This window comes from Anabrus simplex, chromosome X (assembly GCF_040414725.1).
Source record: "Anabrus simplex isolate iqAnaSimp1 chromosome X, ASM4041472v1, whole genome shotgun sequence".
Classification (NCBI taxonomy): domain Eukaryota; kingdom Metazoa; phylum Arthropoda; class Insecta; order Orthoptera; family Tettigoniidae; genus Anabrus; species Anabrus simplex.
Window position 1 is genome coordinate 181,754,303 of NC_090279.1, and position 288,358 is coordinate 182,042,660.

Below are 288,358 nucleotides of genomic sequence, written 5' to 3' on the forward strand. Positions count from 1 at the left end.
TCAAATCACTACAGTGGAAACGGAAAAATCTATCTTACATGGAGGCAAATTCTTCCTCCACGCCTGAGGAGAAACCTCATCTTCCCTGTTAATTGAAATAAAAGTGAAGGGGAAGAAGCTTTTCTTAAGAAACGCCTCTTTTCAGCGTTGAATTTTGAGTTATTTAGTGAATTGTAGTGCTGTAATTTGGAATAGCCTTAAATGAAAATTCTAGACCAGGTACTACTACTACTACTACTACTACTACAACCAATAATGGACATACTGCAGGCGAATCTCATGAGGAAATCCGACAGTCATGACATCATGTATGCGACAGCCTTGGAAAAGAAAGTAGACTTAGTGCTTGTTAGCGAGCCAAACAGAAGGCGAGTAGCGGAAGGTGGTTGGTTCACGGACAAAAGATGTGATGTAGCTGCATATTTTTTAAATGATAAGTTGGAGGTGCTAAGCATAAGGGCAGAAGAAGGATATTTGTGTATTCAACTTCAGCAATATCAGATTTATTGTTGTTATATCTCTCCTAACATCCCTTTTGATATTTTCAAAGCTGAAGTAGATGCAATAGTACAGGACTGCATGGCGTCAGGTATTGAATCTATCATTGTCGGAGACCTAAATGTCAAGTCGCCTCTGTGGGGGGCACCAACTGCAGATCGTAGGGGAGAATATTGGGCAGAATGGATAGCGACCCTAGACTTGGTGGTTCATAATACTGGAATCTTACCAACTTTTTCCAGAGGGAACTCAGAGTCTTTCATAGACGTCACCTGCTCAACGCAGGGTATAGCATCATTCATTGTTGACTGGGAAGTTATGGAAGATGAATCTCTCAGCGACCATCGTTTTATTTACTTTCAAGTTAAGGGTTCGAAGAAGCTTAATGATATAACGAAAACGGTGTGGAACTATAATTGGGAAACTTTTAAAATTGCAATCGAGTGGATGTCACAAACTGTAGATACAGTGCAACATACTCTAAAAGATGTAACTGCTGTTCTTAAAGATGCTTGTAGGACCAGCCGATTGAGGGGATCAACAAAATATAAAACACGAGTCCCTTACTGGTGGAACAATGAAATAGACATGCAAAGGAAAGACTGCAATCGCAAGAGACGAATTCTTACAAGATCTAGGAAAAAAATCAGCCAGGTCAACTTAATACAATTAGAAGCTGACTATAAGGCATCAAAGAGGCAACTAATGAAGCTAATAAAGGATTCTAAGAGAAATCTCTGGCAAAAGCTATGCGAAGATCTAGACAGTGAAATCTGGGGAGCGGGATATAAGATAGTGACCACCAGTTCAGCTCCCAGCTGATAGAAGGAAAGCCATAGCAATGGAGTTGTTCCCTTGTACTAATGACAGACTTGAAACGGAATCAGATTTTTGTGTTGCAGAACCGTTCACTGTGGTTGAGTTACAAGAGGTAGCACGCAATATGAAGACTGGTAAGCACCAGGTGTAGATGGAATCCCACCAGAAGCCATCAAGTATGCAGTTGAGGTGGCACCTGGTTGGATCTTATCAGTCTTCAATGATTTATAAAAAAAGCGTGAATTCCCCGATGAGTGGAAAGTAGCCAAGCTAGTGCTGCTACTGAAGGCAGGGAAACTATCATTAGATCCATCAGCATACAGGCCACTTTGCTTATTAAACACCTTGAGCAAACTTTACGAAGGATTGATTAAAACTAGACTGGAGAAAGAACTTGAACAACAGGGAGGACTTTCTTCGAACCAATTTGGATTTAGAAAGGGTAGAACCACAACCCAAGCTATTGAGAGGGTGATTCAAATACAGGCAGAAAGCAGTGAGAAATGGGCTGCCTTGATAACGCTAGATGTCAAAAATGCTTTTAACACTGCTTCTTGGAGCATTATTTTGAGAGAACTTCGTAGGATGAACATTTCTCAGTATCTACAACAAATAATCGTTAAGTACTTCAAAGGACGAAGAATACGATTTCATGATTTAGAAGATCTTGAAATGAGTGCTGGCGTTCCACAGGGATCTGTCCTAGGACCCACCTTGTGGAACATTCTATATGATGGTGTCTTACGCCTGCAGCTGACAAAAGGGACAACATCTATTGGTTATGCAGATGACCTTGCAATAGTGGTAATAGCAGAGAATGTAGAAGAACTGACCTTCCGAGTAAATGAATCACTGAGACGAGTTAACCTTTGGATGGTAAATAATAAGTTGAGATTGGCTCCACATAAGACCGAGGCTGTAATTTTGAAAGGTTCCAGGAATTGGAAAAATGTCCGTTTCTTATTAAATGATACAGTGATTTTCGCAGGAAAGTCTGTACGATACCTTGGGGTTCTTATTGATAGGAATTGCACATTTGGTGCACATGTGAAGGCAGTAACCCAAAAGGCAGAGAAGAAGGCATCGGCATTAGCCAGACTTATGCCTAACATCGGGGGACCAAGAACAGTTAAGAGACGGATTATGTGCTCCGCAGTATATTCCATTTTACTTTATGCTGCACCTATCTGGCACAATGCACTCAGGAGGAAGATTCACCGAAGAGCTATGGAAAGAGTACAGAGGAAAATGCTGCTCAGAGTTACCTGTGCATATCGAACCGTTTCGACAGCAGCTTTACAAGTTGTAGCTGCCAGTATTCCCATTGACCTCCTCGTTGTAGAGAGAAAACTTTGGCATGAAAGGGGTGCAACTATATCTGCTGAAGAAAAGAAAGCCTCGAGGAACCAACTCTTACTAGACTGGCAAGACCGATGGGATGGCACAACCGATGTTGGCCAATGGACAAAAAAGCTAATACCCAACATAGGAGACTGGCTTAAATGCAGACATCGGCAGGTAGATTACTATCTGTCGCAGATCCTGACAGGACATGGAAGATTCGGCGTATACGCCATGAAGATGGGAAAGACGCAGGGAGATGGTTGTCGGTACTGTTCTGAAAAGGGATACAGTACAACACAATTTTTTCTACTGTGTTCGATGGGAAGAAGAACGAAGGAAAGCCTGCCAACAACTTGGCCGACAACTCACGCCAGGGAATCTGGTTCAGATTATGTTAGAGAGCCCGTTTGCCTGGAGCACAGTAAAGGCAATGGCGACAAGCATTATGGGGATGAAGGAGAAAGAAGAGAAAGGAAGAACTTAATAATATACATCACTCCATTCTGATGTGCTGCCGACAAGCAGTTCCAGAATGGTCTGAGTGAATAGGGCAGGGGTTTTTAGTTGGTGGAAATCCAACTCCCACACAGAGTGGTGTCTTTAAAAGATTTTCCCCTGCCATAACAAAAAAACTACTACTACTACTACTACTACTACTACTACTACTACTACTACTACTACTACTACTACTACTACTCGCGTGCTGCTATTGAATGGCTGGTGTTGTTTAGTGCTCCGCGTATTTGCTTAATTAAGTGGTGTTTTAAAGGCTGTGTATGGACAAAATATATTGCGATTATAAGTGGAAGTGCTGCCCTTCAGAACGCGGTATTATCTCTCTTTGATGAGCTAAAGAGGCATCCCTTTTCTGACAAGGTAAATAGGCCATTTATACTGCTTTAAATGATTTAAGGTTATGTTTTCAAAGAGAAAAGAGAGTAGAGGTACTGAGAATAGAAATGTCAAATCCAAAGAGGTTGAAATAGACGTAGAAAACCAAAGAGATACTATGTCGGATGAGGAGCTGGACGTAACCATGGAACTACAGAGTACGAAGACTATAAACCAAAGAGTAGGATTAGAAGAGATGGGACTAGAAATTGATAAGTTAGTCAAGCATAGTGAAGACTTATTAGCATTAGTTAAGATGACTCCCAATACCAAAGCGGAGATAAAGAAAGGTATTAAAGAAATGGGACAAATGGCAGAAATAATCCGTAGTCGTTCGTGGGAATGGGGACAATTTGATGTGAATGAAGATCCAAAGGCTAGGAGTGATTTGGAACAGGGCACTACCTCCAGTAAGAAAATAACCCGTGATGTTGGGACACAGGCGCAATTCAGTGACAGAGTGCTAGATATAGAGCAGACCCTCTTGGAAGCTACGAGCTTTGACGAGTTTGCGAAGCTGTTGGATAAGGAATGGCCTGACTGTGTTTACAGTAACACGCACGTCATCTCCGGAAATATAGGGAAATTGACTGATTGAGATATATCAATGGTTGTAAATCCCAAGCACCTTACAGAGGAGGATGGAATTATGAGAAGCATGAAGAATATGCATACAGAAATCTCTGACTTGCTGAACTCTAATCTGGAGGAAGGTAAGACGGAATTCCTGCGCACTGTTACGCAAACCTACACGAGTCGAGGAGGAGAGCGGGAGAAGCTGCGATATGTATATGTAATACCATATTCATTTAATCAGGATGGAGTAAATGACCTGCAGAGCCTGTATTCATGTCTCACCCACTGGAGAGAGATAATTGAGACTCATGCAAGAAAGAAGGTGCTGATAAATATCCCGGATACCCTTGATCGGAATTATATAAGGAAAATCTTGGAATGGATGTTTCGTAAGAGTGATATTGAAATAGGGTGCTTGGAATCGGGTAAAACGCAGGTAAAACAGGCTGTTTCTGTGGGATTAACATCGAAAAAGAAATCCTTAAATGATAATACTCAGGAAACAGTTACGTGCAAAGCTGCGGGAAAAACGTACGCCGAATTGCTTAAAACAGTAAAGGAAGGAGTAAACATCGAAAAAATTGGCGTTAAAATAAAACGAATAAGGAAAACAGCAAAGGATGACCTTATACTTACTGTAGAAGGCAAAGGAAAGGCTGACGTATTACAACGTGAGATAACTAAAAACGTCAAGGAAATAGAGGTTTCAACAAAAAGGAAGGAGACAACAATTCTAGTGTATGGTATGGATCCGGATTTAAATAAAAACTATCTCAGAGCAGCACTCTCCTTAGAAGCTGCTGTCGAAGAATCTCAGATCAATATTACGTCCGTAAGACCGGGGAGGTTCGGAAATCTGAATGCTACCGTAATATTGCCAACGGAACCATCGAAAATACTGTTAAAGAAAAAGAAAATAAATGTGGGATGGGCAACCTGTATGGTGAAGGAAAACGTTACAGTTGCAGGATGTTTTAAATGTCTTGGATTTGGACATAAAGCGCCACACTGCGACGTTAAGGACGACCGGTCACGGACTGTCTAAATTGTGGACAAGAAGGCCATTTGGCGAAGGATTGTGGGAACATTTCATTTTGCACCATGTGCCAAGTGGAGGGCCACCGCTCAGATCAAATGAAATGCCCTACTTACAGGAAGCTAATATTAGAGGCAAGGAAGTTGAATTTAAACGACCAATAATGGACATACTGCAGGCGAATCTCATGAGGAAATCCGACAGTCATGACATCATGTATGCGACAGCCTTGGAAAAGAAAGCAGACTTAGTGCTTGTTAGCGAGCCAAACGGAAGGCGAGTAGCCGAAGGTGGTTGGTTCACGGACAAAAGATGTGATGTAGCTGTATATTTCTTAAATGATAAGTTGGAGGTGCTAAGCATAAGGGCAGAAGAAGGATATTTGTGTATTCAACTTCAGCAATATCAGATTTATTGTTGTTATATCTCTCCTAACATCCCTTTTGATATTTTCAAAGATGAAGTAGATGCAATAGTTCAGGACTGCATGGCGTCAGGTATTGAATCTATCATTCTGGGCCCCCTCTAGGGACACCATGACCTTGAAGTCGGTGTGGGGGCTTGTGTGCTTGTTGATCCCGAGGGCTGTGCCAGCTCAGGGTTACCCATGCTGGATAGGCCTCGGAGTAGGGCCAGACTAACAAGGTGTCCCCCGAGTTGCTTGAGAGGTGTCTGTGCTCTTTATTCTTCATCACTATTTCTACCCTTCTATTCTCACCATCTTTAATTTCATTCCTCTTCCTGTCTGGCCACCCTCTCTGCCTCGGGTAGACTAGGTTAGACATTACAGATTAAAAAATTAAAAAATTTAAAAAAATTAAAAAGAAATTAAATTTAAAAAATAATTAGGTTAGAACGGAGGTTTTATCCTCCCCCAATCACAAGTTTCGGGTCGTGGCGAGGTGATGCATGGCTACTGGGAGAGTAGTTCCAAGCGACCCCCTCCAGATACCGGGCGCCCTCTGGAGTATATAGCCTTGCCTCCGGTAAATCTCCTTGGCTCTGCCGGAGGTCGACCTCATATTTCCGTGAGTACTCGTGGGACAAAAGACGGAACCTCTTTCTCTTCCTTCTTTTACAAAGGGTGGCACCCTTCAAAAAACAGCGTCAAATATTGGTAAAAAACGTAAGCGGTATACTCCAGTTCCTGTAGACTACATGAGTGACGAACGTCTTCCTCGATTCCTGGTTGCTTCCAGGGTCGATGGTAAAAGTTTCCTTGACGAATGTCCTTTTATGATAAGTAATTCAATTGAAGAAATTGTTGCTGGTGAAGTCGACGAGATGCGCAAGCTCCGAGATGGATCCGTACTTATCAAGACATCTACGGCTGAACAGTCCAGACGGCTACTTAAAGCCAAGTTATTCGGTAAGGTAGAGGTGAAAATCGAGAAGCACCAAACCCTTAACTCCTGCAAGGGAGTTATATTCCACAGGGATTTGGTTAAGTCTTCCGATGATACAATGATCCGGTACCTAGCACGTCGGGGTGTAACCGACGTGAAGAGGTTGAAGAGGCGTGTGGGTGATAAGCTACTCGATACGGGTGCTTTCATCCTTACCTTCGACGCTGAGACCATACCTGAACGAATAAAGGTAGCAATGTATCGCCTGACTGTTCGTCCGTACATTCCGGCACCAATGAGGTGTTATAACTGTCAAAAGTTTGACCACACCTCATTGCGATGTACAGGTTCGACGATCTGCAAAATGTGTGGGAAGTGCGAGCATGCTGGGGTTGAATGCACACCACCACCTGTGTGCGTCAACTGCCCGGGTACGCATGCTCCAATCTCCAAGGAGTGCCCCACATTCAAGCGGGAGAAGAAGATCCAGGAGATAAAAGCGCTGGATAAGCTATCTTATCCAGACGCCCGGAGGAAGTTCAAATCCATGGCTGCTCCGGAGTTCTCCATCTCCTTCGCCGAAAAGGTCGCAAACGTGCGGATCACTCCACAGAGCTTTGTACAGAACACCAGTACCGAAAATGCATCGAAAAGTCAAAGCCAGCAACAAAATTCAATAAGTAAACAAACTGGAGTTTCAACGAGCGAAGCACCGAATAGAGCGTTACTGTCGACGTTGCCTGGGAAGGGCCCTTCCCAGGAACGTTCGGCTGGGAAGTCCTCCCCCAACAGGGCGGGGGGAAAGACTTCCCCAAATAGGGCTGGAAAGTCCAGCCCTCCTTCCAATGCCCAGATCATAAAGGAGGAGAAGGTGAAGCCACAGAGCTCCCTCAAAAAGTGGAGAAGAAGCCTTCTCCAACTCAGTCGGGGTCTACAGGATCACCGAAGAAATCCGGCAAGCCATCTGCTGGCTCTCCTCCCAAAAAGAGAGAAACGGTGGGCAAGAGCGAGAGGCCCCGACGCCCTCTTGTTCGATCACTTTCTGGAGAACCTAGTTCTCCCAGGAAGAAGGCCCACTGCTCCAGACCAATGAGATCACCGTCCGCGGAGGGTCCAGTCACTGCGCCTCCTTCTTCTGGGGAGACAATGGAGACTGAACCACTCATTGTCGTGGATGGTGACGACAATACCGACAACAACGGCGGAAAATGGCAGGTAGTTGACAAAAAGAAGGGCAAGCAATTGTCCTAATTTCGCAACTCTACCAATCCACACAATGGCACTATTGCAGTGGAACTGCAGTAGTTACCACTGTCGCCTAGCTGAGTTACGTCAACTGATATCCGTCTATGCGGCCTCCATAGTCTGTCTACAGGAATCTCGTTTGAGACCTGGACACGACACGACTATGAGAGGATATCGTCTTTATTCCAAAGACAGAGTAGCTGTGGATGGCGCGGCAACTGGGGGCGTTTGTACCCTAGTTCGCTCCGACATCTTCAGCGAAGAAGTACCGCTCCGTACTCAGCTAGATGCAGTTGCAGTTCGCACTCCGTTGCCAGTAATGACAACGGTTTGCAACGTGTATTTTCCACCGGATTATAACCTTGATATGCATGCACTACAAGATTTGATCACTCAGTTGCCTCCTCCTTTCCTCATGCTGGGGGATGTGAACGCCCGTAACACACTATGGGGTTCTCCGTCTTCCTGTTCTAGGGGGAGGAAGCTCGAGCGAATGATCAATCTATTTGATCTTTGTGTGCTCAATACAGGGGAACCGACACATTTCAGTAGCGCGCATGGCACATTCTCACACCTGGATGTCACTTTGTGTAGCCGTGCGCTAGTTCCCCTGCTACGGTGGCAAGTTCACGACGACCTCTGTGATAGTGACCACTTCCCGATAATTCTGTCTCTCTTGAATCAAAGACAGTCCGAAGTACCCAAACGCTGGTTACTTCGGCGGGCAAATTGGCCAGAATTTACAAAACGCGCAGTGATGGCTGATGATATGCTGGAGTCTGTTGACGACCACGTCTCTTCCATTACTACTGGAATTTTGGCTGCTGCAGAGGAAACAATTCCTTCCTCGTCCGGTATTCGTCGCTGGAAACAGGTCCCATGGTGGACGGACGAAATTGCAGCAGCCATACGTGATCGCCGACGGGCTTTTAAGCATTATCGTCGGAATCCTACGATGGCCAATCATATCGCATTTAAGCGTCTGCGCGCGAAGGCCCGTTTTTTGATTCGAGAAAGTAAGAAAGCTACGTGGGAAAAGTATGTGTCATCCATCACGGCACATACTCCGTCATCACAAGTGTGGACTAAACTCCGCCGTATTGTCGGAGTACAGAATGTGCCCTCAGTACCCGGAATCTCCATTAATGGAGATATAGTTACGATTCCTTCAGTCATTGCAGACCACATCGCGTCACATTTCGCAGATACGTCCAGCTCTAGGAGATACGACCCTGCATTTCTTCCAATTAAGCGCGAAGCAGAGGCCCACCATCTCTCTTTTGCCTCTAGTGCTTCGCATCCCTACAACGTGGCCTTCACGGAGTGGGAGTTGCGAAGTGCACTTGCGCTATGCAGAGATACGGCTCCTGGACCGGACAAAATCCATAATCAAATGCTTAAGCATTTGAGTGACAGATGTCTCAAGGATATCCTCACCCTATTGAACAGAATATGGAGTGAGGGAGTGTTTCCATCTCAATGGCGTGAGGGAATTGTAATACCAATTCTCAAGCCAGGTAAAGATCCAAAACTTCTGGATAGTTATAGGCCAATATGCCTTACAAATGGCCTCTGTAAGCTATTTGAAAGGATGGTTAACCGGCGTCTTGTGTGGGCCATGGAAAAGGAGGGTCTCTTGTCTAACTACCAGTGTGGTTTTCGCTCTCATCGGTCTGCCACTGACCATCTGGTCAGATTGGAGAGCGCCATTCAGGAGGCCTTTCTCCGGAAGGAACACCTAGTCGCCGTGTTTTTTGACCTGGAAAAAGCTTACGATACTACCTGGCGATATGGGATTCTCTCCACTCTACACCAGTGGGGATTTCGGGGAAATTTGCCTACGTTTATTGAGAACTTCATGTCCCTCCGTCTCTTTCGAGTCCGAGTAGGGAATGAATTTTCTCAATATTACGTTCAGGAAAATGGAGTACCTCAGGGATCGGTACTGAGTGTCACGCTGTTCGCAATCGCCATCAACGGCATAGTTGCCGCTGATGGGCCCGCAGTCGTTCCATCGCTGTATGTAGACGACTTAGCTCTACATTACAGCTCCGGAAGGGTGGCGTTTGCAGAGAGACAGCTACAGCAAGCAATTAACCGAGTCGACAGATGGGCCCTGCAACATGGTTTTCGATTTTCAGCAGCGAAAACCTCAGTTGTACACTTCTGTCGACGTCGGCCTGTGCATCCCGAACCAGAGCTCCGCTTGCGAAACAGTGTCTTACCAGTGGTTGACACCTGCAAATTCCTGGGTCTCCATTTTGATAAGAGACTTACGTGGCAGCCCCACATCCGTCAGTTAAAGGTTGCCTGCATGAAGAGACTTAACATGCTTAAGTTTCTCAGCGGCACTTCGTGGGGGGCTGACCGTGCTGTATTGCTACGATTTTACACGGCGACGGTCCTCTCCCGAATTGACTATGGAAGTGCGGCTTATGGCTCAGCATCAAAATCTACGCTGAGCCTTTTAGACAGTATTCACCATAGTGGAGTAAGGCTGGCAACGGGTGCTTTCCGTACTAGCCCCATTCCCAGCCTGCTCGCTGAAGCGGGAGTTCCACCTTTACGGATAAGGTGGCAGCAGTTACTCCTAACGTACGCTGCCAAAATTCGTGAAATGCCGCTACATCCAAGCTATCAATGCATCTATCGCACCCAATACCACCAACGGTGCCAAGACCGGCCGAATGCCACACGGCCGGTTGGGTTTCGGATTGATAGCTTGTGTCATGATTTGAATATTGATATCGGTGGTTGTCTTGAACGAACTCTTAGCGAGGTACCTCCGTTGTTGGTTCCGCGACCGGATATACGTCTAGATCTGCTCCGTGGACCCAAGGTGAACACGGATTCCTCCGTTCATCGGAGGTATTTCCAGGACTTTGTTCACCAATATCCGGCCGCGAGACTTATCTTCACGGATGGTTCTAAAATCGGAGATAATGTTGGTTGCTCTTTTGTCATTGATGATATGAGTACGAAGGTCTCGCTCCCTAAAGCATGTAGCGTGTATACTGCAGAGCTTTACGCCATCTTAGAGGCTCTGCAGTTTGCACTGCATGACGAAAGAAGCCACTTTCTGTTGTGTACCGATTCGTTAAGCTCTCTGCAGTCTATTGAAACCTGTTTCTCGCAACACCCACTGGTGCAGCAGATACATGACCTTCTAGCCAGGTTAAGCGATGCTAGCACCAGAATTACTTTCGCGTGGCTTCCAAGCCACGTTGGGATTGCGGGAAACGAACTTGCGGATGAAGCAGCAAAGGAAGCTGCACTTTTACCTCCAAGACCCGTCAATGTACCTGCTAAGGATATTTGTTCTCAGCTACGTCGGACCATCTTGGCGTTCTGGGAATCGGAGTGGCTAGATATCCGAACTCCCAACAAGCTGAGAGCAATTAAGAAGACAACTACCGTGTGGCGGTCCTCTTTCCGACCTTCACGGAGAGAGGCCATAGTACTGTGCAGGCTGAGGATAGGTCATTTACGATCCACGCACTCTTATCTCCTAAAGAGGGAAGACCCCCCAGTGTGTTCTTGTGGTGCCGACTTCACCGTGGCCCACATCCTCACAGAGTGCGCCGATCTCTCTGGCCTAAGACGGAGCCTCGGCCTGCAGGAAACACTCGAACGCATACTAGCCGATGACGCGACTACTGCTGATCTCGTCATCCGCTTTATGTGCGACAGTGGACTTATCAAGGGTATGTAAATTACAAGTGTACTGTTACTCAGGGAACGTACGTTCCCTTTTGATACGTTAGTAATCCTTTCGGCCTAGTTTTATAATTATTTTTTGTTTTATTTTGTACTGCGTTTCCAAATTCCTTTGTTGAATAAATAATTATGTTTTATATTTTAAATTTCTTTTCCACTTATTTGTTCAGAGAGGATGATTACCTCGTTGTACTTCCTCTTAAAACAAAAATCACCACCACCACCATCATTCTGGGAGACCTAAATGTCAAGTCGCCTCTGTGGGGGCACCAATTGCAGATCGTAGGGGAGAATATTGGGCAGAATGGATAGCGACCCTAGACTTGGTGGTTCATAACACTGGAATCTTACCAACTTTTTCCAGAGGGAACTCAGAGTCTTTCATAGACGTCACCTGCTCAACGCAGGGTATAGCATCATTCATTGTTGACTGGGAAGTTATGGAAGATGAATCTCTCAGCGACCATCGTTTTATTTACTTTCAAGTTAAGGGATCGAAGAAGCTTAATGATATCACGAAAACGGTGTGGAACTATAATTGGGAAACTTTTAAAATTGTAATCGAGTGGATGTCACAAACTTTAGATACAGTGCAACATACTCTAAAAGATGTAACTGCTGTTCTTAAAGATGCTTGTAGGACCAGCCGATTGAGGGGATCAACAAAATATAAAACACGAGTCCCTTACTGGTGGAACAATGAAATAGACATGCAAAGGAAAGACTGCAATCGCAAGAGACGAATTCTTACAAGATCTAGGAAAAAAATCAGCCAGGTCAACTTAATACCATTAGAAGCTGACTATAAGGCATCAAAGAGGCAACTAATGAAGCTAATAAAGGAATCTAAGAGAAATCTCTGGCAAAAGCTATGCGAAGATCTAGACAGTGATATCTGGGGAGCGGGATATAAGATAGTGACTGGTTGAATAATCAACAGGGTACCAGTTCAGCTCCCAGCTGATAGAAGGAAAGCCATAGCAATGGAGTTGTTCCCTTGTACTAATGACAGACTTGAAACGGAATCAGATTTTTGTGTTGCAGAACCGTTCACTGTGGTTGAGTTACAAGAGGTAGCAGGCAATATGAAGACTGGTAAGGCACCAGGTGTAGATGGAATCCCACCAGAAGCCATCAAGTATGCAGTTGAGGTGGCACCTGGTTGGAACTTATCAGTCTTCAATGATTTATTAAAAAAGCGTGAATTCCCCGATGAGTGGAAAGTAGCCAAGCTAGTGCTGCTACTGAAGGCAGGGAAACTATCATTAGATCCATCAGCATACAGGCCACTTTGCTTATTAAACACCTTGAGCAAACTTTACGAAGGATTGATTAAAACTAGACATGAGAAAGAACTTGAACAAAGGGAGGACTTTCTTCGAACCAGTTTGGATTTAGAAAGGGTAGAACCACAACCCAAGCTATTGAGAGGGTGATTCAAATACAGGCAGAAAGCAGTGAGAAATGGGCTGCCTTGATAACGCTAGATGTCAAAAATGCTTTTAACACTGCTTCTTGGAGCATTATTTTGAGAGAACTTCGTAGGATGAACATTTCTCAGTATCTACAACAAATAATCGTTAAGTACTTCAAAGGACGAAGAATACGATTTCATGATTTAGAAGATCTTGAAATGAGTGCTGGCGTTCCACAGGGATCTGTCCTAGGACCCACCTTGTGGAACATTCTATATGATGGTGTCTTACGCCTGCAGCTGACAAAAGGGACAACATCTATTGGTTATGCAGATGACCTTGCAATAGTGGTAATAGCAGAGAATGTAGAAGAACTGACCTTCCGAGTAAATGAATCACTGAGACGAGTTAACCTTTGGATGGTAAATAATAAGTTGAGATTGGCTCCACATAAGACTGAGGCTGTAATTTTGAAAGGTTCCAGGAATGGGAAAAATGTCCGTTTCTTATTAAATGATACAGTGATTATCCCAGGAAAGTCTGTACGATACCTTGGGGTTCTTATTGACAGGAATTGCACATTTGGTGCACATGTGAAGGCAGTAACCCAAAAGGCAGAGAAGAAGGCATCGGCATTAGCCAGACTTATGCCTAACATCGGGGGACCAAGAACAGTTAAGAGACAGATTATGTGCTCTGCAGTATATTCCATTTTACTTTATGCTGCACCTATCTGGCACAATGCACTCAGGAGGAAGATTCACCGAAGAGCTATGGAAAAAGTACAGAGGAAAATGTTGCTCAGAGTTACGTGTGCATATCGAACTGTTTCGACAGCAGCTTTACAAGTTGTAGCTGCCAGTATTCCCATTGACCTCCTCGTTGTAGAGAGAAAACTTTGGCATGAAAGGGGTGCAACTATATCTGCTGAAGAAAAGAAAGCCTCGAGGAACCAACTCTTACTAGACTGGCAAGACCGATGGGATGGCACAACCGATGTTGGCCAATGGACAAAAAAGCTAATACCCAACATAGGAGACTGGCTTAAATGTAGACATCGGCAGGTAGATTACTATCTGTCGCAGATCCTGACAGGACATGGAAGATTCGGCGTATATGCCATGAAGATGGGAAAGACGCAGGGAGATGGTTTCGGTACTGTTCTGAAAGGGATACAGTAGAACACACTTTTTTCTACTGTGTTCGATGGGAAGAAGAACGAAGGAAAGCCTGCCAACAACTTGGCCGACAACTCACGCCAGGGAATCTGGTTCAGATTATGTTAGAGAGCCCGTTTGCCTGGAACACAGTAAAGGCAATGGCGACAAGCATTATGGGGATGAAGGAGAAAGAAGAGAAAGGAAGAACTTAATAATATACATCACTCCATTCTGATGTCATGCCGACAAGCAGTTCCAGAATGGTCTGAGTGAAGAGGGCAGGGGTTTTTAGTTGGTGGAAATCCAACTCCCACACAGAGTGGTGTCTTTAAAAGATTTTCCCCTGCCATAACAAAAAACTACTACTACTACTACTACTACTAAGTGAGTCTCTGCCTTAAAAGTGCACACTGCTCATTCAAAACAGCCCATCAGAGTAGGGATCGAATAGCTGGAATACTATGAAGAACCAGTGTGTTACGTACCAGCAGTATCAGAAAATGTATCAACCAGAGGAATGGCATGCTAAAGAAGGAAGTTTTCGAGCTCCCCAGCTATTTCCCGCCCAATATTCAGTCAGGCTGTTATACTCGGAAAGCAGCATTACGGTAACCCCATCTAGCAAAGTTGAGTGGCAGCATAAGAGACAAAGAACATTACAATAAACAATGGTCAATGTAATGTTATTGTTGATGTTATGCGCTTTCGATATTGTAGGCCTTCACATTTAGTTTTCTTCCAACTCTGAAATACCACTCTTATCATAGTCGCTACGGTAGAAGTGAATAAAACATAAATTATCGTAAAGTGTATTCTCTATAACTTTTGTTATGTAGTACTTTTCGATAGGGCCAATAACATAGGTATTTAAAAATTAAATTTTAGGCGCCTTCCCCTAAACTACAATTTCATCCAGGGTGAATAAAATGATTAATACCTTAGACTGTAGTTTCTTATTCCCCGACTCTATATACCGATTTTAATTAAATTCTGTTAAGCCATTTTCTCGTGGCTCGGCGTTGATATGGACTTAGCAACAAAAATACAATTTCATGAATATCTGTTATCATAGCCGGTTCGGTAAAAATGTATAAGACATAAATGATCGGAAATTTAATTCTATAAAACTTTATTTATGTAGTATTTATCGATAGAGCCTCTAATATCATAAATATTAGAAAATTAAATTTTAGGCCTTCCCCTAAACTACCATTTCACTCAGCGTGAATGAAATTATTTATATCCTAGATTGTAGTGGCTCATCCCCAGACTTCAATACCAATTTTCATTAAATTATCTTCAGCCGTTTTCTCGTGATGCGTGTACATACATACATACATACAAACAGACAGACAGAAATTACGGAAAAGTAAAAAGTGCATTTCCTTATTACTGTGGACATGACTGATACAGAAATACAATTATTTTCAAATTCTGATAATGTACAAACAAAACTCGTATTTTATATATATATAGATATACAAAGGGCACTAGGAAAGTTTTGCAATACGCAAAAACGGTTAGCTGGACACCCCTGTTATGGTGAGGGATGAAAAGAGGGGTGAAAACCGGTCTAGAAGACAGCAAGGCGCGACCTTCACACCAGTTGTTACCAAGCAGTGGGATTGAAATCTAGTTAAGATGTCAGTGTGGTCTAAAGGTGAATATCGCGCAATTATCCGCTACAATTTTGCTCGTGGATTTACTGTTGACCAATGCCTGGAGGAAACGACTCCTGTGCTGGGGAAAGACTGTCCACATCGGATAACAATTTTCCGCTGGTACAAAGAGTTCCAGCGGGGAAATTTTGGGGTTGAAAACGATCCTCGTTCTGGGCGACCGTCTGAATCAGTGACTGAAGAAAACATTGAAGCTGTGAGGAAAATGTTGCAGCAAGAGAGGCGGTTGACATAACGGCAGATAGAAGAGACCTTCCACATCCCTGCACCAGCTATTCATTCAAGTCTACACAACCATCTCCATGTTAGAAAGGTTGTTCCCTTTCGGTGCCCCATTCACTTTCAGAGGAACAAAGGGCACATCGAGTGAAATGATGCAAAGAAATGCTTATGAAAATGGGACTTTGCGTAATGTCAATAGCATCGTTACAGGTGACGAAATTTGGCTTCATTATTACAATGACCCAACAAAATCCCAGAACAAGGTGTGGCTGTTTGAAGATGAGGGTACTCCTGTGACTGTGCGAAAGTCAAGGTCAGTGAAGAAAAGGATGATTGCAGTATTCTTCACTAAACGGGGCATCCTGACTCGGGTTGTGCTAGAAACACGAAGGGCAGTTACTGCTCCACCACCCCCTATCCTGCTACCGTAACACATCAACACAATACACTACATATACGCGCAGATACTTACCTCTCTTCATAAATTGCCGTGGATGGACTGGAACGAACTAAAACAGTTCGGAGCTGGACCCGTGCGTAGACAAAAGGGGAGCGAAAGGACAGAAAGGTAAGAACCCGTAACCCCCATGAATAAAAGACTGGATCAAAAGAAAATGGGCTTTATTACGAACACACAAAATATTAAAATGAAAGCAAATATGGGAAGCTGCATTAAAAGTTACTTACATAATTGCAGAAAAATGGAACATCAAGTACTATCCCGTTCAATGACATAGTAAGTTTTGTGTAACACGGCGACAGTACACACGATCGCACCATTCACATCCGTATGCCCACATAAAAATACAAATTCGTTTCAGAAAAATAATGTGACTTGGAACACGTTATCGAAGGAATCAGAAAATGGAACCACGAAAGGGATAATGCAGTCGTACTAATGCGGACCGCGCACATATCAGCAGTTTACACATCCGTGCCCCAAACGAGCGTCCACTCGATGCTCGTGCGTTACAACAATGCCAAAGCACAGCATCCCAAAGGAGCAGAAGCAAAAGAACAAGAAGATGTTGCCACAGTTACAAAAACAAAAACTAATCGCGGACAATGGAGCAGATAACGGCCTAGAAATATAAAATAGCACACCAAACATGGCTCGAACCAACCAACTAAAACGTAAAATAAAAGAAAAAGAAAGACAAATTAAAATTACGAGATACGGAGAGTACTATAAACCGTACACGGGCAGACAGCACATGCACGCACACACACGTGTGAACAAGAAGAGAGACCCAATATAAAATCGACCCAGACCAGATCGGTATGTCAAGGCGCGACGTATACTATTGCACAGGATAGCGACGGATATCATGGACTCACGAGCATGGTTCGAACACCACAGATACAATGCTGGACCGCCGCAAAAATAGGCAAGGCTGATCCAAATATAATCGTAGCAATCACAACTTTCGTCGACCCGCTACGCGGGATATCCAAATTGTCTCACGTGGACAAACATGGATTAAACCCCGTAGCGTCAAATCACACAATATACCAATGCTCAGCCATGATTCCAAACGATGAGGAAACAGAAGTGCATGGTCTCAAACCTACAAACACACAGGACAAAACAAACAGATGGGTAAATACCACTCTCCATTCTCGCGCATGTGCACACAAACAAAGAAAGAACAATTTAGAACACACACAAAATTAATTAACTAAGAGCCTGCAAAGACAGATGATAAAAGACTGCCGAAATACAATCACATAGACCCGTTCTTGTAACTATGGCACGTAAAATGAAATAAAATGAATCGATACCTGGGATCAGGAATCTCGAAATATTCACGTCAATCAAAATTATGACTCCCAGCAGAGAGCCGAGCCTTGAAACAAGTAAATCCACGATAATAGCAATTCGTAGATAAAGAAGCACATTTTAAATCCCAGTTTGTTCATCATTTTCGATCCCTCCATTGTTGGAATCGCGAACAGATCAACTTAACACTCGGAGAGCGAGAGACAGACTGTGAATCAACAGAGATGGCTAGAGCGCCATCTTCAATGAGTAACTATAAGTTTCACGTCACATTCGGGTATTGTTATCGCTAATGGCGACAACGACAGTCAAGGAGAAGTAGGAATAAATGAAGTGCATCACCAAGGCAGGCTTGGTTCGGCACACTGCGAAGTGGTATAGTGAGACTTGTCTGCCTCAGGTCATCCAGGCTCTCAAGCAGCTCCGTCCAAGGTCATAGCTCAACACTTGGCTCTTGCATCACAATGCTCCAGCACATCGTGCTAACGTAACAATGGGTTTTCTTGGCAGATCATGGTTGACTGAGCTTGATCACCCTCCATACAGTCCTGATCTTGCCCTATGTGAGTTCGCACTCTTCCAAGAAATGAAGATGAAGCTGAAAAGGCGGCGTTTTGCATCCGACGAGGAGCTTCTGGCAGCAAGGGATCAAGAGTGTGAAAATGTAACCGAAGAAACGTGGCAGAGTTGGTTCAGTGACTGGTTTCGACGTATGAAGAAGTGTATTGAGTGTGGGGGAAATTTTGAAAAAGACTAAAGCATTCATTCACAATGCAAAACTTCCCTAATGTTCTTTGTATTATGTGTGTGGACTCTGTGAGCAAGATCATGTGTAATGCTAGTGCGTGATATATCTGTCTATAAAGAAGAACTAAGTTTCTTTTGTGGTTTCCAGGGAGAATTTGGATGCTCTAATCATAATAACATCTTGTGACATATGTCTAATGGCCACAATATTGTAATATACCAGCTGGTGATGGCCATAAGAGGCCGAAACCGGTACTGATGTGATTCTGTTTATAATAAATAAAGTATTGATAGGTGGAACATCTTTTTTGTCTATATACGTATAGGAGAATTTTAGATCGCCAAGGATCGAATCCAAGACACGGCTGAGCGCTTGACCACCAATCGATATGCCCATAGGCACTTTATTGAATTCGAAAAGCCCAAACGGGGTGGCGAACGCGGTGTAAGGACGACTCGTGAGGTGCATCGGGATTTGATGGTAAGCCGAATTAAAATCATACAGAATGAAAAATTTATCTCCGTTAAAATGCTGAAAGTCATTTTCAATAGTGGGTAATGGGAAACTGTCAAAGACTATGTTCCTGTTGACCTTGCTATAGTCCACAATAAATCTGAAACTACCGTCTTTTTTTGGGTACAAGGAACGCGGGACTGCTGAAGGGAGATTTCGACGGGCTGATGACTTTCTTCTCCAAAAGGTCGTTCACACATTTTCTCATGGCGAATAGCTTCGGAGGAGAACAGATGAAGGGAGGGGAACTTACAGGTGTGTCGTCTTCCAATTCAATGGAGTAGGTGAAATTTTTAGCACAACCTAGATCGGGCGCCAGGACGTCAGAGAATTCTTCTAACAGACTGTTCAGTATCAAATGTTGACTATCACTCAACTCACAAGAAGCGCTTGGAAATTTGGACTGGAAAACTGAGCAAACAATTGCTCGTTGAAAATGGGTTTCGAAGGGGTAATTTACGCCAGACTTGAATCGAAACGCGAAAGTGCGGGTGATGAAATCGCTAGCATGAAATCGCCCCGATGATGACAGGGACGGACAATTAAAATCGAAAGTAATTGATAAAGAGGTTCAACCTATTTAATAATAAGTAGAAGTGGTACCGGTTTCGACCTTAGTCCAGGTCATCATCAGCCGATTAAAACATGAAAAACAATGCATAGGAAAATAAAATAAAAGATCAAGTACACTCCGGATCAGTAGAAAAGGCGATATAAAAATGAACGGGGGTAGACACTGTAACATTCAGAAGAAGTAAAATGTAAGTCACTTTGTGCCTGGCAGTGTATAAAAAGCTAGCTCATTTAACCGTTCTCCGCTATTCATAAACATTATAAGACTTTGCCTAACACTGCGTGTGCCTTACTGCCGCTCAGAAAATTACGCACTGTTTCATTTAAGTGGGGCAAATATTCGTTTATAGGAAGGGGAGTTAGGGAGTCATTTGGGGACAATTCGGGTGAATTTTAATTTATTACTTGATAAAAATAGCACTGCGCTTCGCAAAATCGCGCGGGCGTGTTATGCTATGCAGGTACTAATCTATGCATTTGCTAAGTAATGGCATCTAACGGCATGACTGATTCACAGGTGTGGAGCATGAGTTCATACTATTTTGGAAGGCTTATCTGAGACCGATCATCTCACTCACATACTTCCTGTGAGGGAATAGAGATAGGCAATTTTTAGCTTCGTAGCCTCGTATAGCAACAGTCGTGTTTTGAGACAATAAGTGTTATTATATATACCATAGTACTCCTGTATTGCGCAAGACATGTAGAATAAGCAGTTTTGACCGATTGTATCTCCTGATTTCTCCTGATTTTCATATCAAAATCTGCCGATTTTTGGTTTTGTAAAGTTGGCAGGTGTGTATAATGTATAATTAACTTTATTTTAACGTGCAAGTGATGCATGGGCAGTTGAGAGTTGCAAACATATGTCTGTCTCCAAGAGCTATGCCAGGATGTGCTATCAAAGCCGTTCGTCAGGTAAGTGGCTTGCCAGGCGGTGTTACGATTGTGAGGGTATATGGAACCAAACATGTACCTACCGATATGCAGCTATTCATAGAAGGTAGTAGTCCATATGATGTAATAATTATTTAGAGATACATTGGCAGGCTCTCCAATAAGAAACAGGCTGGGACCAATGAGAGGTCAGCGAAGGGAATAAGAAGAATAATAGTAAATTTTAACCAAGACTATATATTCTTACTACTTGAAAGATAACCAGAACAAAACTCAACATTCCACAGCATGGTAAAGTATAAGAACACCGTTTTGAATAGAAATAATGTATATACAAGAAACCACTAAACCACTTACAAAATTTTGTATTAGTTGAGGCAATTCAAAAGGACACAGCAAACTTCAAGCTTCAGCGTAACGAGATAAACGAACACAGTTTTAAAATAGAGAGAAGGAAAAGGAGGACAACGGGGAGGGAGGAGGACGGGATCACAACTGTGGGACTCGCCCAAGCACGTTAAGATGCGGAGTACAAAGTCAGATCATAATACGGTTGCTAAGTCCAGGCCTCATATTCAATCATTCAAACCTCTTGAGTCTATTCATTATCTTGATGCCATTATTTTGTTAAAAAACACTCATGTAAACTGAAACTGGCCATGGAGATGAAGGTACAGTAATATTAATAATATTAATAATAATGACTAGTAAGACGCACTGTTGCTCACCCAATCTAGTAGAAAATAAAATAGAGTTTCCCAGCGGAATACTGGAAACCCGTTGGACGACCCTCCAACCTCACTTGGTATCAGCCCTGGACTGAAGACAGAGGGATCGGGGGGCGAATTTATAGGGCAGCAGGAAGTTCGTGAAGGAAGCGCACATAGCTTCGAGAAACAGCAGATAGTGACGTAGCGAGTGACGTAACCCAGTGGTAGTTAAGTATGCAGCGAGATGTCCAGCAGGTCGGGCGATAAGCGAGGCAGCAGCGAATGTACAAGGCTGATTACATGAGTGTTGGTAACGGCGTGTAGATCAAGACAAGCGGAGTACGAGAATAGGTGAGTGGTCGTTACATATTCACCCGACGGCTAGGAATCCGGAGGATTCCGAGAGAGAAGAGTCGATGGAGATCCGATGAATGGCGACGGTCGAAGAGGGAAGAAGAGAAGAAGGGCTGGAACAAAAGCAGATTCGGCAAGAAACAGAGCATAAATAAATAAATAAATAAATATATAGTAAAAGGTGGGGGTGGGGGTGGATAAGTCAGGAAAATAGAACAACACAATAAACAAACATGAGTATGGTCTAGGGAAAAGAAAAATATCCCATTCACATATTTTAAAAAAACAAAGAAGGAAACATTCCCTATTTCTATCTTGGATGGGAGAGTCCAGTTGACCCGGGTGGGGTTGGAGGGTCACTAGGTAGAGCAAACGAGAGAAGAAAAAAATGTATTGAAAATACTGCTTCACCTGAGAAACATGGGCCTTTTTAATAATAATAATAATAATAATAATAATAATAATAATAATAATAATAATAATAAGGATCATTTGCATCCTGTAATAAAACAGTAACAGGGGTCGAGAATTCAATGATCAACTGGACTCTCCCATCCAAGATAGAAATAGGGAATGTTTCCTTCTTTGTTTTTTTAAAATATGTGAATGGGATATTTTTTCTTTTCCCTAGACCATACTCATGTTTGTTTATTGTGTTGTTCTAGTTTCCTGACTTATCCACCCCCACCCCCCACCTTTTACTATATATTTATTTATTTATGCTCTGTTTCTTGCCGAATCTGCTTTTGTTCCAGCCCTTCTTCTCTTCTTCCCTCCAATGTCCAACGGGGACAAAGCTTAGCGGATATGTGATCAATAGCGGGACATTGAGGATGGTTCTTTAACAATACTTTATCTAAAAGTTTAAATTTTGAGGGACGATGCCCACGGTTGTGAACCTGTCGATGAACCTCCTGTGCCTGATGAAATTTGGTTAATGCCCTTTTCCACTCGGCCTGAGAGACTTGATTAGTCAAAGAAGGTAAATCCCATGTTAAATCTAAAGGAGTTTGCAAATATCCACCAAAAAATTTCGCCGGGGGAAAAAGAAGTGGAGATTTACGGTTGAATTAAGCGCTATTGCAAAAGCGGGTAATTCAGAATCCCGCTGGCCTTGATCTTCAGAATGGAAGATGGACATCAGGACCTTCAAATTCCTACGATATCGTTCAACGAGGTTGGCTTGGGGGTGGTAGTGCGAGGTAAAGATATTTTTAATACCATTGGCAAAGCAAAAGTTATAAAAAGATCGTGAAGTTAAAATAGTAGCATTATCAGATACTAGGTACTTAGATAACCAATAACAGGATAAATTTGGTCATTCAAAAGCCGAATTATAGTTTGAGCAGAAAGTTTACGCAACGGGTGCAAATTTAAAAACTTAGAAAAACCATCAAGAAGGGTGAGGATGTTGGCATTGCCTTAAGAGGACTTAGTAATGGGGCCGACAACATCGATGTAATATCTCTCCGCAAGATAAGTAGAAGGTGTGGCAGAATGAGAACCAAAAAGACAATGTGTTTGGTGGTTTGTGTGTCTGGCACAATGCACAAGATTTGACTCCATGAAATATATCCCTGCGCATATTGGGCCAAAAGAATTGGGATGCCAGCTGAGAATAAGTTTTGGGGCGCCCAAAGTGCCCCCCAGTAGGAGACCCATGACAATACTGAAAGAGCATAGAGCGTAAAAGGGAAGGAACGACAACTCTAGGGATAGATTTAGGAGTAGGCTTAAAAACCAGTAAATCATAATGGATACGAAAAAATCCATCATAGTTAGAGGTAGAAAGAGAAGTCTTAATGTCTTTACAATAAGAATCAGTAGATTGATGTTGATTATAGGAATCAAAAGATAATGGAGAATCAATGAGAGAGGAAGTAGTGTTAACTTCATAAGAGGGAAGTTGATCCAAGGTTAAAGACGGCGGTTCATCAAAGAGACGAGAAAGAGCATCAGCAACTGAGTTTTGATAGCCAGAGACAAATTTAATAGAGAACTTAAAACGAGAGAGGCGAAGCAGCCATCGACCGGTTCTGCCTATTTTAGGGGCATTATTCAGTAACCAGGATAGCGCCTGATTGTCAGTTTCAACACGATGATTGAGATATTCCGAAAAATGCTCAACAGTATTAATGCTAATGCTTCCCTTTCATAAATAGAATACCTGCGTTCAGAAGGCGTGAGCAGGCGGCTAAAATAAGCAATGGGAAGGAGCTTACCGTCTCGATTTTGATTTAAGACTCCTCCAACAGCAACGTCAGAGGCGTCCGTAGAAACTTCAAAAGGTAAATCAAAATCAGGTATTTGAAGAATAGGGGCTTTGGTTAAAGCTGATTTGAGAAAAAGAAATGCAGTTTGCTGCTGCTTTCCCCAATGACATTGATTATGTTTTCGTTTAAGTAAGTTAAGTGGTTCAGTTATGTGTGAAAAGTGGGGGATAAATTTATTATAAAAAACAACCATACCGAGGAATGTTCATAATTGTTACAGATTTTTAGGTGGTGTGATACGATCAATTGCAGAAACGCGGTCATGGTCAATAGAAATGCCGTTACCGAAAATAATATGCACCAAAAACTTAACAGATGTCTGAGCTGAAACAATTTTGGAAGGATTGACAGTAAGATTAACAGAACGTAAACGAGAAAGTACATCACGAAGATGTTGAATATGAGTATCTAAATCAGGACTGTAAATTAAAAGGTCATCCACGTACGGAAATAGATACTGATATTTTATATTGGCAAAACGGCGGTCAACAAATCTTTGCATGATTTGTGAAACAAGATTCAATCCGAAAAGTACTTTTGTAAACTGATACTTAAACCATACAGGGATCTTTTTCTTTACTGGCTCCGGTTCTTTCTCTCTTTCTTTGCGCCACGGTTGAGCGACAATTTTTCTTTAACCATTTTGGGCGATTGGGGTGTCTACTCTTTCCTCTAATTAGCCACATGCTACGTTCAAGAAAATCCACGGCTAACTACAAAGAACGTCTCAGGGAATAAGTTATACCAAAATGTTTTAACGTGAATCCTTCTGAGAATCACCTTTTCTACCTTTCAGTATATACGTACATCTATCGGATCATTATGTCATAAATAACCGACTTTAAATTCAATTACTCATCATCCAATGTTAGAATATCTTAAATTAATCCTATAATCTATAAATAACAATAATAATAAATTCTTAATTACTAACTTTATTCAAAATAATATAGTATTAATGGATAAGTTAAAACATTTTCCAATCACTCTTTTGTACACACTGATATTTCATCGTAAAAATAGTCTTGAAGTCATTTTTATCAACTTTCGTTTCACAGTCATCAATTATTTTGCCATCGTGCAAGGTCTCATCTTTGCAGATAAAAGTAATTCCTCTCCTAAAATTCTATGTGGATTGAAATTATTCAGTGGAAGTTTTCCTGACCTGACATGAATTACATTCTTCGTCTTCTCAGTCTCTTATAAAAGCAATTAAAATTGTATAATTCTTTATGTTGACATTAATTAAACAATCATTCCAATTAACAAACTTGAAATTATAGAAATGATATAATAAGAATCAAATAAAATGAAATGAAATTCTTTGGGAATAAAATCTTAAAAGTTATCAAATTCTCATAAAATATTAGGCTTTGACTGATTGCGAAGTTCTAGAAAAATATCAAGTTCTGACATGATGTCAAGTTTTTACATAATACCAAGTTTTAATATCAAGAATCCAAGAATGCTTCTTTAAGGGAAAATATATCATCTGCCTTAGCTGTTCGTGACTAAGTTTATCAATAAACATACGCAGAATAAGAAATGTTTCTCCTCTGTAGCTTTCAATGGCTACCTATCATAATATATGAATTATAAAAATAGTATTGTTAATCATGACTAGACATATTCAAAATATTCTCTAAGAAATATGTGAAATTCTCCAATATAGTCTCAACAAGTTCGAAAACACGTTATATTTAGGTCGTATCGCTTCATAAATTCAATAATATGGTTGCAAGTAGTCAAGGAATACCATAGATAAAACTTCCTAACTCATTAATAGCGATAAGATAACATTATGAAGACACTAAGATCATATCTGCCATCAATAATCTGCTGTTTCAGCTTTAACCAGTTTAAATATTACATAACATGTGAAATTCTCTTTGAAGATGCCATCGCATTCCTAATTATAGGTTATTTGAAACTATTTTTGATGACCATACTCTATTATTAACCTGTAAGTCCACTAACAAATTGCCATCAACTTATGTTATAGGTTATTCCATACTTCACATCACTACTAGCGTCAAATATAACCTTGATCCATAACTGCGCTACATAAATTAACATCAATTAACGTTACGTAAAATTATTTCCTCATACATCGATATTTGTCATAATTCTTCAACTAATATATCCACGAATACATATTATTCATAACATTCACATTTCTTGCCTCATACTTCCAACATATCACTATAAACATCATTTAAACTATTCAATGTAACGCTCAACTCATATAATTCCACATCTCAATAAAATTAATGTTGTATGGATCAACAACTACCATTTCTGTCAATATGCACTTCTTTTGTCAAAATACGCGCATATTTAACCTACATTTACTTACATTTGGCAATAAGTTGACGTTGTTTACGATCTCAATAACCTACGATACAAAATGCACCAATTTCGCACTTCAAATATATCTGAACACATTACTTATGTCATAACTCTTTGAAAATAAGCTGAAAATTGTTAGCATAACACTTCATTGGCGAATGTTACCTTCCCTACACATGTGCGTGTTTATATGTTTTGGAAGACTACCTAAAACCCTCACTTAAACGTCACTATCAATACACTCGCGTTAAAACTACACATTGAAGTCACTTCTCGAAGATATATCGACCTATCTCTTATAATAACACAATCAACAGTTTACTACTAGATAATACAAACATAACTAATTTTGAATAGAAATCGTGAAACTTATCTTATTCTGCCTGTGTTTCTGGACTAGGATAGTTGTTACTTCGTCCTCCTACGGGACGATCATCTCTGGATTACAGCTGTGCCATCTCCGAGTCGCGGTGGCTGGACTTGAGTTCTCGAGAAGAGTCGGTTGGATTTCCGCCAGTCGTCAACCCCATCTCCAGTCTAGCAGACCATCACGACGTTTTCAGACATGCATAAGAAACATATTCAAAGACATCGTTAATTTCATAATCTTCCTGGTTACAAAGCCTACTTGTACTATCTCTATGTTCTTAAAGGTAGAATATAACGTCGTAAGTTTTGCTACTGTGGTTTCAATGATATAAAGACTGGCTTAAATATCGTCTTGTTTTATGTTAAAAATGCTTTAAGTTAGTGTTTCTCTAACGTCTTCTCTTGTAATTCTCGCCAATCTTAAATGCAATCCTAATAACCGCTCAACTATTTTCTTTATCTCCTTCTGAATATATCGCTTAGGATTTTATATATTTTACCGGGTAAAGGATGTCTGTCTTTGGAGCCGCTGACACTAGCTTGAAGAGCATAGAATATTTCTAAGGGTGTGGCACGTAAACATTGGAGTTAGAACAGAGAGGGGTATTAGTTCATTGAACTTAGATTCATTTGCAAATTTGGTTTTATTGTTCATTGGAAACAAATTCATATCGCCTTTCATACAAGTTGAGTTGAAGCGTTGTAGCAGGCTGGAATCTCTGGACTCCGGGATGGTTACTGGACACGGTCTGGAGAGGAACCATGCCCGTCCTGGATGTGAAGCTCTCGAAGTTCTAGAATTTCTCGAAGTTCTAGAGGAGCTGGGAGTCTCGAATTTCTAGGTGCATACGTTGCGCGGTTCGATCTCACACGATAATATTGAGAGGTGAGGCGTGCTGTGCACACAAGTCCCCCGTATGGCACTCAACTCACACGTAGCACTGTTAAATGAATTAACATTGACCTTTAAATATTGTATTCATTCATTCATTCATTGCAAGTGGAATGTGTCGAATGTTAATGAAATTGACACTCGAAACTTCATTCAAATACATTGTTGAATCACCAAGGTTCATAAATTATTACTTGAAAGTAAAACAAAACTGGATATCTGGCCACAAATTGGATGTCAGCTGCATTAATACTTGGGAAAATTATAATATCAAGTTCACGACGTAAGTCCGCTAATATTGGCATTGGCATGACAGACCGGAATGTTCCATTAGATCCGTAATCTTTATCATCACAGTTCCTAACTTACTAACTTCGTTAATTTATAATCAGAACGCAATATTGAGCACAATATCCAAAGTTCATGCAAGTTCGGAACACATGAGCACGTTCGTAATAAATTAAGCAAATTTAACGGCACTCGGAAATGTCCTATTCCGTCTATAAATAAAAATTATGTGTACTTGAAGACTGTTCAGCAATGTCATTAAATGATCATTGAAGTTAACTGCACTTGGAAAGAGTCTGACACTGTCTGTGAAAAATGATTATGACGTAAAAATTGTAAGTTCAATATGGCACTGAAAATTATATGTTCTCTCGGAATTTCACGAGAGGAAACCAAATTCAGATATGGCATGGGTATTCTATGTTTCCACAGGCTGCTACGATGACAAGTTTAAACACAAGTTCAGATCTGGCACTCAGAAATATTCTATGTTCTCACAGTTCGTTACGAAATACAAGTTCATACGTAATACTCGGAAATACCCTAAGTTTTCCACAGTTCGTCAAGGAACACCAAGTTCAAATATGGCATTCGAAAAATTTCTATGTTCTCAAAGTAGGTTTACGAAACACAAGTTCAAATGTAGTACTTGCAAGAGTTACAACACTCACGAGAAAAATTGTATGTTCCTTCAGATTGTCACTGAAACACACGTCCTAACATGGCACTTGAAGAAAATTATAAAGTTCCAACTCCGCTGGAACCGAACACCCGAGATACAAAGTCTCGTCCGACCATACGTTCGGTCTGCCGCACTTGTAGAGCTCCACCTGTCACCCGTATCGCAGAGACGATGGAGTAATACTGAATCAGTAGTCTGGATCGCCCTCACCGGAGCTAACGAAGCATCTAGAAACGTGGATATTATCCACCTCTATAACTCCCAAAGTACACGGTGGATTTTCTCCAGAATTTGATAGATCGCATCTGTTATGACAGCCTCCACGTTGGCGGTGTAAAAACAACGACATCTTAACTCCAAATAGACTTTTACACGTGGGTCGGAATATTACCATATGTGGTCACGTCTGGCCGCGTGGAGTTAGTTCGAAGCGGCTACGTCACGGCTGTGCACGTCAGCGAGTTCGGCGGGCTGCCTATCCTCCACCTCGCGCGAAGTTTAACACACATACTTCGAACTTGTTCTCACGTAGCGGTGTTCCCGTGACAATATATATATATATATATATATATATATATATATATATACGAGAAGTATAGCGTTATGACTTTGTTTTCTAAATGATTTTCTCGATAATTTTGGAGTTCTCACCTTAAAATCAGCTATTTTCTTCGCGTAGGTAGCCTCTTGAAAATCTTCGTGTCGTATTTCAAAGCAATGTTCGATTGTTCCTACTGTTGGTTCAACAATTTGAAATTTGTGCATTTATCTTAGTCACGGCCGCTTGGATTCCGTTTGTCTGTATCTTTCTTCCTCATATTTACGACCTCTTTGATTCCACTAGTCCGTATATTTTAACTTGTATTTTCTGCCGCTTGATTTATGATACTTTATCGTTACTCACGGCAAAAATGACGATTTTAAAATTCCGTTTTGAAATAATCAAGGCAATGAAATGGTACAATACAGATCTGTGGGTGTAATAAGAGCAGTATACTTGGAGCTAATGTCGTCTAAAGGTATCTAATTATACGCAGAATTGAAATCTAAGAGGGAACAATATTGTGCATAGGTAAAATGCTGAAAAGCAGTTTGAACTTTAGGCATTGGGTAAGCACCGTAGAGAATCTTAGAGTTAATTTTTCTATAATCAACTATAAATCAAAAAGACCCGTCCGGTTTATCGACGATAAATGCGGGAGAGGCATAATCAGAAGTGGAGAGTACAATAATTTTATCGGCCAGCATCTTACCAATAAGTTGATTAAGGATTTTCATTCTAGGCGGGCTCAAGTGGTAAGGGGGAGAACGAATAGGAGTGGTGTCGGTAAGATCAATATGAGCGTTAAAATTAGAAACAGTTCCTAGTTTAGGGGTTACAACATTAGAAAACTCAATTAACAAATTTATCAAGTTGATCAAACTGAGAACGATTACAAAGAAGAAAATTTGGATAATTCACTAATGGGATCTGAATGTCTGAAAAATTGAAACGAATAGTGGAATTTAAGGAATCAAGTATCAAGCCAGTGTGACGAAAAAATTATATCCCAAAATTAGTGGATATGATCAATTTTCTACAACATTAAAAGAGTAAGGCCAAGAAAAATGTTGAACTTTTAGGTTAAGCATGACTTGGCCGAGGGAATGAAGTACATTATTTGATATAGAAGTACAAAGAAGTGAAGACGGAGAAAGTTGAAGATGAGAAAAAATGTTCTGAAAAGATTGGAAAAGTTCTAGACTAATTAAAGAAGTTGTCGAACCAGAATCTACACTTAAGAAAATGGAAATTACAAAACCATGAAGGCATTGGTCGTTTGTGTTGATTTTCAAGATATGAACGATGCCATGTAGGTGTGTAAACGATCGAAGTTTCAGACCCATTGGAGTGTTGCTACAGGTCTCCCCACGTGATTGGTCGCGGAGGAATCAACTCCAGTATACGGACTGGTGTAGCGTAGTTGACTTGCAGTCTGTGCAGTGAAGTGTTCGCCGTCAAACATGCCTCGACGACAGAGAAGAGCACGCTATCAACAACTGTCGCCGTTTGAGAGGGCTCGGATAATTGGGCTGTGTGAGGCTCGATTATCGCTAAGGACTGTCGCTGCACGTGTTGGCCGACAGGCATCTACGGTACAAAGTGTATGGCAGCAGTGGTCAAATGAAGGTACCCACACTCGTAGACCTGGCACAGGCCCAGCGCTGCGGACAACTGTGAGAGGATCGCCGCATCATTCGGATGGTCCGGATGGAACCCCATGCAACAGCAGCGCAAATTCGAACAGCTGTGGCACCCCACGTTACACAACAAACAGTTAGTAATCGCCTGCGTGCAACTGGCTTACGAGCCCGTGTCCCTGCAGAAGGTGTTCCATTGACCCCACAACAGCGACGTGTAAGACTGGCCTGGTGTCGGGAAAGATCGACGTGGGTCGACGAATGGCATAGGGTCGTCTTTAGTGATGAATCGCGCTTCTGTATTGCCCGCAGTGATCGCCGGAATCGTATGCGCCGACGTACCGGGGAGAAGGGCCGCCCAGATCTTATTGTCGAGAGGCACAAAGGGCCAACACCAAGCATTATGGTCTGGAGAGCTATTGGCTTTAATGTGAAATCACAATTTGTGCTTGTTGAGGGCACTATGTCTGCTCGACTGTACGTTGATAGGGTACTCAATCCAGTGGTTGTCCCTATGATTACGAACATTGCTAATGGGATGTTTCAGCAGGAAAATGCCCGGGTTCACACTGCACGCATCTCCAGAGAAGCTCTCCACGACATCACAACCTTAGAATCGCCAGCCAGATCCCCGGACCTCAGTCCTATTGAGCATGTGTGGGACATGTGACTGGCCAACCGTCCTCAGCCATCCAGAACTCTGGAACAACTGACCCGTGCAGTGCAGCAAGCATGGGCCACAATTCCTCAGGAAGCGATCCAGGGCCTTATTGACTCCATGCCTCGACGAGTTCATCAATGTATTGCAGCTCGTGGTGGGCACATCCTGTATTGATTGTTGTCCAAACTTGCGGTCAGAGGGTCCTGAAAGTGTAATCATCGAATCACAACCGAACACTCGTCCTGCATGTTCAATTGCAGCAATGTAGCACCACTCCTTCTGGGTGTTGCAATTTCCATTTTCTTCAGTGTAAAAGTGCAATAGTAGGAATATTATGAAGCAATGCCACAATATGAGAGGGCTAGTGGAATTCCAAGGAGGTAGCCGAGTAGAAGAGTGATTATGGCAAAACGAATGCACTTGATTAAGCAGATTTGTCCCTGAGCTCGTTCACTGCCTACGGACGGGGATTGTAGGCGTTTCCTGGAATGCGAGAAGCACAACTTATAGCTATATGCCCCGTACCTTTACAGCGGTAACAAATAATAGGTTTACCTAACTGCAGAAGGACTAGGCGTTGGTAGTGATATCGTCGCAGGGGGAGGTAGTTGAGAGAGGTAATACGGGTGGTGGTACATGAGCATAGTAGGAAATATTGGCATATGAGTAAGTCATATGAGCTTGTGCTGCAAGGAGGGGAATGTACATTAAGAAGCTGTGGAAAAGAAGGCACAGCATAAAATGTAACCACTGATATCAATTCTGATGGGTCATTAGCGATGTTAAGTACATCACTAAAGGTAAGAATGGAATCTAAATAGTCGTGTGCAGGTTCGTCAGGGCGTTGATAAGGGTGAACAAATTCCAAACTTAATTTGTGGCTTACTTCATAAGATAAGAAGTAATTATGAAGACAAGTTCCAAATTGAGCCGAGTCCTGAAAGTATGCCATATTTTCAAGCCAAACGTTAGTTAAATACTCATTAGTTTTAGAGGTTAATAAGCTAATGAGCTGATAAAAAGGGGATAGTTGAGCCTTTAATAATTTACGAACGAAGAATAACCAAAGAGTTAAATTTCGAGGCTCTGTATCCGTTAAGGTAGGCACTTGTGTTAAGGATTGCTTAATAATTCAGAAATTAAGTGAGGTAGTAAGTGAAATTGGTGGAGAAATAGGTGATGAGGTAACTGGCCGAGAATCCTTAGGGTGTAGATGATGAGTGGTGGTCGAAGGTTTTGGTTTCAAGTCTTGGTCAAGTAAATTTGAAGTGTTAGAATGAGGAGAGGAAGAAGTGGCAAGTGAAGGGTGTAAGGATGAAGAATCACAAAAAAAAAAATCTGCACAAGGCAGATTAGGTAGAGACAGAAAAGCCGGGGGGTGAAGATGAATAGTCATCACAAGAATATAACGGAAAATAGTCAGAAAAGTTGCCATGTCGAGAACAAAAAAATTACATGATAAGACGAAGAAACTCACTGACTAAATGGGACGGCAATCGAAAAGCGATGGAGTAAGAATAAGATACTCAACATTAAATAAATAGGAAAATTACTCTGCTACTATTTTGTTACGATTGTGGGTGTATATGGAACCAAACATGTACCGATATGCAGCAATTCGTAGAAGGCAGTAATCCATATGACGTAATAATTATTTAGGGATACATTGGCAGGCTATCCGATAAGAAACAGGCTGGGACCAATGAGAGGTCAGCGGAGGGAATAAGAAGAATAATAGTAAAGTTTAACCAAGACTATATATTCTTACTACTTGAAAGATAACCAGAACAAAACTCAACATTCCACAGCATGGTAAAGTATAAATAATAATAAACTCTGTTGCTCATCCAATCTAGTAGTAAATAAAATAGAGTTTCCCAGCGGAATACTGGGAACCCGTTGGACGACCCTCCAACCTCACTCGGTATCAGCGCTGGACTGAAGACCGGGGGAGCGGGGGACGAATTTATAGGGGAGCAGAAAGATTGTGAAGGAAGCGCACATGGCTTCGAGAAAGAGCAGATAGTGACGTAGCGAGTGATGTAACCCAGTGGTAGTTCAGTATGCAGAGAGATAGATGTCCAGCAGGTCGGGCGATAAGCGAGGCAGCAGCGAATGTACAAGATCGATTACATGAGTATTGGTAGCGGCGTGTAGAGCAAGACAAGCGGACTATGAGAGTAGGTGAGTGGCCGTTACAACGGCTTGCCCAGCTTGCCAGACCCGGCCATGGCTTTACATTGGTCCCTTCGTAATTATTCACCTGAGTTCGGGAATCTCCGCCCTAGGGCAATGCATCTGACTACTCATTCCGTTCGAGAGTATTTCTATGTGATGAAACTTGTGAGAAAAATGTTTAATTGTGCTTGTGTTTTCAACTGAAGTGAAATACCGTACATTGAGTTGTACCATTTAATTTACTTTGTGTTATTTGTGAAAATTACACCAAATTTACGTGCACACATACAAATTAAAGGAACTATTGCGATTCTGCCAGCTTACAAGGGAATGCATTGACTGTGCTCATTCCCGCTATGAGTCACTAAAGCATGGCAACTGTCGGCGCGAGTGAGGTGAGCGGAGGGTAGTGTGGATGCGTATTAGAATCTCTCTTAATCCAAGGCATGAGCTCGAGGACTTTTCAAGAGAGGAACAATATAATTTCCGGTGGCAGACCAATGCCTGATTTACTGGGTGTATAAACTAAAACGAAACGTTGTGTTCGAAATTTTAATACAGAGCAGTGTGGAAAAATAGGCTGGTTAAGTGGTTGTAAAAAAACATCAAAACTCTACTGTTGGCCTTGCGTTCTATTTTCAAATGAAAAGGAGGTGTGGAACAGTGTAGGCTTCGATGACATGAATAACTTGCTTAAAGCATCCCAGCGTCATCAGCAATCACAAACACATATCATAGCTGAAATTCTGTTAACTTTCGGAACGACCAGAATAGATTTGCAACTCGATCAGCAGCGTAAACTGGAAACAATGAAACATAACGAGTACGTAAAACAGAATAGAAAGGTGATCCAACGACTGTTGACGTTGTAATGTATCTTACAAGACAAGAACTTCCTTTCAGGGCGCAAGCAGAAGTTAAAAGTTCCTTAAATCGTGGAAATTACATAGAACTCATAATGCTGCTGAGCAAGTACGACACAATGGCAAATCATTTGCAGAAAGCAACAGTGTTCACAGGTCTTTCCCACCAAATACAAAATGATTTAATTGACGGAGTAGACAGTGTGTTATTGACCGAAGTAAAGAAAGAAATATCACAGTCACCATTCGTGGTGATTATTATTGATGAAACTACTGATATTTCTGCCCATTCCCAACTTTCAACTGTTGTTAGGTACACGTCTGCTGATGGAGAAGTACAGGAGCGATTTCTTGGATTTACCTATGTAAGCGCCGATCGCAGTGTTCCTGCTCTTGCAGAACACATGTTCCACATAATGGACGAGTTCAACTGTGGTTCTAAACTAGTCGCTCAATGTTACGATGGAGCCACAGTGATGTCAGGAGACCTCAGTGGTTTACAGAAAAGAGTGAGAGACAAATATCCTGACGCTATATTCATACAATGTTTTGCTCACAGACTGAACCTTGTCCTTACACAGACAACTTCTAATATACAATATTCTTCACGACTTGGCCTTTTCTTTTCTAATTCGACGAAGAACAATGCTTCAAACACTTAATGAAAGTGTTGCCAAATAATTAAAATTACAAAATTGTTCCAAGCAAAAGTAATCCAAGTCATTTGAGATGGAAAGTGTAATATTCCCTGAAGAAGAGAATGATATTGTTCTCGAAGCATGTACGAGTGAACAATTAGTATGAAATAAAGATACGGTTCTTTCCTAAGTATGTTTAGTATTGCCAAGGCAGACACTATTTGAAATTTTCTGTACCACAGGTATTCAGACCGATTGCAGTTCTGTTTGTGATTCTAGTTTGATCTCTTCTAGTGACTAAAATTGTTGCCCATTCAGGGTGAATTTCAGTTTGGAAAATAAGAATAAGTTTGATGGTGCTATGTCAGATCACTAGGGTGTAAAAACTTCACAAATCAAAAACTATGAGAGAGCTTGGGTGTTATGGTAGAGGCTCCAAGAGTAGTGTCTTCACCAGATGGTCATTTTCTTTCAAATGTTGCAAGACTTCGAGATAATACCAGTGCATTACTGTTCGACATGCCTGCGAGACTAACTGGTTAGCACGCTGGCCTTTGCTCCAACAGATCTTGGATTCGATTCCCGGCTGGATAGGGGATATTGGATTGGGGAGTGAGTGCATGAGCCATCTTCAGCATTAGATTTCATCCTAAGTAGAACTTCATCCACACTAATGCGCAGGTCACCCATCCATGAGTGTCAACATGAACGACCTGAACCAAGCCTTTCAGGAGGCCATACACTACGAGGGCTATGCTGAAAGTTTTTAGCAGTGTGTGAGAAAAAATGTATTTGCAAAGCAACAATTTCAACTTTTCAAAATACTCTCCATTAGAACATATACATTTTTCCATTCTTGTAAAACACTTAGAAAACGGCTCAGTCCAAGCTTCTTTCAGGATATCACTTAATGCACTCTTGCACATTGCAATGGCCACTTCATCTGACGAAAACTGCTGCCCACAATTTTTTTCCTTGGTCTTAGGGAACAGAAAGAAGTCACATGGGGCCAGGTCAGCTGAACAGAGGGGATGAGGTAACACTCGCACTTGTTACTTTTCCAAAAAGTCCATTGTTCTGGCAGCCCTGTGTGCAGATGCATTGTACTGATGCAGCAGAAGGTGCCCACTCTTGGACTTCGGGTGCTGTGACCTCCATGTGACGAGGCCTTTGGGAAGACAATCTTTCATGTACCATTCAGCATTTACTGTACGACGTGTGTCCGAAGTCACAGAGGTGAGATGCCCCATTTTCATAAAAAAAAAGTTGCCACATCTCTTGGTAAGGCCTAAATAATTGTGAACGATGGTCTGCACTGCTGTTAACAAAATATTTAGGGTCCCTTCAATGTCACAAAATGTAGGATGTCGATCTTCTGTGATCATTTTCCTCAGAGCATCAATGTTTTCCTGAGTCACAGCTGTTGCTGGGTGACCGGGACGAGGTTCATCTTCAACTGACTGCCGACCCCTTGAAAACAAGCGAAACCAATTTCCAACTAAGGCCCTAGAAGCGGAAGCCTCACCAAAAACACACAGCAAAGAATGGCATTCTTTGGCACTTAAATTATTTTGTGCCGTGTATTTTATTTCTCCCCCCCCCCCACTTATACAACTTGCTATGTGTATTTTAATGGGGTTCCAACTCATTTTTATGTACTACTGTATTATTTCGCCCCTTTGAGTTATGCCCTCGGGCAAATTGTAATAAAGTATTCCCAAACTATGGCCCCAGGGTAAAGGAGTTTGTCCGCCCTGGGAGCGATCTGACCTGCACTTGTCTCCCATTTGCTTTCCCCTCCCTTTGCCCTGCGGAAGCGCCGTGCCCCTCTAGCGCAGCCTATGTGTGTCGCTTTGCATCATCACTACTCTCGGCAAGGCCGTGCTGGCACGCTGGGAGTAGGCATTCGCTTCTTGCTCTGTCACCCGAGCACTTCACGGCTCCGTCTTCGAACCTAGGACCGCTAGGGGTATGGGAGGTAAGCATCTAAGTCCTAATTAGACTCACGGATGATGGGAGGACATTCTTTCGCTTGTAAGCCACTTGATAGGCGCTAAATGTTGTTTTAAAGCATTATAAGTGACAAGCTGCTTGAAATCTAACATGTTTTAATCAGAATTTGTAAAGTTATATGTGAACCTTTGGGTCTGTTTACTGCAGCTTAAAAGAAGTTATTGGGAGCTTGTGCCCTCGGTAGATGTAAATATAGATGTTGAGTAATGTATTCAACTTCCTTAGAAGACTTAGGCGCCTAGAGGCGCCTTTTAATGAAAGTTGTACAGTACCTGAAACCTCCTAGCGTATTGTATGTTAGGGGTATTTTGCTCTCCCCCCTTGAGTAATTTGAAATGGCGGATAATCGCTAAGCTGTATTTAGAATTATCTATTGTGTTTTAGTTCTCTGGTGTTAAATTCTGAACAGGGCTGGTCCCCTGCGATTTAGTACTGGGCACGTGTCAACGTAACCTTAGTGATGTTGATATTTAATCTTCCTTACTCTTTTCGGTGTTCATCTACATCTTGTTAAATAAACTTTGTCAAGCTGATTTCCTACGCGTATGTAGTGTTTTCGCCCTCTGGGTGGTTTCCTATCCTCGTGTAGTCCAGATCCTATGGGGCCGCACCTTCTTATGGTTTTGCCAGTGATAATTAACGGTACACTTTTTATAAAGATAAAAAAAATCACTGCGCGAAAATCGTGGTGCAACAGATCCATTCTTCACCGTGTCTGACTCAGCACTGCCTGTGCTTTCTTCCAACGCTGTGGAGGAAACACCCCTGGGAGGGGTTGTGCATGCATGTTGCAAGTCATAGGTGATAAATTTCATTTTATTCTGTATTGCAGAGCAATATAATGTAATATATAAGCTAATGGTTTCCACCTATTCAATACTACTTATTGTAACCTTACAATAAATAGTGGAAACCTTTAGCTTATGTTTTATATTAACACGTTCCAAGGGCAAAAAAACATTGCTCTTTCAAATTAAAAGAATCCCATAGTCTTCAGAATCATGGTTTACGGGCTGCTTAAAACTTTTGGCATAGCCTTCGTATTATAATTATCATCATCATTACGTCAGACCTTCAGATAGGAATGCATGCCACACAACAAGAACAACAACAACAACACTGCCAACAATACTTTCACGTTCGAACTGACCTCCCACTCTTTCTTTGGTCTTGCCACATTTTTTCAATACCACTGTGATTATTTGTAAAAGTTTTCCTCACTTTGAAGCAAAAGCAAATAACGACATGCTGCTCGTAATATTCAGACAACTTGACAATTGCGACTACTCTAAACCCCTGCATATTAACAACTCCTGAGTGATGATTGTTTCAGAAATGGACGGCAAACAGCTTGTTACTTAGGAAGGATACCACTATACAGTGCCACTTACCAGAAACCACAAGGGCCCTGCATTTGCACGACAAAATTCTGGTATTTTGTGAACAGATCTGATACCGGTATGTATTAAAAATTTCATAATACAGTGGACGCCATCTTAACTGTAAGCTCAGGACAGGCCCCTTGGTAAGATAATGAAACGACTAGTTAAACCAACAATATTAAAATAAAAGCAATATCCACCAATTTATAGTACTGTCACAGTATATTACAAGACTCCTCATTCATAACGAATTAAATGCAAAGATTCGCCTTTATCTAAATGCTTTAATGCACTAAGTTTTGTTAAGTTGGCTAAGAGCCAACAGACAGCACACGCAAAGCAAGTCCAACGGGACCAGCAGAGAGAATCCTAACTACGCATTATAACTGAAAGATTCTGACCAAACTTCAACTACGGTTTAAAGGAGTTTCCCTCTGTCCAAATAGAAACTAAAATCCACAAGAACTTAAGTAAATACCACAAATTTCACATATATACGTTCAACTAACTATAAATATTCATCAAATTACAACATGCTGTTAATGAGACAATAACAACTTGCTCCTAGAAGAGGAAGAAAAGAAGACGACACTCAGCAAATTTTTTCATTAGTGCACATTATACTTCATAGATTGGGATATTACCATGCTTTCTTAAGAAACTCTTTATCAGTGTTGAACATATTTAAAACAATTTTAAATCACCTAGTTTTATTGTCTGTATCAGTTTTGTACTGCATGTTTTTTAGCTGAAGATGTCCTGCAAATTGGGACAAAACACGTACTAATTAGACGTTAAACTAAGTCCAAAATAGATGACAAGCTAAGTTTATGTACTGATAGATAAGCCATTAAAGAGGCAAAGGTGCCAACTTTTGAAGTGAGTTATCAGTAAATTCTCCCCACCCACACCAACCCTCAGAAAATGTTCAAGTCAAATGCAAAGCCTGCTCCTCTCCTACTCGATAATGACACACCCTTTTCCCTTCCAACATCTACCTATTCTTAAGTATATCATATTTCACAATAAAATTTTGTACATTCTGTGACAAAGTCTTTGTAGCTTGTTTTGCACCCAGGAGCTGCTTTTCAGTGCAGGTTTCCTTGAAGCATCCTTCTCCTTCAGATGCCATTTTTGTCTTCTGAATTACAAGAGATTCCAGTGTACAAGTGCTTAAGGGGACCAGGTAGTGTAAATGCAGGTCACCGATGAACCTTAATATCACCTAAACTACTTGAACAATCTTTGTGAGATTTTGAAGTATTGTTACAATGACTTGTGGGTATACATCTCCTGAATTTAGTAGGAATTGATTGATCCTGTGAACAGTGAAGGAAGTTTACAATTTTTTAAAACAAAAAACACTGCTTTTTTGTGTATTTTTTCCTTGTGATCAACATGACACAGAATCATTAAATAAATGTACTTAATACTCTGTAGTAGATTTATAGTGATTGCATTATGGTTGATTTTATTTTTAAAATGCTATTCAAGTAAATTTTTGAGCCTTTTTAAAACAATTCTTGGTCCATATTCAATTATTATGTCTGTAACTACTAATGAAATCTAACTAATAATAATGTTATTATTATTATTATTATGGAACACTAAAAAAAAAACTTTGATGGTTTTCGGAGATGTCGAGGTGCTGGAATTTTGTCCCGTAGGAGTTCTTTTACATGTTGAAAGATATAAATTTCATAATGATTGATCCGTATTGAACTGTGATTACAATAGTATTTAAATATTTTATTATTAAGGTCCACCTTTTCAATACAAACTGTACAATATTTCACATTACATTTACGTTCAGGGACTAGTTTCGACCTAACCATAGGTCATCATCACCCTTAAAGCAAATCACACAAATATATTGAAGAAAATAAACAATGTATAGACACAAAGGTCTTAATACTATATGCAGTAGCTGTATGAAGTAGCTGTGTCAATGACCTACCAAGTGGGAGGAGGAGAGCTCCCAGATGAACCAAAAAATTCAAGTTAAGACTGGTTATATAAAATAAATTCTGATGAAAGATCAAGCAATTTAAGACACAGTGCAGTGTCAATGACATAAAAATGATACGGACATACCATGTATGAATTAAGGTAAGGTTCAAGAGATGTGCTACACTACGTTAAAAAGTTGCTATTTGATAGAGATTCATAAAACGCTGGTTAAGGAAGTCTTAATTTCAATTCTATGACTTGTGCATACAGTTTTTTAAGACCTGTGTGTTCATACATTGTTTATTTTCTTCGATATATTTGTGTGATTTGCTTTAAGGCTGATGATGATCTACAGTTAGGTCGAAACTATTCCCTGAAAGTAAATGTAATGTGAAACATTGAACAGTTTGTATTGAAAAGGTGGACCTTAATAATAAAATATTTAAATACTATTGTTCTTTTATGTGTCACTAAATCTACTGACACAAGGCTGACGTATTTGAGCACCTTCAAATACTACTGGACTGAGCCAGGATCGAATCTGTCAAGTTGGGGTCAGAAAGCCAGTGCCTCAACCGTTTGAACCACTCAGTCCAGCAAAATCTAACTCATTCTGCTACAGTGTATGTGTGTGAATTTGATCGGTAGAGATTTTTCGTCTGTACACTTTGAAGTTTTCGAGGGAAATGTACATAACCAAGCAAAAATGTCATTTTGAGAAAAATGAGGTTGAAGTTTGAGTAAGAACTTGCCCACAATTTTGAAACATTTCACAGCAATAATCATCTTTCTCCTCTTTGTTGCTTTCTCTTGTCTTCTTCTCATTCTGCCTTCCTTCGTTGAATACTTGGCTGCTCTGCCAGCATAATATATGCGTTTTCAGTCGATTTCTCTTTCTCTTTTTCTGATGTTCATAAGGCTAGCCGATATGACAAACAGAATAATCCCTAAAGACAACAGACTTTACTGCTCTCAGTTACATGACATAGAACATGAAATATTGCAGTAAAACAAAAAGAAGGCATGGCACTACAAGACGTAGATGTATCCATGACATGGTTACATTAAAATATCCAGAATGACCTCAAAAATGCTCTTAGGAACAATGTGTTATATAATGCTGTAATCGGGAAAAAGAGGAGATTTTTTTTTAGCTTAAAAACAAAACTAGCCACTTTTGGTCATTTCACACACCGGGTTTCCTTAATGTAGGCCTAAATCCTGTCCGATTCTTCCTATCCACACTAGAAACTCTTTCTGTGGAGAGTTACTGTCGGGTATCAAAGTTTATAGTTGAGAAGAGCAAAACATATCACAATGAAATTCACAAAGCTCACGGGGAGCAGGAGGAAGTGACGACGAGTAAGTATAGTAGCCAACTCACAAGCATTGAAACGAGGAGGGTTGAGCAGTAATGCTCCAAAGGATGGAACAATTTTCTTCTCTCCTTCATTTTTTTAAGAATTTTTTTCATGATAAAATCACTTTTCCGTAATAATATCTCCTTTGACCGTATGACACAATCGTGTGGTGGAACCTGTAATAATTACGGACAATCCGTAACAGTTGGCACCTCTGAAAAGTATTGGAAGGCGGAAATCATCTCTTAAAACCAAAATTGGACTCACTTTATCGTCACTAAAATAGTATGCCAGTTTACTACACTGAATATATCAGCAAAGTGAGTAAAAACGGCATCTGCTGTTGTAAGAAATGGACAATATGAAACCAGCTGCATCCTATTTGCGAGCACGACAGGGTGGGAGGCAGGACAGGTGCTTGCAGCCACTGGAAACTAGAACCAACATTACTCACTGGTTTGTCAAATTAATCTAAAGGTTGCTTAATCCAAAAGCCGGTGAAGAGAGCATTCACTGTAATTGAACTAAGGAATACTTTCTTAACACACTGACTATGGGTCCCGAACATAGGCTACTACCCCATGTAGACCGGATAGTTCAAGCCTCCATGAGAGAAATTACACGGCTGCACTCAAACCATTGTAACTTGAAAATTATTCAAGATATCAACATCAAACTTGGAACATGTACTCATTACATTGCTAAGTAGCCTGTACCATTTGCAATACCATTTGTGTCTACATTTAATAGTCTTTCTAAGCACTGTGTAGTACGAATACTCAGTTTGTGTCTTTTGTGTAATTATTGTATTCAGTATACAAGGATTTCTCTTTACAGTTACTATCCGTTTAGTGTTAACCGTTAACCTTTTCTGGTCCAACGTCGAGCTCACCTCGACATTATGTTTCATTCTACATGAGAAGTTATTTATTGAAGTTCTTTGACCTGATTGAGGTCGATCGATATCTCTGGAGTTTCTAGAACACATTTTTGTGCACAAAAGAAGCCATTCTATTATCTCCATGGATATAATACGAGATATATGTAGCAGTGTCATCATGGTTACCCGCGGCCTGCCAGCTGTGTTTACAGTTAATAGTGCTGCACACATGTTGTACTAGGCATGTTTATCTGTAAAAGCGAATTGTCTCGGTTGAATTTGCGATATAAAATCAGCAAATGTGAATGAAGAAAAAATACGTGTGCACGTTTATTTAGACAGCAGTGACGATGATTATTTATTTGAATTAGACGAAGAGTTTAGAGAACTGTCAAGTGAATGTGAAGGTGTAGTGAACTCCAGCATTGCAAGTGAAACTTTAGCGACTAGACCTGTGCGTAAAAAAGCGCGGAATGATCCCGGACCATCATAAGCTGTTTCCGAATATTCAGAAGAGGAAGTTCCAGGGAATGCTACAAAAGCAAGAAGACACGCTAATGAGCCGGGTTGGAGGAGGGGATACGGCACACGCCAATGATGACGCTTCTCAGGTCAGAGTTGATAATTTGAGTAAAAGTAATGCTGAACATACTTCCGCACATAAAAATGGGAATGCAAACGGCAATAGTGTTTACCGGAATGTAACATTTCATGATAGTGAGCCACCTAGACTAAGTTATTCATCAGGTCAGAAAACTAGAAGACCGCAGGTTCTGCCTAGCTGCATCACTCCACTTCAGTTTATTACATTTTGTATTGATTTTTACTCCTGCATTGACGACGAAAATTATTACAGAAACTAATTCCTATGCAATAGAATGTACAGTAATAACCATAATAATAATATAATTATAATTACTAATAAAAATTCTGAGTTTAATCTGGCTAGGTATAAATGTGCAAAATTAATTTGGACCAGACTGTTGGAACATATGACAGGAAATTGGACTGCAAAGGGTTAATCATCAGAATATATAATTCACTGTCATTCGGTACGTATCATAACCGGTCTGTACAAAACTCATCACAATTATTGGTAGCTGTCGGCAACTCAATACACCGTGCCGTGTTGATATCTGCACCACAACTCCAGGGAATAGCTCTATATATCCGACCTTAATTTGTTAAATACATGAAGGTTTAAAGAAAGAAAGATGCAGCGATAATTTATATTCCATGAATACGCTGTTTGGCACTCCTAATCTCGCCCGTAATTTCATTAATAATAAAGGGAATGTGAGGTGCAAAAAAAGCGAGAATTCTCGTAGCCCAGCACCTACTGTCGGCTGTCACCTATCGTCAGCTGAGAAACTACAAGAATTCAATCAATCAATCAATCAATCAATACTGATCTGCATTTAGGGCAGTTGCCCAGGTGGCAGATTCCCTATCTGTTGTTTTCCTAGCTTTTTCTTAAATGATTTCAAGGAAATTTATTGAACATCTCCCTTGGTAAGTTATTCCAATCCGTAACTCCCCCTCCTATAAATGAATATTTGCCCCAATTTGTCCTCTTGAATTTCAACTTTATCTTTCCCACTTTTAACACGTTGGCTGCCAAAGCGGTACATTGTACCGCTGAGTGAGTGTCTCATGAGGCCACGGTGGTACAAAGTACCGCTGACAGGTGTTGCTATATGACTTTCCCTGCTGGGCCGGTGGACCGCTGAGCTGTTGAATTCGCTATGCTAGCGTACCGCTATGGCCTCGGAGCAAATCCTGGCGTGCTTGGTTTCCAAAATATAGTCTTCATTTTTTATTAATCCATCCTCTTTTTATTGGCAATATGTGAGTATTTGTCCAATCAGTTTAGCCATGCGCTTAGCTATGCCGGGTTAGTTAACAGGCAAGCTCAAGATTTTGGAGATTGGGTTTGAATCCTACTGTCGGGAAACCTGGTTATGGTTTTCTGTGATTTTCCATTTTCACCTCAAGCTTATGCCAACCTAATCAATAGGCCACACTGATTCCTTCCAAATTTTTGTATCCATACCTGAGCTAATTTCTTCGCATATTGCAATGAATATAGCGTAAACATGAGCTTATTTGCATTTTCTAAATTGACAACATTCATTGACAACATAGCAACATTTACATTACCATTGAGCATTTGGCAAGGAGTAAATACGAAATGAATATATTTCAAATTTAATTTGGTGAAGAGTTTTTGTGTTGCAAATCGTAATAGATCAGTTTGACATATACACTACATACTAGAATTCTCATACTGAAGAGCTAGCGTCATTATCTTCCGAGTCCGAGAAGAAAACGGTTTCATTTTTATAACTAACCTCTCCGTTCACTGGTAAAATAACTTAGAAATATCTCACAAGTATTTCACACACACCCTACTGTAAAACAATGAGTGCCTTGCGACTGTAGTCCTAAGCGCTAATAAACAAATCGTGGCACGCTCTGTTATCTATAATGCGTACTATCAAGCAATGCAAGCTTCTAGTACCGCTAGACTGTACCGCTCTGGCCGTCTAGGCAAAACCATGCAGTGAACTTTCCTGTGGGGCCACGGCGGTACCTCGGGGTGCTGGGAATATTTATTGTATTTCGTACGTACATTGAACACCTAAGTGAAATATCACTTCGATTTTTGCTTTATTGCTTATTTACTACATGCATGAAAGAAAAAATGCTTTGGCCACCGGGACTTTTCTTGCTATGTGTCCTGGCAGTCAACGTGTTAAAGACGCCACACAAATTTATTCATCTACTAATGTTATTCCACACCATCTCTCCGCTGACAGCTCGGAACATACCACTTAAAAGGAGAATAATAAAACTTTGTTTTACACCAATTCAATAAATTCTCCTTTTAATTGATTTTCAATACGGGATCTAAAATGAATAATAATAATAATGTTATTTGTTTTACGTCCCACTAACTACTTTTTAAGGTCTTCGGAGACGCTGAGGTGCCGGAATTTAGTCCCGCAGGAGTTCTTTTACGTGCCAGTAAATCTACCGACACGGGGCTGTCGTATTTGAGCACCTTCAAATACCACCAGACTGAGCCAGGATCGAACCTGCCAAGTTGGGGTTAGAAGGCCAGCGCCTTAACCGTCTGAGCCACTCAGCCCGGCGATCTAAAATGAGAATATTCTCTTGCAACATACCACTTAGTTGAGCAGCTCATCTTCTTTCTCCCAATTCTTCCCAGCCCAAACTTTGCAACACTTTTGTTACGCTACTCTTTTGTCGGAAATCACCCAGAAGAAATCGAGCTGCTTTTCTTTGGATTTTTTCCAGTTCTTGAATCATGTAATCCTGATGAGGGTCCCATACACTCAAACCATACTCTAGTTGGGGTCTTACCAGAGACTTATATGCCCTCTCCTTTACATCCTTTTTCTTAAATGATAACCATGTGCAGAGATCTCTGGGCTCATCACCCACATGGCACATTAGGCAATGAATCTGCATAGAAATGTTGAAATAGTTTATCGTCACACACGGCATGTTGCCATGGGCGTGCCATCTTGTACAATGATTCTCGGCGAGTAAGAACACCCGTGTATATACAAAGTTTCCATGGCCACAAACATCATACAATTAAAAAATTACATCGACACTAAAATCTACGATCCTTCTACTCCATGGCATGATTGAAAGTAATTAAAATTATAGCCAACAGATAGCAAAACAAGCTGCAAATGATGCCCGTGGGTAAAAACGAAGATCCCCGGGACCGGTCATCAATGTGTTAAGAGCATGAATTCTTGTTTTAAATGCATGTGGAATTAAAGAAATATTCACTTTCTTTCCGTAAACATTCTGGGTTTGTCAAACATCCCCTATTCAATGTTCATGATGAAGAGAAAGGCTTCATAGTTCTATGGTTATGATCATCAATAATGCAGTTCTAAATAGATAAATTTCTTTACTAGATACACACAACTTATTCTAAAGGTCGTCAAAGCACAGATATCGATCACAATACAGTTATTTTATTCACAAAGATGACCACAGATATGGCTAGACGATGGCCCACACATCCTCAAAAGCAGAGCACAGCTTGGTACACGTGAGGGCAGCAGACAGCGGGTAGTTGCTCAGGGAAACAGTTTCTTCTATGTAATCAACATTTATCTACAAAGAAACATACAGTAATTTTAGAAATTAATTACCATATTAATCTGAAGATAACAACATGGTTTTTATGTTAAAATGTACTTATAAAACCTAGACATTCTGTATGGAAAACCTACAACTTCAAGACACATTTTCATAAAGGTCTATTTGTAATATTCTCCAACTGTACTGGCTTGTGCAGACAAGAGTACACATGAGCTGCTCCAGGTAAAAAGTAAACCAGAATTACTCGAGCCTCAATTTCTTTTTTCTAATTTGTAGCCTGTGATCTATTGTTGCATGGCTCAACATTGCATTAATGCATTTATTTTTAGTCACTACTCCAGTCAATACAGACAAAGAGAGACCAATAAAAGTAGTAAAATTAATAAATTCTTATTAGCCTTATGCAAAAGAGCTGAATCTGCCATAGAAGAAGTGCCTGTGATTCCTTAACCCCTACCTTCGCTTTGATGGATCAATCCATCCATACATTCAGCGGTTAGACACTTAAACACAAGGTTTGGCCTCACATTTTTCTAGCTTTGGCAGGCTATTTCTACAGTACCTATCGAAGAGTTCAAAAGCTTGCTGTAACAGTTACATCACTGAAAATCCAGATAATCCGGAAAACTAAAAAAGCAAATAGAGTACATGTTATATAATCTATTAACATAAGTTGTACAGTAATACCATTTTTCAAGTGTACACAAAAATATAAGAACACTTTTCCTACATTTATGACTCTTGTTTTAAGCACTAAAATAATGTGTGAGATTTTTCTGTTTTAAATTTGTATAGCATTTGTACGCAGCATGCTCACGAAGACGTTTTACTAACATCAGTTCTTCCGTTGTGGTTACAGTCTGGGATTCTAAATAAGCCATTAGTTTGTCCAGCTACATTGTTACCTCTCCATGAGTCATTGTTTCTTCTGATGGAGCGCCAGTTTTATTTTTGAATTCATCATCACTCTTGTCATTACCTGCCGAGGAACAAAAGGCAATAATTTCTTCATCTGTCATTATGCTGTAGCCTGAATTACATTCATTTTTCAACCAGTCATTTACGTCGTTCACATCTACATTCGAGCATCTGGGAATGCGTGCAAATGTGTCAAGAAACTCAGAAGAGTCCACGGTTTCCCATTCTCTATTTCAGGCGAATGCCGGGATGGTACGTTTGATAGACCATGGCCGAATTACTTCCAATTCTTGTCCTTAACTATCCTTTGCGTAAAAGATATTCAAGAAGAGTCGACCCCATAAGAGAAATCCTGTACAAATAAAAAAAATTCAATCCAGATAAACCGGAGATCTGGATTAATGAGGGCTGGATAAACAAGGTTCCTGTGTATACGGACTTAAATGAGTAGAATTTTGCTTAAATTTTGACTCATCATTTCCGGAATATGGTTCCTTATATCAAATTGATCTATTTGCCATCCTCCATCATCCCTACCAACACTTCAAAAATTGAAAATATCGACCAAAGAAAGACAAGGGCCAGGAAGGGCGTGAAAATGAAAGACTTCCTAGCCTTCAAAACCTAATAGCGTCAGGGTTGGAAAAGAACAAGAGTTAACCAAGGAAGGTTGGATAGGATGTATGAGCCTGGCGCAAGTAAGTGGAAACAATGCCAGGACGCACTTAAGGGTCCCATGGTCGCCTCTTATGACAGGCAGGGGATACTGTAGGTGTTATTCTACTGCCCCACACACACACAGGGGGTTGGCTATGAATACCATGACCGCCCTCCCAGTACCAACAAGCTATTTTCCCTGATAAATTTGACAGGCTTTTTGATGTGCTTAGTTCAAATCAGTTGAATAATCTGAAGGTATTTTGAAGAGCACTTGAAGCGTCTCCTACCACTGGAAATTTCTACAAGAAATATCAGAATATTTTAAAAGTTTGACATTCTTTAACAAGTATCGAAGTGTTCCACTCTGAATCAAAGGCTAGATTCCCAACATCAGTGCATTAGGAAATTAAGAGATAAGCTGAACAAACAGCACAACTTCCAGTTTTGTTTACAAACCACCTTAAACCAGATTGTGTCAAGAACCACTTTTTCAATCTTGCAGGTGAAAGACAGAAATAACTTGATTGCTACAAATAAGTGCACACAGAGCCAAAATTTGTAACCAACTTCTCACCCTCTTATAGTGGCGATTGTGAGAGTATTTATTTTCTTTATTTATTTTTTAAAGGACGACTTCAAGAAATCAACATGCAAGTTTCCAGATGGTGGCAAGAGCAAACACGCTTAGGTTTAGTACTGCTGCAGTTCAAGTTGTTCATGTGGTTATAATCAGAATTGTTATATTTTATAGTTCTCTTTGCGGCACTATTTGATTTATGAAATCAGTGTGTGCAAGTGAAAAAATTAGTTCTCTTTTTACATGGCTACCAGCAGAGAGACTACTGCATGTTGATGTTCTCTCTGGCTGGATGCGCCATTCTCCAGACTTATAGGCACCTCCCTACTCACTCTGAGCCGAACGAGTCTAGGCCCGGTTGCTCGGCGATCAGGGGCTTGCTTTGCCTCCTACTACGGGCAGGAGATATCCATTTATACGTCAGTCCCACCACTTGTGAACCGAAAGCACATCTAAACATCTATTGTCAGAACATGGGCAGTGTAAATACCGTATTTCTTTGACTCCAAGATGAACTCCACATTTTCCTTCAAAAAAAATTAAATAAGGCTTAAAAAGTGCTTTGTGAAATCATATGAATGTCTTTCTTGTACAGTATGCATTATTCATGTGGTAATTTGCCATATCTTCTGGCACAAAGCAGTGATAGGTGCCAAAGGGACAGGCTTTAGCAGTTCAGCTAGGGTACAATCAAAACCAGGAGCTTTATTATCTAGTAACTGTTTCAGTGCCCATTCCACTTCTTCCTGCAGAATATCTGGGTCTAATTCATATGGTTCAACGCTACATGGCGGAACAGCTTTATGATTGTGGGGATATAGCTGTTCAGTATACTCATGCTGTCTGTTCTTAATACTTTGTTGTGCAGTCAAGATCTTCCCATCCTTGCATCTTATTGCTCCTTTACGAGCACTAAAAGGAGTTCGAACTTTCTTTAACTGCATGAAAACGTTCCGAGTATGACCCTAGTCCTCTTCTAATTGGTGGCACTGCTGACTCCAGAGTATTTCCTTGTCTTCCCTTGCAGGTTGTTGAAAATCCGCATTCAGCTGTCTAACGAGATCTCTATTACCATTAGCCTTGGCTGATCTCCTTTCATCTGCGATCTGTATGGTATGTGCAGAGAGCCATTTGTGACACTTCCCTGGTTTCCTGTACGGTACGTGTTCTTGTGCTGTTGAAGTAATGATGGACTCATCAGTATGCTTTTAATCAGTCTCAAGCAATTCAAATCTGTTCTTAAGCGCAATGGAGTATAAAGTTTGGACCTTAGAGACATCATACTTTTTTTGGAAGAGCAAGCTTCTTAATTTTGCAAAATTTAACTCTAATTTTGGCTGCAAGTAGTTAATGATCTGAGCCACAGTCTGCACCAGGAAAGGTTTTCGCTAATGTAGGGAGCTACTCCAGCGTTGGCTACATAAAATATTATCAATCTGGTTGCGATATACAGTATACCATCAGGGGATGTCCAGGTATACAGCCAACGTTTAGATTGTTTGAACCAGGTATTCATCATTCTAAACTGATTTTCCATGCAGAACTGGAACAGTTGGTCACCAGTATCACTATGCTCCCCTACCCCAAAGCCACCAGTGATGCTGAGGTCTTTTTGTGCCTCTATTTTCGCACTGAGGTCCCCATTACATAAATTACATCCTTTTTAGGTATCTGATATAGATTTTCTTCTAAAAAAGGATTCAATTTCATCCTCTGATGACACTGACATTGGAGCATAGACTTGTAAAATAGTGATATTGAGTGCTTTCCCTCATAAACAGATGGTTAAAATATGGTCACTGACTACTGTGTAACTTTCCACAGTTGCTGCAATTTTCTTGTTCACAGTGAAAGCTACAGCATTCTGATTTCTGTTATCACTTCCAGAATAATAAGTTGTAAAGTCATCCGACTTGAAGAAGCCATTTCCTGTCCAATGCAGTTCTCTAATACCAAGTGTGCCAAACCCCTCCCTTACGGATAGCATATGACGAAAATCAAACAAACGTAACGGGAGAATGAGGTGCGGACCGCGATTAGGGAAGGCAGAAAACGGCCCTGAGCTCAAGATGGGCCTCGTTATTAACCAACGAGGACGATTATAGAACACTACTATAAATGAAACGTAGAATAAACATAAGGACAAGGTTTATTAGTAAATTAATAATAGAATCCAAACATGGAAAAAAGAAGCCAATCGCATAACAGAGAAAAGAAAAAACAAGACATAAACATACCTTCACAAGCGTTTCTGCCGAGGTCGTGGGGTGAGCTCAACATAAATAATTATAACACACACCAAATATTTTGTTATCAGCTCACTGATACAGTAATGACCTCATTACCATTAATATTTCAATTAAATTTGCCGTGCGCACGGTAGTACAGCCAATATATATTTTTTTTATTTTTTTAAACTTCAGATTAAATTATTCACAGCGCATATCTTTCCATTCTCCATTCGCACGACAACAATAGAAGCCTCCTACTACAAAAACATTTTTAACCAACGTCACCACAGAGATCAAAATAAGACGCAAGGAGTAAAGGAATGAACCAGCCAAAGGCGCTGAGTACAGCATCTTTGGTCCAGCAAAATAAAACAGGCATGCGCAGAGATACGAAAAATAAGAATACCAACATGGCCGACCGGCGGTTAGGCCGAGCCCCAACCAACACATGGCCAAGTAAATGACAAATATGTACAAAGATAAGGAAATGAGGTACCCAAACAAAATCGAAATGAAACCGAAATAAAACATGAATGAACCAATCGATAGCCCATCTTTTACTTGCTTCAGACACCAGCATTCACTCATAACATTCACATGAGGTACAAATACACGCCACATGACTCACCTTAACGCAGTTCCAGATCTCGCATATTGAACTAATAACGTGCACTATGGGAGCACAATATAAGATTATACGTATATTGTATAATCGGGCAAAACAGGCAGGATCGTGCACCAAATCACATTAAGCTTGAGTTTCGTACGACTTCAAATTAAACTTTGTCGACACGAAAGTCGTTACTTCGAAGGCGGCCAGGTACAAACAAAACAAATGCACCCGAACAAGTGCACCAAAAACGTGATGGATTCGAGACCAAATTCCCAAATTAGCAGTAATCATAATATTAACCTCTCACAGTCACACACACCATTTACACGAACCGAAATAGAAGATGCACATCGACCGGCCCATCAGGGATCGTAAAAAGGTAATGCAAACGTAGTAATAATAAAGAGACAATAGAAAGCACATACCTGTTAAATCAAGACATAAATTATGGCATGAATGGTGGTAAACCCACGTTTAAATAAGGTAAAAATCCACCTAAAGCAAAGGAAGGCGATTTCACATCGTCTAGCCTCCATTGTAAAAAAAAAACACGAGTGAGGAAGGCAAAGATATGCGTCAAAAGATGAAAACAGTAGTCTAGTACGGCAAAAGATCGTCAATACACACCACGCAGAGTGCTGCGCTCTGTGGTCTATCAAGGGATATACTCAGGTTTTTCCTCGAACTGAGGTCAACAAAACTTGTATGAGTAGTAAACATAACATATGAGAAACATGCAAAAGGAGCATGGTTCACCATCCAGCAGCCCCACGTTTAAAATGTGTCTTATCTTGGTGATCAAGCAAGTAGACACGTTTTAAACGAGATTTCCCTTAAAATAAATGCGCGCATTTATTAAACTAAGACCTTAAAATTAAATTATGCCTATATACAAGCACAACATAAATGATTTTAACCATATGTTTCAACAACATTCAAATAAGTCAGTTCGTTACATATTGACGTGTGTATTTTCTCACAAAGGGTTACGCTGAATCAATCAGTCTATGCCTTATTGCATTAAACGATCCACTTCATTCATAAATTCGAGACCGGGCTTGAAAGAGGAATGGTACAAACAGGTGAACCTCTCCCGTTATGCCAAGGTTTTGAAATTCATTCGGTTCATTTTCATCGAAAAATACCAGCATCCATTCTAACCATTTCATTTTGCGTCGTTATCCCTGAAACAGGAAGGACTTTAGAATGCAAATAATGGTATGACAGTTCACTCAAGTATACGATGCTACCAAACTACAAGGCAAAAACATCAAACATTACTGGCCCGTTGACGATAGGGCTTCAACAAACTCACGTGAGCTTTTGATACCCTCTTATCGGCTAAATCCATTAACTCCACTGTAACTGGTCCCAGGAATCTTACGATTTTTTTGGGGCTAGACCATTTCAGACACAATTTACCAGTAATTTGGTCAGCAGCAGAGCTTATTGGAAACATCTTCACCACGACCAAGTCTCCAATTTCAAGAGTGACTCTTTTTCTCCCTTGGTCGAATCTTTTAGCCACTCGGTTCCGGGCTCTGACTAACTGGTCCAAAGCTTCTTTCCATTTCTCCTCCACGCTCCTGTTTCTGGATGCCTCCGACAGATAGTTTATATCCCATTTCAATTGGAGCGGGTCAGTAAGATTTCTCCCTAGAAACAGAACAGCTGGGGAATTGCGATGAGACTCATGAAGTGCATTATTAAAAGCTAAAACAAAGAAAGACAGGTTATTGTCCCAGCTACGCTGGTCCGCGCTGTGGAAGGCTGACAGACAGGCTTTCAAATTTCTATGGAAACGTTCGACATGGGAAGGCTTGGGGTAGTGGGGACTCAGAAAAACGTGTTTAACACCCCATCCGAAACACAAATGCCGAAATTGGCGACATCTGAAAGTAGAACCATTGTCAGACACTAGGACTTTCGGGGGACCATGAACACCAAATACATGTCGGGTTAAAAGCTGAACAGCGTTGCTCGAATTCATTTTACGCACGGGGAACAACCATACGAACTTGGAAAAGGCGTCGACGACGGATAGAATTCCGACGTTGCCATTCTTAGATTTTGTGAGAGGACCAAAATAATCGATAAACAGTTTTTCCCCCGGATATGTCGCAACATCGGCAGAGTGGAAACCGGTTAGGGATGATTGAGCAGGTTTAGTCCGCTGACACACATCGCAGCTCCTTACATACTCAAGTACGTCCTTTTTGAGGTTGGGCCAAAAGAAATCACGAGAAACGCGGTGCAAGGTTTTGTACTGGCCAAGGTGAGCGCCTAGGTAGGAATCGTGGTAATAATGCAACATCATGGGCCTTAATTTAACCGGGACATAAACCTTGTCCTTTCCTTTTTTGCAATAACGATGAACCAACAAACCCCTTTTGACACAGAACGACTTGTCTCGCACAGACCCATCAGCGATTTCTTTTAACAATTCCTGACACTCATAATCATCCTTCTGATGCTCGGAGATGTCCGTGAAGGACCAGGGATAATTCTGCAAGATATTGATACTCTCAATACTATCAGTTTGACAATGCTCTTCCTCTAGTTCGGCTTCACTCTCCATTTCCCCGTCAAACATACGCGTCAGACAATCGGCCACGACATTTTCCTTACCACGTACATGCACAATTGTAAATTTATAGGCCGACAGCCGGAGAATCCATCTAGCCGTGCGACCGAGCCGCTTGACATTCGCGCTCATCCACGACAGGGCTTGGTTGTCCGTATGGACGAAGAAATGTCGGTGTTCCAAGTATGAGCGGAATTTTTCAACACCTAATACAACAGCCAGGCATTCCTTCTCGTAAATCGAGTACTTCAATTCAGCTCCACGTAACAGTTTGCTAAAGTATGCAATGGGGACTAGCTTCCCATCCTCATCAGACTGATTAAGCACGGCAGAAATGGCGATTTCACTAGAGTCGCACTGCAGAACAAAGTCTCGTGAAAAGTCGGGGCTGTGGAGGACCGGGGCTTCACAAAGAGCTTTCTTCAGTAGCTCAAAGGCACGGGTTTGATCTTGCCCCCATACGAAACGACAATTTTTCCTTTTCAAAAAATTAAGGGGGGCCGAAATGTGAGAAAAATCCTTGATGAAACGGCTGTAGAAACCGACCATACCGAGAAATCTCCTGACGCCACGGACATTTTTGGGCTGAGGAAACTCCCTAATACATTTAACTCTGTCAGGGTTAACAGCGATTCCAGAATCGGAGATGATATGACCCAGAAAGTTCAAACGTTTGGAGCAAAGGGACACCTTTTTGGGGTTGATTGTGAATCCGTGCTTTCGCAAGCGAGTCAGAACTTCACGCAGATGAGCCAGGTGCTCGTCGAAAGTGGCAGAGTAAATGAGAAGATCGTCCAGAAAATTAAACACGTAGGAAAATTTTAAATCGCCGAAGATCGTATCCATCACCCGGCTGAGCGCTTGGCCACCAATAGAGATGCCCATCGGGACTTTATTGAACTCAAATAAGCCAAAAGGGGTGGCAAAGGCAGTGCAGGGGCGGCTTTTGGGGTCCAAGGGGATTTGGAAGTAAGCAGAATTGAAGTCGAAAACAGTGAAATATTTGGCCCCATGGAAATGTTGAAACGCACTCTCGATAGTGGGCAACGGGAAGCTGTCGAACACGACGTTCTTATTTATTTTTCGATAGTCGATCACCAATCTAGATTTACCGTCCTTTTTGGGGACTAGGAAGGCGGGGCGACTTGGAGGGGGAGATGACCTTCTTCTCCAACAGGTCGTTCACACATTCACGCATGGCGCGTAACTTAGGGGGCGAGCAACTGAACGGAGGAGATCTTACAGGGGTATTTTCTTTCAGTTCAATGGTGTAGGAGAAATCTTTAGCACACCCTAGCTCGACACTTAGAACATCACAAAACTCTTCCAACAGCGCATTTAACATAAGATTTTGATTGTCAGAAAGGTCACATGAGGCATTGGGAAGTTGGCATTGAGTTAGAGTACACACAGAGGCACGTTGGAATGGGGCTTCAAAGGGGTAGCTAACGCCCGATTTAAAACGGAAGGCAAAGATTCGAGTGATAAAGTCAAGAGACAGGCCAGTAGCTAACATGAAATCAGTTCCAAGAATCATCGGCACCGACAGGTCGGGAACGACATTGAAAGTCCAATCCCAGGACAAACCATGAATTTTAATGTGACATATGACTCGACCCACCGGACATACCTCACGACCGTCAGCAGACATGAACTTTCCTAAGCTTTCACAACCTTGCAGATACGCTAAATTGACAGAAGACACCAAGGATTGATTGACAAACGAAACACACGAACCGGTGTCCAACAGAGCATAAAATATGCGCGATCCTATAAGAATTTTGGCCCAGGGTGTAGACGAAGGAAGGCCCCAGATCCTCTTATTCACACCATCATCAGGCGCCAACGACGGGCCACCACGCCGGCGCGCCTCTAGTTTCCCTGCTGGGAGTTGCACCGAGGGCATACGCGCAGTGTAACACCAGCAAGACCACACTTAGAGCATTTAGCGGGACACCTTGACCAACAATTTTTAGAAACGTGCCCCATTTTCCCACAATTCCAACAATTTCTCACTGTGGGCACACTTGCACTGGGTGGGTTGGAAGGTTGGATAAAATTTACAGAACGCTGAGGGGCAGATGCAAAGTCGGCTCTACGATTGGGGGTACTAAAATGGGGGAATGCAGAAGGTGCAGTAGCGAAGGAGACGGATTTGGCGGGCGCACGACAAGCAACATCGGGGAAAGAACAATCAGATGGGGTAGGAGGTGGGCGATACAGTTTATTTTGATTTACGGCAGACTCAAACTCGCGACCAAGGTTTATGATGTCCTCTACACACTCGACCTCAGACCGCTTGATATGCAATTTATAATCAGGGGCTAAATTCCGGTAAAACTGATCGAAAACCTCGGACTCAGGTACCTTCACGCACATCCGATTAAACAAGGTGAGAATTCCAGTAGCATAATCATCAATGCTTTCCCCTATCCCTTGCGTTCTTCTAAAAGTTTCCTGCCTCAAACAATAGTCCATGTCGGACAATCCAAAGCGCTGTTTTATTCGAGCAGCAAACTCCTCCCACGACTGGATGTTACTTTTAATTAATCGGAACCATCGCAACGCCGGGCCTTCCAGCATTCCAGGAATAACAGGGATAAACAAATCAAGGGGTATTGAGCTACACTGAGCGATATCTTCCACACGTTCCAAAAACTCGACTACACTGAAGCCGTTCCCTTCCCCCGAGAAGTTTAATTTCCACTTACGTACAACCTCGAACACAGGGTTAACATTAACCTTATAATCGCTAGTGAATCTGGAATTTGGAGAAAAAGGGTCAACACGATTTTCGTCGAGGGCGCGATTACCATATGCAATGGGATGCCTATCATCAGTACATCTATCACTGTTACTACCAGAAGCAGGCATTTCATTAATTCTACCACTACGATCTCTCTTATCATTCTCAAGATTAGACATATCTGCCGCGAATACCTCGCTATCTTTACTCAACTCTAAATCTTTGGGGTTTTCCATGATGCAGATTATTTCTCAGAGATATTAAACAACACACACATATAATGACAAACAAACACAGAAGGTTAGAATTAAATTATATATATATATTGGCTTCATGAACTTAAGGCATGGGAATTTGCACTAGACTAATATGTACATAATCTCCATCTCCAGCTCTATCTCGTCTGAATTTCCTTCTTTTCAGAAGAGATACCCTAATCGAGTACGCCTCTGCTACCATTTGTGCCAAACCCCTCCCTTACGGATAGCATATGACGAAAATCAAACAAACGTAACGGGAGAATGAGGTGCGGACCGCGATTAGGGAAGGCAGAAAACGGCCCTGAGCTCAAGATGGGCCTCGTTATTAACCAACGAGGACGATTATAGAACACTACTATAAATGAAACGTAGAATAAACATAAGGACAAGGTTTATTAGTAAATTAATAATAGAATCCAAACATGGAAAAAAGAAGCCAATCGCATAACAGAGAAAAGAAAAAACAAGACATAAACATACCTTCACAAGCGTTTCTGCCGAGGTCGTGGGGTGAGCTCAACATAAATAATTATAACACACACCAAATATTTCGTTATCAGCTCACTGATACAGTAATGACCTCATTACCATTAATATTTCAATTAAATTTGCCGTGCGCACGGTAGTACAGCCAATATATATTTTTTTATTTTTTTAAACTTCAGATTAAATTATTCACAGCGCATATCTTTCCATTCTCCATTCGCACGACAACAATAGAAGCCTCCTACTACAAAAACATTTTTAACCAACGTCACCACAGAGATCAAAATAAGACGCAAGGAGTAAAGGAATGAACCAGCCAAAGGCGCTGAGTACAGCATCTTTGGTCCAGCAAAATAAAACAGGCATGCGCAGAGATACGAAAAATAAGAATACCAACATGGCCGACCGGCGGTTAGGCCGAGCCCCAACCAACACATGGCCAAGTAAATGACAAATATGTACAAAGATAAGGAAATGAGGTACCCAAACAAAATCGAAATGAAACCGAAATAAAACATGAATGAACCAATCGATAGCCCATCTTTTACTTGCTTCAGACACCAGCATTCACTCATAACATTCACATGAGGTACAAATACACGCCACATGACTCACCTTAACGCAGTTCCAGATCTCGCATATTGAACTAATAACGTGCACTATGGGAGCACAATATAAGATTATACGTATATTGTATAATCGGGCAAAACAGGCAGGATCGTGCACCAAATCACATTAAGCTTGAGTTTCGTACGACTTCAAATTAAACTTTGTCGACACGAAAGTCGTTACTTCGAAGGCGGCCAGGTACAAACAAAACAAATGCACCCGAACAAGTGCACCAAAAACATGATGGATTCGAGACCAAATTCCCAAATTAGCAGTAATCATAATATTAACCTCTCACAGTCACACACACCATTTACACGAACCGAAATAGAAGATGCACATCGACCGGCCCATCAGGGATCGTAAAAAGGTAATGCAAACGTAGTAATAATAAAGAGACAATAGAAAGCACATACCTGTTAAATCAAGACATAAATTATGGCATGAATGGTGGTAAACCCACGTTTAAATAAGGTAAAAATCCACCTAAAGCAAAGGAAGGCGATTTCACATCGTCTAGCCTCCATTGTAAAAAAAAAAAACACGAGTGAGGAAGGCAAAGATATGCGTCAAAAGATGAAAACAGTAGTCTAGTACGGCAAAAGATCGTCAATACACACCACGCAGAGTGCTGCGCTCTGTGGTCTATCAAGGGATATACTCAGGTTTTTCCTCGAACTGAGGTCAACAAAACTTGTATGAGTAGTAAACATAACATATGAGAAACATGCAAAAGGAGCATGGTTCACAAGTAGATCAATGTTTAATCTGTTCATTCTCAACAATGTCAAGTTGTCCATGTTGCAATATGATGGGTTGTTATACAGTGCGGATCCTTCCTTTCATCACGAAAAACATCGACAAGTGGGCCTCCAGACTGATTTACCCCATTCACCTCATTCAAACCGAGATTTCTTGTAAATGCCCGTTGCTCTTCCCCGGTAGCACATTCGGTACTTACTGGCCTGGGGGTCCTACCATAGGGTACCAAACTTGAAACAACTGAGAGACTTTCCACAGAATTTTCTTGGTAATAATACAGGAGTGGTTTACCATTGCCTTCTCCTGCGCAGTCATAATGTCCTTGCCATTGACACCTACTGTAGGTGTTCATCCGCCGTAGACATTCACCTACAATGCTGCTGCCCAGCAATAGGAGGCAGCCATTCCTAACATGGAGAACAGACGATGTTTTATGGGTTCAGATGGCATTTCCTCCTCCCTGGGAACCATCATCCCACCTAAAGGGACTCATCCGCCCGAAGCCATTGATCCCCTTAGGGAGTTGAGTTATTTACCGCGGCTCAACACTTAGCGTTGAGTTGCTGGCTGTAGGGTCTACTTCATTACCGTAGCAGGATGTCTTGGCCAGACATAACCATAATTGGTTAATTCTGCAGGCACGGGGGCTGGGTATGTGTGTCATCTTAATCATTTCATCCTCATCACAATGCACAGGTCGCCTACGGGCGTCACATCAACACGGAACCCTATCGAGTATAACTACCACACCAAGTGAAGTTCATAACCTTCTTCAAACTCTTCTTACCAATAAAGTTACTGGTCCAGACACTATGAGTCCTCTTTTCTTGACAATTACTGCCAGCAGCCTTTGTCATCTTGCTCTCTAAATTATTTGACATTTTATCACTGGCTATTTTCCTACGACCTGGAAACAGGCAACAAATTTAATGTTTCATCTTACTGACCAATTCCTATTCTCCTCACACCATCCTTTATCTTTGAAAAAACTATACATCAGCATCTCCTGACATTCACATTTTCACACCAGGCAAATGCTGGGGTTTTACCTCAATTAAGGCCATGGCTGCTTCCTTCCCACTCCTAGCCCTTTCTTATCCCATCGCCCCCTTAAGACCTATCTGTGTCGGTGCGACATAAAGCAAATTTTAAAAATATATACCGTATAATCTCGTGTACCACCCACACTGTTTTATCGAAAATATCGCTTCCAAAATTGGGTGTGGGTCTTATTTAAAATTCGGGGAAATTTATCTTTCCGAATACGCGTAAATCAGGCATCAATGCCGGCGCGGCTTGGCAACAATGTTCTCTCCGCTCTCAGTATACGCTACCTCCGCGCTTGAAATCAATCTCGCACACGTTCTCAGAGTATCAACATGAATTCCACAAAACCTTTGCGATCTCTTATTGCAAGTTCATGTGTTGAAAAAAGACTTAATGAACATTACTGATTTGGAAAAGGAAAAATACGATAAGTATAAGATGGATGAATTTGCTGTAGAAAGAGGACACAAAGTACTTTGGCTGCCCCCCTACCACTGCGAATTAAACCCCGCTGAACTCGCATGGGCTCATGTGAAACATTATGTGAACTTACATAATGAGGACTTCAAAGTGAAAGAAATGCAAAGGTTAAATGAGGAAGGTTTAGCGTGTGTCACACCTGATAACTGGAGGAATTATGTGAATCATGTTAAGGAAAATGAAGACGATATGTGGAAGGCTGATGAAATTCAGGATATTGAACCCGTCATCGTCCACCTCGGTGATTCTTCAGACAAAGATTCCTCAAGCAGTGTGTAAATGGAAGAGATGAACATTCCACCTCTGCCTTCAATTCTCTATATTGCTGGTAATGTAAGTACAGAAGATGGATTTATTTTAAATTATATTTACATTTTACTGTATTTGTCTATCTGTGCTTGTTTGTTTTCGCATTCTCATACGAACAGGTGATTCAGCATTCTGTATTGTATGTTACAGAAGAATGTTTAAGTTATCGTATTTTGTGATAAACATGTAGCCCTTGCATCTGTTGTCAGTTACGAGTAAATTTATCTGAAGTGAGCTGAAGGATACATCACCGAGATAGATATCTCGCCGTCATCAATCCTTAACGGGGTTTCCTGTGTTGTAACCACACAGTATTTGCCTTAAGAGTGAAATGTTTCTGGGGGGGCTAATAAATTCAACACTCTACTCCTTTAAAGCAAAAACGATCATGAAACGTTCCCAGATATAAGAAACAAGACATAATCATTTCGGGTTCTGGACATGCATGTTAATACGAGGTGTGTTCAAAAAAAGACCGAACTGTGGCTAGAAAAACTTTATTATGTAGCTTACATCATTTCACAGACTGTCCCCTTCAAAATAGTCCCCTGCACTATCAACAGCGTGTTGCCAACGTTTCTTCCACTTTTGGAATGCTTCCTGGAATGCACTTTCTTTGATGGCGCGAAGTTGCCTCGTCGCATTCGCCTTGATCTCTTCAATGTCTTGGAAACGATGTCCTTTCAAGGTGGTTTTCAATTTGGGGAATAAGAAAAACTCTGCTGGAGCCAAGTCGGGAGAATAGGGCGGATGGAGCACAACAGGAATTTGATGTTTTGCCAGATAACTGCGGACCGAGAGAGAGCCATGTGCTGGCGCATTGTCATGGTGCAACATCCAGGATTTGTTTTCCCACAGTTCAGGCCTCTTCCTGCACACAGCATCTCTCAAATGCGTTAAAACATTCTGGTACAGTTCTTTGTTCACTGTCTGGCCTCGGGGTACAAACTCGTGATGGACAATGCCATTCCAATCAAAAAACACAATCAGCATCACCTTGATGTTTGAACGACTCATTCGTGCTTTTTTCGGTCGAGGAGAACCTTTCCCCACCCACTGTGATGATTGCCTTTTGGTTTCGACATCGTAACCGTACACCCACGTCTCATCTCCAGTGATGACGTTCTTCAGGAAGTTGTCATCAGCATCTGCGTTAGCAAGCATTTCCTGACTGATGCTGACTCGGTTCTCTTTTTGATCGTCAGTCAGCAAACGAGGGACAAATTTAGCACTGACGCGCCGCAACTGAAGTTTTTTGGTTAAAATTGCATGACATGATCCTACGCTGATGCACACCTGATCAGCAACCTCTCGGACTGTCAAACGACGATATCCACGAATCACTTCACGAACTCTCTCGACATGGCGGTCGTCTGTTGATGTGGAAGGTCGCCCAGACCTAGGGTCTTCAGTGACAGACGTTCTACCGTCTTTGAAACGTTTAAATCACTCGTAGCATTGTGTACGACTCATGCATTCCTCCCCGTATGCTAGCTTCAACATTTCAAATGTTTCCACAAACGTTTTCCCAACTTTGAAGCAGAACTTCACGCACACGCGTTGTTCCTCAAGCTGTTTCATTATAGAATTCGACGAACATGTGACACACGCAATCACTTCAGAGGCTCTAACTCAACTGATAATGCAGGCAATGGAATGCGGAAAGCAGCGGTCTGTTGTCAGAAGTTGCCGCTAGGCGCCGCCACAGTCACAACTCGCTCAATGTTGCGGTTTGCGCGCAATTTACAAAGTTCAGTCTTTTTTTGAACACACTTCGTATTTATGTCATTATTATTTAGTTTGCATCCCTACAGGTTCAAACTCTTACTCTATTTCAAATGATACCATCAGTGAACTGATATCCTTAGAAATGTTATGGCGAAATGAAATTTTATAACTGTAACTTCATTAATGACTGGAGAAAAATGGGCATTTATATTATTATCATATCTTAATTAATTAACTGCTATTGGCTTTACGTCGCACTGACACATATGTCTTATGGCGACGATGGGACAGGAAAGGGCTAGGACTGGGAAGGAAGCGGCTGTGCCCTTAATTAAGGTACAGCCCCAGCATTTGCCTGGTGTGAAAATGGGAAACCAAGGAAAACCATCTTCAGGGCTGCCAACAGTGGGGTTCAAACCTACTATCTCCCGAATACTGGATACTGGCCGCACTTATGCGACTGCAGCTATCGAGCTCAGTTAATATTATTATTATTATTATTATTATTATTATTATTATTATTATTATTATTATTATTATTATTATAATATCTGTTACACAGGCTTGCCCAACAGCTGTACCAAGCGAAGTATGTATAAATGTATTTCACAAGCAGTGTCCGAGCCACGTTGAGTGAGTAAATATGGCAACTGTGAAAGCCAGGAAGCCCATAAGGCCTGTAGTATTTGCTTAACTCTGGATGCTTTATAGTTTTCATTCTATTGCAAATCAACCGAGGGAAATACAAGAATGTCACTTTCATTCCGTACAGAATGTGAAAGGTCTTTTCTCCATTACTACACTATACAAGGTAAATATAAAGTTGATGAATGTAAACTACATTGTTTTAAATCTCTACTGTAAACATTTGAAAATAATCTGTGCCAAACTGTTGTAATAGTGAATTTTTAAAGAGATCACTGCATTTGCTTAGTGCTCACATTTGAATCATCTCTGTCCCCTGGGTAAAGTGGCACTCAAGTGTACCAAGTCACTGAGGGGTTAAAAGTTCATGAAGGAGGTATTGCATCACATACTTTATACATACATTCTTCATCATCATTACTGTTTATTTAATAAACATTTTCTCAATATGTGGAGTCGCATTTACTCAACAGTAGCAAAGCCGAGGTGACGATTCTTGAGCTTGTCACACCGTACTGCTAGATGTCACCACAATCACAGTTCTACTCCACTCAATGCACTCGACATACAGCTATCTAGTATTCTCGCAGTGAAGTATTAGTTAAATTAACATGTATGTACAGTGTTTAATGTTGCCCAGTTTAATAACAACATTTCAATATTATTTAAATTATCCACTGTGGGTGGGGGCGGTAGAATGCCAGCATAATTTTTCCTCGTCTCTGAATCGTGTTTTTCTTACTTTCGTTGTCTGAGGTTATATTTTGCCATTGTTTTATACAAGTGAATTATTTGAATGATGTAAATGCACCTTGTGGGATACATTTCTGAACTAGTGTTTTCCATGGCACTTGAAAAGTTTAAACTGAGAATCAAGGTGATTGCATGGGTCTTAGAAGTGCCATGGTGGGAAATCGTACAAGTATAGTCACTGTACTGTTGTTGTAATGTGGACGGGAGCGAGAGACTTTCTCACCTTATCATAGGAAAGTTTGATAAGCCGCGATGTTTTAAGGGCATCGGGTACTTTCGGTGCAAGCACAAGGCATCTAAAATGCATACAGTACAGTAATCTAATGAATAAAGCACTTGCACAGGGGACCCAGTATAGATTTCTCCTCGTCTTTGAATCATGTTTTCTTTCTTTTGATTTCACTGCGTGAGGTTATGTTTGCCGGTGAGTTATCCAAATGCATTATTTGAATACTGTAAATGCACCTTGTTGGATACATTTTGGAAATAGTTTTTTCCCATGGCAATTGAGAGCTTTAAACTGTGAATCAAAGTTAACTGCATGCAGCAACGGGTCTTAGAATATATTGTGATGCCGCAAGGGTTGGCACTTCCGAAGTACGTGTTGACGGTTAATTCGAAATCACATAGTTTAAAGTCTGACTTTTGCATCCCAACGACTTCGAATTAATGAGGTTATACTGTAATGTTATTGGCTTTACGTCCCACTAACTACTTTTACAACCTCATTAGTGCATTTCTCGTTAACATGTTTTTCCGCTGAAAATGTCATCCATTGTGAAGGGAACACGATTTCCAACTTGGGTAAGAAAGAGAATGAGCCCACCCTAGCGCACTAGGGCGAAACGCTGGTAACCAAGAATGAGTTAGCTGGAAAATTTATAATGTCCAATAACGGACCATTTATATTGGTATTATAAATTGACTCATTCGGGACAAATGTTTCAGATTCCCTATGGGAATCAACATCTATATCATCTGATGGCCAAGCAGGCATCAATTTTTGGTAATGAGACAAAGTCTCTTAGTGCATTGGCTCTGCCGGTGGCTCCAAGTAGCCTACGCAGTGGCCTCCACGGTATGCACTAGCCAGCGTATTGGTAGGTGTGCTAGGTACCAACTGATGAGCCCACTCTAGCACATGAGGGCAAAACGCTAACAACCAAGAATGAGTTAGCTGGAAAATTTATAATGTCCAATAACAGACCATTTATATTGGTATTATAAATTTACTCGTTCGGGACAAATGTTTCCGATTCCCTATGGGAATCAACATCTATATCATAAGAAAGAGCCCTCACTACAGCTGCGTGATAACGGGAAAACTTTTTTTTTCTCACCTCTGAATAGGAATGTTTTTTGGCTTGCCGGTTAGCAGCGAGATTGCTGAATAACACAATGAGCCTGTTTGTGCTTGTATTACGCATTCCATTCAGAAATTAAAAATTGATTTTGTGTTGATTGGTACAATGAAGGGTAGCATTTATATTTGTTGCCTGATAGCCTACATCTGGATTAAGAACAGAATTGTCTGAAGTTGATGAGCGTGGTGTATATATGTCTTGTGACAGCCTAGTTTTGGATTCGGAAAAAAGTTGTGAAATTTCTTGCTAATGAAAACAAAATTAAAATCTATCCAAAAGTGGACTAGCACCCGCATCTTTAAACGTGCAGAGGCAGCGCAAAACAACGTTTCAAACAAAGAAGGCAGCAGTCACACATGGTCGAGTGTAACCTCAAAAGTTATTGTCTAAGAGTGTGACCAGAAAATAACGTTTCATAACCCAATGGTCCAAAATGAAAGGCTTCTACTACCATGTGTTTAAGAAAGAGTGTGATCTGCAATAATGCTCCATATTTTCATGGCCCTCTGTGCAAATGTTCTCATATTTTTGTTATCCGATATTTTTCACACCTTTCAGTGCACTGTTATTTTATAATTTCCAGCTGAAAAGGTTTTTCATATTCGTTCCTTGTGTTTTCCACACCTTTAATATTATCCTCTCATATTTAGAAATGATAGATTTAGTTTTCATTGTACCCACAGATACACTATGTAAAATACTGTCATGCCTGAAAAAATCTTATCTAGTGGTTCCATACCCGCGTTGGATAGTTTTTATTTGTGTATTCATTAGTGCATTTTCTTGCTTAACATGTTCTTTATCCTTGTCCCCTGCAGAAACATCTTAACGAGGTTTTACTGTACATAATAAAAAACAGTGGTTCTTTGAATTTACATATATATATATATATATATATATATATACAGTACACTGAATCTTTTGCCTACTAAAGCTGTAAAAAAGCACTGCAGTATTGTCCTATGTATTATTTTCCATAGTGTACTGTACAAGCTCCGATCCATCTCCATAATCGGCTTGCTGTTAGGTGCTCAAAGAACCATAACTAAATTTCTTGTCAACTTTTGCAATACTGGGCTGTTAAGCCCCGAACTTACCTTGTGTACCCGGCACTTCATATCACTTTACCTTCTGCCGGCCTTGTTCTCCACTTACTGACCGCCATCTTGGTCTATCAGCTGACCCTCCCGCTCCCCTGATGTTGCTCTATGTCTTGCACATTCTAGAATGAACTTTAGACCATATAAATACTCGCCATCTGGCCCACCTCGGCCGGTTGAACGAGAGACCGTTTCCCATTAGACGTGCTAGAAAACAACACTGGACAGAGCTGGTTCTGTGGCACCATCGACTGCTGCTATTTTGTTTCAGGTGAGACATAAAGATCAAATCATGTAAAACATTGTTTCAGTCATCTTTCTAAATAGTGACAGAGTTGGGAGAGTCATGCAATTGCACGGCACAAAATTCCATTTAATGTTTTTGGGCCACGGATCCTTAAAGCAAGCTTGGACTTACTCGCTCTACTGTATTTGGAACTACTTTACCCTTGTATAATTAATGATTGTATGATATAAGATACTTAAATTTACGAATGACTTCTAAAGAATTTAGCTACCATTGTCTAACTATTTTAATTAATCTTATTGTTGATTCTTTTGAATTAGGTTACTTGTTCAGTTAAATTTATAAGCTTTGTTAACGATTTTGGCATAAGTGATTGCACATCTAAGGATCCGGATTAACTATATAAAGTATTAAACTATCTACACACTACATCACTTTCGAAATTCGTCTCAATTATCCACTGAATTATATTTGTTACGCTTTGTACCTGCTGGTCGGTTATGTACACACACATATATTTATTCAAGTAACAGGTTATTCTTATCACTATTGAAATTATCTTTTTGTTTCATTGTACATCTTGTTAGCACCGTTTTAAGTCCCGGATCGCTATGGGCTATTTTCCACTGCGCACAACAGTGTTTAGTTATTATTATCATCATCATCAATGTTAACAGTACTCTTTCACTTAACTGTAGCGTCGCCCTAACAAGCTGACAGAGTACTGTAACAACTTAGCAACATATTACAATACCTTTGTGCTGAATAGAGATTTCATCTATAACATTGCCATTACTACTCTCAAGAAGTTCATCACGATTTTCAAGAACCATGTTTGTGGATCTCAGATAAAAGCTTGACGTGCCTCAGTCTTTTGCCCACTCTTATGTAACTTCTCGTGTACGGCGAATCTATTCATCTACATCTATTTTTGTATTCAGGTAGTATTTGTCCTTGGGCAACCAGTGACTGTTGCAGGAAGGTTGTATAATAATAATAATAATAGTAAAAACTAAAAATGTTTAGAAGATTTTTGCGAAATTCCAACTTAAGTTTCACGATATAGCTGAAACCAAGTTGTAGGGTGCAATAACCTGCAAAAAAGAGATAAGCCACAACTTTATCATAAAAATCTAATTAAGGACTTTCAAATTTACAAATGTTGTCACTTTACCTTGCCATGTGCCATAGCTCCAACTACTATAGCAACAGGCTCCTCTGTCGGTACTAACTCCCTTGGGTTCACGATGCGGCTAGCAGAGAAAGAGGTCCCGATCTTACGACATCCCACTGGCAAGTGGTCGGTGATAGGGTTACGGATAACTTTTAAGAGCTTCATCGGACCATCTGAAGCACGTACATTAAACCTGTGCAGTAGCTGAACTGAAAAGAAAGAAAATCCTAAAGTAAGTAAAACATTTCGAGGTGTGTTGTAACAATGAGTGCCAAGGGTGTAGGGTACAGTGAGAGACGAGAATGCCAGTGGAGCAGTGACAATGTAGGTGAGCCCATCAGCGAGCAAAATAGTAGCCCCTAAACACTGTTGGCTGACCCACTTCAAAAATGCTGGAATGTAAGGATGGAGAGACAGCTGGAATGACCTAAAAGCGGAACCTGTGAGATTCTTTATCTAGAAACTTCCGCTGACCTGTAAAACAGCGTAGCTGGGGAATGTGAGACAATCTTGAGTGAGTTGTGAGTGAGTGCAAGGCAGTTTACAAGACACGATTAAAATTGAAAGAAGTTATGTAATGGTTCCACCTTTTCAATACATGTAAAATTAGAAATGTAATGTTACATTACTAGTTGATTATAAGTGGTACCGGTTTCGACCACTGTTCTGGGTCATCATCAGCTGATCACTTAAGGTGCCCGTACACTTAAGAGTAAATACTGGCGAGAACCTCTCGATAGCAGTTACTCGCCAATGGACACAGTGCCGAGACCATCTAATGGAAATTCGCTCGCAACTCTCCGAGAGCTAACTTGTCTCAACTTGCTCGCTAGTCGACACGTACTCCCCGTCCCTCTCAGAGATTTGCTCTCCAGATACGAACTGTGTTCGAATTGTGGCGAAGCTATCGAGAGCTTGGTTCTATTTTCAATTTCAAGATGACTAAAAATTGGTCACTGGAGGAAACAAAAATATTAATTGAAATGTTTGAAAGTCGAGAAATTTTGCGGAATATGAAATGTACCGATTGCGGTGACAGAGTGAAGAAACATAAAAATTTAGAGGAAATGGGATTGAAGTTTTTGTGTTCCGGAGCTGAAGTTCAAAGGAAACTTCACAACTTAAGGAATCAGGTATGTTAAGTCTGTTTAATAAAGGTGAATTAAGAGTAAATTTTTAGTTTATATTTTATTATAATCACATCAATTTGCATGGAAATAAACATATGGTAATGATTGTAGCTGGGTTATTATTATAATAACAAGTATATAATATAATACATATATACGCTCTCTATTGTTTAAGGTATCTCAGCAATTGAAAAAATGAAAAACAGAAAAGCCATAGTGGGACAGATGACAAATACCAAAGTAGATTTTTATTTTCTTACAGGAAACAATCACACAGTGGCGGCTTGTGATGATAAAAATAGGTGGGGCACGTTCAACATATTAGGAACACTAGGAATCAAATCAATTAAATTAATCTTACCTTTTTATTTCTTGCATATAAAACTGTGATTGTAGGTTCTATTTTTATCTTCGAACACTTGATTTATTGTAAGCTCTGGTCTTGGTCGGCCTATTTCTTTAGTTAATAATCTGTTTTCGTAATTAAGCGAATTTGTTTGTAAGTACCTCACTTGATTCATTTTAAAAACACTTATGCTCGCACAGGAATACACTCAGATACATCACACTAATCTTCACATATTTTTCAGACTTACAATGAACATCGACACCGATGGACACGATTAATCTAACGGACGTTCAAGATAAGCACAGGTTTGCTATAAACACTACTTTTGCGCGCGTTAATAATACATATGTCGACAAGAAAGTGGCTGGGTGCTATCTAGTAGGCTGTAGGAGAAGTAAGTTCAAAATACGAACTAGCGCTGTAGTGTCTCGTCGTAGAAATACTGTGACCGGGTCAATAGAATTTGCCATAACCCCCTTCACCCCTCACAGCTCACAGAATGAGGGGATGATGTTCAGGTATAAGAACGAGTCGGTCCCATCCAGGATTAGACCTTTACTATGTTGGCTAGTTTAGTCCAGGGCTGCTAGAACAAGAACAACCATGGTGAATCATAGCCTCTTGAACTCACTGAAGATGGTCGTGACACTAATCGTGCATAATGTTGTTCTGATTTTTATAATAGTTTTAATCGGTCGAGGGGCACGTGACCATGTGACCTAAAGGCAGAACCGCGCCTGCAATCACAGCTGCTGCGACTTGTCAGTAGTAATGTGATGACATTTCGACTGCTCTCCACTCTCTACAGGTACACAAGTGTACAGGGTGGGACGAGAACTCGTGAAAGCTATCTTGGCGAGTGGTACTCTCGATAGTTATTCGGGCCGAAATTAACTCTCAAATGGACAACAACCTGAGAGCGGATATCAAAAGTTACTCTCCTAGTTAATCTCAAATGGAAACCCACCCTTACAATATAAAAAACAATGCACAGGAAAATAATAGGTGATGTATAAATTTTTCACTAGTTGTGGTTCATGAAGTATTATAACACTTTTGGCCATAGCTCTGCATGTTGAAAGTTCTTAAAATCTTGAAGAGGTCGAGGATCAATCATATAAATGAAGTCCGACGTAAGTACTTGGAGAGCAGTAAAACGTGATAATTGGCACTGAATTTTAAATGTTTATGAAACTCAATGAAAAATGAAATACTGTAGTTCAAGGATCAAGTTTGGGAACGATGCTAGGCGTGAAATCATATAATACAGTGTAATATACTTGACAATAGAAATATATAGTAACGTTTAAAAGTCTCATATGTCAGATTCTTGAAGTTTGGAGATGCAGAACAGTTGACATAGAAAACAACTGTGAAAAGAAAAAAGTTAAAAAGCACAATATTAGAACAATTGAGAATTGCATTTACACAGCGTGTGATTTCTTGAGGTGGCATAAAGTATAAATTTAAATGTTATAACGATCTGAACCGTAAATGATAATATAATACCCAGTTCAATGCAGAAAAGAAAAAGAGAGAAACAAACCAAACATGTTAATTGAAGATAAAATAGGTGTGGAACAGAATATAATGACTAAAGAAGGTAGATTTTATTTTAAGCATTATACTGTATATAGTGAGGGGTTGAATTAGATTAATAGAGCGGGAAGTGGAATGAAGAAAGAAGAAAGGAAAGGATGGGATAGGGAAGTAAAGAAGGAGTAGCAGCTTAAGGTGGGGCAAGTGGATGGGTTATTGGTGGTAGAAAACGTGGGTAGGAACTGTGTAAGACATGGAAAATCGAATTTGGGTTTAGAAATTTAGCGTTTTTGAAAATGAGAATGCGGAAGTCAAATAGAATATTGGGTTATTCAGAAATGCCGTTTAAAATGAAATTAGGGTTGAAGTATTGGTCAAGGTGAATAAAACAATTTTCAGTTGTGTTTAGAAGGGGTTCTTTGTTAATAATTTTAAGTATTTGCAAGTCCTGTTCGATTTTGGTGAAATTATGTTTAGAATCTTGCATGTGTTATCCTATTGCAGAGAAACTGTTATATTTTATGGCATTGACATGTTTGGAGTATCTGATAGTAAAGTTGCGTCCAGTTTGTCCAATGTACGAAGAGCTACAGTTGTTACATTTGAATCTGTATACTCCAGATTTAGAAAAAGCATTAGATTTATTTAATAAGTTAGAGTTGTGTATATCAAGATTTCTGTTATTGGTTCTAAAAGATATTTTTATGTTGTGTTTTTTAAGAACGTTAGTAACTTTATAAACGTCTTGGCTAAAAGTAAAAGTGGAAAATGCAGTGGCTTTGGTTTTATCTTTTGTTAATGTTGTTTTGGGACAGTTTCTGAATTTATTAATGATTCGCAAGGCGGTAACAAGTTATTCGAGAGTGTGTCAGCGACGATTGATCAATCAGATGGTTACATGAAATTCAGTACAACCTACAAGTCAAGTTCTTAGGTTTAGCTGTGTTGTGAAGTGAACTGCTCTGGGGGATTACACATCAATGAGAAGGCCCTGCTGGACAGCAGCTTGGCCAAGTTTGTGAGTACAAACTGCGGAAGTGGAAAACTTGAACTTGGTGTACTTCTAATAACTGTACATAGCAGTTTTAATAAACTCAGCTGCTTGTAAAAGAGCTCTCTCTAGATGTTTTAATTTTTAGGAACCTTGGCAGTACAGTTAATTAATTAAGATTATGGCACTCACTGAATTATATAATTATATAGCATTATTGTACATCGAATAAAAGATCTTTTAAGAATATACTAGAATCTTGATAATTCAAAATCGGTTAATTCAACTTCCCACCTAATTCGAAGAAGCTCTCATTCCCGGAAACATGAGGTACTGTTTTGCATGTTATTAAAATTATTTATTTAATTCGAAATACAGATAATTCGTAATTCGAAGAATGATGTTGGCCCCCATTACCGAAATTCAGACTTTTAATTCAAAACTGTCTTTACAATTTAAAAATAGTATTTTACAGAGTAATTTAAATTCAAAATTTATCCGCAACTTATTACTTATTGCAGAGAAGAAGCTACAGAGAAACAGATGGGGGCATATTGTTCACAATAGTCCTACCCAGTCCAATGAAAGGAGCCAGATTGATTCATATGGGACAGGATGCCAGGGGATTACTTATTATGCACCAACTAAACAGCAGCTAAAGTAGGGTTGAGGATTGCCATTAACAAAAGTGAGTTCATCACCAACATCGGAGATGAATCAACTCAATCCCACACGGGGATACAGTAATAAAGACGACTAACTCCTACAAATATCTCAGAGTGTGGATAACCTCGAATGTTAGTGAAGATCTAGCCAAGAAACTCAGGTGGAGAGAGCTTACCATCTCTGTAAGAATGTTTACAAGTCCATATCCCTTTCCCTTCGCCTCAAACTTCGACACTAAGAAACCATAGTAAGACCTTCGGTAGTGTATGCCTCAGAACATAGTCAAAAAGGGACAAAAGAGGGAGGTGAATACAGAATTAGGCATAACAAAGAGGTTTACCAACATTTAGAGCGCATAACATCAGCTATGAGAAAGAGGAGACTTATCTTCTACAGTCACATAGTCTGAATGGACAACAAGAGACTGACCTCAAGAATCTTCAACACTATTTCTAGAGGGAAGGGTACAAAACTGGTTTGAAAAGACCTAAAGTTTTAAAAAATTGATCCCAAAGATATGTTCAACAGGGATAAATTTAGATTGCTGATCAGAACATTTGACACTCTCCAGTCACTGACAGGTGCGTCCCAGGGTGGGAGTGAAGTAGACTCAAGAAATGAAAGCAACCCACAGCACAAAGATGAAGGAATACTGGGCTAAGAAGAAATAAATAAATAAATAAATAATACAGTAAAACCTCGTTAATTCAAAGTCGTTGGGACTCAAAAATCGGACTTCGAATTACGTGATTTCGAATTAACCGCCGATTTGCAATTCAGAAGTACCAACCCTTGCCGCGTTACAAAATATTCCAATGCCCGTTACTGCACGAGTTAACCTTGATTCACAGTTAAACCTTTCAAATGCCGTAGGGAAAACAAATCCTAAATGTATCTAACAAGGTGCATTTATTGAAATAATACTCTTGGATAACGCCATATGTCAAACGTAACCTCACACCCGGGAAAAATAAAACACGATTCAAAGACAAGCAGTACGGTAATCTACTGTATATATATGCACGACGCAATTTGAGCGAATATGTTATAACCTACTTGATTTAAGTGCAGTATAAAGCACTTGCACAGGGGAGCCAACAAGGCTGTCCAAATTGGAAACACATTACGCCAACAAAACAAACTTTAAAAACCCAGACATATATGGGAAACACATGGCACCAACAAAACAAACATTAAAAACCCAGACATACATTTTAAACAAATATAAAGAATAATAGATAACTATGTACAGTACCTGAATAGTTCATAAATGTTTAATGATCCAGTAGCGCTTTTATGTCACACATTAGGCTTATTGCATTTTAAAGAAAGAGTGTATGAGAGGTTGCTTCATCTTTTTTTTATAAACACTAGCTACGAACTGCTCCATATGGGCCATAGCCTTAATTGTAGCGTCGTCAGCATCACTAGCACTTATCACTGAATCCAACACGGCGAGAGCGGCAAGTACATCATTCTTTGACGGAATAGTTGCCGCCTGCGCCGTATCTTCGTCGTGTTCAACATCAGCTGTAGCTGCATCTCCCTCTGGCGTCACGTGATCACAGCTGATCATCATGGCGGGATCCCGCTCTTCTGAAGTAGTCTCCGCATGGTCTATGGCGATGTATTCGGAGAAAGTCATACCGACATCGGACTTTTGCCGTAACTCCTCCCATTCATCTTCATTATCGTCGTCTTCTTCTGCTCCTTTTTCTACTTCATTCAACGAACCAAAACCACACTTGACGAAGCAGTTCTTGATGGTCGATGAAGAAACAAGAGTCCCAGGCAACTGTCACACTCCGCATTGCATCAATTACGTTCCACTTGCGTATTTCTCCCGCCGGAATATTTCTAGCAACTTCCCGGTGAAAGTAACGCACCAGTCGCTTTCTGTAGGCACGTTTCACAGATGAAATTATACCTTGGTCTAGGGGTTGCAAGTAGCTCGTAGTGTTGGCCGGCAGAAAAAGAAGACGCACATGTTTTAAAATTAAGTAGATTAAGTTTGTGTGCAGCGCACTGATCCAACAACAGAAGTATTTTCCTGTCCTGGCATGCCATTTTGCCACTCCTCAAAAATTTTGCCTGTCATCCAGGAATTCCTAGACGACATATTTGCACGGAAAGTGCCTGATGCCTTTAAAACATCGCGGTTTCTCGAACTTGCCTATGACAAGGGGAGGAAGTCTCTCGCTTCCGTCCGCATTGCAACACAGGACTGTGACCCTATCCTTGTAAGATTTCCCGCCATGACACTTCTCTCCCTTAAAACCATAAGTCCGTTTGGGCTCGGCATTAAAAAACAATGCAGTCTCATCGGCATTGAAGATATTGTTCGGTGCATACGAATTGATTATGTGAGCCACGTTTTCTCGCCAACTGTCTGCATCACTAGTGTTCACTGATTCGGCTTCTCCGCACACTGCCTGACACGTGATATTGTGCCGTTCCTTAAAACGCTGAATCCACCCGTTCGAACACTGAAATTCAAGACCCATCTTCAGCGCCAGTTCATTCGCTTTCCCCTTAATAATCTCGCCATCTACTGGGATATTGTTTGCCCGAACATGCCGAAACCACTCGATCAATTGTACTTCCAAATCGGAGTGTTTAGCTCCTCGAATGCGCATTCGCTTTGCTGTATTTACACCCTGCATTTCCTGAGCTTCTATGCTCTCACGATTTTTTAAAAACGTTGAATGTGTGGACACAGGAATTCCAAATTCTTTAGCTATTTCAGTTTTTGTCCTTTGTCGACCTCCCTTATAATTTTCACTTTCTCGCTGAGTGTCTTTGAAGAATACTGACGCTTAGCCACCGCATCACAAAAAAAGGAACACACGTGCCCTAAACTAAAATATCGTATCAATAAACTAAAACACAGTATTAATAAAATATAACAACTTCGAAGTTTATAACTGCACACTAAAACTTTAAATAAAATGAGTAACTAGAAGAATACAAAAGAACTATGATTTCACTAGAAATTGGCAACTCTGAAGCACGCTGTAGACACACCAAACTCAAAGTGAAAGTGCGGAAAGATACACGTTCCGGACACCAAACTCAAAGTGAAAGTGCGGAAAGATACACGTTCCGGAAGACGCGTTCTATCGTGACGCGGAGAATTTTTAATTCAAATTACGCCGTAAAGTATTATTTTTAACAAATTGAAGGGCAATTTCGAATTAAAAGTCTGAATTTCAATACTGGGACCGACGCTGTTCTTCGAATTACGAATTATCCATATTTCGAATTAAACAATTTAAATAACACGAAAAGCCGTACCTCGTGTTTCGGGGAACGAGAGATTCTTCGAATTACGCGGCATTTTGAATTAACCGATTTCGAATTATCGAGGTTCTACTGTAATAATAAGGCCTCGGCTACAATGTGCAAGCAATTTAATTTGATGCCATCCGGCTGTCTGCTCGTCAATTTTGACGTTCCATTTTACTCTAGGCCTTCTAGATGGCACAGTAAACTGGTGATGGTAGCGGTGCGGTCATTATCTTAGGGAACAGGACAACTAAATTATCAGCCCCTTTAACAATATTCATAGATAAAAAAGTTACAATCCCTCATGGGAAGAGGGAATCGGACAACAAAATGGAAATGCAATGAGAGGTCCAAAAATTAAAAACTATTAAAGCTTCTCCTCTACCTCATACCATCAGGGTTGACAAATGAAGAGCGATAAAAGGAAATCTGACAGAGAAGATAGAAGAACAGAATCCACATCTTATTTCAAGGAATTATATTTCATAATGAACACATTATGCAGCGGAGACCCTCTTTCACTTGAACAAAGAAAGGCCGACAGACTCCAGAAGATCAAAAGAAGAATTGGAGGAACTTGCATCAACAAAGAATACCAAAAAGACAGACAGTGGCAAATAATACCCAACAAATTCGTGTACAAAGAGTTGGAATCCATTACTGATACTATGCGTACAAGGAGACAGGGATTCTTTGGACAAATAATAATAATAATAATAATAATAATAATAATAATAATAATAATAATAATAATAATAATAATAATGATGGAGTGTGGCCTCTTTTCAAGCTGATGCCATACAGGCATCCTGCGCGTCTGTGAGGATGGGGCCCTAACCAAGATGAATTTTAATGATGAAGACGCCATACACACGCAGCACCCGAGCTATCGGAATTAACCAATGAAGGTTAAAATCCCCGACCCAGCAAGGAATTGAACCCGGGACACTTTGGACTAACCATTTAGCCACGGAGCCGGTGGACACAAAATGAGAATGCAGCATTCAAGACTTCTCAACTGGTACAATATAATCTTGACTTAGAAAATACCACAACAGGCTGCAGTGGGTCAGAGAAATAAGAGAGGATCTGAAGGAAATTGGTCTTACACCAGAAGACACCACAGATAAGATAAACAAACAAAATCCAGGACATAAACATCCATTTTACACTCACAAGAAAGAAACTCACACCACAAATATTTTCAACACCAGAAAGGGCACTAAGATCAGAACACATGAAAACCTACTCGGAGGACCCAAAGGTCCAAACAGTCCCTTCAAAGAGACTTAGATAATGGGCTGGCTAAATTAATCCTATATGGCCATAAAATTGAAAGAAAAATGAATAAATAAATAAATAAACAAATGAATAAATAAACAAACAAACATGATATATTTGTTTGAATATTATTGTCACTAAATGAATTGGAAAATCTATCAGAAAATGAATGAAAAATATTTACCCATGAGGCCCGCAAATCTTTTGAACGTCCTTGGTATCCTTGTTTGCGGATTTATTTCAATTAGAACATTCTTCTCTGTGTGAATATAGACCTGGAAAAGAATAAGAAACAGAAGTTCATTATGCTTTATGTACCTACAACATGTCTTGGTGGACAAAAACTGAGGAACTTGATTAAATGGTGATCAATGGACAGAAGTGTTTTTTTTTTTATTACAAAAGTACGACATTCAACTCCTGATTAGAATAATAACAGTAAGTTATTTATTAAATTGACCACCTAATCAATACAATAAGTTATTGTCTTGGATGATCTACATTGATCGATTAACTAAAAATGGTACATGTTGCGCCTAGTATGAAGGCATCATCAACCATAATCTTAAGCTCGGAATAAAAATAAGCACTTAAAATAACATATAATAAGATGAAATTGATTTAAAAAGTCTTGAAGAGACTTAGACTAAAATTAACATTCAAAATAACAATGTTGGTTGTATTGATTAGGTGGTCAATTTAATAAATAACTTACTGTCATTATTCTATTCAAATATCATCAATACGGATCAAAATGATATTTATTACATGTAATTCAACTCCTGCCCGCTGTGCTTCTCATATCATGAAAGTGAGTCATCACTAGTTTATTGTTTTCATGTCAAACCAAATAACCGACAGCCCTGACATTTATGGTGTGGAAATCATTCAAAATATACACATTATTCAGCATGAAATTTAATAAACTGAAGCAGAAGCGTGGCTAGCTGAAGGGGATGACACTGAGATCACCAAGAGTTAACAATGATCAAATCATTACTACTGTCCTTTAGACTGATCTAAATGAAGACAAAACGAACTATGGAGATAAGATAAGTCACTCCGTGGCTAAAGAAGCGCCATTTTCATTTCCCCTTGTTCAGCTCCTGCCAGTTCCTGACTAGGTTATACTCTTTTCTGAAATGACACACCTCAATATTCCTGTAGCATACCAACAGGCTACAATCCACCTCCGCAACACACGACAACAAAAACGACAATGTAACAAATATGCACTTAAAAGTAACCACTTCGGTATACCTATGGCATATCACTACCATCCACCTCCATCCATATGACAACACAAATTACAACATAAGAAATACACTGTTTTCTCTTATTATTCACAATCAGCACTGAATTTACATGACATAATTACTGAATTAATTTAGCTGCTATGACGACCTTGCTATGAAACATTATATTACGACTTTCTCCATCCCTTGACACACGCTAAACTCAACTGTACATATTAACACAATATCTTCCTATTAGCTTGAATTTATATATATAATAATCTGACTAGTCTGAATAGCCGGATCACAAACCTCAGCCACATTACCTGCCATACCATCTCGAAGTTGAGGTTAAATACCACCATACCTCACCAAATTCGCCGATAGCTTTGGTGACAAGTTCACATTAAAATCATACTCACGGTGTATTCAGCTAATTACACTTCAGAGCAGACTTCTATACACATGGAAGGATATTTAAGCCTGTCGGATGTCCCAACCGGACGTCCATCGACGAGACAATTCTCCAAGCCACAGACACAAGCAGCATTCAACAGGACTGAACATCAAACACTTCAAAAAGGACAATCAGCCGATCACAACATTTCCACCCGTCAAGACCAATAAGACCAAACTTGCATAAAACCAGCCATAAAATAAACTCTTCAAGTCACATGGTTTTCTCTGTCCTAGCTAATAAAAAACTTCCATTTCTGTCACATGTGGCATGCAGTTTTCAAAATTCTGACGCTCAACATTGGCGTACTGGCGCCTTGAAAACTGTTGGGAGACATTTGTCACGTTGAGCAAACCAACTTCTTACACAACTTTGTCTATATTTCGTTCTCTTGCTTAGCCAAATTTTCCAACTTTTGGTGCAAAAGAATGTCACCAATTTAACACACGGTTCTTACAATGACTGTTTATGACACTAATAAATAATACCAATATAATGGTCCGTTATTGGACATTATAAATTTTCCAGCTAACTCATTCTTGGTTGCCTGCGTTTCGCCCTCGTGTGCTAAGTTAGGCTCATCAGTTGGGACTTAGCACACCACCCAAGACGCAAGGCTAGTGCATACCGTGGAGGCCACTGCATAGGCTACTTGAAGCCACCAGCAGTGCCAATGCACTATGAGAGCTATGGTATTTCTACAATGAAATAAATGATGCTGACAATATAGAAATAAATACATAGCCTATAACATAGCGTAAATATTGCTGTAAATACAAAATTGACTTCATGTGGAGTTAGAATTCTGTATAATTACATGGCCTTTTCTTCTACACCAGGAATGCACGAAAACCTCTAACAACTTGTCAGTCTGCCTCTAGCACAAACTCCCCACGCCAGTCTCACTCATCCCTTTCAGCACTACCATTCTGCATGCAACACTTTTGTTCACTGAATCTGCACCTACTGCAGGTAGAAGACAATTTTCTCTTCGCTGTTTCAAGCAATCATAAAATTTTCTTGGATCAGGAGAATGATTCATATTTCTTGGTGTCTTAGTTAACCTGTTCTTCCAGTCCTAATGTTGAAATACTTATAAAATATGTGTTCATGGACCGCTGAAATACTAAAAATTCACTGGAATGCTTTCCAGATCGTTCCGGCAGAAAAAGCCGTTTCTCTCGCTCTCTGTCTCTCTTTTTTCTTTCAATATGCTTTACGTCCCACCAACACAAAGAGGACATAAGGCAACAATGCGATAGGAAAGTCCTAGGAATGAGAAGCAAGCAGCCATGGCCTTAATTGAAAACCAGCCCCAGCATTTGCCTGGTGTGAAAATCAGAAAGCACAGAAAACCATCAGGACTGCCGACAGTGGGGTTCGAACCAACTACAGTATCTCCCGTATGCAAGCTCACAGCTGCATGACCCTAACTGCACAGCAACTCACTCAGTAAAGCCCTATTTACGTCCAGCAAACATGTTTTCCAAGTTGGGAACGGTGTGGTGGAAAGTGTGTCCAGATTTGTTTGATTTGATATGATATGGAATGACATAGCAAAGGCCACAGTGCTAACTGCTGAACAACCTGTGTTAGGCCTTTTCATCCATCGACACTTGTATTATGTGTGTAGAAAGAGAATGCAACATGTTATCCAGTAGCTACCAGCTGGCCTTACAAAACCAGAAATAGCCTTTACGGCGGCAGATCTTAAAATCTCGGGAATAGAACAAACTTTTGGATGGTTAGGCCATGTGCGTTTGCAGAGTTTCGCCCAGGTGTGCCATATGGGCTCATCAGTTGGATTGGCACGCCCCTCCAAGACTCCACTTAGCAGTGGCAGAACAACTGGAATTGTACCTCCATGGAGAGTACATATTTTTGGAAAACAGAGAATACACATCTCCTTCAGCAGGTCAGCAGAGTCTTGCAGAGGCGATCCAATCCAACTGATGAGCCCAAATGGCACATTGGGTGAAACTCTGCAAACGCACATGGCCTAACCATCCAAAAGTTTGTTCTATTCACGAGATTTTAATGTTCTTACAAAAGCTTAAGGTTTGATGCTGACTATAACATATCTGATGGAAACAGCACAATATTCCTAATACATATATTTTTTAAGAGGCTACAATGCAATATCAATCAAAGCACAACTAAAATAAAGGTACTTCAATTTTTAAAAGAATAGGCCTATTTTAAAAATTAACCAGACTCTACTTGAGAGAAGAGTCAAAGCCCTGTCCAAAATTACAAACAATTTGGGTTAAACCTGGCAGATTTCAATGAAATTTAGGTGAATGACCAACTCCTCCTTCTTCTTCTCATTTCCTGTTTCCAGTCTTCTGGGATCAGGTTGTTAATGAAGGACCTCCACAGTTTTCCATTTTTCACAGTTCTTCCAGGACGAGAACACCAGGAACTGCATGTAACTTTTAGGGGACGCCCTAACCGCTTCCGAGGCCTCGGCTCGCTCTCAATCATTGTACAGGCTATTAGTATGATGGGCTCGCCACATCTAAAGGCAAGATTTTTTCAGGCCGCCCGTAACATGGGTAAATAGATACCGTTTGCAGCCGGCCCTAACATGGAGTGCAGATGCTGCCGAACTTTCGTGGTAATACCTCCACCAAGGTACCATCAGCCTTCCTAAAGAACCTTATCTGCTCAAAGGCATTAGCCTCTTTAGATTGTACTGACATTTTCAGTTGTAACCCTTAGCTGGGACCCTTACCAGATGTTACACACTGGGTCAGTGTGCTCTGGGACTCAGAAAGGTACGGGTGCCACTCCCTGGGTAGGGCTGCCTCTGAAAAGGGTTCCTACCTGCTACCTCAGAACAACTAAAATACTTTAAATTTAATAACAATCATCATTTTGCCATAAAACCAAAGCCAATGTTATAATCTATATATTAAAAGAGTTCACTAAAAACAGCTTTGGCAAATCCATTTGTCCGTTCTACTGGACTGGTTTGCTTCATTTTTGTTTTATTCTCTCCAGAATTACCTGCCAGTGAATCATGACACATCGATAGGTCTCTATGTTCAGCCAACTTTGAGTAATTATAAAAATCAATTCATTAAATGATCACTCCAGTAATTGCAGGCGAAGGCTTACCCTAACCCGCAATACATTCTATACTTAGCAGGTTGCTAAGCGACTAACACTTTCATTATTATTGTTATATATGTGCTTTTCATCCTTAGTGATGTCATTGCATGCAGCCATGTTTGATTACTACCTGTCAAGCCAGAGAGTATACACTTCCTCTGATCACGGAAGAATATTTTTCTGCACTATATTCTCTCTGATTCTCTGACCTTTCCCAGCTTCTAAATATACTCAACACATAGCAGAACTTTCCTAATAACTTACACGCTGCTAATAGAAAACATCAACGTACGCACAGGTGGGAAGCTATCAAGTCGACTAGCCTTCTATATGACCATTACTAGTAATACAACGCAGGGACAACCTGTTGAAAAAGTGGGTGTCTACTCAGTGTTCTCCCCAGAAATTTTCATCAGCCGGGTGGCAGAAACGAGTACGGAGGAGGGAGTGAGGAGAGAATACAACATAAAAATTGAATATGGTAACATTTTATTTTATTCCCCGTAGGTCATTAACAATAATATCAGACAGGTAAACATTAACTGCAAAAGTTAACTATTTTAGTGCCATTGTCACGAACAAGATATTCAGCAATGGGAGAACATATGATTGAAATGAATCATAAATTTACAGACATTTCCAATGCATGAAATTATTACATTCGGCCAAAAAGGGAAAATTAATGAATGTTTTGGAAAATTTTGAAATTTACCTTACACAAAAAAATAATTTTGAATCAAGTTTAAATGAGAGAAGTGCAGAAGATAACCCACTGTATAGACTAGCATATGATCATTTAAGGAGCAAAAAGAAGAAAAGAAGAAAAACTTGAAGATCCTAAATTTATATAGTATTCTCATTCAAAGGAGCCTCCGTGGCTCAGACGGCAGCGCGTCGGCCTCTCACCGCTGGATACCGTGGTTCAAATCCCGGTCGCTCCATGTGAGATTTGTGCTGGACAAAGCGAAGGCAGGACAGGTTTTCCTCCGGGTACTCCAGTTTTCCCTGTCATCTTTCATTCCAGCAACACTCTCCATTATCATTTCATTGCATCTATCAGTCATTAATAATCACCTTGGGAGTGGCGACCCCATTGTAATACTAGCCTATACATGTTCATTCATTACATCCCTGATCCGGTCTCAGACTAGAAAACAGGTTGTAGGTTTTCATTTTCTCATTCAAAATCCAAAATTTTATGTATTGATCATTTTTATAATATTTCTTTTTACTCTTTGATATGGTAAATTGTAAAACAAAAGATTATGTGATATGGTTTTGTTCTTTGATCTGACCACTAAGGAAGGGAATGGTTGAGATTTCCCAAAACATGTTTCGTTTAATAAATAGTTTTTCATTCATTTAATGAGTGTATTGATCAAGGCGGATTCAAATAAACTATTTTAAATAGTTATATTATACATTAAGATATAACAGAGTATTTTGAACTTCTAGTGTTCTACTGCTCGTTCATAACTATTTAACACCGGTGCTTACCACTCGGTTGCTGTGTGGAGTATCATACAGGTTTGTGACGTCATGTGGAATTAAGTGCTTGCATGCGATTCCACACTAATCCAGACACAATTATGCTGACAATAATGACAATTTATCATTTAAATAATAAACAATTTTACAGCATTTACATTTTAATTTGGAGCACAAATAACTCAAAAATGTATTAATGTTATGTAACTAGCACGTAATATGTACGTTATGTTAGCCAAGTTGTCAGTAAAAACGGCAGGGCAGTGCCCCCTTTAAAAAGGTCTTAGGAGAACCCTGATACTTACCCGAATCAGTATTCAGTCACGGCCAACTGTCTGTTGCACTATCTCGGGCAAGATTGTTTGAAAATGTGAACATCCAGATGTGTCTGAATGGTGAGCAGTGTATGGAAAGAAGTGTTATAAACCACATCATGAATGAATCACTTCTTATATACCGGAATTAAACGTTCATAAAACTACTGAAAAGGACAGGCATAGCAAGACAAGTTATCTGACCTATTAATAACGAATGATGCGGAGCACAGCCCTACTAGTTATTTTCTGAAAAATAGTTGGGCAGCTTGGAGCACTTGGCTGATGATGTACCATATGCAGCAAAACAAACGTCACAAAAGTTATTTAATTGTGTTGGCACAGTACGTGTTCAAAATATGTATCACCATGTGATGCACACTGATTATAACATTTATGAAGCAAAGGACAAGAAAAATGACATCATCTTGCATAATTCGTGAATATTTTCAGGTGGGTCATCCTATCTTGAAAAGTGATCCTTTCAGCAACATGTGTAATCATCTGGAGTCATGAGATCCGAGGAAAAGAAAGGGTACGGGAATGGAGTTCCACAAGAAATTAGGCAATCTCCAAAGTGTTGTTCCCTGTCGTGTGGGCTGTATGCACATTGTTGTAGTGATAAGTTTCTGGAACAACTAAAATGGTGCAATCCCACACGAATGGGGTGATAATGAGGTCTTTGTAGACTATTGATCCACTGGTTATGGATTCTACACAGGACTCTTGGCAAAATGAGGCCTCAATATTCCATGACCGGACATGGCACACCAAATCATAAACCACACACTGTGTAGAGGTTTCTGTAAAACAATATCAGGTTGTTCAAACGCTACAAAATTAGTTGCTTGCCAGTTGATGAAGCCTTCAAGGTGAATATGCTTTCATCTGAAGACCATTACATTGCAGAATAAATCTGGATCCTCATATGTCATGGACAACACTCAGCTATAATCAAATTCGCTCACCCCTTTCTGTTAGTAGCTGAGCAATTTGAATGCATCTTGGTTCCAGACCAAAAGTGGAGTCCAGCAAGTCCACTATCCCCATTATGAGGTGCATTCAAGTTATAACACCTCCTTTTTTTATCAGAACTGGAAATAGATGGAAACGTGGTTTGTTTTACAATAAGCGGTCACTCTTGGTCAATCTACGACAGAGATGACAGCACTTTACGACATAAAGAACCCTAGCAGCAGCAGTGAGAGTGAGGACTGTTTTGATACTTAAAATGGCGACATTTTGATTACAACATCAGCGTGCAATCGTTCATTTTCTCCATTTGCACGGTGTGACACCAACTGAAATTCATCGTCAGTTGAGTAAGACATGTGATGATGGTGTCATGGATGTGTCTATTTTGCGTTCGTGGTGTGACAACAAACCAAGACAATTACGGCCTCACACAAGCCAGTCTGACGACATGATCAACGAGTGAAGAAAGTTGCTTTTTTAAGATCGCCAAATGAGTATGAAACAGATCGCCACCAAAGTTGGCATTTCCAAAAAAATGCATTGTGTGAAAAACTGCCGGAAAAGGCAGAACGTATGTTCTTTCACCAAGACAAAGCATCAGCGCATCGGGTGAACGTGACGCAGCAATTTCATCATGAAAACAACTTTGAAGCGATTTCGCATACTCCTTACTCACCTGACCTGGCTCCTGGCAAGACTTCCAATGATGAAAGACACTCTCCGTAGCTGTACATTCACTAACCGTGCCGCTACTGCATCAGAGATTTTACAGTGGTCAAAACTGATCCCTAAAGAAGCGTTCGCAGCAGCCATAGAATCATGGCGTCGACAGTGTGAAAAAAGTGTACGGCTGCAGGGAGATTACGTCTAGAAGTGACGGAAGTTTCATAGTTTCCGTGTGATTAGTTAGTGAGGAAAAAATGGTATGTGTTATAACTTGCTATTTGCTTTACGTCGCACCGACACAGATAGGTCTTATGGCGATGATGGGATAGGAAAGGCCTAGAAAGTGGAAGGAAGCGGCCGTGGCCTTAATTAAGGTACAGCCCTGGCATTTGCCTGGTGTGAAAATGGGAAACCACGGAAAACCATCTTCAGGGCTGCCGACAGTGGGGCTCGAACCCACTATCTCCCGATTACTGGATACTGGCCGCACTTAAGCGACTGCAGTTATCGAGCTCAGTAGTTATAACTTGAATGCACCTCGTAGTGTTTATCACCACCATGGATGACACAATGAAGGACATCAAGTAAACCTCTTGTGAACTAAATGCAATGGCTTTCGCAGATGACATTATGATCTGGCGAGAAACTGAGGAACAAGTACAGTTGAGACTCAATGAATGGAAGGTTAAGTTCCAGGAATTCAATCTCAAGAAAAGCAAACCCAAAACAATAATGATAGCAATAAACACAGGGGGATGACCAGCGAACATCATGCTAGGAAACCATCCACCGGAAAGTGCAAAAATGTACATACCTCGGCAGTGTAATATCTCGAGATATACTAGGCACAAAGGAGGTGGCAAATAGAGTGCAGAAGAGCTCTCACTTTTACCAGCAAGTACAAACACTCCTCTGGTATACCAAAGTATCAACAAAATCAAAGCTGGTAATTTTCAATCATTACTTCATACCTAGCTTAAGCTATGGTATCATGTAGCATGTCCAGATTGAGGTAGTTTAGGTATATAATGAGGATGGAGCCAACAAGGACAGCATATGTTAACTTGGAGAGACATGTGGCAGGAAAACGGATGGTAGGAAGAGCAAGAACCCTCCGGAGAGACATCGTAAAGATGGACATTGCAGATTGGGGAATGACAATGGAGGACGTCGTTAACGACAGAACATATCTCAATAAGACAGAGTGGAAGAGGCTCGCCAACATTACCCAGGAAAGTGGAGCTATAAAATGATTATGATGACACAAATCAACCCAGCACTATAAACATCCACCAAACAGAGCCATCACTCAAACTGAGTTTCAGCAACAATGTTCGTCGTAGACTACACTTTGGACTGTAACACCTGTTGGAGAAATCATCCATGATTCTCATTTGTGGTGGCAGTTCTTGTCTCCCTTTTCAGTGACATAAGACTGATCCTGTACGATGGAACTTACCAATGACAGATAAAATCGTTCTGTCATATGGTGCCTCCTTACTAATTCCTTTTTTCTTGCTATTTGTTTTACGTCGCACCGACACAGATAGGTCTTACAGCGACGATGGGACAGGAAAGGCCTAGGAATGGGAAGGAAGCAGCCGTGGCCTTAATTAAGGTATAGCCCCAGCATTTGCCTGGTGTGAAAATGGGAAACTATGGAAAACCATCTTCAGGGCTGCCGACAGTGGGGTTCGAACCCACTATCTCCCAGATGCGAGCTCACAGCTGCGCGCTCCTAAAAGCACGGCCAACTCGCCCAGTAAGTAATTAATTGTACTCTTCTATAACATGAAGCAAACTTGGCCTATCCTAATGCCCAACTGTCTATGACCGGAAATAATGCTCCACGATGAACACCTTCTCCTCTGGTGTGAAAACCATAATTGAAAAAATCAACGCAACACTGAATTCACAATATGTGACACTTTTATATACAATAAATAGTTCACTGCTAGGGAAACAGAAACAGGAGATGAGCAATAATTTCAGCGTTGTTTGTTTTGCCGCATACCGCTTATCCATCATGAAAGCTCAAATAGTGTATTATGTAGGCCTACTATAAAATATTGGCCATCTATGTATAAACATGCATGCTGTTAATATATTATTTTACTAGCACAAACGTAGAAAGGGGATTCCTGCTCGGCTACGCAACACAACAGGCATGATACAGATGTTGATTCCCATAGGGAACCTGAAATATTTGTCCCGTATGAGTAAATTTATAATACCAATATAGTTGGTCCATTATTGGATATTATAAATTTTCCAGCTAACTCATTCCTGATTGCCAGAATTTCTCCTCAGTGTGCTAAGTTGGGCTCATCAGTTGGTAAATAGTAAACCCACCAAGACACATGGCTAGTGCATACCATGGAGGCCACTGCATAGGCTACTTGGAGCCACCAGCAGTGCCAATGTACTATGAGAAACTTTGTCTCATTACCAAAAACTGATGCCTGCCTGGCCATCAGATGATACAGATGTTGATTCCCATAGAGAACCTAAAATATTTGTCCCAAATGAGTAAATTTATAATACCAATATAGATGGTCCATTATTGGACATTATAAATTTTCCAGCTAACTCATTCCTGATTGCCAGAATTTCTCCTCAGTGTGCTAAGTTGGACTCATCATTTGGTAAATAGCACACCCACCAACATGCTGGAAACCAGGAATGAGTTAGCTGGAAATTTTATAATGTCCAATAATGGACCAACTATATTGGTACACAACAGGCATTCACCAACATTCTGACATTTTAACTGATCAGCCTACTATGTTTCATAGCAATTGATGCCTTCGGTACACTACAGTGTGTCTCTTAAAAACCCAGACCGTCCAGCGGCGTTTCACTCACGGTATCCCCTGCATGTCATAAGAGGCGACTACAGGGGGGCCTCGGAGGCTCTGAACTTTGGAGCGTGGGTTGGCGACCACGGGGCCCTCAGCTGAGTTCTGGCATTGCTTCCACTTACTTGTGCCAGGCTCCTCACTTTCATCTATCCTATCTGACCTCCCTTGGTCAACTCTTGTTCTTTTCAGACCCCGACGGTATTACGCATTATGGAATGCCCTTCGTGGACCTTGTCTTCCTTTGGCCGATACTTTCATTTTTTGGAGTGTCGGACCCCTTCCATTTTTTCTCTCTGATTAGTGTTATATACACTGACTGACAGAGCAAATGCAACACCAAGAAGGAGTGGTCAGAACTTTATGCCAATTGCAGGGTAGACTGACGTCACTGAGGTATGCTCATGATGTGAAATGCGCCGCTGTGCTGCGCACGTAGCGAACGATAAATGGGACACGGCGTTGGCGAATGGCCCACTTCGTGCCGTGATTTCTCAGCCGACAGTCATTGTAGAACGTGTTGTCGTGTGCCACAGGACACGTGTATAGCTACGAATGCCAGGCCGCCGTCAACGGAGGCATTTCCAGCAGACAGACGACTTTACGAGGGGTATGGTGATCGGGCTGAGAAGGGCAGGTTGGTCGCTTCGTCAAATCGCAGCCGATACCCATAGGGATGTGTCCACGGTGCAGCGCCTGTGGCGAAGATGGTTGGCGCAGGGACATGTGGCACGTGCGAGGGGTCCAGGTGCAGCCCGAGTGACGTCAGCATGCGAGGATCGGCGCATCCGCCGCCAAGCGGTGGCAGCCTCGCACGCCACGTCAACCGCCATTCTTCAGCATGTGGCTGTTCCAATATCGACCAGAACAATTTCCCGTCGATTGGTTGAAGGAGGCCTGCACTCCCGGCGTCCGCTCAGAAGACTACCATTGACTCCACAGCATAGACGTGCACGCCTGGCATGGTGCCGGGCTAGAGCGACTTGGATGAGGGAATGGCGGAACGTCGTGTTCTCCGATGAGTCACGCTTCTGTTCTGTCAGTGATAGTCACCGCAGACGAGTGTGGCGTCGGCGTGGAGAAAGGTCAAATCCGGCAGTAACTGTGGAGCGCCCTACCGCTAGACAACGCGGCATCATGGTTTGGGGCGCTATTGCGTATGATTCCACGTCACCTCTAGTGCGTATTCAAGGCACGTTAAATGCCCACCGCTACGTGCAGCATGTGCTGCGGCCGGTGGCACTCCCGTACCTTCAGGGGCTGCCCAATGCTCTGTTTCAGCAGGATAATGCCCGCCCACACACTGCTCGCATCTCCCAACAGGCTTTACGAGGTGTACAGATGCTTCCGTGGCCAGCGTACTCTCCGGATCTCTCACCAATCGAACACGTGTGGGATCTCATTGGACGCCGTTTGCAAACTCTGCCCCAGCCTCGTACGGACGACCAACTGTGGCAAATGGTTGACAGAGAATGGAGAACCATCCCTCAGGACACCATCCGCACTCTTATTGACTCTGTACCTCGACGTGTTTCTGCGTACATCGCCGCTCGCGGTGGTCCTACATCCTACTGAGTCGATGCCGTGCGCATTGTGTAACCTGCATATCGGTTTGAAATAAACATCAATTATTCGTCCGTGCCGTCTCTGTTTTTTTCCCCAACTTTCATCCCTTTTGAACCGCTCCTCCTTGGTGTTGCATTGTCACTGTCAGTCAGTGTAGATGATGGTTACCTAGTTGTACTTCCTCTTAAAACAATAATCACCACCACCACCACTGGCGGCATTTCTACTCTGCGAGACCTAAGCAGCAGAACGGGAGGCGTGCGCATTGTTCTTGACCTTGCAAGGAGCATGGACATGTTCAACCTAGCATCAATAGCCAGTCTGAATCCCAGCTGTTAACATGGTGAGACAGATATCATTGCAACACTGTATTTTCATATGTACGTAAAAGTTATTTTAAGTACAAGTCGGCTCAAAGGGGGCGCGACGCATTTGTTCAGCAAATTCCTGGTGAAGTGCCACCTTCATGAGCACAGATTCACATAGTTGTACGTAAATTTGTAACTACTGGCTCAGTGTTCAATAAAATACATGCACGCACATGAACTGCTTTAACAGAGGAAAAGCTAGATGGCATTCGTGCGAATCTTGAAGGGTCACTGAATAAATCACTCACAAAATAGCACAACAAGTAGGGGTTTTGGTTTCTTCTGCACACAGAGCTAGAAAGCTGTTATACATCAAATGGTACATGTTTACAAGGGGTTGTTTAAAACCTGCTGATCCAGACACAAGAGTGAAATATTGTGAGTGGTATCTTGCATCATTGAAGGATCGTTTGTTCGACCGACAGCTTGTGTTCTTTTCGGATGAGGTCTGGCTTCATCTTAATGGTCGTGTGAACAGCCATAACTCTCACTATTGGTGTGCGGAAAATCCTAATGGCGTTTATGAAGTCCGTCATTATGAAGGATGACACATCCAGCATCTTTTATAAGGTAAGATTTCATATAAAGATCGCATACACACTTAAAGAAGGGCGGCCTCGTGCGAAATAAGTTGGGCTGAGGCAGCTGCAGTAGCGCGGAGTACAAACACTGTGTGCTCGGTCTGGGTTTATAAGCGAGACCCTGTATGTGCCATTTAAAATAGCAGGAACAAATTACAATTTACAGCAGAATGACTAGTTCCCAATAAAGTTATGGTGTTTGTGTTTTAATTAATCATCCAACAAAGTTTCATTGAAATCGGCCTGATCCAATCCAAGCGGTTCCTTTTGTAAGTTTATCCAGTCAACTGAAATAGAACAGTTATCAGTCTATACCTGTAGGAGACCAGCCCTGTTTAGAGGACTATCCAGTAACATCAACAGACACTGGTGAGTAATGTCAGGCCTGCATGAACCAGGCTCCCTCTCGTGTTTCTTCAGTATAGCAGCATGATCATCACAGTTCATCAGCTCAAAAGAATTTCCAACCTGTAAGAGAAAAGATAAAATACAAATTTAAAGCTAGTCTAGAATTCAGGATATCTTAAAATCTATACATACAAATGTGAAATATCCTTCACTCATCATGGTTAAAACTTAACGTAACACACCCCGGCAATAATCACACATTTGGAAAGGTGAATCATACCTCGAGAGTGATATGTTCCTTGCCAAGGCCAGGGAACCACCAATCCTCATCCAAAAATATACACTGCTGTGCAAAACTTAAGGACGAGATAGATAAAGCAATGTAACATATCAACTACTCGGTGGAAATTACTGAAAGTGCAGTAACATGTTGCCAGAGGTCTACCACACGTTCATAGAAACCTGGTGTGAGGTCAGCGCGACTATAGCGTCAAATGGGTCTGGCCCCACAAAACAAGGCAGTTGAAGGAACAGGACAAGACAGAGTGAGTCAATTAGCGAGGTGTTACGGTGCACTCTGGTGGTGTTATACAATACAACATGGCCCGGAGACAGCATTTGGATGTCTTCACACAGGGAAGAATCATCGGGAAACTGGAAGAAGGACGAAGTGTGATGAGTGTAGTCCACAAGTTTGGTGTTGCTCACAGCATTGTTCCACGTGCATGGAGAGCATTCCGAACCACAGGCAATGCTGCCCGAAGCAGAGGAAGGGGTCGACCACGGTCAACTAAAGGAGCAGATGACTACTACATTGTGCAACAGGCAAGAAGAGCAATAATTGACATTAATAGGGGTCCTCCTATTCAATACAGACATTTATTAATGTGAATTAATCACATGTCGTTCACATGAGGTACTAGTTTTGGCACTAAACTTGTGCCATCATCAGCCAACGAGTCAAATCAGGCAAACACAATACAACTTTAAAACAATTTTAAAACACACTGTAACACTTGCATAGATGATACTGTACTTCATTACAAAATCCTTTTTAAATGACGATGACTCAGTTGTATACACGTGGTGTGTCCAGCTTGTATATATATCTTTAGTTCTTTGATCTTGTTGAAATTACGCTGCAGAGTTTAAGGTCATGTGAAATTAACACTTTGTTTGATCTGTGGTTTGGTTCCGAAACTAGTAGCTCATGTGAACGACATGTGATTAATTCACATTAATAAATGTCTTTGTATTGCTTGGGAGGACCCCTATTAATTTCAATTACTGTAATTCCACTTCAATACAGATCATGAAATTTCTAAATATCAAGGCAAGAAGAGACTCGCGTGAAACAGCAGGTGCAATGGCAACCACATTTAACAGGACTGCAATGCACCCACTCTCAAGCTCCACAGTGGCATGGCCACTGCATGGGGGTGGACTGTTTGCCCGACGACCATCACGTTGTATTCCATTGACACCCATGGGCAGCATCGTTTGCGATGGTGCCAAGAGCATCAGGTCACGTGCTCATCTCAGATGAAAGCAGATTCAGTCTCAGTAGTGATTCTAGACATACCCTCATCTGGCGAGAGGTGGGAACAAGTAATGCACCGAGGAACATTGTCGAACATGATCATTTTAGTGGTTCAAGTGTTATGGTGGAGGGAGGCATAATGTTGCATGGGCGTACCGACCTCCAAATCTTTGAACGGGGTACATTCAGATTATTGTCGACTGACAGTGTACTCCTTCCCCATGTGTGTCTTTTCAGGGGTGCATTCAGCCCAGCCCATGGTGTAAGTATAATAGTGAGGCGATCGCTGCCTCAACTGCGTTTCATTTTGCGCGTGATGTCATGCTGGGAGCAGCTCGGAGCTCTGGCGAGGCGAGAGAAATGTACGTCTAATTCGCAATCGATTGAAATACGTTTAAATTGATAGTTGTATGTGTTGCTGGGGAAAGTATTTCTTAATCTTTGTAAAAGGAACATGTGATGCAATGCCGGGTTGTCCTATGTATCGTTCCAACAACCACTCCCAAGAAAACAAAAACATAGTAAGTTCGTGGGTGAGTGCTTGTCGATGAGAGGATAAGTTTAATTTAAAGTATGGCAAGTTATGGTTTCTAAAAGTAGAACATATATTAAATTATTTCTTATTAAAACTGAAACATTGGAATACACCTACATGCATTTTTAGGCTGTATATATTATATAATTATAGAACTGAATAGACAAAGCAGGCAAGTTAACATTTACGAGTAAAGATTAATAATAATAATAATAATAATAATAATCATAATAATAATAATAATAATAATAATAATAATAATAACAATAATGTTATTTGCTTTACATCCACTAACTACTTCTGAAGGTTTTCGGAGACACCGGGGTGCCGGAATTTAGTCCCGAAGGAGTTCTTTTACATGCCAGTAAATCTACCAATACAAAGCTGATTTATTTAAGCACCTTCAAATACCAGCGGACTGAGCCAGGATCAAACCTGCCAAGTTGGGGTCAGAAGGCCAGCACCTCAATCGCCTGAGCCACTCCGCCTGGCTTTATTATTATTATTATTATTATTATTATAAACTTGTGTGTGCTCTCTTCACTTCACTGAAGACAGTTTTGAAATTCCACTACTACAGCAATAAACTACAACTCCTTTGGCCATTAAATATACAATGAGGTAGTATATTTTAAGGAAGCATTCGGCTTCAGTTTTTACTGTAAATAGAAATACAGAGGAGGATGTTGTTTAAAAGTGTCTGATTAAACTAATGCAGACAGACACCTGTTCCTTTATTTTTTATTTCACTTCTAACAGAAAAATACTAGCTGCCTGAAAAACAAGGTGCTAAAAATATAGTACGAAGTCATTTTAATTTTATTAAGTCCTATTTATTACATTTGCTACACGTCAATAACATTAAAACATGTCACCAGTGATCATTTCACGGCCTGTACGTATAGACATAATACAGGCTTTTTGAGCTTATGACGTATCAAGAAAATAAGGTGAAATTTTTTTGCGTTTCGCAGAGAACTTGGCTCTGCGTCTTCAGAAGAAAATCTTGACTCTTCACGAGGAAGACTTCTCCAAAAATGAAGATTTCAATTTAGACGTTACTAATAGAAGAGGTACATTCATTCGTCACCAGATGGTTCACCGTACGCGGTACGGCGCTAGCATTTGACATGGAAGCTGACGGCACCATCAGAATCAGTCTGAGAAGGGGAGGGGGGGGGGGGGTCACATAACAGGTGTACACACATTATGACACTGACACAAGCATGGAATGAAACATCTGAGGAACGTACGAAATGAGATAATGATAGTGAAGGGACAGGAAAGGGAAACTACCTACGTAAATCCTTAATGCCTGGCAACCATATATTCCTTAATTGATAGCCTGTTGAAATTGTTAGGAGTTCTATGGATTTCCACAGCTTCCCATACAATCCTAGACCTATAGCGTCTAGTGTGGGTAAGAGCTCAAGTATCTTCGAACACGACATCATGACCCGACGATAGGGTGTGCTCGGCTATTGATGATTTGTCTGATGGTTGAGATGAATATTTCGTTCGTGTTCCTTGATAGGAGTACCAATGGAGCGGCATGTTTTGCCAATGTATACCTTGCTGCAAGTGCAGGAAATTTCGCATATCACAGGATGTAAAAGTGGGGACAATTTTTCCTTGGTTTTATCTAGAACTGCTTTATCTAGAACTGTTTTATCTAGAAGTGGGCAATATTTTAGTGACGTGCCAAATACAGTTTTTATATTGTGTTTGCGGACGACCTTGGCAATTCAATCCGTGGTGTTGTGAATGTAAGGCAGGTAGGCAGTTCCCTTCACTTCTTTTTTGTGAGCTTTGCTTGGTCCCTCTGGGATGCAGGGTTTTATGAATCTGCACATCGCTGTAACCATTACCCTGGAATGTGACTTTGAGTGTGTCCATCTCTTCCTGGATATTTCATGGCTCACAAATTTGCATCACCCTCTTGGTGAGTGTCATGAGAATGCCTTGTTTTTGTGCTGGATGGTGGTGAGACTCTGCATGAAGACAGCGATTTGTGTCAGTAGGCTTACGATAGACGGTATGTCCTAAGAAGCTGTCTGGTTTCTTATTAGAACATCCAAGAAAGGAAGGCATCCGTCCGACTACATCTCCACAGTGAATTTACTTGAGGGATGTTGCTGATTTAGGTAGTTTAGAAACAAATCAAGTTTCTCAGCACCTCCCCCTCAAAATGCCCCATAAAGAAATTAGCCACTACGGGTGAAAGTGGACTTCCCATGGCCCTGTCTGTTCGTAATGTCCTCAGGGAACTGATGCTCAATGAGAGATATGACCGAGTCAATTGGCACTTTTGTGAAAAAGGACTCTGCATCGAAACTCACCAAAAGTGCATCAGGTTGAAGGGTTATGGTTAGACAGCAAATTTTAGGCAAATGCCTATATTTTTCCTTAACATATACATGCGTCACCTTTTAAATTTACATGTTTCATGAACAATTAAGTCTATTTAAAGCAGTTTTATAATGCCTAAATATGCCTAATTTGATGTTAGCACCTATGTTAGCAAGTATGTTAACGCCTATTTTCCATTCTAAGTCTATTTTTAGTGCCAACTTTCCAGTTTGAATAGTTTTTCCTTCATTAGATTTGAATTTCCATTTTAATTTTGATATTTTACACTATTCATAATAATGGTCTAGTGTGCCATTACTTTAAAAGATCATGTAACTTAAAGGTCAACTATGATTCTTACGAGCCTGTATAATACACTGCAAGGACAGTTAGCAACCCCTTCCTCCTTCCCAGATTTGGAAAGCCCAGCAATTAGTGACACAATGCGAACGTCCCAATCTCTTTACCTTTATAAATATAACCTTCTCAAATCTTGGAATTTCACCTTTTACTAAAACAACAGCTGCACATCTGGTACGTATGTACTGTGTTCCCTTGAATTTTAATGCCGAAAATAAAATCATCTGAAGTATCATTAATTCGACAGTGGCTATCTGAATTCCCCGATTACTCGACAGAGGTTTAATGTTTTCTTGATTATGCTCAGTTATAAATATCTGCCTATTATTGATTTTAGTGCCTAAATATAGCCTATTTTAGGTGCCTAAAACATTACCTTTTAGAGCCTAAACTTCCGCTGTCTAGTTATGGTTGACAAGATGCTGACGAAATACAGAGCGTCCCTAAAGTATGATCCATAAAGGCGTTCCCCTCAGACCTAAGGTTAGTGCAATAGCTTCTCCTACGTATGCTCTGGTTAAATACCTAAACAAATTGCTTCAGCCACACACAGGACTCACTGAATCATACAGGTCAATCTCCATCATCATAACTTTGTGGAAGGTTTTATAGAGTTCTTGGTTCAATCTCAACCGGAAAGTATGTTTATCATTTTGCCACTTCTTTGGACCCAAGATTTTTCAAAGGAATTTTCTTTCAAGGCCTGAGTCTGACACCCTTGTCAGTGTTTCTGCTCCATAAAGGCACTGTGCAGTAACGTTTTCTTAAATATTTTACAATCTGCTTTACGCCACACCAACACAGAAGGTCTTATGGTGACAATGAAATTGGAGGAAAAGACTAGTAGTAGGAAGAAAGTGGCCATGGGCTTAGTTAAGGTACAGCCTGGTGTGAAAATGTAAAACCATGAAAGACCATCTTCAGGGCTGGCGACAATGGAGTTCGAACCCACTATCCCCCGATTGCAAGCTCACAGATGTGCATCCCTAACCTCACGGCCAACTTGCTCGGTAGAAATGTTTTAATTTGGCTTTAATGGAGATGGACTTGGACTTGTAAGAGTTGTGTCACACTCTGAAGGCCATCTCCATCCTCCTCTCCTTCTCCTTTAATGCCTCCTTTTCATTTCCATCAGGAGTGAGAATTTCTCCCAGATATTTAAAATTATGAACAAGATGGATGTCCCAAAATCGAGTTACAATTCTGTCTGTGTCATCTGCTTTGTCAGAGTCTATGAATACTGTTTTTTTTTCAAAGGAAATTCTTAATCCTGTTTTGGCCAGAACCTTTTGTAGTTCTTGCACCTGTTTCTTTGCTATATGGAAGTTGTCTGATACCAAAAAGACATCATCTGTGAAGGCGAGACAGTCTTAACATAGGGCATGACAAATCCCGGGCGCCACGTCACCTAAAATTCTTTCTTTGGCGCCTTAATTTTCGAGCCGAGTATAATCTTTAGATGCTTCATTCCCAGTTTGGTGTTGCTAAACTATTGCAAAGCACATGTAATAATACACAGCGCCTTGGCATTCCGTGCGATTCCTGTTTTGATATTAATGTTATTACCTTCTGAAATGATAATAAGGCCGCATTATATAAGCAATAGGTAGAGCCCTGTGCGGATATACAAAATACTATCCGCACCCGCTCCGCATTTCCTTCATCCGCGAATGTTTAACCGCATCCACGAATTGCTATCCGTGGATATTGTAAATATTTACTTACAGTATATTACACCCAAGGTAATGAAACTGATAGATCTGTTAACACAATGCAATAGGCCTGGTACCTGGCACTGGCACCAGAACCCTTACAGTCACAGGTTTATGAGGGATTTTCTCTTGTGACAACTACCGATGTATTGAACTTTGTTCCTTCCTTCCATTAATTGTGGGCAGGAGCCAGTTAGGCTTAGGTCAAATTTACAGCTTTATGGTATCAAGGCTCTTTATATATAATCACCATTCTCCCATACCGATGTCAAGGATGGCCTAACCACAGGTATTTTTTTTTTTTTTTTTTTTTTTTTGCTATTGGCTTTACGTCGCACCGACACAGATAGGTCTTATGGCGACGATGGGATAGGAACGGCCTAGGAGTTGGAAGGAAGCGGCCGTGGCCTTAATTAAGGTAACCACAGGTAAAAATAGGAGTATATCTGAGTGAAAATCAATAAAACATTATTTAGAAATTATCCACACTGCCATACAGTTTGCATCCACCAAGACACTAACTTAGCAGATATCCGCATCCATGCAGGGCTCCAGCAATAGGAGAAAAATTAATATTAAGTACGAACATTTGGGTGTTGAGAAAACCTCTCATCAAGAAAGTATTACCGACATAGAAGTAACTCAAATATTCTTCTTGTGTAAATATCCTGCGGTGCTCGTTTATTATCAAAATAGAATCAGGGTTGCTATTAAACTGATTATTGATATATTTTTATCTTATAGACTTATCCTAAATATATTATGTGTTATTGTTCATCTTATGTGAGTTATGCATGTTGCTACGAAGAATTCCCATTTGTGTTATGTGTCATGAATCAGCTGCTTGTACTCGTAACAATTTGGCACCAATATCTGACTTCCGGTTAACTGTCAAGTCGAAACTCATAGTAACAGAACTATAGTATGGGCTGTTCCTTGTGTCATATTTGTTTTTAGACAGGCTGATAATGTTTAAATTAAGTTATTAACCCTTTAACATGTCAGGTTAATATACACAAAGGAAGTGTGCAATTTGGTGTTGTTGATGACAATATTAATTTTGCTACTAACAATTTAAAAGTTTCTTAGAACAGTATCAAAATGTAAGTTTGCAATTGTTGGTTAGTATCATAAATTTGTATATAGTTGTTTAGTTCAGTGTCCTGCTGTCTTTTCATTTCATGGTAATATATTGCAGTGTAAAAAAAAATACCTACTGCTATTACTACCATGTTTTATTTTTCAGAAGACTAGACACCAGTATATTAACAATGCTAATACTAGAAAAATCACCTGGCTCCTAGATTTAAAAACATTTGTCATGGCCTGGTTTAACACGTTCCCTGCGGCAGTGAATTCTGATGACTTAATTTTACATCGTAATGTCCCACCAGTGACCAGATGCTGCCTTTAGTTATTATTGGTTCGGTTCACCGGTGACCGACGAATTTTACTTCACTTCGGTTTGTCCCTGCTATGAAACCCAAAACAATGCTGGGGCACTTGTAGTGTGCATTATTGTTGCAGAGACATTCCGTTGTATTTACCTCTGTGACAGTTATCAGATTCAAGAAGTGTGTGACCCAGAAATGACCCCGGAAGTACACGTTAGTTTCTCGTTCATTGATCTGTGTTTATGGGAATATGATAGGTGTATGTTAATTATTATCATATTATATCAATTATATTGAATTATATTATATTTATCTATATACTTACTTTCCCGCAACCGAAGAAAATTACTGGATCATCAAGCTATTCTCCATTTTACTTTGGCGTTTGAAACCACAGTGCCTGATGTTAAATATATCGCGCTGATCACCGGGAGCTGGCAAGTTACTTCAATAGATCTACTCATCTTCAACTCCTGCACGATTATGGATCTTCGTATGTGTTCGATTATGATATGACTTTGTGCCTGACAGTGTTTAAAAACTAGCTCATTTAACTGTTCTCCGCTATTCATAAACATTATAAGACTTTGCCCAACACTGCGTGTGCCATACTGCCGCTCAGAAAATTACGCACTGTTTTCTTTTAAGTGACTTACATTTTACTTCTTCTGAATTTTACAGTGTCTACCCCTGTTCATTTTTATATCGCCTCTTCTACTGATCCGGAGTGTACTTGATCTTTTATTTCCTTTTCCTATGCATTGTTTTTCATGTTTTAATCGGCTGAAGATGACCTGGACTAGGCTCGAAACCGGTACCATTTCTACTTATTATTAAATAAGAATGTAAATCACTACATTTCATATTCTTTTGTATTGAATAGGTTGAATCTCTTTATCAATGAATGGAAGATGCAAAAATATTCCTTCGGGTCAATGGTGGGCCGATCGAAACTAGCAGTATGCCTCGATCCTTTACTTCAATAGGAACACTATGTTGCCATTAGTTATCAGAAATTTGTAACTAGGACGTAGTTACTTACTCCACAATTTTGGGAAGTTTGCATCGACGGATAAAAGTAACATGCTTTGGGACAAATAGTCACCCGAACCGCAAGGAACGTGTTAACATGACGCATTCTTCCCACAACGTACCTTCATCACGTTCTCAATTTCATCATCAGACTGATCAGTGTTAATATTGTAAGAACAACTAATATTTAATATGATTATTAACATTATTTTCAATACCATTCAAGCTTTCTAGCAGGCCTACATTGAATAATGTTTCACAGCATCAGCATATTAGCATGAAAAGTAAGACTAAATTTTTTCTACCATGTAATATCAATGCAAGAAAATAGGTAGTTTTAACCGAAACAGGCACTTTTTTTTTAAACTAGTTTTTCTTCTAACCCTGTGTCCTTAGCAACAAACGAGTATCATACAGTGCTATGTGTGGGAGTGGAGAGAGTTGGAGTGTGCTTCATACAGTTTTCCCCCTCACCAAAATATCTCAAGAATTACCAAACCAAAGAGAGTGAAATTTGTCACAAAGTTTATAAGTAACATGTAAGACACATTTTCAGAGTGACAGGTGGTCACAGACTGCTAGGGCAGTTAATGTTTATGCCAGTTGGTAGCACTGATAAACTGCAAGCTATAATAGTAGTTCTTTTCCATGCTGTTTTTTTCTTTTTGCTAGCGGCTTTACGTCGCACCGACACAGATAGGTCTTATGGCAACAATGGGATAGGAAAGGGCTAGGAGTTGGAAGGAAGCGGCCATGGCCTTAATTAAGGTACAACCCCAGCATTTGCCTGGTGTGAAAATGGGAAACCACGGAAAAGGGCTGCCGACGGTGGGATTTGAATCCGCTATCTCCTGGATGCAAGCTCACAGCCTCATGCCCCTAACCGCACGGCCAACTCGCCCAGTTTTTATGCTGTTTGACAGCGTTCATATATGGAGAGGAAAATGTTAGATTGGTCATTGGGCCCTACAAGATTGGACCATGTCAAAAATTAAGACGTCCGAAGGTGATTGGGAGTGGCACCTATCCCAGAGAAGATGCTAGAAGCATGACTTAGATGGTACGGTCATGTCGTCCGAGGCCCTGCACAGACTCAATGATACATACAACCCTCCAATTTCATCCTGGAGGTTCTCAATCCTAAAGTCATCCCAAGAACCGATGGTGCAACTGCATCAAAGAAAACATGCGTCTTGTAGGCATCATTGAAGCTGACACCGGGACTAAACGCTACAAAAGAAGAAGGAAGCGTTCACATTACCAGTGTCATAATTCATAAAGAAATGCAGATTTCAGTGGTATGGGCACATAATGAGAATGAACAGGGAAAGACCTGCCAGAAAATATTTGACCTTAGTCTTATAGAAAGACCACAGGGAAGACCAAGGAAACGTTGGATAGTGTGCCGAACCAAGCCTGCCTTGATGATGAACTTCCTTTATTCCTACTTCTCCTTGACTGTTGTTGTCGCCATTAGCGATAACAATACCCGAATGTGATGTGAAACTTATGGCTCTAGCCATCTGTGTTTATACACAGTCTGTCTCTCGCTCTCCGTGTGTTAAGTTGATCTGCTCATGATACCAACAATGGAGGGATCGAAAATGATGAACAAACTGGAATTTAAAATGTGCTTCTTGATCTACGAATTGCTATTATCATGGATTTACTTGTTTCAAGGCTCGGCTCTCTGCTGGGAGTCATTATTTTGATTGACGTAAATATTTCGAGATTCCTGATTGCTGCTCCCAGGTATTCATTCATTTTATGTACCATAGTTACAAGAACGGTTCTATGTGATTGTATTTCGGTAGTCTTTTATCACCTGTCTTTGCAGGCTCTTAGTTAATTAATTTTGTGTGTGTTTTTAATTTTTCTTTCTTTGTTTGTGTGCACACACATGAGAACGGAGAGTGGTATTTACCTATCTGTTTGTTTGGGCCTGTGTGTTTGTGGATTTTGAGTCCATGCACTTCTGTTTCCACATTGTTTGGAATCATGGCTGAGCATTGGTATATTGTGTGATTTGACGCTACAGGGTTTAATCCATGTTTGCCCACGTGAGGCAATTTGGATGTCCCGGGTAGCGGGTCGACGAATATTGTGATTGCTACGATTATATTTGGATCAGCCTTGCTTATTTTTGCAGCAGTCCAGCATTGTATCTGTGGTGTTAGAACCATGCTTGAGTCCATGATATCCGTTGCTATCCTGTGGGATAATATACATCGCACCTTGACATACCGGTCTGGTCTGGGTCGATTTTATATTGGGTCTCTCTTCTTGTTCATACGTGTGTGTGCGTGCATGTGCTGTCTGCCTGTGTACGGTTTATAGTACTCTCCGTATCTCGTAATTTTAATTTTTCTTTCTTTTACTTTTATTTTTCATTTAAGTTGGCCAGTTCGGGCCATGTGTAGCGTGCTATTTTATATTTGTAGGCCGTTATCTGCTCCACTGTCGGCAATTAGTTTTTGTTTTTGTAACTGTGGCAACATCTTCTTGTTCTTTTGCTTCTGCTCCTTTGGGAGGCTGTGCTTTGGCACTGTTGTTGTGACGCGCTAGCATCGAGTGGACGCTCGTTTGGAGCACGGATGCTAACTGTTGATATGTGCCTGGTCCGCATTTGTACGACTGCATTATCCTTTTCGTGGTTTCATTTTCTGATTCCTTCGATAACGTGTTCCACGTCACATTATTTTTCTGAAACAAATTTGTATTTTTGTGGTCATACGGAAGTAAACTGTGCGATCGTGTGTACTGTCGCTGTGTAACACAAAACTTACCAGGTCACTGAACAAGACACTACTTGATGTTCTATTTTTCTGCAGTTATGTAAGTAACTTATAATGCAGCTTCCCATTTTTGTTTTCATTTTAATATTGGGTGTGTTTATAATAAACCCCATTTTTCTTTTGATCCATTCTTTTATTCATGGGGGTCACGGGTTCTTGCCTTTCTGTCCTTCCGCTCCCCTTTTATCTACGCACGGGTCCAGCTCCGAAATGTTTTAGTTCATTCCAGTCCTTCCACGGCAATTTATGAAGAGAGGTGAGTGAGGTAAGAATATATGTCATGTATTGTGTTGATGTGTTACGGTAATACGGTAGGGGGTGGTAGAATAGAGACTGCAAGATCACATGTGGTGGAGAGAGGATACAAATGGGAGGATGTACTGGAACAGAAGATGTATGAAGACAGAAGGAGATGGCGAGCACTTGTACACCACACCTGGGAAACTGGAGTTGGGAAATGATGATGATGGTGATGATGAAGCCATATTTTGAGATGGAGTAGCAGGCAACTCCACTTCTTGTTTTGCTCTGGTGATTTATACGTTTCATGCCACAAAAAATGTGATGATCTATTATGTACATATTCCTGTGGAATGTGTACTTATTGACGGGGCAGTGGTTTGGTGGTGACCAGAACCGTATTTGGGCATGGGCTTTATGGACCACGGTGGCAAAATTTTAGTTCTAATAGTTTGAAAATAAGTTTTTAGAATGCGTGCACTTTTGTAGTGTTCAAAAGCGAAAGCTCCCAACATGAATAACGGAATTTTCATTTTGCTTATGTGAAAGCTGTCTGTAATATCATGAATACCACCACAATGTTGAAACATAGTTTCTTTGGTTCAGCAAACAGGTATGAAGATGACTTTGGGCTGCAACTTACTCAAGCGGGTGGCGAATCAACGCCACCTAGAGACAACCGTGTGGTGTTGAGTGGAACGGGACAGCCGATTATTTCCCATATTACCAAGAGCTCCGGAGAAGTCCATGAAAGTGAAGGCCATTTTTATCCATTTTGTGAGAGTTTTATTAAATGTTTTTCGTGCTATGCACACAACACGGATGGTCAAAAATGATTACGGTCATCATTATCATCATCATATTCTAAAGGCTAAGCCTTGTCTATCTAGAACTTGGCGTATGTCTTGCAGTTCATTCTCTGAAGCATGCTCCTGAAATAAGACACGTCCTCTTCCTCTTTTCTTGCAATTCTTCCTTCAGTGACGTTACAAAGGAATTCTTCATGTCGCAGAATGTGAGCAATAAATTTTATTTTCAGTTTTTCAATTTCAGTTACCAGACTCCGTTTTTCTCCTATCTCTCTGAGGAATTGCTCTTCATTTCAGTCCAACTTATCCTCCAGTTCCATATTTCAATTGGCTCCAGTCTTTTCTTGTGGTAAGTAGCGCACATTGTCGCAGATTAGCAGAACAGAAAAGGAGGCTAAAGAGAATTGTGTCTCAGACACCAAAATTTAACTAGTTCCTCTACAGGTTCCAAACAATAACTCGAACATCTTCCTTCTACGCAATGACAAAAATAAAAATTATTGTACTGGCACAGAAAACTTTCATGAGTGTACACCCAGTTTTAGTTTAATTTCCATTGGTCTGCTGTCGGAACTGTCAGTGGAAATTGTGAAGACGATTTCGTACCAAGAGAAGATATTTTTCAATGAAATGATTATCCTCATTTTTGGCATATGAATTACTAGACTACTATGCTAAAAGTGGAGTGAAAGAGAATCACAACAATTTCTGTAATTCTATGCAGATGTATCGGTACAATTAGCGATTTCTGACAAAAGTGTTTGAAAGAAACATTATGAAACATGAGCATCTGGTTTATTCCTGCAACCAACGATTTGTTTTTGTGTTCCCTGTCAACTTTTTGGAGGGACATCCAATCTGCAACAACTGACTTCAATGATTGGAAGCATGGAAATCAGCGGTTAAAGGAACATGAGAATTAGCACTCTAATCTCGATTAAGAGTTAATGTTTATAAGACGGGGTAGTGAATTGTGCAGAGTTGACAGCCGTCTCCTCCCTCAGATGAACTATACATACATCATCATTATAGACTGTTACACCTTTCAGCATTCAGTCTGCAAGTCTCTGTGAATTTACTAAATGTCGCCACAATCCTCTATTTGCAACTAGTGCTGTGGCCTCATATAGTTCTACAGTATACCTCCTATCTTTAAATCGTTAGAAACTGAGTCTAACTATCGTCATCTTGGTCTCCCTCTACTTCTCTTATCCTCCATAACAGAGTCCATTATTCTCCTAGGTAACGTATCTTCCTCCATCCGCCTCACATGACCCCACCACTAAAGCTGGTTTATACGTACAACTTTGTCCATAGAATTCATTTCTAACTCAGCCTTTATCTCCTCATTCTGAGCACCCTCCTGCCATTGTTCCCACCTGTTTGTACCAGCAATCATTCTCACTACTTTCATGTCTGTTACTTCTAACTTATGAATAACATAACCTCAGTCCACCCAGCTTTCGCTCCCATAAAGCAAAGTTGGTCTGAAAACAGACCGATGTAAAGATAGTTTAGTCTGGGAGCTGACTTCCTTCTTTCAGAATACTGTTGTTCGCAACTGCGAGCTCACTGCATTAGCTTTGCTGCACCTTGATTCAATCTCATTTACTATATTACCATCCTGGGAGAATACACATCCTAAATGCTTGAAATTATCTACCTGTTTCACCTTTGTATCACCGATCTGACATTCAATTCTGCTAAATTTCTTACCTACTGACATCAATTTAATCTTCGAAATGCTAATTTTCATACCATACTCATTACACCTATTTTCAAGTTCCAAGATATCAGACTGCAGGCTTTCGGCACAATCTGCCATTAAGACCAAGTCATCAACATAGGCCAGACTGCTTACATTTCCACCTACCTGAATCCTTCCCTGCCATTTTATACCTTTCAGCAGATGATCCATATAAACTACGAACAACAAAGGTGAAAGATCCCATAGTCCCCCTTGGTACCCTGTCATGTGCTTTCTCTAGATCTACGAAACATAAACACAGCTGTCTATTCCTCTCAAAGCATTTTTCAGTTACCTGGCACATACTGATAATCTGATCCTGACAACTGCTCTGTGGTCTGAAACCACACTGGTTTTCATCCAACTTCCTCTCAACCACTGATCTCACCCTCCCTTCCAAAATGCCAGTGAACACTTTGCCTGGTATACTGAGTAATGTTGTTGCAATCCTTCCTGTTCACTTGCTTACAGATAGGTGCAATTACTGCTCTTGTCCAATCTGAAGGTACCTTACCATCACTACATGCTAATCTTATTACTCTAAGAAAGCATTTCATCCCTGCCTTCCCACTATATTTCACCATATCAGGTCAGCTGAATTATTAGTACTATTATTTAATAGAATTGGTGTCAGGAACGGCATCCGGCCATAAAACAGGGCCAAAACCATGTGTGACACAACAAGTGTGGGAAAAGCAGTAGAAGATGATTATTTAACAGAATTACGTAATGTTTGATATTTTACCTTGAAGGCTTCTTGTTGCTTGAGTCATCAGTCCGTAGACTGGTTTGATGCAGCTGTCCATGCCACCCTCTCCTGTGCTAACCTTTTCATTTCTACATAACTACTACATCCTACATCTGCTCTAATCTGATTACCCTGGCCTACCCCTACCGTTCTTACCACCTACACTTCCTTCAAACCCCAACTAAACAAGTCCTGGGTGTCTTAAGATGTGTAATTTCATTCTATCTCTTCTTCTCGTCAAATTTAGCCAAATCAATATCCTCTCACCAATTCTATTCAGTATCTCTTCATTCGTGATTCGATCTATCCATCTCACCTTCAGCATTCTTCTGTAACACCACATTTCAAAAGCTTCTATTATCTTTCTTTCTGAGCTGGTTATCGTCCATGTTTTACTTCCATACAATGTCACGCTCCACACGAAAGTCTTCAAAAACATCTTTCTATTTCCTAATTAATGTTTGAAGTGAGCAAATTTCTTTTCTTAAGAAAGCTCTTCCTTGCTTGTGCTAGTCTGCATTTTACATCCTCTTTACTTCTGCCATCGCTAGTTATTTTACTACCCAAGTAACAATATTCATCTACTTCCTTTAAGACTTCATTTCCTAATTACTGAGCTCGATAGCTGCAGTCGCTTAAGTGCGGCCAGTATCCAGTATTCGGGAGATAGCAGGTTCGACCCCCACTGTTGGCAGCCCTGAAAATAGTTTTCCGTGGTTTCCCATTTTCATGCCAGGAAAATGCTGGGGCTGTACCTTAATTAAGGCCACGGCCGCTTCCTTCCCACTCCCAGCCCTTCCCTGTCCCATCGTCACCATAAGACCTATCTGTGTCGGTGCGACGTAAAGCAACTAGCATTTCCTAATTTAATATTTCCTGCATCACCTGCCTTCGTTCAAGTGCACTCCATTACTTTTGTTTTGGACTTATTTATTTTCATCTTGTACTCCTTACCCAAGACTTTGTCCATACCATTCAGCAGCTTCTCAAGATCTTCTGCAGTATCAGATAAAATAACAATATCATTGGCAAATCTCAAGGTTTTGATTTCCTCTCCTTGAATTGTTATTCCCGTTCCAAATTCCTCTTTGATTTCCTTTACTGTCTGTTCTATGTAAACACTGAAAAGAAGCGGGGACAAACTGCAGCCTTGCCTTGCTCCTTTCTGGATTGCTGCTTCTTTTTCAAAGCCCTCGATTCTTACCACTGCAGACTGATTTTTATACGGATTGTAGATAATTCTTCGTTCTTGGTATCTGATCCCAATCACCTTTAGAATCGTAAATAGCTTGGTCCAATCAACATTATCGAATGCCTTTTCTAGATCTACGAATGCCATGTACGTGGGCTTGTCCTTCTTGATTCAATCCTCGAAGATCAGACGTAAAGTCAGGATTGCTTCACGGAGGCATTCTGCTATATTACCTTATTCATTACATAAAACTAATAGTAATTGCAATTTTGTCTTATCAAGTTTAAGGAAGTGGGAGGGGTGCAAAGTTATTAGGGCCCAGAGGCATTGAAGTAGTTAAATTCACCGGGTGAGTTGGCTGTGCGGAGCTGTGAGCTTGCATCCGGTATATAGTGGGCTCGAGCCTCACTTCGGTAGCCCTGAAGGTGATTTTCTGTGGTTTCCCAATTTCACACCAAGCAAATGCTGGGGCTGTACCTTAATTAATGCCACGACCGCTTCCTTCCCACTCAAGGCCTTTCATATTCCATCGTCACCATAAGACCTATCAGTGTCGGTACAACGTAAAGCAAACTGTAAAAAAAAAAAATTAGTGGTTCAATTCTGCCCTGGTGGTAACAATGTCCATAATGTGGAGATATAGAAATTAACACTAAGATGACATGGAGAAGAGTATAAACTAACACCACGGACAAATAGCTCTACACACTGTACTTCCCCTCAAAATAATCACAACTACCACCATCAAACAAACTGGAATGACAAAAATCTAGCCGTTAGAGAACAATAAAATCCTGATATATAATGGTAAGTAAGGTTACGGGAGCACACCATGACAGTTTCAAAGTTGCAGTTATCTTTATTATTTTTCTTCGGCAGTGGTTGGTAACAAAATCTGTCTGTGTTTATTTGTATGACATCATACTGCATGGAATTTCTGCCAACAGCAGCAATAATAATAATAATAATAATAATCGTATGGCCTCGGCTACTGTGTGCAGACATTTTAAATTCACGCCTTTGGTTGGCTACTCTTTTATTTCGACGTTCTGTTTTACGTAGGTCTACCAGATGGCAGAGTAAAGAGAATCTCTCTTAGGCACCTACGGCTGAGTTTTAATGAATTTTGTTGGGCAAACACCAAATGTGTCACCAGAGAACTTTTACATTCCAACATCAGATGACATGGAGCGTTGGAGTTTTTTCGCCCTTCAAAAAATGAGTATGAACCCATAGCTATCTTGGGATCCAGAGGCAAACACTCTACCACTAATCCAGAGAGGCAGCTAATGGCAGTGGTGGTAGCTACACAAGGTATGGACAACGGCAAGTGCAATATTAATTAGGCTATACATACTATTAGAATAATAACAAAGGAGCATCTTCCCCAAACTGCTAATTCGAATTTCTTATTTCTGGGCATAGGTTGATGGGTTCCAGCAAATACAGTAGAGACAATACACGACACTGAGCGAGATATCGAGGGACAGCTATTGGAGCACACTCTAGCGGATAGACCTGAACGGTACTGATTCTGTCATAAGAGCACGTGTATTTTTGTGTGAAGTTTTTGGTGTTATTTATGCGTTTTCAGTGAATTGACATAATTAAATAGTAGCGTGTGCCATTCCTTGATATCTCCTGTCAACATGAGGGGAAAGGTATGTGCTGTGTTTGGCTGCAGTAATTACGAAGTAGAGAAAAATGCGCGCTCGTTCTTCAGGTTCCCTCGTGACAAGAACATGTAAGTAATATTGTGTTTGCATATATATTCTTCCAGTGACAGAGATTTTTATAGTACTTCATAATCTTCTGACCTGCTCGACCCATATTTTAACGGGCTTAAAATATAATACGCATATTTTATTGTATAGTGCAGCAGTTAACCTTCAATACCGATGTGTTGTTGTAGGTGTGATCTGTGGGTTTTGAAATGTCACAGAAGCGATTTGGATAAAGTGTACAAGAAAGAAGGGACGTTACGCTTGTATAAGAATTATAAGATCTGTTCAGATCATTTCCAGGCCAGCGACTTTAAAAATCCTCGACTGTACAGCCAAGGGTATGTTACATTTTTACTCTAATTGTACGTAAATATTCCTCAAAGCATCACTATCGACAACATTTTCAAACTTTTCTTTCTTTTATCCCTCTTCTCAGATTAAAGCCGGGATTTTATAGATTTTCTTTCTGTTAGTAGGCTTCATGTTAAGAGGAAAATTGTCCAGCTATTAAATGTTAATTCATTGCATCATATGTGTAAGGAATGTGCCGATATTTTTATTGATAAATGTCTTAATATGATGATACATTGTTTTTAAATGAGGAAAAAACACAAATCCAACCGTAAGATTTCAGGCAGGTATGCTAAAGCTAAAAAAGTAATGCATAAATGAAAGATCAAGCCATTTCACAGCAGTCCATTTCACACCTTGTTTATATGTCTAATTTCAGTCTTTGAATAATAACCTTTTAAATAATTCTTCATTCATTTACCCAGAATTGCTTTAGCAACTTCGAAGTTAATATCTCAACACCACTTTCTTTCTAGACGTAATTTATTTATCCACTTCCGTATATACATTTCCATTGATATTTGAATTTAGCGCGATTTGTTCAGGTCAAGTCACTAGGAGCGCCACCGTCGAATTGTCTCCCATTTTAAAAGGCGAAATCCGTAAGTGTCGTGTATTGTCTCTACTGTATTTGGTTCCAGGCAATGATAATGAACACATCTCTCCACTACAAGAAATCCCGAAGTAAGATTAGCATCATTTAACCTTCGCTATTATGCTATTAACCTTGCGGAACGGATAACAGAATTATACCATTAAGTACTGTGGAAATTCCTTTCTGGCTTAACACTTAAATCCGACGTATAATCAGCATCGACAGTGTCACAGGCCGTCACTCCATATGAACAAAGGAACTCAGGCTTTAGACAGCCAATCTAGATATTCCTAACCGAGTATCGAAGTACCACTATTAGAAATTATTTACGACCACTTATCACCCTACCGGCCAACATTCTGTACGGTTTTTTTTCTTTTCTTTCCACCAGCAGGGCTCGAACCAGATCTTAACGATCATGACCACCAAGCGGGCTTTATAATGATAATCCTACACAGCAACAACAATAACGCTCTTCACAGAGCACCATTTGGTGAATTCAGAGGTTAGGAATGTTGTGAGGTTAGGGCATCCCCTGACGACACAAGTATAAGGAAATTATTATAATTGTATGGTATTCAACCAAAAGCGACATACTTCATACAGGAATTTGCATATCAAAATCACTTACCTTTACCGATTCTAACTGAGCCCCTTCCAAAATAATAATTAATCTCTTCTCCTGATTTTTGACGTGTGCCACTTGCAGATGCTTAGGAACAGGATCGAATTCGTATTCGTCATTTTTTCTTTCAAATTTCCTTTTCTTACCCATTGATTTCACAAACTTACTTTTAGAAATGTAATCTACTTCGGTCTTTTATTTGAACACATACACAAACTACTTACTTCGCACAACACGTGCAGCACAGTACGTACGAAAACAACACATGGGCAAACGGACCAAAGAGGATATAATGCACAGATATGTACATTTTTAGACTGAAAGAGCAGCAAGATCAAAGACGATGAAATAGGATTCCGAAGCCGAGAGCGTGCGGCCGCTGCCATCTTACGTCACTACATTATTCCGATGTATTAATGTAAAATAGTAGCTGAAACGGGAATATTGGACAGGAGATAATTAAAAGCACATCGAACTAATAACAATAATACTGGTTTAATAGAATTATTAGTTCCTTTATTCTACTGTTAAGAAAGGAAACATTGGTATATCAATTTACAAATGCTTAAGACCGATCTATGGTGAGATCTGTTTCTGTTCAACTCTCTTACAGCATGACTCACACGTACTGTCAAGAACAGTGGTGAAATTATGTTAATAAGGTGATAAACATGCGCGTCCATTGGGTTTAGATCTAAGGCATGTGAGCTTAACCTTGAAAATAAATTTATTTCATACAAATGAATTGTGGCTTCAATAGGTATGTTCCCTTTTATGACCGAACTTAAGCCATTAAATCTATTCTCTCTAAAATACATCTCAGTAAGCTTTCGTCCATGAACAATATCTTTTGTAAGAACATAGAGTTTAGTTTTTTTTTTTTTTTTTTTTGTACAGCTGCTTCCTTACAAGTATCATATTGTAGAGACTTATCTTCACCACAAATCGTTAGAAATATTCGATAATACTCTGTGATAATAAACCTAACACCTATCGATTTATGCAAGCTTACTAATCCTTCCACTCTAATTTTAACAGTAACTTTGACATCCTTACAAAATGCCCTTAAAGAACAGAAGAGAAAGAGAACCACTGTTATTTAATTACTAATATAACAAAAACAACAAGTTATGTGTTAAGCATTGTTTAAGAAAATCAATGTCTTTGCCTAACTTCGCTTGTTTTTGTGGCAAACCATTCATCAAGCCATTTTTCAACTTCCTCGGAACTGCTGAAGTGCTTCTCTGCGTGCCCCATTGATGCAAGGAGGTGATAGATGACGCCAGATCGGGGAGTACAGAGGGTGCAGAAGGACGTCCCATCCAAGCGATTTCAAGGTGTCTTTCACTGGTTTTGCTGTGTGAGACGGCACATTGTCGTGTAAAAAAAATCACTTTGCCATGTCTTCCGGCCCATTCCGGTCATCTTTCGATCAATGCGTGATTTAAAATGACGTATGTGTCAAATTCATACGCTGCTTACTGTGACTTGCGGTTTCCTATTTGCCATTCATTCAAATGGTGTGGGACCATTTTACAAAATTTACTGTCTTCCCCATTGCTCGTAAACATCTGCTGATTGTTTCATGTGACACATTTTATGCTTGTGCCAATTGCAGTTGAGTTGAGTCATCATCCATAACACCTGCAGTTTCTTGTCTTCGCACTTTTGTGGTCTACCAGAGTGCGCACTGCCTTTCACATTGAAATCACCACGTTTAAATTGTCGAAACCTTGTCTCTCATGTTCTAATCGATGGAGCATGTTCACCATATGTTTCTACCAGCAAACAATAACTTTCCACAGCTTTTTTCTTTTGATTAAATGAGAAAAGCTATGCATGCAAATGTTCTTTTTCAGGCACAAACGTCGACATGATCACTGAACGATGCAACACAGATGCTAGCGTTTGGTGGATTCAACTTGTGTGTGTTGGTAGGTGAATGTCAGATGAATAAACTGACGTACATGTCAAATTCACATGCTGCGTACTGTTCACTTAGTGAAACCGGAAAAGACTTATGCATACACCTAGTGCTTGTTCCAGAGGTGTATCTGAGATGGTGATGTTGAAGTCTGGCAAACTAACAAAGAATAACTTGCTAATGTATTGTTAGCAAATGTGGGTAACTGATTCTCCCAGAGTCTCTTCACATTTAGAAAGCACGTGCATCTTCCTATCTACTATCAGTCGGAAATGGGGTAGTTTTGAAAACCACCCAGTTTATATAAATCATTCTGTATTTGTCTTATTATGTATATAAATCATTCTGTATTTATCCTATTATGTATTTCCTTTAGTGTTCCTGTCTTTATATATATTTATATACTGTTGCATCATGTGCTATAGTCACATGTAAATAATTAACTCTGGCAGAAAAGTCAAAGAAAAAACTATACAATACTATCTGATGCCAAGTTTTAGCCTTAAATGCAACTTAAAAGCTTTCCAGTCTGCCAAACACACAATTTCAAAATAAATATTACACTATAACAAAGCTGTAAAAAAACCTACGGTATTAAACAAAGAATAAGAATATGTACTATTTATTCCTCATTTAACCCTTTTGCTCTCAGGCTATTTTCACCAGTCAAGCCCAAAAAACTCAGACAATTTTTCATGATTATGCATGTTAAAATGTAAAGAAATTGCCGTGTAAAGGAATCCCCAGGTACAAAATTGAAAAAAATCACAACTGTACACTATTCAATATAGTTTTAGGAAAAAAATATCCCACAGTTGTTCATGGCTTATTTCACTACAAAAAAAATTTGAAATTTTGAAAATATATTACAAAAAATAAAAATCAGTTTTCAAATACTAAAAACTAATCTGTTTTTAGTAATATTGTTTATCAGTCATTCTGAAAATAAGAGCATTTTATTTTGTATAACATGATATAATTTTGTTTTTTGTATTCTTATTTAGCCATGAGTTATAGCACCTGACATAAAGAACTGTACGCGTACCTTCTGGAGTTCGCATTTATGTTTTGGAAAACATTCTCCTATCATCACTATCTGTAAAATCTAAATCACTCTTCTTCTTCTTTTTATACCGCTTTTCCCATGTCTGTGGAGTCGCGGGTGCGAACTGTGTCGCACATGTGGATTTGGCTCTGTTTTATGGCCGGGTGCCCTTCCTGACGCCACCCTTATATGAAGGGATGTAATCAGTCGCGTGTTGCTGTGGTGGTTGGTAGTGTAGTGTGTTGGGAAAAACACAAACACCCAGTCCCCAGGTCAGAATAAGTAATCAAAAGCAATTAAAATCCCCAACCCGGCCGGGAATTGTACCCGGGACCCTCTGAACCGAAGGCCTCGACGCTGACCATTCAGCCAATGATTCGGACTAAAATCGGAATCATTATCGGCTATAAGGTCACTTTCATCATCTAAAGCATCTGAATAATCCAATGGCCAGCAATTTAAAAAAATTAGGCCTACTCGTGGCACGAAAACCTGATGACACGGAATATCAAACTAATCTTCACTTGATAACACCGATAAATATTGAATATAAACAAAATATAACAAACAATAAACCACTATTAAAATGGAAAATATACAATGAAAGAAAACACATAGTTTGAAGTTGAAAGAAGACCATACTCGCAAGCAGCACACTTGAACTCACCATGCGATAGACATACGCAGTTTGATAACTTAATTTGTTTCAAAAAGATGAGCTTAGTGTCTCTATCTCTTGAGACAAGTGTAAACTAAATCCAAAAGGTACTGTTGCTGTCTTTCCCTGACATCTGGGAGTCCATTTAGGTATTAATACAGCCACCTAAACACAGAGCCGATAGATCGGCACGCTGAGTGTTTTAAGCAATACTACTCAAGCTGATAGATCGGCTCGCTGTGCGTATAAGAATTAATAATGTAGTTTCTTATAGGCATGGCATCAATCAATCAATCAATCCACCGGGCGAGTTGGCCGTGCGTGTAGAGGCGCGCGGCTGTGAGCTTGCATCCGGGAGATAGTAGGTTCGAATCCCACTATCGGCAGCCCTGAAAATGGTTTTCCGTGGTTTCCCATTTTCACACCAGGCAAATGCTGGGGCTGTACCTTAATTAAGGCCACGGCCGCTTCCTTCCAACTCCTAGGCCTTACCTATCCCATCGTCGCCATAAGACCTATCTGTGTCGGTGCGACGTAAAGCCCCTAGTAAAAAAAAAATCAATCCAATCCTGATCTGCATTTAGGGCAGTTACCCAGGTGGCAGATTCCCTACCTGTTGTTTTCCCAGCCTTTTCTTAAATCATTTATTTCAAAGAAATTGGAAATTTATTGAACATCTCCCTTGGTACATTATTCTAATCCCTAACTCCCCTTCCTATAAATGAATATTTGCACCAATTTGTCCTCTTGAATTCCAACTTTATCTTCATATTGTGATCTTTCCTACTTTTAAAGACACCACTCAAACTTATTCATCTACTAATATCATTCCACGCCATCTCTCCACTGACAGCTCGGAACATGCCACTTATTATATAGATGTTGATTCCCATAGGGAACCTGAAATATTTGTCCTGAATGAGTACATTTATAATACCAACATAATGGTCCGTTATTGGACATTATCAATTTTCCAGCTAACTCATTCTTGGTTGCCAGCGTTTCGCCCCAGTGTGCTAAGTTGGGTTCACCAGTTGGTAAATAGCACACCTACCAAGATACATGGCTAGTGCATACCGAGGCGGCCACTGCATAGGCTACTTGGAGCCACCGGCAGTGCCAATGCACTGTGAGAGACTGTTTCATTTCCAAAAATTGACCACTTTTCATACTTGACTAGTATCCTAACTGTGTGCTGCAACTGTGAGCGAGATGTGGAGAAGAGAATTGGTGCTGCCCGAGCAGCATTTGGACAACTACCACACCGAGTGTTCATGAACAAAGACCTGACCGTGATGTGAGCGAGATGTGGAGAAGAGAATTGGTGCTGCCCAAGCAGCATTTGGACAACTACCACACCAAGTGTTCATGAACAAAGACCTGACTGTGAAGACGAAACTCATGGTGTACCACGCTGTTGCCATCACAACAATGCTGTACGGTTGTGAAACTTGGACCCTTTACTGATGTGACTTGAAAAAGCTTGAGCATTTCCACCAACAAAAACTTAGGATCAAAAGGGAAGGCCATGTCACCAACATTGCTATTTCAACAAAAAGTGCTTGCCAAGAGCACATTGGTCATCAGTAATAGTTAAGCGGTAATGGTGATTCAACAAAGACAGACCGTCATTTTAAATTTTAGCACAGTGAATTCGTCCTCATTTTTTAACTGTAACACACTGCACGTTTTAGACGGAGAGGTCCACAACCTCGCCATAATCACTTATTGTTTCAATTCTGTCATGTCTCACTTGTTTTCATTCTTTTCTTCGTTTTGTTTTAACACACTTTTTAGCATCAATTATGAAAAAACTTTAATCTTTTTTCACTGAAGATGGCTCAAACGAGTTGAAACATGTATGACTACCTGAATTTCTGGTGTACCACAATATGAACCTTTGATGCACAGTTTATTTTTATTTATTTTCTATAGACATTTTTTGTACATCTTTATATGTAACTCTGCTTCTGATTCATTATAAATAAATAAAAAATAAATGTTTATAATTATAATTTTAATGTACCGAGCATAAATTAAGAATTGTGATTTTGTGAGTCAAAGAGAATGTTGTTGATTATTATGTCTGTGAAGAAGAGAACACTCTAAGTTCTCAAAACATGAACGGCCATTAGTAACATAATAAAGACTGTTAATAGTATTGACAAGGTAGAATCACATATTTAAAGGTATTTAAATAAATGTGTGATTAGATACCAGGAAGGTTGAACTTCTCCAGCAATCCACCACAGTCAAAAGTTTGCAGGATTTCGGAAGTGCCTCACTAATCCACATCTGTTTTCATTTTATACCAATCTTCGACACTACACTTGTACTTGTACAAACAATAGGATGTAATTTTAGTAAATACACACACAGAAATAAAAATTTATTACAACCATAAGATACATAACATAAACAGCTAAGGCATCTAATCAATCTCGAGAGACTGAATTGAAACAGGCTCAGGCGGAGGAAGGCTATCATATGACGACGATGTTTTCTTCTTACCCCTTGGTTTCTTTGATTCGTCAATTCGAAAGGATTCCTCTTCTTCAAAGAAAGGTTGAAGTTTTTGCAAGTTTTCACAGTGTATGGCTGAAAATAAAGATAAACTGAGAGTCACTAAATGTTCTGGAAAAAATATTAATAAAATTATCTTCTAAAAAATTAAAACTGATAAAATATTATCATTATCATCACTACCATTTCCTTTATATAAATACTAGTGGGGTGTATACAGTGGGATATCTTTTACATGCCACTGTGCAAAATTTATGAGAAAATTCTGGAGAGACAATTAACACACTGACAACGGGCACCAAACGGAGGCTGCTACCCCATGTAGACCGGATAGCTCAAGCCTTCAAGAAGTAAACTACACTGCTGCACTCAAACTACTGTGACTCGAAAAGTATTCAAGATATCGATCTCAAACTTGGAACATGTACTCACTAGGTTGCTTAGTAGTCTGTACATTGTGATACCTTTCAAAGCAATACCGTTTGTGGCCCCATTTATGTCTTTTGTGCCATTCGTGTACTCATTGTTTTCAAATATGCAAGTATTTCCATTTACGCCTTCTCCCCGTTTAGCGTTAGCATTAATCATTAGAAATATCTAATTCACTGTCACTCAGTACCTATTATAACCGGTCCGTACATAATTAATCACAATTATCGGTAGTTGTCGGCAGCTGAACATGCCGCGCCGTGTTGATATCCACATTGGAGCTCCTGGGAATAGCTCTACATATCCAACATTATTCTGTTAAATACCTGAAGGTCCTCCTCTGCGAACCATGTGACCTTGCCGTGGTGGGCAGGCTTGCGTGTCCCAATGATGCAGATAGCCGAGCCACAGGTGCAACCATATCAGATGGGTATCTGTTGAGAGACCAGACTAACGAATGGTTCATCGAAAGGGCAGTAGCAGCCTTTCGGTAGTTGCAAGGGCGGCAGTCTAGATGATTGACTGATACGGCCTTTTAAAAATACTCAGCATGGCTTAGCTGTGTTGATACTGCTACACGGCTGAAAGCAACGGGAAACTACAGCCGTAACTCACTCCTGAGGACATGGAGCTCTCTCTGTATGAATGATGTACTGATGATGGCTTCCTCCCGGGTAAAATATTCCGAAGGTAAACTAGTCCCCCATTCGGATCTCCGGGCAGGGACTACACCAGAGGGGGCGATCATCAGGAATATGGATACCGACATTCTGCGAGTCGGAGCGTGGAATGTTAGAAGTTTGAATCATTGTGGTAGGTTAGAGAATCTGAAAAGGGAGATGGATAGGCTAAAGTTAGATGTAGTTGGTATAAGTGAAGTACGTTGGCAGGAAGACCAAGATTTTTGGTCAGGCGACTACCGAATTATCAACACAAAATCAAACAGAGGAAATGCAGGAGTTGGTTTAATAATGAAGAAGAAAATAGGTCAGCGAGTAAGCTACTACGACCAGCATAGTGAAAGAATTATTGTCGCCAAGATAGACACCAAAGCAATGCCCACCACAATAGTGCAGGTCTATATGCCTACTAGTTCAGTGGATGATGAAGAAATCGAAAGAATATATGAGGAGATAGAAGATTTAATACAATATGTAAAAGGTGACGAGAATCTAATTGTGATGGGAGACTGGAATGCAGTGGTAGGCCAAGGAAGAGAAGGTAGTACAGTAGGAGAATTTGGATTGGGACAAAGGAACGAAAGAGGAAGTCGGCTGGTTGAATTCTGCACTGATCATAGTTTAGTCCTTGCCAATACTTGGTTCAAACACCACAAACGACGGCTGTACACGTGGACGAGACCTGGAGACACTGGAAGGTATCAAATAGACTTCATTATGATTAGGCCGAGATTCAGAAACCAGGTGTTGGATTGCAAAACTTTCCCAGGAGCAGACGTGGACTCTGACCACAACTTGTTGGTCATGAAATGCCATCTGAAGTTGAAGAAATTGAAGAAAGGAAAGAATGCAAAAAGTTGGGATCTAGACAAGTTGAAAGAAAAGAGTGCGAGGGATTGTTTCAAGGAACATGTTGCACAAAGACTAAATGAAAAGGCTGAAAGAAACACTATAGAGGAAGAGTGGAGAGTCATGAAAAATGAAGTCAGTAGGGCTGCTGAAGAAATGTTAGGAAGGAAGAAAAGATCAACTAAGAATCAGTGGATAACTCAGGAGATACTAGACCTGATTGATGAACGACGAAAATACAAGAATGCTAGAAATGAAGAGGGCAGAAAAGAATACAGGCGATTAAAGAATCAAGTGGATAGAAAGTGCAAGGTAGCTAAGGAAGAATGGCTGAAGGAGAAGTGCAAGGATGTCGCAGGCTGTATGGTCCTGGGAAAGGTAGATGCTGCATACAGGAAAATCAAGGAAACCTTTGGAGAAAGGAAATCTAGGTGTATGAATACTAAGAGCTCAGATGGAAAGCCACTTCTAGGGAAAGAAGACAAAGCAGAAAGATGGCAGGAGCATATCCAACAATTGTATCAAGGTAAAGATGTAGATGATTTGGTTCTGGAACATGAAGAGGCTGTTGATGCTGATGAAATGGGAGACCCAATTTTGAGGTCAGAGTTTGACAGAGCTGTGAGTGACCTCAATAGGAACAAGGCACCTGGAACTGATGACATTCCCTCTGAATTACTGACTGCCTTAGGGGAAACCAGCATGGCAAGGTTATTTCATTTAGTGTGCAAGATGTATGAGACAGGAGAAGTCCCATCCGATTTTCGGAAGAATGTTGTTATACCTATTCCCAAGAAAGCCGGAGCTGACAGGTGTGAAAACTACCGCACCATTAGTTTAGTATCTCATGCCTGCAAAATTTTAACACGTATTATTTACAGAAGAATGGAAAAACAAGTTGAAGCTGAGTTGGGAGAAGATCAATTTGGCTTCAGAAGAAATTTAGGAACACGTGAAGCAATCTTGACTTTACGCCTGATCTTAGACGATCGAATCAAGAAGGACAAGCCCACGTACATGGCATTCGTAGATCTAGAAAAGGCATTCGATAATGTTGATTGGACCAAACTATTTATGATTCTGAAGATGATAGGGATCAGATACCGAGAACGAAGAATTATCTACAATCTGTATAAAAATCAGTCTGCAGTGATAAGAATTTGAAAAAGAAGCAGCAATCCAGAGATTGAAGGAGTGAGGCAAGGCTGCAGTTTGTCCCCTCTCCTTTTCAATGTTTTCATAGAACAGGCAGTAAAGGAAATCAAAGAGAAATTTGGAAAGGGAATCACAGTCCAAGGAGAGGAAATCAAAACCTTGAGATTTGCCGATGATATTGTTATTTTATCTGAGACTGCAGAAGATCTCCAGAAGTTGCTGAATGGTATGGATGAAGTCTTGGGTAAGGAGTACAAGATGAAAATAAATAAGTCCAAAACAAAAAGTAATGGAGTGCAGTCGAACGAAGGCAGGTGATGTAGGAAACATTAGATTAGGAAATGAAGTCTTAAAGGAAGTAGATTAATATTGTTACTTGGGTAGTAAAATAACTAACGATGGCAGAAGTAAGGAGGACATAAAATGCAGATTAGCACAAGCAAGGAAGAGCTTTCTTAAGAAAAGAAATTTGCTCTCTTCAAACATTGATATTGGAATTAGAAAGATGTTTTTGAAGACTTTCGTGTGGAGCGTGGCACTGTATGGAAGTGAAACATGGACGATAACTAGCTCAGAAAGAAAGAGAATAGAAGCTTTTGAAATGTGGTGTTACAGAAGAATGCTGAAGGTGAGATGGATAGATCGAATCACGAATGAAAATATACTGAATCGAATTGGTGAGAGGAGATCGATTTGGCTAAATTTGACGAGAAGAAGAGAGAGAATGATAGGACACATCTTAAGACACCCAGGACTTGTTCAGTTGGTTTTTGAAGGAAGTGTAGGTGGTAAGAACGGTAGGGGTAGACCGAGGTATGAATATGACAAGCAGATTAGAGCAGATGTAGGATGCAGTAGTTACGTAGAAATGAAAAGGTTAGCACTGGATAGGGTGGCATGGATAGCTGCATCAAACCAGTCTGTGGAATGATGACTCAAACAACAACAACACAACCTGAAGGTTTAAAGAAAGAAAGAAAGAAAGAAAGAAAGATGCAGCAATATTTATACTCCATGAGTACCCCATTTAGAACTCCTACTATCGCCCACAATTTCATCAGTAATTAAGGAAATACGAGGTGCATATAAGCGAGAATTCTCATAGCCTGTCACCTACTTTTGGCGGTCATCTACCGTCAGCTGAGAAACTACGAGAATTCTTAGGGCTCATCACCCATGTGGCATATCAGACAATAAATCTGAATATAAATGTTTAAATACTTTGCCGTTACATAGCACATGTATAATGATTCTCGGTGCGTAAGAACACCCATGTTTATATGAAGTTTCCATGGCTGTGAAGAACGTACAATTAAAAAAATACATTGACACTAAAATCTACGATCCCTCCACTCCATGACATGATCAAAAGTTGTTAAAATTATAGCCAACAGACAGCACAACAAGCTACAAATGATGCCCGTGCATAAAAACAGAGATCTCTGGGGTCCATCAACAACCGCTGGCCGCAATACTACGGAGATCTCCGGGGCAGGTCATCAGTGTGTTAAGGAAGATAGTAAAGAGTGGATTAAGAAAAGAACAATATGGTTTCCCACAAGGTAGATCAATGCTAGATCTCATCTTTATGAAGAGACTAGCTAGTAACATTCAAGAAGCTAGAAATCAAATAAAAAGTCCACAGAAGAGGAAGAATATAGGATTTAAAAAAAATATGATTCCAGATATCATTCGAAAAGACTGACATAATGGTAGCAGATCCACTGGCAATAAACCATATAACAGTAAATAATAGGAAAGGAAAACATTGAAACAATGCTGAAATGTTCATAACAAAAATTACTCGTCCTGGAACATTAAAATTCGTTATTACTTAACAGTGATCAAACCTGAAGCTCTTTATGCTTCAGAAGCCCTCAATTTACATCATAAAAATGTAAAGGATCAATTAGAGATTAAAGAAAGTAAAATACTGAGAAACATCTTAGGGCCAGGAATTAAAAATGGAATACATTACCTCAAAACCAACTCAGAAATATACTTAAAAATATCTAAACTTACTGATACAATGAGACTGAAAAAAATTCAATTTATAGTATAAGACATTTGGAAAGAATGTATTATCAAATACACAAATTCTTGCATATCAAACGTATGAGATTAAAATGGCATAAGCAAGTAGAGAAAAACCTCACTGAATTAGTATCTCCAAATCTGCAGGATAGAAATGCAATCAGGAAAACTGTTCGCATAAGGGGATTTGAGAGAGACGAGAAGAACCAACACAACGTACTTGGTCGGAGGAACATACATTACAACAATCGATGAAAGTGAAGAAAATGAAGAAAGCTCAACAAATGTTGATTCTGCGTGGTCCTAAGTGACCCATTCACGCAGGAAAAAAGAAGAAACTATTTAGATGCAAATCCACAGCCTGTTTCGAATCATTCAACTGAGTCAGGGATGAAAATGAATGAAGCTCCCATCTAGCGGCGAGAATAGGAATTGTGTCAGCTGCCGAAGAATGTCTCACTTCCCTGGAGCAACGATTAATGACTGACAGATGAAATGAAACTATACTGGAGAGTGTTGCTGGAATGAATGATGACAGGGAAAACTGGAGTACTTGGAGAAAAACCTGTCCCACACAAATCTCACATGGAGTGACCGGGATTTGAACCATGGAACCCACCGTTGAGAGGCTGGCATGCTGCCGCCTGAGCTACAGAGACTCTGAAACAATTTAAATACCTAGGAGAAATTATAACATACAATGTGGGCAAGAAACCTGCAAAAGAACTAATAGAATGATAAAAGTTCAAAAAATAATATGGTCTACATACAATTAAAAATTGTCTAACGATCAAAACAAAATTAAAACATTACAAGATGGTAGTTCAACCAGGGTGACTATGGAAGTGAAACTCTTTCTAATGTCACTCAGAAAAACAGAATTGAAAAAATCCTGAAAACAGAGAGAAGAATAGTTCAAATATGCATAAATAAAAAATATCAAAAAGATGGACAATAGTGGATGGTGCCAAATGGAGTGGGATTTTCAGGGAACTGCAGCCCATCACAGATACTATACAGAAGAAGAGGATCTTTTTTTTTTTTTTTTTTTTGTTACGTTATGAGGACACCAGAAAGATTATAGAGAAACTCCGTAATATGAAGCAACAAGTAGGATGGATTAACACATTCACTCCCGTATCCGACCATGGTCGCGCCAACTTTGTACATTCAAAAGTATGTTAGATGAGGCAGTATATCAGTTTTCCAGTAGATGGCGGGCAGATGAACATTTTTACTACAGCTTATGGGTAATTTCCTGAGTTGTGGGCTTTGTGATCTAAGTAAACACATGCTAGTCTTGAGTTCTCTTATCTGCGCAGTTGAAAATCAAGTGGCGTTGAGTGATGTAACGAGTGTACATGACAAGTAAAGAATTTATATCTCTCGAGCAAGTGACCAGGTTATTGCAAGCTGAAAAGTCGAGTGATGATCTTATTCCGGAATAAGATTCTAGAGACAGTGAAAATGAGGAGGCAGAGACAATGACATACCAACCGTGTTTGATGAGTCGCCAAGTTATCATCCCGCTTTACCAAAGTTCGTGGCCAATGCAGCGACATTCAGAACTGTGACAAAGTGATGCGTTTCGTCAATAAATTTTTGTCAGAGGATTTTATCACGTATGTTTGTGATCAGACAAATCTGTGCACAGAACAGGTAATTAGTACCACGCCATGCCCACTGACAAAGTATTCAGTAATGCTGGCATGGAAACCAGTTTCAGTGTCAGAGATGAAGCAATATTTAGGGCTAATGTTCATTACTGGTATTATTAGGAAGCCAGATTTTAAAATGAACTAGGCGGAGGATCTCACTTTTGAAACTACAGTTTCTTTCTAAAACAATGTCTAGGAACTGCTTCAAAAGTATAATGTCCTTCCTTCATTTCAATGACAACAGGCAGCATACATTCCAGATAGGCTCTACAAAATTAGACCAATACTAGAACAGCCTAGTGACCAGTTACCTTTAGTGTACACTCCAGAGCAAAACCTGTCACTAGATGAAAGAATGCTGGCTTGGAGAAGGCGCCTTCGACTCCAGCGGGACATCTAAAAATCGCTGGGCTGCAAGACACAGTGCCCGCGGGTGGAGCTGGGAGCGAATGTGTTAAGGAAATCAGAGAGGATATGGAAGAACTAAAAGTAACTCGGGATGATTTGCAGAATAAAATACAAAATTTAAAGAAACTGAAAAACATAAAAATAAGATTTAAACCAAAAACAGGCAAATGACATACAATGAAAAGAGTATTTCCAGATGAGAAACAACAGCACATATGAGAACAAATGACAAGGTACTGGGCAATTCAGAAAGAAAACTTATCATAGAAGATCACCAGAAAATGATTGACTGAAGTGGTCTTATGAGGCCATAAAAGCAGCAGCAGCAAAAGAAGAAGAAGTAACTACTTTAGGAGAAACATCACAGGCAGTGATCTCTCTAACACCTCTAACGCCCAGTTAACATAACCTGGATATGTGCTAGTTGTTGTTTCTACTTCCAGAAAATAAATTATTTGGTCCACCTGTATTACAGTAGTTGAATATCATTGACTGCCATGTGCAATCCAGACCAGGAAGATGTAATTCCTTAAAAGTTGTGCCAAACCTGATCATAGGTACGTTCCATGTGCCTTTTATTTTACGTATTCTTGTGCTTTTCTTACAACTTTCATAAGATGAAAATAGCACCGTTTGAACAGATGCTCCTAATATTTGAGTCATTAGGTGTTCCAAATTAAAATGTAAATACTGTAAAATTGTTTATTTAAAGGACAAATCTTCATTATATCAGAGTTTAAATGTTTAAGCTTGACTATCACATAGTGTCATGCGGGAGCGGTGTCTGGATTAGCACGGAATCGCATGCAAGCACACGATTCCGTGGGACATCACAGACCCGTATGGCACTCCACAGCAACTGAGTGGTAAGGCCCGATGTTACATGATAATGAACGAGCAGTAGAACACTAGAAGTTAAAAATGCTCTGCTATGTTTGGTTCGTGACAATAGCACTAAAATAGTTCTATTTAGCAGTTAATGTTTACCTGTCTGATATTATTATTAATGCCCTGAGGAGAATAAATTGAAATTTTTTCATATCCATATTTTTACGTACTATTCCCCATCTGGCTACTCATTTTCCAGCTCCAGCTTCCTGGATGTGGTGTACAAGCACTCGCCACTTCTTCCTGTCAATATATAGTTTCTGTACCCTCTATGTCCTCCCACTTGGCATTCCTCTTGTTGATCTCCATCTATTCCTTGGTCTCCCTACTGGCCTCTCCCCTTTCACTTCTCTGTCAAAGTAATTCCTTGTTGTTCTTTGTTCCGTCCATCCTCATAACATGTCCAAACTGTTGTAGCCTGTATCCCTAAAAACTCGGTAACAGGCATTTTGATGCCAGCCTCCTCCTTGTTTACTTCATTCTAACCTTGTCTTGCCTAATGTTTTGGTTCATTGTTCTGATGAATTTCATTTCTGTCGACTGGATTTTACTATTTACCATGTTATGCAGGGTACATGTTTCGAGTAGGTATAAAACATGGTCAATTTTGCTTTCTGGGGCATGTTATCATCCTAGAGTAGATTTCTCACTTGAAAATAAAATTGAGAAGCTTTCCAAGTCCTGTATTATCTTTTGAAATGATATTGCCAAGGACTGTGAAGTTTTGAAGTTAGAAACGGACTGCAATAGAGGTTCCTCCAGGAAAATGTTTAAATCTATGCCTTTCCTGTTGATAGTCATTTCAACAGTTTTTGTTTTACTGATGTTTAGTCCATATTTTTTAAACTTGCCATTCCAAAGATTTAGTTTCTCCTGTACTTCTGCTTCATTTTCTCCCCAGATCAAATCATCATCTGCAAATATTAGTGTGTTAAGCTCTTTGCAATGTTCTTTGATGGACTTTATGATCCAATCCATAACAATGATGAACAGGAGTGGTGACAAGGCACTTCCCTGCTGGACTCTTCTTTTGGTTTCAAAGCAATCTGATCTTCCATCTCCTACTTGGACACAGCTTGAGCACCTTTGATAGAGCATCTTTACCTTATTTTACAGGAAGTTTGGCGCCTATACCTTCTAGGCATTCCCTGCAAACCAGCTAACAAATTTTTTTTGGGAGAACACCGACAGGATCGAATTTCACCCTCTCTCTATCTCATTATCATCATCATGCCTGCCTGGTGGTCATGATCCTTAAGGCATCAAGTCTACAGAGTCTGATACCACGGTTAGCTAGTGCATAATCATTCATAGGACAAAACTAATTAAATAAATTTTAATACTGTTATTCTGTCAGTTCTGAACCACTTGAGAGTATTGAACAGATTGATTATAAATTATTTGACCTCCTCAATCCGTACTTCAACCTTACCATAGTCTTAAAAATTTGTTTTCCCAAAAATAATAATTTCATATTGTTCTGTATTGAAGTGAGTTCAATATTCAGTTAAAAGAAGGTATATAATGGTTCCGCCTTTCAATACTATTCAAATAAGGAATGTAAGTTTACATTCCTATTTAATTAAAATTCTATGTCATATGTTTCAATAACTTCATTAATATAATTTATGTAACTTTTGGAAGCACAGTGCCAATCTACTCTTCAAGAACTTGCTCCGTACTTCAAGTACACATTTGATCTAAGACTTTTTCATAATTTTTGGATCTATCAACATGCAGTGCTAATTTCTAAAATTATACAGTGCCTCATAAACTTCAACTGAACTCTTCAAGTACTAACTCCGTACTACAATTAAGTGTGTATTTGATTCTTCTTCACGCACAGTGCTCTCGAACATATATGTCTTAATAACGTATTTGATCTACGACTTCATCATAGGCATGCATTACTGATACTTAAAATTATACAGTGCCTCATAAACTACAACTAAAAATACGTATTTGATTTTAGACTTCTACATAACTGTTTACCAAGTGCACTCGACGAACACTCCTACATACCTCTCTTCTAATTTTCGTTTCCTTTCCTCATTCCATGAAATTAGTACCTGTTCTGGTTTCCTACTTGAAATTCCACTAAGTCGAACGAATTCCTACAATCATTCCTTTTTAGTTACTGCACTGAGACTCTGGAATACACTCCCAATGGACATTCGGCACCTTACTTCCTCTCATAAATTCAAATCTGCCTGCCGAAAGTTTTTCCTGGGAACGTAAAACTGAGTTGTGTGAATCATTGTGTGTTTGTTGTGTGAATGGGTTTTCTTAATTTATTATTATTATTATTATTAGTTAGTAGAAGTAGTAGTATTGTCACACTAATTGCCATACTAATATGTAGGCCTAACTTAGTCTTAGAATTATCTGTCCGTTGTATTATGTCCTTTTAGAATTTCTATGTCTTACTTTTATGTTTACATTTTTAAATTTTATTGTTTATAGTGGTTAAGTGTTAGAGAGGGCCACGAGTCCTAACTTCGCCACAAATGTAAGTCAGGACTTACTGACCGACCGACCGACTTTGAAATCTCAACGCACACTGCTCCCTTGTGTTAGAGTGCTCCATAAACTGCATCTGACAGCATCATCTAAACTTCATTTTTACTTGTGCATCTTATTCGTGTTTTTCGGCTATATTTGAACGCACAGTGCTCATTACAGATTTTAGTGCTTCACTAGCAGAAACCAAATAGAATTATTTCAACTTTGCATTTTATTTTTCTATGCATTGTTTTACACTTATTTGTAATTGATTGATGATGACCATGAATACTGGTCGAAACCAGTACAAATTTTAATTAAATAGGAATGTAAACTTACATTCCTTATTTTAATAGTATTGAAAGGCAGAACCATTATATACCTTCTTTTAACCTAATATTAGCTGGTTCAAGTCGCAATGGTGGAAAAAAATTTCACCATCAGAAGGTAGGTGATCTGCAAATAAAATTATTACAGACAAATCAAAAATAAAATAATTTATTGAGACTATCCCTTACTGTGCAGTTCTTCAACAGATGGTAGCTCTCCACCGTAATCAACTGGTAAACACCTCTTTGGTAAGTACTGGTAGATGGTGGAGTTATCACCTTTATGGAAGTGAATCTGCCAACAAGAGAAAGACAGTGTTGAGAAACGCAAACAGCGATACTTAAAGAGTGATTCACAAGAATTTCCAGTCATTCACACAGCTCATATGTATAGATTTTATGCAGCATGGAATGTTACATGGAAAGCGGTGTTATCCCTGTACATTGTATTTTTAGAAGAGACAATGAGAGAGAAATTTTGATTTGTTGTGTTTAGCATACTGCTTCTGCTGTCTGTTGTCAGCATTGTGAACTGTCCTGAAACATTTGCTGATCTGTATCTATATTTCATTGATTTTATACATGAAAAGTAAGGTGGTATTTCCCCCCCCCCCCCCTTTTCATTTTCTTAACATTACCTAGTTGACCACTAAAGGAAATAAACATAGGCATATTATTAGTATCTTGTACGTAATTAAATTCGAGCTGAATTCCTTTCCTGCATAAAACCTATAAAAAATTGTATCCATTTTTGTTCTGAAGTGTAATATGATGTAATGCCCTTAGGTACATCATTATATTATTTAACATATTGAGTGCCACACCGAAGTTCATGGAATTGCCATGAACTAATAACATCGAGTTACTCCCTGGTGTCTGCCTCTGTAGCGTAACGATTAGTGTTATTAGCTGCCGTCCTCGGGGGCCCGGGTTTGATTCCCGGTACTGCCAGAAATTTAAGAATGGCAGGAGGGCTGGTACGTGGTTGAAGTGCTACATGCAACTCACCTCCTGGATTCCCTGCTGTAAAGCACACATGCTGCTGTGGTGAGCGCAAAACACTATATACTCGTAGGAAGGCCACAGACGATACATTCGCAAAACAAAGCATCAAATAAATTCCCTTGAAAATGAAGTTGCATAAATTACACAAGCATATAAGAAAATATACTTTATCCTAGGGGAAAAGCATTGACCGTACTGGAGGTTATATTGGTGAAAAATAGGAAGGAGTAAAAATAAATCGGAAAAACGGAAGATAAGTTAAAAACAGAAAGTTTCCAGATAAATAGGAAGGGTTGGTAGGTATGCATCTGCATCCCCCACCCACAGGGGGTAAGAAAACAATTGGAATACTACTTAAGTGCAGTAGAATTCAGTTAAGATTCATAGCAGCACTCCTCAGAGGACAGGGGTTTGTGAATAAACACTTAAATAATATGGGAATTCTAAGGAGGTGGTGGTGGTGGTGTTGGCATACTGAATAAAACATCATTTAATAATCTGTTTACATACCAACTCGAGGAACTCCTTTTTTATGAAAGGCTTGATGAGAAACATAACTTTGTCTATAAGCGAGCTTGTGTTCAAGACATGGACTGCTTTCAGGCGTATTGGATTAGCCTCCTGAACGTAGATGAAGAAGCGATGTAATGCTCGAAGATTGAGCCGAGTCAAATGGCCCAGACGTACTCCCTTCATGTCAAATACGATCACAAATCCTGGCACACTTCCGTACTTATGAAGGCCTGCATCCATACCCATGAAGAGTAACTTAACTCCGTCATTGAAGACGTAGTGAGAGGGCTCTGTATCACGTAGCCGATGATATCCAACGACGTAGCCGTTTGGGTCGAAACCGGGAAACTCGCAGAAGACTCTGGACAACATAAGGAAAATAAAGATAGCAGTATTATACATGTATCTTCTATAGATAATTGGGAGGAACAAGGAAAGGAATACAAAATAGGATGAATGTAAAGGCAGGTCAACATAATTGTAAAATACACTGGCTGACAGAAAAAAAAAGAAGAAAAAATTAAACACCCAGAAGGAGTGGTTGAAAGGAACGAAACTATACATGCTGAAAGACCATGTGCCTTTATTGAACTGATTACAATATGGGATTAATGAGACAAGGCTGTTGGCAGTTACAGGTGAAATGTTGGTGCCAGGTCATTAGGGTGTTGCAACCCCCACCCCCACTGGCTGCAATGCATGCCCTTATGCGGTTCGGAATGGTGTCAAACAGCCTTTGGATCCTCTCCTGAGACAAGTTCCTCCACAGTTGTTGCAGCTGTCCCTGCAGATCCCGCAGGTTAGTACAGGGACAGAGTCCCCTTCCAATGTCATCCCACACGTGTTCAATGATGGAGAGGTCCGGGGATCTAGCTGGCCACGAGAGGACCTCAACATGCTCTAGGCAGTCCATAGACACCTGTGCTGTGTGTGGACATGCATTATCTTGTAGGAACACTGTTCCAGGGTGCTGTGCCATAAGGAGTAGGACGTGCAGACGCAGAATGTCTGTGGCATATTGTTGTGCCGTCAAAGTCTGCCAAAGCACTATTAGAGGTGACCTGAATGCATATCCTACGCCCTGTGTGTCTTTCCACAATATGGGCAGGATCTGCCCTCTGCCCTCAACGCCGCCAAAACCGCACTTGATGGTCATCGGAGGTTATGGAGAAGAGGGACTCATCACTGAACTTGATGCGACACCACTCATCCTCTGTCCATACCTCCTGGGCAAGGCACCACTCCAAACGCAGGCATTGGTGTTCTGGTGTCAATGGCAACCGACACCTGGGGCGGTAGGACCCCAATCCAGTGAATGCGAGTCATCGAGACACTGTGCGGGAACTGACAGGATGTTGTAGAGTCTCCAGTACATGTTTGTGAATGGCGGGTGCCGAAGTTATGGGATCCCGCAATGCTTGGTGCACCATACGATGGTCCTCCCTCTGGGTGGTGTTTCTTGGTCGAACCGAACCTGCTGGACGTGACTGGGTGCTCTCATGTACCCACTGAGTCCAACATCGGGCCACTGTGACATCTGAATGGCCCCCATACCTGGCAATTGAACGATACGACCAACCAGCCTCATGCAGTCCCACAATGCGGCCTCTGTCAAATGCTGTCAGTTGGTGGATAGGCTGTGTAGTGCATCTGCGAGGCATCACGGGTGCTCTGTACTGTACACAGTACTCTCTGCACGTCTTGCTTAACTGTCTGACTCACAGCAGTTGACTGGTAACAACAGGACAGTGCCATCACAAATGCACTCTGGTGGGCGTTTTACACATTACAGATCCTTGTAAATCTAAACGTTTACTCACACATCAATGGTATGCATGTATACCGAAATGGGATAATATTGGACCACTTCTGGGTGCTTAACTTTTTTGTCAGGCAGTGTACATTTCAGAAACTCAATTTTTCCAAAGTGTTATGCTTATTTTGGCCGGCAGTGTAGATCAATGATTTTTTTTTTTAATTAGGAGAGGATTTTCACTCACTATAGCCTTGGATATTATAAATAATGAGAGCAATGGTGATTTATATTTGTTAGGTTCTTTTATTTATTTATTTTTTTTGCTAGGGGCTTTACGTCGCACCGACACAGATAGGTCTTATGGCGACGACGGGATAGGAAAGGCCTAGGAGTTGGAAGGAAGCGGCCATGGCCTTAATTAAGGTACAGCCCCAACATTTGCCTGGTGTTAAAATGGGAAACCACAGAAAACCATCTTCAGGGCTGCCGATAGTGGGATTCGAACCTACTATCTCCCGGATGCAAGCTCACAGCCACGCGCCTCTACGCGCACGGCCAACTCGCCCGGTGTTAGGTTCTTGAACCTGCCAAAACTAATTTTGAGTAATAGATTTATAAACTACCTAAAAAAGAAAACATAACAAGAAATAATTTTCATATTTAAGCCTGTATTGTTACCTTAACAGCGTTATGGTATTTTCAGGTAAAAATTCCATATTTACAATACACTTGCTTTTTATTCTTTCCAAAATAACATTATGTTAGCAAAATGGATCATGTTTCATCCCATTGGAACATCTTCAAACATCTACATCTTCTTCAAATGTTGAAGCTTGCCAGGCTATCAGATGATATCAGTCTTTTGTAAGTGTAATGGCACTACCGGGTAGCATCAAATAGCCTACGCAGTGGCCTCCACTGTATGCACTAGCCATGTATCTTGGTAGGTGTGTTATTTACGAATTGATGAGCCCAAATTAGCACGCTGGCGTGAAATGCTGTCAACAGGAATGAGTTATTACAAGTACAGTAATGAACTTCATTCCGGTTCTGTATTGACTTTAAATATCTAAGATGAAATTCCAAAAGAATTTATTTGTGTAAAGTCCACCTGTTCAATACACGTTTGACATTTAATAAAGGGTCTGTTTAAAAAGCTACATTATGTTTCGACCTTGCCTAGAGATCATCGTCAGCTAAAATAACATAAAGAAGAAAAACATATAACAGAAACAGTGATACATAAAAAAATTCAAGATAAAATACAATCAACAAATGCAATGGAAGTCTATGTTTAAACTGTACATAGCTTCAATATTAAAATACACTCAACAAATACAAGGAAATCTGTGCTAAAAATGCACATAGATTCAAACTTGAACAAATTTAGTTGTAAGTGTGGGTCCAATCGTATTTAACACAATATTGGTTGGCTGGAGGAAATACTTAAAAAATTGTGTAGAAAGTTAGATGTTGTTCTTTTTGTCATGCTTCTAGAAATGGAAGCATTACATTTCTTCATGGAGAATAGAAGTAGAGCCAGGATCTAAAAGTGGAAACAAAAAGCCGAGTATGAGAACGAAAAATGAAGTAGAAGCAATTCTTCACAATTTAAGTATTTCCTCCAGCCAACCAATATTGTATTAAATACAGTTGGACCCGCACTTACAACTCAATCAACAAATGCAAGGGAAGTCTATGTTTAAAATGTACATAGCTTCAATATTAAAATAAACTCAACAAATACAATGGAAATCTGTATTAAAATGTACATAGATTTTTTTTATGTATCACTGTTTCTGTTATGTATTTTTCTTCTTTATGTTATTTTAGCTGAATATGACTACTAGGCTAGGCTGAAACATAATTTAGCTTTCTAAACAGACCATTTATTAAATGGCAAACCTGTATTGAACAGCTGGACTTTATACAATTAATTTTTTTTAGAATTTCATCTTAGGAATGAGTTAGCCTGAAAATTTATAATGTTCAATAACAGACCCTATATATTGGTATTATGGGTTCACTTGTTGAGGGATCGTGCCACTGATCTTTTCTATTCCGTTAGTAATTGCATAATACTTTGCGACAATGATGTAGTAGTATTAAGAGAAATAACTTAATTCCTGCATTGATTGTGGGTCAATAAAGGTAATAGAAAAAGATTGTTATAGTGAAAACGAAAGCAAGTTACTCCTTACAGTTTCTGCAACAATGATGTTCGCGCTAGAAATGTTGAAAACATAAAGTATTCCTACACCAATGACACTTAACGAAGTGATGATAAGGGCTTAATACCACATGTTCCAAATTTTCCTTCCAACACAACAATAACTTTGCCTATGTTTATTACCACTATACAAACAATTACTTGTCCCATACAAGGACTATAAGCGTATGTCAGTGTGTCCTCAAATAGGCTGTTGGACAGTGCAAGTTGCAGACAGGGTACGGAGTAGCGGCCTGCGTAGCCAAGCGTGCAAATACAAACATACGAACTTCAACGCTTTCTGTAGGTCGCACGAGTTAATTTCCGAAAGAAGTATTTTGGCCATTGTTTTATTCTTGGCTCGTTTAATGTGTGTGCATAGATCAGCAATTACCTGGTACACACCCTACCTTTGTAAGATAGAAGAAGGGAGAGGAAAAGACAATTACATTGGTAGCATTGGTTCCCTATCACAAAAAGACTTACAGAAAGTAAGAGTACAATATTCACTACAGCCTACTCACAGAGTTTTGAGGGCAGTCTGCAGCTCAGGTCTGGACACATCACGATCCTTAAAGAAGTACGGCGTGTTTGACCGCACTGTGTAGTAGTTCTCAATGCAGGATTTGGTGTTCTCGATGTTGTAATAGCAGCTGTGGAGGAACAGGATCAGTTGACGCTCTGGAGGAGAGAGGGAAAAGAACAGATTTACAGTAGAGTTACTGCCAACTTAAGCAACTGATTCCTGAAGATGTTTTAGCAAAAACAATATCATTATAAAACAAGTGTTTATGTGCAGTTTTTATGAAAGAGATGCAGAAAAGTAAAAGGAAAGAACAGAAAAATGCATTTTACCAGACTGTGAAGAATTTAATCCGGAAATAATAATAATAATAATAATAATAATAATAATAATAATAATAATAATAATAATAATAATAATAATAATAATAAACATTTTAAAAGAAGAAAGAAGAATCCTGAGGAAAATTCTTGGCCCCCGAAAAACAGAAGGTGGCTATAGACTGAGGTCACGCAAAGTGACAGAAGAGCTTTCCAACATTGCAGCAGACATCCGCAAAAGACGTCTGAAATTTTACGGGCACGTCCGCAGACTGCCGGCAAGTAGACTGACACACAAGATTCTCACCTATATAGAACATCTAAAAAATATTCCATGGGTACTGGAAGTGAAGAAAGATCTGGAAAAAGCGCAGATGAACTCAACTGACACCATGGCGAGAAACCTCTGTCGGAAAAAAATTAATGAACGGAAAGTGCAACCAGAGAATGAAGTGAAAAAGAAGACTGGAGCAAAGTGGACAGAAGAACGAAAAAGGATCCACAGAGAAAGCTGTTTGGCAACTCAGAAAACAGAATTGTTAGAGCTTTGCATGATCCATTGGGTCAATAATAATAATAATAATAATAATAATAATAATAATAATAATAATAATAATAATAATAATAATAATAATTACAGTATTCGTCTTGCACTATGAGCACATCAAACACCAATCTTCCTATTATAATGAGGGACTTCATACACACCATTAGGAATTTTTTCATACCAATAGCGAGAGTTATGACTGTTAATACGACCATTAAGATGAAAGCAGAACTTTTGTGTATGAAAATACCGTGTCTCACCATGTTAACAGCTGAGATTCAGACTGGCGACTGATGCTTGCCAGGTCAAACACATGCAGGCTGCTTGCGAGTTCAAGGCCTATGCGCGCACCTCCCATACTGCAGCTGCCCTAGCCCAGCCTGGGTTTATCTGAGAAACCCTGTACTTTTTACAGGTAAATACACTGGCTGGTATTGAAAAGGTGGGTTTGCCTGGAATTTTTAGTTACCTGATGATGATGTTTGTTGTTTAAATAGGGCCTAAGATCTAAGGTCATCGACCCCCCATTTTAGTTACCTCAAGAATTGTTTGTCAATACTGAATTTAAATGTGACATTTATTTTATGCAATAGTGGAAAATCTTTACAACAGAATGGAGCGGGATAAACTTAGATGGTTATCTGTACATGTTAACAGGATGAAATGATGCTAAAGCAGATGATGGAGGGAGGGCAAGAGGAAGACCCAGACTAAGGTGGTTGAAAACGATCAACCTGGATTGGAACACAGTTAAGGAGGAATAATTGCGGTCAGATAGAGGAAGATGGAAAGGTGTCATGAACCATGAACATCCAAACTCAGTGGGAAGAAGAAGAAGAAGTCGAGGCCGTTTGTGGTTCTTTCACGAAGAAAGTTTACCTGCAGTTTCACGTGGCATAAAATCAAAAGAATATTTCTTTGTTTGTAAAAGTGATATTATTATGATGACGTCCATAGGCAACCTGCGCATCGTGACGATGAGGACGAAATTATGATGAAGATGACACATAAACCCAGTCCCCATGCCAGGGGAATTAACCAATTATGGTTAAAATTCCTGACCCTGCCGGGAATCGAACCCGGGACCCCTGTGACCAAATGCCAGCACGCTAACCATTTAGCCATGGAGCCAGACATTATGATGAATTACTTCCTAGAATAGAGTTGTCATTGTTATACCTGGTATTGCTGGGAAGTGTGGATACTCGGCCAGCCACCGTCGAAGGCTAGCCAAGTCTTCCTTTTTGAGATCTGGATTCTTCTCGAACTCTTCCTCTACTGTTGTAGTTGGTATTGAAGCCATGACTGCAGGCTGCACTGCAGAATCCCTCGTTATGCTGGTATGTGGCTGTAAGTAAGGCATACATGTTACTGTCTTAATAATGTGAAAAGATGTAAACTTTGGGCTCACTGAAGCAAAAAAAAAAAAAACCCTGGTAAATTAAGCTTGTGAAATAATCTTGTATGTGAAGCTAGTATTCACTAAGTACGTAGGTAACAAAGATTTTCATTTTAAATTTGGACTTCATGGTCTGTTAATGTAATAGAAGTTGTCATTCACATTACCTTCCAAGTTAACACTTGGTAAATTGAGATCACATGCTACAGTAACATTATTTTCTGTGTCCTTCAGCTTAGCTGGCCATCTTACCAAATAATTCTGCATCAGCATCAAGCTTTACGGATCTGTGCACCCCAGAAACATAAAGTTGCCTTGCACATAGAACTTCATGTTTCTCATCCTTAACTTTTTCAGAGCTTACAAATTCTTCTTTCACCAGTATGACTACTCCCCTTCCAGTTGAACTTATTCCGTCTCTATGATAAACACTCTGACTCCAGTTCTTGGAAAAAGAATTTGCGTCCATAATATCACATGTTGGCCATAATTCCAATCCTGTTACAATATCTGACACAATGTGAACCTGGTATTTGAGTGTTAGAGGTTTGGTCATACTGATAAATAATTCAATATCTTGCGCCGTTGTGATTTTATCAGCTACTGAAATCAGCCAATCAGATTGCTTCATAGGCGAATTTAGTTGGGGTTTGAGATGCGGTGCTGCTAAATCTGATTTGGCTTATGATCGGTTTTTAATATTCATATTTGTGTTTATGGTTTGGCAAATTCTTTTCTTAAGAGAAGACTTCCTCGCTTGGGCTAATCAACGTTCTATACAGTCCTTGCCTCTACTATCGCTGGTTATTCTACTACTTTCCTGCATCACGTAACTTTATTTGCTTACATTGCATTACTTTTGATAATGGTGGGAGTGTGGCAGTGACGTATCATGAGAGCTACCAAGGCTATCGGTGAAGTCCAGACCTCAACTGTGAATGATGGAAAGGTAAAACACATTATAATGCAAGCATCCGACACATTGTTCCATTTACAAAACTTGAAAGCAACGAGATAAAACATCGCTCTTATTTCTTAGTGCAAGGCATCAGAGACTGACATTGCATCCCTCTCCCCTCGACCCACCAAGCACAACATGCTGCTGAATGTCCCATTGCTGCGGTGACCGGTGGAATAGGTGTGCTAGGCTTCGCTCCGTCAGATCGCCACTGCTAACCACGGAGAGAGAACAATGACAAATATAATTAGGTATAAAATATTTTATTCCACCTATTCAATACTATACATTGTTTGCAAGGCTCAACTTTGGTTTTAAGAGATGATATCCACCTTCCAATACCTTTTCATGGCTAATTTATGATTACATAAACTTTGCTTATCATCTATTTTGGACTTAGCTTAACGTCTAATCAGTACATGTTTCGTCCCAATTTGTGAGACATCCTAAGCTAAAAAGTGTGCAATACAAAAACTGATACAGAGAGTAAAACATTAGGCGATTTAAAATTGTTTAAAATATGTTCAACACTGGTAAAATGTTTGGTGACACTTAAGAGAGCATAGTAACATTCCAATCTATGAAGAAAAATGTGCATTAATGAAAAGTTTTGCCGAGTGTTGTCTTCTTTTCTTCCTCTTCTAGGGTCAAGTTATTGTCATTAACACTGCTTTGTAACTTCATGAATATTTATGGCTGGTTGAAAGTATATATGTGAAGTTAGTGCTGTTTACTTAACTCTGTGTGGACTATTTGGACAGGGGAAAACTCCTTTAAACTGTAGTTGACGTTTGATAGGAACATAGTGTTATTTTTCGATATAATGTGTAGTTACAAGTCTCCCAGTCTCCCCTGCCCCTCGATTGCCGAAATCACTTGCTGAATACTTCTAGCTGACTTTTCAATGTGTGTAGTTTGAATGAGCTTATTTTCATAAAAATTAGAAATATATTTGCTAGTTAAAGGTTTTTACTGTGTTTCCATCTTTTATTATCTCTAGTGTTAGTTTTATAATTATTATCATGTTCATTTAGATTGTCATGTTGTACATTCTATAATTGTTTCTTTTATTACTATCTCCATATTTTCTATTAGTACTATATTATTTTAAAAAGATTTGTTGTATTTAAATATTATATGTATGTTAATTGAGCCTCCGTGGCTCAGACGGCAGCGCGTCGGCCTCTCACCGCTGGGTTCCGTGGTTCAAATCCCGGTCACTCCATGTGAGATTTGTGCTGGACAAAGCGGAGGCAGGACAGGTTTTTGTCCGGGTACTCCGGTTTTCCCTGTCATCTTTCATTCCAGCAACACTCACCATTCTCATTTCATAGCATCTATCACTCATTAATATAAATCACTTTGGGAGTGGCGACCCCATCGTAATAACAGCCTATATCTGATTCATTCATTACATCCCTGACCCGGTCAAAGACTGGAAAACAGGTTGTAGGTTTTCATTTTCATGTATGTTAATTATTTTAAATATTGTGGTTAAGTGTAAGAGAGGGCCTTCGTCATGAATAAAGATGAATTAGTTACTTACTTACTTACTTACTCAGCTAATGGTCTATAATGATGTACGTCTATATGTATATTCAAGATAATCACGTTATTTTACCGAGCTCGATAGCTGCAGTCGCTCAAGTGCGGCCAGTATCCAGTATTCGGGAGATAGTAGGTTCGAACCACACTGTCGGCAGCCCTGAAGATGGTTTTCCGTGGTTTTCCATCTTCACACCAGGCAAATGCTGGGGCTGTACCTCGGCCGCTTCCTTCCCAGTCCTAGCCCTTTCCTCTCCCATCGTCGCCAAAAGAATATCTGTGTCAGTGCGACGTTAAGCCAATAGAAAAAAAATCACGTTATTTTGACGAACACACACTGTTACAAATGAAGAGCAAAAAGTCATAACTGAATATAATTTTTACCACCCCTGAAACCCCTGTGACATGCAACCAGTATTACTGGCACAACTATGAGATATAACTTCATGAAGTGGACAGCAATTCAGAGACACCCTATATATGACTTCATTTACTATTTGTTACTTGCTGTCCTTTACTTAAGACTGCATATAGCAGTAAAGATCACAGGTTGTGATTGGGGGATAACTATATTCTATTCCTATACCAGGGGCTAGAGTACTAAGTACAATCAAAATTTTAACCCTCAATGACATCCTTTAAATATTAAAGAAATAGTTTAAATTTTTATAGGCTATTTACTACAAATTTTGAACACTAAATGTTAAAGTACACAACCCAAGATCTATGTTGGCATGTAATGGATAATTTTCATTTCAATCCAAAATGCTCCAATATTGGTAGAAACTTACCTAATATAATATTCACTCCTGTCTTTAAATGTTCTTTACATACCAATCACTACAGGCAGAATGCGATTTCTCACGAATAATAACCTCATTCATGAAGTGTAATTATCATTCAATAGTGGGAACTCTATAAACAGCAAACAATGCTGGGGAAGGAAATGAACTGTTACAGTTCTTGCTTTGGCAATAGCCTGAAAGATTTCATAACTTTCTCTAAGGCAGGCTTAGAGAGTAGAGATTATATACATATATCTGTATGCATTTCTTATAAAAATGAACTGTTGGTGTGACAATAGACAAAATGCTGTCACAGCTTTGTATAGATTAGTCTTAGAGAGTTAGATTCTGGTCTTATATGGTCACATATTCATTATTTTGTTCATAAGAAATAAACTCTAACAGTTCTTGATAAGACAACAGCTTTCTCTAAGTCAAGCCTAGAGAGTCAAGATTCTTGTCTTCTTCATATAACTCTCCGGTTCTTCAGTCTGTTGAAACTAATTTTGAAAAAAATACATAAGTACATAAATACATAAGTATGATAACAGAATTATATCTGAAACAGAAAAAACTTAATTCTGTTACCATATGTTTTCTTTTTCAGATACATACATTTATTTATTCAAAATTACTTTCAGCATACTGAAGAACCTAACAGTTATAAATGGAATAATTGGAAAATGACAAGAAATGGCTTCAGATATTGCAACTCACAAAAAAAAATTGTTGTCTTATGTACAAATATTCAGCAAATACTTTTTATTTATTTATTCAATCCGTTTACCAATTAGGGTTTTTTTTTTTTTCCTCCGACTCAGTGAGGGATCCCACCTCTAACGCCTCAAGGGCAGTATTCTGCAGCATGAGACTTTGGGTTGGGGGATACAACTGGGAAGGAGAACTAGTACCTGGCCCTGGCCCAGGCGGCCTCACCTGCTATGCTGAACAGGGGCCTTGTGGGGGATAGAAAGATTATAAGGAACAGACAAGGAAAATGAATGAAACTGCCACAGTTTTAAGTTAAGTACCATTGCGGCATTTTCCTGGAAAAGAAGTGGGAAAAGACTTTGAGGAAGTCTGAGGAGGGAATCGAACCCAGGCCTCCAGAGATGGCAGCTAATCACGCTAACCACTACACCACAGAGGCAAACATTTAGGGTATCTGTTAGGTCATCAGCCCAGAGGCTGGCTGGATCCTCAAATCGCACCACCAAAGTCTATGCAGTTATACGAAAACTGCAAAAACCAATGGCAGCACCAAAGGCATACTAGGCAAGATGAGGAGTGAGGTAGTTTGCCATTGCTTTTCCCACTGGGCCAAAATGTACTATTGGAGCAAGACTGACCCTATGAGCAACACCTTTCATAACACTCAGACACTAGCTGTGATCTGAATGTCAGTACTCAGCACTACCCATATCCCAGCAGCTTCCCTATTGTCACAGTAATGGATGTTGACTGGAACTTCGGTGGAAGCTAGACTTTACTCTGGCCTGTGCCAAGAGATGGATGCAAAAGTACTGTATCCATCAAGAAATGACAGCAGGCAGATTTAGGGTATATTTATCTTAGTTAAAAATTAATCAAAGTGGTAACAGAAAATTGCACGAATGGTCAGCAAGGTAACCTTTATGTTCAGAGGGCTCAGGTTTGATTCCTAGCTGGACTGGGAATTTTTAGCCACGTTTGGTTCATTCCTCTGGCTTAGCAACTGAGTGTTTTTCCATCATCTTAATACACATAATTTTGTCTCTTTCCTTTCCGTGTGTTTATCCAGCTTTCTCCTTATCCTACCGTACCCACCCCCTGAGTGAATGCCCTTCAGTGAGAGTTGAAGCTTACCCTCTTCATGAAGCAGAAATCAACTCGTCAACAGCTAAGATGAAATGGATGTAGAAGAACCACAACTGATTTGGAGAAAGACTACATCATTATCATCATCATCCATTTCTTTGTCCAGCTCCCACCAGGTTACGATTTTTTATGGCACCTTCCCATCTTCCTCTATCCAATCAACAATGCCGTCTTCAAATAGATGGGCCCTGTATGAAGAAGTGGAGACTGTCCTTGTCCCGTTTTTTTTCTATGTTTCTCCTTGTCTCTTCTTTCTGTTGCTTCCCCTCCCCATATTGACCTGCCCTTGAGTTCATCCTATTATATGTATTCCTTTCTTATTTCTCTCTCCCCCCCTCTCTCTCTCTCTCTTTCTCCTTTCTCTGACTTGACTGATTGATTGATTGATTGATTGATTGATTGATTGATTGATTGATTGATTGATTGATTGATTGATTGATTGATTGGTTGATTGATTGAGCACAGAAATACATCATAATAATTAAGATAAGTTGAAACATTTCATTTCTATACTTTTGGCTTCAGCTAGTGTTTATTTTATTCTTATGGTAAAGGAGGACATCAAATGCAGACTAGCACAAGCAAGGAAGGCCTTTCTTAAGGAAAGAAATTTGCTCACTTCGAACATTGATATAGGAATCAGGAAGACGTTTTTGAAGACTTTCATCTGGAGCGTGGCATTGTATGGAAGTTAAATATGGATGATAACTAGCTCAGAAAGAAAGAGAATAGAAGCTTTTGAAATGTGGTGTTACAGAAGAATGCTGAAGGTGAGATGGATAGATCGAATCACAAATGAAGAGATGCTGAATCGAATTGGTGAGACGAGAAAGATTTGATGAAATTTGACTAGAAGAAGAGATAGAATGATAGAGTACAACTTAAGACACCCAGGACTTGTTCAGTTGATTTTTGAGGGAAGTGTAGGAGGTAAAAATGGCAAGGGTAGACCACAGTATGAATATGACAAACAAATTAGAGCAGATGTAGGATGCAGGAGTTATGAAGAAATGAAAAGATTAGCACAGGATAAGGTGGCATGGAGATTTACATCAAACCAGTCTATGGACTAAAGACCCGAACATCAACGTGGTCCGATTTAATGTTTTATCTCGGAAATCATCATCATCATCATCATCATCATCATCAATTCTCCTCTCCAGGAAGCCGGGTGCGGGTATATACAAGCTTCCTGCAGTTCCACAGCTACTTTTTGTGGCCAATTTACACCACATTTGGCAAGGTCCTTGAAAATATGCTTTTCCCAACCATCACAAGACCTCCCTCTGGGGTTCTTACAAATAACATTCCTTGGGATCCTATTGGAGCCATCCTTCTCGTATGTCCATACCATCATAATCTGCTAATTCTAAGAGTTCCAATGATATAGATTTTGATTCCAACAGAAAACTTGAAATATTTGTCCTGGTTGCCAGAATTTTGCCCCAGTGTGCTAAGTTGGGCTCATCAGTTGGTAACTAACAGGATAAATATTTCAAGTTCCCTATGGGAATCAAAATGTATATCATGTGATGGCCTAGCAGGCACCAATTTTTGTAAAAGAGACCAAGTCTCTAATAGTGAATTGGCACTCTCTGTGGCTCCAAGTAGCCTACACAGTGGACACCAAAATATAGGCAAAATACTTTATTAACTGAAGAAATCCCAACAACCACAACAAAAATATAAACAAACCTAGTGTCTACTTGTAAATATGGAAATAATGTAAAAAATATTTTTACACAACAAACAGAGGGCTAGTGGCGTCTACTATGACAGGTTCGGTGCGGTTTTGCCCTCGGGGTACTCCTCTGTTTGTGGTGGCATTCTCTGCACCAGAAAATCAAAATTAAATAACATCTGCATATGTACACTGACTGACAGTGACAATGCAACACCAAGGAGGAGTGGTTCGAAAGGGATGAAAGTTGGGGGAAATACAGAGACGGCACGGATGAATAATTGATGTTTATTTCAAACCGATACGCAGGTTACACAATGCGCACGGCATTGACTCAGTAGGATGTAGGACCACCGCGAGCGGCGATGCATGCAGAAACACGTTGAGGTACAGAGTCAATAAGAGTGCGGATGGTGTCCTGAGGGATGGTTCTCCATTCTCTGTCAACCATTTGCCACAGTTGGTCGTCCGTACGAGGCTGGGGCAGAGTTTGCAAACGGCGTCCAATGACATCCCACACGTGTTCGATTGGTGAGAGATCCGGAGAGTACGCTGGCCACGGAAGCATCTGTACACCTCATAGAGCCTGTTGGGAGATGCGAGCAGTGTGTGGGTGGGCATTATCCTGCTGAAACAGAGCATTGGGCAGCCCCTGAAGGTACGGGAGTGCCACCGGCCGCAGCACATGCTGCACGTAGCGGTGGGCATTTAACGTGCCTTGAATACGCACTAGAGGTGACGTGGAATCATACGCAATAGCGCCCCAAACCATGATGCCGCGTTGTCTAGCGGTAGGGCGCTCCACAGTTACTGCCGGATTTGACCTTTCTCCACGCTGACGCCACACTCGTCTGCGGTGACTATCACTGACAGAACAGAAGCATGACTCATCGGAGAACACGACGTTCCGCCATTCCCTCATCCAAGTCGCTCTAGCCCGGCACCATGCCAGCCATGCCAGGCGTGCACGTCTATGCTGTGGAGTCAATGGTAGTCTTCTGAGCGGACGCCGGGAGTGCAGGCCTCCTTCAGCCAATCGACGGGAAATTGTTCTGGTCGATATTGGAACAGCCAGGGTGTCTTGCACATGCTGAAGAATGGCGGTTGATGTGGCGTGCGGGGCTGCCACCGCTTGGCGGCGGATGCGCCGATTCTCGCGTGCTGACGTCACTCGGGCTGCGCCTGGACCCCTCGCACGTGCCACATGTCCCTGCGCCAACCATCTTTGCCACAGGCACTGCACCGTGGACACATCCCTATGGGTATCGGCTGCGATTTGACGAAGCGACCAACCTGCCCTTCTCAGCCTGATCACCATACCCCTCGTAAAGTCGTCTGTCTGCTGGAAATGCCTCTGTTGACGGCGGCCTGGCATTCTTAGCTATACACGTGTCCTGTGGCACACAACAACACGTTCTACAATGACTGTCGGCTGAGAAATCACGGTACGAAGTGGGCCATTCGCCAACGCCGTGTCCCATTTATCGTTCGCTGCGTGCGCAGCACAGCGGCGCATTTCACATCATGAGCATACCTCAGTGACGTCAGTCTACCCTGCAATTGGCATAAAGTTCTGACCACTCCTTCTTGGTGTTGCATTTGCTCTGTCAGTCAGTGTATGTACAAACATACGGTGCACTTCAAAATTCAAATTATCCAATAACATTTCCCTTTCCATGGCCCAAGAGCCACTGGTTTGGCTGACGGCCCACCAGCCCTTTGGGGTAGGAATAGAAATAACACGGTTTGCTTCGCTTCCTCCACTATATGCACTAACCATGCATCTTGGTAGGTGTGCTAGTTAATAACTGATGAGTCCAAATTTGCACACTGGGGCAAAACGCTGCCAACCAGGAATGATTTAGTTGGAAAATTTGTAATTTCTAACAATGGACCAATTGTCTGTTAGGTCATCAGCCCAGAGGCTGGTTGGATCCTCATATAGCACCACCAAAGGTTATGCGGTTATAAGGAAACCGCAAAAACCAATGACAGCACCAAAATGAGCAATTATATTAGAATTAAGATTTTCAATCCAAGTAGTTGCTCAATAATCTCATCCTTTATTTTGTCTCCTCCTGTATTTTGGAGACAAGAATGGAGGAGGTTCATTTCAGTGGCCTGTAGGTGACTTTTGGCAGGTCCAGTCAAAGTCGCTGCTTCCATTCCATATGTTAGAATTGGTACAAGATATATATTTAATTCAGAAAACACAATCGTCAAAAATTATCAGTGTTTCATCCCAGTGTGGCATGGGCTTATCAATTGGATACATCTTCCCAAGACACTGGCCGGCTAGCACGCCCGTAACAACACCACGAATGAGTTTCCTGAATTTTATTTAGCTACCTCAATTGGAATCCATATTCTTTGGTCATGCTAGCCTGGGATGGCATATACAGGTATAGCAAGTAGAGATGTAAGTCTCTCCTAGTATGTCAGCACTGCATTTGTGATTATTGCATGAAAACCTGCAGTTGTGTCTGTCTCCCTTCTCTTCCAGAGATTCCTCAACAAGGCCCTAGATCCCAATAACCCTGTCACATCCCAGTTTCTATAATCTTCCCTATCCCCACTTCACTATCACCGCATCCTCACCGGACCCACAGACCAGCCACCTCCACAGGGACAGGCTGCACTGAGGTAAACCTTATCCCATATCCCCCCGTCAAGTACACCCTCCCTAGTAACAGTCATCAGTGGATAACAGTTATGTGCTCACATAACCTGTTGGCTTTCCTCACCTCTCAGTTGTTCCATTTGTTATTTCATATTCTCCATATTCAATGTACTTTATAATTCATAATCACTTCATCTATCATTGCATGTATATATATAATTAAGTCCTATTCAAAAGTAGTTAGTAAGCCAGTGTTCATGTAATTTCTGCCCATCTATTTATTTGTACCTATCAATGTTCCTATTCAGTCTATTTCTAGCATTGTAAAAATATTCTCAAAATTCAGATGCAATGCTTGTTCTACATTCTACTGGCATATATATCGTTTAAAAAAAAAAAAAAATCCTGTTCACAGCCATATTTTGAATAGCATAGGTACTCAAAATGCACATATAACTAGCAATATGTCCTACTGTATATATTTGAAGAAAACAAAACAAAACAGAAAAATGGAAAATAAATGATGACCCCCCTACCGCTAATTATCAGCAAACATTTAAATAAAATATATCCTCTTATCATTTCCCCCTTACCCACAAAACAGATTAAAACTACCATACCCCTCACCTCTCCTCCCTTAACATGCCCACTCCCCTGGCCAGAGAGAGAGAGAGAGAGAGAGAGAGAGAGAGAGAGAGAGTGTTTCCCTCTGGGTGACCCACCTCATCCCTTCAGGGCGAGGAATAAAAGCAATTTAAAAGAAATCATGTCACTACCAGCGTGCTACCCAGCCAGTGTCTTGAGAAGGTGCGGTATCCATCAGGTGAGCCCATGCTGCACTAGGGCGAAACACTGGTAATTTTTGACAACTGAGTTTCCTGTTATTTAGCTACCTCAATTGGAAGCCATATTTTTGGTACAAGATATGTTTTTGTATTGTGTGACCTTTGATGCTTAGGGAATGTGTCATCTCAAAGTAGTTGATGGACGAGTTGTAAAATTCTGATGCAGCTTGCATCCTAGAACCATGGGAAAAATTAATATTGTAAATTTTAAAAATGAAATATGTGAATACCCATCATCAAACTACACGATCCACTACCGTTTGCTGAGCAATTTATTTTTAATTAGGTGCAGATGTAATAAGGAAAATGAGAGCTTCAATTATTAACAAACTACCTTCCAGAGTTTACAAGTCATAAAGGAATTATATATTTACCCAAGATTTTGCCAGTGCCTTGCATTCCAGCTTCTGACTGACTGGAATAGTTTTTACTGGGCTTTATGTGTGATAATGAAGACCTTGTCTAATTGATCAACATTTGAATTCTTGTTTAAGTATTTACTCACACCTGGAATACATCTGGAATGGTAAGTAGGCAATTCCCTAGTGCAGAAGGTTGTCTTGCCCTTGTATAGGAGTCCAACATGCCAACAATGGAAGATGAAGTATAATGACTGTACCAAGTTCAGAATGTGTGATGCAACAGCATTCTTCTTATATTACTCTACTAGTTCCTTCCTTAATTCTTTATTCAGATGGTTATAAAATGTTACTACAATTTTTAAAACAGAAATATGGAAGGCGTAATTAAGAAAGGCCTCAAATTCTTCTGAAGTCAAGTTTACAACTAAATATTATTACTTTAAGGAAACAGGGGTCAGAAAGGGAGATAGACTCTCTCTCCTTATATTCAACTATGTTCTTGAGAAACTGATTACCAAGCTCAATAGCTGCAGTCGCTTAAGTGCGGCCAGTATTCAGGAGATAGTGTGTTTGAACCCCACTGCCGGCAGCCCTGAAGATGGTTTTCCATGTTTTCCCCATTTTCACACCAGGGATTGTACCTTAATTAAGGCCACGGCTACTTCCTTCGCTCTCCTAGCCCTTTCCTGTCCATTGTCGCCATGAGACCTATCTGTGTTGGTGTGACATACAGCAACTTGTAAAAAGACAAAGTAATTAGATAGTGGCACTGAAAAATGGAAGAAATAGGTGGTATACGAATGGGAAGCAAGAACATAGGAACTGGAGTAGACTGTTTAGCCTTTGCAGATGACATTGCGGTTCTGTCAGAGTCTATAGAGGAGGAATGGAATCAAACTGTCCAACTCCAGGAAGAAGCAGGTAAGGCAATGGGGAACTGCTCCACTGTTTTTTCTCTTGTAGGCCTCTTTAGTGCCACTAGGACAACTATAACAGCTGATGGCAGAGCTGTTGAGGATCAAATCAACCTTCGGGCTGAATACTCAATATTCATTAGTAAACAACTAGCAGTAAAGCATGGACTGTCTTTTAACCCTGATAAATTCTAAACAAACCTTATAGCCAATCCAAAGCAGATCGCACAGCTCTCCCAGTAATACTGATACAGAACAAAGTCATACCTTACAGCAAAACTGTAAAAAATCTTGGAATCACTCCAGATCACTCCTGGTCTGCACATACGGTATCAACTTTCAGGTGAGCATTTGCAGCACTGCATACCTTCAGCAGGTTCAAATTAATATTTTCCTTTAAACTTAAGAATATTTTAGCTGAAATGCTAGTTATACCAATTCTTGATTACTGTGATATACTTTACAAGGATTGCACTGATGAATCACTACAGAAGTTACAGCACTCACAAAATACATGTGTGGCGTTCATCTGACACAGACCAGGTCACATCATCCTACACCATACTTGGCTGGCTCTGTCTACAAGGCAGACGTGATCTTCACTGCCTAACCTTACTGCAACAAACTTTAAATCTCAATTCTCCTTCTTACTTTAAAGAACGTTTCTGTAACTTTTCTTTACACCACGAAAATAAAAAAACCCATAAGAGCACAGAACATGCATATTCTTACCATACCCAACTACTAGCCCTTAGTATAAGGCAAATCATTCACAGTTACTGCGATTTGTAACTGGAACAATCTGCCACATCAGTGTCCAAGACATTTTTAATGTGCATGCATAAAATATCTGATGGAAAGACACAAATAGCAAGGCAGCAAGACAAACACTTTTCTACTTCCTCATCCTCTTTCTTTTAAATCCTCTTGCCCCCCCCCCCCCCCCCACATCTACTTTATCTTTCCTCTTTACCTTTTCTCAACTTGGGTGGATACTCACAGTATAAGAGTAATTTTTATTTCACATTTAATTAGATTTGGTTTCATAAATCTCTCTTTAATTTTACAACTTTAGTGTTTATGTATATCCTCAAAACTGTACTCATTCTCTGCATTATTGTGCTCTTTCCCCTTGACGTTAATAACTCTGAATGTACAAGTAGTTACTATTAGCTATAAATCAGTAGTTTTATATAGTTTTTAAGTGTATGATAGATTACATTTTAATGACTTGTAGTTAGTTATTTATCATTCTGATTATGTTACTGATTAAGTGTTAGACAGGGAAAGCTGTCCCTAACTTTGCCAGGATAAATATCTGTCTGCGTACGGTTCTATGTGCTCACCACACAAATATTTGTGTCCTGAATTAATTTTCACAATGATGTAGTGAGTCTGCTCAACATTAAATCACAAATTTTGTCCGGTTTCACCTCTGTTAAAATGTCAGGCCTACTGTTTCTCGAAGCATCATGTACAGATCTGGTTTCACAAAATTTATTAATGAAATCTCTCACTGTATGAATGTTTTCTTTTACAATCTGCTCCATGTCGCACCGACACAGATAGGTCTTATCGCAACGTTGGGATAGGAAAGGACTAGGAATGGGAAGGATGTGGCCATGGCTTTAATTAGTGCAGCACCACCAGTATTTGCCTGGTGTGAAAAAGGTGAAACCATGGAAAACCATCCTTCGGACTGCCAAAAGTGGGGTTTGAACCCACTATCTCCCAAATTCAAGCTCACGGCTAACCACATGGCCAACCGCTTGGTCTCACTGTATCAAAATTAGAACGTACTGAATTAGGAAAATGTTCACAAAATGGAAGACGTACCCCACTTAAAAAACACTCATTTCAATTGTTAACATACTGAATTCAAAAGCACAACCATTTGTTACACATACAGCTTTCACTCTAAGCTGCCTGAGGTACAAGGTCAATGTTCCAGTGCCTGCCATGCCTCTGAGTTTACTGCGGAGACAGTTTTGCCATGCACTTTACAATCCATACTCTTCCAGGTAAAGTGGTTTCTTTCCTGTGTCTTGTAGTGACAACCACAGAGAGCTAAATTGACTCCAGCATCATTTCCACTTACCTGTGCTGGGCTCTTCACTTTCATTTTTTTGCTATCCAACCTCTTTTGGGCAACTCATGTTCTCTTCTAACACTGAAAGTATTAGGTTTGTGAAGCCTGGAGCTTCTTTCATCTTCATGTCCTATAGTACATGGTCCTTTGATAGAATCATTAGGTAAGGACTCATCGTAATTACAAACCAGTACTACACCTAGAATACATGATGATGATAAGGACTTGCAAAGTCAGTACCTCCAGAGTCAAAAGAGAAAAACGGACCACACAAGTTTGGATTGAAAAGATAAAAGGGAGGAACCTACCATATGTTATCATATGTAGGATATGGAAATAGGCCTAATGCCAGAGTCAGCTATGCCATGGTTGCCAAACCACATTCCCAAGTAAAGACCTCTAGGACTCCCATTTCTGTCCTCTCTTATGACAAGCAGAAGATACTGTAAAAGTACTCTATGCTGCCAGCAACAGGGGGAAGAAAACAAGAATTGGCCAAGGGTGATCAGACAGGAAAGATTACAGTGAGGAGCAGAAGAGTAAGAATTAATTGACAATACACAGCAGATGAAATTTGATCAGTTTTAAGTATAGTAGAATTAGAGAATAAATATTTTTGGATATCTGATCTTCACCTGAGAGAGAAGAACATTGAAGCTGGTACCGTAATCCTTTTAAAGGTATCACGCTTAAAACACAATGGGCATGAAAATGAGACTTAGGACTTGCAGACCTAACAATTCTAGGGTTGGAAGAGAAAAAAATTAATCACATGAGGATGGACAGCTAGTAGTAAGCTCAACCTATAGTGTTTATAAGCTGTAATGTTAAACAATGGATATACTTAAGTTGTGTGTAAATTTGTATATGATGATGAAACTAGTAGTATTTCTTGTAAAATTTTCTTTCCATGGAATTGCTTGTTGTATATAATTTTACAAGGTTTATTCCACCTACTCAGTACTGTACAATAATTGCAATGCCTATAAGTACATTACAATATGTTAACAAGAGACTAGTTTCAACCCTATGTGGGTCATCACCAGCCTAAGTAAGATACACTTTTTGATTTGCCAATGTCCTAAAACAAAATTACATTGTGAAAATAAGAATTAAAAGAGTGAACTGTGTATATGGTGCAGTAAAATACACATGAATTGGTGGAATGGATCAAATGTTGATAGATAAAATTGTGTTGTACTGATCAGTGACGAATAAAATTTTTGGTTTACATATGTTACAATTAGACTTTAAGAATAGTATCACAACATTTTCTACGATGATGATTAAAATATTGCCCTCTTTTTCTTCTTCGTTTTTTGCCATTCCTTTCTTAAAAATTTTGTGTTAATTCTAATTTTTTCATCATCAGGTTCTATTGGTTCCAACTTGGACTGGGAATTCTCTTCATTTCACAGGAAGAATCCATTATAGTATAAGAAGTCGCATGGTTTTGCCTACATTTAATTTCTGTACCAGAAATATTGGACCTTAAGCAAGACAGACACCATTTGCACCAATGTTCAACATTCAATTTTTATTTTATTTTTTTACCTGAAGATGCACTTGAAATATAGAACTCAATAGAAGCATCTGGACTTTGTATTCAGACTGGCATCTTATACTTTTAATGTGCAATTTTACGTATTCACTAACAAAAAAGGGCAATATTTTAATCATCATCGTAGAAAATCGTTGTGATACTATTCTCACAATCTAATTGTAACATATGTAAACTGAAAATTTTATTTGTCATTGACTAGTACAACATAATTTTATCTATCAACATTTCATCCACTCCACCATTTCATATATATTTTACCGCACCATATACACAGTTCACTCTTTTAATTCTTATTTTCACAATGTAATTTTGTTTTAGGACATTGGCAAATCAAAAAGTGTATCTTATTTTTTTTTAAATTAGAATTAACACGAAATTTTTAAGAAAGGAATGGCAAAAAACGAAGAAGAAAAGGAATGAGTGCTCACCTTGCACACTTGTTGTGGTAGTTGTTGTCGGGTAATTATGTTTTAACTTTACTTTATTATCACGCTACTGTAAGTGACCATTGCCACCAGGATATTTCCCAATTGCGATGTATTTGTTAATAATAAGAAAGCAAGAAACCTGTCAAATTAATGCACCCTCCCAGTTATTTGATCCTTTTCTGGATTAACTTACCGTAAGAACATGGTTTGCTTTTAACTTCAACAAGATTCTGTATCTCACTGCATAACTGCATGAGAGACTATGCAAGGTAAGACATACCAGTCAGCACTAAGAGTACGGTTGTAACTGTGTCAGCAATTCCCATGAAGGTTACAACTGCCAGCTTACTGAGGGCTGTCCATTATATATGCACATAAACAAGTTAAAGAATTCAACGGATATGATTCTGATTTTCAGAACAAGTAATAGAATAAAAGAAACAAGTGTCAACACTCAATTACAATTACTAATTACTTTTCCAAAAGTATTTAGTTTTAACATCTCAATTATTTCACTGAATCAAGTCTTCAGGGAATCACTGATATATATATATATATATATATATTTTCACATGGGCATGGAATGATACCAAAGTATGCAAGGAAAAATACATTATTCCATTTTGTATCAGAGGTCATAGGTTCAATTTCTGGCTCATTCTATTATTTTACTCTTGGTCATAGGGCTAACTCAAGTGAATGGTGGTGGTGATTATTGTTTTTAAGAGGAAGTACAACTAGGCAACCATCCTCTATATAACACTAACCAGAGAGAAATTATGGAAGGGATCAAACACTTCAAAAAATGAAAGTATCAGCCTAAAGAAGACAAGGGCCAAGAAGGTCATGAAAAAGAAAGACTCCCTATGATTCGCAAACCTAATACTGTCGGGGTCGAACAGAACACGAGTTGATGAAGGGAGGTCGGATAGGATAGATGAAAGTGAGAAGCCTGGCACAAGTAAGTGGAAACAGTGCCAGGACTCAGCTAAGGGCCCCATAGTCACCAACCCACGCTCCAAACTTCAGAGGCCCTGGGACCCCTTCTAGTCACCTCTTATGACATGCAGTGGATACCGTAGGTGTTATTCTACTGCTCCCAACGAACAGGGGGATCAACTGAATGACATGAAATGAGGAGCTGTTTCATATGATCCTGGACAATAATAATAATGTTATTTGCTTTACGTCCCACTAACTACTGTTACGGTTTTTGGAGACGCCGAGGTGCCAGAATTTAGTCCCACAGGAGGTCTTTTACGTGCCAGTAAATCTACCGACACAAGGCTGACGTATTTGAGCACCTTCAAATACCACCGGACTGAGCCAGGATCAAACCTGCCAAGTTGGGGTCAGAAAGCCAGCGCCTCAACCGTCTGAGCCACTCAGCCCGGCAATCCTGGACAAGGAAGCAAATACTTTGTCTGAGGAAGTTATCACACAAACAATTTGGCACTCTAATATCTGCAGTACATCAGGCTGGGCAGCAGTTATCTGGCAGTTCAAAGGGTTACATTAGTTGCATGCATCATGTATTTGTTTTATATGAGTCGGCAATGCATAGACTTATTTAAGGCAGCTTCCCATACAGACCTAACCTTTTCATCCCTATCTTCTGCATCCAGCTTCTATTTTGTTTGTCACATTCATGTCTAATAATATTAAGAGCAACAACAATAATAAAAATGTTCTTAATTTTATGTCCCACTTTTATAGTTTTCAGATATGTCCAAGCTACCAGAATTTTTTCCTACAGAAAATTTCTTGCATGCTGGTAAGTCTACAAAACCACAACTGGTATTTCAGCACCTTTAAATACCACCAAACTGAGCCAGAATCAAACCTGCCAAGTTGAACACAAAAGGTCTGCGTTCTATCCTGTGAGCTACCAACCCGATATATTCATATCTTGGACTCCATACCATTTCATATTTTGCTCTTTCATATGCCATTTCTCACTCTATCCCTCCTTGTCTTCTGTACCACACTCCTCAGGAATTCCATTTCATTTGCCTATACTTTACTGTCATCTCTCCGAGTCAATGTCCAAATTTCGGCTGCATGTCATTATTCTATTTCTACTGCTTTTCGCCCACATATGTGAGGTCGTGGGTGTGAACTGTGTCGCACATGTGGATTTGGCACTGTTTTACGGATGGATGCCCTTCCAGACGCCAACCCTATTTGGAGGGATGTAATCACTATTGCGTGTTTCGGTGGTGGTTCGTACTATAGTGTGTTGTCTGAATATGAAGATGAAAGTGTTGGGACAAACACAAACACCCACTCCGCTAGCCAGAAGAATTAATCAGAGGCGATTAAAATCCCCAACCCAGGAGGGAATCGAACCTTGGACCCTCTGAACGAAAGGCCTCAACGCTGACCATTCCTGCTGCATATGTCATTATAGGTAAGTAATATCCCTTCTACATTACTTCTTTAGGCTTCTTTGGTACATCTTTATTCCATATTAATCTCCATACCTGGTGTTAAAAGGCACTCCCCAGTTGTATCTTTCTACAACGAGGGCAAGTCAATAAGTATCTGCAATCAATTTTTATAATTTATTACAAAAAGAGTACACACTTTTTATTGATATCATTTTTCAACATAGTCACCCTGATTTTCAATGCACATGGTCCACCATTTCAGAAGCTTTCCGATACCCTCTGCAAAAAAAAAAAAAGTTTTTGGTTGCACTGCTTCCTTCACCTGTTGATCAGAGATGCAGAACCACGGCTAATGTGCATACGGTTTGCCGCATCATCAATAGTCATTCGTCTGTTATTCAGGATCATATCACGCAATATCGGCATCAGTTACGGCTGCAGATGGATGCCCGATCTTCCCTCATCCTTCAAGCTCTTGCAACCTCTTTTAAACTGTTAATCCACTGGTAAACACTTCCCTGTGGCAAAACATCATCGCCATATTGTGCTAAAAGTCTTCTACGAATTTCCGCTCCTGGTACACATCAGACCACAAGAAACGGATTACGGAACGCTGTTCTTCCTTGGTGCAAACAGAGAATGGCGCAGCCATCTCTACATTACAACAGTGCAAGCTGTACTGATCTGATAACACTGAAACCTACCACAGACATAGACAACGGTACTATCTAGTGGCTGGTAAGCGCACAATGCCATGGAGCCAACCTAGAGACAATTAGAGAAAAATTGCAGATATTTATTGACTTGCCTACATAATTTCCATATCCAGTCTTTCATTTTCTGTCAGTTCACTTTCAAGTATTTGAGGTGTTCTACTATTTCCAGTTCCTTGTCTCCAATTTTGCTAGGTCCTTTTTTTTACTTCATCTACTCACCACCACTGTCTTGCTCTTCTCGATATTGATCTTCAATCCCCATTGTTCAAGCCTTCTACTCAGTACATTCAGCTGCTGTTGTACCTCCTCCTCATCTTCTCCCAAGATCACATCATCATCCACAAACACCATTACATTCATTCTTTCATCTCTTCTAATCCTCCCTTGCTGCCTTTAGGATATCATCCATCACCATTATGTACAGTACAGGTGACAACACGCTCCCTTGCTTTTAATAATAATATTATTTGTTTTTACATCCCACTAACTATCATCTTTACATTTTTTGGAGACGCCGAGGTGCCGTCATTTAGTCCCGAAGGAGTTCTTTTATGTTCCAGTAAATCTACCAAAATGAGGCTGATGTATTTTAGCACCTTCAAATACCACCGCACTGAGCAAGGATCGAACCTGCCAGTTTAAGTCAGAAGGCCAGCACCTCAACCCAGCATTCCCTTGTTTTAGCCCATTGTCAATTCCAAACCATTCTGTTCTACCCACTGTTATAACAGTTATCATATACTGCTTTTATCATTGTTATTAGCTCCTTGTCAGTGCCTTAGTGTGTCAGACTTTCCCATACTTTTGGTCTGGTGATCCTGTCGAATGCCTTTTCTAAGTCATTGCTGTATCCTTCCCACATTCCCAGCTCTTCTCCATGATCTGTCTCGGAAGAAAAATGGGTTCTACTGTTGACCTTTCACTTCTGAATCCAAATAGTTCCTCTTGTAACTGACTTTCCACCTTTTCTCAAATTCTTCTTTCCAATATTCTTTCATATCATATCCTTAGCAACATGGGAGATGGTGGTGATTTCTTGGTAGTTACTGCACATCTTATCTCCTTTCTTGAATATTGGTATTATAACCCTCTTTACCCAATCCTTATGCACCTTTCTCTCTCTCTCCAGACACACTTGAGTATTCCATTTTTTTTCTAGTGGCTTTACGTCGCATCGACACAGATAGGTCTTATGGCGACGATGGAATAGGAAAGGCTTAGGAGTTGGAAGGAAGCAGCCGTGGCCTTAATTAAGGTACAGCCCCAGCATTTGCCTGGTGTGAAAATGGGAAACCACAGAAAACCATCTTCAGGGCTGCTGACAGTGGGATTCGAACCCACTATCTCCCGGATGCAAACTCACAGCCGCGCGCCTCTAACCACATGGCCAACTCACCCGGTGAGTATTCTATTAGTCCACTGGAGTCCTGCTGGTCCTGTGTGGAATATCTCATGATAAAAACAACACGCTCAGTATAGTGACATCATTGTAGATAAAACATTGGCTCATGTGCTGAGAAACTGCACCCATGGTGAGATTATATGTATAAAGTGACATAATATCGTCCAAATTTATTATTTTAAACATTATGGTTTGTTTTTTGGTCTGTACTGACTTATATCTGAAAACACTGAAAAATCACTAGTTTAGATCTTTAGTAGTCCTTTAGTAGGCAGACAAAAGTCTTATTTCTTTATTTCTTATAATTGCACTTCAGTATGGAACAAAAATGAAATTTATAGCTTATAATAATGAAAATTATCAGAAGCATCCTTTTCTATCAACAATGGCTTGTTGTACCAGAAAATGAGCAGAACAAAAAATGTTCTAAACATCGTATTCCTACAATATCGGTTGTATTATTACTTTCTTAAAAAAAATTAACTTTAGAAAAATATTTGCAAAAACATCAGTGTTCCCTCAACTTAGGAATATATATATATATATTTTTTTGATCTAGTTGTTTGACATTGCACTTACACATCGAAGGTTTTCGGAGACGAAGGTATGTGAAAGGCCTAGGAGTGGGAAGGAAACAGCCGTGGCTTTAATTAAGGTACAACCCCAGCATTTGCCTGGTGTGAAAATGAGAAACCATGGAAAATCATATTTAGAACTGCCGATGGGATTTAAACCCACCTCACTGCTACATGACCCTAACCGCATGGCCAACTCGCTCAGTTTATCATAATCTGTAGCCTAGTTCCTAGTTCCCTCCCCCGCCTTCAATCAATCATACCACCTTTCATGCCAAACATTCCAGTAAATACTGTATTATTATTACATGGCTTCAGCTATGGTGTACGGACATTTTTTTTTTTTTTTGCTAGTGGCTTTACGTCGCCAAGCACACATACAGGTACCATACACCATATCAAATTACTCACAAAAACCAACTACACAACCTTGCCCAATCACCAAATGAATACCAAGGGATACAAGTAAAGTCAAATACAGAAAGATAGCCAATGTATTGTTCTCATCTCCTTCTCTGTTCGTCCTTCTTCTGATGTTCCTTAAAATGACAGGTCAGGTGTGGGAAAAGGGAGAGTGGCAGGAAAAACCCCACAAAAGGACAAGAACAACCCACATCCTCGTAACACCACAATGCATAAAATCTATCACAAGGTGTGGAGACTATCCTTGTCCATTTATGTTTTCACGTTTGTCTTCGCCTCTTCTTTCTGTTGCTCCGTCTTCCCACATTGGCGTGTGTTAGTGATGGTGGCAGTGGCAGCTCATTTCTATCCGCATACTCACTAGTGATGGGACATTCGATTCATTTTACTGAATCGATTCATTTGATTCCATTCACGTTACTGAATCGATACAGTGATCCGATACACGGCTCATTGGTCACCGCTCCTACTGCATCTGTGTAGTATGTGCTGGTAAGGCAGCAGCAACAGCATTCAGTGCTCGCAGCTGCCATCTGGTCTTCATACTATGAACTCCTTTCTTAGAAAAAATGCTAGTTACCCTACTCTAATACATCGAAGGTTTCCGGCGACGCAGGATGGGAAAGGTTAGGATTAGGAAGGTAGCAGCCATGGCCTGAATTAAGGTACAGTCCCAGCATTTCCTGGTGTGAAAATGAGGAAACTACGGAAGACCATCTTAACGGCTGCCGACGGTGGGATTCGAACCCACCATCCCCCGAATGCAAGCGCATAGCCACGCGATATTAACCGCACGACAACTCGCTCAGTCATTTTTGAAAAGATGTATTTTTCTATCAGCTGAGGATTTTTGAAATCGTCATATTTTGTATAGGCTACCCGAGACGTACAGTAGCCTGCTGGTTTTTTGATTCAACATACTGTTATTGTGTCTGTCCACATATGATTGAAGTCTTGTGCAACGATGTGACATATGAACTGAGAAAACACTGAGCCGTTCTTCCCAATATAAAACAGGTACTTTTGAGTGGTCATGAGCATGACTCATAGTCATAGGGCAGGCTAGAGTCAAGTTTAATTGTCAAATGTCAACTAAGTTATAATACTAAGATTCATTAAACTAATAAATAGTATAACCTAATAGCCTACCTACTTACTAGCTACTTCAGAATTATGTTGTGACTACCTTTTTAACACTGCAAATAAATCCATCTATTATTTAAACCTGCCTGTAAGAAGAGGACAGTGAATGCAAATGGGTATTATTTTCAAATGAGCTGAGCTCGAGAGTCCATTATAGCATACGATTCTTTCAGTGTAGCATGGCTCACTGTATGTCTCGCTGCAGTGAGCCGATAAGGAGCCGTGCGTATCTTGTGTCTCACTGAGCCGGCTCGTTCACGATTCTTTCCGTGTGCCATGGCTCACTGTATGTCTCGCTGCAGCGGAAGCTCGGCTCTCCACGTGTCCAGTGAGCCGATAAGGAGCCGTGTGTATCATGTGTCTCACTGAGCCGCGCTCGTTCACGATTCTTTCGATGTGCCATGATTCACGGTCTCGCTGCAGCGGAAGCTCGGCTCCCCGTCAACGTCCAGTGAGTGCGCCACTCAGCACTGTCCGCTGGGAGTAAGCTGAATCGTGTGCCGTGAGCTTGCCGTTCCTGTCAATCGATTCACTCGGACACTTGAATGAATCGATACACTGCTTCGAATCATTCATTCAGTAGCCAACACTAATACTCACAAGTTCACATCCAAACTGGTTAACATGCATGGCCTTTAAAGTAAAGAACATTCAAGCAAATACAAGTTTTCGATCATGTAAACTACGTTCCCAATTTCCGTGCTCTCTTACCACAGTTATTGTCATCTCTCACAAACCTGTTGTTTCCTGGCAGAGTTGTATCATCAGGATCCTGCAGGCAGTCCTACAAGTTTATAGAACCAAAACTCTTAGTACAGAGCAGAGGGTAAGGCAGTCTCGTAATCGACATTTGGAGAAGAATTGCACTCCACATGCGCTTTTCCCAGCTGCAGTGGGTAGGAAACTTCCACACAGTACGAAGCACTTTTACTTCCACTGGCTAACATCAGAGTGCAGCACTTTCTTTAGACCCTAATTGCACCCTTTTCCATTAAGTTGCAACTCTCGCACATGCTAGACCAGGCCAATTAGTGAAAGGGTATTACGGTATGGATCCTTTGCCGTCTTGCTACTTGCCCACGTGCTTGCCTCCTTCATTTCCAGTAACAGATACATTTGCCAGCAAAAAGGACCATAGGCTGAACTTAATTCATTGCCAGGTGGTCTAAATCGCTAGATGGAGATTGGCAGTGGTGGTAGTGATTATTGTTTTAAGGGGAAGTACAATTGAGCAACCATTCTCTATATAACACTAATCAGAGAGAAAATATGGAAGGGATCAAACACTTTGAAAAATGAAGGTATCAGCCTAAGGAAGACAAGGGCCACGACGGGCATGAAAGAAAAAGACTCGCTATGATTCGCAAACCTAATACCTTTGGGGTAGAAAAGAACAAGAGTTGACCAAGGGAGGTCGGATAGGATAGATGAAACTGAGGAGCCTTGCACAAGTAAGTGGAAGCAACACCAGGACTCAGCTGAGGGTCCTGTGGTGGCCAACCCACACTCCCAAGTTAAGCGCCCCTGGGGCACCTTTCAGTCGCCTCTTACGACAGACAGGGGATACCGTGGTGATATTCTACTGCCCTCACCCACAGGGGGAGGAGAGATGGGCAGTGTCAACGGCTGATTGAAGGATAAGTTTGCTATTCTGTTTATATGCATATTTTTGTAGGTGAAAGAGAGAACGTGGGTATGAAAGAAAGAAAGAAAGAAATGTTGCACATCCACCAGCATAGACCATGAGCTGCCACTGTGTTCCTATTCAAGTTTCTATACATCACTCCCATAGATTAATAGTAAGACATCTTGAAAATGGTTGTTCTAAAAAAAGAACATTTAAATATTTAGTTTCATTGATGTACTTCAGGAAACATGAAGACATTGCTCTTGGAGTGTGAACAAACTGCAGTTCAAGATATCTTAGTAAAGAACCAGATACAACAAGGACTATGCTATATTGTCCTTGTTTATATCTCAGAATCTTATTTTATAAGATGTCTTAGAACTGAACTACAGCAACGATACGGCCTCATCAGGTGTATGTTTCATACTTACCCTAAATATTAAGTTTTAAAATGTTAATATGTAGAAAGGAAAGGATAGGTGTAGGAAACAAATAAATAAAACAAATAGGACAACATTCTACTCTTCACTACTCTAGTGATACAGAAACAAAAGGTTCAACATACACAAATAAAGTTTATTTACTTTTATTTTCACAAAAAACATAACAAAAATAAACTTGTACTTTATGCACAGCATTTTTAAGTGTCCACAAGAGTCTGATTACAGTCTTATGACATTACATATGGTCAGTTACTTTTGAACAGAATAAAAGTGCAGTACAGTTCAGTCCATCGGAAAAAGAAGAAAAAAAAAAAACTGAAAGAAAAAATATGCTACAGTGAGATAATCTTGAAAGTTCACGACAGGTTTCAAGGAAACTCTTCATGAAATCTTCACAACTAAATTCCTTAATGCATATGGCAGTTAGGTTACAAGTAAAGATTGGAAACGAGAGTGCAAGTTCCAAGAAGTCCGACAACTTCTTGATGCCCAAACAACCCTCCTATGTTATGCAGTACACAGAGAGCTATAACACTCTGCTACATCTCGGTGAACTGTACAAGTCAGGAGGTGGTTTTGTCTTCCATTCACAGTGAATAGCACAGATGTATATGCCAGCGGGATGAGAAGTGGAAAGTATGATTTACCCCAGTCAGTCAGCAAAGCAGGTAGCAGGTTCCTTTGAGTCTGAGCCGTTAATTAATGGTGGATGGTAAAAATCTTTACCCTTCTGTTTGTAATTTACTGAATGTAATATTTTTAGTGTACATTTATGGCTTCCAAGAGAGTCACAGGCTGGGAGTATTTCTCTGAAATCCCATAAAAATAAAGTGCCAACTACTATTTGCTCCTGGTGTGTTAGTTTCAGAAGCAAAAATACATTGGGAATGATTCATCATTTGAAGTGCCATGAGATATTTCAAGGTAATTAAGCACTGGCTAATACCGGTAGCTTTTCTATTTTGCAAGCTGTATCTGTAGCTTAAAAATGCATTCATTTATTCATCATTCCTTTTTTGCAAATAAGTAAGCCTAGTGAAAATGAAATGTCATATGGCTTTTAGTGCCGGGATATCCCAGGATGGGTTCGGCTCGCCAGGTGCAGGTCTTTTTATTTGACTCCCGTAGGCGACCTGTGCATCGTGATAAGGATGAAATGATGAAGACAACACACACACACCCAGCCTTCGTGCCAAGGAAGTTAACTAATGATGGTTAAAATTCCCGACCCTGCCGGGAATCAAACCTGGGACTGCTGTAACCAAAGGCCAAGATGCTAACCATTTAGCCAGACAGTAAGCCTAGTTACATTTTACTATTAAATCAAAAGACAGCAAAAATTCAAAGGAACACACTATTTTCATTCAAGTACAATTTTTTTTAAAATATTCAGGTATTATCATTTGTACAAATACCTGTTTATGGCTTTTATATTATAAAAATAAGTTCCATGAAGGAAACCAGGTTTATGATGTGATAGGTTGAAACACCTCAAGTCCTGTGCTTCAGGAGAGAAATTTTTACCTCACATTGTGAATTGCAAATGTGCATGGAGCGCACCAATCTTCACTTTGATTTAGGAGGTGTTACAAGATTCTCAAGACTTTCGGCAGCTGGCTTCAAAGACTCTTGAGCAAGAAGAGATTCCATTTCTAGTTACAAGCCATCCTGTCTATATAATCAAATTAAAAGTTTTGTCACGAGGGGCAGTTAAAAAATATGACAAAAGTTGTAGTTTACAATTATTTCCTGCAATCTTTCAATGTTAATCTTACAGAAGAAACCTTTGTAGCACCAAGATGAGGGATGGTAAATTCTGATCTTCTATGCCCTGTACATTTTCATCATGGTAACAGGAGAAGAGGGCGACAACGGGTGAGGTGGTTTAATGGCATCAAGGAAGCCACGGCTCTCAATTTAGAAAGACTTCGGAAAATAGTTCATGACAGGAAGAAATGGCGCACTTTGGTCTATGGGGTCACAAAGAGTCGAAAGCGACTAAACGACTAACAACAACAACAAATGTTTCCAGTCCTGATATTTGAATGTATTGTCTGTCTGAGCAGATAATTATATGCATGACTTGTGATCTAGGCAAGTTATCGGTACCTCTCTGAGTAGAAAAAAAAAAAACTCTGTCTGAACATTGGCCGGGAGCAGCTGGGAAGTAGGACAAATATTTCTTTTTTTTTTTTTTTTTTTCTTGCTGTTTCTCTAGATGATACATAACCTGATAACTATTGGCACTTGTTCACTAGTCTATCATATATTCAAGTTATTTGATCCACGCTGTGGAAGGCAGCTGAGTAATATCAATCAACTGTTATCAGACTCAAAATCTTCACAAACATTTTCTAATACTACATCAACAACCACAACTTGTCCTTTTGAAACATTAAAAAAAACCATACAGGCAAAAAAACCACATGCAAGCAACTATGAAGAGTTTTAATTTCAAAACTTTCCAGTCTAAATAACTATTTAATTTTAATTTATACGAAAAATATGCCAATTTAGATATTGATGGGGGAGCTTGAAACCACGGTTAATTATATTTTAGGTTTCACCCTCTCACCCCGTCTTTGAAATTTTCAAATGGCGTCCCTATATTTTTATATTTATTTCTGAAAGAGCATTCATTTGCTAGCACTGTATATCTCATTCATTTGTTCTCATACCTTTTCTTTTTTTCATCATTTTGGCAACCTAGATCATTGCTTTTGTTGATCGGTATACTGTGCGACAGTGGCTGGATACAAGATTTCCTGGAAAATAAATTGGTAGGAGAGAGACTCTAGAATGGCCAACAAGATCACCAGACCTGACACCTATTGACTTCTTCCTATGGGGTGATTTGAAATCAGTTATTTATACTCCACCTGAGAACCCAAGAAATAAAAACTAGAATAACTCCAGAACATTGGTGGATTAGTCAAGACACACTCCAGAAGGTTCGCGACGAGTTCCAAAATAGGCTGCTTTACTGTCTAGGAAACAATGGAGCATTTTTTGAACACTTAAGTTGGTGAATTTAATTAATTACAAACAGGAAATTTCCCAAAATAATTCATGTTTTCAACTAGCTGACTTACAATTTATTCAAATTGTTACAGGTTGGGAAGACGACAGAAAACAAAATGGATGACAAGTACTAACAAATTATTACTCTTGCAAAAATAAGTTTCATAATACAGGGGTGCCATTTGAATTAGCCCTAGTTTTAAATTTATTTCTTCACGATTATACACCGTTTTAAAATAATTAATCACCCAAGCATAAATGTTCTATTAAATCACCTATGGATGGTAGAATAACATCTAAGGTATAGCCTGCCTGATGTAAGAAGTGACTAAAATGGGCTCTTAAGTTAGGAGTGAGGGTTGGAGTCCACGTGACCCTTAGTTGAGTCCTGGCGTTGCTTCTACTTGTGCCAGGCTCCTCACTTTCATTTATGCTACACGACTTCTCTTGGCCAACTCTCATTCTTTTTGTCGAGGCCTAGGGAGCCTTTCATTTTTTCACACCCTTTGTGGCCCTCGTCTTTTTTTAGTCAATATCTTAATTTACCAAAGAGCCAGAAACCTTCTATTCCCCCCCCCGACTAGTGTTAATAGAGGATGGTTGCCAATTTGTACTTCCTCTTAAAACAATGATCACTATCAGTACTGCTGTTCTGTTAAATTACGCTGAATAGTCACCACCATCACTTATCCAGGGTGACAAAAATTGAAAGATATGAGAACAAATTGATGCTCTTTAGTTCTTCTTCCGAGTTGAACCGTGTTGTAGTTTTCTGCACATTCCAATCAGTTTGCCAATGTTTTTAATACATTGCAGTATTCTTTGTCAAAGCGAATAAAATACCCCTATTCGATCCAAGGAAATCAGTCTCCCAAGCAGCTAAATCTTTGCAATGTATTCAAAACATTGGCAAAGTATAAGGAATATACAGAAAACAACGGCACAGTTCAACCTGGAAGAAAAACTAAATAACAGACCCCGAAAGCTTCACATCTAAGAAATGAATAAGTAGTAAGTATAAAAAATATTATTTCAAATTTCAAAGAGGGGGTTGCTGGGGATGAGGAGATGAACCCTAAAATTTAACTCACCCTGGTTTTAAACTTCCCCTACAATATATAAAGTGACATGTTTTTTGTTTAAATGAAATTCAAATTAAGTAATTTTTGAAATGACCCTGTATACTACAAAGCATACACAAAGGATTTAATTGTTTGTAAAACTTATCAAGAAAAATCAAAATGATTCATTCACTCGCACCGTCCAGGCACTAGAATACTTCCTCTTCCTGATCTTTATCCCATTTTATTAGTCAGCACATGATAGGGATTTGGCTCAGTTATACATCCGGATACCCTTCCTGATAGCTACCCTGTACGGAGGGACGTATTCTCTACTGCATGTTTCTGTAGTGGTTGGAAGTGTGGAGAGTGTGCCTGCAGATGAAGAGAAGTGTATTAAAATGTACACAAAGGCCAAGTCCCTGAGCCAGAGGAATTAACCCTGTGTGACACATCTTATGGTGACAATGGGACAGGAAAGGGCTAGGAGTGGAATGGAAGCAAGTTGCTTTACGTCACACCGACACAGATAGGTCTTATGGCGACGAGGACACAGGAAAAGGCTAGGAGTGGAAAGGAAGCAGCCGTGGCCTTAATTAAGGTACAGCCCAAGCACTTGCTTAGTGTGAAAATAGGAAACAACAGAAAATCACCTTTAGGGCTGCGACAGTACGGTTCGAACCCACTATCTCCCGACCCAGACTGAACAGCCACTCGCTCAGTACATGCGGTTATATGGAAACAGCAGAAACCAATGAGAGCACCAAAATGAGGAGTACTAGCAAAATGAGGAGTGGGGTAGCTTGCCATTGATTTCTGCTCTAGGCCAAAAAGTAGCCTACTATTGCAGGATAACTGACCCTATGAGAAACACCTTTCATAATCATCAGACGCACTGGCCGCGGTCTGAATGTCATTACTACTTCTTCTTTTGACACCACAATCCATTACTTTAATCAACCCTTTGGTTTGTCGATTTCTTGGTAGGAACTGTCCAAGCCTTGTGGTCCCCCAGTACTTCACATGTGTTAATATTCTTACCCTTTCTTGAGGAGAGAACATTCTAATTGGAATTTTCTTTTTTTTTTTTTGCTAGGGGCTTTACGTCGCACCGACACAGATAGGTCTTATGGCAACGATGGGACAGGAAATGGCTAGGAGTGGGAAGGAAGCGGCCGTGGCCTTAATTAAGGTACAGCCCCAGCATTTGCCTGGTGTGAAAATGGGAAACCACGGAAAACCATTTTCAGGGCTGCCGACAGTGGGGTTCGAACCTACTATCTTCCGAATACAAATAATATTTTAAGGCCAATTGTATTTGTAATGGTGTGAAGCTCTGATATTTGAGTTTTTCTTTATCTAAATCTTTGGCTGGCAACGCCATGTCATCTGCAAAACCAAGGCAATTTGTTTGGATTTTTCTGCCTATTTTAATATTTGGAGGGCATTTCTTAAACCATTCACTACTACTACTAATAATAATAATCATAATAATAATAATAATAGTAATAATAATAATAATAATAATTGTATGGCATCAGCTACCACGTGCAAGCATTTTAACTTGACGCCAACTGTTTGCTTTCTCGTCAATTTTGATGTTCTGTTTTACTCTAGGCCTACTAGATGGCAGAGTAAACCGAATCTCTCTTGGGTGTCTATGGCTGAGTTTTCAATGTATTTTGTTGGGTGAACACCAAATGTGTCACCAGAGATCTTTTAGATACCAACATCGTACGACATGGTGTGTCGAATGGACTTTTCTCCATCCTTCAAAAATTAGGCTGCGTCCGCCAGATTTGAACCTGCTATCTTGGGATCTGGAGGCCGATACTCTACTACGGATCCAGACCAACACCACCCATACCCCAGCAGCTTCCATTTTGTCACAGCCAAGGATGAGACTGGGACTTCAGTGCAAACCACATTTTTGTTCTAGCCTGTGCCAAGAGACACATGCAAACGTACTGCATTCATAAAGCAATGGCAGTAACACAGAGTTAATATCCTCAGCCAGACTGGGAATCGAACCCAATGCCCTATGAACAAAAATTTTATTCCACTGACCATTCAGTCAAGGAATCGAACCTAAACTGCAAAAATACTTAGAGATGTAAATCTTTCACAGAAAACTACATTTTTTTACAATGTGCTTTATGTCGCACTGACACAGATAGGTCTTATGGTGACGATGGGATAGGCAAGGGCTAGGAGTGAGAAGGAAGCATTCATGGCCTTAACCCTGACAATTATACCATACGACTTTCTGACGTGTCGTGCGAATGAATGCCATCTAGTCCTCATAAGGAGGGGAAAGTTATCCCCTCCACCACCTCCATACCTTGTTCATTCCGTATGGTAACTTTAACGTAACTTTAAATAATACGCTTTGAGTGGCACGTCTTCAAGACGTGTGGTGTAACTAAAACGATACTTATAGACGTGTTACTGTCAGGGTTAATTAAGGTACAGCCCCTGCATTTGTCTGGTGTGAAAAGAGGAAACCACAGGAAACCATCTTCAGAGCTGCCAACAGCGGGGTTTGAACCCACTATCTCCCGAAAGCAAGCTCACAGCTGCTTGATCCTAACTGCACGGCCAACTCGTTCCGTGGTTGTTATTACTGGGGAGGATATTTTCTGGTTCAGCGAGGAAAACCATGACAAACTAGTTAACGTCTAGTACAGTAACATGCTAAAGAGGGTGTTTAGGAGTCTGCTTGTAACTACATAACTTATAACAGGTGCCCTTTGGTATGGGTCACGTATCTCGCATTTGGGTTTGAACCCTACTGTTGGCAGCCATGAAGATGGTTTTCCATGGTTTCTCATTGACACACCTGGCAAATGTTGGGACTGTACCTTAATTAAGGCCATGGCCACTTCCTTCCCACTCCTATTCAATCATCGCTGTAAGACCTATCTGCGTTGGGGCGACTTAACGCAAATTGTAATAAAATAAAATAAAAATTTTAAAAAGTGGCTGCTCTTTTATGACCCAACCAGCATCTGGACTGAAAAGAAAGAAAAAAATTTAAAACTCAACTTTTTCTAGTTTTATGCACCTGTTGATATTGTGAACGCAGCTGTGGCATGGCCGTTTTATACAGTGAAAATTCAGTTGACAGGCCCTGCTCTCTTTAGGAGGGCCCATTTGTTAATTTTTTAAATTGAGAAACCTTGTAAAGTTTCAGTCTTTAATTCAGTCGGTCTCATTTGTGCATACCACTTTTTTTTTTCCTTTTCTAAACAACTGGCTTTACATCACACCGACACAGATAGGTTTTTTTTTTTTGCTAGGGGCTTTACGTCGCACTGACACAGACAGATCTTATGGCGACGATGGGATAGGAAAGGCCTAGGAGTTGGAAGGAAGCGGCCGTGGCCTTAATTAAGGTACAGCCCCAGCATTTGCCTGGTGTGAAAATGGGAAACCACGGAAAGATAGGTTTTTCTTCTAGTGGCTTTACGTTGCACCGACACAGATAGGTCTTATGGCGATGATGGGACAGGAAAGGCCCAAGAGTTGGAGTGAAGCGGCCGTGGCCTTAATTTGCCTGGTGTGAAAATGAGAAACCAAGGAAAACCATCTTCAGGGCTGCTGACAGTGGGATTCGAACCCACTATCTTTCGGATGCAAGCTCACAGCCGCACGCTCCTAACCGCGCGGCCAACTCGCCCGGTACAGATAAGGCTTAGGGCGACAATGGGACAGGATAGATCCAGGAGTTGGAGGGAAGTGGTCGTGGCCTTAATTAAGGTACAGTCCGAGCATTTGCCTGGAGTGGATATGGGAAACCATGGAAAACCATCTTCAGGGCTGCCGACAGTGGGATTCGAACCCACTATTTCCCGAATGCAAGCTCACAGCTGTGCACCCCTAACCACACGGCCAACTTACTTGGTTGTGCATACTTGATTATCACCTCATAGAACTAGTTCCCACAGTAGGAACCTGAACTTAAGTCATTCCTTATACAAGAATAAGCATTCTGTACATTTTAGTCAGAGAGATTGCTTGATTAACAACATGCCATAGAATCTTAATGGTATTGCACTTGACAAATTCCAGTAGTTGTAGAGAGTGCAATTACTGTCTGATGGCACAAACGAGTGCAAAGCCATGAGCTTGGAGGGGAAAGGAGGAGAAGAATGGTAAAGACTTTAATATTAACCTCAGTCTCCATTTACTTTGGTGTAATGTGTTCTCTGTCTTACGTTATGGTGCCGAGACCTGGACCCAGACCCTAACAAAAACCCCACACACAAAAAAAAAGATCCTTCGCGATGTGGTGCTACTGACACCTGCTCAGAATATCAAGGGTTGGTAGAATATGCAACACCTAAGTACTCTAAAGTACTCTAACACTTCAACAAAGAGCTAAAGGTCATGCACAACTCAAAAAGAAGAAACTACAGTATTTTAGCCAGATTGCTGGAAAACATACATACAGACACCTTTAGTTAGGCTATTCTTATGAGGTAAAATTATAGGAAGGGGAAGCAGAGGGAGAAGAAGCATGGTATGGACTCAGTACCCCAACTCTTTTCCAGTTGCTGAGAACAGGAATCAGATCGCCCTGATGACAGCTGGTATCCAATAAGGATATGGTACAAAAAGAATGACTTTATAAAATAAGAGTTTTCACTTTTAGGTATTTTATATTTTCACTGAATATTTTATAAAGTTGTGCATTTAAGTACCATATCACAGATATCTCTTCCAACATATCATACATCTTCAGAATGGATCTGACCACACAAATATATATATATATATATATATATACACACATTTATTTATGTGCAATATCTTTTTTTTTGGTAAATACAAAATAAAAGGCACTGCCTAAAGGGAGCAGATCAGGGCAAGTCTATACAAGAGTGCTGCACCCTTCCGCACCTCGATGCTCTTTTGTAGCTGGCGGCTAAATTAGTTTTTTACGATACCAATTGCTGAGAAGAAATCTACTCAATTGATCTGGACAGACCTGGCTCGTAGTGACACTCCACTGGCTACATCCTGGTAAGAGCGATCCTGGTAACGAGGACGGCGCTTGCATCGCACTTCATTTTAATAAGAGCCTTGGCCAATTAATTTGTCACACTGCTGGAAATTACACCTATCTGTCTCTAGTTCTGGGAGTGGTGCCACATTTTATACATTTCAGCAAATGGCAGTGGCTGTTGATGTAGGTGGTAAAGAAAATGTCATATGATTTATATTTTCTACTAAAAGAAAATACCGGTAAATGATAACTGGCGCAGTAACACACTGACGCTGCATGCTGTCTCCACTCTTCTCCTCAAGCATCCTATGGCACGGAACACAGTCAGGGCTGCCAACAAAATACTGATACTCCCTGGACGAGCCATAGATTACTCCTAATCAAACTCTGTAACTTAAGTCTATCACTAACAGTGCTTTCCAGTAAACTGGAATCTAAACAATCACTAACAGTAATTTTGTCACAGAAGTAATCTAACAGTCACTGTTAGTAATTCTGCCACAACAAGTAAGTAATCTAACAGTCAATATCAGTCATTTTGTTACCAATAGTAACTTAAGCCTCCCTATCAGCGATTCTGACACCGACAGCAAAAATAATTAAAGTTGCTGCATGACCTAATCCTGTCACTAACTGTTTTCCGACAGTTGCCACTGGGAATTATTAATAATGTTATTGGCTTTACGTCCCACCATCTACTTTGTTTACGGTTTCTGGAGATGCCGATGTGCCAGAATTTAGTCCCGCAGGAGTTCTTTTACGTGGGAATTATTAGGGCAGCCTATGCCCCCTGTAAACGCTATGACTAAGAGTAGTTAATGTTTATCCACGCTGCAGTTAGTGCACTATGCATTTGTTATATTTACAGCCACGTAAAACCAGTATTCACTGAAGAATATATATATTTTTTGCTATTTGTTTTACGTCGCACTGACACAGATAGGTCTTATGGCGAAAGGACATTATTTATGCACACTTTCAGTGAATACGCTATTTATACCATCCATAACCGTGTGGGGCAGAGAACAGTGGAGTAAGGCGAGAGTGAGACAGAAGATAGTGCGACATCAATGTTGTTACGACAACTACCATATATATTTCTAGGGACGGGTTGGTAGGTCCCTAGCCTTGGCAATGATTACACCACTCTCCTACAATGTAAGATTTGTATGATTTACTCTTCAAGATAATGCAATTATACTGAGATATGTAATATACAGTTTTACATTTTTCATTTTTTTAATGCCTATTGTTATGTTTTCTTTGAATATTTTAAAGATGTGCATAAAGTATCATATCACAGATTTTTTGCCAACATATAAGACAACTTAAGTACTGGGCTGACCATACAAAAACACAACACATTTGTTTGTGTGTAATATATTCTTTGGTATACAAAAAAATAAAAAGCACTGTCAAAAGGGAACACATCAGTATCATTATACTGTCTTTCTCTTAACAGTTCGAGTAGAAGCTGAAGCTTTCTTCTGCGTCTTCTTATGACCTACTCTTCGAACAAAACACACTTCAGTGTCAGCACCAATATTGATAAGATAATCTATCCAAACTTTCTGATTTGGAGATAAACTATCTCCTTGCCCCTTAACCTCCACAAATTTACACTTCTCCCTCTGTCCAGGTGTCCACAACACTAAATCGGGAAAACCACTGCTTGCCGTGACGTACGATTTAACCATTCTTTCACACAACAAACTCAAAACGTGCATACCAATACAGTCAATCAGTTCGATGGTTTCCCTCACATTTGAAAAAAGATTCCAATACACAATCGAAAGTTTATCCTTATGTTCATTGTACCTCTGCGTTACCAAGGTCCTGATATCATCAACAGTCCACGACTCCATTTCTGAAAGCCTAGCATCTACAATATCTTTCCGATTAAAGTAAAAGAACTTAGTTTTCAAGTCTAACGGTTGAAACTGATATCTACTTTGGAAAACATCAGGAACAGTATGGTCATAAATTACATCCCAAAAGACAAGTCCAAATAGGCTAATAATAAACTTATTTTCTGCATGCATACCTCTTAAGTAACCTAACTTTTTATAGCGAGAGATAACCAACTCCTCAACCGAGGAATACGTGATACCTTCAGTACTGTCTTCTTGAACGTATACGAGTTTAAAACCCTGTTTGTTATTTTGCAGTGATTTTGCCTCTATCTCATTTACTGCTGGTTCTTCCGGTAGTTCATCGATGACTTCATAAAGATTCAATCTTATTTTCTTTGGAAGGGGCTTTTTCTGTGCTAGGAGTCGAGAACCTCTGTTGGAGAGTGTGCACCGTTGTATTTCGTCAAGTTCTGGATCTTTCAGGGCTTGGATCACCATTCTAGCAGCAGCGAGAGGTCTTTTAATGCGAAGAATCGAGACAAGGAGGTCATACCACAAACCTCTATGTTGTGGGTAATAAATATTTTGTTGCAACAATTCTTTCAGAATTTGAACAGAATCTTCTAGAAATCCATCATCTCTCTTTAACTTCTGTACACTAGCAAACAGAATCCTGGCATATACAGATCCTGCAGTGAAACATCGGAGAAAAGGTGGCAACTTCATAACTTCTTTACATTGCAACTCATCTTGTACGATACTTCTAAAACGAACCCAAGTTTCGTCAGTGAATATCTTCAAGACATCCATGTCTTTCCTAGCAATTACACCAGAGAGCTCATTTTCCATTACAACAGCCTCTTCATATTTCATTAAGGCCTCTTTAGAGGCAAATAACGGCATAGTCTTGACAATATTATAATTCGGATAGATCATTTTACCATTCTCCACATAATTTATATGCAAAGTATTTTGGTAAACGACACTCTCCACGTTGTCATCAGAAGAAAATGGTACAGAGAACAGAACACTGATCCTATGAAACAATTTTCTTGCATCATCACATAATTTTATACTATGTCCCACCAATTTTGGTATTTTTGACTTTATAATAGATGCAGAATCAGTCCCAAGCAGAGTTTTCTGGCTCCTCCCATAGTTAATAAGTGCCTTTTTCATTTCTGGCTTTGTTGTGCCTCCTGCTTTCACACTGAATTCCTTACACAATGCTTTCAGATCGGATACCTTCAACATATCTAACAAATCATCTAAGTCCTCCGACATGATATCTGATGTGACAAAGCCATACGATTCTAACTCATTAAACATGTCAGCCATATTGGGAGCATATTTAATATCAGAGACCTGATGCCATTTATGTTTTCTGTTAAACATCTGGATGTACAACTCTTTACAATGCGATGGCATGTTTAAAAATTTACTAACGACGTTAAGTTCATTGGAATCAATTAAGTGAAATGTTGAACTGTCCCCCAAAACATCCATAAGTAGGTTTGTAAAATTTCTTACTCGATAGCTGAATTCTTCGCACCAGTCCTCGTCCAAAAGTGGATCAAAAATCAGGTTATCATCATCATCATCATCATCAAATTTACGTGCGCTATCAAACAGATTTTTAACAACCGTACATCTCTTAGCTGGTGCTTCAACACCGCTGCTATTCTTTTTAGGCTGAAGTGGTGGAACTTTCATAAAACGAACTGGAGAAAATTTACTAAGCCTTTTGGCTGGTGTTGTTCTACTCTGCTTAGGAGTCTGGGTTTCATTTATTAGACAACTCTCAATACTGGCAAGGGAAGTTCCTGAACCAACAAATCTGCCAGGATGCTTTGTTATCTGCTGTGACAGTTTGATCTGTTTCAGAGGCGACCCAGGGTGACAGTCGCTACTGTCCGACGATGAACTCCTGATACGGCTCATCGTTCTTAAATAATTTTTAGCCTAAGAATGATAAAATGAAGTTCTAGAAGACATTTACTGTTACAATACATTTCCTAGAGATAACAAAGTTTTAAAGAGCCTATCCAAAGAATTCCCCAACATAGAGAAGGAAAAATTTTCATAGCCTCCTTATGAAACTATTTATAAACAATAATTTTTTCTATTCCATCTTCAGAGCAATGAAATTAAACATTTCATACATATAACCTGCCACCATCAGATGTAAAAGACAAGTGCACAACTTATTTGATCTCAAATCCAATGTCAGAGCTTATCACTTCTTTCAATTATGATAAAATGATTAACAACCAATTTAGAAAAATATACTTGGATGTTCAAGATAGGAAAAAAAAAAAAAAAAAAAAAAAAAAAAATTCTATCAACACATATGATAAACAGAAGCAGGCAAAGTTATCACTAAACTTTAGGAGCTCACCTCAATGATAAAAATCAGGCCTAAGACAAACATACTTTATAAAATATGACTATAAAGTTAGGGCCTGCTCTATAAATTTCAAAAATCTTAAGATAATATCAAATAAATCATTCTGAAATAGAGGCGAACTGCTGTCTTTCATAAATAATGCCATTATCTCCAAACATATCTAAACCCTAAGTCCAGATCAGTGGTGTTTGATACATCTGCTATTTTACCTACCAAGAGTAACTTAATAATAAATTAGAAAAGATAAGCCATGTAAATCATACTGTAGTGAGAGAAATCGTGCAAATTAAATCCATTATTCTGAAGAAACTACCTCTCTAAAGACAAAATACAGAAAACAATGCTACCTTTGGAACACACATCATAGCAATTTTTGTAGTAACTGCACTAAATCAGTAAGATTTTCATTCATAAAATGCATGAACTTCCCATGCTAAGCAGAAATACCGGATACAAACGAATATGAAGTCACAGTGTACACAATATAATAGCCTATATATCCTACTGGAACATAAGACTACAATAACTTCCAAAATATAGCATCAATAAAATTGTCAGTACTTTATCCTTCAAAATATTTCCTCTCCCATAGCACTACATTGTTAATCTGTTTTAACAAATGAATGATTACAGCCTACATAATGCTGACAATAGTTCTGCTGAACACCATTGTTAATGACAAAATCATTAATTTAAAAAACAATTATTTCACACCACCTAGTGCAAATAACTACAGCAGTGCAATGCTATAAGAAGAATGATAGCCATCCCTAACCTATTTGCTGGAAGACTCAATCACGAACACTTCCAGTCGCAAGTAGTCAGTTGTAACGTCATTTACTGGAACAATCCAACCATCTGAAACATTTGTAGATTGAGGGCTTGTCTGTATCCAAGGGAAGTCTTCTTGGAGTGCAGGGTCATCTGTCAGGGAGAGTGATGCAGATTCTGTAGTATGTACTTGAACGGCGAACGAACAGCCATCTGGCAGAGGTTTCAGGTTATTATTACACAGCACTAGTTTAAGTAACAGGCTACGCAATGATTGCTCTGTATTAATAAAATACGTGTCACTTACAATAAGTCCAGAGCAGAGTGAAAGAATGTCAAACACAAACTTCTCGATCGGTTTCGAGTCCTTATTGGAAATTATAACAGATACTCTCTTTACTTCGTTCTTTTTTAGAAGCAGCTGGACTCCTTTCATGCATTCTGTTATATAAGAATTTAATTGAGGGTGAATCGAACAATGAACGGGGATACCATAAACCTTTCGCCTCACGAAGATGGTTGCAGGATACAAATCTCGGATATAAATCACGTTATGGATAGCAACCTCAAGAAATTCAAGTAAGATGTCACTAGCTATTTTTTCACTTTCCTTCATTTAGATAAATATCATATTTTCATAGCAACTAGAGAATAACGTAACTATTTCAGTCGTTCAATTCAGCACATAACCTTACTTTAAATCAATATTTGGTAAACAGGCAAAAGCTGAAAGATGTCAACGTAACGACACAGTCTACCAACTTCGCTACGCAATAATCATTACATTACTGAATGTAAACGATTTAAAAGGGGTTCCTGGTATCAATAATCGTTCTATTTAGTTGTATAGTAAGAAGTACTCGTTGGATGAAATATCGGATAATGATAAATCCATAACATAATGATTATGATACATGTGTAGGTAACAGGGAATTATTTACTCCCTGATAGGTAGCAGCAATGAGTATTTATAGAGCAAAAGACGATAAACGAACTGTTTTCTCTGTACAATCGCCCTCTATAGCCCTGACGCTCAACGCATACCCATGTGGTATCTTCTGATCTCAAAACTTGGCCCACCCTGGTAATAGTGAGGGTTGTCAGTCTGCCCGCCCTAGTGATAATGAGGGTTGTCAGTCGGTTCCTTTCATCTGGACACAAGGGGCGCGTATCGTTTAAAAGGCAAGTGAGCACTGTCAAAAGCAAGGTTGTCATATTTTGCGTCGATTATTTAAACATGTTAACATTTAGTTTATTCTAAAGTCAAAATAAAAATATAAAAACTTGATCATGAACCACAGCACAAACCAATATCGCAGAATAATTTGTTTCGTGCTTAACCCGTGCGGTAGTCGCAGATGTTGAAAGAAAGAAAGAAAGAAAGAAAGAAAGAAAGAAAGAAAAACAGGAAGAAGGAATTGGCAAATAAACTCGACAAAGACTAAACTTAAATTGATACCAAAGTAGGCCTATTAAAGTATTAATTTTATGCTGCTAATATCAGTGTCTCGCTTTCAGTAAAGAAAGGAAAAGTACAACATTTTTTTTACAATTTTGTTTTATGTCACACCGACACAGATAGGTGTTACGGCGACGATGGGCTAGGAAAGCCCTACGAGTGGGAAGGAAGTGCCCGTGGCCTTAATTAAGGTACTTCCCCAGCATTTGCCTGGTGTGAAAATGGGAAACCACGGAGAAACATCTTCAGAGCTGTCGACAGCGGGGCTTGAACCCATTATCTCCCCGATGCAAGCTCACAGCTGCGCGCCCCTAACCGCACGGCCAACTTGCCCGGCAAAGGAAAAGTAAAATCACGAACTGGGATAATAATAATAATAATAATAATAATAATAATAATAATAATAATAATAATAATAATAATAAATATCGGGGTATGTAGTTCGGACAGCAAACTTAGATACTTTTAAAACAAATGCATTATTAACCTTACCTCTATTCGTCGTCCTCGCCATTGTCTGCTAGGTGAATTACAAATCTATCTTGGTTGCTATCCGTGTCGTGTTTCATGTACTTCTCCTCTGTCTTAATGGTGCTTCGAACACAAGCAGACCACCTCTCAGGACCGATCGTTCCAGCTCCTTCACGCAGAAGTTGACACACACTAGCACTCAAAGTTGGCGTAACATTATTTTTCCTAACTTACGCCTTCAGCTGAGACCAAATCATTTCTGTGGGGTTTAAAATACAGTGATATGGAGGGAGTCGCAAAACTTTGTGTCCACGTGAGGCTGCGATCTCCTCTACAGCGTACCTTTTACTGATATTGGCTGATTTGATTTCCTGCAACATAACTGCCTTGATGGGTACAGGTTTTGGCACGGGAATGTTATTGTACTCCATAAACTTAATAATGTCCTTAATATTAGTGTTCATGGAAGGAAACCTAATCAGCTGCCGCGAGTGATAGGTTGCATTGTCCATCACGATTACACATTTTCCGTCACGTGGTAGGTTCTCTAAAAATGAGACCTAAACCAGTTTCCGGAAACTTGAGGTGTCATTTCGTCATGGATATCAGATTTGCAGTCTCCAAAGATTTTAGCCGATAAATAAAGACAATTCTCAACCCAGCCCTCATTGCCTCCAGCATGCAATACCATAATACGCTTGCCTCGCGATGTTGGTGCTTTCGTTATGCAATTACAAGTTCCATCATCCCACCCTTTCTTCACAATGTCATGAGTATCGTACCAAGTTTCATCTAGATAGACAACTCTGCACCCCTCGGAATGCAACTTCCGGAGATGGTCTATTCATTTATATCGCCAAGCTTCTATTCTAGCAGATTCCATTACAATCTGTTTTTTCCTCAGAATACGGAAACAAAACCCGAGTTTTATCAACAGCTGTCGTAGAGTAGTTTCTTCATAAGGAAAGCCACGCACATTTTTCAAATGTTTTAACAGTTCCTGTACGGTTGGTGACTTACCTTTAGTAAAGACTGTATATACCTCGCGTCTCACCAAGTCACAACAAAAATCATCAATGTTATTAAAGATAACCCTATTATTACCACACTTTTTCGGAGTTGTAGGTCCCCTCTTTACTATTTTACTTATAGTTTTCCTGTTAAGTTTCAACATTTTAGCTGTCTCAGAAATATAACCCTTGCGAACGTTGTTCTTCATAACGTATTCGTATGCGTTACATACCAGCCGTTGACTTTGCTTACTTAAAGTTTCGTCGCCTTTCTTTTCTGCGCGGAACGACTTCTACCCGGCTGAATATCACTCGCGGACGCGGAACCACTGCTACCCGGCTGAGTACCACTCGCGGACACGGAACCAGTATTACTCGGTCGAATATCACTGTTACTGGTGCTCGGTTGAAGATCGTTTGCGTGCACTGGCAGATTTAATTCAGGATTTTCTGATGCGATAATATCCAGGTGTGATTCCCACGGCCTCCACATTACTGCATAAAGCGAAGTGAAAAGCAACACACGAAGCAAAGAAATAATCCAAAACTTTCAAACAGCGAACAAAGCAAGTGTGAGTTGTCTTAGCTGAAAAAAGAGATTGGCAACAGAGCTGCGAGGATTTCTGAAGGGGAATGCGAACTTCCGTTTTAAAGCCCACTGCCGTCATAAATCACCCCCTGCTAGGCCAGTGAGTGGCCAGGGAGATCAAACGTTTGCCGAACTGTTTGAATACCGCTGGGTACGCGTTGCCCGTCTCAGCTATACTATGACTCTGCTAATACGCCTTCTCATTCTCCCGGTCACACATGCAAACGAGCGAACACGGCGTAGTTACTAATTCAGGCGCGTGGAGCGCTGAGAAGCTGGCCTTAGTCTGCTTGACGAGACACGCTTAGTGATCATTGCTAAGAGGGCTGGTGTAATTTGAGCATGTGTTTACCTTATTTGGCTTGTTTCTTGGGTCGTGAACCGTTTTAATGTTTATGTGCATAATATCGGGAAGTGGAATTTCGTTTCATGAATTTCCTCTCAACTGGCAACACCGTTATAGATGGCTAAATATTATTTCAAGAAAGGATTTCTCGCCAAATTTCAATTCAAGATCATCGAAACGATATGTTTGCCACACCGAATAAATCCACACTTTCACGGTACGTAGGAGATATAAACTGCGAGACTGGAATAACACTCTTAGTAAAGGAGCGCCTCTTAGCAGAAAGTCAGTGCCTAAATGAAGCAGAGAGATTGTGATTGTTGGTAGTCCATCGAACAGAAGATGTTATATGACAAAAACTCGACAACTTCTTTCAGCAGAAATCCAATAAAAACTACTCAAGATGACTGTCATGTAAGTGAAAGTAGAAATCGAATTACCCTAGTCAATAACCTTTTCTGTTTTATAATTTCAGCTGAGACTGCAAAATAAAGGTTACAGCAGCATTTTTCTCTTTAAGAGGCTTTTAGGTACAGAGCTACATACTTTAACACTCAAAACAATAAAGGAAGTCGAAGCTTGCGGTTTTTTCGTGTTGCGCATTGTGAGTGACAATCATAAGACTAATATAGGCAGGATAAGAAGAATGTCTTCTTCAAAACACATTCAACCGAATATCTGTCTTCCTGTTGATAGTGAAGTGCCTCTTCTTGATTTCGACAAATGGCACATTCTGAAAAGTAAGAAATTCGTTACTCAAAAAAATCTATGTTTGATGGTTCCCAGGATATAAATGGTGATTTTATCAAGAAACTGTATCAGATGCAATCAAATAAAACTGTGAAACAGGTTCATTTTTCTTACATGCAAAAACATCGGACCGCGACAGATAATTTCGCGACTGAAGTAATAACAGCCGTAGAATATTTTAAAGACCATTCGTATACAGATATGCAGGATTTTTAAATGCAGATACCACTGTCAAATACAAGTTATCGATAGAAATGATTCGACATGCGGACATCCGGACAAGATGCTTGATTCTTTTGACAAGACCAAGGTGTTCATCAGAGCTAATGGACTTGATTTATAAAAGACATTAAACAGCAGGCTGCAGTACCCATCTGATTTGCCAGTGTGGATTTTGAAAATTATTAATGATTTTGTACCTATCGAAAGCACAACCATTTGTTCATAAAAAATCTGTTGCGTCTATGACTGACTACTTAGTGCCTGTGTTGCGTGATTTTCCTCACATCAGTTGTCCTGAAATTCGACATTCATAGTTATTGAGTGAAGTAATTTGCGAGTGTGCTATTCCGGTATTGTTAATTAACATAGCCAAATAAATAACTGAGATCCGACTGAGATCTTTGAAAAATGTGAATGCGAGAACGCGAAACACTTAAACAGAAAAGTGTGTAAACTTATTTATTTTCTACAGCATTTACTACCTACCGTTAACATTATTTTGTACGGTTTTCCCGCTGCGGAGGGGTGCGTTCTACACTGAATTTTTATTAAGGTGTATGGTGTGATTCGAATATGTTGAGTGATTGGCTATATAATTGAACAGAAATATACAAAACACTTAAGGTACGCTGTAATGAACAATTGTGTTTCAATGCCAGCGAACCAGCGCTCGGTGGTAAAAATGGGAACTAGGCCCATATCGCTCATATTGCTGCATTGGGAAGGCGTATTACGGCAGTTATAGTAGAGGGCGATGTCTGTATAAAATACGAGAATGCATCCTCACTCTGTGTGTGTGTGTGTGTGGCATTAAATAAATAAATAAATATGTAAATTAAATAAGTAAATAAATACATAAATAAATAAATGCGCTCAATTTGGGCAAAATACAAGGTACACTTTAACTCGCACATTTAATGGTGGTAGCCATACAGAGAGATCACGAAGTGTCGTAGGTCAGGGTTTGCGTCCGTCCATGCTCTGTTTATTATGGCCTCGGTCGCAGTAGCGGGGGTTAGGAATTAGAAGTGGGGGGGGTCCTCAAAAAATTATAGACAGCAAAAAGTGCCCCGGATGTGGGGCATATGGTGGGATAGACAAGAACATTGAAAAAACTGCAAAATGGTAAGATTTTTATGCTCTCTGACCGATATTCGAAAGAGAAGTAAAGGTTAGCTGTTTACCAACTAAACTGCGGTAATAAAGCATCGTTTTTTTGAGATTTTGATTCAATACTATACAATAAAACTTTCACCAAAGGAACAATTATACATACTGTATATTACAATTAAATAGAAGTACGGCGCAATAATACAATAAAAACTATTTAATATTTGACTACACATTGAGAAAGTAATAGACGCTAGACATAACTACAACAACTCAGTGAATGAGTGAGGCTGCCAGGTTGACGAACGCGCGCGGCATGTGGGTGAATTACACCACATTGTCCATGAACTTGGCCAAAATATACCCCCTGTTTCCCTTCCTCACAGCACATGCTAGAAATGCGACAACTATCTGACAGTGCTAAACGCCCCACGTTGGGAAAAGCCATTTAATGCACCTGTCCCGGGCTCATCAGGGCACCAATAGAGCAACTCAGTTTCACAAATAAACGTTTGAATGGAAATCTGTTGGATGATAACTTCGGAAATCAATCCCGAGCGTCGAAGTCCATCCTCCCTACTTTCACTGCCTCAATGGTTAACCTCGAGAGCATACGGGTCGATGGTCTGTTCGATAAAAATGGGCACTTAATTTAAATATACTGAAAGTAGGGTGTTCTATAACATGAGAGGAATACACTAACTACTGGAATGAGAAGAATGTTTATTCCCAATTTTAAAACATTAATTTTAATTAACTGATAGAGTGACAAGAATAAATTTTACCCGAGAAAATGCCATATAATTATACGCATAATAAATCAACTATCTGGAGGATGTCTCCACGCCCGTGTCAGTTTGTTTTATATCTGACTATCATTTGACACCTCCAATCATTTTGTAAACACGCATCTAGGAATTTACATTTTGCACTGAATAAGGGCGTCCCCTTATTTTATTATCGACACCCGCTGGTATCTGTTCTATTACTGCATAACAAACATACGATTAAATATATACACTGGGATGGCACCGCTCGCGAAGCTAACACAATTATTCGGTATCTTTCATGGTGGTGAAGTATTTAATGAAACGCAGTTATGCACATTCCCATAATCATGAAAATCATATCGCCGTATTTTGCAGGTTAGATGGACTTGACTACATTAATGAATTATTACAGTATCCATATGCATGTTTCTCCAGGATTATCTTATCATACTATATCACAAAGCGGACCAAGCAACGTTGGTTTCCTGTAAGACATCATAAACATCATTGAATAATATAACACATGTGCATAAAAAGAGTAATCGCCTGAAAATACGACGACAACAAATAATACACATCACAATATTAAAGGATGCATATAGAAATGGTGACCCTTCCAGGTTCACTGGTATTGATCCAAGGTTGTCAATATCACATGGCATCGAACTCTTGTTCTTCTGGTTTTGGGCTGCATATCTGTAAACCCTACCTTCGATCTAATTTAATAAGGAAAATGGGTGGAATCACTTCATGCGATAAAACATCGAGTCTACAACGTGGGAGGTAATATGTAATTGGCATACGACTCTTAACACAATGTGCAGGTTACGCGGACTTCTCGTATGTATGTCCGAGCTGTTGCTCCGGGCTCAACATTCTTTCGCATTAGCGGGTCGTAAATCTACCTCTGAGCGGTAGCCTGCATTCGTCAGCTGGGAGAACGCTTTTCCTTTCGCTCCCAGCTTGTGCACTGAATTCATTTCGCACGTCTATCGCCCTGTCCAGGCACATTATCATTTATTGCTACCACATATAATTTTATGAATGACCCGGTTCTAGACAGCCTTAGTATGATTCTAATATTCATATTTTTCCTTCATCTTTTCAGTCTGTCATCTCACACACTGCCACACAAGCCATCTCTCCTTGCCTCACACACTAGTATTTCAAACCACATTGTTCATTCATTTAGAAGACTCTATTTCACCACGTAATTTAACTAACACATCACTCGCGTACTATAAAATCATGGATCGCATCCCGAATCGTGTCTTCATCTTCATCTGGTTGTAGTCTCAAGATTAAGAGGGGGCGTGATACCTTCCTTACTCGTGAAGCATTGAAACAAATTATAATTGAAATACTACGACGACTCAACGACTAATAGAAATGTAATGACTTAGAACGTTTATTAAATTATTAATCCCATCTTTAAAATGCTTCACACACAACAAACACTAGGGGCCTTACAATTAATTCATGCGAGAAATTCTGCGGAATACAATTGTGATTACCCCAATCACAGAAGAAACCCATATAAAGACCTTTTAATAAAAAGCTTCACTTCCTTCGAAACACGCCTATGGCGCTTCCTATTCTTTGTATATTTGCATACTAGAGAAAATATACACATGTTTCACGCCCGATATGAAAGTTATGCTTAGAGCAATGGAATATACTTAACGCATCTGCTTGTAGTCGGCTGTCATCAGAAGGTACAGCTGGTGGATTTAAGCTGCCATCACGGAAGCCTCGTTACTGGAGAGTCCTTGGTTCATTTTTTCTTCTTCTGGGTCCCGTACATGATGGCTTAATCTGCAAACTGCCGTTGGACGTTCTAGGCGGTCCTTGATGAGATGAATGCAGGCACAAGGCGCGACTCTCGTAGATTCCTATCTTGGGTTCGACAAGCACTCTCGGACATATAGGCAAATGGGAAATTTATTAGTGATGTAATGTTTTATGCATCATCAGGCAACCTGCTATGGCTAGACATACTCATGGACTCAAGTGAATTAACCGAGTAACGATTTTTAGTTCCTGTAGCTCGCTACTCATTTCCCTTTTGCAACACGTCACAGTTATTGGCTTCCGTTGTTTTATATGAGCGTCACACGCTTTAATCAGACACTATTCTATATTAGCACTTCCTATTATTTCGATTTGCGCCTTCCGACACTACACTTGCCTTAATCGCGGACACTAATCATTTGCAGAGCATATCAGCATCTCACTACGTTCGCACAATCAGCAGAAGCTAACCGCTCTTTAAATGTTATACACATGAGCCACCACTGACTCTAATAGTATGTATGTATGTATGTATGTATGTATGTATGTATGTATGTATGTATGTATGTATGTATGTATGTATGTATGTATGTATGTATGTATGTATGTATGTATGTATGTTCAGTCCGTATTCCCTTTATACGTGAATATGTTAATACGGGAACTACCAGCACCTACACTCACATACACAATCCTTCCTTCATACCGTGCGATTTGGATTATATATTCGCATGGAATTGTCTGATATAACGCAGACTTAAGTTGAGCACAATAATTCAAAGTGAATAGCGCGCAATACTTTTCAGTCAATACAATAACTGAGCACACTGGCTCACACTGACCGATGATTTTTCACTGCTAACACGTAACTACTGCGGTAGACTGTATCAGAATGGAATATTATGAACTATCTGGGGTTTCATACATAGTGAAACCGGCTTGTCGCCTAGAGTGGTAGTAAGCCCCGCCCACATGCAAAATTCGGTCCGTTAACAATGACTTCTCAGAGTCGTGTGAGTAGTCAAATTGTAACCCAAAAATTCCACTTTCCACTGATTGAGTTTAATTATCTTGAATATTCGCGATTCAGCTATTATCTCCTGGGGATTCACTCATTTCTTTCGAACAGCGCGACCCTAACATATGTTTCTTATTTACGCACATCTGTCTAAGGTGCGTCATTACCGGTACTCTCGTTATGTAGCACATTTTCTAACATCATTACTTTGTATAAAATACGCCGATTCAAATGAGTTCTTCCTCATAAGTTTCCATGACGCGTATCAAAACTATTATTATTATTATTATTATTATTATTATTATTATTATTATTATTATTATTATTATTATTATTATTAACAAGTGAATAGCATGAGTTGGCACCAGTGGATATACAGGGAAATCGCTGAGAATATCCAGCTCTTGTGTTAAAACACTGTAGTGGACTCCGCCTTCTGACCCAAATGCTGTCCTGCGCTTGGCGTGTTTTACTCTTCTCTGTCTTCGAAGAGAAAGCGCGATTCCAAGGACTCACTGTACTGAGCCCTCTTTCTCTCTGTGCGCGTAACTAGACCCTCGCCCTCTGGCCTGGCGCAGCGCTACTTGTATCCCGGTGTGGACGAAAACTACTCATTACGGCCAAATATGTCGCAGAATGTCGCGGAAAATGACATCTATTACCTGTTGGACCTCATGGCATGTCTATGGGCATAGTGGTGAACGGTTACAGTACAAACCTACACGAAGTCCCTAGTTTGGAGGGGAAAGTAGGGGAAAGGGAGGTAGTATAGGGGTTAACTACCAGTAACATCGATTAAGGGGGACGTGTGGGCGCCAGTCCCCCCCCCCACTTTCTGGGGGAAATATTGAATTTTTTATTTCATTTTGGCCAACTATTAAAACAGAAATTTGTACAAGCACTGTTGTCCTATCAGCTAATTCTTTCCTTTATTTCCTTTCATTATTAACACAATTATTAGCAGAAATACGCACAAAATATCGTTCGTCGCGGCTAACTGATTTGTATAGCGTCACAGCGAGTAGTAGAGACTTTGCATGTGCTCTGAGGAAGGGTGGAAGGGGTAGCCTATATAGTTTTTGCCAAGGTCATGGACACTATGGTGTTGTGTTCACCCCCTTGCCGCGCCCATTCGTCAGTCTGATAGTCTGTTTAGTGTCTGTTAACTTCTTAGTGTGTAGTCAAATTTTAAATGATGTTAATTGTATGATCACACCGCACTTTTTAATTGTAATAAATGAGTAATATTGTTCCTTTCATGAAATTTTTATTGTATAGTATTGAATTAAAATCTAAACAACTATTATTACGGTACCGCACTTTACATTGGTAAACTGTCAACCTTTACCTCTGTAGAAATTTGCTCAGAGAGCATAGAAAACCCTTTTGTAGCTTTTCTTTTTCGGTTTTGATGTATATCCCCTCTCCCCCACTCTCGTCCGCTATATCCTACAAAACCCGGATCCTGTTTGTTTTCTATATTTTTTTGCCCCCGCGCTTTTTATTCCCAATCGCCGCTACTATTAACTACTGCTGAACTATTTGGAGCGAAACGAAGACTTGTCACATTCACGTAATCGCCAGGAGCCAACGTGAACACTTTGTTAGCAACCAGCGCCTCTGAGGCATGCTGTCGCATACAAAACTCATTTAGTGTGCAACTAAGGGTTTGTGCCATCAGATAGTAATCGCGCTTTTACATGTCGCTACGCGAGTCTCCACTTCTAGCTATGCTGCTGTGCGAACCGGTTAGCGCATTGAATGACATTTTGTGCGTATTTCCGCTAAGTATTTTTTTTTATATTTAAAGAAATTAAAGGAAATAATTACGTGAAAAGACAACAGGTTTTGTAGGTTACGTGAATGATGTTGATCCACGAAATATCACTATAATATTTGTCACAAATGGAAGATAGTGATTGCTTTTACTGAAATAATGTCACAAATCCCAGGTTGATTAAGAATAATACGAAATATTTTATTTTAGAGAATACATACTTTACTGCCTTACAACAACTATTTCTGCTACTCGCAGCGCTTCCGTAAGTGCTTTGTTTGTCCAACACTGTCGTCTGTGATGTCTTTGCTCACTGAAGTTCTTTGGTGTCGTTTTATTGATTTTCTCATTCGATGTAATTTGATGGGCTGTCACTTCATGTGCATTAACTGATTCATAAAACGATGTATTGGTCCAGGGATCATGCTATTTTCCTTTTAAAAAATATATATGTACTGGTCCAGGGATCATGCTATTTTTCAACAAAATACCCGCACTCCCATTCGCTAGAAAGAGAGATCGTTGGTACCAGCCCTGGGCCTCAAGAAAAAAAAAACGACGGCGCGAGCAGCGGAATGCAAGACATATGGCCAAAGATAACAAAAATCGCAGACATAGCACTCCCATTCATCGGTGCCAGCACTGGACCTCAAGAAAGAAACAAAAGACTGCGCAAGCAGCGGAATGCAACATCATGGACTCCTATTTACAGCCAGTAAATACGTATACATATTTCTTGCTAGTAACGGCGGTATTTCTTAATCAACCTGGGATTTGAGACTTTATTTGAGTAAATCAATGATTACCTTTCGTTTGTGACAAATATTACAGCGATATTTCGTGGATCAATATCAGTCACGTAACCGGTTTTGTATAATTTTAAGTAAAACAGAATATATACATATAAATATATATGTATATGTATAATCTATAATTCAATTTATAATCATTTATAATTCCTACTTCTGGGTGGCTAAAATGGAATCATAATTAGTTTTTCCACACAAAGTGGGAGGGTGACTGCCCCCCTCACCCCCGCTGCCCTCCCTTAATCGCCGCTACTGCTTGGTCGAGTAGCAATCCATCCAGATTTCTCTTCTTTTCAATATCCATTCATCCAGTTGGTCTTCCCCAGTGAGCTCGTATACCAGTCTTGAGAGAGTGCATTTATACACCCCAAGGACAGCCTTCAGGTTTCTTACTTTTACCTTTTCTAATGTTCGAACGTCTCCAGTACCTACTTAATTTATCTCAGGTTACACATATCCCATACATGAATAGGTATTGGAATTATTTTGGCGTCGGAGAGTGCCAATGGTGGAATTCAGGGATAATCTGGTTATGACTGCACCGCTAGAATCTGAAACAACCAAACGAGTTAGAAAACAATTGTATGATTATTATTTAAGAGCAGGAAGGGAACGATGGAAACTTCGCGCGTAGGCTTAAAAATTGTCGAGATGGGATGAGACGCGGTAGTTCGCTCTCATTCATACCTACGCCGCGGTAAGCAGTGCGGTGGAGAAGAAAATGGGAAAACATAAGGAAGATATAGATATCTTAAAATAGGTCTATTTCATCTTCTACAATAGCAATAATATTCAAACATAACGAAGAGAAGAAATTCACGACTATTATTAATTTCTTGATCCTTGTAAAATCGTCGTCTAATTCCTTGAGCTCTATTCTTCCCTGGTTTATTACGAACGTGTCTTTTCTTTCAGTGTTTGAAAACTGTACCGTAGTCTGGTGTTCATAACAAACATTCAAACTGCACCCCCATCACCAAAAGGATTGAGATAATTGAGAGCTTCAGATACCTCGGTGAGATTGTCCATGCCGGAGGAACAATACTGTGTTATAGCAAGTAAATCCACACTCGAGGGCATCGAGATAGTTCTTGACAACATATGAGACGAAACTAGCATTAGAGGAGGAGATCTACTCGCCGCCTTCATGGACTTCTCTAAAGCCTTCGATAATGTAAGCCTGAGCATCCTCACAAGAAAACTCTCTACTATACTAGGGCAATGAAACTCCCTCCATTGTGGCGTTTAATGTGCTATCAGTATGTTAATGACAGAGTAAGTCAATCTGGGCTCATTATCCATACAAACGGGGGTCGTCCAAGGAGACCCACTCAGTCCGACATTATTCACCATATTGACCCATGAAGTAGTCGAAGAACTGGCATCAGAGGAAATACTAATGCTTCTTTTACGCGGATGATATGATTCTTCTCTCGAAATGTAGGCTGGACGTACAAGAGGGACTGAACACATTTTATGTGTGGTTCCAAAATAATGAACAAGACATAAGCAGCAATAAAACGAAAGTCATGAAATTCAGAAAAAGAGGAAACATTTCCTAAACGAATAGTTTACATTGTGCAATTGACCATTTAAAGTTGGTGAATGTCTATAAGTACTTCGGATTAACATTCCAAGTCCCGGGGAAAACCTTCACAAAGCACAGACCTATTGAAGAAAGATGTACTACTACCATGAAAGCCTCTTTTGACATAAAGAACATTGAAAAACTGTAGCTTGACTCAGCCCTGAGCTTATTTCACATCAAGATTGCTCCAATAGCATGCTATGCAGTTACCGAAATTTGGACTCACCTAACTTACACTAACCTGAGTGGCTTAGAAGTAGTGAAAGCAAGTTACTTGCGCATTCGGGACGACACAGATCAGACTCGTCCATCTCTTGGCTGCTACAGGTTTCTTTATGAAGGAGATAGCGAAAAAGTACAACCTGGTGCATACGCAGCCCACATTAGACAAAGGGGAGATAAGGCAAATACAACAGATCTAGGTTTTTGTAATACTACAGCTATGACTACAGAAAAATGGAATGAGCAAAGTTTTCCAGTGCAGCACATATTTACAACGCATATTACGAACATCATCATCATCATCATCATCTGGAACTGTTTCCAACCACAGGATGGATCTGTTTGGAACATAAGCCTCTCCTTCGTTTTCTGTCAATCCACCACTTCTCTTCTCTCACTGTCGTCCAGTTCCCTCCTTTTGCCTAGATGCTCTTCTTTACATCTTTCAGCCATCTTTCCCTCGGTCTCCCTAATTCTCCTTCCTTTCAGCTCCATTTCTAACATCTTTCTTGGTATCCTTTCTTCTCCCATTCTCTTAACATGTCCATACCTCTGCAACGTTGATTTTTTTATCTTTTCCTGTAAGAGTTCCTCATTTACTATTTCCCGAACTCTCTCATTTCTTACTCTGTCCATTCTCGTTAAACCTACTGGACACCTCTGAAATTTCATTTCCACTGCTTGTATTCTATTCTCTCCTTCACCACCCACATCACCCAGAAAACATTCGCCGCATTGCACATGCTGCGTGGGTATAAATAGTTTCTGAAAAACCTTTTTAAAAATGCTGGTAGAAGCTCTAGTTTTCCCTCGTTTCGACTATTGTAATGTAATTTATACGAAGACGCTGCGTGAGTTGATGACCTAGATGATAGGCTCCTTTAAACTACAAGCATCATTATCATCAAACAGAGACGCTGGGCGCAAATTATTGAGCAGACTGCAACGTGGTCAAAATGCATGTGTGATATACGCCTGTAGCCAACGGTATTATGATCATGTAACTCTTTCATACAACCACCTATCTTGGCGTTGACTAGAAATCCATCGCACTGTGCATACCCTATGTCATCTCCTTAAAGTCCTTCATTCTTCATAGCCACAGTCTTAATACTAGATCTATTAATAATAAATAATAATTCCATCCCTGCTTTACCTAACCATAGAACTCTCATTAAATAAATCATTCGCAGTAATTGCCTGCCATAAATTTATGATTCTTTTTTGTAATGATTAGTAATGTTATAGCTACAACATGTTCTAGAATCCGTGAAGTTCGTTAGGTATAAATAACTTTTTCATGAAGTTATTTTCATGTAGTCAATTTTTTCATTAATTTTCATTTAAAATATATATTTCTTAAACTTAACCAATGAAGAAAGCTCAATAATTCTAGTGTATATTCTTCTTCTCTATGAAGTGTACTTGCATGCAAAATTTCAGCTTAACATCTTAAAAACTTAGGGCTTCACAATTTTGGTCATTGGAGATATTAAAAAAATGCACTGTTATAAAGAGAAAATTTCAATTTTAAATGAAAAAGTAAATTGAAAAATCGCATTTGTGGTCGTTAAAAGTTGTTGGTCCCTCCTTAAAAGACGTAACCTTGAACTTGAACCAACAGTTCATAGGCACTGGCCACAATTATCCTCTCAGTACTTTCCGTTGTTTGTCAGTTTTTACAAGTCGTTTTACGTCGCACCGACACGGATAGGTCTTATGGCGACGGTGGGATAGGAAAGGGTTGGGAGTGGGAAGGAAGCGACCAGGGCCTTAATTAAGGTACAATCCCAGCATTTGCCTGGTGTGAAAATGGGGAACCACGGAAAACCATCTTCACCGGATAGTGGATTATGTTATGTACACTATCTATTTTTCGGCAAGAATTTAAAGTATTCGTGCTCTTTACGTCATTCCTGAAATTACCAGTTTTTTTTACCCCAATGTGGCAGTCAATACTTTCAATTCTTGTCAGTATTATATTCAAACAGGTCTCTCTCGATAACTACTCGGTATAGACCTAATGTCCATATGAGCGTTTTTCCACAAAATATTGGCTTTTCTTTCTGGGACAACATATGGACATTTTGATCCTAAATACAATAATGAAGTAATACTTATGTAGATCCAATCTAATCTACTTTATATTATTTTTCCTTGTGGAGCAAAGGACATCCAAAAAAGCTCTCCATTCACTACGTTCTGCAGCCAGGTCTTTTACCTCATCCGAGTTGCGGCGATTAGTGGAGAATAGAATTGAATTTTTATTCCATTTTAGTTACCTAAATGTAGGAATTATTAAAACAAACTTTTATACAAATCCTGTTGTCTATTACCTAATCCTTTCCTTTAATTTCTTTAAATATAAACAATACTTAGCGGAAATACGCACAAAATGTCATTCGATACAGCTAACCGATTAGTTTCTGATGGCGTAAAACCTTAGTTACGCACGTGTGTAATTGTTTCTTTGGTGAAAGTTTCATTGTATATCATTGAATGAAAATGAAGAAAAACGATTATTACCGCAGTTAAGTTGGTAAACTGTCAACCTTTAGCTCTCTGACGAAATTCGCCCAGAAAGCATTATAAACTTACCATTTTATAGCTATTTTGTTTCAATTTCTTTGTCTACTCCCCTCCCCCCACTATATTCACCAAGGCCCTGGTACCATTTTGTTTCCTATAAATGTTTCTGCTCCCCCCCCCCCCCATTTCTAATTTTCAGTCGCAACCACTGCGTCATTACATGTTTTCCCAGTTCTAACTCTGTTTGCCTCCAAGTGTTCCTAGGTCTTCCATGCTTTCTCTTTCTTTTTATAAATTACATTCTAAGACACACTTTTCAACTGATCGGCTCAATTTTCTTAACGTGTTTCCTATCCATCCACACATTATTTTCCTTATTTGATCATCAGTGAGTTTCTGGTTGATGTCCTTCCACATGTTTTCGTTTGCGATCACTTCAGGCCATCTTATATTTATGATAGACTGTAGACAGCTTTTCACGAACGCCTGGAGTTGGTGTGTGATTTGACGAGGCCTGCACGGATATACAAAGTATTATCCGCATCCACACTTCCTTCATCCGCACATTGTGGATATTGCAACTTAATTATGTTACATCCAAGGAATTGAAACGGATAGATCTGTTAATATAATGCAATGGGACTGATACCTGGCACCAGGCCCCTCCCCCCCCCTACTTCAGTGCCAGATTTATAAGGGATTTCCTCTTGCGAGATCTACCGACATATTGCGGCGGATTGCATTTCCGCAAAACAGCCTAGCTTTACCTCAAAACTTCTTATTTTCACTACCGCAAAATTTTAGAATTCATTACCGCAAATATAAAGTGTCCAATATCTTACCTTAAAACTGGCAGCGTAGCACACTGCTTGCTCCGGTGAAATATTTGTCCTAGAGTGGGGTTCTTTTTACGTACTTCAGTAACGGTAATTCACCCCGTTGATATTAATTGCCCCATAATTCAATAACAACACGATGATTTTCCGGTCACGTCTATTTATTTTTGTTTTATAATGCACTGCATTAAAACACAGATATGGCCTGCGTGTTAACGTCGGGAAGAATGAGTATCTAGAGTGTGGGGTACAAAGTGATTTGCCAATTAACATCGACGGCGTTGATATTCTGAAAACATCTCAATTTAAATATCTGGGATCACTTCTCCAATTGGATGGTGATACGCTCCCAGATGTTCGAAACAGAATCAACGCTGCATGGATGAAGTGGCGCCAAGTCACAGGAGTCCTTTTTGATCGGAGGGTGCCAATGTATCTGAAATACAAAATCTATAGAATTATCTTTAGACCAGTGGCACTGTATGGAACCGAGTGTTGGCCAGTCACAAGGAGACACGAAAAACAGCTGCATGTTATGGAGACGAAGATGCTTCGCTGGCCAATGAGACTCACTAGACTGGAACACGTCAAAAATGAGGATGTTCGGATGACATTTGGTGTGACCCGAATCCCTGAGAAAATGCGAGAGAATCGTTTGCGATGGTATTGCCACATGCTACGCAGAAACGGTTCTTCGATTTCGAGAAGGGCATTGCAATGAGGGCCGCAGACTACGAGGGTGACCAAAGAAGCGTTGGCTCGACACTCTACGGGAGAACATGCATGTGGCGAAAGTCTCTCCTAAAGATGCACAAGATGCAGCACGTGGAAAATAAAGTGCACAACAGCAGACTCTGCAATTAAGCGGGTTAAATGCTAAGTAGAAAAAGAAGAAGAAGTTAAAGCACATATAAATTTCACTTTGGAATTGATTTAAAGCTTCCGTAAGCTCGTGGACAGAAGGATGGGGTTTGTAAACTTTATGTTTTAAATGTCGATGAAACAATTCCGCACCAATAGTAGTTCTGATTTCACCTGCTGGTATACTGGCCCATAAATTTACAATTTATTTACGTCACTCAGACACAGATAGGTCTTATGGCGACGACGGAATAGGAAAGGTCTAGGAGTGGGAAGGAAGCGGCGGTGGTCTTAATTAAGGTACAGCCCCAGCATATGCCTGGTGTGAAAATGGGAAACCACGGAAAACCAAGTTCTGGCCTGCTGACAGTGGGGTTTGAACCCACTATCTCCCGGATGTTATCTCACAGCTGTGCGCCCCTAAACGCACGCCCGGTGGCTCATAAATTAGGAGGAAGTTTAGCATCTTCACATACATCATTTGTAAGTACATAGTCTAGAAAAAATAACTGTGACTGGGAGCAACACTATGCAACTCCACGACTGTGCTTGGAGTTAGAAAACTTACGTTGCTTTGAAGCCGATAAAGAGAAAGAAATTGCGTGGTGCAAGATCGGGTAAGTATGGAGGGTATGGCAAAACGATGACTTGTTGCCTTACAATGTAGGTCCTCTTGGGTAAGCACAGAGCGATTGCAGCAGCGTTGTCGTGTAGAAAACGCCAGTTTTTGCTCCGTCATAGCTCAGGACGGTTACGACGAATTGAATAAGAGGCGAGCGAATTTAACTCCATCATTTGAAACGTTTCGTAAGAGGATATGCCCAATTTATGGCAGAATTTGACGTTATCCCGTTGCTCAAACTCCGATATACTCACCACCACTCGCATTCACAACAACGGCGTTAGTTATGCTTAGACTATCAATTAATTGCTCTTTCTGGGATAAGCAAAGAACTATTAGGGCATCATGCCGTAGTACAACCCATTCACTGTAGCACACTACAGCGACACTATGAGCACAGCCTATGGACGTAATGACTATTCTGCTTACGTAATTCTGAACAAATTTAAGGAAGAAACTTTTCAAAAATATATGTCTTAAAATAGTATTAATATTCTGGAGCAGACTAATTCTTAACTAAACTTAACCAAAGAACAAACAGGCAATGCGTTGTGTATACTCTTTGTTCAAGAGGGTACATATATATCTCATTAAAACATTATAATAACATAATACTCTGTACATTGAAGTATACATTGTGAATATTCATCTATAAAAGAGAGATAACAAATATGGCTTCTAGGATAATCTTATTTCGTAGCCAACGAAATAAGTTTCGAAGTCATCGGCAATATTAGATGCAACTGATGTAGATTATATTTGGCTTGTATTCTTCAAGGCCAGTACCCAGTATACCAAAAATACCTTCATTCCATCAGGAACCTACGGATACTTTCAGTTACAATTAATTAATCGATGTTAAGGCGTCTGAAGTCCGGTACCAGGCTACTACGACGCTTGCCACCTGTCGCCTTGAGCGTCTGTTCTTGTAGATACCATTCACGACAAGCTTCTACTCGTTCCTTCATGGCCTCTGAAAGAAAAGAACTGAGTTAGAGTACTTCTAACAAGTATAATGTATGTATGTTGGGTATTCAGCCCGAAGGCTGGTTTCATCCTCTGCAGCTCTGCCAACAGCTGTCATAAATAGCCTAGGCATCACTGAAGAGGCGTACTAGGGAAATGAGGAGTGAGGTAGTTTCCCGTTGCTTTTCTCACCGAGCCAGCAGTTGCTATTACATATCAGTCGGCCAAGCCCATTGAAATGCATGCACCAACCGACCCCATGAGCGATATTTTCACACCATTCATAACAGGGACTGGCTGCATAAGGAATGGTATTACTAGCATCACTCATACCTCAGTCACTTTCATATTGCCAAAGCCAATGATGAGACTGAGACAGGTCATTGAATGTAACAAATCTGATATAGCCCATACCAGAAGACACAGTGCACTGTAAACACTACATCTCGCCAGCAAAGGCATAACAAGTATAATATAATATATATAATAAGAGTTTTGTCTGTATATTGCTCAGAATTAAGACAATAATGGTATTTCTGTATCAGTCGTGTCTATAGAAACAAGGAAATGCACTTTTTAATTTTTCATCATTTTTGTCCGTCTGTATGTATGTATGTATGTATGTATGTATGTATGTATGTATGTATGTATGTATGTATGTATGTATGTATGTATGTATGTATGTATGTATGCATGCATGTATGTATGTAAGTATTATGTATGTATGTATTACGCGCTTCACGAAAATATGGCCGAAGAGAATTTAATAAAAATCGGTATGTAAAGTCGGGGAATAAGACAATGCAATCTGGGCTATACATAATTTCATTCACGCTGAGTGAAGTGGTAGTTTAGGGAAAGGCCTAAAATTCAATTCTCAAAAATCTGTCTTATTAGTGGTCCTATCGATAAATAAAAAATAAAAAAACATGGCACTACAGCCCTTGAAGGGCCTTGGCCTACCAAGCGGCCACTGCTCAGTCCGAAGGCCTGCAGATTGCGAGGTTTCGTGTTGTCAGCACGACGATTCCTCTCGGCAGTTATTCTTGGCTTTCGAGACCGGGGCCGCTATCTCACCGTCAGATAGTTCCTCAATTCTAGTCATGTAGCCTGAGTGACCCTCGAACTACCCCTCAGGTCCAGATAAAAATCCCTATCCCGGCCGGGAATCGAACCCGGGGCCTCCGGGTAAGAGGCAGGCACACTAACCCTACATCACGGGGCCGGCTATCGATAAATACTACATAGAATTAAATTTCAGATCAATTATGTCTTATACACTTTTACCGTATCGGCTATGATAACAGACATATTCATGAATTTCGATTTTTGTTGCCAAGTCCATATCTGTGACGACCCACGATTAAATGGGTGAACAGAATTTAACGAAAATCGGCGTGCACAGTCGGGGAATAAAGCACTACAGTCTAGGCTATAAGTAACTTTATTCATACTGGACGAAATTGTATTTTAGGGGAAGACGCCTAAAATTTAATTTTTAAATACGTCTGTTATTATGCAATTTAATACAATACAATCTCAATCACAACGTGTACACGACTTCATCTAGAAATCTGTAAACAATGTAGAATTCCATAGCGTAGCACGGGTATACCAACTAATCTATCAGAAACAATGGGTAGTTCAATTGCAGTTAAACAAGACGAAGATAGTGAATGAACAGATCATTGCAGGAGCAACTCTCCTAAAAACCTGTTCAATGAGCTAATTTGTTTCAGCCTGAAATGTTGGAATTATTTCAGATGGATGATCTTAATTTATTATAACGAATATCACACATATAGGTTTTGTCGTAAAGGTTCCACGGCTGAGTCTGTGGTTCAGGAAGAGTGACATCAGGACCGTTCTCGAGTAACTGGCAAGCATGATTTATGACCACCTAGTTCAGGGTTTTTATTGCTGTCCACGGTGACCCAAGTGTGTGCATTTCATCTTAGGAATCGGGAAGCTAACAGGCAACTGATTGTGGAGTGGGAGGCGAGGCAATTCGAAGAATTGATTTTTACCAAAGTACTTTGGATTCACCCTGGATCTGGCCCTAACATACAGGGCACACAGCATGAATAATGGACAAAAGGGCTCAGCCCGGAACAATAACCTTCCTAAATTTTGTTCGACCAACTGGGGCGCATATCCAACAGTATTGAGGACATCTGCTTTGGTCCTCAGTTTCTTTGTGCAGAATACGCAAGCCCTGTTTGGTTCAATTCGGTTCATACAAAGCGGATGGATGTAGCTTTGAATGAAACCCGTAGAGTAGTTACAGGATGTGTGAAAGCAATGCCTACTGAGAAACGTGACTGCGTGGATTGGATCGCTCCCCCTGATATTCGGAGGGAAGTGGCAGCAAGATACGAGATAACAACGATGGAGAACAACAGGAGTCAGCCGCTATTGGTCTTCGATCGCCTCTTAAAAGATTACAAATCAGGAAAGAACTTCCTCAACGTCTCCGTCACATTAAACAAATCACCAGCAACAGTGCTCCGAGGCATGTGGTGAAGTAGGACACAGCCAATTTCGGGGTGAATGGTACTTCATGTATCTCCACCTCATGGACATAAGCTCAGCACTCCAAAGAACTCGAATCTATAATACATGCTCATCTTGAAATTTGTGAAGAAATGAAATTGCAACCTTCCTATAAACACCCTACAGATCTAGACTGTAGTCCTGCAGCCTTCTCGAGTCTCCAATAACATATTTACAAATGAATCGAACATTCTATACACCTCTAGTGACAGGATCCATTGTTCTGGATTATTACCCTGTGTTGCACAACATAGCATTGGATTTATACATCATATTTATAGGTAATGATAAATTACATACTATTAATTACGTGCTTTTACATGAAATACAGTCATATTAATAGGCCTATACATACAGCAGACGTGTCGTGACATAACCTCACATGTTTTTGTTACACAAGACAAATAACAAATGGTACGACCACGATTTATACCAAATAAAGTCCGTACGTATCTACGTAAATAATAATAATAATAATAATAATAATAATAATAATAATAATAATAATAATAATAATAATAATAATAATAATAATAATACCTGCTAATCGAGCTCGATATTTCTACTATTTACCCACGAGTTTAGAGGATTGTTTCCAAGTTATAGTAGTCCATTGCACTTGCATCAACATGTACAACTGTGCAACGTACACTTCAACACCTCGTTCAGGTGACCGAAGAGGGAACTGCTGTCGCTGATTTTTGGATGGACTCAGTGTGACCGCAAGAAATATATATCCGTAAAGTGCCATGTATTTTGTGTAATTGTAGCGTATATGTTTATGTATGTCTGTATTGTATCAATGCTCTGACACGAAATAATAATAATACTAATAATTGCATGATGACTACGTACGAAACACAAACTGCTCTGTCGGTCAAATAATTTCTTGTTAAACACAAAGTAGTGTTGCGTTGTCATGGCAGGTTCTGGAGCTACATAATGTGATATAAGTGCGAAGGGACGGGACGCTGCTTTTCTGGTTGTCTTCAAGTTATAAACATTGTACGTCAACCAGTAGGCTAAATCAACCGATTTGAAGTTATGTGAAATCGTGAATTTATGTTTCTTCTTCAATGGTAATATAACCGAGTGGAGTGTCCACGCTATCAGCGACAACGTGGTATTGCTTCAGGAGTTATTTAAAAAAAATGGCGGAAAAGTGCTAGAAGACTGTAAGTGAGGCGATCTGAAATGGAACATCTTCATTGCACTTTCAAAGATCACGCAGCTGTAACACCGGATATTTTACTTGACTCCTATCCACTACCGAAATGTGGCAGTTTTAAGCAGTGCCGGATTAAGGTGTTTGGGGGCCCTGGGCTATGTAAAAATGCGGGGCCCCTTCTTCGTAACATCACGTAAGACTAGCATACTAAAGTCATTATATAACTACTTCCACTTAAATTGATGAATAGGGAAGTGTTGAAATAGACTAATTTTTTTCTCTGTTTTCATGTTAATATTTCATAATGCCAAAACATATTTCACATTTGTCTCATCATCACTATCAAATCGACATACAAAACAGGTTTTTTGGCACCACTATGATATTTTCTATCCATTTTACAAGAACATTGCAGTTATAACTTACGAATGGTTCAATAATCAGAGGTGAACTGGAAGTTCTCTTCCTAATGCAAAGATATAGTATAGCATGCGCATTCCACCGTGCTCCCCCCCCCCCGCTCACTTTCTAGACCTCTTCCCCCCCTTCCCACCCTGCCCATACTCGCAAGCTGCAAGATTTAAACTTTCGTCACATATAACTTTTACAATAATTACAGTGCGTAAGTAGCGAGGATTCGTGTCTCCGGACGGTAATTGATTCTAGCAGTGATGAAATACTAACGCGGACAGCTGATAAGAAGGAAGAGTGCGTGTTCGACATTTTGCGAGCGTAAATATTCATATGCATGCACGGAGGTGGAGCAGCAGGCCTTTTTATACAATTTTAGGTTCGGCCAAGGGCCGGGGCCCCTTGGTACGCGGGGCCCGGGGCTGTAGCCCCTTTAGCCCCCTCTTAATCCGGCCCTGGTTTTAAGTACGTACTTTGGTTCCGTAATGGAAAAACTGGGTGGATGTGCTAAAGGATGTAAATCACAGGATCAGTTTAGACTAGCTGAAGTGGAAATAAAATTCGTATGCGTTCTGCGATGAGGGGATTCCAGTGAAGCTTAAACGAAAGCTCTATATGGCAGGAGTGAGGCCTCCACTGACTTAGCTTCGAAATACTAAACATGCTATGAACACCACAAGCATCATGTAAAAGCCATGAAAATGAAGACGCTGAAATTTCGTTGTTAATGCTTCGTTTGTTATGATGATAGACCGATATTTATTGCAATAATCAATTCCAACGAGCCAAAGTCTCATACAGAGGAATAATTGAAAATGAATAATATATTCGATGGCGGATCTACAAACTCTGATACATACAATGATAAAATCAGTTGACTTAAACAGTAAAAGTAGAGACATCAATAAAGAAAGTGTTAAAAATAAATGAATTTATCCCATACCGTTCTACAGTTCCCTTAATTATACTAAAATACTTAGTACCAAAAGTGAGCAACAATGCATAGGATGATTGACAGCGGCGTTTTAAAGTAGGAGCAATTTTTACATCAGCGGAAAGATTTTTGTATGCCTGAATTGCTGAAAATTTACAACTATTCTTTTCATATTTTGAAGAGTGGATATGGTACAAGGCCAAATCATCTGCATGTCTAGTTTGATACCTGTGGTTGTCTGAAATAATTATTAAAATAATGTTGTAGAAGTATTGTGTTTCTTTTTATTTTATACATTAGTACGACAGAATTAAGCTCTGTAATTACGCTGAGAGGTAATATTTTGGTCTGAATGTACAGGTCGTTTACTGGGGTGTATAACGGTAAGTTAAATATACTCCTTATTACCCTGTGTTTTTTTTATCACCATTAGTTCATTCAAGAAAGACTTTATACAATGTGACCAAATTACAACATAATTAATGCAAGTGGCTCTTTACTAGTGAATAATATATTTGTAGAAGGAGGTGTTTATTTCTCTCTCTTGACTATTGCTTGCCACCTTTTCACATTCCTCAACAATTGCTTTAAACCCATCCCATAGTCTGTTTACTTCTTTATTTATCATGTTTTACCAATCATAATTATTTTCTTAAACGCCTTCATGCCTCTCTTATCAACCATATAGTACTGCTTAATAAGCCTATTTACCTTCCTTTATATCACATTTTTAACTTTTCAAAAACATCCTCTGCCGCAAAAAATCCTAAAAGTATGGTGGAAAGCAAAAAACATATCCCTCCTGAAGCCTGGAAAAGGTCCATCTGATCCTAAGAGCTACAGATCAGTTTCGTTGTTGTGCCATTTATATAAACTAGTATTTGGGAGAATGATTCATAGCAGATTATCTCCAAAACTTGATACACTTCTGATCCCAGAAAAAGTGGGTTTTAGTCGAAGAATTGTACTTTACAAGTACTGAACCTAACGCAACGTATCGAAGATGGTCTGGAGAACAAGAAAATAACTGGAGCATTCTTTGCAGATTTAACAGCTGCCTACGTTACTGTTCAACACCAAACTCTACATGGTAAACCATATAAAATTACGAAAGGTTTTGGTCTCACAAAAATGGTTGCTTGCCTTCTCCAGAACCAGAGGTTCTTCGTAGAGTTTCATGGAATCCGATCACTGGAGAACATAGGGTAGTGTTCTCTCACCTTTGTTGTTTAACGTGTGCATCAATGATCTGCCCACATCTCCGTATGCCAAGACATTTATATATGCTGATGGTCTTTGTCTGACAGCACAAAGTGAAAGGTTTGAAAAGGTGGAGCAGCTGCTCTCTGGTGCACTGGAAGACCTTTGACTTACTACAAAAGAAATCATCTAAAACGTAAGCCATCCAAGACGCAGGTTTGTACTTTTCACCTCAGAAACAGGGAAGCAGCAAGAAAGCTCAACATTAGATGGGAAGGGGATTATTTTACATTATACCTAGTGGTAACTTTGGATCGCACCCTATCATACAAGACACTCTGTATGATAATCCAGCAAGAAGTCTCCACGAGAAATAGCGTACTTCGTAAACTGATACGGGCAAATAGGGGCGCCCATGTTCAGACATTACGTACAACCGCATTAGCCCTGTGTTATTGCGCTGCCGAGTATCATTCAGCTCATGCAAAACAAGTAGATATTGCTATCAATGAGTCGTGCTGCCTGAAATCTACACCTGTCTGTAAACTATACTCCCTGGCAGACACAGCCCTTCCCGGGGTACGTCGTGAGTTCATAGCATAAACTGAACGAACAAAGTCAGTAGAAGACCAAGCTTACCATCTCTTTGGTCACCAGTAGGGCTGGGACAGATACAACGCAACCGTTGTCGAATGAAACCGTTGCGAGAAAATAACAGTTGCAGTTGCAGTGGTGCTCTGCTGTTCCGTTCTTCGCCAGCACCGATCAAGTGGCGCTCTAAGTTTCACAACCGGTACCAGTACAAAACTGCCTTCCGCAATCGTTGCGTTTCTTGACACTGGGGTTTTCCAGTGTAACTCACAAGTCAAATAGGCCGTTCTGGAGAGCTGCCCTGCTATCGAATGAAGCACCTGACGTCACCGACAGCCATAATAGACAGTGCTACCCCAGATTCAATGGCCTGAGTGTTGTGAGATGCAGTTAGTCGAGTATTTTTAGAGTTAATCTTGTTACTCCAAGGAGACGGCTTGCATCAAAGAAAAGCTTTGTGCAGGCAACAAACCTGCTCACTGCAAAACCTGAGGTAGCCAAGACATAGCTACGGCAATCCGCTATACCACTAGAGTAGATGAAGGCCAAAGAAAGCCTTCCTGCAGGTCTCGACACCAACTGGGAAATACGGCGATCACTCAACGGAATTGTTAAGTGGTGTGAGGAGATGCAGAGTGAATTTACATAGATGGGGATACCTACAGGGTTCAGATCTTTACGAGTGTAGGGAGAGACAGGCAATGTTGCATCTGTAAACTGTGCCCATAGTCTTGCACAATGCAAGAGTTAAGGGTAGGCTGTGATAGTGCTATGAACGTGGCCCATTTCTGGGCGAAGATCATCTAATCTGAGACTTTATTTATTTATGATTTATTTATTTTTCAATCTATAATTGTAATATTCCTTTGCAGCTTTGTACGTTATTGTTTCTGACTCGAGTAAATAAATAAATAAATAAATAAATAAATAAGTAAGTAAATAAATAAATAAATAAATAAATAAATAAATAAGATGATGCAAGCTTAATCTTCAGTTAATTCTTTGTTAACGTAAATGTATTTGGGTTTGATTTAAGTGCTCCAATGTGGGCGTAAACTATGTAAATAAATAAATAAATAAATAAATAAATAAATAAATAAATAAATAAATAAATATATAAATAAATGAATAAATAAATATTTTAAATTAAAACTAAAACAGCTTCGTGATCACTTATACCATCCATCACTTCAGTTTCTCTATAGAACTTGTCTAGTTTCATCAGCACCACGTCTAGATTATTCTTCGCTGTAGTTGGTTGTAAAATGCCAATCACAAGTTTTGCTAAAAGTAGAGGCTAGGTGACAGGAAAGGCATCTGGTCGCAAACCTCTTGTCAAATTATGAAGGAACATGAGATGAGTACGCGAAGGAAATAGAATTCACCAAAGAATGAACCTTGACTTTTCACTGTGTGTTAAGACAAAAATGGCAGAATAACCCCGTGATTCGTGCTTCGATCACAAGTGTTTTGCCATCAACACACGAACAATGTACACTAATAAAGTAGCTTTACGCTGGTACGGATTTTCCATGCCAAACAATTTCCTCGTAAGTTCTACGAGATAAGACACACCTCTCATCCAAGTTACAGTACTTACGGCAGAGTTCCTCGACACTCTTCTGATCTCCACCGTAGTCTTTGGGTAGTAATTCTCTGGGTACATACGTATACAAGGTGTCCGTACGTCCTGTATGAAATCGAACCTATGGGAACAATAAAGTGGAAATTATTACATATAAACTATATACAGAGCGTATCCGTGATGGTGTTACAAACTTTCAGAGATAATGGAGGGTGGCAAATGGATCAATTTGAGATAAGGTAGTCCGGAAACGTTCGAGTCAAAAGTTATTAATAATCCAAGCGTTTGATGTCCGTCCGTTCCTAACAGGTCCTGTTTCCTGGCCTGCTCGTTCACCTGATCTCATCCCACTTGATTTTTGCTTGTGGGGCCGTGTGAAAAGCCTTGTGTATGAGACAGACACCCGTTGGGACTGAAGAGGATATCTTGGCAAGAATTCTCGCTGCCTGCGACGCTGTTCAAACGACTCCGAGGATATTCGAACGGGTACGGCAGGACTTTATGCCACAATGCCATGACTGCATAGTCGCAGGGGGACACAATTTCGAACATTTGTTGTAAATGGAGCAGCTTGTGAAACTTCAAATCAAATCAAATTTCTTTATTTGCAAATGAGGTGTCTACCTCGGTGGCAAATGGTGCACTAAAATGCATTATTGTCAAGCACTAAATTTTAAATTAACAGGAGACGAAGAAAATTTTCCTAGAATACAATATTATACAACTCACACTAATATTTTTTTCTATTAAACACACACATCATCCTTAGTAGATTTAGATTTTTAGATTTAGATTTAGATTTATTATTTTTCTTTAGATCTACAGTAATAATACCCATTTGATCCGTTATAAAGAAAAATAACAATGTCCAGCCTAAGCCAAATTTCATACCACTAACTTGGTGGACCCCCACATAGGCGGAATACCAGACAACCATGCAAGGTTCCACCCCTAGCTAAATCTGTTAAGCTGCCTCTAACATGGACGGATGACCAGCTCACATGCTAGGGCACCCCCTACATCTAAATTAAGCCTATAACTAATTACTTACAACATTAAATCTATACTAATTCTATCCTAGTACCTCTTGTCATTAACTCATAAATCACTCACCAATACTATCTCAATACACATAAATACACCTTCACTTGAATAAATACCCTCTAAACTTCGCTATCTCTCTTAATATCCATCCATCGAACTCAACAATCATTCACTTCATTTCCATGCCACATATCATTACATATCTACCTCTTATCATAAAGACACCTTTACTAGAATAAATACCCACTAAACTTCGCTATCTTTCTTATCATCCATTCGCCACCATGCCCCTGCTGAGTATACACACAAACCTTTGCACATTCCATTCCTCCTACATTTCCTCTACTTGACTCTCTCAGGGTTGCTGATTCCATGCTTCAGCGGTATTATGAATGTCACAGACCTCATACACGCTAACCTTAGCACATTCCATTCCTACTACATTTCCTCTACTTGACTCCCTCGTTGTTGCTGATTCCATACTTCCGTTGCACTCACATTCTGCTAATACGTATTCTACTCATGTTGCAACTTTATCACTGCACTACCTGTATGTTCCTGCTCATCTTATTCAACCATGCTTGATCTAATTAAATAATCATCTAAAACCAACTTTGCTTGCCGATTTACCATTAACTAATAAATCACTTACCAATACCATTTAAACTTCGCTACCTCTCTTATCATTCATCCATCATCATCTTTCATACTTAACACTTCAATTCCAGTCCTCATTTACTTTATAATTATAATACACATTAAGACATCTTTACTTGAATAAATACCATCTAGATTACGCTACCCCTCTTCTCATCCATCCTTCGAATTCAATAATCCATCCATCTTATATCTCAAGACATCATTACTTGAATAAGTACCATACACTTACAGTACACTTAAAAACACCTTATCACCTCGCTACCTCTCTTATCATTCATCCATCATACAATACACATGCAGACACCATCACTTCTTTACTTTAACCATTACAATGCCCTTCGAACTCAACAATCCATCCATCTTATATATCTCAAGACACCATTATATGAATAAGTGCCATACAATTACAGTACACTTAAAAACACCTTATCACCTCGCTACCTCTCTTATCATTCATCCATAATACAATATACATGCAGACACCATCACTTCTTTACTTTAACCATTACAATTATAGACACCATCACTTCTTTACTTTAACCATTACAGTGCACATACAGACCCCATCACTTGAATAGATACCATCTAAACTTCGCCACCTCTCTTATCATATATCTATCATCATCACCTTTCATAATTAACACTTCAGTTCCAGTAGATACCATCCAACCTCCTTTATATCTCCAAACTCGTAACAATTACACTACACATATAGATATCATTACTTGAGTAAGTACCATCTAAACTTCGCTACCTCTTATCATTCTTCACTTGAATAAATACCCTCTAAGCTTCACTACCTCTCTTATCATCCATCCATCGCACTCCACAATCATTCTCTTCAATTCCATACCACATATCCTTACATATATACCTCTTATCATTAACTAATAAATCACTCACCAATACGATCTCAATACACATAAAGACACCTTCACTTGAATGAATACCCTATAAACCTCGCTACCTCTCTTATCATCCATCCATTGAACTCCACCATCATTCACTTCAACTTTGACACAACAATCACTTATACTTAACACCGCCCCTTACAGACATCTATTTCATAACACAGGCAAACCATGTTACTTACTACTGTTACTTGTCTTTTTACTTCTCGTAATTACTCCTTCTTCCATTTTTCCCTTTTTACCCCATAGCTCCTTCAAACTCAAGCTTCTCCCTTTAACCACGGCACTTCTTACTTCTGCTTCCTCCCTCAAACCATTATTCTCGCTCCGATTCTGTCCACTTGTCTTTCCCTGTGATTCTTCTTCCATCCTCTCTTCCTGCATCCTGCTTTCTTCACTCGCGCTGACCTCCGACACTAGTTCGTTCATTAATTTCCTGACTACTTCCATCCTCCTTGCATTTCCTTTTTCTTCAGCTCTTTTTACGATAGCTTCCCAGGAACCCCATCTACTCAGTGTTCCTCCCTTTACAGTATGTACATCAGCCCTGGTAGTTTCTTCTTGCCTCGAACTCTCAGCCCTGCTTTTTTCTTCTTGCCTCAAACTCTCATCCATTGATTTCAGTTTCGATACTGTCCACTTCCGGGTCCAATTCCTGTCGCTTACCACAAGTATCTGACCACTAATATACGCTCTCAGCCCCTGGATTTTCGCTTTCACTAAGTGTTTCTTTAGAATTTTGAAATTCCTACTCTCTTCTCTTCCGAAATCCCTCTTCACTCCAATTTCCTCACTCTGCAGATTACCAGCGTTCCTTATCACTATATCTGCCATCAATGAAGATAGCAGCGACACTTTTATGGGTCTGTACCCTCCCACCTTGCCAACTCTCTCCACATTGTCTATATCGACCTCACTGAAATTAATTTTCATTTCATTTTGTATGAGATCCACCACTTTGTAAATAATGTCCACTTTAGATTCTGACTTTTCTTCCTCCACCCCGTAAATAAATATGGATTTCTTCTTACGCTCCTGTCTGCAAACTGCTATTTCTTTCTTCAGGTTTACCACCTCCTCTTCCATATTTTTTATTTTCTCCCTTAGTGACACCAGATCTTTCTCGCTATCTTTCATTATTGCCTTCGTATTTTTCATGTAATCCTGGATCCACTGTCTCGTCTTTTCGTGCTCCTGGACTTGCTCCTGAAGCATCTTTTTTAATTGCTCGAACGGGCATAACTCCTGTACTACCTCTTTTACCACTTTTCTCATAAGTTCTACGTCTACCCAGCTCATCCTATCCATCTCTTTGCCGTCCACTTGGCCCGACCGCTTCCCCACTCCTACTCCACTCCACTCCACAGGCGCACGTCACACGACTCGTCTGCTCTCCTTACTGGCTTCCGCTAGACTGTTGATCATCCTTAGTAAATTTATATTGTTTAAAAAAATTCTACTTATAATATCTCCTGTACTTACAAACATAGTCAACTCATATACAGTATGTAAAATTACTTCTAATAATACTATACAACTGGTATACGATTAAAATTAACATTGTATTTATTTACATATTTATATTTTAGCAATTTTGGAACCTATGTAGCATAACGACCTGCTGCGTCTTAACCAGAGCCCCTTTTGCCACCACTTTTCAGAGTTCCTGAAGGGCCTTCACAGCTACCGTAGCGGTCCCAGGGCCCTCGAAGTCCCCACTGTACTTCACCCCTACAGGCAGTCCCCTACTTGGGCTGTCCAAACTCCATAGACCAGGGGATGGAATGAATTTAATCACACACATTTTTTATTTACAATATCCTGCATTGGTCGAATGCCCTCTAACATTTCATTTATTTTCTCTGTTGCTGTTCATTCTCTTCTTGAATATCTGTACAGATTTTGGAAAAGGATCAAACACTACCCATGGTAAACTGTTCCACTCCTTCACGCCCTTCCCAATGAATGAAAATTTACCCCAATCGCTTCGGCTAAAATTCCTTCTAATTTTGTACTTGTGGTCAGTTCTGCCAATATAATTATTTTCCAACCGAAACCTCTCACGGATTTCTCTTCATGCTTCTTCTCCTGTACAGGCTCTATATAATCCTATAAGTCTAGTTTTCTCCCTTCTCTTACTTAAAGTTTCCCACCCAAGTTCCTTTAACATTTCTGATACAATACTCTTTCTCCTGAAATCCCCTGTTACAAATCTTGCTGCTTTCCTCTGCACACCATCTAGTTCTTTTATTAGGTATTCTTGGTGAGGATCCCAAACACAGTTTGCATATTCCAATAATGGACGAACCATACTTAAGTAACTTTTTTCTTTTAATTCTTTGTTGCATCCTTTAAGTAGCCTCATTATAACATGTAACGATCTGTATGCTTTCCCAACAATGTCATCAACATGACCCTTTCCAGTGCAAATTACTTTCAAATCTCACACCTAAGTATTTGCACTTGCCATCTTTTGGGATAACTACCTCATCCAAAGTTTATTCAAATTCAGTTTTAAAGCTCCTGTTTGTAAATGTTGTAACAGTTGATTTGCGTCCATTAACCTTCATATTATTTTCTTCAACCCATTGTTGGATACTCTCAAGGTCCCTTTGTAATTCTGAACAATCCTCAATGTTATTTATTTTCCTATAAACAATTATGTCATCTCCATACAATCTTATTTTCAATGTTATATTGTTCCCTAAATAATTTGCATATATTAAGAAAAGTAACTTGTGCAGGTGAACGGACTTAAATGAGTATAATTTTGTTTAACTTTTGACTCGATTGTTTCCGGAATAAGTTTCCTTATCTCAAATTGATCCATTTGCCGGTCCCCATCATCCTTGGAAGTATGTAACATCATCACGGATACATCCTGTATATTTCACGACGTTTACAGTATTTAGGCAAGACAGATAAAATTACTGCAGATATAAATAAAGAATATCATTATAGAGGAAAGCAAGAAATGATTATTGCAAAAGGAAAAAGACAGGTAAACGAAGCTTTAAATATAAGAGCGAACGCAGAAAAGGGTTACGCACCACGGAATGTAAGTCCTTATGTCTAGGTAGGAGTATTGGAAAGAAGTCCAGAAATCCACCTCGTAGTTAATTTTATCTTCGCCAAGTGGTGCAAGATACAGGTCCATGAGCTGAGTTCATAAAAAAGGATGTGTCAGTGATAGTTGAATCATTTCTAGAGCAAGAAATGAAATAGCGTCTCGTATTTTGAAGGCAATTAACCGCCACATTACTCCTATACAGGAAATCCAGATTTGGATGATAACTGTGCGGGAACAAATAAAATCAACATACTACTGATTGGGTTCTTCTGCTGAGCTTGCCACAGAATATAGTTATTTGCGTTGTGAAAAGGAATTTTGGTATGGCGAAGAAGAGGAATAATCCCGTCAAACAATGGTACTGCAATACTTGCAAGATATAACAAGAAGAGCTAGAAAAAAATGCGTTACTAATTCCTGGACTGGCGAGGATTCGAACCTGGGGCGTTCGGGTAAGACACAGGAGATCAATGTAAATAAAAATCAGGCAGGAGTACAGTGTTGGATTCAATATGGGTAATAATAATAATAATAATAATAATAATAATAATAATAATAATAATAATAATAATAACATAGATTCAGCAGTCGACAAGATCAAGAAGATCAGAAGTTGCTGAAAAGGTAGGACTCCAGATTTCTATTCCGAAGACAAAATATACAGTATGACAAACATCTGTGATGGACCTGAATGGATGATCACTGAGCTTGGAAAAATCGGTCCTGTCAAGAATTTCAGATATCTTGGTGAAGTCATCCAGCAGAATGGATTAGAAGAGGAAGCAATCAATGTCAGGATGAGGAAGTTAGATCAGGCATACCAAATGACAAAGAATATCTATAATAAAAAGTCTATGAGTATAGGGGCCAAGTTCCGACACTATAACACAGTTGTAAAACCTGAGGGATTATATGGGTCAAGCTGACCGGCTGGAGAGCGCAGGATACCAAGAAAAATCTTAGGTAATAGGTGGGTTGATGGACAGTGGCGAATGAGACCAAATGAGGATTTGTACAGCAAGACAGAACCTCTCACAGCATCAATTAAGAAGAGACGGCTATTATTTTACGGTCATCTCTTGAGGATGACTGATGATCGACTATTAAAAAGAATATGAAATTTTATTCAATCTAAGGCGACGAGGCCGAGATGATTCCAGGAATGCGAAAATGATCTGAGGCAGATTGGTATTTCAGACCAAGAAATTCATGACAGGAACGCATTCAGAAGATTGATGAAAAACTATCAAGGTTTCAAAATGGCATCAACTTCCAGAAGACGGAAAGGACCTTTGTTTGAAGAGCATAAACAGGCACTCGTCGCTGGGCTCAGAAGATATTGGCAGGAAGTCAAAGCCGGAACAAGAACAAGACCTAGACACTAAAATGAAGTTGGTTGTTACCACGCAGTCCATAGAGGCTCAGCTCGATGTATAAATAAATAAATAAATAAATAAATAAATAAATAAATAAATAAATAAATAAATAAATAAATAATAATAATAATAAGGCAAAACAGAAGAAAAGAGAAAAGCATGAAATGTGAAAATGTATTGTCATTTGTTACAGTAGTACAATGGAGAAAGTAATAGGCTATATTTTTTACTTTTAAAATTAAATTATTTATAAAGAAGTATACAATTAAGAGGAAGAAATGCATACATACAACTAAATATACCGGGCGAGTTGGCCGTGCGGTTAGGGGCGCGCAGCTGTGAGCTTGCATCCGGGATATAGTGGGTTCGAATCCCACTGTCGGCAGCCCTGAAGATGGTTTTTCGTGGTTTCCCATTTTCACACCAGGCAAATGCTGGGGCTGTATCTTAAATAAGGCCAGGGCCGCTTCCTTCCCTCTCCTTGGCCTTTCCTATCCCACCGTCGCCCTAAGATCTATATGTGTCGATGCGATGTAAAGCAACTAATAAAAATACAAAATATAACTAAATAGAAGTAACGTAAATGATCTGCTTTTTGGGCCGAGGGGAGCAATTTATAAATTTTTTCGGTAAGTGGCGTGGGTATTATGGTTGGAACAGCGAATTCATGAAAATATTACAACTAATACAATTAAGTATTCAGTAGCTATTCTTCTTCTTCAATTTCGATAAACATTTGCCCGGATTTCTTCCCAATGTTTCCTTTAAGTTTCGATCACTAAATTCGTTAAGTTCCTTATTGTAAAGAGCTGGTCTCTTTTCCATATCCATTATCAATCTGTTCGTATCAGTGCTGGTATTTATGAGATCATCGTCACCATTTGATTCGTTGTCAGACATTTTCGGCTCTATTCCAAATTCACGCATTGAGACAGTGTAGACAAACCACTTCTAACTACTTGAACTCCCCCGAAGATGGTTTTCTGTGGTTTCCCATGTTCACACAAGGCAACAGTTGGGGATGTACCCTGATTAAGGCCGTTTCCTTTCCACGCCTAGGCCTTTTCTATTCCATCGTCGCCATAAGACGGCGCAACGTAAAGCAAATTGTAAAAAATAAAATAATTAAAAACAGAAAAAAATATTCTTTGAGTACTCACCATTTTCATGATATCTTTCTTCAAGAATGGTTTTATAACTGTCATGATCTTGTCCACGTAAGTAGGCACATTAATGATGTGTACTCCTTTCATTCGCAGCGGGTAGCCTTCCTGTTTAAAAGAGAAAGTACAATCAGCAAACAGAGAGTAACATAGATTAACGGTTTAGTTTTGCATAAGATGGTTTCGTGCACTTTTAATTTTGTTATATGCAGGATGATCCAGAACTCCACCGATAAAATTTCGAAGGATGGTTAGGGATACCTTCTGAGTATATTCGTACATGGGACCCGTGGTCTCCGGTAGCTCGTTACAGAATAATTACATTTCGTCGGGTTTGTTGCCCTCGTTACCTTTGTACCTGTATTGCAATAATAATAATAATAATAATAATAATAATAATAATAATAATAATAATAATAATAATAATAATAATAATAATAATAATAATAATAATAATAATAATAATAATAATAATTGTACCGGGCGGTACACCTCCACTCCGCTAATTTAAAATGTGCGCCGGTGGAAACTCCTCTGCTGGAGGAAGTCTGAACTTTATTGATGGTATTAATTTTCTACTTTCACAGAAGATGTCACCACCTGGAAATTTTTGAGTTTGTGAACTGTGTCATTTTCGACGTACTTTTGTTTTGCTTGAAGTAAGAAGTGTGAACTTTCTCTTCTAGAGGACACCACGGAAAAACTACAATAGTGCACCCTAGTGGGAAGAAAAATAACTGTTCTTTGGAGAAAATTTTATTTCTAAAGTTTGTTCTTTGTTAAATTTCTTTCCGTTATTGTTTAAGTTGGCTGTATACCCCTCTCTTTCCCCTTGTTTTGTATTTGACCAATCCCGAATTTCTGTTATTAATTTCTGACCAATCATAGGTATCTTCCCCCAACTTGAATATGTTTCTATACCCTAGCCAATAAAAAGTTTGTGGGAGGGTGTTTTCTTTCCCCTAACACCTAGAACCTTCCGCGAGAGGATATAAACTGCTGATTTTTGGGTCTCCGGGCCACTTCTGTTCCATCTTTCAGTGTATTAAGTACCTAGCAGGAGGCGGGAAGCGCCTCTTTCTCCGGCAGCGGTCAACAACAAGGTAATGGCCGATTAATAAATTCTTTCTTTGTTTGCTCAGCAGTTTAACTTTCGGGGCGGGTTCGAAGCGTTCCACTATGTAACCTTTTCCTAAAATGTAACGATCTTTTCTTCTATTCTCTTTTAAGCTACATTCTGGGATAGAGAGTGCTAACCCTCTCGAGCTCCCACTCATATTGTTTTGAGGTGAACTTATTTTTCTCATCCTATTCTTCGTTAATGTAAAACAAATTGTTCTCTTCTTAAGTCACCTCTTTAGTATGGGATTAGCCCTTGTATTAACGGCCTAGCGCCAAGTAGGTCTTAATCAAGTGTATTAGGAGTGCAAGTTCGCCTCCTCTCAAATTGTTATTTTAGAGGTCATTTAATTAACATTCTTTTCGTTTAATAGACCTCAGTAGATTGGGTATTTTACCCCTGTGTTTATGTCCGTTGAGGACAGCTTGAAGGTGGAGTTTGGTGTGGCCTGGGAGAGGCTTAAATTTGAGAGCGAGTGGCTCTTTTGAAAATTGTATGTTGTATGCCTCGAGGAGGCTTTTCAGTGTAATTTGGAGCAAGGGCTCCTAGGTATGAATGGGGTTTTCTGCCCCTCTGTTAAAACTTGTGTTTGGGGTAAAACTGAGCTGATTGCCCAAGCCTTGTGAATTCGGGGCGCGAAGCCCAAATTCTGTAAATATTGTAACTACCTTATTTGACTTGCTATTCTGTACCTGCCATGCTTGTTACTTATTTATTTTGAAAAGAAAATATAACCGTATTAAATTTTAAATTTAGTTTACATGCACTATAATTTCGTAGCTTGAGATCCATTCACACCCGCACCTTCTTTCACCTCTACCTACCGCTAAAACACGGTAACAAGTGGTAGCAGAGCGTGGTTGAATGGGTCTCAATTTAGCCCCTTTTGACGGCTACACATTGTTTTGATCCGAACTCTAACCATTTTCTCAGTTGCTGGAATTTTTTGACTTTTTCAAAATTGTTCTGTCATCATGCCTGGCCCTCGCGATGTTCTCCATCTTAATTATTTGCGCAAAGAGGAGTTGATCTATGAATTAACTATCAGAAATGTGCAATCTGGAGGCACGGTTGCAGTAGACACTAACAAGCTTAGAGAGTCCCTTGATTTGCCCATTTCCATCCCCAATTTGGGAGAGAAAGAAATTGATGACTCTCTTTCCACGATCGTCGAGAATATTACTGGGCTAGCTTCTGTAGTTAGTTTTTTTGATGAAAATGATCCGTCTCCTAATCAAATTAAGCGTGTGCAAGCCAGGTTATATCACTTTTCAAATAGAGTTAATGATCTGTTGTCTCTGAAGTTGAATGACGTTCAGAAGAAGGAAGCTAGTACGCTGCTCGAAAATATGTCTGAATTATCTAGCAAGGTCACTCAATTGTTAACTGGGGAAGTTCCTCCCAAATCTGATCTACCCACCATAGTGAATGCAGGTAGTGAGGAAGCGCCTCCCAAGGGAGAAGTTAATAGGATAACCGTTGCTGCTCAAACTATCCCTGCCCCATTGGACAACGAATCTGAACGTCGTGCTCATTGAGTAACATCCGTTCTGAATTAACTTCCTTGCCGTTGAAACCTTTACCTACTATGTCACCCGGGTTTAGCAGCTTGCCTCATCCATTGGCAATGTTGCTCAGAGGTATTTCTAAGTTTTCCGTTAATACCACCAGTGATGTAATTTCATTTTTAAGATTTCTAGTTGAATTTCAGGATCATGCCCTTGTGTTTTCTCTTTCTCCATGTCAAATTTTGCAAATTATCTATCCGTATGCTATTGGTATTCTCTCAGATAAAATCGTAAGAGCCATTGCCGAGCAATCATCTATTGAGGATTTCCATGCCCATTTGCTAGCTAACTTCATCCCGGCTAGGGCCAGGTCCTCCCTTATTCAGAAGTACTATTATCGTGTACAGCGCTTGGATGAAAACTTGGCTGATTTCATACAGGACATTAAGTTTTATACTAGGGTGTTTGCCCTTCATTTTCCTGAAGATCAGATTGTACAGGCTATTGTAGAGGAATTTCACCTCCCTATAGGTCATATTTGTGTTTCGCGGCGTGCCCGCAAACTTTCTCTGAACTTGAAGCATTGGCCGTCTCAGCGGAAGGAGTTAGATACGCCGATTCTTTGCGTGTCGCGAAAGAACCCCCGCCTTCCTTTAGTAACACTCGGCCTCCACCTCGCCGACCAGTCAATCCCCGTAAATGTTATGCTTGCGGGTCGCCTGACCATCTGCGCAACAAGTGTCCACTGATCAGGTCAAGTGGGACAAGGAATGGAGCCGGGTCATCACAAGGCTGTTTTAAGTGTGGGGCCTTCTCACATATCGCCAAGAATTGCCCAAACTCAAATAGCACCCCCTCCTGCTCAACTTCTGGTGCAAATTCCACCTATGCCAATAATAAAAAGTGACTAGTGGCTTCGGCTGAGTCGACTAATCCATCTTCCCGAGACTCAGCCCCTAGTAAACAGGTTGTAAATGCAGAGAACGATCAGCCTTCAAATTCATCTTTTGAATGCCCTAAAGAATGTCTTAGGATTGCGGCGGATACCCCCGCACCTGTTCCTTTTCTTAAGATTGAGTTAAATAACGAGCCTATAACAGCTCTCTTAGATTCAGGCAGTGTTTGTTCGATTATTTCGGCTGAATGGTATTCTAAATTGAAATCGGTTTGTAAACTTCCTGACTATGTCTCTTCTCCTGTTCAATACGTTTCGGCTAATTCATCTCCATTAGAAATTCTAGGTTCCTTACTGGTCAAAATTCGTATTTTTAAGTTTACATGGAAAGTTAAATTGTTTGTGGCCAAGCAATTGTCTTGCCCCATTATATTGGGAGCTGACTTTATTTCTCACACTGGTCTTGTGCTCGATCTCCAGTCTAGGTCGTGCACATTCAAATTTGCTTCTAATTGTAAAATCCCACTATTAAAGTGTAATTCTGTGTCATGTTCTTCTATTTCGCCTACCCAGGATGAGATGTTGTTAGACCTTAGACATCTACCTGAGGAGCAGGCTGATAGTATTCGCAAACTGTGTCAGTCGTTTCCCGAGGTGTTCTCTGATACTCTTGGTGTTACTGACCTTATTGAATACAAAATTGAGGTCACGGATTCGATTCCTGTCCGTTTTCCACCTTATAGGCTATCTCCACCTAAAATGAAGGCTCTGAAAGAAATTATCGATCAGATGTTGAAGGATGGTATTATTAGGCCCTCTAAGTCGGCGTATTCATCGCCTATTTTTCTAGTCCCGAAACCCCAAGGAGGCCTCAGGCCTGTCATTGATTACAGGGCTCTCAATCGGAAGGTGGTGTTGCAATCTGTGCCCCTTCCTGACCTTCATTCTTGTTTTTCATGGTTTCGTAAGGCCAAGTTCTTCACCATCTTGGACTTGAATCAGGCCTATAATCAAATTCCCCTTGCCGAAGAGTCTAAACACCTTACAGCGTTTGCCACGGACTGGAATTTATATGAATACAACCACGTACCTTTCGTGCTCCCCACGGGGGCAGCTGTGCTCACTAGGCTACTAGATAGGGTCTTCTCCGACATCAAATTCGAGTACTTATATCACTACTTAGATGATGTCGTCGTATTTTCAGAGACTTTTGAAGAACATCTAGATCATCTGCGAGAAGTTCTCGATCGCCTTCGTAAGGCTGGGTTAACTGTTAAGTTGTCCAAGGTTGCCTTTGCTAAGCCCTCTATGTCATTCCTAGGGCATATTGTGTCACCCGATGGGGTAGCAGTCGATCATTCTAGAACACAGGCCATCCGTGATTTTAAACCTCCCAAGGACATTAAAGGTATCGCCAGGTTCATTGGTATGGTGAATTTCTTCAGGAAGTTTATTCCTAACTTCGCTAATAGAGCGGCGCCCTTAAACCTTCTTCGTAGGAAAGGCATCAAATTCGAGTGGGGACCTTCTCAACAAGCCGCCTTTGAAGACCTTAAATTAGCTCTCTGTAATGCCCCTGTACTTGCTATGCCTGATTTCTCGAAGAAATTCATCGTCCAAACCGACGCGTCGTCGTCGGCGGTAGCTGCTGTCCTTCTCCAAGAGACTGAACTAGGGAGGCGCCCCATCGACTATGCATCTAGGACTCTTTCGGCTCAAGAAGCAAAGTACTCCATATATGAGCTTGAAGGTTTGGCAGTCTTATTCGCCTTAGAAAAGTTCCGTCTCTATCTGGAACACGTCAAATTCGACCTGGAGACAGATAATCAAGCCTTAAGCTGGGTCTCAGGTAGACCGCGTCGTACTGGTCGTATAGCCCGTTGGGCCATCCGTATTTCTGCCTTCCAATTCGATGTCAGGCATATCAGAGGTACCGAAAATGTTGTGGCTGATGGACTCAGCCGTATGTTTTCTAACGACGTCGAGACCCAGGATCCGGCCGACAGTTCATCACCTCCCGAGTCCATACTATCTGGTGTTAATGCCATCTTAACAGATGCTCCCATGCTTTTTAGGGATATTGAGAAATACCAACGTGAAGATCCGACACTGGCTCCGATAATGGAAACCCTTTCTTCTGGGGAACATGTTGTCCCTTATGTCCTGAGGAATGGGGTTCTATGTTGCCCTTCGAGGCATGATAAGATGATGAAAGTTGTTGTTCCAGCGGTTCTTGTACCTATGATCTTCAAGTATTATCATGAGACCCCATTAGGAGGGCATCTTGGTATCTTTAAAACTCGTGAAAAGATTCGTGATATGTTCATCTGGAAAGGTATGGACGGTGAAATCCGTGAACTAGTAAAGGCTTGTAAATCCTGTTTGCTTAGTAAACCGACCATGTCCACCAAGGTAGGCCTCTTGTCTTCTCAGCAAGCGTCGCACCCCATGGAACGCCTGTATATTGATTATGTAGGACCCTTCCCCCAGTCAAAGGGTAATGCCAACAAGTTCATCTTTGTGTGTGTAGATGGTTTTACCAGATTTTCTTGGTTATTTCCGACTAAGCTGGCTACCGCTCAGTCCACCATTACTTGCTTAAATTCTATTTTTGCTTCTTTTGGTCCGTGCCAATATATTGTATCTGATAATGCTAAGGCTTTTACATCTAATTTATTTCGTAAATTCTGTTTTGACTTATCCATCTCTCATGTAACTACTTCTGCTTATTACCCTCAACCATCTCTGGCTGAACGGGTTAACCGTAATCTCAGGTCCGCACTTATTGCCTATCATCATGAAGATCCTTCCAGGTGGGACACGTCCCTGCATTGGATAGCTTTTGCTTTGAATTCGGCGGTTCATGAATCTCACAAGTTTACTCCAGCTTCTTTGATGTTCAAGTTTGTTCCCAACACGCCGCTCTCTAACCTCTGGTCTCTGAGTGACATTCTACCCGAGACAATAGATCCGGACAACATTAAAGATCTTTGGAAGAAGGCTAAAGCCAATCTTAAAGTGTCTCATGAAAAGGTTAGGGAAGGGTATGATCGTGGACGGAGACCCACCCCTTTGAAGGTAGGTGACCAAGTTATGGTCAAGAATTTTGTTCCCGCGGGCAAGCTTGCCCCCAGATTTCATGGGCCATGCATCATTCTCGATTTTCTTACGCCGGTTACATTGTTAGTAAGCAATCCAGCCACCGAGAGGATATTTAGAGTTCACCTGTCCCAGGTGAAACCGGTGTAAATTTTGTGTCAACTTGCTTCATATAATTTGATAGGAATATGATGGTTATATTTTTTTTTTTTTTGAGTTCCACTCTTAAGGCATTCTGCTCCTTCTATTTTATTTTATATGTAAGCATTTCTTGTAAACCTCCCCCGATTGTTAAACTGCCATCCTGTCCTTGTCATGGCCATTACCACGCTCCCGTCTCCTGCTCCACTACACACAGTGGCTGGCTTAGATGAAATGCCATGGATATCTGCACGCCGCTGGCCCCTCAATCTCTCTACATGCCTGTGCCCTCAAAAGAAACATGATGGTCCAACACAATTCTGCCGCCTAGTTTTAATGTTTCAGTGCCCCCGCAGCCGCGCGGCGCCGTGCCGCATCTGGGTTCGAGGAAGGGCCCCCTCGGCCCCAGCGAGGACGACATGTGCACGGCGAGCCGGAGCTCTCCTCCCGGCCAAGGCTGATGTGCGGCGCACGACCTGCTACTTGCCCGCAGCCTGTATATGTTCACCGCGGGCGCGGCGTGCTTCAACACCTCTGCTCCCCTCATAGTGCGGGCGAGAGGTATCTCAGGGTACTTGAGGGGTCCGAGCGGCTTCCTTTGGACGCAAGCTGTAACGGCCGGTCTGGCCATCCAACTTAGCCTACATCTACTACATAGACATTCCTGTTCAACCTTAATACCGTTTCATGGGAATTCAACAGCAATATTTGGTGGACATTGCAAAATTTTTCTTCACTTTTAAGTATTAAAAGTTTATCCTCAGAATTCAACTACTACAAACAGAAAGACTTTACTTCACCTGCAACAACAAAATTTTGAAACTGAAACAAACCAAATTAAGAAAATCTCATAAATGCTTCTGCAATCTATCTTCATATTCACATCATAACTTGGAACTTGTTTCAAACTGACTTCATGTGTCATCCCTGGAGGAACTTTTGGGGGGGGGGGGAGGTCTGTACCGGGCGGTACACCTCCACTCCGCTAATTTAAAATGTGCGCCGGTGGAAACTCCTCTGCTGGAGGAAGTCTGAACTTTATTGATGGTATTAATTTTCTACTTTCACAGAAGATGTCACCACCTGGAAATTTTTGAGTTTGTGAACTGTGTCATTTTCGACGTACTTTTGTTTTGCTTGAAGTAAGAAGTGTGAACTTTCTCTTCTAGAGGACACCACGGAAAAACTACAATAGTGCACCCTAGTGGGAAGAAAAATAACTGTTCTTTGGAGAAAATTTTATTTCTAAAGTTTGTTCTTTGTTAAATTTCTTTCCGTTATTGTTTAAGTTGGCTGTATACCCCTCTCTTTCCCCTTGTTTTGCATTTGACCAATCCCGAATTTCTGTTATTAATTTCTGACCAATCATAGGTATCTTCCCCCAACTTGAATATGTTTCTATACCCTAGCCAATAAAAAGTTTGTGGGAGGGTGTTTTCTTTCCCCTAACACCTAGAACCTTCCGCGAGAGGATATAAACTGCTGATTTTTGGGTCTCCGGGCCACTTCTGTTCCATCTTTCAGTGTATTAAGTACCTAGCAGGAGGCGGGAAGCGCCTCTTTCTCCGGCAGCGGTCAACAACAAGGTAATGGCCGATTAATAAATTCTTTCTTTGTTTGCTCAGCAGTTTAACTTTCGGGGCGGGTTCGAAGCGTTCCACTATGTAACCTTTTCCTAAAATGTAACGATCTTTTCTTCTATTCTCTTTTAAGCTACATTCTGGGATAGAGAGTGCTAACCCTCTCGAGCTCCCACTCATATTGTTTTGAGGTGAACTTATTTTTCTCATCCTATTCTTCGTTAATGTAAAACAAATTGTTCTCTTCTTAAGTCACCTCTTTAGTATGGGATTAGCCCTTGTATTAACGGCCTAGCGCCAAGTAGGTCTTAATCAAGTGTATTAGGAGTGCAAGTTCGCCTCCTCTCAAATTGTTATTTTAGAGGTCATTTAATTAACATTCTTTTCGTTTAATAGACCTCAGTAGATTGGGTATTTTACCCCTGTGTTTATGTCCGTTGAGGACAGCTTGAAGGTGGAGTTTGGTGTGGCCTGGGAGAGGCTTAAATTTGAGAGCGAGTGGCTCTTTTGAAAATTGTATGTTGTATGCCTCGAGGAGGCTTTTCAGTGTAATTTGGAGCAAGGGCTCCTAGGTATGAATGGGGTTTTCTGCCCCTCTGTTAAAACTTGTGTTTGGGGTAAAACTGAGCTGATTGCCCAAGCCTTGTGAATTCGGGGCGCGAAGCCCAAATTCTGTAAATATTGTAACTACCTTATTTGACTTGCTATTCTGTACCTGCCATGCTTGTTACTTATTTATTTTGAAAAGAAAATATAACCGTATTAAATTTTAAATTTAGTTTACATGCACTATAATTTCGTAGCTTGAGATCCATTCACACCCGCACCTTCTTTCACCTCTACCTACCGCTAAAACACGGTAACAAGTGGTAGCAGAGCGTGGTTGAATGGGTCTCAATTTAGCCCCTTTTGACGGCTACACATTGTTTTGATCCGAACTCTAACCATTTTCTCAGTTGCTGGAATTTTTTGACTTTTTCAAAATTGTTCTGTCATCATGCCTGGCCCTCGCGATGTTCTCCATCTTAATTATTTGCGCAAAGAGGAGTTGATCTATGAATTAACTATCAGAAATGTGCAATCTGGAGGCACGGTTGCAGTAGACACTAACAAGCTTAGAGAGTCCCTTGATTTGCCCATTTCCATCCCCAATTTGGGAGAGAAAGAAATTGATGACTCTCTTTCCACGATCGTCGAGAATATTACTGGGCTAGCTTCTGTAGTTAGTTTTTTTGATGAAAATGATCCGTCTCCTAATCAAATTAAGCGTGTGCAAGCCAGGTTATATCACTTTTCAAATAGAGTTAATGATCTGTTGTCTCTGAAGTTGAATGACGTTCAGAAGAAGGAAGCTAGTACGCTGCTCGAAAATATGTCTGAATTATCTAGCAAGGTCACTCAATTGTTAACTGGGGAAGTTCCTCCCAAATCTGATCTACCCACCATAGTGAATGCAGGTAGTGAGGAAGCGCCTCCCAAGGGAGAAGTTAATAGGATAACCGTTGCTGCTCAAACTATCCCTGCCCCATTGGACAACGAATCTGAACGTCGTGCTCATTGAGTAACATCCGTTCTGAATTAACTTCCTTGCCGTTGAAACCTTTACCTACTATGTCACCCGGGTTTAGCAGCTTGCCTCATCCATTGGCAATGTTGCTCAGAGGTATTTCTAAGTTTTCCGTTAATACCACCAGTGATGTAATTTCATTTTTAAGATTTCTAGTTGAATTTCAGGATCATGCCCTTGTGTTTTCTCTTTCTCCATGTCAAATTTTGCAAATTATCTATCCGTATGCTATTGGTATTCTCTCAGATAAAATCGTAAGAGCCATTGCCGAGCAATCATCTATTGAGGATTTCCATGCCCATTTGCTAGCTAACTTCATCCCGGCTAGGGCCAGGTCCTCCCTTATTCAGAAGTACTATTATCGTGTACAGCGCTTGGATGAAAACTTGGCTGATTTCATACAGGACATTAAGTTTTATACTAGGGTGTTTGCCCTTCATTTTCCTGAAGATCAGATTGTACAGGCTATTGTAGAGGAATTTCACCTCCCTATAGGTCATATTTGTGTTTCGCGGCGTGCCCGCAAACTTTCTCTGAACTTGAAGCATTGGCCGTCTCAGCGGAAGGAGTTAGATACGCCGATTCTTTGCGTGTCGCGAAAGAACCGCCGCCTTCCTTTAGTAACACTCGGCCTCCACCTCGCCGACCAGTCAATCCCCGTAAATGTTATGCTTGCGGGTCGCCTGACCATCTGCGCAACAAGTGTCCACTGATCAGGTCAAGTGGGACAAGGAATGGAGCCGGGTCATCACAAGGCTGTTTTAAGTGTGGGGCCTTCTCACATATCGCCAAGAATTGCCCAAACTCAAATAGCACCCCCTCCTGCTCAACTTCTGGTGCAAATTCCACCTATGCCAATAATAAAAAGTGACTAGTGGCTTCGGCTGAGTCGACTAATCCATCTTCCCGAGACTCAGCCCCTAGTAAACAGGTTGTAAATGCAGAGAACGATCAGCCTTCAAATTCATCTTTTGAATGCCCTAAAGAATGTCTTAGGATTGCGGCGGATACCCCCGCACCTGTTCCTTTTCTTAAGATTGAGTTAAATAACGAGCCTATAACAGCTCTCTTAGATTCAGGCAGTGTTTGTTCGATTATTTCGGCTGAATGGTATTCTAAATTGAAATCGGTTTGTAAACTTCCTGACTATGTCTCTTCTCCTGTTCAATACGTTTCGGCTAATTCATCTCCATTAGAAATTCTAGGTTCCTTACTGGTCAAAATTCGTATTTTTAAGTTTACATGGAAAGTTAAATTGTTTGTGGCCAAGCAATTGTCTTGCCCCATTATATTGGGAGCTGACTTTATTTCTCACACTGGTCTTGTGCTCGATCTCCAGTCTAGGTCGTGCACATTCAAATTTGCTTCTAATTGTAAAATCCCACTATTAAAGTGTAATTCTGTGTCATGTTCTTCTATTTCGCCTACCCAGGATGAGATGTTGTTAGACCTTAGACATCTACCTGAGGAGCAGGCTGATAGTATTCGCAAACTGTGTCAGTCGTTTCCCGAGGTGTTCTCTGATACTCTTGGTGTTACTGACCTTATTGAATACAAAATTGAGGTCACGGATTCGATTCCTGTCCGTTTTCCACCTTATAGGCTATCTCCACCTAAAATGAAGGCTCTGAAAGAAATTATCGATCAGATGTTGAAGGATGGTATTATTAGGCCCTCTAAGTCGGCGTATTCATCGCCTATTTTTCTAGTCCCGAAACCCCAAGGAGGCCTCAGGCCTGTCATTGATTACAGGGCTCTCAATCGGAAGGTGGTGTTGCAATCTGTGCCCCTTCCTGACCTTCATTCTTGTTTTTCATGGTTTCGTAAGGCCAAGTTCTTCACCATCTTGGACTTGAATCAGGCCTATAATCAAATTCCCCTTGCCGAAGAGTCTAAACACCTTACAGCGTTTGCCACGGACTGGAATTTATATGAATACAACCACGTACCTTTCGTGCTCCCCACGGGGGCAGCTGTGCTCACTAGGCTACTAGATAGGGTCTTCTCCGACATCAAATTCGAGTACTTATATCACTACTTAGATGATGTCGTCGTATTTTCAGAGACTTTTGAAGAACATCTAGATCATCTGCGAGAAGTTCTCGATCGCCTTCGTAAGGCTGGGTTAACTGTTAAGTTGTCCAAGGTTGCCTTTGCTAAGCCCTCTATGTCATTCCTAGGGCATATTGTGTCACCCGATGGGGTAGCAGTCGATCATTCTAGAACACAGGCCATCCGTGATTTTAAACCTCCCAAGGACATTAAAGGTATCGCCAGGTTCATTGGTATGGTGAATTTCTTCAGGAAGTTTATTCCTAACTTCGCTAATAGAGCGGCGCCCTTAAACCTTCTTCGTAGGAAAGGCATCAAATTCGAGTGGGGACCTTCTCAACAAGCCGCCTTTGAAGACCTTAAATTAGCTCTCTGTAATGCCCCTGTACTTGCTATGCCTGATTTCTCGAAGAAATTCATCGTCCAAACCGACGCGTCGTCGTCGGCGGTAGCTGCTGTCCTTCTCCAAGAGACTGAACTAGGGAGGCGCCCCATCGACTATGCATCTAGGACTCTTTCGGCTCAAGAAGCAAAGTACTCCATATATGAGCTTGAAGGTTTGGCAGTCTTATTCGCCTTAGAAAAGTTCCGTCTCTATCTGGAACACGTCAAATTCGACCTGGAGACAGATAATCAAGCCTTAAGCTGGGTCTCAGGTAGACCGCGTCGTACTGGTCGTATAGCCCGTTGGGCCATCCGTATTTCTGCCTTCCAATTCGATGTCAGGCATATCAGAGGTACCGAAAATGTTGTGGCTGATGGACTCAGCCGTATGTTTTCTAACGACGTCGAGACCCAGGATCCGGCCGACAGTTCATCACCTCCCGAGTCCATACTATCTGGTGTTAATGCCATCTTAACAGATGCTCCCATGCTTTTAGGGATATTGAGAAATACCAACGTGAAGATCCGACACTGGCTCCGATAATGGAAACCCTTTCTTCTGGGGAACATGTTGTCCCTTATGTCCTGAGGAATGGGGTTCTATGTTGCCCTTCGAGGCATGATAAGATGATGAAAGTTGTTGTTCCAGCGGTTCTTGTACCTATGATCTTCAAGTATTATCATGAGACCCCATTAGGAGGGCATCTTGGTATCTTTAAAACTCGTGAAAAGATTCGTGATATGTTCATCTGGAAAGGTATGGACGGTGAATCCGTGAACTAGTAAAGGCTTGTAAATCCTGTTTGCTTAGTAAACCGACCATGTCCACCAAGGTAGGCCTCTTGTCTTCTCAGCAAGCGTCGCACCCCATGGAACGCCTGTATATTGATTATGTAGGACCCTTCCCCCAGTCAAAGGGTAATGCCAACAAGTTCATCTTTGTGTGTGTAGATGTTTTACCAGATTTTCTTGGTTATTTCCGACTAAGCTGGCTACCGCTCAGTCCACCATTACTTGCTTAAATTCTATTTTTGCTTCTTTTGGTCCGTGCCAATATATTGTATCTGATAATGCTAAGGCTTTTACATCTAATTTATTTCGTAAAATTCTGTTTTGACTTATCCATCTCTCATGTAACTACTTCTGCTTATTACCCTCAACCATCTCTGGCTGAACGGTTTAACCTTAATCTCAGAGGTCCGCACTTATTGCCTATCATCATGAAGATCCTTCCAGGTGGGACACGTCCCTGCATTGGATAGCTTTTGCTTTGAATTCGGCGGTTCATGAATCTCACAAGTTTACTCCAGCTTCTTTGATGTTCAAGTTTGTTCCCAACACGCCGCTCTCTAACCTCTGGTCTCTGAGTGACATTCTACCCGAGACAATAGATCCGGACAACATTAAAGATCTTTGGAAGAAGGCTAAAGCCAATCTTAAAGTGTCTCATGAAAAGGTTAGGGAAGGGTATGATCGTGGACGGAGACCCACCCCTTTGAAGGTAGGTGACCAAGTTATGGTCAAGAATTTTGTTCCCGCGGGCAAGCTTGCCCCCAGATTTCATGGGCCATGCATCATTCTCGATTTTCTTACGCCGGTTACATTGTTAGTAAGCAATCCAGCCACCGAGAGGATATTTAGAGTTCACCTGTCCCAGGTGAAACCGGTGTAAATTTTGTGTCAACTTGCTTCATATAATTTGATAGGAATATGATGGTTATATTTTTTTTTTTTTTGAGTTCCACTCTTAAGGCATTCTGCTCCTTCTATTTTATTTTATATGTAAGCATTTCTTGTAAACCTCCCCCGATTGTTAAACTGCCATCCTGTCCTTGTCATGGCCATTACCACGCTCCCGTCTCCTGCTCCACTACACACAGTGGCTGGCTTAGATGAAATGCCATGGATATCTGCACGCCGCTGGCCCCTCAATCTCTCTACATGCCTGTGCCCTCAAAAGAAACATGATGGTCCAACACAATTCTGCCGCCTAGTTTTAATGTTTCAGTGCCCCCGCAGCCGCGCGGCGCCGTGCCGCATCTGGGTTCGAGGAAGGGCCCCCTCGGCCCCAGCGAGGACGACATGTGCACGGCGAGCCGGAGCTCTCCTCCCGGCCAAGGCTGATGTGCGGCGCACGACCTGCTACTTGCCCGCAGCCTGTATATGTTCACCGCGGGCGCGGCGTGCTTCAACACCTCTGCTCCCCTCATAGTGCGGGCGAGAGGTATCTCAGGGTACTTGAGGGGTCCGAGCGGCTTCCTTTGGACGCAAGCTGTAACGGCCGGTCTGGCCATCCAACTTAGCCTACATCTACTACATAGACATTCCTGTTCAACCTTAATACCGTTTCATGGGAATTCAACAGCAATATTTGGTGGACATTGCAAAATTTTTCTTCACTTTTAAGTATTAAAAGTTTATCCTCAGAATTCAACTACTACAAACAGAAAGACTTTACTTCACCTGCAACAACAAAATTTTGAAACTGAAACAAACCAAATTAAGAAAATCTCATAAATGCTTCTGCAATCTATCTTCATATTCACATCATAACTTGGAACTTGTTTCAAACTGACTTCATGTGTCATCCCTGGAGGAACTTTTGGGGGGGGGGGAGGTCTGTACCGGGCGGTACACCTCCACTCCGCTAATTTAAAATGTGCGCCGGTGGAAACTCCTCTGCTGGAGGAAGTCTGAACTTTATTGATGGTATTAATTTTCTACTTTCACAGAAGATGTCACCACCTGGAAATTTTTGAGTTTGTGAACTGTGTCATTTTCGACGTACTTTTGTTTTGCTTGAAGTAAGAAGTGTGAACTTTCTCTTCTAGAGGACACCACGGAAAAACTACAATAGTGCACCCTAGTGGGAAGAAAAATAACTGTTCTTTGGAGAAAATTTTATTTCTAAAGTTTGTTCTTTGTTAAATTTCTTTCCGTTATTGTTTAAGTTGGCTGTATACCCCTCTCTTTCCCCTTGTTTTGCATTTGACCAATCCCGAATTTCTGTTATTAATTTCTGACCAATCATAGGTATCTTCCCCCAACTTGAATATGTTTCTATACCCTAGCCAATAAAAAGTTTGTGGGAGGGTGTTTTCTTTCCCCTAACACCTAGAACCTTCCGCGAGAGGATATAAACTGCTGATTTTTGGGTCTCCGGGCCACTTCTGTTCCATCTTTCAGTGTATTAAGTACCTAGCAGGAGGCGGGAAGCGCCTCTTTCTCCGGCAGCGGTCAACAACAAGGTAATGGCCGATTAATAAATTCTTTCTTTGTTTGCTCAGCAGTTTAACTTTCGGGGCGGGTTCGAAGCGTTCCACTATGTAACCTTTTCCTAAAATGTAACGATCTTTTCTTCTATTCTCTTTTAAGCTACATTCTGGGATAGAGAGTGCTAACCCTCTCGAGCTCCCACTCATATTGTTTTGAGGTGAACTTATTTTTCTCATCCTATTCTTCGTTAATGTAAAACAAATTGTTCTCTTCTTAAGTCACCTCTTTAGTATGGGATTAGCCCTTGTATTAACGGCCTAGCGCCAAGTAGGTCTTAATCAAGTGTATTAGGAGTGCAAGTTCGCCTCCTCTCAAATTGTTATTTTAGAGGTCATTTAATTAACATTCTTTTCGTTTAATAGACCTCAGTAGATTGGGTATTTTACCCCTGTGTTTATGTCCGTTGAGGACAGCTTGAAGGTGGAGTTTGGTGTGGCCTGGGAGAGGCTTAAATTTGAGAGCGAGTGGCTCTTTTGAAAATTGTATGTTGTATGCCTCGAGGAGGCTTTTCAGTGTAATTTGGAGCAAGGGCTCCTAGGTATGAATGGGGTTTTCTGCCCCTCTGTTAAAACTTGTGTTTGGGGTAAAACTGAGCTGATTGCCCAAGCCTTGTGAATTCGGGGCGCGAAGCCCAAATTCTGTAAATATTGTAACTACCTTATTTGACTTGCTATTCTGTACCTGCCATGCTTGTTACTTATTTATTTTGAAAAGAAAATATAACCGTATTAAATTTTAAATTTAGTTTACATGCACTATAATTTCGTAGCTTGAGATCCATTCACACCCGCACCTTCTTTCACCTCTACCTACCGCTAAAACACGGTAACAATAATAATAATAATAATAATAATAATAATAATAATAATAATAATAATAATAATAATAATAATAATAATAATAATAATAATAATAATGTATGTTGGTTATTCAGCCCGAAGGCTGGTTTGATCCTCTACAGTTCCACTGAAAGCTATCAACAGATAGCCTAGGCGTCACTGAAGAGGCGCACTAGGGAAAGGAGGAGTGAGGTAGTTTCCCATTGCTTTCCTCACCGAGCTAGCAGTTGCTACTGCACATCAGCCTGCCAAGCCCACTGAAATGCATGCACTAACCGACCCTATGAGCGATATTTTCACACCATTCATAACAGGAACTGGCTGCATAAGGAATGTTTTTACTAGCATCGTTCATACCTCGGTCACTTTCATATTGTCAAAGCCAAGGATGAGACTGAGACAGGTCAATGAAAGTAACAAATTGCTCTAGCCCATACCAGAAGACATAGTGCAGTGTAAACACTACATCTCGCCAGCAGGAATAATAATAATAATAATAATAATAATAATAATAATAATAATAATAATAATAATAATAATAATAATAATAATAATAATAATAATAATAATAATAATAAATAATTTATTCAATTAGTTTTCAAGTCCATGTTACATCCAATGATTCTACGCATTTATATACAATTTTCACACCATTTACGGCACCAGGACCGCCTCCATCTGGTCCATCATTCTTTGTAAGTCCTCCGTCCGCAACTCGTTATCCAAGTTGCCTCGTCTGAAGTCGATTAGCACACTCTCACACGTTCTTTTTAGTACAATGGTCTGTAGGTAGGCCTGTAGCTGTTTGCTCACTTCCAATTTGTCCATGTGCTTCTTGAATAAATTGGTAACTAGCCCGTCCCACGTTATTACCAAAGGGACCATCGTCACCTTGGCTCCATTGTACATAAGTGAGAGTTCGTTGGCTAGCATCTCGTATTTTCTTCCTTTAGTGGTTTCAGTCTGTTTTAGGATATTTTTGTTTGTGATAATAATAATAATAATAATAATAATAATAATAATAATGATAATAATAATAATAACAATAATAACTATTACCAGACACCCAAGTTACTTAAGATATAAGATTTTCAGAAACCCACCCAAACAGTCACCACAATCCGTCAAGATTCTTCACACCCCCAAATTCACAAACGAGCAGCATACAACAGCATGGTATACCGAGCCTTCAATGTTCCAATGTCTAAAAGAGACCTCAAAAATGAGTTGAACACTATTCGTCATATAGCTAAATCCAATGGATACAGCAGTTTCTTTATAGAAAAAATAATCAATAAATATAAATACCGCCCTTCTACCACCTTGAAAAAAGATAAGAAAAACAAGTCCTCTCTTTCTAGCTTTACCTTCAACGAACAAATCTACCAAGTCACCAACATCTTTAAAAAGCACGATGTAAAAGTAGCTTTCAAAACAAACAATAGGAATGCACAAATCTTACATAATGCCACATCCATAAACAAGTTCAATAGTTATTCAAAATCAGGAGTATACAGGATCACTTGCAACAGTTGTAATTCTTCTTACGTTGGACAGACCGGGAGAAATTTTAAGATAATGTACTCAGAACACGTCAATGCCCTGAAATACAATAAATTTTCAGCTATAGGACAGCATATGCATGACTATAAACACAAATTCACAGACATAAAACAAGATATGGAAATTCTCAAAATCATCAATAAAGGACCCCTCCTTAACATTACCGAAAGCTGCTTCATACATTTAGATCAATATTTCAACCCAAATCATAATCTTAATGAAATTACAGAAAACCAAATATCCTTTTTGACCTTCTAATTCCCATTTTCAGCAATGTCAAACCAACAAGTCATAATTCAGTTTTTCATAATATTCACAGTACCTTTCCTCAACAGCCATCCTTTTCCCACATTCTTCATCCCCACCTTAATCCCCCTACCCCCACCCCTTCCCCAACCCACTCTCCTTCAGGACCTTCCCCTCCCCTCCCCTCCCCTCCCCTCCCCTCCCCTCCCCTCTCCTTCCCTTTCATTTGAATCTCACAACAGTTAGTCTGAAGCACACTCAACAATAGACCACACACCTCATGCTGTATTGAGAGGTAAGTCTCATATAACCTATGCCTTCTAACTAACACATTCTCTCATTCAATTCATTAATTTAATTTTATCTAATTTATCAGGTTAACGTCATGGGCACCGCAATGAATTGCAAAATATTTTATACCAGACACAATGTATCTGTGTTAACCACATCTTCATGTGCTGTCCTGACAATGTCCAACAACATTTCAGCAAGATTTAACAAGCACCATGAGAGCATTTCATTTATTACTTTGATTGAGGATGAAACAACATCTAACAGTTCCCCGTCAGCTAGTGGTTATTTACAGCGGTGTCCAATGGATTACATATAGCTAACACCACACAAATAGATTTGATGACAAACTACAGGATCAACATTTACCAGCTCCCATTTACTATTGAAATATTAATGATCAGCAGTATTAGAACTAATAGTTCTGTGTATATACATTAATACTTGAAATTATTCTCAATGATGAACATACTCAAGATGTTAGAACCTAGTTCATTTTCAAATTTATTCATAATTCCATCCCAGTTTTAATGTCACTTTGTATATATATATTTGTTTTCATTTGTTTTATGTCAATTGTGTGCATGTACATTTGCTTAGTTATTAGGTGTTTTACATTAAGGCTGAAGATGGCCAGCCCCGGCCGAAACAAGTCCCTAATTAATGTAATTTAGAATATTACATATTATAGTATTGAAAGGTGGACCATTACTACATTAATTTAATAATTATATTGTACTTACAATTCAATACGGATCAGAATCATGAAGTTTATAACCTACGATGGGAGGTAGTCAAATGGAGGTCAAATGGATTGTATCGCGATTGACCTGTCTAAAGCATTTGATAGGGTGGATCATGGGAGACTGCTGGCAAATGTGAGTGAAATTGGACTGGAAAAAAGAGTGACTGAATGGGTGGCTATATTCCTAGAAACTAGATCTCAGAGAATTAGAGTAGGCGAAGCTTTATCTGACCCTGTAATAATTAAGAGGGGAATTCCTCAAGGCAGTATTATTAGACCTTTATGTTTTCTTATATATATATATATATATATATATAAGTGATATGAGTAAAGGAGTGAAATCAGAGGTAAGGCTTTTGGCAGATGATGTTATTCTGTATAGAGTAATAAATAAGTTACAAGATTGGGAGCAGCTGCAAAATGATCTCGATAATGTTGTGAGATGGACAGTAGCCAATGGTATGATGATAAACGGGGTTAAAAGTCAGGTTGTGAGTTTCACAAATAGGAAACGTCCTCTGAGTTTTAATTACTGCGTTGATGGGGTGAAAGTTCCTTCTGGGGATGATTGTAAGTATCTGGGTGTTAATATAAAAAATGTATCTCGTTTATCTACAACATGTAGACTTCCTTACATTGGTAGTTCACGTGTGTTTTATCGTGATACTGTTTTTAATTTAGTATATGAACTAGATGCAAATTATCCGTTGATCTATGTTCATTAAACAGAATGCGCGATTGATACATTTAACTAAGAAATTTATTTAAGAATACCACTGTCAAGGAATATTATTTTCAAGAAAAACACGGAAAATAATTAATTTATAAGGATCTGTGCTTTTTAAACCACGTATGACTGGGGCTGATGCGCATGCCTCTTTTAGAAATCCGAAAACAATCCCCAAATTCTGTTGACTGTTCTCAGACTGTACGAAACTGGAATCCACGCCTAAAAGAACAGGGACCGTGCGTAACATCAAATTTTCGACCGCAGCGCCCCTAGCGGAAAAGACGATTATTCATCGGTAGGAGAAACACGAGAATAACATCAGCTGTCGTTGTTTACTTATTGCTATGTGTTATGAATACGTATAATTTGAATTAATCAGCTATGTCGAATGCTGTTATTCTTGTGGGTTTTCAGAAAATTATGTGGAGTTCTCAGTATTTTAGGACTTCTACTTTGAGGAAAGGAAGAGAGCTTAATGATAGCCATCACATATATCAGGTGGAAGAAAAACTTTCAAAGGAAGTATGTGGTGTATGTTTGAGAGAGAAAAATGTTAGTCAAACCCCATATAATATTAACATCAAGGTAAGAATTTTAAAAATTCTGAATTTAGATCCTTTGGTTACGTGAACGAATCCGATCCACGAAATTACACGGTATTATTTGTCCCAAATGGAAGTTAATAATTGTTTTTACTCAAATGAAGTATAAAATCTGCGGTAAATTAAGAAAAAGTACGAAATATTTTACTTGTAAAGAATAATATGGATACATACTTTACTACCTTACAACTATTTTTTCTGCTACGTCGCAGCGCTTCCGTACGTGTTTTGTCTGTCTAATACTTTCGTGTGTAAAATTGTCAGAGTTTCTGAATCACATTTTGAATTATCACTGGGCAAAATATAAATTAAAAAATAGTACATTTACATTTCCCTGGTCATACGAAAATTGTAAATTATTAGCCTGAATACCTATTCTACAAACAGTTTGGGGAGATTGTGATTCAGGAACAGAATTCATGTTTTCTTGCACTTCACTTTGTCTCCCTTTCCTCCTCTTGTACCTGACTGTCAGTTTCCTCTGTATTTCGTCCTCATTAGTTCTTCCTGGTAATATACGCAAAGTAGGTTCATATCCAGGGCTATCAGGTCCATCAATGAAGTGTCGGATGCAGATTCTGGAATTACTGGCAGGAACCCAGGGTTTTCCATCAAGTGCTGAACGATTTAAAAATGTTATCCATGCTTCCCTTCTGATCTTATGGGCAGGTGCGGCTGGAAAAGGAAAAAAAATTCGTTCCTGGTGGGCTGTTTTAGTAGGTGTAATTACAACCGTACACGGAACAGTTCACGTGACATTTACTGCGTTTACTGGTACGGTACTATGAGTTTCGTTCATGCTTAGAGAATATGCTGAAATAACCTAATCAAAACGTAGGCCACCTCAGTAAGCAATGTGAACAGTCAGAGACTTACAGCTAGTAAAATAAAAAACACTATTCACTAAGTCGATGGTGAAAAATGCTACTACCGCTCCTACCAGTTACTTCAGATTAAGCCACCAGATGGCAGCACTCGCTATACGCACGGTCCCTACAGCGGACTAGCAATCAGAATAGCAAATTCTCGCTGCAGGAACAAAGCTATTAAGGAGGCGATGAAGTAGAAAGCATGCAAAACTTACGTGGAATCCCTTTTAGAGAATAGATGTGTTCATTGCCATGTCCAAGAACCCACCAGCCTACCCCCAGAAGTATATTTACTTTTATAACCTAATTAAGGGTAGTGCACGCGATGTTTCATTGCTGGAATGGCTACTCGCATTGCCATTGGCTGATGTAAAATACGTTGTGACGACGTTCCCATCAATGGCCAGAAAGGAGTACATAGTGTTATCAACCCGCGGAGTAAAAAAGAACAGCTAATAAAGCCTGTAAGCGAGGCAATGTATAATACAGAAGAACATATCAATAGAATTACATAGATATTGTATCAACAATGAAGAGATGATCTGCTGTCTCGATCTTGAGGTGCTATCTGCCGAGAACAATTTAGTAGACTTTGCTTCTATCCGGCATTCTTAATTAAATATGCTTTTCACAACTAGCAAAAAAGAAAAAAAAAGGTATTTCATCTTCTCACTAGTAACCCACGTAGAATGCGCTGCTGTAGCACGGCAAGAAAAAAGGTAATTTTGGTCCAGGGCCCACTACCCTAACCAATCCACCAATAGTCTTGTCCAGACCCTACCCTAACCAGTGCAGACCAATGGTCTTGTGCAGACCGTACCCTAACCTAACCTATCCAGATCAATGGTCTTGTCCAGACCCTACCCTGACCAGTACAGACCAATGGTGTTTGCACAGGAAACTAGAGGCCTAAGGCCGCTTCGCTTGTCCCCATATCACCTGTTTTGCCCAGGTCCTGCCCTAACGAACCCAGACCGACGGCCTTGATCAGGCCCTACCCTAACCTATCCAGACCAATGGTCTTGTCCAGGCCCTATTCTAACCAATCCAGACCAATGGCCTTGTCCAGGCCCTACCCTAACCTATCCAGACCAATGGTCTTGTTCAGGCCCTACCCTAACCTATCCAGACCAATGGGCTTGTCCAGTCCCTACCCTAACCAATCCAGACCAATGGCCTTGTCCAGGCCCTACCCGAACCTATCCAGACCAATGGCCTTGTCCAGGCCCTACCCTAACCTATCCAGACCAATGGTCTTGTCCAGGCCATATTATAACCAATCCAAACCAATGGTCTTGTCTAGACCCTACTCTAACCAGTTCAGACCAATGGTGTTTGCACAGGAAACTAAAGGCCTAAGGCCGCTTCGCTTGTCCCCATATCACCGGTCTTGCCCAGGCCCTACCCTAACCAACCCAGACCAACGGCCTTGTCCAGGCCCTACCCTAACCTACCCAGACCAGTGGTCTTGTCCAGGCCCTATTCTAACCTATCCAGACCAATGGCCTTGTCCAGGCCCTATTCTAACCAATCCAGACCAATGGTCTAGTTCCTAAGTAGAGAGGATGGCAGCCTTGTGCAGCGCGAGATCATGTCGTCGGCGAGTCGTCTGCGAGAAATAAACATAGGACAGTCATACTGCGCGTAGATATTGGCGATGCAAGAGGTAACCCATGGTACTAATGTCGCGTGAGCAGGACTGGAGTTTTAATGGATAAAAATCACAACACGGCCACGAACACAATTTTCCAACCACCCAGAGCCGAGAAAAAGTTACCTTACAAAATTTATAACAACAATTTTGTTATAAACATAAAATTCTTAAATTTATAAATAAATTACTCAGTCAAATAATATACAAAACATTCCATTACATATTAAATCAGAAAAAGTATTCAGAGAAACAATGTCTTAAATTTGACGCATGGTTGAAACACGTTTAACAACGGGACACCTTCTTGCGTTCCACCTGCGATCGAAAATATTAAAATATAAATTAAAACTTCGAAACATACATGACCTAACGTAAAATGAAACGAGGAAAATGATGATGCTATTTGATTTTCTGTAGGCCTACTGGTTATTTCATAAACAACCTCCAAACTCGAGTGCACATAATATATTGGTCGACATCTACTTACCTGTACATAGGTTAAATGCTTCTTGAGTGTGCTGAGCGGAATACGAGACAGATGTGTGAGAGTAAAGCCCGCTATATCGTAGATGAATACATAGCCCGCATTAGTGCCACCGTCTCGTAACATCGACCAGGTAAGGATGTGGTTCAGCTTCAGCATGTTGCAGAAGTTGAAATGATGAGGATCAGTGTCTCGGAGACGACCAAATACTAACGCCCGGCCTTCAGGGTCTGGTTCTGGTAGTTTGGTTATTTGCCTGCAGAACAGAGAGATATCGAATAGATCGCAGCATATATGGGAATGTTTGAGACATAAGGAAGTGCCTGATGACATCATAGAACGAGTACAACTACTGTATGATGAAACCGAGAAGATGGAAGATCAGGTTGGTTCGAAACGAAGAGTGGAGTCCAGCAATGAAGTAGTCTTTCATCACTCCACTCCATAATCGTAATGGATGAAGTTTTAAAAGCGGTTAAAAGAAAGGATCCAACAACGGATGCCCTGGTTTTTGCTGATGATGTAATGGTATGGGATGAGACGGAAGCAAAAGTACAAGTTGGACTAGATTTTTGGCATGAAGCTTTTACAACCATAGGTATTAAAATCAGCAAAACCAAGAGAGTTGGCTTGGTAATGAGTAGAAAGTCTCCAACTGTCAATCTAAGAATTGAAGATGAAGATATAGATATTGTAGGTAATTTTCAGTACTTAGGTAGTGTTCTATTCTCAGACAATACCATAACAACAGATTAGCAACAGAATACAGAAAGCTTCCAAATTTTAACATGCTGTACGTCAAATACTTTGGGATGAAATATTTCCGTTAGTTTCCAAAATCAGCTTGTACAACATACAACCTGTGACAACAAAGTTCGGTGAATAGTCCTGTACTATCAACAAGGATGAACAATGCGCGACAGTGACCTTACTGTCCCACGAAATATTCCTCACCCATAACTATGCACTGCTGAGATCGGCGGTACATATCCTGAAAACTTTGCAAAAAGGCTTCCTTTGGGATGGTGTTCAAAAGTCTCGTCACGTTTTGTTGGATGTCAGGAATATCGTCAAATCTATTTCTTTTCAAAGCGAGTTTAAGTCGTGGGAATAGGAAGAAGTCTGGAGGATTGAGATCTGGAGAGTATGGGGGATGTTCAAGTTGCACCACCCCCTTTTCTTGCCATGACCTGTTTGACGATATTGGCTGTATGTGTGCGAGCGTTGTCCTGGACAAAAACACATGAACCTTGTTGTGCCGTTTCGACAAAATCCGATGAAGTCTCTAAATGTGCCTGTTTCTGATCGCCAAGTGATGTGGCACAAGACGAGAACACGTTTTCCTCCTCATTGACTTCTGGGAAACTATTTGTCGCACGGATTCACGGTTAACCTGAAGTTCATCCGCTATTGTGGGCACAGTTAATTGCCGATCGTTCGTGATTAATGTCCTCACCTTCTGAATGTTTTTGTCTCTGACGGCGGTCGCCGGTCTTCCGCTACGGAGGTTATCAGAAACACTTCCCCGGCCTCCTCGAAAACGGGCGAACCACTCGTACACACACTTGAAGGACAGTGCTTGATCTCATAAACACGTACCAGCATCGGATGCGTTTCTTTCGGTGTCTTGCCAAGCTTAAAACAAAACTGTACATTGATCTTTTGGTCATTCATGTTCCTCTTCGCAGTTCAGAACCAACGCATTAAACACGCACTGTATCAAACAGGTCTTACACGGCACACACACGATGCTCAACTGAACAACGTTGGGAGCAAGTGGTCAAAATCTGCCGCTACGCAGATGCAGTGTTGCGTGTCGCCAGTGTTGCCGGATCGACCGTTCTGACTTCATTCACCGAACCTTATTGTCACAGGTTGTATATCTCGTACCTATACTGACGTATGGTCTGGAAGCAGCGATACTTACTGGATCACGAAAGAGTCGTCTTCAGAAATGAAGTTCCTCAGTTCTTGTCTACAAAAAAACAAAGTGGATAAAATAAGGAATGTGGATATCCTACAGAAGCTTGTATTGCAAAGAAGTCTGCTGGAGAAGCTAGAACTGAAGAGATTACAATGGTATGGTCACGTGAAAAAACAAATGGCGATCCACATGACTCTTCGGACATACTTTGACCGCAGTGTCTGGGAGAAGCAGATTTTCAAGGACGTTGAAATTCGAGATGTAAACTGGCGTCGCATATATAAACAACATCTGTGAATGGACAGAACAACATGGAGGAGGCTCGTACACAGACGCACCCGACTTAGTGAAGTGAAGAAGTGATGACGATGAAGATCATGACTGTAGTAGTCCTTCACTGGCATCTTCTTAAATTTGAGAAAGTGTTCTGTACTTGACCTAAGTTGCTACTCGTCCATTATCTCCAGCAACTACATAGACTCTCTAATTGTAGAAGAGCAAACATGGGTCCAAACCTTCAAAGAATGAAGATATTGACTGAGGAAAATGAAAGACTAAGGCTCCATAGACCTCGCAAATGCGATGCTTTGGAGGCTGGGACGAGAGTTGACTAAGGGAGGTCGAATCAAGCTGCATTTCCATTTGTGCATCTTCGAACCGTGATGTATGTTTCTACGCAAGCAGAGAAGAAAAAAAGACGCGCAGGTCAATTGCAGATAGTCTCATGTGATATATTAAGAAGGAGTCAAAACATTCTTGCAATAGGACGTTTCTTGTAGACGAGCCTTTAACATTAAGTTACATACCGATAAATCTTGACTTCTGGCATGGGCTGTGCTAGTACCTACACGTATATGTAGGAACTGCATACATTTACGCAATAAGAGGTCTACTTACCTCATTTACGGATTATTTCTCGTATATGATGACTAAATTCAACGTATTTTTCCTTTCCTTTGTTAATATAAATATCAAGACTGTATAATGTGTATTAATATACTCACACAAGTTTCCAAGCATGCTGGACATCATCAGAAAGAGGATCCATATTCCCGAAGAGTTCAGGTGTTTGAGTCCTTATTGTGTAGCACACTTCAATGGTCTTCTTAGTCGGTTCCACTTTGAAGTAACAGCTGTGTAGAAACAGAATCAGTTGTTCGTCTGTGAGAAGAGAATTATGTACGTCATTGGTGGATTATTTTATACAGGATACTCTAAATATGTTAAATGTTAGGCCTCTTTCAGACGGCGCGGGTTCGACCCGCTTTCACGTTTAGCCGCAGGTCTGTCTAAACTAAGAACCGATTGTTTAGATAGAAGCTTTCAGATGACGTGGAGGCGGAGAATAGACACGTGCGGGAAAATTGTTTGAGCTGGGTGTTCGTAGTGAGACGCCGTCCCGCCCCCGCAGTTAGTTCTTGTTGGGCATTAGTATTTAGCAAGTTCTATACACACAGGCCTGGTCACGCTCCCAGAATTCTTTGCGGCAGCGGCCATTTTGGGACCAAAAATCTCTACTTGCTGTCATCTGCGTGTTATCCAATGCAATGAGATTATAATGGATTCATGTGCCACTCCAGATAGTAAAGGTCACTCGTATAAAGGAACTAGATTATCTAAATTCCCGAAAGATAAGAATAGGAAGGGAAAATGGGTGCAGAAATGCCGACGTCATAAATGGCAACCAACAGAACATTCACACTTACGTGAGGTTAGTATAAATTTTGCTAGAGAAAAATGGAGTAATAATCACCAAGCTTATTCTATTTGTTTTTGTAAAAAGTTTGTCTATGAAAGTATTTCTTATTGACCATATGTTGATTATAAACTTTTCCTGAAGCTTCGTTTTAAGGATTGTCGGTTCGAAGTAAAGAGAGCAGCAGATGGAAGGAAACTGCTAAAATGGAATGCCATCCTTACACTCTTCGACTTTCCTAATCCCTTGAAATCCTTCTTGTGTGTCATGGAGGCCCCGAACGAAAGAGGGATGTCTTCAATGCTTGTATATAAAATTGTGTTTGTCAATTTAATGGCACGGCAATTTTTTGTAATAATCTTTATTTATTTCATAATTCGTTTACCGTCCAAGGTTGTTTTTCCCTCGGAATTAGTGAGGGATTCAACCTCTACCGCCTTAAGGGCAGTGTCCTGGAGCGTGCGACTTTGGGTCTGGGATACAACTGGGAAGGAGGACCAGAACCTCGCCCAGGTAGCCTCACCTGCTATGTTGAACAGGGGCCTTGTGGGGTCGGGGGAGATCGGAAGGGATAGACAAGGAAGAGAGAGGGATGTGGCCGTGGCCTTTCGTTAGGTACCATCCCGGCATTTGCCTGGAGAAAAGTGGGAAACCATGGAAAACCACTTCGAGGATGGCTGAGGCAGGAATCGAACACCCCTCTACTCACTTAACCTCTCGAGGCTGAGTAGACCCCGTTCAAGTCCTCGTACCACTTTTCAAATTTCATGGCGGATTCGGGAATCGAACCGGGCCTTCTGGATTGGCAGGAAATCACACTAACCACTAAACCACATAGGCGGACATATTTATTTAATTTAAATTTATCAGTTTATTCGTGTGCTTTTGTCCATGCGATTTACTGCGGTTCTTATGGAGCCCGAAATAGACATCGGGAACTTGATAACTTTAGTGTCGGAAAGACCAATCTCTGGAAGAATAGAAATCCAGGACAGACACAACAGTGGCATGTCGATAAATTTGCCGCGAAATCTGTAGTGAAGTTCATCAAACGATGATATTGACATCCGAAAGCAGTTAAAAAACTTGCCATTCTCAAGTCATTAAGCAGTGCGCAAATGCTCCCATCTAATTTCTCTGTCCTATCAGTGGGTGTACCCACGTTCTCCGACTTCGTTTACTTTCTCTTAAATGTAGAAGGTAGAATAAACGAAGACGATGGTGGTCCATATTTATTACCTACACTGAAAAGTGTGTTGAAAAGGATCAGCTGAAAAGCGCGGGGAGTTTTGCGCGGCTGTAATTTACCCGCTGTGTGCTGAAGAGTCAACGGAAGCGGGTGCACCTGCGCATACACGCGGGTGCGGTTTAATCCCGCGCCGTTTGAAAGAAGTCTTAGATACCAGAGACATAGAGTGACTTAACAAAGAGTTATAGGACCTGCACCAGGCCTTTCCGAGGCCACACACTATTATATTATTATAAGGGAGAGAAACACCTTTCCCTAACTTAAATTTTATAAAATTCGAATTTGTATTGCTCAGAAACTATTTTTCGTTTCATGAACCATTACTGTTTTGATGTGAGTTCCCCGCTAGTGATGAGCTTGAATTATTTGCAATGATCCTGCACGGTCATATGAAAATAATAGCTCCCCACAGGACTCCTCGAGCATATTTTGACCGCAGTGTTCCTGGGAAGAGACCAAGAGGAAGCAGTCGTGAAGTTTGGGAGAAGCAGATTTTTAAGGACCTTGTATTTAGCGATGTACACTGGCATTGCATATCTGAACAAAATCTATGGATGGTCGCGACAAACCGGAGGAGGCTCGTACACAACCGCACCCGACTTGATAGAGCGAAGAAATGATGATGATAATGATGATGATGATCTCCAACTGATCCATGAAGGCTAAGGCGTTACTTTTGACATAAGCATGTCTTATGGCTGAGGGGCATCTGAAAATTTGCGTCAGGAAATTAGCGATACAAAATGTTTGACGTGATGTTACCTAGCAACCGTGCAGGCTGTGATGTGAAATATTGATGGATGAACATGACTCAGATACATCAAGAACAGGGGTGTTAGAGTACAGATGGTTTACGTGATCTTGCAGGCTGTGATGCAAAGTATTGATTGATGGCCATGACAGAGTGATAGAGAAAGAAGGCTCTTTTTATCAAAGAAAGTCTGGATGGAGTGAAGGCATATGACACTGTATTACTCTCTCCCTAACTCACCATCATCACCTCACACCTAGATGCGTAAGGGAACTGATTATTTCATTCGTGATATTTTCATAGGTCCACAGCATGTTTCCCCTTTTCGATTCACTGAATCCACTTGTCCACTCCCCATTCCATATAGATGTCTCCCGAAATCGATTTGTCAGATGCAAATAAATTCATCGTTTTCAATTTATTGAAGGAATGTTTTTATATTTTTCCCTCAAAGGAAAATATGACACCATTTCTTATAATTTTTCGTTTGACTTTTAGTGCCAGGAGTGACCGAGTACATGTTCAACTTGCTTGGTGCATGTCTTTCTGTTTGACGCCTTTGGGTGATTTACGCATCTAGGTGTGAGGTGATGATGGTGAGGTAGGGAGAGAATGATACAGTGTCATATGCCTTCACTCCATCCAGACTTTGGCACGTAATCTAGTTAATCAATCTGTATTTTCCTGGCTTGTAGGCCGTGGTCCAGGAGCATGGTATCAGTGGAAGCATACACTCTTTTCTGATGAGTTCACCACAAGCTTGTACTCAGACATGAGGGGCATTAGAGTGTGGAAATGATCCGCTGAGAGACAGAACAAGCGCTTTATCCTGAAACGCCACCAGCAACAAAGATGGATGGTGACAAGCGTATGTTGCCACTGGTATTGGAGAATTACAGGGTGGGACCATGTTTGGTAACATGACTGGCTCTGGTATGTGGAGAATACAAACTCCATCCCGTACTTTCATGATTTGCTGCTACTGTTGGTGAGGGCTTTACACTAGATACTTTATGAGAACTACAGAGGATTAGTATTACTGTGTCATTGCACGAAGATTTATGAAAATATAATTTTACAAACAATCAAGAACAAAATAGATTCACGGTTAAGAGGAGAACAATAAGGATTTAGCCCTGGAAAATCAACGATTAATGCCATATTTACAGCTAGACAAGTAGTAGAAAAGGAATGGGAATTTGGGAAAGACATCGCAGTTGCATTCATATTCATAGATATACAAAAGGCTTATGACCCGGTCAGAAGAGAAGATATATGGTAAGGTCTGTATAGAATGGAATTGTCAAGAGAAATACAATTCAGAATAACATTTATAACAAATATCTAAACTGTGCTATAGTAGATGGCAAAAAATCCGAATAGTTTAGAACAAACAGAGGAGTTCGACAATGAAGTGTACTTTGACCAGTGCTCTTTAATATGGTGATGGACAACATTATAAAGTTCACCAAAGATCAGCAGCAAATGATATGAAAGTCATAGCATATGCAGATGATGTGATGATATGGGAAGAACATGATCAATAATTGTAAGAAGGACTGGATACTTGGCAGAGGGCAATTGAAGGAATAGGCATGGAAATATGTTTAACGAAAAGTGAGGAAATGAAAATCAGTAAGGAAAACAGAAAAACGAAGGATGTTAGGTGTAATGGAAAAATTCTTAAAGAAGTAGATGCTTGTAAATACCTAGGAAGTAAGCTAAATGGGGAAGGAAACATCAAGAAAGAAATTTCGGAGAGGATAGGAAATTGCTCAAACTTTTAATATTACCGGTATGTATCAGACATAATTAGAAATAGGAAATTACCTATGAAAGTAAAAATCATGATATATAAATCATATTATTTGCCAATATTGACATATGGATCAGTATGTTGGATAAAAAAAGATCTGAATATATTAGGCCTACAAGAGACTGGGAGTGATCTTGGGTAAAACGAGTAGGGACAAGATAACAAATGAAACAATACGAAATACGCTATAGACCCCCTCCTAAAATAAACTATGGAGGGAAATAGGCTGAAACGGTTCGGCCACGTCAAAAATGAGACAAAAATCTTTCCAAGAAGGGCTCTGGAATGAACAGAATCTGGAAGAAGACCAATTGGAAGACTACTAAGAAAATATCAGCCGGAGGATGACGTATATCGGAGAGGACTACAATGGGAGACAGTGATGAACGATATACTCTGGGAAAAAAAGAGAAGATTGGAAGAGGCTCTGTTCACAACCTTCATAAGCAGAAGCGTATCAGGAAGAAAAAAGAAGGAGGAGGAGGATGGTAATATTCGTGCCCATGGAATCAGAGTAGCCAGACAGTTCTTTAGACGCATGGTATTCATTCAATGCTTTGGGGTGCATCTTCTGCAGACATGAACTGTCTAGAATATACATACTGTAAACCAAAGAGAGCAGTTGCCCACCATATTAATCCTCCTGCTAACATTCAGAATTTGACTGAAACTGATATCCAAGAGTGTGATAATCTGCCCCAAAATAAACCAGATTATTTTGTATCAAGTATGCCTCATTATGTTCAAGCGTACCTCACAGCTGGAGGTGGCTGTACACAGTACTGATCTGCCAAATAATGGATGATTTTGTGTTCAAAATCCCACATTGCAGATCGATAGAAGGCAATTCGGTTTTAGGAAAGGTTATTCCACTGAAGCTCAACTTGTAGGATTCCAGCAAGATATAGCAGATATCTTGGATTCTGGAGGTCAAATGGACTGTATCGCGATTGACATGTCTAAAGCATTTGATAGGGTGGATCATGGGAGACTACTGGCAAAAATGAGTGCAATTGGACTAGACAAAAGAGTGACTGAATGGGTTGCTATATTTCTAGAAAATAGATCTCAGAGAGTTAGAGTAGGTGAAGCTTTGTCTGACCCTGTAATAGTTGAGAGGGGAGTTCCTCAGGGCAGTGTTATCGGACCTTTATGTTTCCTTATATATATAAATGATATGAGTAAAGGAGTGGAATCGGAGGTAAGGCTTTTTGCGGATGATGTTATTCTCTATAGAGTGATAAATAAGTTACACGATTGTGAGCAACTGCAACGTGACCTCGAAAATGTTGTGAGATGGACAGCAGGCAATGGTATGTTGATAAACGGGGCTAAAAGTCAGGTTGTGAGTTTCACAAATAGGAAAAGTCCTCTCAGTTTTAATTACTGCGTTGATGGGGTGAAAGTTCCTTTTGGGGATCATTGTAAGTATCTAGGTGTTAATATAAGGAAAGATCTTCACTGGGGTAATCACATAAATGGGATTATAAATAAAGGGTACCGATCTCTGCACATGGTTATGAGGGTGTTTAGGGGTTGTAGTAAGGATGTAAAGGAGAGTGCATATAAGTCTCTGGTAAGACCCCAACTAGAGTATGGTTCCAGTGTATGGGACCCTCACCAGGATTACCTGATTCAAGAACTGGAAAAAATCCAAAGAAAAGCAGCTCGATTTGTTCTGGGTGATTTCCGACAAAAGAGTAGCGTTACAAAAATGTTGCAATGTTTGGGTTGGGAAGAATTGAGAGAAAGAAGGAGAGCTGCTCGACTAAGTGGTATGTTACGAGCTGTCAGCGGAGAGATGGCGTGGAATGACATTAGTAGACGAATAAGTTTGAATGGCGTTTATAAAAGTAGGAAAGATCACAATATGAAGATAAAGTTGGAATTCAAGAGGACAAACTGGGGCAAATATTCATTTATAGGAAGGGGAGTTAGGGATTGGAGTAACTTACCAAGGGAGATGTTCAATAAATTTCCAATTTCTTTGAAATCATTTCGAAAAAGGCTAGGAAAGCAACAGATAGGGAATCTGCCACCTGGGCGACTGCCCTAAATGCAGATCAGTATTGATTGATTTGTGCTTTTATTGCATTTCTATTGTTTTTGCATAACTGGATGCACGTTGTTTGTCTTTCATAATATATAATGCGAATGTAGTGAAGAACAGACAATGAACCATCTCCTTGTCTGCAAGTTGAACCCAACTACATCATCTCCTCAGAACCTGACTGATGCTACCAAGAACGCATGAGAATTGGCTAGATACTGGTCACATTGTATTTACATTGTATTTGTGTAGGGTAGGCCCATATGATGTGATGTTAACTTATTACTAGAAATGACAAAATGCTTGTAGTACCAATTTTCGGATGTATTTTATGTTATCTTTTAATATCTTGCACACTATGTATTATATGTCTGACACAATTAAATAAATAAATAAATGCATGATGTGAATACATACACATACAAAAAATAGCAGGGCCAAGAGAGGGATATGTGGTACTGCTGTAGGTGCGGCCGGTAGAATAACACCTACGGTATTCCTTGCCTGTCATAAGAGGCGATTAAAACGGGCCCTAGGGCTCTTAATTTGGGTGCGTGGGTAGGCGACCAGGGGGCCCTTAGCCGAGTCCTGGCATTGCTTCCACTAACCCGTGCCAGGCTCCTAACTTTCATCTGTCCTATCCGTCAATTAAAATACATTTCGCCTCTGTGGTGTAGAGGTTGGGCCCCACGGGTAGGGCCGGACGTGTCATCCTTGTGAGGGCGGCTCCTTTTCTCACCAAGGAGATGACACGGCCGGACAGTATATGTAGGAGTGGCGCCTTGCACGTGGACTGGTTTCTCGCCCGTGTAGGGGCCCAACAATTTAATTTTGGATTATAGGGTTAATTTAGATGTAGGGGTGCCCTAACATGTGGAGTGGTCATCCGCCCATGTTAGTGACAGCTCAGTAGATTTAGTTTAGGGGTGGTGCCTTGCACGGAGACTGGTATCCCGCCTGTGTGTGGGGGGGGGGCTCCAAATTAGTTGTAAGATTATATGGTTGTAGGGTTGGCCATTACATGTGGACTGGTCATCCGCCCATGTAAGGGGCCGCTTAGTAAATATAGTCGGTGTGCTTTTAGTTCTCTTTATAATTGTTCAGTTTCGTTGGTTTTAACGGTACTTTCTGTTTTATATAATCTGGCATTGTGAACATGTATCTGAGCGTAAAGCCAGTAAAGTTCAATAAATTACTATTCAATTACTATCCGACCTCTCTTGGTCATATCTTGTTCTTTTGCGACCCCGAAGGTATTAGGGCATTCGAGGCTAGGGAGTCTTTCATTTTCACGCTCTTCGTGGTCCTTTTCTTTCTTTGGCCGATACCTTCATATTTCGAAGTGTCAGATACCTTTCATTTTTCTCTCTGATTAGTGTTATATACAGAGGATGGTTGTCTAGTTGTAGTTTCTCTTTAAACAATAATCACCACCAAACCCACCGGCAACTACATGATCTACATACAGGCAGAAAATAAATACACGTAAATTCATACCCAAGAACGCAACAGGAAGGCATTTAAAACTCAAAAACGCATGGAAGCAAGAAAGCAGAAAGGCCCAAAGTGAAAGGAAGATAAGAAGAACAATAAAGCCAGTGAGTGCTAAGTGATGGTTCTACGTGTTCCTTAGAGGGCGAAACGCAATATAATATGTTATTGATTTTACGACCCACTAACTACTTTGACCGTTTTTGGAGACGCCGAGCTGCACGAATTTAGGCCCGCAGGAATTCTTTTACATACGAGTAAATCTAGCGACACGAGGATGACGAATCTGAGCACCTTCAAATACCTCCAGACTGAGCCAGGATCGAACTTGCCAAGTTGGGGTCAGAGGGCCAGCGCCTCAACTGCCTCGACCACTCGGCCCGCCAGTTATGGGGAAAGCAGAATGAAGATTATACAGAATAAACTTAAAATGTATGTCCAACCCTTGTCCTGTTTCTTTACGGGGTCGGATATGAAGTGAGTATATGTTTACGACGGGATGCCCTTCCTGACGTCAACCTCATCAGAGGAGTTAATGAGATGAAATGAATGACGTAATACAGTGTATGATAGTAGGAAGGGAGAAGGTTAAACCCGGTGCCCGCACATAACCTACTCCTCTCGAATAGCACCGAGGGGTCTGCTCAAAGCTTTACGTCCGCATCCGATGGACGAAAGACCATCAACGGCGTCATAACTCCATATGAGGTCCGGCTCCATGGCTAAATGGTTAGCGCGCTGGCCTTTGTTCGCAGTGGTCCCGGGTTCGATTCTCGGCAGTGTTGGGAATCTTAACCATAATTGGTTAAGTCCACTGGCACGGGGGCTGTGTGTATTTGTCGTCTTCATCATCATTTCAACCTCATCACGACGCGCAGTTCGCCTAAGGGAGTCAAATCAAAAGACCTGCACCTGGCGAGCCGAACTTGTCCTCGGACACTCCCGACACTAAAAGCCATACGCCATTTCATTCCATTTTTACTCCATTTGAGCATTGTGGAGAGGTTTGGAATTCAATCCAGACTTTTCTTCTTCTTCTTCTTCTTCTTCTTCCTCTTCTTCTTCTTCATCTGTTTACCTTCCAGGGTCGGTTTTTCCCTCGGACTCAGCGAGGGATCCCACCTCTACCGCATCAAGGGCAGTGTTCTGGAGCTTCAGACTCTGGGTCGGGGGATACAACTTGGGAGGATGACCAGTACCTCGCCCAGGAGGCCTCACCTGCTATGCTGAACAGGGGCCTTGTGGTGGGGGGGGGGGTAGTTTGGAAGGGATAGATAAGGAAGAGGAAAGGAAGCAGCCGTGGCCTTAAGTCAGGTACCATCCCGGCATTTGCCTGGAGGAGAAGTGGGAAACCACGGAAAACCACTTCTAGGATGGCTGAGATGGGAATTGAATCCCTTCTACTCATTTGACCTCCCGAGGCTGAGTGGACCCCGTTCCAGCCCTCGTACCACGTTTTCAAATTTCGTGGCAGAGCCGGGAATCGAACTCGAACCTCCGGGGGTGGCAGCTAATCACACTAACTACTACACCACAGAGGTGGACGACATTTTTATTCTTTTAAAAAATGCTTTACGTTGCACCGACACAGATAGGTCTTACGTTGATGATGGGATAGGAAAGGCTTAGGAGTGCGAAGGAAGCGGCTGTGGCCTTCGTTAAGGTACAGCCCCAGCATTTGCCTGGTGTGGAATCCAGACTTTTGGCATGCAATCTAGTGATTAGAAATTGTATACCACCGCCTCACCTACCACGTGGGCCAACATTCTGATGGTGAAATTTTTCGACGAACGGGACGCGAACCGGGTTACTGCGGTGTCAGACGCCTTAACGATCATGACCACCAGGCGGGCTATTTTTTAAATAAACTTAAAATATTGGTAAAAAACGGATTATCTATCCATTTAAATAGTGCTTACCTGATATTTTCGGTAGATGTGCTTGGCTTTTCATCCAGTCACGAAGTTCATCCAAATCTTGCTTTTTCAACTCAGGATTCTTCCGGAATTCTTCTTCTACCGTTATCGAAGAATTTTCCCCTCCAGCAGCCATATTTCTGGAACACACAGAGATGAGACTTTTCAAAAATACCCTTACAGCTGTTTATAAAAGCATACTTTGTCACCTGTCGTTCTCTGATTTCATAGACAGTAATAGAAAGACCTGCACCTGACCAGCCGAACCCGTCCTGGGATATCCCGGCACTAAAAGCCATACGATATTTCATTTCATAGACAGTAAATCTATAACTTTATAGAGTCCGGCCCTTGGCTGAATGTACAACGTTGTGGTCTTCGGTTCAGAGGGCTCAAGGTTCGGTTCCCAACTGGCTCGGGGATTGAGTGTTCGAGCTGTCCCCAATGAATGAAGAACAGGTACAAAGTGAACCAGATAAATGGAGTGAAGTTATCGAGGAATAGGGTTTGAAAATATATGCTAGAGCGAGAGCTGAACAGTGGTGGTGACAAGGAAGAAAGTCTCATGCTCCAGGACACTGCCCTTGAGGCGGTAGAGGTGGGATCCCTCGCTGAGTCCGAGGGAAAAACCAACCCTGGAGGGTAAACCGATTAAGGTGGAAAGAATAAATAAATAAATAAATAAATAAATAAATAAATAAATAAATAAATAAATAAATAAATAAATAAATAAATAAATAAATAAATAAATAAGTAAATAAAAATAGTGTGTATTTTTATTCCTTGTTTAATAATGCGTTTTCTGCAGTATGCAGCAATGTAATATATTTATAATAAAACTGTGTGTTCGAGAGAATGAAGAGCTTTTGAGTTACATTTGCTTATGAGGGGCACTAGTAAGGATGTAAAGGAGAGGGCATATACATCTCTGGTAAGACCCCAATTAGAGTATGTTTGCAGCGTATTGGACCCTTACCAGGATTAGGATTAGCACGATTTTTTGGGGGTGATTTCCGAAAAATGTTACGAAAATGTTTCAAAGTTTGGTCTGGGAAGACTTGGGAGTATGGAGAGGAGCCTTTTGACCAAGTGGTATGTTTTCCGAGCGGTCAGTGAAGAAATGGCCTTGAATGACATTAGTAGACGAATAAGCTTGAGTGGAGCTTTTTAAAAGGTAGAAAGTGTATCCAGTATTCGGGTGATAGTGGGTTCGAACCCCACTGTCGGCAGCCCTTAAGATGGTTTTCCGTGGTTTCACATTTTACACCAGGCAAATGCAGGGGTTGTACCTTAGTTAAGGCCATGGCCACTTCCTTCCCACTCTTAGCCCTTTCCTATCCCATCGTCGCCATGAGACATATCTGTGTCGGTGTGACGTAAAGCAACTAGCAATCACCACCACCAACAATAAAAAAATGGTAGAAAGGATCATAATATGAAGATAAAATTGGATATTCAAGATGACAAATTGGGGAAATATTAATTTATAGGAAGAGGAATTAGGGAATGAAATAATTTATCTCTGGTAAGATCCCAATTGGAATGTGGTTCCAGCGTCTGAGACCCTCACCAAGACCAATCGATCGATCAATCAATCAATCAATCAATCAATCAATCAATCAATCAATCAATCAATCAATCTGCATTTAGAGTAGTCGCCCAGGTTTACTTAATACAAGAACTGGAAAAGATCCAAAGGCATGATTTGTTTTGGGTGAAAAGTAATTTAAGAAAAGACTAGGAAAATAATTAATTAGGAATCTGCCTCCTGGGTAACAGCCCTAGATAGAGATTAATTATGATTGACTGATTGAATAGAAGGAGACCAAGAGGTAGGCAAAGTGGAAGATAGATAGGCTACATAATTTGCAGGAAACAGTAGAGAGAAGAGTTGTTGATGTACCTAGAAGAGTATTATAAGAAAACAGTCAGAAAGAGAGGCCACTGATCTATTACCCTACCTGACAGGGAGTCGGATAAAGGAAAGAAAACAAGAATACTTTTTTTATTTTTCCTGAAAATGTTGTCTGCTTGGATGTGACTAGTTTTGAAACAAAACGACTAATGTACACTGTTCTGTTCAATGATGCTGGTACCACAGTTTAACTTAGGAAAGCGATGAGGTTATATTATTAACCTGCTTGTGCTGTAGAATCTCTGTCTACCTCTTACTGAAATACAAAAGGTTACATTACGTCCTATGCCTTTATGTACAGTGAGCGAATAACGGTTCCAGCTGGTGGTGAAATGTTCGACTTCAAATTCTGAATTATATGAAAAGACTTACTAAAAACAGCTACTGGTAAACTTACCTTATGCTCCTGTCACAGCAAGATCGACAATAGTATGGCACGGAGGTTGAACTGTACTTCCTTTACAGAGTACATTCTTTATCAAGTTGAAAACAGAAGTGTTTAGGTGTATTTTCTTCCTGGAAGACTTCTTTCTTTCTTCCGTTGTCAGATGGTCTTATTTCTCAGAGGACAATTACCTATTTTGAACACATCCTATCTCCTCTGTATGGATCATGTTGTCCGCCTCCGCCATTACCAAAGATAGTTATAACGTGTACATTATTTTATTGCATGGAGCTATAATTGCATCAGGTACACTAATTTATTTCAAAACACACACACACATATATATCACGTGATTTGGGGAAGAAGAAATGATGACCAGGAGTAAAACACTATCCGGACTTAAAATGGAGATCATGTATGAGGATTGTTCTAAGATCAAGAAGGCTGTGATCTGGTGCAATCGGATTTTTTCCTGCTTGTTAAGAACATGATCCACTTCGTTCAGTCCGTCATCTTATTGGATGTGTTCCCAAGGAACAGGCGTTGAACAGCAATAATAATAATAATAATAATAATAATAATAATAATAATAATAATAATAATAATAATAATAATAATAATAATAATAATAATAATAATAATAATAATAATTTAATTAAACACACTTTGATGTTTGAGGACCATGAAACGTAGGTATAAGTCTATGGAATATGACTGATTAATGAAACTAATTTAAAAAAATATCAGCAGATATATGTATATACATAAGTAGGCCCTACGTCGGCAGCAGTGACTTAACATTCGGATCGATGTGTTTATAGGAGGTACAGTTCGGTTATCGACATCTAGAAGACGGAATCCGTTGGCAGCCTTTATGCTATAAGGAAGTATATATGAGAAGTTGCTATTACACCTCAGTCTGCCAAGCCCATTGAAATGCATGCACCAACTGACCCTATCTGCGACATTTTCACACCATTCATAACAGGGAGGGTTGCATACGGAATGGCGTTACTAGCATCACTCGTGTTGTCAAAGCCAATGAGACATGATAATGAATGTAACATATTTGCTCTAGTCCATACCAGAAGACATAATGCACTGTAACCACTTCAGGCAGAGTACGTACTTAAACAGGAGTTATGAAATCATCCTTCAAAGTCGGAAAATTCTTCTGTAAGTGATATTGATGCCATAATTTTGTTTTATGCATCGAAGAAGCGGAATGTGCATATTAAGAACTCAAAGTATGTAACTGCCGTAATTTTCAAATATGGCGAAATTGACTTCAAAGATCATCTCAGGATGCAGGGGAGGTTTTTTCTTGTTTAATGTACCACCGGGCGAGTTGGCCGTGCGGTTAGGGGCGCGCAGCTATGAGCTTGTATCCGGGAGATAGTGGGTTCGAATCCCACTGCCGGCAGCCCTGACGATGGTTTTAGGTGGTTTCCTCGTTTCACACCAGGCAAATGCTGGGGTTGTACCTTAGTTAAGGCCACGGCCGCTTCCTTCCAACCCCTAGTCCTTTCCTATCCCACCGTCGCCATAAGACCTATCTGTGTCGGTGCGACGTAAAGCAAATAGAAAAAAAGCGCTTAATGTACCAACTGAAATTACAGAAGATAAGCATACTTATGGTTGTTGCTGTATCAATCCACATTCCGTTTGGTGGTGATTATTGTTTAAAGAGGAACTACAACTAGACAACCATCCTCTGTATATAACACTATTCAGAGAGAAAAACTGGAAGGTATCTGCCACTTCAAAAAATGAAGGTATCGGCAAAAGAAAGACAAGGATCACGAAGGGCGTGAAAATGAAAGACTCCCTAGCCTCGAATGCCCTAATACCTTCGGGGTCGCAAAAGAACAAGATATGACCAAGAGAGGTCGGATAGTATTTGAATAGTAATTTATTGAACATTGCAGGCTTTACGCCCAGATACATGTTCACAATGCCAGATTACATAAAACAGAAAGTACCATTAAAACCAATGAAATTGAATTATTATAAACAGAACTAAAAGCACACCAACTATATCTACTAAGCGGCCCCTTACATGGGTGGATGACCAGTCCACATGTAATGGCCAACCCTACAACCATATAATCTTACAACTAATTTGGTGGCCTCCCACACGGGTGGGATACCAGTATCCGTGCAAGGCACCACCCCTAAACTAAATCTACTAAGCTGCCACTAACATGGGCAGATGACCAGTCCACATGTTAGGCCACCTCCTACATCTAAATTAACCCTATAACCTAAAATTAAATTGTTGGCCCCATACACGGGCGAGAAACCAGTCCACGTGCAAGGCGCCACTCCTACAACTACAGTCCGGCCGTGTCATCCCCCTGGTGAGAAAAGGAGCCGCCCTCCCGAGGATGACACGCCCGGCTCTACCCGTGGGGACCAAACGGGAAGACCCCAACATCCCCTACCAGCTGACAGAGCAAATTTCTCACCATTCCCTTAAGAGGTCGGATAGGATAGATGAAAGTTAGGAGCTTGGCACAGGTAAGTGGAAGCAATGCCAGGTTTCAGCTAAGGGTCCCGTGGTCGCCTACCCACGCACCCAAGTTAAAAGCCCTGGGGCCCGTTTTAGTCGCCTCTTACGACAGGCAAGGAATACAGAAGGTGTCATGGGTACCACATATCCCTCTCTTGGCTCTACTATTTCCTATTTCTCCACATACGACAACCGAAGTATGTTAGATATTATAAGCAGGATCAAGAAGGCCAACAAAGCCTCTAACAAGAAGAAGAAACTCTTCACTTCCAACTTTGAGCACAGAATTGTGGTTATGAACTCGCCCTCTCGTCTTATAAGCCCAAAAACATATCCATGATTCCATGCTTTTCCGTGTATTGGAGAAGATGTACGAGAGCGAAGATTTACTTTTCAAAAACCAACGGCTTGAAAATGAAAACCAGCAATATATAGTTACAATAATAATTGTACACTTCATTTGCAGACTTTTCTTCTATATTCTAAAACAGGGCCCCTCAAACGTCCAAAATTCACGTATGCAAACCGAAGTGCAGAGATTGTGTGCACCGTGCATCGGTCCGACTCGGCTCGGTTCGGACCAGCGTTCTGTCTCGGGGCGTCTCGGCTAAGCTCGATTCAACTCTGCTCGGATGACGAGCTCTGCAGAACGAGTGAGGAAAGGGGAAGCAGGCGGAGCGAGCGAGACAGGCGTAGGGAAAGACGGGGACAGCGCTATTGCTCAAACCCGAGGAGTGGGGGGTGGTCTGCACTCTGGTCAATCTGGAGAAGTCGTCTTATGCACCTTGCACCGGTACACTCTGAGAGGGTCTGCTCTAAAATGTGTTAAAATCAACCATCTATGGTCGTTCGATATATTAATGCTTTGCAATGGACCAATAAAGGCTGCCGGCTACGAATCAGACTCAGGTTGTTTGTTTTCCTACAGCAACTCCCAAGCAGACAGCGCGGCGCAATATACAGGATCTAAGACCATCAAAGCGGCGGTTTTACTCTCCGATACATAAGTTGCAGTATGGGAGGCGCGCGCATAGTTCCGACCTTGCAAGCAACCTGCACGTGTTCGACCTCGTAAGCATCAGTCGCCAGTCTGAATCTCAGTGTTAACATGGTGAGACAATGATCATTGCAACACCGTATTTTCATATGTAAAAGTTCTGCTTTCATTTTAATGGTCGTGTGAACAGTCATAACTCTCGCTATTGATGTGGAGAAAATCCTAATGGTGTTTGTGAAGTCCCTCATTATGATAGGAAGATTGGTGTTTGGTGTGGGGCTTTTTTTTTTTTGAGACGACAGTAAGTGCAGAGAGGTACCACGATGGCATTTTGACGCCATTCTTCCATAAGTTAGCGGAAGAAGAAAAAGCGCGTGGGTAGTTTCAACAAGATTCAGCCCCTGCTCATACAGCAGAAGATTCCATTCATACAATCTCGGAAGTGTTTACTGACAGAGTGATCAGTGCTGGTCTATTTCCCCCCTCGTTCTCCAGATTTAACAGTGTGTGATTTTTTACTTGTGGGGTAAACTGGAAAGAAAACATTACGAATGAAATCAAAAACATTACAGTAACAGAACTCACTCGCGTCAGCCAGAATGTGGTTACCAGATACAATGCCTGTATAACCCAGGAAGGACGATACTTCCAGCATCTTTTATAAGGTAAGATTTCATATAAAATTGTATACACGCTTAAAGCAGGGCGGCCGCGCGCGACATAAGTTCGGCTGAGGCAGCTGCCATAGCGCAGAGTACAAACAGCGTGCGTTCGGTCTGAGTTTATATGAAAGACACTGTAGTTTTAGCAAGGAAGAGCCTAAGCCTGTACGTAACATCAGGCAGCACGCTCGCCAGTATCGGTCCTTGGGTGTTGCACGAGAACAGTAACCCCCTATCGAGAAACAATTCCAAATGTTCCCGTTAGATTGCACCACTCTGTGCCGATTAATTCATGTCTGGTTTCTCTCCTCTCGCAACGGTAATTTCTTATCCACGCCATTAAGGGTACGCCATCCCGGACCATCCGCAATATTACCAAAAGTTTGCATTAATGAAAAACAAGAGGGCAAAGTTTCAATTCAAGTGAAATGAAATGTCGTATGGCTTTTAGTGCCGGGATATCCCAGGACGGGTTTGGCTCGCCAGGTGCAGGTCTTTCTATTTGACTCCCGTAGGCGAGCTGCGCGTCGTGATGAGGATGAAATGATGATGAAGACAACACATACACCCAGCCCCCGTGCCATTGGAATTAACCAATTAAGCTTAAAATCCCCGACCCGGCCGGGAATCGAACCCGGGACCCTCTGAACCGAAGGCCAGTACGCTGACCGTTCAGCCAACGAGTCGGACTTAATTCAAGTAAGGTAAAAATAACTGTATTTATAGTGTATAATTAATAATTAGCTTCTTAATACGTTTGTATTAATTCTTTCTTCTTTTCCCTCGGACTCTACCACCTCACGGGCAGTGTCCTGGAGCATAAGACACCTGGTCGTGGATACAACTGGGGAGGAGGACCAATATATCACCCTGCTGCCTCACCTGCTATGTTGAACAGGGGCCTTGTGGGGGGGGGGGGATGGGCAGATGAGAAGGAAGCGGCCGTGGGCTTAAGTTGGGTACCATCCCGGCATTTACTTGCAGGAGAAGTGGGGAAACCACGGAAAACAACTTCGAGAATGGCTGAGGTAGGAAACGAACCCCCCTCTGCGCAGCTAACCTCCCAAGGCTAAATGGATCCCGTCCCAGCCAAATTTCGTGGCAGAGCCGGGAATCGAACCCAGGCCTCCAGGAGTGGCAACTAATCATACTAACCGCTACACCACAGAGGCGGAATGTGTTTTAGTTGCCGGATATATTTCAGTTTTAATAATAAGAATATAGTTAATTAATTATAATAGAGTGCCTTGTGACACTGAAAATGTTGGTGTAACACCCAGCTTCAGATTTCACCAGCCGCTTCTGGTAGGTACACATTTACTCAACTTGCACGCATACGCTAAAACTCAAAATTATGGGCAAATCGTTAGTCCTGTCACTAAATAAAGCACTCTGTTACAACTGAAACAACTATCTTTATCGTCATCTCACATTCAAACCCGCAGTTCGCCTATGGGCGTCAAATATAATGTGCTGGGGCACTACCGGCACTAAAACCCATACGATAAATAAATAAATAAATAAATAAATAAATAAATAAATAAATAAATAAATAAATAAATAAATAAATAAATAAATAAATAAATAAATAAATAAATAAATAAATAAATAAATAAATAAATAAATAAATAAATACCGGTACATCATCATTGTAGGCCGTTATGCCTTTCAGCGTTCAGTCTGCAAGTCCCTCTGAATTTACTAAATATCGCCACAATCCCCTATTTGCAACTAGTGCTGTGGCCTCATTTAGTTCTATACCTCTTATCTTTAAATCATTAGAAACTGAGTCTAACCATCGTCGTCTTGGTCTCCCTCTGCTTCTCTTACCCTCCAACAGAGTCCATTATTCTCCTACGTAATCCATGCTCCTCCATTCGCCTCACATGCCCCCACTACCGAAGCCGGTTTATGCATACAGCTTCATCCATCGAGTTCATTCCTAACTTAGCCTTTATCTCCTCATTCCGAGTACCCTTCTGCCATTGTTCCCACGCGTTTGTCCCAGCAATCATTCTCGCTACTTTCATGTCTGTTACTTCTAACTTATGAATAGCATATCCTGAGTCCACCCAGCTTTCACTCACGTAAAGCAAAGTTGGTCTGAAAACAGACCGATCTGAGTCCACCCAGCTTTCGCTCCCGTAAAGCAAAGTTGGTCTGAAAACAGACCGATGTAAAGACAGTTTCGTCCGGGAGCTGACTTCATTCTTACAGAACACTGTTGATCGCAACTGCGAGCTCACTGCATTAGCTTTACTACACCTTGATTCAATCTCACTTACTATATTACCATCCTGTGAGAACACACATCCTAAATACTTGAAATTATCTACCAGTTCCAGCTTTGTATCACCAATCTGACATTCAGTTCTGTTGAATTTCTTACCTACTGACATCAGTTTAGTCTTTGAAAGGCTAATTTTCATAGCATACTCATAAATAAATAAATAAATAAATAAATAAATAAATAAATAAATAAATAAATAAATAAATAAATAAATAAATAAATAAATAAATAAATAAATAAAAAGTGTGTTTTCTGGGTCAAACGGGTGATGCTAACACATAACCTCAAATTCTGTCACTTACCAATCAGAAGGCACAGTACTACTACTGTTTGCAGCAATTATTAACTTGGAGTTCACCTCGTTTATTATTACAGAACTTCCTGTTCATATCTGATAAACGTCATCCGAGCGTCCAGGTAACATAGCAAATAGTATTCGTATTTCCTGTAATTCTTTGATGATATGTTTGTAGGCCATCAGCAGTACAGGCAAGGTAGAAATAATACTCAATATTAATAGCCTTATAAAATCAGTGGATAGAAAATTGATAGAAGTAAGTTCTTTGAAAATGTAATCTATAGCCTATATATAAATAAGAGTTTTGTCTGTACATTGCTCAGAATTTGAAAAGAATGGTATTTCTGTATCGATCGTGTCCACAGTAACAAGGAAATGCACTTTTTACTTTTCCATAATTTATGTCTGTATGTATGTGTGTATGTATGTATGTATGTATGTATGTATGTATGTATGTATGTATGTATGTATGTATGTATTCGCATCACGAGAAAACGGCTGAAGAGAATTTAATGAAAATCGGTATGTAAAGTTGGGAAATGAGCCACTACAATCTAGGCTGTAAATCATTTTATTCACGCTGAGTGAAATGGTAGTTTAGGGGAAGGACTAAAATGTAATTCTCAAATATTTGTATAATTAGTGATCCTGTCGATAAATACTGCATAACTGAAGTTATATAGAATAAAATTCACGATCATTTATGTCTTATACATTTTTACCGTACCGGCTATAATAATAAAGATTTTCATGAAGTTGTATTTTTGTTGCTAAATCCTAGAGGAGTGCGGCAGGCTTCGGCAGCCAGCACAATTCCTATACTCGCCGCTATATGGGGGCTTCTTTCATTCCATTCCTGACGGTCGAATGACTGGAAACAGGCTGTGGATTTTCAAGTCCATATCAACGCCGAACCATGAGAAAATGGGTAAATAGAGTTTAATAAAAATCGGTATATAGAGTCCGGGATTAAGAAACTACTGTCTAAGCTATAAATAATTTTATTCAGCCAGGATGAAATGGTAGATTAGGGGAGAGCGCCTAAAATTTAAATTTTAAATACAGTTCCTGTGTTATTGGCCCTATTGAAAGGTACTACGTAACAGAATTTATAGAGAATACAATTTCCTATAATTTATGTTTTATTCAGTTTTAGTGTACTGACTGTGACAAGAGAGGCATTTGAGAGTCGGAAGAAAACTAAATGTGAAGGCCTACAATATCGAAAGCTCATGAAATTGATCAGTAATAACATTGCGCTGAGCAATGTTTGTTGTGATGTTGTTTGTCTCTTATGTTGCCACTCATCTCCGATAGATGGGATTACTGCTGCGTACCGAGTATAACAGCCTGTCTGAATACTGGCGAGAAATAGCAAGGGAGTTAGATAACTTTCTTCTCTAGCACACGATCACTCTGATTCATTCATTTCCTGATACTGCTGGTACGTAACACACTGGTTCATCATAGCATTCCTACTATTCAATCGCTACTCTGAAGCACTGATCGCAATGAGCAGTGTGCACATTTAACGGAATAATGACAGAGGAGTGTTCGCGGCTGTCTGCGGCCTGGTCATTCCAGCTCAGAAACTTTGGACTGTTAGAGCGGCACCGTAGTATAAGGAAAGATCTTCATTGGGGTAATCACATAAATGGGATTGTAAATAAAGGGTACCGATCTCTGCACATGGTTATGAGGGTGTTTAAGGGTTGTAGTAAGGATATAAAGGAGAGTGCATATAAGTCTCTGGTAAGACCCCAACTAGAGTATGGTTCCAGTGTATGGGACCCTCACCAGGATTACCTGATTCAAGAACTGGAAAAAATCCAAAGAAAAGCAGCTCGATTTGTTCTGGGTGATTTCCGACAAAAGAGTAGCGTTACAAAAATGTTGCAATGTTTGGGTTGGGAAGAATTGAGAGAAAGAAGACGAGCTGCTCGACTAAGTGGTATGTTCCGAGCTGTCAGCGGAGAGATGGCGTGGAATGACATTAGTAGACGAATAAGTTTGAATGGCGTTTATCAAAGTAGGAAAGATCACAATATGAAGATAAAGTTGGAATTCAAGAGGACAAACTGGAGCAAATATTCATTTATAGGAAGGGGAATTAGGGATTGGAATAACTTACCAACGGAGATGTTCAATAAATTTCCAATTTCTTTGAAATCATTTAGGAAAAGGCTAGGAAAGCAACAGATAGGGAATCTGCCACCTGGGCGACTGCCCTAAATGCAGATCAGTATTGATTGATACTGTTCGTTAAAAGTGAGAAAATGTGTGTTTTTTTTAATTTGAAGGAGTATTCCATATGATAGCATTGCTTTTAATTGTGACATTCCCATTGGCGTCATTGTAATGAGCTATGTTGATTTCAGTTTGAAAACCACTAAGACAATCTTTCTGAGGATGTAAAAAGGCAGGTGGAGGGTGAGAGTCTGCCATTATAACGAAAATTCCTCAACTTGATTGTGACTGATGGTAGGCAAGAGGGCCTACTCACAACGTGTACACTACCTAACCTAGAATTCTGTAAACAATGTCCGCGAAGTGATCGATTGGTTAACTCCAGCAGCTGCTAATATGACAACGATGCGAGATATCGAATTATTCCTTTAAAATTATTTATCAGCATGATCAACATTCTAATGATCATAAATCTGGTTCACGTTATTTGCAACCACCCTATCCAATAATACTGCCTTGAGAAACTCCTTTCTTAATCAGATAATGCTTCACCTACTCTTTTCTCTAGTCCAGTCGCACTCATTTTTGTCAGTAGTCTCCCGTTACCTACTGTATCAGGATCCTTAGATAGATCAATTGTGATACAGTCCACTTGACCTCCTGAATCCAAAGCATTTCCTAATATCTTGCTGGAATCCTACAAGTCGAACCTCAGTTGAATAACATTTCCTGCACCCGAAATGCCTTCTATCAAACCAGTTAGTAATTTCCCAAACGTGTCTAATATACTGTAATTAGAAAAAAATGCTTTCTCACAGCTTACTATACGCGAACCTATTCTTGACATGAGGTTTTACGGGGTGAGAAGTAAGGAGGGAGCTCTCCCGGTTCCGGTTTTACTGCCAACTGAATGGAAATGAAATCTGAATTGAATCGATAATATGATCGATCGATATTAATTTTCTAAACTTTTATTATCTAAAGCCAACAACTGTGTCACACACACGTTACTAACATTTCTGGATACGAATCTTGTCCCTAGCATTAATTCTATATTTTGGCTTTGCTGTGTGAAGGACAACAGTACTAGTACAGTCCGGCACCTTTTAGCGATTTTCTTTGTAAGGGTTTGAGGAGTAAGGTGGGAGCTCTTCCGGATCCGTTATACTGCCAATTGAATGGAAATGAAATCTGAATTGAATCGATAATACTATCGATCAATATAAATTTTCTAAAACATTTATTATCTTAAGCCAACACTGTGTCATACACACTTTATATAACATTTCTCGATGCGAATCTTGTCCCTAGCATTAATTCTATATTTTGGCTTTGCTGTGTAAACAACAACAGTACTAGTAAGTAACGTGTACGCCAGATGCCGCACAGCGATGCATTGGCGATTCATAGTTTGTGTTTCAAAGGTTGCCAATACGAATCTCGAAGATAACCAAGGTCTATCGATTCAGCACTAGGGAGCTCAGGTATCAAGAAAAGGTTCGCGTATAGTACATGCAACACATGTCAAGCTGACTGGCCTGTAATTATCGGCTGTATGTTTACCACCCTTTCGTTTGTACACAGTGACTATTATATCAACTCTCCAGTTGTTTGGTATAGTTCCTTCATACAGATAGTAATCAGAAAAGTACTTCAGATATGGTACTGTAAGGGGCGACCGAAAGTTTCCATTCGACGGCGTACAGTCGTGAATCGGGGTGCCAACCAGGCAAGATCGCCGTGAGCGTTGAGGGGACCGATGGGGAGAGATCGCCTCATCCACCGTAATCACTGATCTCTATACATGGATCGCTGATGGCAGGTCTCCGCTGCAGGAGAAAGTACGCCAAGTTGAACGCGCGGTTCGCCATGTTGGCGTACCCAACCTCGAGCTCTCCTTATGGGGAAGCAATGATAATATAGTCAATTTTAAGTCGCAATTAATGGCGCATTGGAATAATTAAAAATATAGAGACATGTTCACTCAAAGCATAAGGACATTGGGATCACTGACACGTCATTCCGAGGTCAATAATCTCCGGGATAGCAATAAAAATGAGTGTATAATAACGGCCGGCAAATATTAACTTAGGTGCTGAATACATGCAATTAGCGATCGGTAACACAATACGAGTGAAAACCAGTTTCTGGAAACATTGCTGTAAATTGTATACATGTATGCCACGAAATTATGCATTCTTAAAATGATGTACCTATATACGTAGCTCAATATACAGGCCTAGATTCGACATATCGTAATCGGTGCTTGATAATGAATTTCTGCTTCCTGTTTTCAAGAAATAACGCGCATATTATCAAATTAAAATATCATTGAAGCAAATGTACACATTTATAAAACCAGCAAATATTCAAAACTAGTCAATATATCACATTACCTACAGCTTAATGTACTATTACAGACTTCTTTAATTAAATTCAGCTAGCAAAGCGATATTGATAGTCATCATCAGAAATATGTAACACCAGTTAAAAGAGTCCCAAATACCACGAATAGTATAATGGAATAGCCCCAAACACCCACGACACTTTCCCTTCTCCCATCACTCCAGTGTCTGAAACCCATAATTATTACTGATGTAAATAAGGTCTAGAATTCCTCCAGACTTCATTTTCTAAGATTGTTATAAGGTCACGTCAATTATTTTATCGAAACCGTCAGTTTAATTATGAGAAATAAAAATATATATATATAAGTAAATCTTTACTTGCAGTTAATGTTCAGCAAAATTGAAAACAGTTGGCTGTACATCACTTCTAAGGTGTACAGTTTGTCCATTTCTATCAAAACAGTCTTCCTCTAAGTGATCCGAGCAGAGAACAGCTGTTTTAGAAGGCTCCCAATTCTCCCGCCTGATACTCCTAATCGATGATCTTAGATGTTCGGGTCTCGAGAAAGGAAACCTACAAAAATTAATTGCCATTTTGCTCCCGGAATATGCGAAATAAGATACAATAAACCTAAAACTCAAAACACTACCCTAGGAAGATTCTTATGTACAGTATAAAACTCCCCGAGCCGGGCTGAGTGGCTCAGACGGTTAAGGCGCTGGCCTTCTAACCCCAACTTGGCAGGTTCGATCCTGGCTCAGTCCGGTGGTATTTGAAGGTGCTCAAATACGACAGCCCCGTGTCGGTAGATTTACTGGCACGTAAAAGAACTCCTGCGGAACTAAATTCCGGCACCTCGGCGTCTCCGAAGACCTTAAAAAAGTAGTTAGTGGGGCGTAAAGCAAATAACATTATTATTAAAACTCCCCGATGAAATGATTTCTCCTTCTGCTGATCGGTTCTGTTTGCACATCCATAAGCTGAATACTGCGGTATGTTAATACCCCGTAGAATGTTTCTTCATTCATATTTCAGATAAACACATACATATTTAAATTTAATCTTGTAATTCACAAGCATACTACAAGGCAACGAACCTAAATTCGTAAAATACACTACTATTTACTTTGCAATAACACAGCACAGAACACTCGTGAAACTACAATCAAGAGGCCTGGCGTCACTGAACTAAGCATAAACAAAGCAAGCGCGCTCCTCGTGGTCTATTGCACCATGCGCTCGCTGCCATCTTACGACGCCAGTCATCTTCTATTCGGCTTACTGCTACCCAAGCTACCAGCCATCCAGGTATAGAGATCAGTGACCGTAATGGATGAGGCTAGCCTTCCAGATCGGCCGGCGCCTTGTATCGAAACGCGACCTGCACTGAACTCGGAGCATCATTCCACAACGGTGGTTTTCGACAGCCCCATACACAGTCTTCATTCTCCAGTGGTTGGCAGCAGCAATATCAGCCAACAATATGTAAAATCTGTCTGTTCCTCAATACCCAGTTCACAGCATAGACCAATAATGTGCCAAGTATTGGCTCCTATAAGACTCCAGAAGGTATCCTTGCGGAGGAAGTTTTATTTTACGAAGGCAGACTGGTCAAGATTTGCGGAATGGCTGGACGCCGAAGTATCTGCTATAGAACCAGTACCCAGTCGTTATGACACCTTCAGCACAGCTGTAAAGAGATGCTCGAGAATGTCTATCCCCCTTGGCTGTCAAGTATCTTATATCCCGGGCTTACTTCAGATCAAGCCACCCTTCTAGCAGAATACAGCAACTTATTTTGAAGAAACCCCTTTCAGTGAAGCAACCGTGGAATCAGGAAACAAGCTTATTTCCTCCATTAGAGAGACCAAAAGGGATCAGTGGATACAAAATATTGAAAACTTGGATCTGAAAAGAGACAGTCATAATACTTGGAAACTTCTGAGACGTCTAAGCAATGATCTGACCAAGACCACCGCACATCATAATATCACTGTTAACCAAATAGCACCTCAGCTGAACGGGAAGGCGACCTACAAATCACATAAACCGAAATTGCAAAGAGAAGAGCATGAGGAGAGTGACGTCCTCACGTCATCATTCAGCATGGAAGAGTTAGAGAGGGCTATCAAACAAAGTAAAACGGAAAATCAGCTGGCTTGGATGATATACGAACTGAGGAAATTAAACACGTTGGCTTAATGACAAAGAAATGGATTCTCCAACTCTTCAATAACTGTATGAGCAGAAACCAAATTACAAAGATATGGCGGAAGAGCTGAGTGATTGCCTTGCTGAAACCTGGCAAAGAAGGGAATGATGCAAAGAATTTTAGACCAATTGCACTACTATGTCACCTTTACAAACTGCTGGAAAGATTGATCTTAAATCGCCTATTACCTGTAATTGACCCATTGCTTTTACCTCAGCAATCTGGATTTCGTCCTGATAAAAGCTGTACCGGACAGTTGTTAAACCTCACACAGTTTATAGAAGATGGGTTTGAGGCTCTTAAGGTGACAGGAGTGGTATTAGTCGACTTATCCGCAGCGTACGACACGGTCAACCACCAGCTAGTACTAGTCGAGGTCTACAATCTAACCAAGGACTTCAACCTAACGAGACTCATCGCCACTCTTTTTCAGAATCGCAGGTTCGTTGTTGATTTCCAAGAACAGCGTAGTCGATGGAGACTACAGAAAAACGGTCTTCCGCAGGGAAGTGTGCTGGCTCCAATTCTGTTCAATGTATACACGAACGACCAACCCTTAGCCCCCAGTTGCACGGATGTCCTTAATGATCTTTCTAGATATTACAGCACAAACCAGCTTAAACCAAACCCCTCAAAGACACAAATGTGTGCTTTTCATCTGAGAAACAGGGAAGCTACTCGCAAGTTAAAGATAGTATGGTCAGCGGTCGAACTGGAACACTGCGAGTCTCCAAAATATCTGGGAGTGACACTTGATAGATCTCTTACTTTTAAGAAGCACTGCATGAACTGCAAACCGAAGGTCTCACCAGGAACAATCTCTTACGGAAACTGACCGGATCACAATAGGCTAGACAACCTGAAACCATCCGAACTTCTGCAATGGCACTATACTATTCTGCAGCAGAGTATGCGTGTCCTGTTTGGTATAATTCAACATATGTCAAACAGGTGGATATAGCTCTCAACGACACTTGCAGAATTATAACAGGTTGCTTGAAATCCAATCCAGTTGAATGGCTCTACCACCTGCAAGGTGCGAACAAGGAAAGAAAGACAGTGGAACAGGAAAGGACCCATCCTCTATATGTGCATGAACCGCATCTGCAACGATTAAAGTCAAGGAAGAGTTTTTTCAGCACTTCGAAGGAAACTTAGAACCACTACTGAAAAAGTCAGGTATATGGCGGGCTACACCCTACCTTCCACCTAGCTGGATAAGATTTTCTGAAATTCTACAGTACCTCCTGGCCACAACGAAGAATGGATGATCTGAAAGTCTCTGAATAGACTGAGATCTGCAGTTGGCAGATCCAAGGTTAATTTGGCAAGATGGGGCTACATAGATCAAGATAAAAAATACACTGTGACTGCGAAGAAGACCACACCGTCCAACATATGCTCCAATGTCGCTATATCCAGCCTTCTGCACAGAAGATGAACTATATCAAGCATCAAAAAAACGCATTGGAAATGGCCAAGTTCTGGGCAAATATAATATAGTAATTATAACTGTGTACAATATGTATGTTTCTGATACGAGAATAATAATAATTTTCCGATGGATGTCCACCGGTATTTGTTTTTCGACAGCAAAGAAGAGAATAACAGCACATTGGTCCAGTTTAGATGAATTTGATAACGTCGCCATAGTTCACGTGGGTGCTTTTAACGCATGCACCTCGGCACGAAGCGACTGCCACACTAATTCCTTTGCCTAAATATCCGTGCTTATACACCCACATCGGAGTCGCGCTACGTTGCATGTCCGCTACAGTAACGCTCTCATACGGAAACATTTGATCACGCCTTATTTATTCCAACCCATTGCCTTTATTATTTCTCCAAAATTTATAATTTTAATATTCTTCAATTTTTGTATCCTTAAATCCAACAATATTTACGTACTGCTAACTGTACCTTCTGTAAACCCTCACAGATACACTACCCTTGTTCACAAAATAAAATTGAGGCACAATAAATAAAAGGGAATAATACTAAATAGAAACTGTATTCAGTTTTATTAAAACGAAAACGTAAGACGTAACTTTTTAATTGAGAAAATTGAACATCATACAAAAGAATGGTTCGATTTATGTAAAGAATTCTGGATTCCTATTGTACAGTCACAGCACTAACAAACCGTAGGCATATAAATACATGAAGGTAGAGAGCTATTTACATCAGAAGTATGGAGTGAGAACTCTCAATCTAGGTCAAGTTTCTTGAAGGAACCTTCCATGCCGAAGATATCTGCAGCATTTACTGATGATCCTCTCCTTTTGTTTTCATCCACTAATAACTTCTCGTTCTCCAGGTACCACTTCCTGTTTGCTTCCATGCGCTTCTTGAGTGCTTCTGTAAAGAGAATTAAAAGGTGAAGCCCCAAATCAATAAAGGAGAATAGATGACTTCATTTGATTTATGTACCGTATTTACAGCACAGAATAACTTATCCAACATGGCACGGCTTGGAGGACGTCACAATGGACTAAACAAGTTTGCCATCGTCGGTTTATTAAGCGACACATCACAGCAATGCACTCTATATTCGAGAGTGGATAAGACTTGAATTAATGAACACTAAGGTTCGGTTTCTTGAACTCTGTGTTAAATTGTTCTTAACAAATGTTAAGTAACAATTGTTATTAATTTAACACTTACGTTACAAATACCTTGTTCCACGAACAAATTTCCATAATTTGTTGTGAAACAATTGTTAAAGACAAATTAACATGTTTCCGTGAGATGTCTGAACGCGTTTGGCAGGGAGCTTTTTTTGATTCATTACATAAAGCGCTTCTAGCGGTATGTTGGAATAATATCTTGCCACACTTCGTTGACATTATTATATGTTATGGTTAGCGGAGACCGCTAAGACGTAACATATCAAGTACCGGTAAGAGGCAACAAAAGCGTTATCATGATGAATGCGGAACAAATGTTGTTAAAGATTTAATTTGAAAGCACCGACACAGATAGGTCTTACGGCGACGATGGGAGAGGAAAGGCCTAGGAATTGGAAGGAAGCGGCCGTGGCCTTAATGAAGGTACAGCCTCGGCATTTGCGTGGTGTGAAAATGGGAAACCACGGAAGACCATCTTCAGGGCTGCCGACAGTGGGGCTCACTATCTTCCGATTACTGGATAATGGCCGCGACTGCAGCTATCGAGCTCGGTGCTTGAAAAATGAAAGAACGGTCTGTGGAAATCACCCCATGCATAATAAAATATATCGGTTGCCAAGAATTGTATTCAAGTTGACATTTACCGGACTGCCCATTTGTCAGTCTCAAGAAACAAGCGAAATCCTATTTTAAACTCTACGGTACCTCCCCGTACATTTCAAATGAATTACTGCGATTTTGCAGCAGGCGACCCACAGAGAGGCCGTCGGACTAACCTTTCTTCCCGGAATCGTCTCAACATGACAATGCAAATTATATGTTTCATGGTACATAACCTCTGACTGTGATTCACTCCTCTCATTTGAGGTTAAACAGTGATCTCGGCAGTGTTTAAAACATGACCGGTTGAACATCGGTTTTAGACAGTGTCCAAGTGATAAATAACGTCTCTGCAATGAGGCAGCCATACTTAGGCATTGTTTAACCGTAGAAATCGTCTAAACACAGTTTCTGCAATCGGTCCATTAGGTCGTGAATGATTTTCGGGCATTCTTTTACTGTAGGGTAAATAATGTAATGCCTTGTTAATGATGCAGTGACAGCAGGGATTCTTTGCAGAATTCTACACACTCTTGTCTTGCACTCCTGAACATAGTCGCCTAAAATGACATGAAAATAGTCTGAAGCATTATATCTGAGAACTATAAGCAACAGCTGCACTGGAGACACTGATACGTTTCAACCTATGGGAAACTCTGACGTATTTTCAATTACTTCTAGTACCATGTTAATTGTGGCTTTGGTAATTAGGTATCTTCGAAGCAAACTTTCGTATGACAACTCTAAACAGTCGTTTTTATTAGTATGGGTCGTCCTTTGCCTTCTTCAATTTATAAGTAGTCTTCAAACAGCAGTAAAGTTTCCAACTTAATGTACGTCTTCTACATGCTACCATTTTGAAATGTTAACAGCTGTAAAGATGTTTAACACAGGGCTGCTGCCATGTTAATTTAACACATGTATTAACAATTTGTTAGAGTTAACAATTCTTGATGAGACTGTGATTTTGTTTAATTATGTGTTGAAGAAACTGGACCTAAATGCTGCTGAATGACTATTGCTCCCAGGCTTTCACACCAAGTAAATCTACCGACGATCGACAAATTACGTAGCAGATGGAAATCACAAGAACACGACGGGAATATTTGACGCAGAACAGAATAATTCAATGTAGGGAACTACACAGCGTAATTAAAAAAAAGTAACGCGTTCATAACTCAATGACAATCACTATTGCAATTTTAAGAAAATAATTGAACAGCGCCCCTAAATGAAAACAAAATAGTTACTTGCTCATTTGGCCGCCACGCTAATCGCTGGGGAGGGGTTCGATTCCTTCCACGTTTACGTCACTGCCTCTCTCTTCCTCACTGGAACTGGAGCTCGTGGAATCTCCAAACGATATTGTTAGATCATCTGCAGCAGTGTCTATGATCCCCTCTCGTTCAGCGCTTCAGTGTTTGTTCGGCATGGCCTACCACTTTTTTCCTAACACTCAGCTGTTACTTTATTGACGCCTGTGACAATGAAATCTTCCACTTCTCTCAATGTGGAAGACAAATTAGGTCTTGAATAAGTTTCGGGCATTCTTTTACTGCAGGGAAAATAATGCAAAGCCTTATTAATGCCGCAATGGCAGCAGGAATTCTTTGCAGAATTCTACACAGTCTTGTCATTTACTCCTGAACATAGTCGCCTGTGACAATGAAATCTTCCACTTCTCACAATGTGGAAGACATATTAGGTCTTGAATGATTTTCGAGCATTCTTTTACTGCAGGAATAATAATGTAATGTAACACCTTGAAATACTAGAGATAGGAAGTTCATATTCACAGGACATGTTCATTAGTATGTTCTGCAGAAACGATTAGCATTTCAGTCACCTAGGTTCAGCATGTTCATTAAATCCGCAGGTGAAAACATCATGGTCGGCGGATGCAAAGTGGGTCTCGGCCCACAAGTGGCCACGGCTGTTCCGTGGTCCAACAGCTCTGCACTGCGACAGGCCAACCGAGCAGAGGAGGGGTGGTCGCGGCTGTGCTGTGGCTCTACACCTCTCTATTCGAGAGACGGAGGGTGGCTGGTCCCCACCGCAGGCTGTCCTAAGAATGATTTTCCGTGGTTTTCCATTCTCCTACCTACACCAAGACGAATGTCGGGACAGTTCCTATCCTCCAGGCCACTGCCTCGTCACACTCGCCTTGGTTGCCTAATGAATGGCGCAAATTGAAAATTGTACTGCAGCACCACAGCACAGCTCGCCGATGGTAACTTGAACACATTTACTAGAGAATTAATGCATCGACGTATTCGTATTGGTGGAGTGGCATGCTGTTTTAAACGGACTATGATAGTATATCAATGCACTCATGTTCATAAAAAAAGAACACCTTGAAAGACTAGACATAGAAAGTTCATATTCACAGGACATGTTAAGCATGTGTCCTGTTGCCTACCAGGTACTGGATCCTCCATGGGCATGGATGACTTGTTCCATGCGTGATGGCATCGACGCGTACAAGGAGCGATTGGCGTACTGCGGTATAGCCCTCCATGCTGCATTCACTTGGTTCCACAGTTCATCTTTGGTGGTTGGCAATGGATCACAGCGCCGCACCCATCGTTTCACCATATCCCACACATTTTCGATTGGTGACAAGTCCAGTGATCGGGTGGACCAGGGCAACAGCCTGACATCCTGTGACAACAAGAAGGCACATGTTCGTGCAGCAACATGTGGTCGCGCATTGTCTTGCTGAAATATGGCGTCTCGGGTGTCGTGCAGAAGGGGTATGGCTAAGGGTTGCAGGGTGGTAATTCACATAGGTCAAACTGGTCGCAGTGCCCTGGAGACGCACCAACTGGAACTTGTGATTGCACCCAATAGCACCCCACACCATAAGGACTTGAGTTAGCGCTGTATGTCTTGTGCGAATGCAGTCAATGTGATGCCTCTCCCCCTGTCTGCGGCGAGCCAAAATGCGGCCATCATTTTCAAACAAACATAACTTAGATTCGTCCGAAAACACTATCTGCTGCCATCCCTGTTTCCAGTGACGTCGTTCCATACAACCACTGCAGTCTAGCATATTTGTGCACATTTGTCAAAGGTAGGCGGAGAAGTGGACGACCCGCCGGTGACCCATACCTAAATAAACGGCCACTCCTGATATTGTAAGATGTGTTACACTGTTCTGCTGTTCCGCCAGAGCCGAGGAGGACGCAGAGCTGTCCTGCAATGCCATTCGGATGAGGTGTCGATCTTCGCAGGGTGGGGGGGGAGTGTCTGGGTGGTGCGACCAGACCCATCTCGTCGTGTTCTACGGCCTTCTGTGAACCATTCTGTACACACCTGTTGCACTGCCGACACAATTCGTCCCACGCGAGCAGCAATTTCCCGGATGGATGCATCATGTTATTTCATGCTAATACTGCCGCCTCTTTCAAACTCACTTATTTGACCGTACGGTTCTCGCATATTTCTGCGAGGCATCCTGCTCGTCTGCTCAAGTCACACTGATCCATTACCTTCACTTTATAGCGACAACGAGAGCCGCAGGCACATTTTACCAGTTGATGGTGGTGCGCCGAGATACCGATGTGGACCTTGGACTTGAAGGCCGACATGCTTCAAATGCTAATTATGTATTTATTTAGACCGTACTAATGCACTTGTCCTGCGAATATGAATTTCCTATCTCTAGTCTTTCAAGGTCAGTAGATAAGAGCGTGACGGGTCGCAGACGGTCTGGTAATCCGCCTCTGCGATTCGCCACGCAAAGAATGGAAGGGAAGCACATTGACAAAGAGGTTTAGGTGGGGATGACATCTGACCCACGGGTGTGGCTGATAGTGGTATCATGGGCGGAAGGGGATCCCTCCTTACCAGGGGATACCGCGAACAGCCAGTTGTCTCTTTTTTCCCTTTTTGCTAGTTAGTTATAGTTAGTAGAATAATAGTTTTAGTGAAGGGTGGCGCAGCTCATGGTCTGGTGTTCCGCCTGGGCAGCGCCACCAAATTAGTTAGAGTATGTAGTTAAGTAGTTTTAAGAGATATGTAGTAGATATTGTTTGTTTAAATTTTTTGTTTCTGTGTGTTTCGCTGTCTTTATTGCCTGTAAGCCGATGGTGTATACTAGGGTGGGCTATAAAGAGATGTTCTATTCTATTCTAGTCTTTCATGGTGTGCTCGTTTTTATGAACATAAGTGTAACTGCACCCACGTGGTCAAGACATCTACTGAGTAAGTGTGGCAGCTCCGCACTGGCGACGCTATCGCCGTAACTCGTACTGACAGTAGACATGAAACGCGCACCCCCTTATCTACCATGTGACAACACCGTAGCCGCAGTCCCCCTCACCCGCGTCTTCTTTTGCCCAATACCGTCTCTTCCGTTTTAGTCTCCTCAAAAGGTGGCCCGGGTGCCAAACACGTCACCTTCTTCGAACATCTCTTTCACCGCATGAAATCTCCATGGCCTGAGAAACGGCGTTACCGGCTAGGAGGTCCGCGATCACCTTCAGGAACGGAATAAAAACGCATTAGTAGTAGTGAAAAAATACACAAAATCCTACCCTATCATATCCTGTCCCATCTTATCCTAACATCAACGAATTGTAACCTAAAAGTAATCTTTCACTATGAAGAAATTAATATGAATAGTAAATACAATCACTGCACAGATGGAATGATAAAATAAGGACACAATAAAAAAAGCACAAATCGGGTACAAAACAGAATGTGCCGGGAAAGGGAACCAAGTGATAATGAGAAACTCGTTTTAGCGCCATAAACATTCCAACGTTGCCTATGTTACCATGAAAAGACGCCAATTTTCTCAACGCCAGGGCCAACGTTAAACTCGAATTCTCGAAAGAAGACTCATGTAGGTGATTTATACGGATATCTGATAGTGTAAAAAAATTGAAACTGATGGACACTGCAGTTCGAATATTAATTTAACACTCCACTTACCCTTTAGGCTACTCACACTACCAGCTTGACCACCATAGTCACTTGGGAGAATGCGCTGAGGTACCACTTTATACAGATCTTCCATCGTGGAGTGGAATTTTATCTGAAATAAGGAAGCATAGCACAGAATTAACCCATTGAGTTCGAAGGCCGTACACCGTACGGGCTGTGTCATTTACTGGGAAGAACGAAGCACGCACGGAGCACGTTCTCTGGTTTTCGTCGTAGTTATTACTTTGTGCGTTGATCAGGGCTGCAGTATAAGATTTGGTTCATAAATTTCTCAAATATATATATATATATATATGGCAGCAAACTATAGCTCCACACATCATATTCTTCATATGAAATCGTGTCAGAGCTGTGTTTACTCGACAGCAGTGTGCACACGAAATGGCGACCGTGCGTGGACATAGACTGAAAAACAGTGATTTATACCAAAGGAACAGACCTAACAGGTCACACATAACATTTATGAATTAATTATTACTTATATGCATATCTATTACAAACAATTCTCAACATCCTAAAAACCAAATAAACTCTATTATCAGCATTTTTAACAAAATGAAAAACCTACTAATTTCAATCCACTATTTCCATGGTAAGGATCTATCAATCGTATTACAGTTTTTACAAATACGAAGTAGAGAGTATGCATTTAAATGCAGTGAAATAAAAAAATACTTTAGTTAAAAACTGGTATTCAATTTTAAAATCCGAAATTAGAGAAAAATGGTCAATCCGGAGGATTAAAAATGTATGAAAGTCAGCAATACCTCACTGTGTTTTAAGAAAGCTTCAAATACTGTGTGGGTATTCAGGGGAACTATATGGAACAGCAATTCAAATAACCAAGGGACAACAATAGTTGGAAAATTCTATCATCAATATATTCACGGACAAAATTAATTATTTCAACTGTAAATGTACAAACAATATTTTAGGGAAAATATTCAAACTCTTTCAGCCTTTTCAGTCTTGAAATTACCGTCATTTTGCCCAGCGTGGTAGTGGGCTCTTCAGTTCGATTGCATCCCCTTTCCAAGGCGCTGCAGAGTGGAGCCAAACTGGGGAAAAATTGAATTTCTTGAAAGGGACAATTTGGTCGATTCTCTATACGTTTCCTTCAGTAAGTGATCCGTAGGATCAGGCTGTGATAATAGTATTGTTTGTAATGGGTAGGCTGCATTTAAAATGAAAAAAAAGTGAATTTCAATGAGTTTACTGCGGTTTACAAGGTTACATCTACATTTAAATTTCTTAAATACTCGCAGATAGAAAATATAGAAATGCTCAAAAATTCTAGAATTGGGTAAAACCTGTTTCTGGATATAGTTTTACTGAAAAATATTTGTGTGCCAAAGATATCTAAGGTAAACCAACACATTTCTAAAGTAGGTTTTATAATACCTGTAAGTAACCATAGGAGTCAAAATTCCTCATCTCATCCAGTCTCACTGAATCAGTTGGCTAATAATAAATAATAATCGTATGGCCTCGGCTAACGTGTGCAGACATTTCAATTAGACGCCATCTGGCTGTATGCTCGTCAATTTTGACGTTCCGTTTTACTCTAGGCCCACTAGATGGCAGACAGAGTAAACCGAAACTTTCTTGGGCGTCTATGGCTGAGATTTAATTAATTTTGTCGAATGAACACCAAATGTGTCACCAGAGATCTTTTACATGCCGACATCGTACGACATGGAGTGTCGAATGGACTTTTATCCGTCATTGTATTTAATTAAAATTCATCTTAATTTCCTCAAAATTATTAAGTATTTTATGTTGTCAATAATAATCAGAGGAAGCCATGTTCACAGCTTGTAAACAAGATTTACAAGTTGGACCATGTTGAGTTTTGAACATCACTAACGATACCATTATTTAAAACTAACAAAACTAAGCTCAAAAATGGATAAATCAAAGCTTCATTCATAAATATAGAGAGTTTCCCTTGCATTTGGATGCCATCAATGGGAAATATATACAAACAACTAATTTGAACCAGTGTTCTAATACGTCAATCGACGAGTTTGGCGATGAATGTGTTCAAGTCGCAGTTTCAACTCCGTAGGTTGCAATTGGTAGGACGCACATATTGTATACCTTCCTTTTAAAATTTATAAGGACGTTTGATTCAAAGAGGATGTAGCTGAGTTTACTGAATACCGCCCCTATTCGTTTCATATCTATTCCGTCTATTGCCATGATAGAATTATTTCGTAGAATTATTCCTTGGTCTTTTTTTTTCTGAAATGAAAAACTACAACCTGTTTTGCAGTCATTGACCGGGTCATGGATGAAATGAATGAAGCAGATATAGGCTATTAGTACGATGGGGTCGCCACTCCCAAAGTAATTTTATTAATGACTGATAGATGCTATGAAATGAGAATGGAGAGTGTTGCTGGAATGAAATATGACAGGGAAAAGCGGAGTACCCGGAGAAAGACTTGTCCCGCCTCCGCTTTGTCCAGCACAAATCTCACATGAAGTGACCGGGATTTGAACCACGGTATCCAGCGGTGAGAGGCCGACGCGCTGCCGTCTGAGCCACGGAGGCTCTTCTTTTTTTTTTTCTATTTACCGTTAAGCCTACTCGTTGGACGTCTATTTTCAAGTCGTTCAGGTTTGATTTGCATGTCTTATCAGCTTTCTGCAAGAAGGCACAGCTTTTTCTGCTCGTTGCCTCTTCCAGCATACAATCCAGTGCTATTGTAAAAGAGATCGTTCCCACAGCAAAAGTTTGAGATACCCCCCCACCTCTATGTTTCACTTGACAAGTACAGTACGTAACCTACATCATAATTATATCGCCTGTATATGGCAAACTATCTTCAGCGGGATTTCAAACTATTCCATGACTTCCAAATTTTTCTCCGGTTAACAGAATCAAAGGCCTTTTCAAAATCGAGTAATGGTATAAACGAGTACAAAGATGTCTGATATTTCGTGTTTGCCATAAAGGTATACGAAGTCAAAACATAGTCAATATGGTACAATCAATTATATAAATGAAATGAAATCTCATGGGTCATTTTGTCTCCTTTGCAACTAGTTAAATGTAGCCTAATAGAGATACATCTTTCATGTTAAAAAATATCAGTTGGTAAGGTTATGTTACCTGTTGCACCATCTCTTGCTTCATCAGCGGCAGTGCAAGGGCCATGAATTTATCTATCAAGGGGCTGTGATTAATTATATCTATCGACTTCATTCGTAATCGCAAGCCTTCCTGAAACACAAGGAAAAAATCTAATAGTAGTACACACAAGTGCTCTCTTCTGAGTAAAAGGTCGTACAATAGAAATGGGTCAATCGTATTCTAGAACTCTTATCATATTTGAGTTCTTTACTACAAGGTAATAATAATAATAATAATAATAATAATAATAATAATAATAATAATAATAATAATAATAATAATAATAATAATAATAATAATAATAATAATAACTTTTGGGAAGGCCAAATTTATGACTAACATTAAGAATTCACCTACAGTGCTATTAACAGATTATGGAAAAATCAAGAGGGTAGAAAATTTTAAGTACTTATGGGACGTAATTCAAATGAATGGTCGAGACAAAGAAGCAAATACATCAAGAGCAAGAAGACTGGAACAAGCTTACCAACTGACCAAGGATAAGAAGGGTCTCTCCATCAAAAAATAAAATCACCGGGTGAGTTAGCCGTGTGGTTAGGGGCGCGCAGCAGTAAGCTTGCATTCGGGAGATAATGTGTTAGATCCCCTCTGTCGGCAGCCCTGAAAGTGGTTTTCCGTGGTTTCCCAATTTTCAGACCAGGCAAATGCTGGGGCTGTACCTTAATAAGGCTGTGGCCACTTCCTTCCCATTTCTAGCCCTTTCCTATCCCATCGTCGCCATAAGACCTATCTGTGTCGGTGCGACGAAAAGCAAATTTAAAAAAAAAAAGTTTCTACAACGCGGTAATTTCACCAGAATATGTCTCTGTGCTAAAGAGTGTATGTTCTCCATTAAAACAGGAGAAATAGAAGAGCTAATAATAACAATGTAATTTGCTTTACGTCCCACTAACTACTTTTTACGGTCTTCGGAGACGCCGAGGTGCCGGAATTTAGTCCCGCAGGAGTTCTTTTACGTGCCAGTAAATCTACCGATACGGGGCTGTCGTATTTGAGCACCTTCAAATACCACCGGACTGAGCCAGGATCGAACCTGCCAAGTTGGGGTTAGAAGGCCAGCGCCTTAACCGTCTGAGCCACTCAGCCCGGCAATAGAAGAGCTAGAGAAAATGGAAAGAAACTTGAAAATAGGAAGTTTAGACTCAGGAATAATGAAAACCTCTACAAAAATAAAGAAACTGAAAGAATGTCTGATACGATCAGGAAGAGGAGCCCCTGGGGCCACTTTTAGTCGCCTCTTACGACAGGCAGAGGATACCGTGAGTGTTATTCTACCACCCCCACCCACAGGGGGATAAATTATAACAAATTAGCATGGTTCTTAATACAAATTAACGGTCTACTCTACATAGTTGTGTGATCCGGGTCATAAACATGAACTGGAAAAGATTCAAATGAAGGCAGCACGATTTGTTATGGGTGATTTCCGACAAAATAGTAGTGTTACAAAAATATTGCAAACTTTGGGCTGCGAAGATGTGGTAGTAAGGAGACGAGCTACTTGACCAAGCAGTATGTTCCGAAATGTGAGTGAAGAGATGGCGAGGAACGACATTACTAGACGAATAAGCTTGAGTCCCTTGAGTGGTATTTTTAAGAGTAGGAAAGAGGATTAAACTGGAATTCAAGAGGACAAATAATATTAATTTACATGAAGAGGAATCAGGTATAAGAATACAGTGGAACCTGGGATTGCGAGCATAATTCGTTCCGGCAACGTGCTCGTAATCCAAATCGCTCGTATATCAAAGCAAATTTTCCCATAAGAAACTATTGAAACTCGAATGATTCGTCCACAACACAAGCCCACAAAAGCATTTATTCGCATAACATTTCTAAAACAAAATATAACGTAAAGCAATTAAACTGCACTTTACCTTACAATAGAATCATTGTTGGTGTGAGGGAATCTCAGTTGAAGTGAGTCCGGCTCTATGGCTAAATGATTAGCGTGCTGGCCTTTGGTCGCAGGGGCCCCGGGTTCGATTCCCGGCAGGGTCGGGAATTTTAACCCATCATTGGTAAATTTCTCTGGCACGGGGGCTGGGTGTATGTGTCGTCTTCATCCTCATTTAATCCTCATCACGACGCGCAGGTCGCCTACGGGAGTCAAATCGAAAGACCTGCACCTGGCGAGCCGAACATGTCCTCGGACACTCCCGGCACTAAAAACCATACGCCATTTCAGTTGAAGTGAGAGATTCCATTGACTTTCCCTCCTCCTCATCCTCGGACAAGATCTCCATAACCTCCTTCTATTGTAGACGTAGACTTGTTATAAAATCTCGCGATATCAGCCACTCGCATACCTCGTTCGTGTTTTTCGATCATTTCCTTCTTAAATTCCATTGTAATCATCTTCTTCGTCCGACCGAATTCCTTTTTAGCCTTCTTTTCGTTCACAGGGCCCATCGTTGCGGAACAGTTATACCACTAATGACAGAAACAAAACATGTACACTCGTACGGTGTTGACTATGCGCGCGAGGCACGCCAACTGAAGTCCAGCGCGGGAAGTGACTACACACACTTTCCCAGGAAAGAGAGTGGCAGGGGGAGGGGAAAACAAAGGCACAGGGGAGGTGGAAACGTACGTAATCGTGACGCTCGTATTGCGAAACCTCACTCGCTTATCAAGTCAAAATTTATTTAAAATGTTTTCTCGTCTTGCAAAACACTCGTAGACCAAGTTACTCGCAATCCGAGGTTCCACTGTACTAGAGAATCTGCCAGCCGGGCGACAGACCTAAATGCAGGTTAATAATGACTGATTGTGGTTTGGTTGTGTACTCTCACAAGTAATGCGAACAAGAATAATGAAATAATTCAAACTAATGAAAGCTGCTTTCGAATCAAGAACATTTTTCTTAGTTCCTGAGTCTAGGGACTGTCTATAAAATACATACAGTAGTTTTAAAATGTTTACGCATTACTATTTTATTACGAGGTACTGTGTAGGACCTTTCACCCATCCTCTATGTGTGGGTAGGGTCTCAAATTGATACAGTTAACATCAAAACTCTCTTGCCTGTATATAAACCATATACTTTCGTAGCAGTGCCATGTTGACTCTGTATAGATGTCCCAAGGCAAGCCCCCTGACATCGTAGATGAAGCGGAATCCTGGTTGCGTTCCCTCAGCCAGGACAACGTCCATCGCCAGGAGGAAAACTTTGACGGCGTCACCATGGATGAACTTGGAAGGATCTGTGATGCCCAATCGACACAACACGACTTTGTTACCAACGAGATCTCGCTCGGGAAGTGGAACTGTATCTCTGTAAGGGCACAAGAGAATAATGAACATATAAGTTTAGAGATCACTTCTGTTTGTATTAGGCACTGTTCACATTTGATAAACATACTTGCAAATAAATACAACTTTTACCCAACGTTTCAGACACAGTGTACTCATTCCAAATGATTAGCGCGCAGTCCCGCAAAACTTTGGCTGTGTGACAGATTTTTTACTAGATTACACACTCCTGCATCGCTTCTGTTTAAGTTAAATGGTAATGAAAAACTCAGTGTGCTGTTCCAACCCTTGTGATAAAGATTACTGCTATGCCAGAGAAGATATACCTCGTGATTTTACCTATCCTGTCTTATTTTACTAAATGATATATTGATTAAAAACTCTAATTTCCCAGTATCCATGGACCAGAGCAGGCTTAATACCGTATTTACGCGAATAAGCCCCGCATCCTAACTTTAGGTAGGTATATTAAAAAAAAAAAAAAAAAAAGAATGCCAACCTTCACGCAAAATACCGCATCCCAATTTCGTGCCTCATTTTTTAAAATGTGCGGGTATTATTCGCGTAAATACGGGTATTTATGCGAATAATCCACGCCACCGTATTTACGCGAATAATACCCAACACCGAATAATAATAATAATAATAATAATAATAATAATAATAATAATAATAATAATAATAATAATAATAATAATAAATTTAGGAAGGCTGATTTTGAAAAAAATGCCAGCATTGACGCAAATAAAACCGGCACCCTAATATCGTGCCCCAGATTTTTTAACAAAAGTGTGCGGGTATTATTCGCGTAAATACTAATTCCTTAGAAAAAGTTCAAAGAAGAGCGGTGCGTTTCGTAAACGGGAATAGGAGGAATACCATTAATTGGGAAAGACTTGAATCCAGAAGAAGGACAGTTCGCCTGTGTGGTCGTTATAAGAGGTACACGGGAAGGGCAGCCTGGAGTAGTATTAGGACTAGGTTGGAACCTCCCCTCGCACTTGTCGAGAAATAATCACAAGCATCAAATTAGGGCCAGAAACCAGCGTACGGATCTGGGCAAGTTTTCCTTCGTCAACAAGACCATAAGGGATTGGAATAAATTACCTGCACCAGTCTTTGATAGATTCCCTTCCGGAAACAAAATGTTTTTCTTGTTTTTTACATTTTGCTTTACGTCGCACCGACACAGATAGGTCTTATGGCAACGGTGGGATAGGGAAGGTCTAGGAATGGGAACGAAACGGCCGTGGCCTTAATTAAAACATTTTCCTGGTTTGAAAATGGGAAATCACGGAAAACTATCTTCAGGGCTGCCGACATTGGGGTTCGAACCCACTATCTCTCGGATGCAAGCTCACAGCTGCCCGCCCTTAACCGCACCGCCAACTCGCCCGGTATCAAAACGTTTAAGAAGATCATTAGTGCTAGTGTAAAGTGGAAAATAAAAGTTGTAAATGACAAACACCAAATTTGTGATTTTCTGCTGGATTTAAAATGTTAAACTAGTAGTAGTTCTTGTAATATTTTCTTTCCATGGAATTGCTTGTTGTACTCTGTTGTTGATATTGTTGTTGCCCACATCCGCATGCTGGTTTCTGGCCCTAATGTTATGTTTGTGATCATTTCTCGATAAGTACGAAGGAGGTTCCAACCTATTCCTAATACTACTCCAATCAGCCCTTCCCGTGTAGCTCTTATAAAGACCACATAAGTGAGTTCTCGTTCTTCTAGAATATAGGCTTTCCCAGTTAATGGTATTCCTCCTTTACGAAATGCACAGCTCTTCTTTGAACTTTTCCTAGGGAAATTATTAAGCCTGCCCTGTTCCATGGATACTGGAAATTTCCATGGTTTCCCATTTTCACACCAGGCATTAAGGTGGTATAGGGGTAGCGTGCTTGCCTCTCGCCCGGAGGCCCCGAGTTCGATTCCCGGTCAGGTCAGGGATTTTTCGCTCGACCTAAGGGCTGGTTCGAGATCCACTCAGCCTACGTGATTAGAATTGAGGAGCTATCTGACGGTGAGATGGCGGCCCCGGTCTCGAAAGCCCAGAATAACGGCCGAGAGGAGGCCCCTCGTAATCTGCAGGCCTTCGGGCTGAGCAACGGTCGCTGGGCAGGCCAAAGCCCTTTCAAGTGCGTTAAGTGCCGTGGGGTTTGGATTTTTTTTGTTTGTTTATACCTTAATTAAGGCCACGGCCGCTTCCTTCCCATTCCTAGCTCTTTCCTATCCCATCGTCGCCAAAGACCTGTCTGTAAAGTTTGTTTTAGTGAGAGGAGAACTATTTGGCAAAATTTGACCAGAAGAAGAGATTTTTCGACACCGAGGACTTATTCAGTTAGTTTTTGAGGGAAGTGTGTGCGGTAAGAACAGTAGGAGCAGACGAAGGTATGAATATGATAAGCGGATTAGAGCAGATTTAGGATGTCGTAGTTACGTAAAAATGAAAAGGTTAGTACAAGCAGGGTGACACGGAGAACTGTATCAAACCAGTCTATGAACTGATGACTCAGACAGTAACAACAACAACAACAACAATAACAATAATTTCATTATTTTAATTTTGCAGAAGAGCTGATCCTCAATTCACTAGTTACAAGTGACAAATTAGCCTTCACACACACATGGCCTAAAAAGCCAGTCTACTGTTGTTCTTTTTTTTCGATCTGGGGCCTTGAATACCTTATTTGGCACGGTTAGCAATAAGTTTGTCCTTCAACAACTACTTAGTTGCTTGCTCTGTTTTTTTTTGTTTTGTTTTATCTCGAGTCGTAAAGGTGGTTTGACGTGAGAAATTTGGGAGTGGATGAGCCTGGTCTACACGAACTCCTATCATTCCTTTACTGTCAAAGAAAGATACAATCAAAATCATATTTAGATCCATAATACGTAATAGGGTCCGCCTCTGTGGTGTAGTGGTTGGCGTGATTAGCTGCCACCCCCGGAGGTCCGGGTTCGATTCCCGGCTCTGCCACGAAATTTGAAAAGTGGTACGAGGGCTGGAACGGGGTCCACTCAGCCTCGGGAGGTCAACTGAGTAGAGGTGGGTTCGATTCCCACCTCAGCCATCCTGGAAGTGGTTTTCCGTGGTTTCCCACTTCTCCTCCAGGCAAATGCCGGGATGGTACCTCACTTAAGGCCACGGCCGCTTCCTTCCCTCTTCTTTGTCTATCCCTTCCAATTTTCCCATCCCTCCACAAGGCCCCTGTTCAGCATAGCAGGTGAGGCCACCAGGGCGAGGTAGTGGTCATTCTCCCCAGTTGTATCCCCGACCCAAAGTCTGAAACTCTAGGACACTGCCCTTGAGGCGGTAGAGGTGGGATCCCTCGCCGAGTCCGAGGGAAAAGCCAACCCTGGAGGGTAAACAGATTAAGAAGAAGAAGAATACGTAATAGGAGTAGGTCATACTTAGACTACTACTCAATGTTTTCTTTCCTCCCCTGAAGGAGGGAGGCGGGCTTCCTAGGCCTTCTCTCAGACCAGGAGATTTGTATCGGAGAGGGAGATTTGTGGTGAAGGCGAGAGGGTTGGCGGTCGTGGCCTATATTGTAGCCTACCCGTAATATTAAAAGAAGCGTTTTGACAGCTAGGGCTGGAGGTAGGAGCATTGCACGGTGTTGCCACATTCCTGCATTTCTTTCTCCTTCCCTTCGCTTTCGCCTCACTTGTTCGTTCGTTCAAACCGCTGTGTTCTGTTGTACGTAACTCAGAAGTGAGAGGTTTGGCAGCTCCAAGCAATAGGAGACGGGCAACAGGCGTAGTTCCATTTTCATAGCAACCGTACCCCCTTTTCCCTTCTCTCCACCGAGGCAGGCAATAAACGTACCTCCTTCTAAAAACTGTCAGAACATATCTTTCAATATTACGACTATGGGATAAAGCGGCGATTGGAAATTAGAAGTGAGGGGGGGGGGGGATATTTAAAGAGAACAAAAATTACCCGGGCTTGCAGTGGGAGAGCTTCATACATCAAAACTTAAAAAACAAAACTACAATATTGGAAGTTTTCTGATGCTCTGTGAGCGACTTTCGACAGAGAGATAAAGGTTGACAGTGTACCAACTTAAGTGCGGTAATAATATTTTTGAGATTTTGATTCAATACCATACAATGAAACAATTTTACAATTAAAAAGACTTATGGCGTGATTATACAATTAAAAATATTTTAGTATTTGACTACACACTAAGAAACTAACAGGTACTAAAGAGACTGCCATACTGACGATTGCGCGCGGCAAGCGGGTGAATAATACCTCAGTGTCTATGACCTTGGCAAAATGTCCGGCTCCATGGCTAAATGGTTAGCGTGCTGGCCTTTGGTCACAGGGGTTCCGGGTTCGATTCCTGGCAGGGTCAAGAATTTTAACCATCATTGGTTAATTTCGCTTGCGCGGGAGGTGGGTGTATGTGTCGTCATCATCATTTCATCACGACGCGCAGGTCGCCTACGGCAGTCAAATCAAAAGACCTGCACCTGGCGAGCCGAACATGTCCTTGGACACTCCCGGCACTAAAAGCCACACGCCATTTCATTTTACCTTTAAAAAATATATATATGCCCTCTGCTACCCTTCCTCACAGCACAAGTTATATGCTGCTGCGCGAGTCTCCGCTACTTGCTGTGGTGCTATGCAGGTCAGTTAGCTGGGACGAACGATATTTTCTGCGTATTTCCGCTAAGTATTTTGTTAATACAATAATTAAAGACATTAAACGAAATAATTTCCTTATAAGACAACAGGGCTTTTACAAATGGCTTCTTTTAAAATCATTCGTGTAATTCCTAGTTACAGCTGGCTAAAATGGAATAAAAATGTAAGGTGCTCTCCAAAAAGTGGGTGGGCGACTGACCTCCCCTCCTCGCCCTCCCGCTCCCAATCGCCGCTACTGACTATAGGAACTGTCCCGCCATTCGTTTCAGTGCAGGAGATGGAAAACCACGGAAAACCATTCTCAGTAAAGGTGTGAAAAACGGTTATTTTATGTAACTGCTACATATGTCACTGCTACAATAAAGTAAATGTGATAAGTAACAGTTAAAAATAACGTCCCACGTTACTCACCTCTTATTGGTCACAGCCTTCAAGCTTGTCTCCTGTGTTGTTGTGAAGTCCCATTCATTCACTCGCACATGCGCGTACGTATCACTACACTGTAGAAAGTCAGTGCAGCAAAACACGCATTCATATTTGCTATAAAGTTAACGAGAGGCAGACAACCGATGAAATGAGAAGACAGCATAGCGTCTTTTCTGAAATCTAGAGGAGTGACTTTAACAATGCCCCGATTAAGGATAGAAGACTAGAAAACATGATGATCTGTCTGCCAAACCTCGACACAAACCGGTACAAGAGGATCGATTACGTAAAATGAAGTAATGTTATGTTATCTATAATATCAATATGGAAAGTTAGCATATTAGTTTATTTATGGCACAAGAAAAATTATACAGGTGAAAGTTATAATACGGTAGTATGTAATACAGGTCCGCCTCTGTGGTGTAGTGGTTAGCGTGATTAGCTGCCACCCCCGGAGGTCCGGGTTCGATTCCCGGCTCTGCCACGAAATTTTGAAAAGTGGTACGAGGGCTGGAGCGGGGTCCACTCAGCCTCGGGAGGTCAACTGAGTAGAGGTGGGTTCGATTCCCACCTCAGCCATCCTGGAAGTAGTTTTCCGTGGTTTCCCACTTCTCCTCCAGGCGAATGCCGGGATGGTACCTAACTTAAGGCCACGGCCGCTTCCTTCCCTCTTCCTTGCCTGTCCCATCCAATCTTCCCTATCCCCCGCAAGGCCCCTGCTCAGCATAGCAGGTGAGGCCGCCTGGGCGAGGTACTGGTCATTCTCCCCAGTTGTATCCCCGACCAAGAGTCTGAAGCTCCAGGACACTGCCCTTGAGGCGGTAGAGGTGGGATCCCTCGCTGAGTCCGAGGGAAAAACCGAACCTGGAGGGTAAACAGATGATGATGATGATGATATAATACACTATAGTGTATTTGACTTAAAGCAATCTCCTACGAAAGCGCTCTCACTTGGAAGACATGCGTACTATCGGAACTCTGAAGGTTACATTCTGTGTCTGTAAGCTGCTACTAGTGACACTTCCCACTGCCCAGTTACTATTTTCACTACCGGGCGAGTTGGCCGTGCGCGTAGAGGCGCGCGGCTGTGAGCTTGCATCCGGGAAATAGTAGGTTCGAATCCCACTATCGGCAGCCCTGAAGATGGTTTTCTGTGGTTTCCCATTTTCATACCAGGCAAATGCTGGGGCTGTACCTTAATTAAGGCCACGGCCGCTTCCTTCCAACTCCTAGGCCTTTCCTATCCCATCGTCGCCATAAGACCTATCTGTGTCGGTGCGACGTAAAGCCCATAGCAAAAAAAAAAAAAAAAACTATTTTCACTAGTACGTTATTCTGTTGTCGTTACTCGGTAACCTGTTATTTTTTTGTCCTCGTTACATTTGTAACAGTGACAGCCATGTAACTGTGACAAAGTAACTGCTACGTTATTTTTCAGCCATCTCTAATTCTCAGGTCAATCGACGGTGGTGACCAGCCCCTCTTCGTCTCCCGAATAAAGATACGTAGAGCCACGATAGAGCCGTGGCCACCCCACTTCTGCTCGGTTGGTCGGTCGGAGTGCAGAGCTCTTGGACCACGGACCAGCCGTAGCCGCTTGTGGGTCAAGAACCACTCTGCATCCACCGACACTCATTTTCAGATCTACAGCATGATGGATAATTCACTCTCGGTTTTTGAATGACTTTGCGCTATACATTTATTTACCTATGTGGATGAAACTGAGGCATTGTACACTCAATACGTTGAAGTTTCGTTTTATCTGTCTTTTCTTCTTGCTGGTAAAGTATGGTATCTCTATCAAACAGGGGCGTGCTGGCTCACTTAGACAAGTTCCGGTGCGTCCTCCACTCATGGCGTCTTCTGTGCCTCCTCGCCGTCGGCTTAATAATGTAAAATATTAATTTTGTTTGAATCATCAGCCCATAGACTGGTTTGATTCAGCTCTCCATGTCACCTAATCATTCGTCTGCCCCTACGGTTCTTCCTCAAATACCAACTGCACGAGTGCTGGATGTCTTAAGATGTGTCCTATCATTCTATCTCTTCTTCCCGTCAAATTTAGCCAAATTGATCGTCTCTCACCAATTCAATTATCTCTTCATTCGTGATTCGATCCATCCCTCTCACCTTCAGCATTCTTCTGTAACACCACATTTCACAAGCTTCTATTCTCTTTCTTTCTGAACTAGGTATCGCCCATGTTTCACTTCCATACAATAGACTACTATTCTCCAGACCTTGAGCCCTAAATTCGCCACGAATAAAGACGAATTGTACAGCCCAAACTCACAACTCGTCCCATCGCAAGTCACACCGTTCTTTGCTTTGGGGAAAATAGTGAATACATGAAGGCTGTATGCAAAGTGTGGTTATTACGAAATACACTACATATCTTTCTCTCAGTGTTTGATGTCGAAGGCCTGTATTCACCAACGCGAGTAAAAGCTTTTGTCTTAGTTTAAAGCTCTGTAAGTTTGTGTTCACCAACAACATTATCTCGGATAACGGTTATAATCTCAGTTTAGAATTGTACCTCACCGGTAAAAAGGGAAATCTAAGATAACAGCCTCCCAAGATGGCAGCTCGTATACGGCTGGACTATCTAATTGAAGGCATAGGGCAATATCCAGGACTGACAAACTTGTGGGTCTGCAGACACTGTGGCTATGCATAACATGAAAAGCAGTGGTGATAGGGCGGATCCTTGAGGACACCTACTCGAATATTCAAGAGCGACGGTGAATATGATCAAGATTAGGCTTATACAATTAATAAACGTCCTAGGTGGACAAAACAACGTGCGACATACTGTATTTCGAGGACTACCGATTTTCAGACACATTTTAGGGCATTTAAAGCTTTCACACTGTCATGATCGAACATAACCTGGAATTCCCAACACATAGCAAGGCCGATTATCGATTATATCTAGTACGGTACACGACTGGGTGACATTTCAATGAAGAATTAAGGAATACTGCGTTATTTTTTGAGTGAAATATACAATGCGTAGGCTATCATTTGTTTTCTTATTTTGTATGTTGTTAATGCTTTCTGCCACCAAAATCAGTAACAATTCACTCTCTTGGAAAGTCATATTAGGCTTATTTTTTCGTTTCTGTTCACTAGCGGACATAATTTATGCAAACCCCGAATAGAATCAAAAACTTGTTTATATTTAAATAGTGGTGGCAACACGTAGTCATTGATTTTCCGTGCGTCAGAAAGAAAAATTTACGGTTCAAATTCAGATTAAAACGAAAACTTAGATTTGGTAAATCGAGAAAATAAATTCTGTGGTGAATACAGAAGTGAGCGTTATCCGATATAATGGCATTATCCGAGTTTTGGAAATCTAAGAAAACAGCAAAATTAACTGACGAGATTGTAAGTCTGCAGACACTGTGGCTATGCATAACATGAAAAGCAGTGGTGATAGGACGGATCCTTGAGGACACCTACACGAATTTTAAATTACTCAGTGATGTCAGCAACACAACTACCGTCTTCGGGGGCCAGGGATCGATTCCCGGTATTGCCAGAAATTTAAGAATGGCAGGAGGGCTGGTATGTGGTTGAAATGGTACTTGCAGTTCACCCCCATTGGGGATGTGCCTGAAAAGAGCTGCACGGGATGAGGACACGAGTTTTGTCCGACTCGTTGTCTGAATGGTCAGCGTACTAGCTTTCGGTTCGGTGGATCCCGGGTTCAATTCCCGACCGGGACGGGGATTGTAACCTTCATTGGTTAATTCCAATAACTCGGGGGCTGGGTATTTGTGCTGTCCCCAATATCCCTGCAACTCACACGCCACACATAAAACCATCCTCCATCACAATAACACGCAGTTACCTACACATGGCAGATGCCGCCCACCCTCATCGGAGGGTCTGCCTTACAAGGGCTGCACCCTGCTAGAAATAGCCACACGAAATTATTTATTTATAGCAACACAACGGACTGAGCTGGTGGTGCTGATATAGGGAAACTGCTCTCTTCCACAGTAATGTCAAACAGTTTTTTAGCATGCCTACAGCTGTGTCCCGCTTTTGGTAAGATGTAAACAAAGTGAATAAGGCTACTTACATTACCTCCCACATGGATTGCACTTCCGGTAGCAAAGGATCTCGTCGACTAAAGAACTCAGGTGAATGTGTCCGTATAGTGAAACAGGCATCTATAGTCTTCTTGGCTCGTTCTAACGACCAGTAACAGCTATGTAGGAACAGTATGAGTTGATCATCTGGAATAGAACAATGGACAATTAACATAAAGCTGTCCTTAAGGACACGGGAGGTCGAACACAGAGAGGAATGAGTCACGTATCATACGTTTCAATTAAGCCAGATTAAGGTAGCCGGGATAGATGGGTTGAGAAATCACTGCCTGTTATTATTCAGACCTGCCACTTGTTGACCGAAATGATAGAGGACAGTGACTAAAATGTATTAATTAAATCATGTTGAGTATTTGGGATTTTTTACTGATGCTGGCATCATTAACCCCGTCTTTCAGTAATAATAATATTAATAATGGTACTATACTCCGCACGGCTCTACTTCTAAATTGACGTTTTGGCAGATTTTGGCTCTGTCTGGTGGTTATGCGCTGAAGCATGGACATCGAACCAATCCCAATCTGCCATTCACATTGAATTATATCGACAGAGCACGATCTCGAAACCCAGTTGCCAACTCTAATATTTACATTCGCCACGTGGTTAACTTATCTCGCTCAGCGTGTGTGGTATTCGGTACGGTTTGCGATCTTTAGCATTTTCCATCAGTAATTAGTGTGTTTTTCATATTGTTGGAGGGTTCCAGTAACTGAGATCAGTGGAGTGTCCCGTTTATAGGCCATAACCTCCTTCCTGTGCCAGCCATTAGCAGTGAGTGATGTTTTATTTCCTCATTCTCTTTTATTCTTAATATTATATTCTCTTATTAGTGTCAGATGTTGTTAGTAAGTTGTTTTTGTGAATTTGTTTTCAATCCATATTCATTAGTTTTTCTGAGTACGGTATTACATTTTATGAAGGCTGCTTACCGCGGTCGTATTGCATCAGCTGTTCTCGCGGCAGTAGCGCGCTGGCAACAGAGGAAAGGCGATGCTCATTTGTTTTGCGAAACTTCAATTTAGAAGTAAGGCCGTGCGGAGTATAGTAGTAGAATTGCGCACGAAGATACATTTAGACCG

The 288,358-nt window shown here is 40.5% G+C and overlaps 5 protein-coding genes across 8 annotated transcripts in view; all 5 read right to left on the reverse strand.

Moving 5' to 3' along the window:
• Positions 1 to 46,058: 46,058 nt before the first annotated feature.
• Positions 46,059 to 111,153, reverse strand: LOC136885900 (ribosomal RNA small subunit methyltransferase NEP1). Its single transcript, XM_067158590.2, has 5 exons — positions 110,891 to 111,153; positions 91,104 to 91,256; positions 77,351 to 77,441; positions 67,926 to 68,134; positions 46,059 to 46,644 (listed from the first exon to the last, which is right to left on the reverse strand). Exons 1-5 carry the CDS (start codon positions 111,032 to 111,034, stop codon positions 46,531 to 46,533), a joined length of 711 nt encoding a protein of 236 aa, XP_067014691.2. The 5' UTR covers positions 111,035 to 111,153; the 3' UTR covers positions 46,059 to 46,530.
• Positions 111,154 to 116,507: 5,354 nt separating this feature from the next.
• On the reverse strand, positions 116,508 to 174,823 carry LOC136886245 (alpha-tocopherol transfer protein-like). 4 transcript variants are annotated; one of them, XM_067158978.2, is made up of 6 exons: positions 174,731 to 174,823; positions 136,019 to 136,187; positions 133,974 to 134,130; positions 129,482 to 129,845; positions 128,156 to 128,261; positions 116,508 to 117,109 (listed from the first exon to the last, which is right to left on the reverse strand). In XM_067158978.2, the coding sequence occupies exons 2-6, from the start codon at positions 136,140 to 136,142 to the stop codon at positions 116,943 to 116,945; spliced, it is 918 nt and encodes a 305-aa protein (XP_067015079.2). In that variant the 5' UTR covers positions 136,143 to 136,187; positions 174,731 to 174,823; the 3' UTR covers positions 116,508 to 116,942. The 4 variants fall into 4 exon arrangements, with proteins under 4 accessions (XP_067015079.2, XP_067015078.2, XP_068086707.1 ...); XM_067158977.2 differs by lacking the exon at positions 174,731 to 174,823 and adding an exon at positions 152,080 to 152,185; XM_068230606.1 differs by lacking the exon at positions 174,731 to 174,823 and adding an exon at positions 151,887 to 152,021.
• On the reverse strand, positions 170,845 to 173,869 carry LOC136886246 (fanconi-associated nuclease 1). The gene has a single exon (XM_067158979.2). It carries the CDS (start codon positions 173,487 to 173,489, stop codon positions 171,135 to 171,137), a length of 2,355 nt encoding a protein of 784 aa, XP_067015080.2. The 5' UTR covers positions 173,490 to 173,869; the 3' UTR covers positions 170,845 to 171,134.
• A 19,261-nt stretch (positions 174,824 to 194,084) lies between the features above and the next one.
• On the reverse strand, positions 194,085 to 250,223 carry LOC136886757 (alpha-tocopherol transfer protein-like). Its single transcript, XM_068230944.1, has 7 exons — positions 250,168 to 250,223; positions 247,680 to 247,816; positions 237,712 to 237,868; positions 234,787 to 235,039; positions 211,136 to 211,246; positions 202,930 to 203,035; positions 194,085 to 194,479 (listed from the first exon to the last, which is right to left on the reverse strand). Exons 1-7 carry the CDS (start codon positions 250,221 to 250,223, stop codon positions 194,355 to 194,357), a joined length of 945 nt encoding a protein of 314 aa, XP_068087045.1. The 3' UTR covers positions 194,085 to 194,354.
• Positions 250,224 to 265,520: 15,297 nt separating this feature from the next.
• Positions 265,521 to 288,358, reverse strand: part of LOC136886008 (alpha-tocopherol transfer protein-like) — a 67,609-nt gene continuing 44,771 nt past the window's right edge. Inside the window, exons 3-7 of the mRNA XM_067158718.2 lie at positions 287,249 to 287,405; positions 277,848 to 278,097; positions 274,779 to 274,889; positions 271,649 to 271,751; positions 265,521 to 265,841 (exon numbers count right to left, since the gene is read on the reverse strand). Of these exons, the coding sequence (XP_067014819.2) occupies positions 265,690 to 265,841; positions 271,649 to 271,751; positions 274,779 to 274,889; positions 277,848 to 278,097; positions 287,249 to 287,405 (773 nt within the window). The 3' untranslated portion in view covers positions 265,521 to 265,689. The remainder of the gene's footprint in view (positions 265,842 to 271,648; positions 271,752 to 274,778; positions 274,890 to 277,847; positions 278,098 to 287,248; positions 287,406 to 288,358) is intronic.

Coding starts and splice junctions, on each gene's coding strand:
- LOC136885900 (XM_067158590.2), bottom strand. CDS start 111,034: ATGGGTAAGAAAAGGAAATTTGAAAGAAAAAATGACGAATACGAATTC. Junction 77,442..91,103: donor ACAGGGCTGGTCTCCTACAG/GTATAGACTGAT, acceptor ATTCTTTTCCAG/GTCTATATTCACACAGAGAA. Junction 46,645..67,925: donor GAGCTATGGCACATGGCAAG/GTAAAGTGACAA, acceptor GTTTCTTTGTAG/ATAAATGTTGATTACATAGA.
- LOC136886245 (XM_067158978.2), bottom strand. CDS start 136,142: ATGGCTTCAATACCAACTACAACAGTAGAGGAAGAGTTCGAGAAGAAT. Junction 129,846..133,973: donor CAGACTGCCCTCAAAACTCT/GTGAGTAGGCTG, acceptor TATGTTGTCCAG/AGTCTTCTGCGAGTTTCCCG. Junction 117,110..128,155: donor ATCTGTTGAAGAACTGCACA/GTAAGGGATAGT, acceptor CTTTATTTTCAG/CCATACACTGTGAAAACTTG.
- LOC136886246 (XM_067158979.2), bottom strand. CDS start 173,489: ATGAGCCGTATCAGGAGTTCATCGTCGGACAGTAGCGACTGTCACCCT.
- LOC136886757 (XM_068230944.1), bottom strand. CDS start 250,223: ATGGCGGAGGCGGACAACATGATCCATACAGAGGAGATAGGATGTGTT. Junction 237,869..247,679: donor ACATCTACCGAAAATATCAG/GTAAGCACTATT, acceptor CTCTTCTCACAG/ACGAACAACTGATTCTGTTT. Junction 211,247..234,786: donor AGCATTTAACCTATGTACAG/GTAAGTAGATGT, acceptor TCTTTTAAACAG/GAAGGCTACCCGCTGCGAAT.